Genomic DNA, 288358 nt, shown 5'->3' with positions numbered 1-288358 from the left:
TCATAAATGAAATCAACTGTGCTTTTATCAGTTCTGTTCTGAAGGCTGAGATGCTTCAGTTTGTTTATTCTTCTGGTGATAACAGGGTAGCTTAAAAATCATACAAGAAATACCTATCTTATCCTTCCCTATCCCATCACCCATACGCTTATAAATACCTTCTTGATTGGCATCGTAGTTTTGAATAAAACTAGGGAAAGCCAGGTTCTTTTTGCTTTAGACGCAGGATCTGAAGCTACAGCTTGGACTTTTGTCCTTCCAAATAAAGCTACTGAATGACTTAGCCATTGCCTTAAAGACAGTAATGGGTACAGTAAAATGGTATCATTTTGAAACTGTGTAATATCTGGAGAAAGATATCCATTTTAATGGAATAATCTAGTTAATACGTGATAAAGTTAAAAATGTTCCAACCTACCTTCTCTTTTTTTTAATAAATTTTAAAAGCATAGAAATTTAATCTTACTCTGTCAATCATTCAGTTTAAACAAAGCCCAAACTCTAAGATTTTGAAACCCTGAGGAGCCACAAAAAGTGTAGCCATGTAAATTGTTTGACATTGACAGTGCTTTTGCCTTATCCCAACTAGATTGGTAACTTCCAAGACCAGCATAACAATCTTTGTCAAAGCCAGGAGAACAAGCAGATTCAATTAAGCAAAGGTCTCACATAAATATATTAATATGCACACTATGACTAAGCTTTTAAAATTGATGGGTGATATTTTTTGTTCATTATCACATTTCTGATTGATTAGCAAGGATAGCTGAGTATTCATCCTCAGAAGCTGAGTCTGCTTCAGGATGTGGCCTACATTGTGAACCCAAGAGATGGAACACTCTGAATCAGTTGATTCCTTCTGAAAATCTTTCTTTGCCTGTCCTATCCTGTTCTGTAATATTGCTGCTAGGGAGTGTGCCATCATTTCTTTAGATAGCATGCAATGTGCATGTCATATGTTGGAAAAGTGGCCATTTATTCTGCTTTGTCACAACCTGAGGAGGGAGAAAATAATTTCTGGTGGGGAACGAACTAACTGTGAGCAGCGGTGGGCTTTTCAGAGGAACTTGAACGAGGACAGGATATGGCAATTAACCTGCTAACCATGTTTCTTGCTGTTATAACAGTCATAGGGTAAAAGATCCAGTGAAAATTGTCTTCTATTGAATTTAAGCCTCAGGTATGCTATATGCAAAGGTGTATAGCAATGAAAAAATTTAACTTGAATTCGTATATCAAAATAGAGAATATAGTTGTGGTTCTTTACTAATTTTAAACTGTCAACAGTGATTTTCTGAACTTGAAGCAAAGAAACTACTGATCAAAGTTTTTCCTTTGAGTGATATGACAGCAGCCTGATTCTTGTCACTTTCTTTTTCTTTATTTTTTTTTTTTTTAGGATGATGAATATTTTATCATGATCTGTGCATTACATAACAACACCTATTCACAGTGCAGCAGACATATTCATCAACATATTGAGTCTGGCTGTTCAGTGCCAGGTTCTGGAGATGCCAAACAATTCCAAACTTCTGCTGTATAAAGAACATTAGTTATTATTTGCCTACTTTATGGGCAGAATGGAAATGATGATACCTGCTTCTAAGAGTGCAGCTACAGTACTGTGTTAGTGCAGATTGGGGTGTGCTTATGAAAGAAATCTCCCAATTTTTCCCTTAGTGATCTTTGCTTTGGAGCAGTCATGGAATACGTGATTTGCATACCTTAGAAATGAAACTTCATTGGAAGATATTTTCCAGGAGCATGCATAATGCACCCCAGTCATGGATTAGACTAAAGCTAGTTTTGAGTTTTACACACGCACACAGATGTCTGGGCCTCGGTACCAACTGCTTCATTCATAGATCTGCTCCTGCTGATCTGTATTGCTTCTCATGTAAACACAGTCTAAGTCCATGAGTCGTGAAGACCTAGGATTACACTTAATTTGTTCTTTAGTATCTCTTTGAAATTGAGATAAGGCAAAACTAGGTAGAGGTGAAAGTGTCTTCTAAATTCCCTGGCTATAGTTCAGGTAGCATGTACCTGAGCAGCGAGAATTCAGTATGGTTCAGATTTTGCTTAAGTCTATTGCTTGAGCCTATTTTTTTTGAAGTAGGATGGTGTTCTAAAATACAGAGGAAAAATAAATTGTATGAAATACATCAGAGGATAACAATCTCACAAAAATATTGAAATACAACGTTATTTGTCCAACTGTAACTGTCAACTTTTTTCGCCAAATTACATTACACTGGCATGAATTTATAGAGCAGGAGACTAAAGTTTACGGCTCATTAACAACAACAGTTGTACACCTACATTGTAATTCCTGAAAATGTATTTTCTCCTTTAGTACTGCATATACTGTGTGGAATGACAATAATTACAGAAACTAATTGAATGAGATAGTCATAACTCTAAAAGTCATATTACTCATTTCAAAATGGTTTATTTCCCGAAATAAACAATCTTTACAGAGTGAACAGACACAACATCCCTTTAAGTTTATTAAACTCATTACATTTCTTTAAATATGTTGAAAAGTGAATGCTGTGCATTTAATAGAAGGTATAGATACATGCATCACATTCGTAAAAATTAAAATCCTTAAAATAAAATTTCAGTGAAGCAGTTTTTCCCAAAAAATTTTTTTTCTATAGCTAATGGAAAATAAGATAGATATTCAGAATTTAATAGCACAAGTTTGTTGAAAAGTGAAATCTATGTGTTTGTCCTTGTACAGGCACAGGTGATATCCTCACCCAATGGAAGTTTTAATGACTATGGTCAAAACAAAGCAATCCTTCCTCATTAATGTGGAGTTAATTTCCTCAGGGGTTGTCCATTCAAGTGTGCAGCTGCATGTTTGAGGAATAACTCTTAAGTTCTGAAAACAAGGGATGTGGTTGTACACGTATGACCTCCCTCTCTCCCCAGATCTTGCAGTAGCCCCAAAGAAAGACCTACAAACAGTGTGTTGGGTTCTCCTACATTGAAAGGTGGAGGGATCAACTGCAGCCCTTCAGCAAGGCACAGTGCAGCCCTAAGCAGTCTGGCAGAGCCCTGCTGCTTGGAGGGTAGCCGAACCCTTCTTATAATCATGATATGACCTTGGAAGAAACAGCTTCTGAATGTTTCATTTCACTGTCATGTTGTGGAGGCCCTTTTGGACAAAAGACACAACGCTTTCCATGCCTTAGAGGGGAGATGACTGTAGGTTGAAGTTTTAATGAAGAAGAGGTAAAGACTTAAATTTCCCAGCATTGTAAGGAGGAATGTGAAGGAACTGTTGTGTAGGTGAGTTCCCGAGGTGCTGTGTGTGGATCACAGAAAATGCTACCCTGTGGTTTCTGTTAAAAGATGAGTATATAACAGGCCATTGCTTGATGAATGCATGGGTGGGAACGGATGGGTCTACCTTCACTCTCCACTTATCTTCAAAAACTTGGGTTTTACATGTTTTGGGATGTTTTTTCTGCTGAAAAGGTTTGGGAGTATATAAAGCAATCCTAATTCTGCAGTAGATTTTTGATATATTTTTTTAATCGCTGAATCTTGCTTTTTTGTTGTTGTTTTAATAGATGATGAAGGGTTCTTTTTAGGAGTTAGTAATGATTTCAACAAGTCTAATTTCCAGAGGTTGTTTCCTATTTCAGTTCAACATGCTATATATGAATTTGGACTCTTGTTAGTTGATACGCTATTGTTTAATAGTAATGGACTACTGTAAAACAGTGTAATGTATGATGTGTTTACATATAGTGCAGTTCTCTTCCTAATGCACACATCTGAAATTATACTTGATTGTTGCTAGTAGTGTACTCATTTTTTTTAATGCCTCTTATTTTCAAAGATTTTGGTCTGATTGCTGTATGCTTACCACAAGTACTTTGCCTTCACTAAATGGGAGTCCACATTTAGAATAAAGTAAAATAAATGATCTTTAATCAACAGTTATCTGTTTTGCTCCATTTTGTAGGGCTTTTTAATTTATAAAATAATCATGTGAATTTCCTCCTGGTGAAGAGTCTTTTAATACAAACTCTTTTACTTGCGGAGTTGCTGTCGCTGATATTGATGCTGACAATCTTCATCAACATTCATCCAGTGTGTCATATAAAACAAGGTGATAAATGTACCCTTGCCCCCTAGGGCGTTACATGTACAACCATTTTTCCCCACTTTGCTTTCTTTTACCACTCACTATATCGCTGGACTGCAAAACCTAATTGTAGTATCTTCTGCTTTCCTAAACAACCTCATTTTTCTCCAACCTAACCCATCAGAGATGCTGTCAATCAAGGAGAAACATGTCCCACACAGATCAGGGTGGCAAAGGGCTTCAGTGTTTAGGCTGTTCATAGGAAATTCTTTAAACCATTTTGCATTAAAACCTAGATTTTTCTATTTGTAGTCTTGTCAAATGAATACTAAATTTTTCTCTTCTGTGTCTTCAACAACAATTTGTAAACAAAACAGATAAATGCTAAGAATAGGTCTGTATAATGAAGAAAAAAAATCTAAGGCTAAGAAGGTATTTCTTCCTGATAAATTTGAATATAATACCTGGATACAGCCAATTACTGTCTTACCACAATTGACTATAATGGAATCTAATAACCACTGGAAATTATATTACTTTGCACTCCCCCTGTATCTAAGGGGGACAGAAACCTAAAAGCAAGTGAATGGGTCAAAATAGGGTGACTTTGACTCAAACTCATTGGCTACAAGTATTCATTATAAACAAAATTTGACAAATCTTTTCACTAATAGGGGTGTAGATCTTATCACAGCCTCAGGACAGTAGTAACTTATCCTCTGACATATGTGAATGTTATATGCCTACTCTATAAAAAGTGCACAGGTTCCATAGCAATTTTGATTCTTCAATGATACATGATGTGACAGCATGTACCATTTTTCCTTATTCTGTGATAAATTGTCCTCGCTACTCTCACTCACAGTAGACTCTTGCTAGAAATCAAAATTTCATTTTGATGTCACTAAAAGCTAATATCTATAATTAGGCTTTGATGTTTGCTCTGACAAGAATAACTTCATTATTTTTGCACTGCTTCATTACTTAGGTTAGCAATTTTGAAACTAAGTCAAGAATGAAAGGATGAAGTCTAAGAATGAGTTTAGAAAACATTAGGGATAATCCCAAGCTTGCAGGAGGAAGAGGTCCCATATTAATGTTGAAAATTTGGGGGTAGGGGTGGGTCATTTGAGAGTATCTCTCCACATTTCTTTGTCTTTGATCACCATTTACACATACCTAAGCAAGAGGTGTGAAAGGCAGGCATGAAATGGCTCCTTGCCTTTGGTGACTAATGGCGTCTCACTACAGGTGTAGAAGCACAGGTCTGAGGTTTGCTCCAGACTGCTGTGAAACTCCTCTCCCTGAAGATCTGGGTGTAAAAACAGCTGCCTCATCATCTCAGCTGGGAAATTGAAACTGGTGGACACAGTGCTCTCTGTTTTGCCCCTTTGGATGCCTTTAGCTACAGACAGAACTGACAAAACTTTGTTACCTCCAGCTGCTCATCGGGACTGTGTAGACAGTGGTGGATGTTCTAGGTAAGACTGGAGCATGGTTTTATTTGGCCAAAACCACGCCCCGATCTTTTTCACTCGGCCAAACCTCCCCCAGTCTTCTGTGGCTTGTCTGAAGTAATGGTGAAGTGCCTGAAATCTCAGATTAGTTTTGTTTGGTGGGTTTTTAAACAATTTTTTATATTTTTGATTTTGTTGTTGCCCTGAAGCTCATGAAAACTGATTTTAGTGGCTGGTTTGGTGAAAGCACAAAACCAATATGGGCTCATGGATGCCCTGGGAAAGTTAATTCAGGTCCTCATATCCCAGTTTACTCAGTTGAAAAGTTGATACTTAGTTACTCTCCTTAGAAGGTACTCTGACTAAGTGTTAACTAAGTATCACATGGTTTTGATGATTAAATTAATGAATCAAAATAGATTTTCAGTAAATAAGTAATGTAAGCATTTTCCTAACACTTTCTTAATATTAATAAGGAAAATACAGACTATGTGAAGAAATATTGAGATAAAGTTAATATAAAGGCATTTTGGCAGAAAAAAAACTACTAAAAATATTTCAGCCTTGCTTGTTCTAGGCATATGAAAGTATCACTTCTTGAATTTCAGTCTGGTGGATGTTCTGAGTCACTTGATGTCTCACTTGAAATGTATCACAGAGGTGAACTAAGAGCATGATAATTCACTAAACTCTCATTATAACAGCTTTTTATTTGGTAAAGGACAAAAAGACCTTTATTTGAAAGCCTCTCATGGCATGGGTAGCTCCTTGGGTGAGGACAGGGTAACTGAAATGGGAAATGCAGTAGTCTTGTAGGCTTGTAAAACTAGGGCCTCAGACAAGAGGGCACTACTATACTACTACCTGTATGTCTTCCATTAAAATTTAGTGCCAAATCATACAGAAGTATCATCAAGTGTGTCTATCTTAGATCCCACTGTTCCGTGCAGTGGTTGAAAACTTTTTTACAAAGTGAACAGCCCGTAGATTGCCAAGCCTGCCCACTGCTGCTTTGCTTCAATTAGTTTACTGTTTACTTCCAAAGTTACATGTCAAAGTGGGTGGAGATGAAACAGGAATAGGAAAGATGTTCACAGCTAATGAATGTGATGTTAACCCTTGAGAGGGGAGCTTGTTTATCAAGCTTCTGTACTACTTGTACCTATTTTACTGTTATACCACTCACTTAGTGTATTGGTGTATCAGAATTTTGAGGCAGTTCAAGGCTTAACTTTTTTATCTGTGAGAAACTAATATTATTTTGTTTCGGTTTTGCTTTGTGTAGTGACTTTAGCTACAGGGTTTTTCTAGCTGTAACGTTTCCACAGTATGGAAAGTTAATTAGCAAAGAAGTTCAGTAGATGGCTACCCAAAGGACATCTGAATCCCAGATAATCAGTAGGACTGCAATAAGATACCAAGATTGAACAGGAATTGTGTACCTACTAGGGCTGAATTTCTTTTTCTGCAAAACAGATTTTAAACCCATTCTTAGTGCTATCAGTGTTAGTACCCAATGTTGTTCTGGACGGAACAATGTTTGTTTGTAATAGATCATATTAAGGATAAAATATGAGTTTGGATAAAAATCTCACTGTTTGATGTTATTAAATTATACAGTATAGAAGGTACATTGATTTACAGGTGTAATATTCTTTTATGTCAGAGAGCTATATTGGTTTCTGATAAGTATATTTTCAGTGAAAATTGCTCATTCTACATAAGTATATGGATTAATTTGTACGGCACTTGGAAGCTTTAGATTTGTGTTGATTTTTATGTAGCAAAAAGTGTTTTCCATAGTGCATGTCCGTAATATTGGTTTACACTGGGTTTTTTATAGAAAAGAAAAGTTGATCATCTCTCCTTTATCAATTTAGTAGTTAATTGTATTGCTTTTACAAAAAAAGTCTCAAAATGGAATGTAATCTTATCCTGGTAGGCTAATACAGGTTCCAATTTATGAAAAGTGAAATAGGAGGAACTTGTCAGCATTATTATTGCTTTTATTATAGTTGCAAATATAGTCTTGTCATATTATTTTTCAGTAGAATAAATGCTCCTAGCAAACCAAATTTAACATGACCTTGCTATTGCACAATCCTGACTAGCTAAACATATTATGAGGTTTCATCTACTGACATTTCAGTTTCCTGGTGACCTAGAGGAAGCTGTTGAAAAGCCTGGCAAATCTCCATTAAACAAAAAGAAGGGAAAACTGAGCTTTGGAAGTATAGTCCACATATTATTTTTGAAAATGTCCCTTATTTCTTGTTCAGTTATATGTATCTTTATGGAGATAGTGGGGCTGTGTTCTCGGTGGCATTATAATATATATAAACTGTCTCTTTTTGCTGATGGTGTGAGTTCAAGCTCCTGCTTTCTTGAAGCCTTTTCCACAAGGGCAGGGCAAGAGGTGGAGCACAGGGACAGAACAATGACAGAGGAATGCAGCTCCTGTCCCTGATGCTGACTTTCATTTACGAACTCAGTATAGGAGAGACAGCCCTCTGTCTGGTCTGAGGTACTGCTGAGAGAGGGTCTTGGAGCATACTGTGAGAAAAGTCTGAGAGCACAGGAGTTTAGGGGGAGGAGGGTGCGAATGGAAGACAAGTCTTCTGGTTTATTCTGTGGCATGACTTTAAACTTTTGTGAACTTACAACCATCTATTTCAATTTATTAATTTACCTTAGTTTTGGTCTTGCATCATAGCAGTATAAATCCTGGAAGAATAGACTGCTTCTGTTTTCTGTTCCATTATTTTTCTTTTTTATGGATTTTGGTTTTGTTGGGGGTAGGAACCAGTGGGACATCAACCAATATTATTCTTGTTAAAATTTAATCTGTCATCTCTTGATAGCAAAAGCCCTTCACCTTACCTTGTTTGAATTGTACTCTCTCCCAGCATATGTGCTAACATGGTGGTAAGTTAGTTCCTCTGCACCCTTTGCAAATGCAGTTTAAAAGAACAATAAACTGTGTAACAATAGATTGCATTATCTGAGAAAAAAATTGCATAGACAGACGATGGGGGTAATTTGGCAGAGCTACATTGAAGTCTCAGTGAATTCCTGAACTTTTCTTTGTTAAATAGAAGGGCAACACCTGGATGGTTGGTGTTGATTTTTACCATATTCTTTTGCTGTAAGAAGAAATTTTGCTAGGGTGCAATGACCTAACCCTTTCTGACTTTCTGCTCTGGCTGCTGTTCTTCTACCTGCCCTACCACTCTAATCGTTTTGCCAGTGCACCAAGCTATGTAAACCAGGTGATTATTTAGCTGAGTTATTAGAAAGCTTGTTTATTATTTAATGGGGGCTTAATGACACATTTAATCATGCTTTTTTAATGTGTGTAAAATTCCAGATTGGCATGATCTTTCAAATTCAGCAAGACATTTGGGTTAAATGGGAAGTTGCTGAGAAATTTTGAAGGAAAAGCAGTTTAAACATAGGAAGATTAATTTGATAGAAGTCAACCTGTTTTCTGCTTCAGATTTGCTTTAATAATGTAATTTCTATCTTCAAAGGGTTAGAAACCCAAGAATTCATTTTGTTTATAGTACATTTATGGATTAGATGCATCCACTTAATTATCTTGGTAGTTTTCCGTTCTGTGTTATAATGAATTCTATCTGCAACTATTGAGAAATGACAAATCACAAGTGACAAGTATTGATCAAATATTTTCAGCAATCAAATTTTTTTCAAGTAAAACTGAAATGTGAAAACTGCAATGTTTTTCTGGATCATATCTCTTTTCAATAAGTTTTTCTTTGGAGAAAATGCTAAAGATTGCATTTGGTCTCTTTTTGTTATGATTAATTTCATTTTGATTTTTTTGTAAAGTGAAATCAATACAAATACCTTACGAATTATTATAATATCATTGAGCGTGCTACACGTAAACCAGATTATATACACGTAGATAAGGGAACTGCACAGTAAAATCAAACCCAAACAAATAACTGTAAAGCAACAGCCTGGTAGAGATCTCGCATAAACCACCACATTTCATTGACAAAGCAATATATTTAGTAGACAAAATAATATGTAATTCTAATGAGGTGTTTAAATTTCAGTCCGTGTTTCACCTTGTAGTATTTCTATTTTATGAATGAACAGAACCATTAAATTAAAAATGAAATGAGGTGGTAAATCATTGATTTGGTTGTGTGTGAAGTTGTCGTATGCCTGTGGATTTTTCTGAAAGGAAGAAAAAAGCTTGCAAAGCTGTTCTGCAAGTGTTGCCTACAGCTTGGCTATTTTCCTTTTATTTAACTAAAACCTCATTCCTTCTTTAAATTCTGGTCTCTTGGAAAGCAACAGCGAATAGTCAGGCACTCTAACTAAGCATGGTTTAGTTTAATAGTCAGGTAGTTCAAACCACTGGAGTATTGGTTATCTCATTACTTTGTTAAGGAGCAGCACTTGCTGGTATTCCAGAAATCTCTTCTGTTTTGCCATGTAAATGTTCCAACTTTTCCAAGGATTCTGGCTGCTTTAGAACAATCAGAATTTGAATTTTACAGTATTAGGCAGATCTTTACATGTAATTAGACAATCAAGGTGTTGCTACACTTGCAAAAATCCTAGTTCACACTTAGTTTCACTTCTGCAGAAACAAGTTGGTTTGGCCCCTCATTTCAGGAGTGCAGTGGCTGGTCATTTTCCTGCCAGGGCTTGTTCTCATACTCTGCCTTCAGAACAGCCCTGTCTTCCAGCTTAGCTCAGAGCTGCTCAGTGGCCTGCAACAGATCACACGCACAAATCATTCCATCCATTTTGGTGACTGAATTTCTACATATGAGTGTAGGTACTTGTATTTCAGCTTTCCAAAGTTCAAGATCTTTGTGCTCACTTTCTCTGAGCAGCAAGGTCTGAGTTTTCATATGCAACATTCTGGTCTTGATGCCCAAATCATCAGGTCCCAAGTCACTGAAAGGAAGTGACTTTGCCTCTGAAAATCAGTCTCTTAAGTGCCTAAAAGCAGTCACTGTGGGAAAGTTGAGCCTGAAACAATAAATCTTTACTGATATGGAATGACCTGCGAGTAAGTTAGTATTGTGTACTCGGTCGTAAAATGTATGTTGAGTACGTAAGACATGACATTTTTGTTCTTTCTTTTCCTGATTGCATGATCTATGTACTTTGCTGTCATGCAAAGAACTTCAAATATGCATGTGCTAAATGGTATATTCTATTCAAATAAATTGCGGACAAGATTGTGTAATGTACTTGCACTTTGTAACTAAGCAGTCCAGGGAGAGGGAATAATTTGCTGAAGAAAAAGCAGGTAATTTTGAGTGACAAAGTCAGAAAAGGCTCTTTTGCAAGACAGGTCATGAACAGAAAATGAGAAGAGCTTTTGCAAACCTTCTTTGCTTATGTTTAATTAAAAAAAGAAAAAGCTGGTTGTTCTGAGCTGATAGACTTACCAAACTGATTTCTGACAGTTGTGTACCTTTAGCATGTCCCTCAAAGGCTTAGAAGTCTGGTAACTCCTGATCAGGAATCATAAAAAGCAGGGATGATAAGATAGTTAATCACTTCCAAAATTTAGACTGTCTTAATTTTTAACAACACACTGAGATTTGTGTACATACAATTAGTCTTAAGCTTTGTAGCACCTCAGCACAGAAATGACCCATGGTTCTTTTGTGGAAGTAGTGTGCCTGTCTCCTGTATCACCGAGCCTTGTCATTGATGTGACATGGCCTGATTTGCCAAGGGGCTGCTGAGTTACCATTTTTTGATCATTTTTCCATTGGAGGTCGCTTACAGCCTTTTTTCCCCCACTGTTTGAAAAATGTTTTGCGAATCTGTAAAGAGCTTCTGAAATGAATAACAATGAAGTCAAAAGAAATAAAATGAGCTTGTTACCCTGATGGCTGTTGAAAATTTATGATACTTGCTTTGTGCCAGCAAAACAAACTCAGCTGCCTGCTGCCTTCTGCCTATCTGCAAGAAAAATGCCCTTTACCTATATTTAAAAAAAAAAACAAACAACAAAACAAAAACAACAAAAAACCAAACCCAAGAAATCTTAAATTGTTTAAGTGCAAAGTTGTGGGAACTTCTCAGCTGGAACAGCTGTTAGATTCTTCATGCTTCAGTCTTCCTTTTTCCTCAGACATCATTAAAGAGCTCATTCTGATTTGGATTGTCTTTTTAAGAAAGTCTGTTCAAATGTCAGACAGAATCCATTCACTCATTTAAGTACTGGGTGGGGAGGGGGGGAAACAATCCACCAAAAATAACCCCAAAAGCAAAACTGATTTGCATTGATTTATAAAATCCTAAACTGGGTGATCTGTGATCACTTATTCTATGATAATCCATTTTTATCCAGCATTGGAATATTGTGGAAATTGGGGCCTTGCTGTATGAAGAGCGACATAAACTTATACTAGCATAGTCCCTGTCTTGAAGGCAAAATGGACATAGAGGAGTGGGAGGAAAAGGGTGATTACAGAGGGAAGCGTACAGACATCAAGTGACTTAAGTTTAATTTCATAGGAGATTGTGCCAGAGCTGGGAGCTGTAGATTCTGAACCCTAATCAGTGTCTTTGTCATGGGGTTATCTAGTCTTCTGAAGGTGTTACTTTTTTTAGTGAAAAAGTATTTTTTATGTGTCACTGTTTACTCAGTTCCATTCATGTTCACAATGATAAATATTTCTTTATCCTTTTTTTTTTCTGCTGAATGCACACTTACCACAGTGTCCAAGATACATATTATTATGAAACTATTTTTGTGTTTTTTCCTGTTGAAAAATCTCTTAAGCTCAAAGTTGAGGCACAGTGGTGAAAGTAAGGAAACCCAGTACTGCTGTTGCTTGTGCTGCCTTTGTTTTGCAGATAGACTGTCATATCAACAACTTCTTTCCTGGAATTTCAAATGAAACATAAAGAATGGCAATGTGCTTTATAAATCTGGAAGATCGGTTTGCTTCAGAAATCACCCAGCAAAGAAAGATGGGATAATATATAGCCTTTAAAGGAAGGTTATTGTATTGATTCCAATTTCTCCACACAGTGCTAATAGTGTTGGATGCTGCAACACCTCATGGATGCTGACCGGTATTATAGAAACATATATACCGTGTCTGGTTGGGATGGAGTTAATTTTCTTCATAGCAGCCTGTATGGTGCTGCATTTCTGATTTGTGACCAAAGCAGCATTGACAACACACCAGCACTGTATCTGTTGCTGAAGAGTCCTTAAACAGCATCAAGACCTTTTCTGTTTCTCTCTGCCACCCTCCAGCAGGTAGGATAGGTGTGAACAAGAAGTTGGCAGGGGGCACAACTAGGACAGTTGAACTGAACTGACCAAAGAGATATTCCATACTGTAAACATCATGCTCAGCAATAAAACTGGAGGGGAGGGCAGTTAGCTTTGGCAGTTTACAACAGTCTTCAACTTCCTCTGTTTTATTGGTTGGTGTGTTATCAACACTGTTTTGGTCACAAATGCTATATGCAGCACTATGAAGAAAACTAACTCCGTCGCAAACAGTCCCAGCACAGTTTGTGATCTCAGCTTGTCTTTGCAGAATGCAAAGTTCTGGGGTAATACCCCTGGGTCATGTAAACAGAGAGATGCATAAGTTTACAAGCACAGGACCAATTTGAGGGGGAAACCCAACAAACAAACTATGCACAATCTTGTAAATGAAGTTTCCTAAAACTAGTTTTGTGAGGCGTGTGGGGCTTTCTTGGCAGATTGCCTTTATGCTATGTCGTAGCCAAAAACCACTAATTTGTTTTCTGAGCCTACTAACAGAAATGGATTAGAGGAAAGGGTGGAAAATAATGGGGGATTTAGATCTGTGAAACGGTTATACATAAACTGGGTCTTTTAGGTGTTCTTTTTTCGTTCTGTTCCACTTGTAATGTGATCAGATGTCTGTCTCTCAAGCTGATGAATCCAATTTCATTAGAAACTCAGTTTTCTGAAACCTATGTCACTTTCTCCTCACCTTTGAAGCTTTCTCTTAATAGAATTCATTTACATATTTGACTGTTTATTTCCTTCATTGTCCTGTTTTATATGTCTGCATTTCATTCTATTTCTGAGTCCTAACAGGACCCATTTTTCCCCACAAGGTCTATATCAGTACAGTGCCACCAGTGCAAGACATTCCAGTGATGTATTGCACCTATACATCATCAAAGCAACAGGGTTTTGATAAACAGCTTTCTAATACATCATTAGATCATCACTGATGGCACTTTGATGATGTATTATATTAGTACATCATCAGAGCACTGTCATTCCAGTGATGTATTTATAAACAGATGGTGCTGTCATGCAAGAAGGAAGGGAAAGCAGAAGAGAACATTTCACTCTGTTACAGTACAAAATGTGTCTCCACCATTCATTCAGTGAGATTCAAGACAAAGACCCTGTGAAGACATAATTGTCTCATTAGGTTTGCTGGCTCTAAGTCTGTTGAATTCTCCATCCCAGCACCTGGTAAACAGGCAGATAATCTTTTTTGGCCAGAGCTCTTTGAATCATACTTTCATGTTCATTGTCACTCAGTCATAAAGTTAGGGTTATATATCACTTTTCATAGTTGCATGTTTGCATGCATAGTTAAAATTTTTATTTTATATAGATACTATAATTGTATTTCTAGCATAAGGTGTTGTGCTCAAACGATCAAGTTAGGAGAGTCCAGCAGTGGCAGATGCACTTGGCACACCAATGGACATTAAATGTTTACTCCAGAGGCTCATAAGAACATTTTCACCTAATTCTGTAGGATTGTTTTCTCCCCTCAAAGCCATCACTTTGAATAAGTTTGAAGCTGCAAGACAATCTGTTGATGAATCTCTGATGCTCCTAAGAATAATTCTGTTGTGAAATACCTATACTTGTTAAGTAATCTTCCTCTGTAGTAGGGACACAAATTTTTAGGTTTAAACAAAACAAACAAGGCAAATAATCATATTCATTTTAAGACATACAGATTTTATTCTGTGTGGTATCATAACTGTTAAGATAATTATTGAATTTACAATCAATACAAACCGTTTTGAAATCTAGCTGTGTAGATCATTAGATAAACTATTCTGTTCTTTCCCCTAAATTAATAGGAACATTAACACTTTCATTTGCTGGCTTTGTGCATCTCTTGCTCTGGTATTGTCTTGCTGAACTGTACTAGTTAAACTACTTTTGCTGAGGACGTCTCTTCATGTTTCTTTTACAGGTGAGGAAACTGGGAAAGACAAAGACCAGGTGTACTCTCCAGATCACACAGAAGTTTACACTGGGGCTGACAAACACCAAATACTCTCAGCCATGGTCCAAAAGCACAAACGATGCAGCAGGTAGGCCAGTTTTATTCCATGATGCATATACAGGGCTGTGATTTGGGATGACTGTTGTGAAATACAACCAAAGTTCTTATCTAATGTTATTGTTGGATGTGTATTTTGGACGTTTCATTTTCACACACTTATGGTAGAGTTCTCCCTGTCTCCAATTAAAAAGACAACTATTTTTAGGCAGACATTTTTGAAGATTCTTTACAAGATTAGTCATCAAAATGAAAATTGTGTCCCCACAAAAGACACACTTGCAAATATAAGATATGTAAATATAAAATACATATTAATCTGATTATCACAAAAAATGTATTCCAAATACCTAGCTGTATTGTAACAAGGACAGGAGGTGATATGCAGTGAAATTTGCTTTCCTAATTGTGTCTTATTCCTTTAAGTTAAGATAAAAAACTTATTGTGCCAGAGGGTCTTCAAGTTTAAACATGGTTTCATTTCACCCATAGAGAAATTTGCTATGTGGAATTGCAGATGAATCTGTGCTTTCAGAGAAAGGACATTCCATCAAAATTGTATACATGGCAGTGGATATGTAGGGGAAAAAAGGTACATGTTTCCTTCAGCAAAGGTTTGTCAAAAGGAACATAAGCATGCTGCCTAACCAAAACAATAGCCAGCAAAATGTAATATCTAGCTAGAATTTTATAAAATCACTGGCAGTATAAGACTAATTCCCTTCTTTGCATTGTTTGCCTTGAGTAATTATTGTTCTAATTCTTGCATTCAGTATGCCTTATAAATTCACAAAATAGAACTCATTTCAAGACAGTGAGTTTCATAATTGAAATACATGAGACAAAAATTAGGAAAGAAAGAGATTCTGTTATATTAATTCTCCAGATGGAGAATGGACCACAGAGAAATAGAATACTTTCCCTGAGGTCCCTGTGTCTGTAGTAGAGGTGAGACTTAGAGATAAGAATATATGCAGATCTTCAGTGTTTGGTTCTAGCATCTCCATAATATTTTCATCTTGCTGCTTGGCACATGTGGTGAAAGCATGGTGCTTATATAGAGGGAGGAAAAATAAAATCAAAGGTGTACTGCAGCTCTATTTCTTTTTAATGCAAGGTTCTCTGACCTGGGGAAAAATAAAGCATTCCTAGGTCTGCAGGGCCTCCCTCAAAACTTGTGTTGTTAAATGCAAGCACTGGGGCAAGCTCCAGTCAAACTGAGCTCATGCTAAAATCCTTATTGCGTTGAGGGGGGAGCTTGGAATATATTACCATATCGGGTTTTACTGGACCTGAAACCAAGTCACACAAGACATCGGTAATACCAATGACATGCTAGGTTGTGTTAGCAAAAGTGTAGCCAGCAGGCCAAGGGAAATGATGCTTCCCCTCTGCTAGGCGCTCAGGAGAGTAAGTCTGGAGGCTGTGTGCCATTTAGGGTACAAGACAGGCATGGAGAAACTGGAGTGAGTCCAGCTAAGGGCTAGCAAGGTAGTCACCAGGCTGCAGCACATGACATATGAAGAGACGCTGAAAGTTTCCTCTTCTGCAGAACACCTTGAACTAGTGCAGTGGCTCAATATGCCTAGATATTGTGCAGCTTTCTTCCCTAGAGGTGCTGTTCTATGTTGCTTGGGCATTCAACCAATGTGATAAGAAAAAGGGAAAAATAGTGTTCCCGCTGTGTTTGGTAAAAGTAGTGGATCTTATACTGTGGAGACTTGCTGGCCAAATAGGAAATAGAAAACTGCAGATATACGCAAGTCTCATGAAATTCTCTGAAGCTTGGCATTTGGAGAAAGATAATTTAGTTTATTGGAGGTAATGAAAGATATTGCTTGGCAATCACTGTTTAGCGGTGTTTTGTGCTCAGAGAAGGAACAAAACTGGTGCCAAAGCTATTCATGGTAGACTTATGTAGTCATTAAATTCGAAAGAAGTGGGGTACTCTGTACTTAACGTATTTCCTAATGTGGGGATGCAAACAACTTCTTTGACTCCTGGTGAGCATTTTCCACTTGAAAGGTCTATCAGGTTGAACTCTACTGTATATATGCTACTACATGACTATTCAAAGACTGCAGCAGGCTCTGAATTTTTCTCAGCTCCTTCTGTGTAGCATGCTATAGTAGCCATGACATTTGTAAGAAGAGCAGGCAGGATCATCTAAGTCATAGTATCAACCTGATTTGGTCGTTTTAATCGCACAAATGTTTTTAGCTCAGTAATGATTTGGGGGTTGGTTGTCTGTAAATCTTCCAAAGGTCAGTTTTAGGAGAATATTCGTGTCAGTTATTGTAACAAAGAGGAATAACATGTTGTAGAAAAAACAGATTTCTTTTCAGGAGGAAACAGTGTTAATGCTAACAGTAGGAGCTTTTGCTGGCACTCAGGAAAAAAAGGAGAGCCTACTACTTTTGGAGGAAGGAGCAGGCAACTCAAGAAGAGTACAGAGACCTTGTAAGGTCTTGCAGAGACAAAATTAGGCAAGCAAAAGCCCAGCTAGAACTCAACCTGGCTGCTGTTGTAAAGGATAATAAAAAATGTTTTTACAACTACATTAACAGCAAAAAGAGAACCAAAGAGAATCTCCATCCTCTGTTAGACGTGGAGGGGAACATTACTACCAAGAATGAGGAAGAGGTTGAGGTATACCAAATGCCTTCTTTGCCTTAGTCCTCAACCATCATACCAGTGATCCCCAGGGTATTCAGACCCCTGAGCTGGAAGACAGGGACAGGGAGTGGGATAAATCCCCCATAATCCAGGAGGAAGCAGTTTAAGACCTGCTGAACCACCTGGACACTAACAAGTCTACAGGGCTGGATGGGATCCACCTGAGAGTACTGAGGGAGCTGGCGGAGAAGCTTGCCAAGCCACTCTCCATCAGTTACCAGCAGGACCTTAACAGGGGAGATCCCAGATGGCTGGAGGCTTGCCGATGTGACACCCATCTACAATAAGGGCCGGAAGGAGGATACAGGGAACTACAGGCCTGTCAGCCTGACCTTGGTACCAGGGAAGCTTATGGAGCAATGCATCTTGAGCGAGCTCACCAGGCAAGTGCAGGACAACCAGGGGATCAGGCCCAGCCAGCATGGCTTCTACGAAAGGCAGGTCCTGCCTGACCAACCTGATCTCCTTCTATGACAAGGTGACCCTCCTAGCGGATGAGGGAAAGGCTGTGGATCTTGTCTACCTGGACTTTAGTAAGGCCTTTGACACTGTCTCCCACAGCATCCTCCTAGAGAAGCTGGAGGCTCGCGGCTTAGACAGGTGTACTCTTTGCTGGGTAAAAAACTGGCTGGACGGCTGAGTCCAGAGAGTTGTGGTGAACAGAGCCAAATCCAGTTGGTGGCTGGTCACAAGCGGGGTTCCCCAGGGCTCAGTGTTGGGGCCAATCTTGTTGAATATCTTTATCAATTACCTGGATGAGGGGATTGAGTGCACCCTCAGTAAGTTTGCAGATGACACTGACACCATGTTGGGTGGGAGCATTGATATGTTCGAGGATATGAAGGCTCTGCAGAGGGATCTGGACAGGCTGGATTAATGGGCCGAGGTCAATTGTTTGAGGTTCTACGAGGCCGAGTGCCAGGTTCTGCACTTGGTGAGGCCGCCCCTTGAATATTGTGCTCAGTTTTGGGCGCCTCACTACAAGGAGGACATTGAGGTGCTGGAGTGTGTCCAGAGAAGGGCAACGGAGCTGGTGAACCGTATGGAAAACAAGTCATGATGAGTGGCTGAGGGAGCTGGGGTTGTTTAGCTTGGAGAAGAGGAGGCCGAGGGGAGACCTTGTCACTCTCTACAACTACCTGAAAGGAGGTGGTGGCAAGGTGGGTGTTGGTCTCTTCTCCCAAGTTACTAGTGATAGGATGAGAGGAAACAGCCTCAAGCTGCATCAGGGGAGGTTTAGATTGGATATTCGGAAAAATGTCTTTATTGAAAGAGTGGTCAGTCATTGGAACAGGCTGCCCAGAGAGGTGGTGCTGGAGTCACCGTCCCTGGAGGTATTCAAAAGACGTGTAGATGTGGCACTTGAGGGCATGGTTTAGGAGGCATGGTAGCGTTGGGTTGATGGTTGGACTGGATAATCTTAGAAGTCTTTTCCAACCTTAATGATTCTATAATCTCATAGGTCATTCAGGCTTTTTTCCCCCCCAATTACAGACAGTGTTACTATCTTTGATGTATTCATATAGTAAAAACAGAATTTGCTCAGTCAAAATAGAAATTGCCTTCAAATATGAAATATCCGATTGCTTTTTATACAAATGGAAATAGGAAAATGTATTCTTAATTAATGGTCACTTTCCCGTTGTTTTTGTACAAAAGGTGGATTAAGAGAAATCTGAAATTCCCTTCATGTTTAAAAACTTCCATTTATTGGTCATCAGCTTCTTTAGGTTGTATTCTTCCCATTGTAGTCAAAGACAAACAGATAGCTAAATGATAAAAATCAGCTTCAAGGAGTCAATGAGTATAGGAGCATAAAATAGTGTTAGTGACTACAGTCTAGGCAGGCTTACCCTGAGTTCAGGTGTGGTTTATGCACAAAGGTGAAAATGTAATAACTTCTACCAACACCCTCCCCTTTGGTGAAACTGGGAGGGGTCACAGTGTTGGGCTACTTGAAAGTCATAGATTGCTCTGAAGACAATATTTTAAAATAATATAAGGATTTCTGCTAAGTGAAAGGAGATCGTGTTCTCTGGTAGACAGAAATAGACTAGATCATGTAGATAAAAGGAAGTAGGCCATGAGATGCAAACATTTCCCTTTTTTTGGCACTTTTTAGCTCAGATTTGTGATACTGTGTCCAGTTTTGGCCCCCTAGTACAAGCTGTTGATAAACTTGATCAAGCCCAGAGATGAGCCCTAAGGTAGTCAGGGAGATAGAAGGGAAGAAAGCCAAGGGAAAGAGGCTTCACAGGCAGAAGTTAAAGGTGGCTTTAAATTTGTAGCTGTAGCTTTTCTCTGGAGTTTTCTTGTTGGATAAACCAGTCATAACCCACTTTAGAGTGTGTTATTTCCAAATGTTACATTGATTGATATGACCTAATGTCTTCTATTCGCTTGAAAAGTGAAGCCTTCGTTTTTGAAACAGTGATGTTTAAATGGGAAAGGCCAAAATCTTTTGGCATGTGGGCAATAGGGAATTATCTCCAAAATGAATGTCTGAGGTCATATGTGAAAATGTTTAAAAGATATTTTCATTTTAAGTATTCAGACTAGAAATCTGAGATGTTTAGAGTCATGGTAGGGTTTATCAGCTGCGAGAGGCAAGTATAGTTATGAGTAAAATTAAATAATTTGTTATTCTCAACTTCTCATTTGTTTTTATCCAACATAAGATGATTACACAAGTTTTCAGAAATTATTTTCTATATTGATTTAGGTTAAGAAAATAAACCTCGTCTTCTGCTTTAAAAGTAAAATGAAAGTGTTGGAGGCCTTTATATTTTTTCAGGTACAAAAGAACATTTATATCAATATAAGAATAAAGGACTAGATGTGAAATGTTGGTCAGCCAACTGTGTGTGTCAAAATTATTAGTGAATATGGAAATCATTCAGTTTGTTGCTGCAAATGGGATAGACAAAGGGAAATCATCTTTCTGTCAGAAATGTGAAATGAGATTGATACTGGGTAGTATTCCATTATTTCAAGATGCCAACAGTTTTGATAGTCCAATTGCAATTACCGGAGATGGTGGCTCAGCAAATTGAGAAGGAAATTAGGTTTGATCGTATGAGAGAGAGAAAGCCATAAAGAGCCCTCCCTCCCCCTTTTTAAAGGTATGCAGATTTGCCACTAAGCTTCTTCCTCAGGAGGGGGCATAAAAATCATAAATCCAAGAAATCTCAGACACTATGGAAACAGAGGCAAGTTCATCACCTACCTACAAATAATGATGATAAACACTTTTGTTAATGTTGCTTGCTGTTCCGTGTCATGTCTAATTTTCATCTAGGGCCAGGCTCAGGCTAGCTCCTCATCCTGCCAACATCCTTGGTCAATTCAAACAGCAATACGGAATTTTTTCTTCTACTTTAGAAACCATCGTCTTGACTAATTTCTTTCCCTTATTGACATATGGAGGTTTTATACAGTTCCCATAGAGATCTTTACAGTTATCTGGAAAATTTGGTTTCAGAAATTTCTTTGGGGGGAGATGAGAGGTTTATTCCATGGTAGAATCAAGAACAAATAAAGTTGACATATATGGCAAGATATGTTAGGCAATTTCAAGTATTTAGGAATCTTAGTAAGACTAGTACTTTGCGCAGTACTAGTCTGCAGAAGAGATGTGAAGGAAAAAAGAGGTACTCTTGACATCTGCCCCGGTAATATCTTTTAAGATATTTTAATTGTTTTGATACTGGCATTGGTAAAAATGAAACATAAAGACAGAATGCAATGTTTGACATGGAGAGTGGGAGAAACCCTGCAAGCGAAAAATCAAAGCTGAAGCAGATGCCATCCTTTCCAGGTTAGCTGAATTTAACACTCCTTGCGATGTATTTAGGGAGGTTATCTTGTTAGACTTGCAAAAGTCTACCATACTTCCAAACAAAATAATAATCACTCAGTTGTCCAAAAAGATAAGCATACAATAAAAGCTAATTGTTGCATAGTCGCTTTTGAGCTGCTGCTGTTGTGGTTCTGTAACTCATAACATTTGCTAGTCAGTTGCTATATAAACACATTTTTGCATGGTGTTTTACAGTCTGAATTTAATGTTTCCTTTTGAACCTAAGTGTTAATGATCAACATCTAATGTGTCTAACTATGTGCTTAGATGTATATGGTTAGGAAACAATTTTATGACTGTTTATTGCAAGCCAGGATTTATACATGGGGCTTGGTTTCTTTTCATAAGTGAGCAGATGATATAAATCGCGTAGAACTTTGCAAATTCCCCTGCCTCACATCACTGATACTCTGTGCAGCCCCCAAAAGGTGTCTTGGGAATGTGGTGAGCTTCCCCTGGGAATCAGGCTTGTAATGGCCAAATTGCATCTCATTTTACTTAGTCTGTCATGCACTATTACTTATAGCTTTACAAGCACAGCCTTTCCTTAATGTAATACAGGATTTTAAAAGCTTGTGCAATTAAATGGCATACAATAATCAGCAGATACTACAGTCCAGAGGAGTAATATTTATTAACTTGTAAAAATTACAGTGATTACAGTCCAAGTAAATGTTACAGAAAACATGGAAAGCTCTGTCTCTGCCTCAGCCTCAGTGGTGAGGAGATCTTATGTCCCTGCCCTCAAAGAACTGGACCTTGCTAACATAAAGCAAATTTTTTTCCCCAAGTAATCTCCCTGAGAAGTTTAAAAAAAAAAAAAGCCATTACTGTGGGCCTCCTCTTCTCCAGGTGGAACTAACAGAAACAGCAGATGGACGTTACATTACTAGGAGAAATGGAGCAGACATCTCTATCTATGTTGTTAGGTGAATGAAGCACATGCTAGTGCTGAACCCAGGACAGTTTATCTAGTCTCTAATAGCCTGCATATTCTTGGAAATGTGGGCCTCTGCTCACCTTCCAGTTCTGCAAAAATAACTGTCCAATGCAAGAAGTAGGCTTTAAATGTCATTGGGCGTAATAGAAAGGTCATAATTACAACAGAATGCTGTGTAGTCATGCAAGATGTCAAAGTCTGAGGTAGTTTTGCTGTAGTATTTACATAGCCTCCAGGGGCCACAATTCTTTAGGAATATTCTAATTCATTGCACTGTTAGCATCAACTAAGCTCCTCCACCACCCTGGTGGTGGGGGTACCTTGCAGGTAGTTGTCTTCAAGATTGAGAAGTGTGTGCAATTTTTCTATGAGAGTTTGGGAGGTGAATCTGCAGTCAGTGCCGTTCTTTGTTCTTCTGACCACATATTTTTCGTCGTGAGGAGTTAAACTTTGATTTCTGAGGCAGCAGGCTACTGTGGTGTGAGGTGGAAACAGAAATTTCATCTTCATCAGCAGTGAAAACACAGTGCAACTCACTGAATAAAAGCAGCAATAGCAGGCTTTTGTCATACCAAGGCCGTGAGAGGGCTTCGTTTGTGTTGGGAAGGAATTACTTTCAGAAGAGTGGTTGTACAGCATACCCTGCCACTTTTGGAGCCCATATCACTATAGAAGGGGGAAACTGCTGGTAATATTGACAAGAATATGTGTGGGTTTGGTCATTGGAATTACGTTAATACTTTATAGATGCCAAAAAGTATGCTAATTGGACATCACAATAACAACATGAAGAATTAGTTCTGAAACACAAGATGTAAAGTACTATTAAAGTTATAATCAAATACGTACACAGTAAGAACATTTATTCTAATATTCCAATTCTGTTTACTTACCAGGTGATTTAACCTGCCTTCCCAGGATATAATTTTTTGTCCAAATGATTGTGTAGTAGTTAAAGTATCAGTCAAAAATTGCTGTAATCTGTGGTTCCAGCACAAGCTAAAAGTTACAGGGGTTGATCTGTTACATGTATGTACGCAGACAAGGCTTTTGCAACTGTGTCAGGCTAACTCCTGCTTGTTGACGTTTATTGACCTTTCCGTGCCAGGGAGTTCCCTTTATAACCTTTTTCCATTTATCTGCCTGCCTGCTGCCATCCTTTTCTGAAGGACTCAGGGAGGTAGTATTAAATGCTTCTCAAAAGCTGTGGATAAACAGAATAGAAGTGATAAAATAGAGGTGGATTTTCACCATGTTTAGATAAAGGGGTAGAGGCATGCAAGTGTGTATTTTGGGTTTTTTATTTTATTAATATAGGGTCTACTCTGTTTAAAAAATTATTAGAACCTTACTAGATAAGATTTATACACCACGTCAGTGGGACATTTAGTGTAATGACCTCAAAAGGTCCTTTTTGGAGATGTTTCAGTGTTATCTGACAATCTGCTCTAAAAATGACAAGATGAGTGCCTTTACTGTCAACATAGTACACCTGTAGGTTTCTAAGATTTGCAGAAGGAATAAGTCTATTCTAGACTAGGAGGATTTTATCAATAACTCTTGAGAAAAATATTATTGACAGATAGCACTAGGCATTTTTAGGTAACACTCCTAGCAAATGTTGGGTTCACTGGAGAAGTTTAAATATGCAGTGTCCTTTCCCACAAAGAAATAGTTTTAAATCACAGAATGGTGGGTGTTGGAAGGGACCTCTGGAGATCATCTCGTCCATCCCCCCTGCTTCAGCAGGCACACCCAGAGCAGGGGGCACAGGACTGCATCCAGGTGGGTTTTGAACATCTCCAGGGAAGAAGACTCCACAAACTCTCTGGGCAGCCTGTGCCCCTGCTCTGGCACCCTCACAGGAAAGACTATTTTCCTCATATTCAGGAGGAACTTTCTGTGTTCCAATCTGTGCCCACTGCGGGGTCTGTACGGAAAACCCATCCTGTTTAACATCTTTGTTAGCAACCTACAACAGGTGTTGGATGGTACGTATGTCAATTTTGGAGAAGACAGGAAACTGGAAGGTACTAGTTTATAGTGCAAAGGCAGGACTGCCAGCCAGAGAGACCTGGATAAGGCTGGAGGAATGGGTTGACTGGAACCTTACAAAATTCAGCAACAAAAAATGTGAAGTCTTGCACCTGGAAAGGAAGAAGCCCTTGCAAAAATACAGCCTGAAGAGCAGCAGCTCTGCTGAAAAGGATCTGGATGCCTTAGTGGACAGTAAACTAAACACAAGCTACCAGTGTGCCTTGACAGCAGAGAGGGCTGATGTTATAAGGAGTATAGCCAGTAAATTAAGAGAAGTGATTATCCCCTGCTACTCAGCAGTCATTAGGCTGTGTCTACAGTACTGCATCGGATTTTAGGTTCTACAATACAGGAAAGCCAGTGATAAACTGGAGGAGTTCAGGGAACATTCCCTGCAAGGTCAGGACTGGAGCACATATTCTGTGAGGAGAGACTGGAGGTATTGGGCTTGTTCAACCTGGACAGGACAAAGCTTAGCAGGACCTAACAGCAGCCCGCCAGTACCTAGAAAGAAATCACCAAGGACACAGAGGCAGGCAGGACACAGACGTCTATGGCAGGAGGAAATCATCAAGGACACAGAGGTCTATGGCAGGAGGAAGAAACACATACACAAATTGAAACAAGAGATGTTCAGACTAGAGATAGGGAAAACATCTCCACCCCAAGTGGTGGAGCATGTTGCAGAGGTTGTTCAGCCTCTGTCCTTGGAGGTTCTCAAACCCTGATGGGATCAAGACCTGAGCTACCTGGTCTGATCTTACAGCAGACCCTGCTTTGAGTAGGAGTTTGGGCTAGATACCTCCCAAAGTCTCTTCCAACCTGAGTTTTCCTGGTGTATTGTTGTGCTGGTTTTGGCTGGGATAGAGTTAGTTCTCTTCACTGTAGCTGGTAAAGCGCCGACGGCACATTGAGGCTTCGGTTGCTGTTAAGCAGCGGCTCAGTGTCACCAAGCAGCGCCTGCGTCAGCCAGGGACGTTCCAGCTTCCCGCGCTCTGCACGTGGGCAGGAGGCCGGGAGGGGCGGGGCCACGGCCGGGGCAGCTGACCCCGGCTGGCCAATGGGATGTTCCGTACCATGTGACGCCACGGCCAGCACAGTAACCAGGGCAGCTGGTGCGCGGGGGGCGGTTGCGGCTCGGGGCCTGGCCGGGTTGGGTCAGTGGGCGGTGAGCGGCTGCGTCATGTGCAGTTTGCTTTGGTTGTTCATTCCCCCTTCCACCCTGCCTTGGGTTTCGCCTCTCTCGTTACTCTCCTTTTCATTGCATTATTGCTGTTGTTGTTGTTGTTATTATTGTTTTATTTTAATTATTAAACTGTCCTTATCCCAACCCACGAGCGTTACCCTCCTGATTCTCTCCCTCGTCCCGCCAGCGGGGGAGCGAGTGAGTGGCTGTGTGGGGCCGAGTTGCCAGCTAAACCACAACAATTGTGAAGATCTTGGAGTTTCTCATCCCACAGGTTGGCAGAATTAAGACAGAGTTCCTTAATTTACTGTTGCATATCTATAAGATTTAGCAATTTGATTTTAATCGTAACCAAAATTCCTGGCCCTGTAAAAGTTCTTGGCTTTTCTGCACCTATGTATATCTTACATATAAGGTACCAAAATTGGCTCCTTATATTAATTCAGAGCATTTTTCTATCTAAAAATTAGAATACCAATTGTAATAGATAGTGTATGCTAAATTCCCCAACACAAACTTCATTTAAAATGTTTCTTTTCATTTATTTCCAAGTTATTAAAATCTAGAACTACCTGGTTTTCTCAGGTGGTCTTTTGTTTGTCTAGGGAGAAATTACATGAGCTCTTCCAAAACACCCAGGCTGTAGAAAGAAATATGTATTGATTTATTCTGAAATTGAATGAACTATAATATACAGGCACAAGAAAATTATGATTCCTCAGCATTCTGACTGGCTACTGATGATGTAATGGTGCATTATTAAGTGATAATTGTTTTATTACGGTGTTTACAAGGAGACAAATGGTTCATGAATCAATGCACATGGAAACTGCAAAACAAGTTGCTTATTGATCCACAAGCTGTTTGTGTCAAAGTTTGCTTCTCAGAAGAGAAAACAAAACCAACATACTCCAGGGTGTATTTATAAGAATAATAATTTTAAAACATGGAGTCTGAATTTACATTCTAATTCGGCTCAACTTTGAAATACGGTTTGCTCTTTAAAATTTTGAATTTAAACACTCATACTGAGCCATGGAAAGCAGTTCATAGCATACCTTCCTCTGCTGTTGACTTTCATCAGCCATCAGGTTGTGGGGGTTCAGTAAACTCTCATTTCTGTTTCCTCATTAAGTTTGTGTCACATGTATGTTTTGTCATTATTTTTATACGTTAAAGTTAAAAATGTTTTGCTAAAATGATATGCCTTTTTGGAGATTGCAGCTTTTAAAATTAAAATTTAAAAAAATTAAAATAAAAATTTAAAATTTCCACTCTTTCAAATGGTGGAATATTAAAGAGCATAAAATTGTTGGCCTACATAAACACGGAGTGCTGGGTGACACCTTCAGTCTCACGCACACAGCTTCCAATAGTTTCAAGAGTACTGCACTGGAAATATTCTACCAATATAATCTATCAGGGGTTTCTGATTTTACAGATCACTGTCTTTAAGAATACATATCCACAGACAAGTCACTGAAGCTTAATCAATTGCTATCCATCTGCTGAACAGACAAAACCCCATTTACAAGGTACTGCAGTTTAGCTTATATGCTGGAAATGCTTAGAAAAAAACTTCAGCAATGTCAGTTTAACTTGCAACTAAGATTAAAATAGGCAACACAGAAATAGATATTGAGCTTAAGCGGGGTAATGTAGTGAATCACCTTAACTCAGCAAAATGCTAGAGTCTTCATGGCTTAATAACACTAAAAAAAATCCCAAATCCTCCTTCTTTCCAAAGTCATATTACTATCTACACTGAAGAGAAAGTTTGTGTAAAACTAAGCACCTGAAAGAGGAAAAGAGTGGAATGACATTTTGTACCTGAGCACTTCTGGTGGATTAGAAATATTTTTGTTCAAGGCTCGGGAGTAGTTGTGTTCCTTTATCTAGTTTTTCTTTCATAAGAACCACTCACACATTTGAGGGCCTTTACAAACTGATGCTTGCTTGTGTTCGATAGCTTCGTCTTTTGCATGCATTGTGTAGGGAGTATGATGAAAAAATATGGATGTATTGAAATATTTTATTCTACTTCCTTTAGAGATGGTTTTTAATCTAAGCACAATTTCAAAGTATGTATTAGCAGATGAAATAATTCTAAAGTAACAATCTTTTAACCACTAAATGATAAATATCTTTGTTTTGATTGTATATAAATACAAGGAGGGCTTTATAAGGTGCAGATAATCTCATAAATGTGCATTATGTACCGAAAATAGGCAGGACTTGAATGGCATGATCATGTACTGATCACCATCTCCTGCAAACTCCTCATTGCAATCAGCAGGCAATTTATGAAGCTTAAATCGACAATATAAAGCTGTAAATTTCAATACGAGATGATAACTTGGGTTTTTTGCATCTTGACGCTTGTGGATGAAGTCCGAAGCATGAATAATTTTGCTCTAGAGCCTTTTATTCCCATGCATAAGCATTTTTAGGATCAAACCTTTGCTTTCATTTTTGTAGTTCTGGTTTTTAACATATCAGTCAAACCTAGAAGAATAATTCCAACTTTTTGCTTCCTAGTGAAAAATCAGATGTTAAATAAGCTGAAATAAAGTAATACTTTACTTCAGCATTTTATTTTTGTTTTATTTAAAGCTGTATGAGCAATGCTACAAGAATACTAAAGACTTCTTATGTTTAGACCAATTTGCAGAAAAATTAACCCAATTAGGGAAACTTTTCTAACAGTCTAACAATTCTAAGTTTTAGCTCATAAATACAGTCTACCGCTCTCTGGTCTTAAGAAAATTACTCTTCTCGTAGAGCAGAGGGAGTAATAGTGAATTGTATTGCGCTAAGAGCTATGGGATTAAAAATATTTTAAGAAACAGGAAAGAAAAAAAAGAATCTCCACTACTACATCCTTTGCTAGAGTACTCACTGTTGGATTGTCTCTGGTTTGTTGTGCAATTAATTCAAATTTAATACTTCCTCTATAACATAACACATAGCCTGCCTCTTCCTCTTCCCCCTTAAATTTCAGAAGTGTTGGAAATCTTGGCTGTCTCTGCTAGTAGAACTTCTTTTCTCTACCTGCAATGCTGATTTGGAGCCTCTTTCTGAGAAGACAATTAGCAATATCTTAAACAAGGCCTAAGCATTTACCTAAACACCTTGTTGTATGTTTTAAGAGAGAGGACTGACCTTGGCATATTTTCAGTTGTTTTCCTAAATCAAAACTTATGTTATTCCAGCCTTAAGTCAGGTCTAGCAGATACTCACACTGTATCTTTACATGAGCTTAATTTTCTTAACATCACTGTTACTGGAAGTCTGTAATTTATCCATTCTGTGACCAAGGGAGACTGAACTTTTTCTCAACAGCAATCACAGTGATCTTCCATAAATCTCTTCCTGATTGAAATTCTGATTAACCGCTTAACAAACAGGTCATTACTGTGTCCTGGCTCAGACTGCCCTCTTGCCCACTATCCTACGTGTACAGTTACTGTGGAGAAGAGCTATCATACCTTTCACTGGATACCACCGAGCTCCATCTAGCTTAGTCTTCACTGCCTGTGAGTTAAGGAATTGATAGCAAGACTAGAAAAGGTCTATCGATTATTTACTATTTAAGTCAGCAAAGGGACAGTTTTGCAGGCTGATGAATGGGCAGAGGTCAGCTACAGTAGTGAGAAATAGAGAGGCATTGAAATGAATGATATAAGACTTTCTAGCACCCAAGTTACCTGTATCCTGCATGGTAAGGACCAACTCAAGAGTGGAAAATAGATTCTGCTATGTTGTTATTTGGCAAGATGTAAAGATCTGGTTTACAAACCTCTGTGACCCCAGGTGCATGGTTAGAAAGTAAATTCTTTTTGTTAAATAAAAGCCTTTCCTACCAGACTAAGCTATGAACTTTAAAAACTGTTTGTTATGCTGCTTTCTTCATCCACATGTGGACTGTGTTTTCTGAAGCATATAATCCTGCAGAAACATTTTTATCAGATTGTCTCCTCCCTTCCTTGAGACATGACCATTATGTTCCATCAGTAGTACACGAATTGTACCCAGCTTTTAGAGCATTCTCTCATCGATCTTCCTCCTTCAGGATTATGTGGAGAAGCTGCTAATAGCATCATATGTCTAAAGACTTCAGTTGGCACCAGCTCTGATGTCTGTAAAGCAAATGACAGGCATTCATAGGTATAATATTTTAAAATCCCAGTAATTGTATGACTTGCAGTATTTTCCATTCTCCCCCCTACAACAGCCTTTTGTAATATTTATAGGGATCACAGGGTCCCAGGATATACTCGGTAGAGATATTTTGCTGAAACTTGATGTATAATACTATGGTTTTTAATTCTTTTATCAAAAATAAAGATCCAGCCAGGAAGGACTAAATTTTTGTGGGAAGTGTATTATTATCAGGGTTAATCAGGAAAAATAATTCAACAGAATTATTCCATTCAGTTTCAGGTTTTCTCCACCCTGGACACAAACTGAACATGAAAAAGTGAATAATGGTATCTTACATGATTTTGAGTGGAAATAACTGTCTATAGATTGTCCAAATATTCTGATCATAATCATTCAATATTCAAATAACTTTTTTTTTGGTTACTACATATTTCAGACTGATCAACACACTTCTGACTCCAGCATTGTCCCTGTTTTCCAATTACCATACCTCATGAAGCAATGGTTCTAGCACTAAGTGTGAACCATTTGACCCTCCAGCTTATCATATGGTATTCAGAAACACATCCATTCAGAAATACATCCATTACATTAATACCTTATTATTTATTTCTGAATCATTAGTATAATCTGTCTAAAAGGGGTAAGGGAATCTTCAGCAGTAGGCTGGCTAACTTGGTGAGGTGGGCTTGAAACTGAAGGACTTGGGGGGTGGGATCCGTTGCTAAAATGCTCACACCAGCACGTCCAATGGGGGAGTAAGTCAGGCCAAGCAGTGTGGTGATACAAATGCATGCAGTCTAGGTAACAAACAGGAGGAACTGGAGCTCCGTGCCCACTCAGAAGGGTATGACATCATAGGAGTAACTGAAACACGGTGGGACAACTGAAACGACTGGGGGACCGCGATGGACGGTTACAGGCTCTTTTGTAAAGACAGGCAGGGTAGAAGAGGTGGAGGAGTTGCACTCTACATCAAGGAACACCTTGAATGTATCAAAGTCAACTATGGTGATTGTGACTGTTCTATCAAATGCCTCTGGGTTAAAGTCAAAGGGGTTGTCTCCAAGCAGGACCTCAGAGTGGGCATCTGCTACTGACCTCCTAACCACGATGACAATGCCGACGAAGCGATATTTGGGGCACTAAAGCAAGCTTCCGGCCAACAGAACCTGGTCCTGATGGGTGACTTCAACTCCCCAGACATCTGCTGGAAGAACAATATGGCAGCTCGCATGTCATCCACCAAGTTCCTGGAAAGCGTAGAGGACTGTTTCCTGATACAAATGTTAGATGTGCCAACCAGGAATGAGGCACTGCTGGACTTGCTATTCACAAACCAAGAAAGCCTGCTTTGTAATATCTGGGTTAGTGACAGCCTTGGCTGCAGTGATCGCAATATTGTGGAGTTCGGGATCCTGCTGAGCGTGCTGAAGGTCAGTTCTAAGACAAGGGTTCTGGATTTTAGAAGAGCAAACTTCGGTGAACTCAGGGCTCAGTTGGGAGGGATTCGATGGGAAGCTTCCATGGAAGACAAAGAAGCTAGTGAGTGCTGGGAGTTCTTCAAGAACTCTCTCTTGGAAGCACAAAGCCAATTTATCCCCTAAAAAGGAAAGGGAAGTAAGTGTAGCAAGAGGCCCCCTTGGCTCAACCATGACCTCCTGGGTCTACTCAAATCCAAAAGGGAAGCATGCCAGAGATGGAGAAGTGGGGGTTTATCTGCCGAGAACTACAATGGCATTGCCAGAGTGTGCAGAGATGCAGTTAGAAAAGCAAAAGCCCGGATTGAATTAGTGAAGCCATGTTGGCTTTTCCCAATCACGTGCTTCAATTGACTTCTGATGGCCCCCAGGAGGATTCATTCCATAACTTTCCCAGGGACTGAAGTAAGGCTGATGGGCCTATGGTTACCTTGGATCCTCCCTCAAGCCTTTCTTGTAGATAGGGGTAACATTTGCCTTGCTCCAGTCCTCTGGGACATCCCCCGTTCTCCATGACTTCTCAAAGATTATGGAGAGTGGCCTTGCGATGATGTCAGCCAGCTCTCTCAACACCCTCGTGTGGATGGCATCAGGGCACATTGATTTGTGGGGGTCAAGCTCCTGTAGTAAATCATGTACTAACTCTTCCTTCACCGATGGTGGGTCGGTGTTTGGATCAGTTGGCAATTTCGTCACCATGTACCAGTACTTAGGGGCAGCTACAAAGAAGATGGAGGTTCCCTTTTTACACGGAGTCACATGGAGAGGACAAGGGGGAATGGACACAAGCTGCTCTTGGGGAGATCCCGATTGGACATGAGAGAAAAATTTTTCACAGTAAGGACAGTCACCATTGGAATAATCTCCCCAGGGAAGTGGTTGATTTGGCCACGTTGGACACCTTCAAGGGTCGGCTGGACAGGGTGCCGTCTTGTCTAGACTGTGCTCTTCCCAGAAAGGTTGGACTAGATGATCCCTGAGGTCCCTTCTAAGCTGTGATTCTGTGATAATGTGATTTTTATATAGGTTTACAGATACATCAGTAGGTAGTAATGATTTTTATTTCATTTGAGTGTGTGCTTGTAAAGTTTCTGGAGTGTATCAAACTTTTATAACCATTTTGAACTATATATTTTTAGCTAGTGCGAAAATCAGAGGAAAAAATTTTGGGACCTGTCAATCCAAAATAACTGTTTTATGAAAACTCTTACAAAAACAGTTGAATGTTTACAGTTTATAACTAGGCTTAATGACTAGTCTCACTTGACAAAGTTTTGTGATCATGTTTGGTATCCATTCCTTTCTGTCTCTTAGAGGTTTTGGTGGTATGTTTCAGCTTCCAAAGATTAATTTGCAGTCTCCATGATTTTGAACATTTCGTATACTCTAAATGGTAAATTAGATCTACAGTGACAGAGATTTCTCCATAGAGCCCATGTAGTATTTGTTATGAAATCAGCCCAGCTATGACTCAGTTATAGCTTCTTCACGCACTTTTCTCAAAGATGCGGTGTTATATATCATACTGATTCAGCTCAGTGCATTGTCTGAAATTGATGTTGACTAAGGCATCATATACAGGTGTGGTAAGGTATTGCCTATATAAACTGGATACTTTTAACACATCAGTTTTACGTTCCCCAATTCCCTATATTCTCTTCCTCTTCAAAGCCATACTTGAAATTCTTTCTCTGCTCACCTCATACAAATTACTGTGAATTCAAAGCATCCCCTTTATAGCAACCTCCAAAAAAAAAAGCAGCTTGATATATCAAAATTCTTAAGAACACTGAAGAGCAGCACAATATACTGTGTCTCAGTCTCTTAGATCAGATTCTACTTCCTTTACTTCCTTTCAAATTACTGTAGGACTGCAAATAATTTTCCAGATTGATTTTTTTTTTAATAAAAATTATACTACTACTAATACTAATTTAGAAGTTACATATGATCTGTAGGTGAAAATAGGAATCGCTGGGGTAAGTCTGCGTATGGACTGGAAAGTGGATTAATATTTGATATTGAATTGAATGAGACAAAGCTCTTTATATATAACTGTACCTACATACATATATACATATATGTATATGTATGTATGCATGCTTTTTTTTTTTTCCCCCAGCATGTACATTTAAGTTAGGTTCCCATGAAGGTTTCTGTAACATATTCCTGTTTCATTTCCTGACCTGCCTGTGTCTCTTGTATGTTTAGCAAGTTGTAACATCAATTGCAGCAAGCTCTCTCCTGGAGAATCGCACTGAGTTTCAGCAGCAACAAAATACTCGGTATTTTAGTACCATACCCTGTGACTGGGAAGGGGGAAGCCATGGCTGAAATGCATTTGCAGGAGCTCTTTTATCACCTCTATGGCACAAATGTCAATTCAAGTCATTTTTTTACCAGCTGGAAATCAAGCCTCTGATTATACTGCTTGCCCAAATACTTCTGCAAAATGGGTAATGTTTCTGATATAAATTAAAATTTCCTTCCCCTGCAGTTTTTATGGTAAGCAGAATGCAGAATATAGTGTAATTGGAAGAGTGCTATACAGGTGAGCACTACCAACCCCCCACCCCATGTCCCGCCCCACTCCACCCCCCAACCCCGGAATATTTTATGCATGCTGATACCATCCACAAGGCAGAAACAAGTAACTTAAACAATACAATAAATTTTACTGAGACATAGATACAGGTCTTTTCTGGCTTGTCTATAAAGTGAAAAATATGGAATGATTTGCTTCCCCTTTAAGAAGGTTATTAGCTTGCTTGTATCTACCAGAGGAATAGAGGTGCACACAGTCTCCCATTATTCACCGGGTTTTTAATCTTGATCCCTGGCTTCTGTGATAAGTTATTGCTGGGGACTCGAATTGCTTGGGGAGTGATGCAGGTGCCTGAGGGCCAGCAAGTGGCTCTGTTATGAGAACTGGCTCTAATGATTAATGGTAGGATGCGGTGCACTACTGCTGACTTCATTGGGAAATACAACATTGTTAATTTTATCATTATAAACTCCCAGCACTGCAAGAGAATGTGTCTGCCTCCAGGATGGTGAATTTGATAAGAAGGCTTTTCTGATAAGATATCTCGTACTCCCAGGGAAAAGCATTCATGTTTAATCAGGGAGTATTTAACTTGCAATCCAAATGTTACCAAGTAATATGTACAGGTCATTTTAAATTTGTGCTCTACAATTCAGGTCATAACATTATAAATGAGTTTGTATACACACTGAAGAAAGAATCAATATAGCACTGCTCTTTACAAAGACTGTCATAAGCCAGAGAAACTAAGTATTTTTTCACTTGAAAGGGGGACAGACTTCTTAATGATTAGTAATACTACGGGCAGATAAACACACACACGCAGGGGGAACCAACCCCGTAAAGTACTTGGCAACTTCTCCTCTTGCTGATGTCAGCGCCTATGATTTCAAAGCAAACCACTGAGGACAAAAGGGATTGCATACTCTCTCTGTTGAATACATAAAACAGGTATTAGGACTAATATGCAGTATTAGAGTAAGAAAAAACTATAGTCCTTAGCATGCCAATTACTTTTTTAGGTGTTCAGTGGGATCAACATGTATACTGCCATCTTGCAGAGATGTTTTTCCTGGTTGTGGTTGGGCTATAGTTAATTTTCTTCATAGTAGCTTGTATGCTGCTGTATTTTGGATTTGTGGTGAAAACAGTATTGATAACACACCCATGTTTGTGTTATTGCTGAGCAGTGCTTATAGAGCATCAAGACCTTTGCTGTTTCTCGTGCTGTCCTGCCAGTAAGTGGGCTGGGGCTGCACAGGAAGTTGTGAGGGAGAAGGCACAGCCAGGACAGCTGACCCCAACTGACAAAAGGGTTATTCCATAATATATGACATCATGTTCAGCAATAAAAGCTGCAGGGAAGGAAGAGGAAGGCGTATGTTCCCCCAAAATGAAATTCCTCCTCTCTCTTGGTAAATACCTAGTTTATATAAAGGATTTTGTGTAGTCTTGGCTCAGCCTCACCATTAGTGTTCCTACGTCTTCACTACTCTTTACAGTATTTTCATCCTAGTTTAGGTCTGTACCTTTCCTTCCATGCCTTCATCTCCCAGCCTCCCCCAGGAATTCGTACCCTCCTAGCTACCTTTTTGTTTCCAGAAGCTGTTGAATGATCAGTATTTTGTTCATTCTTCTTGCATTACATGTCTTTCTCCTATGTGTGGGTTGTTTTTTTTTTTCCTCTTTAAATTAAAATGCTTCAGGTTATAGTCTTTCTGCCTTTTTAAACAGTGCGTGGAACAGTTTGGCTGTTATTTAGTAGCTTGTTAGGCCGTGCTAATACATATGATGAAGGCATTATCAAATTTGTTGAATTTTCCATGAAGGTAATGTTAACAGATATAAAGAAAATTTTGAAATAGTCAATAACTTTGTCTTTTCATTAAATGTATCTGGTCCAGTAGTTATGACATAAATGGGAGAACAGCATTTGAAGATAATAAGGTGATTTTTATGGAAAACCTAATGGGATAGTGTCACTTAGTAGGTCATTTTAAAGCTAGGCTTATTTGTCTTGAAACTGAAATAACTTTATAGCACTGAATGCAGAATGTCTTACACTGTGACTCACGTTCTTTAACTCTATGTACCATGTTAATCATTTAATCTGACTAGCTCTGACAAAATAGATCTTGTCAATAATGTAGATATGGCACCTGCTGTTCGTTTGAATGAAAACTACTCTTGTGACTCATTTTGTAACCTTCTGACACCTTTTAAGTGATGTATTTGGTTCATGGATGGGGAAAGCTGTGGAAACTTAAGACTTCTGTCATTCAGTGGGCCAGCTGAACAAAATACTGGGGTGAGAAGAACATGTTTGGTTCTCCCATTCTGGTTTAGATCTACAGCAAGTGTTTCTTTTGTGAGGGAAAATTTTGACATATCAGTACTGAAACAAGTAATGGTGACCTACTGATAACCAAGAAATCAAAATTATGGCTAACAAATTCCACAGCTTAGGTTTTGCCATTTGAGGTTTATAATCTCTAAGCTAAATGCTCCAATGCTCCTGACTTTACATCCTCTGGAAGAGGGAGGAATGGCAGGTTGATGTCTAACAACTCTAGTATTCATAACACAGAAGTAATGGCAGCTAGTAGTATCAGCTTAAGTTAAGTAGATGATATAGTAAAAGCATGTAGCTAAGTGGATAATGGGAATGCCATCCTGAATCTCCAGAGAGATGGTAATCCATAGCAATCGAGATGACTCAGAGGCACAAAAGAAGTGCTTAGATGACTTGGATGTTAATATGCGCAGACAGAAACTGCTGTGCACTTTTCCTGATAGCCCTGAAACTGTTGTATTATCTGTGTTGTATACACATCTGTTTGTCAGCCTTGGAGTATTTTTTGGCACATTGTTGGAAATGCAATTTGTGCATTCACACAGAAGAGCTTTATGGTTTAGTAAATGAGTAGCAGAGAGAGACAGCTGACTGCTTCAGAGGTGAATCTTAAAAAGCTGAAGCTTTAGAAGTTATCACAGGAAGAATGAGTTGATCCAGGTTTGAAAAGGGAACATGTGCTGAACTAGGCCAGATTTCAAATTGCCTATCATCTTGTGCAAAAATAAATGCTAGTGCCTTTTGACTGTAAACAATTGTATCTGATCAAAATAGTGGGAATGTTTTAAACTCATTTTTCACTGGTATATTATGCAACATACAAAGCCATTGAAACTCAGGCTGAGATTCTGTGCTCATTTACTTGTACTTTAGTCTCCTACAGGCATTAGAAGGACTTTTTCCTCCAGTGTGTACTTGGTTCTTTGTGTTCTGTTTGGTTTTCTCCATTCCTCTGAAGCAATAAAAATCAGCCATGGTTGGAAACAGAACACCAGGTAAGATAGGAAACTGCTTTGAAGGAATACAAAGAATCCTGTATCCTCAGTGTCTGAGGTCAGGAATGAAGGCTTGTTTGGTTTTGGGAGTGATTTTGTTTTGTTCTCCCCTTCTTACCCTCCCTTCCTGCCCCCATCCCGAACACTAGTCATATTGTCAGAGACATTTGTGGGAGATTTATTCTTGTGGAAGATGGAGAGTAGTTTAAGACCTGACTTCATTTAGATCTATATCTCTCCCTTAGAGTATGTCTAGTGTCCTTAAGGAGAAAGTAGTAAAGCAATGTTTACCTCTGACAGCTTTATTAAGAAATTAAACATTAACTTTTATGTGATTCTTAAGAAACTGATGAGCTAGGGAGCTACTAGTCCCTCAAAAACGTTGTTCCCTGACTTGGTTAGAACTGCACTGTTTGTACAGTGCAGGCTAGTGCAGTACTTAGGGCAGAGCTGTGCTGGCTAGAAGGCCTTCTAAAAGCCTTGACACAAGGAATATAATCAAAAATAAGTGTGCTGGTATAAAAACAGGCCTAGATGTAGTAAAGAGTGGGGTAAATCTGAACCATGTTGAGGTACTACTTTTCTCTACTAAAAAGCTTGTCTTATGTTTAACTTGAAGCTTAACAAATGAGAAAATGAGCAGAATACATTGACTAGTATTAAAGTTCTAACTTGACTGAACTACGAACCTGTTTGTGGAACTAAGGCAGGCTGCAACCACCACATCACCTCAGGCAGTAAGGAGTATCTGTCCTTATCACCTACCTACTCACTATATGCTCAGATACCCAAATCCTTGTTGGTTATTTCCCAGCAGCTGAGCTGTGGTACTTTTCCAGTTTCACAAATACATGGAACACCACCTTAGGTTCAACCCATTCATTTAGGCTACTGCATTGAGAGGTGTTTTCTGCTGTAGTCTGGGAGAATGAAAACAGCACGATTCATGCAGCAAATTGTAACTAAATAATGGATCCTGATCCTTTAGTCTTTCTGCCTGTGCTATGCTACTTAGTCTTCTGAGGACTAAAGTTTTTAGGAATAAGAGGATATTTGGATGAAACATGACAGATGATTGGCGTGGATGGTCAGTTTCCCCTCTCTAAAATGAAGCTTTATTAAAATCTACATATCACTACATGGCATGTAACCCCATGCAAGTACTGCTATCCTTGTCGTGTGACATGTGTATGTACATTATACTTCTGATACATGGTTGACAGGCCTGAGAGAGAGCGGTCTAATACTGGCACCACAGGCTCCTTGGGTCCCAAGGTATCATGGCAACTTTTCGTCTTGAAGGTGCCCAGAATGCAGTGTTCCTTGTTTAAACAAAAGCAACAATCCTCTTGTAGCCTGCTTTTCCTGTATCTACTTGCAAAATGCATATCTGACAAAATAGTATTATATGTAACCCTTTCCAAAAGACAGAAAATTCCACCAAAATAGTATTAATCCTTCCCCACAACCACAAAACCATGCACTCTGATCTCTGATTTCTGAGAGAGGGAAGAGTGTTTTGTTGAAAGGAGGTCTGCTGAGAAGTGCCTGGCAGTGGTGGTGGACAGCAGGTTGTCCCTGAGCCAGCAATGTGCCCTTGTGGCCAAGAAGGCTAATGGTATCCTGGGCTGCATTAAAAGGAGTGTGGCCAGCTGGTCAAGGGAGGTTATCCTCCCCCTCTACTCTCCTGTAGTAAGGCCAAATCTGGAGTACTGCTTCCAGTTTTGGGGCCGCCAGTTCAAGAAAGGGAACTGCTGGAGAGAGTCCAGCTGAGAGCTACCAAGATGATCAGGGGACTGGAACATCTCCCTTATGAGGGAAGGCTGAGAGACTGGGGTTTGTTCAGCCTGGAGAAGACAAGAATGAGGAGGGACTTCATCAATACCTATAAATATCTGAGGGGTGGGTGTCAAGAGGATGGGGCTGGACTCTTTTCAATGGTGCTCAACGACAGACAAGGGGCAATGGGCACAAACTGGAACACAGGAAGTTCCAGCTAAACATGAGGAAAAACTTCTTTCCTGTGCGGGTGCCAGAGCAGGGGCACAGGCTGCCCAGGGGGGTTGTGGAGTCTTCTTCCCTGGAGATATCCAAAGCCCGCCTGGAAGCGTTCCTGTGCCCCCTGCTCTGGGTGTGCCTGCTCAAGCAGGGGGGTTGGACAAGATGATCTGCAGAGGTCCCTTCCAACCCCCACCATTCTGTGATTCTGTGAGCAGAACGTTTTGAGGATTTCATAGGCAGCATCTGAATTAATCCTGCATATAGTATTCCACCATGGTTCCGGGACCTGCTGTAGTTTTAGAAATACCCTTCTTCCCCTTATTTTCCTATTTAACTGATCAAGATCGAGGAACAACACATCATCTACCTACTCAGGAATGCTCTTGATGGTATAAAAGATAGATTAGAATTTTTACCTTAGCAGACTTTATTGAACAGTTTGTACAGGTGTCAGAGTAGTTAGAAAGTGATGCACTTTTCAGTAGAAACAAATTTGATCCAATTTAGAAGAAACAATATATACTGAGATACAGTTTCAAAACCCCCTTGCATCCTGAAGGCCACCTTCTTTGCCAGCTCAGGTATTCGTATACAGCTATACAGCTGAGAAGCTGGCTTTGTGATTAGCACAGGTAGGAACAACTGCACAAAAGATGCAGCAGTGGAGGTTCAAACCATGAATTTCTGCTAAAAGAGCGAATCTATATTTTTGTGAAACACTTAGATTTTATATGAATGCTGAGAAATATAAGCATGCATCCACCTCAACGTAGTCACAGACTTACACTATTGCAGTCAGGCTTTGTGATCTATAAGAGCAGTTTCCTCGTACTCTTTTACACATGGGTAGCTACTGTAGCTATGCATGAACAAGAGTACGAAAAAGGAGCAAGACATGGAATGGAGGTTTTTTGTTTTCCTCTCAGAGATAACAGTGTGAAGCCATGAGGCTGTTCTCTGCTCCATGACGTGTGTTCTGGGCTGGCGTGTTTGTATGTCACACAGAAGATGCAGAACGGCAAACTGAGGTAACATTAGGATTTTGCTGTTCTGTAGCCTGTGGTACATGGAAAATAGTCTAGTTTAGTTATTGACAAAGATAGGTTTGACACCTTGACTTTCCATTTTCTACTTCATTGTTCGAAAAGGCCTTATATGGAGAAAAATCATTGCTTCTGAGCTGTGATTCCCCTGACCTATTTTAGATGTCCTCCTTTGGAAAAGATGATCCATGCTCTAGTAGAAGTGTCAGTTGCTTTCCACTGGTTATACAAGGCTAACTAACTGAGATGTCAACATCTACTTTGTGAGCACATAAGATGAGGCGAGATGAATCCCCTTTTGACTGAGTAACATGCTATAAGTCAACATAGTGCTGCTTCTAGCAGTGGGAGGAACACAGGTGTTGGGCTTTTTAAGTGCTAGTTAACCACATATATCAGTGTGTCCCTAGAGGCATTTGTTGTCTCTTCTTACGTACTTCAGATCATTGCCAAGAGTGGCACTTCTTTGTTTTTCTACTCCCACAGTGACAGTAGCTATATAATGTGGCATCTAGCCTAGAGTCTTATTTGTAGAGGCTTGTGGAAGAACTTAGGACAAAACTTACTTGCCCTGTCAGCATTCTCTGCACTGCTGAATGTTTAGAAGCAAATGTGATAACGAAAGTAGAAATGCAATTAACAAAGACCAATAGATACAAAAGCCCAGAGCCAGTTTTAGCTACTGTTCGTCGATCCGGGCTGCCATGGTACCAATGCTGAGACATGGAGTTATTGCAAAGTCAATAGCAGTGGCAAGGCTTTCAGTAATGATTTCAAGTCAGTCGTGATATGCTGCGAAAGGCACTGCAGTCAGCTTGTAGTGTTCGTTCTTGCCATAAGACATTTTGAAGTAGAGTGGTTTCTCCTTGTTCCAGTGACATACGCTCCCTGAAAGCTTTATGGCCTGCCAGTGTACACCACTCATCTTTTCATCTGCTTTATCCACAGAGAAGAGGTTTTTTTAAAAAAAAAAAACAATAACCAAAAAAAAAAAAATAAGGCTTGACCACAATGCATGCACCTCTTTGGAAAGAACTTACCAATTTACTATTCACCGGTAACCATAAAGATTTGTCAACCCCTAGCCTAAGGGCAATTACTGCCCTTTACGGAGACCCCATTGTATTTTCCTACAATATTTTGAAGCCTTTCAGAAAAGAGTGAGTTTACACTTCTGATTTCAAGTGCTGAAACGTTAGGGTGATCTTTGTCACACGGTTGTAGCTACACTACGAAGATCAGACAGTCTTTAAACAAAGATCAGAGGACATCTGGGTACATGTTAATGCCCTACAGTTGAGCTAAACCTCTCTAAGCAGTAACAAAGTTGGAAAGCATCTGTAAGGAGCACCAGGGACCTTGTGGCCTGAGGGCTTAAAGTTTACACTTTGTGTATCCCAAACACCATTTAGTCTTTTATAATATTTACTGTGCTTCTGGTGTGCAGGAGCTATTCGGTCTCCTAAGATGCTGTTCAGTATGTTTTAAAAATGTCCTGAGAACTGTTATCATCTACTTATCAGGGTTTTGCAAGCAATATCCCTGTTGTTAAGGTTGCCAAAATGCTTTTTGAAAAATCCAGCACTGTGACAGAAGAGAACTGTGTGCAGGTCTTCAGTAACAATTAAGCAGAAGTGCAGAAGAAAGAATCTTGTAGGTATATGTGATTCTTTTTTCAATGTTTTTTTTTCTCCATAAAAATATTAAGGGCTGAGATAATCCTTGATATGAAAAGTATAAAGGCTAAGAAAAGAAGAGCTGCATAAAGGAAAAGAAGGCATTTTTTGATACAGGAAATTCAGGGTAGTATTAGTGCTAGTGGTGTGATTTATACTTTACCACAGAGTCGCCACAAATAAGAAGGATCTTTTAATACTGTAATATGCTTTCCACAATGGCAGAAGGAGTTCTCATGACAAGGGTTGGGTCAAGGTAATATATTTAAGGGTGAAAAGCAAATTGCTTAGTTGCACTGAAGATGGAGGCCAAGTTGGACATCAAGGCTTTCTTTTAAGCTAAGATTTTTGTATGTGCCAGGATTTTTCATTATTTCACTCATTACAGTTTATGAAGGTAATGTTTTACCACATTCACAGTCACAACAGAGGGCAGCGTAAACCAGGATCTGCTTCTTCAGTAGAGATCTTTGGGGTTGTCACTGGAAAATATTGAACAAAAATTGTGGGGAATCTCCTTTCTTCAGTTCAGCTGTTTTGGACACCAGTGTGCTTGCCAGCTAGCCTCTGAATTCACACCTGAATGCCTTGTAGCAGTCAAAGAAATGCCATTCTTAGTTACCTTACTAATTTCACTGAAGCCATGTCAAAGAAGGGTACAGGTAAGTCCAGTCCTGTTCACAGAGTTCTTATTTCCAATCCTCTGAAATTAGGTAGAACTAAATTTAGAAGAAAAGGGAAACTCTATGTGTTAGAAATTTTTGCTGTTAAAACAAAAACAACAACAAAAACCACCCTTTAGACTCAGCCATACTAAGCATAACGTAAATAGGTTATTCTGGTAGTGCAAACTACAAAAAAAAAAAAAATAAGTGGTAGTTATTACTTGCCCTTTCCTGATCCACCATGAAAACCACATATTGCAGGTAGTTTATAATTTGAAAATAATGGTCTAGATAATGCAATTACATAGATTAAACACAAGGTGATCTACAAGTCTGATCTACATAAGATGGTAAATTCCAGTTTAAAATCAGTTGACTGTTGGGGGTAATTGGGTACATCAGGAGAAAATGCCAAAAGCCCTGCTTCCAGACTATAGCTTTTGGATTTTCAACCATAGGCTTTAAAATTAGCTTTGGATAGGATATCCTCAGCTGAGAAGAGTGAATCTGGTCAGCATGGAAAAAAAAAACATCAAGCTTTTTTGAGAGGGTGGGTTGACTCATGACCAAAAGAGTAGCTTTGATTTCATAGTGTTTTGTGGCATTGCTGCTTAATTCTTTTCATTTCAGAGTCTTGTTTCTTAAGGAAGTATCTTATCTAATAATGACTTTTATCTATTATGATGAATAATAAATCCATTCTGAGTATATCAGCCTATTTTGGCCAAGTCTGATGGAGAATTAACAGTTTAAACATACTCACTTCTTGAAAATAGCTGCTAGACTTGAGAATTAGTTCCCCTTCTCCTTCCCTTCCCCCATAGCAAAATTTCCATCAAAGCTTCAGAGTTTAAACTGTATTAAATTTCAATAAAATCACATCACAAAATAGAAGTCTATAGGAAACCAGCTTTATTGACTTTCCTGTGCACTCAACTACTTCCTTTAAAGAGAAAGACAGACAACCTCTAAAAAGACCTTGAGACGGTAGAGGTTAGTCACCCACGATTCCCTGGAACTGTACCTGGACTCCCAATAAAATTACTTTCTTGCCTTGATCACTTTTCTATCTGCTGAGAAAGACACAGGTGTGCAAGAGAAGTTGCCACAGCAAAATTCCCAAGCTGACCTTTTTTATTTTTCTTTCTTCTTTTTTTTTCTCCCCCCCCGCTAGCATATATAATAATTCTGCTTCTGGGTTACAAAAGCCAAATGCTCTCCCTGTCATTGGCCCAGAATTTAACATTTATCTTTTCTCTGGAAACCTTTTTCCCCTTTGCTGAATTTGGAGTCAGCATAGCTTAATCTCTTTTAAACGCAAATCTATATGAAGTGCAAGTGAGAGCACAGGTGTGACTGGAGCTCTGGCTTAAAATAGCAAACAGTAGTAAAAGTAGCTGCTGTTCATTTGGGAGAAGATAACAAATGAGACCTCCCAGGAGTCAGCAGTGCGACTTCACACTGTTTCTCATCTATATAAATGATCTAAATAGAGATAGCAATGGTAAACAATCAAATTCTACTGATAGCAAAAGTATTGGGGAGTAATAAGCCCATAGCAAACACGAGACTGTTCAGGGGATTTTGATCTACTACATCTGCAAATGCATAGTTGTCAGTCTTTTCTGCAAAAATAATAGCATAAGATAATAAGCACAAATAAATGTGACTAAGCACAAGTATGTTGTACAGACATTTTAGCAAAGACCTTGAAATAAAAAAAACAGGACCTTGATCTGAACGTTAAAATGCAACTGACGTGCTAATGGTGAGCCAGGATACCACAGCAGATTGCTATAAAATACCTTGGTTTGAAGGGCTATTGTTTGTAAAGTTATACCATTATAAGTATGGCCTTTCTGAATGTGGGTACCATTGTGACTGAACCGCCTGCAGATGTTTTCCTGAGACTCTGATCATTTTCCTTTTACTCTGCTGATCTTCCTCTGTTCCTGTTGTATGTTGGTGAAGGGTGGGCGAACTGAGACTCAGTGGCTAAAGTGTCCAAGAATACTAGCATCTAGAAGACTCTAGTTAGAATTATTGCATGGCACCAAGTCATATGATGATATCTTGCATGATCTTAAGAAATTCTGTCTATCTCATCGAGCATGTGAATGAATGGGTAAAACACATACATACATATACTTTTTTGTGAAGGACAGATGCAAGGTGTTTATTTGAGAAGCAGAAGGGATACCAAGCTCCTGCTGAGCTGTGTTACTTACCTACATGTTCCTTATCCTCACTCTCCCTTGATTTGAATGCTAGTTGGTTGAGTTTGTACGGTTAGCATTTGGTGGGCCCTTAAAAAGGGAGAAAGAGTTGTTTTCTTTGATGGAAAAGGTGCTCCCTCATGAATGGGCAGATGACAAGTAGACTGATGACTTGTTCATTAAGACTGGAGTGAACCAGGCTGAGAAGGAGCAAGAGGAGTGAGCATGCCTGGAAGGATAAGAACAAAATAACTGGCACAGTAATTCAATGACTCTGTGCTCAAAGAGAGCAAAATAAAGATAATCTTATACTCTGCATTTGTAATCTGAAGGTGGGTGTGTCTCGAGTATCTGAACAAAAATCAGATTCAGAGTAGGAGAATTCTGTGGATTTCTGGGCAAGGAGAAGCCTGAGTGTGCTGGCCAACAGAGCTGGAAGAGAAAGGGGAGATATATAGTTTTGCTGAATATCAAAGTATTGATCTGCTGATATTGCAAGATATTTTTTTTAAACTATCTCAGATGCTTCCCCTCTAGGATGAAGGCTGTCCCTGTTTGATACAGTGAGGAAAATTCTAAGTAGCTGTGGAAGTCCTTTGCCAGGGAATAGCCCTGGTGCAGATACCCACAGTGCCAGGAACAAAACATGAGGCAAAGGAGGGTTTGGGATTTTGTTTGCTTGGTTTGGGTCTTTTTTTGGGGGTGGGTGGTGTTGGTGGGTTTTGTGGGTTTTTCCATAGATACCTTATTCTTGACAACCCTCTCTATCTTTTGGCTTTATAACAAAACTTATTTTAAGCATTACTATTTCTGAAGAAACTTCTCTATTTCAGTTGACAGCATGTCTTTTCTCTTGTGTGCTTGCAATACTTTAAGTGGTGTTAGGTACTTTGCGTGTAGTATATCATACTGTAGATCACTTTTGTATTATTCTGCATTCCCTCTTATGGTCTCAGCTCTGATCAGCTCTCGAGAGCTCTGCTTAGTTTGATGTGCTCAGAAAGCCCATCTAGCACCCTCACTTTGAGTGTTGCTGTGAAAATCTATAGCATAATGTAAATAACTAATAATGCCATGGTACTGGGGAGGTAAATTTAACACAAACTTAATGAAAACAGTACTTCTAGATGACTTCTAGAGAAGTATCAGGAAGCAAGCTTACAGATTACAGGAGAAAGGCGTTATGAGCTTAGGAAGTGAGATGACTTGTAGCTAGGCAGACAAGATTTAAAGGTCTTCAATGCTTTTAAAATTTAGAAAGAAAGTAGAAAGGACATTATTTAACTAAAGAGCAAGTAGCTCTTTAGTTATGGTAATGATCATTACCCAACAATGACTTTATCAAAACCAATTAGGTGTTACAGTGTATGTTACAAGCAGGTTCTTGAGTTTGCCTGCATGTGATCAAGTATTAAGGGTTTATTCTCATTGGTGTCATTAGTGTTTTTGGCTAGCCTTGACACCTCCCTTTGTACAGAAACTTTGAAGAACAGCTAGAAGCTCTCTTGGCAGTAAATTACTGGTAGCCCAGACAGACCTGAGGTCTGAGAAAAAAAACACTTGTCAGGGGACAAGAAAAAAAAAAAAGATAATATATATGTTTAAAACTTTTTAAATACTGTTATTTTGGGACCTTTCAGGCTATTCAGATTTTCTTGAATAGAAGGCATACTTACACATTTTTTATTTATTTGTATTACAGTTGTGTCTCAGAATTGTCAAGCCCTGTTGTGCTAGCACATCCAGAAACATCAAACAGAAATATAAATTCAAACAGATAAGAAGCAGAAAGAAGCCACAAGGCAATCTTGGTTAGTCTCATCTTGTCATTGTTGAGATTCTGTAGGCAGTGTAAAACAGGAGCTGAAAAGTGAGGAGATGATTTTGCTGTGGTTAACGGGGGGTAAGAGTGGGGGGGTCCTTTTATTTTTAGAAGGAAAACTATGAAAAAAAACCAGTTTGAAAACTAAAGGTTTAGAGGTTTTCACCCTTTTCAATGATATATCACCTCATTAGAGCATAAGGGAAGAGATAGGTAGGATATATACTTGCGCAAATTTATATAGCGGTACTGACCTGAAATATTGAATGAGCATGGTCCATCCTTCAGTTTCCTTTAATTAAAACAAATGTATTGAGGACAGCATAGTATAATCCATCACTAGATTAATGGGAAGGAGAAAAGCTTCAGTCCTAAATTCTATCTAAGTACACTAATTTTCCATTTTATCACCTTCTGATTTTTACCTAATTGTTTTGTGGAGCTGTGTTTTCTCTTCTGCTGATATGCTGCTATGTTGTAGAAGCCACCCAGTTGAGCTTGTTGGCCTGATTCCAGCATGTGCTCTGCTCTGTTGTTATGGTAATTCACCTAGCACAGGAACAAAATCCGTCAACTGGGCAAGTGCAATTTTTCTTTTATAAAACTTATTGAGAAACAGAAGCGGTGAAAGACACCTGAAGTCTGATGCAACAGAATCTGGGGCAGAGGGAGGAACCAACACCCTTCTCTTGAGTCCTTTTTGTGCATGTAACTCACATAACTCGGTGAAGTGCGTTTTGCTCCTATTCATATCTACAGCTAATCCATCTCTGTGTGTTTATATGTAAATTATAGAGGAAGTAGGTTCAGGTTCTGCTCTGTTTACCTCTGATGTGGATTACCAGAAGAATCAAGTGAGGCATTGCTTCACTGTTCTCATCTCCAAAATCTCTTTTCCTTAACTCTTTAGAAATGGTGACAAGTGTGCTCTGAAATGTAGAATGCGGTGCCACTGATACTGTGTAGTCTGAATGACTCCTATAACTGACATGATGTAATACAGAGCCATTTTCTGACAGCGGCTGGTATCTCCTTGAAGTCTTAAGAAAAGAAACAAAAGCCTTTTAAGTAAATTGTGGCATTTCTGGAAAGGTTTAACTTCTAATTTTTAATTACTTTTTTGAGGAGAAAGTGCTATACCAAATTGTAAAATTATATTAAATAATTTTCACAATTTTTCTCAATGTTTCTAACCTTACAGTATTTTATAAAAATGATCCTTAGAGGCTGTTTGCTGCCAATTTCTATGTGTCCCATTGCTTAACTAGAACAAAAATAGTATGATATATAGCATAACTAATTAGTGGCTGTGAGATAAAAAGGTACATTTGTGCTCTACATTTGCACCATACAAGGTTAGGCCTTGTAAATTAGATGAAACACCATTAATAATCAAACAAATGAGGTCAGATCCATTGTTCTTTTCATTCTCTCCCCTTCTGTTATGATAATTGTACACTTCTTGTGCTCCACAATTGAACAATGATTAGTTTCCTAAATACTACATGAGTTTTGACAAAACAGACCCCTGCGGAATCAAAATAAGTAATTTCTATTCAGCAGAAATGATTTTCACATTAGCCTGCATGAGATATTATACAACCCAATTATCACAATATGTGGATATGTATAATAAATAAGATACAGGATATCTAATACACTATGACACTGTATCAACAGTATTTTGCAACAGAAATATGTAATGGCTCTATCTGTATCCAGTGAAATGTGGGGTGTGAAGTAACAAATTGCTTCCCGAGTTGAGTTTTTGATACCCAGAAAGCGCAGCACTAATGGTGGGGATGTATGATACCAATTCTGCCTAAAGCTTCTGGTGCTTTCTGTCTGGCAACAATCTTGGCCACAAGGGATATGCTGATGTTTCCTCTAATAGAATGTTTCAATCTAGCCTAGGTTTCAGTGGGGTTTGGGGGGAATTTGTGGGACGGGGATGACTTTTTATTAAGGGAGCAAGAAAGGCATGATTTATTATTGTCAATAATATGTAGTTGTTTCTGCTCGTGAATGTGACTATGGAACTGGGAGGATATATTGATTGAACAACCCAAGCGTAGATCAGGGCCGGGAAAAGGCTGAGGCTCTTGGAAGTGACACAGTTAGTTAAGGAAAGCGCTGTCTCTCTCCTTGACCAGTTTTGTCGTGCGTGTGGAGGTGCAAGTTACTTGGCAAAGAGAAAAGAGCACAGCTGATAAAACTGCTTGGAGTTTAAGTAAAAAGAATAGACAAAGTGCTAAGTATTAATTGGGAAGGAGAGTGCAAGGATTGAGGGGTCCTCAAATCTTACAGTTCTTAAAAAGATTTAGAACTAATAAGATGTATGGGGTGTCTGTGCCTAGGCAGTGGCAGCAGGAGCTGCAGGAGCCCTGTGTGAGGCGAGGCCGGGGCTGCCCCATCCGGACACAGCCGGTTCCAGCCGGTTCCAGCCGGTTCCAGCCGCCCCAGCGCAGGGCAGGGCTCAGCCCCTCGGCCAGGCTGGCGGCGCCTCGGGGAAGGCACGTTTATGAAAGGGCAAAACCCTGCCCGGCTGTGAGGAAGAGGTGCGCGAGCCAGCCCTGGGAGCGCCCGGGTGAGGGCAGGAGGAGGGCGGGAGGGGCTGCAGGCGCCAGAGCGGAGGCTCCCCTGCAGCCCCTGGGGAGGCCATGGCGGAGCGGGGAACGGTGTGAGGAGGAGGAGGGAGGGACAGGGAGGAGCTGCTGTGGGCTGACCACAGCCACCATTCACCATACCCCTGTGCTGCTTGGGGTGCAGGAGGTAGAGGAGATGAGAGTACAGAAGTGAGGCTGAGACTGGGAAGAAAGAAGTGGTGGAGGAAAGGTGTGTTAATTTTTGTCATTGTTTCTCACTATCTAATGCCATTTGAATTAGAAGCAAACCAAATTAATTTTCCCCAAGCTGAGTCTGTTTTACCCATAACTGTAGTTTGTAAGCAATCTCCCTGCCATTATCTTGACCCATGAGCTTTTCCACCCCATTTTCTCCCCCACCCTGTTGAATGGAGGATTGAGAGCGAGCGGCTGGGTGGGTGCCTGGCACCCAGCCAAGGTCAGACCACCACATAAGACAATGTGAAAAATTTCATCACCAAAAGTCCTAGGAAACTAGTTCATTGCATCACACACTGCAGTGTAAAGAACAGTTATAACTCATTCCAAGCCTGTTTATATAAGCAGGATTTCTGTAGTTGTCCTGAAGTTACATCGGTTTACACTTTTGGAAAACTGAAGTTAGAACTACTTCATAAAATTAATGTGTTAGAGTTTATTACTTGTGATGACTGATTTGGTTTATATAATGGTTTGGGTCTCCAAATGAGACACTCCTTGCAACATCTTTTCCAAATGTGATGGTGTAACGTTCTGCTTTTCTAAAGCATAAGACAAAAGGCATCTCCCCTTCACCAGCTGAATATTTTTGAAATTTTGGAGGAAATATTGCTTTTTCTTTTCCCTTATGTTAAGTTTCCATGGGTAGATTTATTTCCATCTGATAGCAAATCAGTTATGAACCTTCAGCTTAGGAAGGTATGGAATAAACAGGTGTTTTGGTTTTTTTTATGAAGGAATTCCCCTCAAATTATGAGATGGTGGACGAATGTAGTACTGCTTTATCCAGAATATCCAGTTACCTAGATTCTTAACCTCATGAGAAACCTGTGAATGAGCTGTGCAGAACTCTGCAGAGCTACATACCCGGCCCTTATTACTGTGGAGACCTAGTTCTGAAGGATGTGACACCTTGTTCACAATCAGTGGCAGAAGAAAGGTGTTATTTCCTTTTATGCATAGGTATATAATTTTATCTTCATAAATTAAACATGTATTAGGAAGCTATAGATTTGTTATCCCTGTCATTCCTTTGCCTTTCTAATTAAGCCTAGCTCATGCTTACCTTCATCTTCCAGTCCTATTCATTACTATTTTATTTTCTGGCTCTAAAATGCTCTAGTAGTCCCTCTGCTCTTTCTGGCTAATTATATTTCCTCCACATGTTTCCACTTTTGCCAGTTCAGCACCTCTGGGAGCAAAACCAGCTGTTGAACACTTGAGACTCTCTTTTTTTTTTTTTTTTGCAGTATTTTATTTAACATAGGTGGACAGGCAGAAGACAATAGGAGAGTCAGGATGAAACAAGAAAGAATTTAATGGTGTAACATTTTTAGGCTAACTGTTCAAGGGTGATGCTTCAGTTTTATTGCATGTGATGTAAAACAGTACTAAAGTTAATCTGCTTTCCTTCCTCTTTTGCCCAAACCCATGTTGTTGTTCTCCAATTATCTTTTTTTATCTTAAAAATACTTTTAGTGAAAGTTTTACACCAAGCCTGTTTTAATACTTGTCCTCAAATCACACGTCTTAGCAGTACTTATCAATATTTCTTAAAATTTTCACTGCATGTTGAAAACAAGACAAGAAAAGCAAATTACCCAAGAAAATGAATTGTTAAAAAGCTGTGACACAGCACAGTATTATTTAAAGATGTACATTAAAAGAAAAGGGACTTTTAGAGCTTTAGAGCTACGTGGAAAAGCAAAAAGGAGCTCGATCTTAATGTGCTGTTTTCTCTGCTGATAAAGCTGTTCTTTGTGTATAGTACTTTGAAAGTCCTAGGGAAGTGTATTTGTAGTTAGTCCTAAAGGGAAATAGATTTAGGAAGGAATTAATTTCAGTGAGTTTCAGCAGAAGATTTTTGGGACATTGCAATTAAGCTGAGATGAAAAGCACTGCCAGGAAGTAATTTACCTTTGTTATGGATGTGTTGTGTCTATTATTGAGTGGTTTCACACTTTAGTCTACATAACGTTAGCATTCCAAAGAGAAGGGATCTCATTTTCACACACATGTGCTATGTTTCAGAGCTCCCAGATACCTTGAACAAAAGTGTGACCCTTACAACTAAGCAAAGTGTTAGTCTTTATGCATTTAGTTTTAATTTTGGTTTCTTTCATATGTCAATAGCAACAACCGACTTGAAAAAAATAAAAAGGTCAAAATTCTCTATTGAAAAATGACCTTTGTCTTCTAGGACAATAAACTTTGCCAAAATCTTAATTCATCAGGAAAAAAGCAGCACATAAATGTCAAAAAAAGAATTTAGAATTGAGCGGGGGGGAGAGAGGAATATATTTCAGTCCTCTGCTAATTGTATCTACCTGGCAGATCAAGTTTAAGTAGATATCACCAGACACTCAAAACACTATTATAGTCTAATAATTTTATGGGGATATTTATATATAGGCAAGTTTACCTAAAACAAGTAAGTGATTCTTTGAGTAGAACTTTTCTGAATCTGTGCATTTTGTGATTGATAATACTGTCAATAGGCTGTGAGGTTCAGTGGATCAGTGGATTCTCTTTGATCTACTAATGAGTGACTTTTGTCCTGCAGCTTCTCTCTGTGCTATGTTGTGTACTTTCTTTACCTAACGACCTATATCCATAGAACACAGAGGAAAATAATTCTCTTTGCACTTTTTGTCTAACTTAGTTGAGGTTGGCCTGTAGGTTCCAAAGTTTCTAGGTTAGGCATACTCTCATGCAAATGCAGTATGAATATGTATTCATTGTTTTAACAAGACTTATTTCTACTGGCTAAGAATGGGTTTTACAATGTGCTAGAGACCTTGCTATCCAAGTTAAGTCCATAGAAACTGTTTCGTGTCCAAGTTATAAGCCCTTGAAGACTGATTTTTATATTGAAAATGTTGAGACAACCTTAACATAAAAGCCTGGACAACATCGTTCTAATCAGGGTTTACCTTTTCATTTTATCAGAATTCAACTCCTGAGTACTTTGTGTAAAGATTCCAAAAAAAACAAAAGATTAAATACTCATATCACAGCTTAAGGTCCCTTCAGAGGTTTATTGACTTGTGTAAGTTCACGTACTATGGACTTGTAGAAGATTCAGTGTCCTTAATGACAGCTATGGTAATGAATAATTCCCTTACAGGCTAGCTGCCCCAGCTAAGAGGCAGTCCAAGAGATAGAAGGTTGGTTTCGTCAAACACTATTCTACAGGACAATTTTATCCATGCTGAACATGCTGATAAAATGACACAAGAGACAGGATGAGGAGAGGAGCAATAAGGGGAGACCACTCCAAAATTACATTAATTAATATAGATAGAGATTACATTATGTGTGACACTAACAGTAGAACTCCCATGAATGATAATAAGATTCAATGATCAGTAGAAGCTTAAGACTGATTTTAATATATCTCCCTGAGAAATAGTCTTCTCAATTAGAGACGCAAACATTTAAGACAAGTTAAGTGGCATCATGTAGCTCATTCAGTAGATGGCAAAAATTAAATGTATCGGGGTTGATTGTCCTCTTTCATATAACCACAGAACACTCCTATCTTAATTAAGTATTTTTGCCTGATTGTAAAGAATTAGTCTTTTTATATAACAACCTAATTTCCAGAAGTCATGGTCCTGGTTTTGTTATGTTAGTGCCCAGGATTTACTTGGATTAAAGCATAAATGGTTTCAAGTAAATTTTAACTTACTATCAAGTATTCTCTTCTTGTTGAAAACTCTTACAAACAAATATAAAATGAAACGTGTTTAAGAACTGACTGTGCTTATGTACAATAAATAGAAGTACTTTTTATTTCCCTTACAATAGCTGTGGTTTCCATAAGCAGGTGAGAAGGCATCCTTAGAGACTGCATCATAGATTTTCCAAAGGGGTAGCATTCAGCTAAACTGTGATTTACACTGCAGATTTTACGTTCTAATGCTCTTAACACATCTATCTTTCCCTCTAGTTTCATTTTATCCTCATAATCTGACTGATTCTTGGATAATTTACTCAGCGAAACTAAAATCAGCTTTGAAAAGTGATCGAGGTTGGGAAAACTTGCATAGGGAGTTTTGTGTCCTAAATCGCATTAGAATATGGGATTTTTATCCTTAAACTCGGTATAATACTACTTTACAAAGAACTCCAGTGGCTTACTTTTTAGCAATAAGCCAAGGTCTATATTTCCTTTTCTTCCAAGACATACCATACAATAATTCCCTAATAAAAAGAGATGCCTAAGCATGTTTGACAAATTGAACTATTTTCTTACATTTTTAGTAGCCCATTGTGTGCATACAAGGCTTCCAAGTACCTTCATAATCATATCTTTTGAGGCATACCTGAAGGTGCTTTACGACTGACTTCCTCAATCTATATGCAGATTTATACTAAGCCAGTAAATAACTTGGAACAATTCTTATGGTTTGTACACTTTGCAGTCCAATTCTGTTCATTTGTAAACTGCTTCTATTCTTGTGCACATCAACAGTAATAAGATTGCTAATAAAAAGCAGTTAATATAAAATATAATGGGAATACCAAGTGTAACTTAGAGGGACAATTTTTGACACAAAAGCTTTTTCAAGCTTTGGGCAAAAATAGATTAATACAATGTTATTTGTTCTTTTGTTTTGCTTTGGCGGTCTAAATACAGCCTTGTGGCAATACTTCTGTTTCTAATCCCATTTCTCTTTCTCTTATGTATGTTATAACCCTCTTGTTCATTTCAGTATTTCTGTGCTTTGACAGTGTCTTGAGGTCAGGTGCCAAAATGAGTCAATTGTACACTTCTGAAAATGTTCACACAATGTTTTAGGTCAACTTTTTTGTTCCAGAACAGAAGCTATTGAAAATGGACCTCCTCTTTACTGTCGACTCTGAGTGTAAACAAAGCTCGGGGTTACAAAGTATACGTAACACAGACTTATTTGGCAACAGCACTATGAATGGTGCCCATGCAGTCTCTTCGGGTGACTCTCAAAATTATTTTGCCATCTGTATTACTCCAGTTTACAAGAACATCAGCATATGTTGATGGGAAGGGAATAACCTCACCTACTGTAAAAAAAACACCTCTAATCTTTGGCCTCTGAGGCAGTCCAAAACCTAGTTTACTTTCAGCCTTCTGTTAGTCTAGTTTGTAATGTGTAAGAACTAAATTGGCTCACTGTAGTGATAAGAGTGCAGCACTAAAACTTGAAAAACTATTTTTTTCTAGCTAGCACAATGCAGCCAATGTGTGCAGATTGTCTTATGTCATACTGATTGTGCTTGTCTTTGCACCACCACCACTGCAAATATAATCCTGGCATTTTGGTTGCTATTGCTGTGATCTGAGTGGCTGGAATGCTGCAACCTGATTTCTCAGAGTCCTCTTCAGATCTCTGCACATAGTGAAGTCACTGAAATTTCCATCTAATCCTTGGAAGAATACGAGAGAACTCATCAGGAACTGCTGTTGTATGGGTCTGAGATAAGGTTTTGTCAAGGGGCAAACTGGAAGACCACATAATTTTTTCAGTTCTCCTTGCATAAGCCTCTTTGAAGTACAGCCTAATGATTTTGGCTGTTGGTTTCCATCAAATTTAATGCAAAACCTTTCACAACTGTTAACATTTACTTAGAAAAGACCATATAGCCCTGATCTTCTGATGACATCTATATGCTTATATTTGAAGATCTCTACAGGAACTTGGGGACTTTAAATGGAACCCACTTTCCCAAACATAATTATAGGTGTGGGCTTCAGAACATATTTTTGTTCAGTAGCAAGATATCAAGAGACGCCTACACTCACTTTTTCTGCAGTTGAATCTGTGGTTTAATATTTTCATAGAATAGGGAATGATTGAGAGTGGGAATTGCAGATCAGAGGAGAGGTAGTGAAATGTCATTTGTGTTGCATAATTTGTACTATCACTTGTCAACAGTGATCCCCTTAATGCCATCCCTTTGACAGATGAGCAAAGCAAACTTTTAGAATTCTAAAGAGTAAAAGCTGGGATAAAAAGACAACCATGTTTGATTCCCGTCTGCAGTTCAAAAGATTTGAAAGTTATCACACTGGTTATTACTGTGGTCTTTGGAGAGATGCACAGAAACTTAATCTATCTGATCAAACTGTCTCAAAAGAGAAACCTAAGCAAAACTTTTACCCACACAACTTCTATGCTTTTTTTTCTCCCATATTTTTTTATTAGCCAAGAGGATAGCACATTCAGTATATTAGCAATATTAATTAACTGCCTTGCTGCTACTAAATGCATTAGGTACATTCACCTGATATAATCAGCCTATGCTTCTGAGGACCTCAGTGGCGTAATGGGCAGGTTTTAACTGCAGTGAAAGACATCACCCTGAAGGTCCCACAGGAAAGGTGGAAAGTTTGGATACATTGTCAGAGAAAAGGTCCTGTTTCATAATGAGATTTATTCCAGTAATCATACTTGTCCAAACCAAATAAGAGTCTAGCCAAGAGAAACTACGGGATGAAATCTTTATTCAGGATTAGGGCTGTATTGCATGTATAAATGGGCACAAAAATAGAGACTTCCAGTACCATCAGTGGGCCTTGGACTGAGCTGAAAGAAGTTAGGTAAGCTAATGCAAAGTCATACGCCACTTTCTCCTCTTCAAAATTCACAGAGGGTATGGACAGTCAGCAAAACCTCCCTGACAACACAGCTTTATCAAATATATGGATAAGGCTGGGCTATTCTCTCTAAAGCACATGATAGAGTGATGGGCAATGGTTAAAGCTGTCTAAAATGGAAGCTAATGTACAAACTGAAATTGTAAGGAGTAAGTATTGCCCTTGCTGCAAAGAAGGTGAATGGTGTCCTGGGATGTATTAGACAAAGTATTGCCAGCAGGTCAAGGGGTGGTGACCCTTTCCATCTACTTAGCACCAGTGAGGCCACACCTGGAGCACTGGGTCCAGTTCTGGGTTCCCCCAGTGCAAGAGAAACATAAAGCTACTGCAGAGACTCCAGAAAAGAGCCCTTAAGATGATTAAAGTGCTCTGGAACTTCTCTCCTGTGATGAAAGGCTTATCAAGCTGGGACTGTTGACCTAGAGAAGAGAAGGGTCAGAGGGGGATCTTACCAACATGTATAAATATCTGCAGGAAAGGTGCAAAGAAGGTGGTGCCAGACTGTTTTTAGTGGTGTCCAGTGACAGAACAAGAGGCAATGGACACAAACTGACATACAAGAGGTTCTATCTGAACATCAGGAAACACTTTTTTACTCAATGCTGAGCATGACTGAGCAATGGAACAGGTTACCCACAGAGGCTGTGGAGTCTCCATCCTTGGAGATAGTTTTGGAAGCTGTCTGGACGTGGTCCTTGGCAGCCACCTCCTAGGTGACACTGCTTGAGCCGGGGGAGTGGAACAGATGACCTCCAGAGGTCCCTTCCAAACTCAAATTTCTGTGATTCTGTGAGTTTTGGAAGCGCTGTTTAATATTCTAATGTCTAATCATCAAGTAAGAACTAGGCAGATGTATACTTAGGAAATTCGGGGGTGACATAGTCAGCAGATGTTGATGTTACTCAGGATGCCAAAGTTTCTCTGAGGAAGACTTAGAGCAGGATGAAACTTAAGACTACGAAGTGCTACGTTGTGTGCTCACGAATAAGAGTGCTGACTAGAAGACTAAGATATTGAAAGCAGATGCGGAAAGAAAGGTCAGGATGTGTCATTCAGCTCCAGGATGATGGTGAGCCATTAGCACAATGCAAGTGCAAAAATAAGTTAATGCAGTTTTAGAATTTTTTGGGTCAGCTAAAGAAGGACTAAGATCATTAGAAAGGTGTTTTACATATGAATTACCACATTCAGTGGAAGAAAGGATTATAACTGCAGTCTGCTTTGCTGGGACCATTGGTGGTGTTTTGCCACTGTGTGGTCAATCACAGAATGGTAGGTGTTGGAAGGGACCTCTGGAGATCATTGATTACATCCTTAGGCTTCTTTACATGCACGGAACTTCTTAGGCAAAATATGCCCAAAGTTGTGCTTTTGTCTTTTGCTTGTGGCATGTTGTAGTTCTCAAACTCTTGACTGCTTGCAATATAGGCCTTACACTTATTGCAAGGTGTTGGAAGATATTTTATGCCTACTGTCGCATGAAAGAGTTGGAATAGAAGTCTTGTGTACCCTGGAATTGATGTCTATGACTTAGTCACTTGTCCATTACATGAGTCTGCCCTTTCAAACCTGGGGCTGTAGAGACTAACCACCATTTCTAACACATGCACAGAGTACTGGTTGCTGACATTCTCTTTGATCTATCTCCTTTAACCTCAGAGAAGTACAAAAGTGTTAGTCTGTTATGACTGCCAGAACACGTGCACTTGTTCACGGGGTATCTATGTGTTGTACCACATCCTGGCCACAGCTTAAAAGAGATGGATTTCACTCCCTCAAGCCACTTACGTTTATATCTCTGAGCAAAGTCAGAATTCTTAGGCTTCAGGAAGTGAATTTCATGGCAAGAACACAGAAAGTAGTTAGCAAAATAGTTGGTCTTTTCTACCTATTGAAAAACATTTTAAATTACTATTTTGTGAGTTGGTTCTAAATCTGAACTCTCATGTACTGTGTAATAAATTAAAAGTCAGAAGTTCCTTTGCAGCTTGAATGGCAGCTTAGTTGTTTACGTATCTGGTAAGAGAGGGCCTGTATGTGGCTAGAATTTTGCCCACTTTATTTGTTCTTTGTGTCTTTTTTAGTTTTCTGTCACCAAATAATAAATGTTTCTAGTAAGTTATAATATAATACAGGAAAGCATGACTATAATTTCTTCTAAGAACAAACTTATTTGACACTAGATAGAATGGTATGACCAAAATGTTCCTCATTTTTAGCCATTACATGAAAACTCTGGACTGTTTCATGTATTCAGATATTTTATCTTTGCTAAATGGATAGTAATGATTAGTTGAATTTTTGGGGAACTTGAAGGGCTTAGGAGTTTTGAGTTTTAGTATTAGGGAGGCAGGTTTTGAGAATGAACTTAAAGTGCTGAATAATTTGGGGAATGGAATGATAAATACTGCAAAAATATTCAAAAGAATTTCTAAATTATATCATTTTTGATTGGTAGTCATGAGGAATATTTTCAAAGGTCAATAGAGAGGTGGAATGCATAATTAAATACAGATTTTTCAGGGGTAGATTGGAGCTTGAAATATGAGCAGGTTAAATTTGTATCAATAAATACTAAACATAGGATGACATTATTTAATTTCAGTCCAGATTATATATCACTCCTCAACAAATGAAAATGATGTATAACTGCAGTTTCAGAGCTGCATATTAAATGTGAGAGGAGTGAAGATTTGATGCATGTGATTTAGAATACAGAAAGACAACAAAGTTGAGTATGAAGAGGACCTGCCCAGTGCGTGTATGATTTAATCCAAATATTTATACCTGTGTGCTAAGTAATGTGTTAATTAGTTGAAATCTATGGAAGATGCAGGAGCAGGGGCAAGACATTTTAGATCCCATATTGGATACCTCCAATGTATGTTGACTATTGAACAACAACAACAAAAAAATGGTCTAATTCTGTCCTTCATAAACCAGAAATATCTGTTTAGTTTGAAGATGTTTCACTGTTATACAAAAATGATGTGAAAACAGAATCATACCTCGTGTGCCACAAATTAGGGGGGTTGACGGATATTTCCAATCAGAATTCATTACGTGGTCATACAGTAGTGAGGCCTTAAAGAATATATAAGACTAGAATCCAATTTTAAATGTGTTATGTTGTTTAAGGATTAAGTCATTTTGTTATAAGGTTCTCATCTGATTCATCCATGCAACAGTGCTGTTTTATGTGTAACAGAGTGATTTAAAAATGCAGGGAGAGGCAGTATCCCTTATTAGACTGACTGATGTGACTTGCCTGTACACCTGACAGCTTGTCTGTTCTTCCCTTGCTATTTCATTTGATCCAGTAAGTAATATTACAAACCCTTACAAGCCCTGCCTCACTCTTATCCATACCCAAAGGTGGGGAGGCTTTTGTGTGTGTGTATGTGCACACGTGTGTGTGTGTGTGAGATGTATTAGCAAAATTAAAAAATGTTAACATAAATGAAGGGAGTTCATTTTTGCTACTGTCATGGGAATGACAGAAGCAGAAATTCGTACTGATTCTTCATGGAATCTTCAGAAATGCTCCTGCTTCACAGTTCATCTGTATTAAAACCTCTAGAAAATGGCTGAAATGCATGTTAGGAGCACGTGTGCTGAACTCCTCTTTTAATTGCTATATAGCTTAGCTGGTACAACCATATTACTCTGGACTGTCCAGCTGCTTTGCTGCCTAACTGACTTTTCCTTCCTGGAGTGGAGCTGGTATCTCACAAAGTCCAATATGTCCTCTTACTGAGTGCTTAAACTGAAGTAATTTATTAGTCTTCTGCTTGTGAAACCTTGGAGGACTCTGTAGTACTGGCTTACCTGTGACCTTAATGTGGGGGAATGTGTGACTTAGTGTATTATGTCTGTGTAAAACTAATACATTCAGCTCCAAGAGGTTCATCTTGAGTTCTGGAGAGCTGATAAATCTCTGTCCTCTGATACATTGATGGAGGATGGCCTGGTACTCTTAGGGCCACACTGACGAGTTGCCGTCACCAGAGGCTGTTTGTAACCAGTGGAACCTGGCGTGCAGGGCTGAGGAGTGTTGCTCCCAAATCCACTTCAGTCCTACGGCAAAGCCTCATCATATCTTGTCTTCTTGTTTCACTTTATATAGACTGCTTCAGCTCTAGCTATGACTATGGTCCAAGTCTTTACTTTCTCCAAATTAAAAAAAAAACCAAAAAACAGTAGCTTAATAAAAGAATACTAGTAATGTTTTGTAGATTTTTCTAAATTATATTTTTTATGGCTCTTGGCCTCGGTAGTACCTCATCATCTTTCATAGTAGAAATACTTTTACCTTGCCTAGACTTGCTTAGGAGACAACATTTCTTTGTATTCTTTTAATAAGAATGTCATCTTAGTTTTTCTTATCCCCAAAAAATTAAAAAAAAAATCATGTGAGTTATCCAGTATAGTTAATTTTATTCTAACATACATCTACTTTCTGAAATGAATGTAGGTCTTTCGTATCCTTTTGTTCATTCCACTCAGACTATCAAGCCGTTTGTCTGAGGTTTATTCCTGTGTTCTTCTTCATGAAAGTAACATAGCTGAAGGTAGTATGTGATTTGTAGAAAATTATTCATGTAATTTACAGGATTTTAATAAAAGCTTGGATGTGACTAAGATTGTCTTAATCCAATAATATACCACCTCATTTCGTGTTTCCTTCTTAGTGATTTTTTTATTAAAAATAGTTTTAGAACAATTCTGGAAATATAAAATAAAAGAAGGTTAAATAGTACAAGATGTGAAAATATTTTTTAAAACAATAATGTTAAAAATAAAAAGACGAACAAAAATGAGAAGAAAAAAAAAGTAAAACAAAGAGTCAATGCAAAAGCTGTTTGTTCCCTGAGGTAAGGTACCGAGGCACTGGGTGTCCGTGCCAGGCGCTGGCGGTGGCTGCAGGGGCCTGTGTGAGGCGAGGCCGGGGCTGCCCCATCCGGACACAGCCGGTTCCAGCCGGTTCCAGCCGGTTCCAGCCGCCCCAGCGCAGGGCAGGGCTCAGCCCCTCGGCCAGGCTGGCGGCGCCTCGGGGAAGGCACGTTTATGAAAGGGCAAAACCCTGCCCGGCTGTGAGGAAGAGGTGCGCGAGCCAGCCCTGGGAGCGCCCGGGTGAGGGCAGGAGGAGGGCGGGAGGGGCTGCAGGCGCCAGAGCGGAGGCTCCCCTGCAGCCCCTGGGGAGGCCATGGCGGAGCGGGGAACGGTGTGAGGAGGAGGAGGGAGGGGCAGGGAGGAGCTGTTGTGGGCTGACCACAGCCACCATTCGCCATACCCCTGTGCTGCTCAAGGCAGCAGGATGGGAGGTAAAGGATTCGGGAATGAAAATGTGAAGCTGAGCCTCAGAAAAAGGCCTGGATGGGGAGTGGGAGAAGGATTTTCTCTTTTTTTTGGTCATTGTTTCTCACTATCCAATGCCTTTTTAATTGGCATATAAATTAACTTCCTGTGCCACCTGAGTCTGTTTTGCTCATGATGGTAGCTGGTAACTAATCTCCCTGACTATCTTGACCCATGAGATTTTACATCGCATTTCTTACCCTGGTTCTGCTGAGGGGGAGCGAGAGGGAGGCTGGGTGGGCGTCTGGCAGCCAAGGTCAACCCACCACCTCCAAACATGTCAGTCTATTGTTGCCACAGAGATTCTTCAAGGAAACTGAATTTTGAGACCGTTGTCTTTTTGCATACTAATCTAGTAGCCCAATCCAAAAGCCATCCTGCTTTCTTTAAATATGTATGTCTATTATTAGCTGTTATAATAATATAAAAGACATGCCATTACCTTTTCCTTTAGGTCATCTCTCTGCTAAGGATGAGGTCCAAAAGTAGTCACAAATTGATGGATTGTACTAAACAAATTTTTTTTTGGCCTGCTCTTTTCTCTTGCTCCTGTATTAGAAATGCATGCCTTTAAATTGGCTGTGAGTGAGCTTTTTAACGTCTGTTACACGCAGTGTCATTACTTACAATGGCTCTTACCATTGACTTGTAACACGGGTTTACATTTTGGAAAGGAAGGGACCAGGAGTTGGCCTGATGGTTCCTACTAAATACAGGATCAAGCATGAGGAAATAAACCATTAATTCTGTATTCCATGAATTACCTAACTGTACATTACATTTTTTGTCAATTACCCAGGCAGTTAAACATGGCTAGGAGGTATGTGTGTCCAGGAGGCAAAATTGATTCGTATTTCCCCCCAGTTAATAAATGTTAATGAATTTATTAGGTGGAATAAAATAATTTAATGCCATACCTCAATGACCATAGAATAAGTTATGACATTAGAAATACTCCCAGTTGTCTGTTTGTATATATGTTTTCTCTGTATACTCTTTCTGTATTTGTATTTTAATATTTAAATATAAATTGCATGAGACATGCAAGAACCCAAAAATGTTTTACTAGATTCATCCTTCGTGTGGATGAAATTCATCCCTGCTGGACTATCAGTGCCATTCAAGTTAGTAGAGGGAATAATGATATTGACTTACTTAACCAATCACAGTGGAGTAAAATTGCTTACCACTGAACAGTGAGAGTCAACTTGTATGATAAAGTATTTAAGACTAGTTTGGAAATGAGCTCTCTGCAAGGCTGGAGGCATCTTTTTGTTATAGACTTTCAGGGATTTATAAAATCAGTATTGTTTTAAATTAGTAGTTACAACAGGAGGAAATTTTTCCCTGTAAGGAGTGTTGTAAATAGGAAAACGTGTATGTGAGTTAATTATGAATAATTCATTCAGTCTGTATTCTGCTGGAATGCTTGATTTTTTTTTTAATTGACACCATTTCAGCTGTTTCATCATCTTAGCCTGAATTTACCCCAAATCTATCTTTGATCTGTAAAAGTGCACTTCTTTCCTTTTGTTCTTGAATATCTGATTACATTTTGGCTTTTAATTGCATTACCTTATATTCCCATACACTACATAATTCAGTTATCAGACCATAAGCCTAATTTGTCCAAATAATTTCAAATTAATTTGCGTTACTCCTCTTTATTTTCTGCATGTCTGACTGTATTTGTGCTGTTCAAAGTAAAAGCACAAAAACTGGGCATCTTTTATTGTCCCTCTTTTATGCCTTATAATCCCTTTCTTGAAAGTTATTCTGCATTAGAACCCTGACACTCAAATGTAAGCATACACAGGAACCAAATATAACTCCTTGGTTAAGGTGCTATAATGGCTGACAAAATCAGCTGCCTTTATTATGTTTGAATTGAAAATAAAGAAATTGCTTGAGGTATTATTTTCCTTTTACACCATCTAAGGTGTTAACATATGCTCCTTAAAATATAATTTAAAAGGGCTATAGAATAGTAACAGTTTACCTCTAACTGAATGTTTTTAAACATTTGGTATTCATTATTATTTTGCACAATTCATATAGTTTTGTGAGCAAACGTGGGGGAAAAAACACAAATGAAGAAGCAAATCAAATAAGTAGGAAAAAAGGGAAAGGGCATAAAGCATGTCATTAAACCCCTGTTATTACCATAAAATGGAAAAAAAAATATCCCCTAAACTGTTCTTTGCTCTATACTAATTCTGTGTGCTCTCATGCTCCTTTCTGTCAATTTCTCGTGAACTCACTGACTACTGAGTGGCTGAAATGAGTGCAGATTTTGTAAGCTTCTGCCATAAAATGTTAAATAACATAATTCTTAAGAAAATCATGCACCAACAGGCTATTCAAAGAGCTTGCAAATCATGGAGCATGTAAGAGATGACCAGCAAAAAGAATTTCTACAACATTGGTTCTTTCACCAGTTGTACCAAAACCCTGAAAAAGGAGGCCATGTGAGAGGTGCAATCATTTCCTCTTAAAGCTGTTCTGGTGTGTTGACTCCCATGCAGTCTTGGGTAGCCAGTGTGGCAAAGTGCGGCTTGCTTGTGTGACTTGATCCAGTGGCTGGTGGGACAGGTGCTCCTTACAAAGGATAATGTTCCCACAATGCACAGATCAAAATGGTGTGTGCTCCCTGTTACACCTGGGTACGACTTGCTTGATGGCATCTGATAGGTGCTACACAACACCAGATTCAGTGTGCTGAAAAAAGATAAAAGAGCTTTTAACATTACAGTACCTCAATAGCTGTAAGATGTTGGGACCACATGTTTTGCCCCAAAGAAGCTGAACCAGTGAGCACCTGTTCTCTCAGCTGCCAGAAAAGATCTTGGAAAGTTTGGTTGGGTGCAGCAGTGCTTTGTGTTCTACTCTAAGGCTTAGTCATGGCAGGTACAAACTGCTGATACCACAATGGATTCAGTCCTTCAGAAGCGTGCTCTTTAGACCAGCAGAAAAGCTGGCCACAGACTTGCTTTTTAGTGGTGTTACTGTAGCTTGTTTAAATGCATGCTTAAGCTCTGTTGTGAAAAAAGATGCTTTCTAGAAACTTCTGAAGACATAGGTCTTCAGAGATGTTTATAATTCTGACTCCTCTGAAAGTCGATGGGATTTGACATCTAAATGATACTGAACCCTCTAAGTACTTTTGGTGATCTGGTTTTAACATACTTTTCGTGCTGAAGTTTCCAAAAACCCTCTACTTTTTATTGCTCCTGAACTAGTGTTACAGAATATTTTATCATATTTCTGTCAAAAGATTAAGAAAGTCTGCTTGCAAGTTCAGGGTGGGTTGTCTGGTTTTTCTCTGTGGTCGCCATTGAATTATATTCATTCTGACTTTATGAAGAGAGAAATGTTTTTATTGGGTAATCAGTTTTGGGGAAGAGAGGCAATTTTGAGAAGCATGTTCCTGGAACTTTAAATATTATGTGGAGGAGGAGAGTAGAGTTAAGGAATTCCGTCAACCAACTTGGTATCTGTAAGCCAGTAGGTGCTTTCACTAGCTGGGGCAGGAGCGGGGCCGGGTCAGAGAGAAAAAGCAAGAGGAAGTAATTCTCTTACTTCTTATTTCTACCTTGGTTTTCTATTGGAAAATAATGATGATATTTCTTGGTAAAGAGTTACAGTTCTTAACAAATGAACACGCGTACAACTACCACTCTTCTCTGCCTCTCCCTCAACTTTACCTGTGGATAAAAGATCCCTCATATACGTACACGGACGAGGCCAACATGATCCTGCCCAAAAGGCAGCGCAGGGCTGGACCAAGCTCTGGCTGTCTCTGCCTCACCTTGCCATCAGATTATTCTTATAACAAAATTATCTTATTCTGCTAAGAGCACAACAGTGCATCTCCCCATTAGCTCTTGGAGGAAAACCAATCCAAACTGCACAATGTGTCACATGTAGTTTGCCATTTCTATGATATATTAGAAGCTTTTTAAAGCAATTCGCATCAGAGAGTTTAGCTGTGGAGGTCTTCCTGCAGCCTGTATTTCACTAGGGAAGAGGAGCTTTCATAGTGCTGTGATGGTGATGGCTGTTTGTTAAAGGAAATATATGTAGAAAGTGGTGCCAAAGATCTACCTGGTAGTTAGGGTGGGAAATATAAACCAATGGAAGAGAAATCTGTTTGGATGTTACTGTTATTAGACAGGCGGACAAATGAGTGGATAGTTCCTACTTGTTTTCTTACCAGAAAAAAAAACAAACCAAACACAAAACAGTTCTCATCAGTGTTATCAGCTTAGCCTCAAAATGACTTTCCTCCCCATTATTGCTTATAAACAAACCTTTATCACAGATAGCTAGCCTACTGAATTAAGATGCTGTATTAAACAGTATATTGCTTCTGTCAGGGCCGATCGGCTGTTTGTGCAGATAATAATGCCAACTGCAACAACAACAATCAGCTAGTGTAAATTAACTTAACTGTGTGAAATAATGCCTCCTATATCAGATTAGCTTGCTGAATGACTTTATCCTTAAATTAAAGCTTGCTGGGGCGTAATAGTAAATCATTTAAATGGTGCTGGGCTTTTCAGGTAATGTCTTCATATATTACTGTAATTTCAATTCGCCAAGGCATGCAGATGGCTGTAGTCTCTTGTTCCTTGTCTCCAAAGCCTCTCCCGTGCTGCCATTTTGTAATTACAGCGCAGGCATGCTGCCTGCTGCTGTTAGATTTCCCATGGTGCACCAGCAGCCAAGGCAATGTATTTAAAAATTATTATTCTTGTGTGGCCCTCATAACATAAATGTAAATCTTTTATGCTAACGCTGTCAGGGGTTTAGCACTAGGGCTCCAAGGTGCTCTGATGTAGAAATCACCAGCAATCCATCAACCAAATATCATTTGGGATCGGCAAATGACTTGCATTTTGGGAGAACTGTAAGCAGAGCATTATTGTAAGGTTAGAGAGTGATTTTGTTACTAGGTGCTTGGAAGCCTTGAAGGTGTTCTTTATTTATTTATTCCGCCATTGTACATGGGTGTTTAAGTAAGAAATCCTGCCCCAGCTCAAATGCCTGGCGTATGACTTGATGAAAGCTTACTGTACTTAATATGCTGAAGATCTGAGCAAATAACAGCCTCCAAATTAAAAGCCTTAAAATATATCAACAAGACCAGACTAAGACAGATAGCTGTTATAAAAGCAATATAGAGAAAGAAATTCTCCTGGGTCTGTGCTGTGAGAAAGAATGGGATTATTTAGTCCATACTCACGTGCAAAAGTTTAGAGATTGCTTGGTATTAAAAATTCAGGTTTTATTGCCTACTGTTTCATAATTTTTTTAATTTGCATTTTATAAAAGGGCAAACAAATCAAATGGTTTGAGAAAGCCTTGTGATCGCTGTTAACTCTGTGTACAAGATATCCTTGCCCCTAAATGCCGTGTGTGTTATTGCTCTTCCTCAGCCAAAGGCAGCATCACCAAGTGCTGCTTCCTGACTGAGTAGTACCAGAGCACAGTAACTGGACATAATGGCAATGAAGGTGCACCCATATACTTATGCAACTGAGGGTAGAATAAAATAATGTCAGAGCTTGAAAGTAAATATCTGGGGAGCAGCATTGTATCTGTGGAGCTGCAGGATGCTTATGCTGGGTCAGTGTTAACTCAGGTGACTGCTGCACTGCTCTGCACTTTTTATTTTTACTGACAGCTTGAGTTGCCCATATGTCCACTGCTGGGTGTTTTATCCCACCCAAATTCCTCTTTTCAAAGCAGGGAGTTTGGGCACTCCTGGTTTCCACGTCAATTTGTGGCAGAGCTCAAGAAAAGAACCTGCTCACAGAAAACCTGCAGGCCTTCAGGTGTCACACAAACATAGTCACTTTTGGAAGCAGAGGCCAGGCTGCCTAGCTCAAAGGTTTTTGTACAGCATTGTGCATAAATCTGTCCAAGATTTTTCTGATACTGTTAGCCTTGGTTGGGTCTGTATATAAGTAAAGATTTAAGACCATCGCTTTTCTTGCAGGGAGCAATAAAATTTGGCTGTTTCCATTTCTTCCACCTGAGCACTTCTGAACCTATGCACTAAGCTTTGCTTCTCCCATGGTAGTTGTAACCCCCTTGCAAATTGCAGGTCAAAGCACATTAGTCTCTTTACACAATGCACAGGTAGAGAAAACAATCCTAACATTTGTAAGCAATTGTGGCATGTTGTAGGTCTGCAATTCCCAGGAAAGAACAGAGAAGTGCCAGGTCAATTGCCTCTTGTCTTTTGGCTTCTCTCCAAAATTTGCCTCTCTCATCTTTTGGCAACCATCCAAATCTGCTTGGACAACACAGAACAGAATATTTGAGGACTGGGCACACACACTGCCACAAAGTGGCATTCTGCCAGTTTTATATGATGCTGTATGCACAGTCTGATCCTCATGACCAGATCATTCCTCTCCCAGATGAACAGTCAAGGCAGCAGACTCTTCAGAAGGTCCTGCTGAGACCAATCTATCTCTCTTCCTGTGCCAGAACATATTAGACTTGCAGCTGGATAAAACAGTGGACTGTGCTAACTAGCTGATGTATTTAAAAACAGAGACGAACAATCAAATTTTCTCATATGTAGATCTGTCACAAAAATAATGGATGGGGATAGCACATTTTTCTTGCAGGCTGCAAGGAGTAGCAGAAGTGTCTGTTACAGATGAGAACTCTCAAGTCTGGTGTTTTGACGACGCAAAAAGTTAACTGTTAACTATAACAATGCAATTCCACTAAAAACTTCCAAAACTGAAGAGCAGAGAGATATGACACAAAAGAAAAACATCAGAAGTTTCACCACTGTTGCTATGGTCCTCTTTGATATCCTGGCAGCCACTACTGGTTTTCATTCTGCTTCCTCCCTGTCCACTAGTGGCATCATGCCAAATCTGGTTTAATGTGAATGTTGGTTTTTGGCCTCTGCATACCTTAGCAACTCTGCTTTTTCTCTTCTGGAGATGGGCAACGTAACAATACTGTTATTCTTTTTCTACTTCTTGGGATTTTTACTAAAAGCATGCATATTGAAAGTGTTAAATACCAGCATTATCAAAGTATTTATGATATTGATAGGTGGTCTCGCTCCATCCCTGTGCCCCAGGGGTGACACCCTTGTCTGATACTTTTCACACAGCGTCAGGAAGTAATAGGAAGAGTGAAGTCTGAAGTGAGCTGAGCTGTTCCCTTCAACCTGGCCTGATGCCACTTCTTTCATCTGGCAAAAGGATAAAGCAGAAGAGAGCTGCTCTGCACTTGGGGTCTCTGGGTCGTGAAGGATGGGGGCAACACAAGGTTCTGCAGTGGAAGGCTTTTCCATAGAGAGAGGAGAACAACAAAACATCAACGCTGCTGACACCAGTATCACTTGAGTCCTGTAGTGGAGCCTGCTGGAAGCAGCTGTGTCCAGCAAGGGGAAGCCCCAGCCATTTCCTTACAGAGACCCCTGCAGCTCCCACTGCCAACTCCTGGACAGGAACATGCCGTACACTAGACTTTCGTAGCAGAACTGCACTGTTCCTGCTGTAGATAGGCACCACTTCTCCAGCTGAAAGAGTCAAGAATTTGTTTTTAGAAAACAATATCCTACACAGAATTAATATGACAATATTGAATGGACCCCATACCAATCACTCTGCCATGAGCAATCCAGAGGCAAAGTCTAACAAACATGGCCTGAAATGCTGCACAGGGCACATTGAAAGTGACAGGGCAGCGTCGTGTGTGCCAGGAAGCGTGGAGGTTAATTTGCATGATGTTTCTTGCAAACTATTATCCTAGCCAACCATTAGACAATGCGCTGTTCCCTTGCAGCCACTGATTGCTGTGTGGTGGCTGGGAAGCAACTCTTTCCTGGTTACCTTTCTGGAGGAAATGCTGGCAAGGCTAACCTAGGTATCTTTCAGTATATGTTAAATGAGAACATACTTCCACTTCCATCAGCTGTTCCTGAATAAACTGAAAAGGAAAACTTGTATGATTTAATGGAGAAAAGAGTAATATGTAATGCAGCAACAGAATGGTCAAAACTCCTGTTGTATTAACAATGATAGAAGCAAAGAAATATACAATATTACTACAGATTAAAAAATGCACACACCAGAAAAAATTACATAAACCCTGTGATGTGCTGCCTGATTGTATAACTGTTTGTTTTCTCATTACCATGATTCTGTCATTTTTAACTGGGGATTGAAACCAGTGGTCTTCCTGGAGAAGGCAATGGAAGACTGAGGACTGCTGCCTCAAAATAGTATTCTGAACTACTTACTTCAGAGTCACTACTCAGGAGAGATCATTGAGTATTAAAGATGTGCTTTTCTTCTTTCATCAGCTCTAGCTGAGTACAGTATATGTTCACTGTAATTTAACCATAGCTAATTAGAACTGGGAAAATGGGAGTTTTGCCATTGTTTTCAGTGGAGCCAGGATTTCTCTCAGCCTGTTTTTCCGCAGAGATCTAGTACTCCCTCAGTGGGCTTAAGATTTTGATAATGATAATGACATAGCTGTATTATATCTCGGGAGGGGGAAGACTGCTAATTGTCAGCCACGACAAAAGTGTGATTACTCTTTAATTGTGTTCTTATAAAAAGGCATGATATGTATTTCCTGTTAATTGCCTAAGCACAAGAACTTTGCTCTGAAATATGAAGTTTCTTGTGTTGGAAGGCCATAATAAAGCAATTAATTTGGGATAAATTTTTTTGTCATAGCGCAAAGAACCACCTAAGGCTCAAGCTTCACAAGGGTTGTACCCATAATTTTGGTAAAACTGGTGCTAGTAGATATTGACCATAATCAGGTGGGACTACAGATGCTTTTCAGACCTTGATGTTTTCATAGTTCTGATGTTAGAATACTTTCTGCCCTATAGTGTAAATTTATGGACTGCCTGACAGGGATCTGAGTTGGCTATAGGATTTCACCTTGATAGGACTTTTTAATATTATCAAAAGTCACTTCAGCTTTTCCGTCAGGCATAGGAGATAGAAGTGGAGTCAGCTTTAGATCTTTACCACATAACTTTTCAGAAAGTTTCCATGTTATGAAAATGTTACATTTGTAGGCCTATTTCACACAGCTGGGTTTTTTGATACAATGGTGCATTTACACCTCTTTTCCCATGCAAAGTGCAAACATCTGGTGCTACAGTCCTTCCTCTTGTGTTATGTTTTACCATCCCAGTGTTGCCACCATCTGACATTGGGTAGTTAATTCTTCAGCAGTCATTATTCTCTCTAGAAAGCCAAAAGTCACACTAAAACACCCATTCAAAATTTTCTAGTGCTCCCATTTCAAATTTAGATTGTGGCAAACTGCATGAAAATTAGAGGACTAAAGTTGTAATCATCTTTTGGTGCAATTAAGAAGGATTCTGTATATCTTTCCTTTTCAAATCTGAATGTAGGAACTTTTTAACATCTTTGTAATCTTTATCTGCTGTACAGGTAACAGAAAACTGGTCTCCATTCTGTGTCTGTGAATTTTAAAAAAACTTTATTAAATATAAAAATATCAGTATGTCAGTAAAATCTCCTTACTTTCAGGTACTTAAGCTGGAAGGACGTGATATACCTGTGATAATATTTGATAACATAATCTGTAAGAAAAGTTAGAGTCCTTGAAGAATAACAGAAGGCTAAAAAATTTCTTGAAAAGTTTTGTTAAATGGGAATTATGATAAAAGGAAAGTTGTAGTGCAGAAAATTAGCCTTCTCTTCTTGAATTTGCAGGGATGTGGATAAAGGAAATTATAGTACTAATCTGTAATTGAACAATTTGTTTCATACCCAGAAGGTTATTTGTTCTGAATCTAAGCAGGGTGCATTGAAGAACATTCCCTGCTGACTTTTCAATGTGGGTTGACTGATCTTGTCTCCTTTCCTGTTAATCAATATTGCACTGTCCTGATGCAAATGAAGGTAATCCACTATTTCAATGGCGTAAAGGGAAGAAGAATCTGATCCTACATACTCCTGTGTAGTTTACTTAATATTGTGCTCATGATTTTCAAAAACACTTTTTTTTTCCTGTAAAAAATAGGTTTGTTTTTTGTGCATGTATCTTCACCTTTTTCTGATCATTATTTACCATCTTCCCCACTGCTCTAACCTGAACAGAACTGGAAAAGAAGCAGGGGAGAGGAAAATCCTGTTAAAGTGTGAGTGTGTGATTTATTTACATCACTGATTGCTAGGGAAATAGATGGAGCAGTTAATGGAAGAACACCTGCTATTGGGTATTCATATGTCCTTAGTAAGCCTTCAGAATCCTAAAAAGACTTTATTATCATTAGCTAATTGAAACTGAGTTCAAAATAAGAAATAATGGCTATCATTTTTCCTAGCACTAAAGCTTGGATTCCCTCCCCAGTCATTGTTTCTAATTGCAGGCTTATCTGCTGATTACATTTACCTTCTTTTTCATAAGATCTGCTGGAAACACTTTTGTATATAGTGTTAACGGAGGGTAGATAAATTGCAAGTTACCAGAAGCTGATTTTTCATAATAACAGAGAACATATCAGTTTATTTATTAAAAATTACACTAATTCTAGGCTTTTAACACACACACACACACACCCCTTCTCCTTCCCCCTCATAAACAGCATTTTGTACAGTTATGGGTCTGCAGAAGTCGATAGAATTTCTCCATTTACTCCAGTGAGCCCAGAATGTCACCTTTACATTTTATGCAGATTTACTAAGTATACTAAAGGAGAAATGCTTTCCTGTCTTTTTTGTTTGAAACTGGGATGGGGACATATGCCTGTAAATGCTTCCACTGCATACATGGGTTCCTACTAAACTAGGTAGAGATTTTTGTGGATGGCAGGAGTCACGACTGTTAATGACCGGTTTTGAACATCAATCAAAACTCTGGCACTTTGTAAGGTTGATGTGCAGCCCTTTCTCTTTGCCTCCAACACCATCTTTCTTCCTGAGACTTGGTGATATTTTATGAAATCTATCATATAACCTCAGTTGCTCTGGACATTTTCGTCTAGGTCTGGAATGCAAGAGTCAGCAGCACACTACTATCAATTGTGCTAAAAGATACTGACAAGTCATGTATTACGAGGTTTGACCTCTAGCCATGATATAAGAAGCCTGTGCAATGTGCCTTGAATTTCTGACCCTGAAAAACAAATAAAGAACACAGAAAGTGTTTCTTCAGCTTCACTTCTTATAGGAATGAGCAGGGAATAAGTGCTGTCTGGTTTATTGTGGGCACTGGTGGAACTTTTTTTTTCTCTGTACTCTAAAAAAGTATGTGCCCAGACTACGAAAAAGTAGAGAAGACTGAATAGTAGAACATGAAAAACATGAGGAATCTCTCTATTTATCACTAAATCTAGGTGAATATTTGAAGAATTTCAAGAGTCTGATGAAAAAGAAATAGTCCTCGCTTCAATGTAAGGTTAATTTTTTGACAATGACATTGGGGTATAGAAATGGCATGGTGACTGACATTAAGATGAAAAAAATATCTGATATATGAGGTAATCTCTCACAGACAGTATGTGCTGAGAAAACCTGTTGCTGCGGTCTATTTAGAATATTGAATTTGAAACCGTCCCAAACTAGCACATACCACAATTGGAGAAAATAAAAGGTGTAACTCTTGCTGTGTAGAATGGATTATCTCACGTGAGAGATAGTTCCAATAATAATTTTGTGAGCGATGAGTCTTTGATGTTAAGGACATGCTTATCTGGCCACGCGATTTCCTTTAGTAAGAGAATAAGAATACACTTGGTACAGTCACTGACTTGTAATTGATGGATAGAAATTTAGGCTCAAGAGTCCTGGTGACTTTGCAGACTGCTTTTTTTAATTCTGCTGCAAAGAAGGATTGCAGAGACTTTTTCTCTGTGCTTTACCTTTCTTGGCAGGAAGGTAACCTGGATAAATAGCAAACTTATGTAAATGAGGTCTTGGAGCCAGTTTTGGGTGTAGTCCCGTAGGTTATGTAAAATGAAGTGGAAAGGATTCTGGCCCTCATCTAACATTATTGTATGATGAAAATGGGAAACCTTTATTAAGCAATTATTACAAGCACATATTAATTTTGTACATCTCAGGTTGCAAACAGTTACAGTGGACTAAAGCCTTTAATAGGTCTTCAGTAAAGACTGTGCTAGAGTATGTAGAAAATAGAAGGCCCTGAGGATTCTTCAAAATATTGTGGTGGAGAAGAGCTGGACTTGGTTGCAATTCATCTGTGTGAGATGTAGGAAAATGTCAGATGCTTATTGGTGCAGCTCATAAAATCTGTATTCAATAACTTAGCATATAATTGTGCAAAAGAGTTACTGATCTCCCTTTCAATCACTTACAGAGTGCATCCTCTGCTAAGCTAGAGGGAGGACACCCTGCTTTACCAGTGTGCTTCTGACACGAGTTCAAATTGTTGCTCAAGTGTGGCCTTTATGTTCTCAGAGATGATCAGAAAGTGCCAACATGGGAGACGGTCAAGGTTTTATGTTTCTTGTGTATTCCATGGGAACATGGTTTCAAATTGACCCTTGTAGGGAAGTGTAGTGCTTCCTTAGCAAACACTTCTTTTGAAACAATTTAAATGACCGTGATATACTAAACTGAAGTGACAGAACAGACTTAATGGGAGAAAGTACTGCACTCCCTTACCTTTACTGCTTCAGAAAAAGTGTTTTTATAATATCTTTGTATAAAACCTCACTATAAGATATGGCTTCTTAGTGTAGTTGGTAAACAGCCTGCCTTTTAGGCAAGCACATCTTTAAAAATATGATGCATCACCCTACAAAAAAGGTTGAAGATTTTTCCACAAAAATCATATCTTGTCCCATAAATAAGAATGTTAAATGATGAGCACTTCCTATATTATACACATCCCTGGATGTGATGTCCTTCTTGGTGAATTTTTGCTAAGAAACAAAATACAATTTTTATTGAGATCAATAAAAGATTAAGGTGACAAAGTGATTTATTGGCTGTACTGAATGCTCATTTTTTTCCCCCCCAACAACAACACAACTAACCAAGGGAAAAAAAAAAAGAGGATGCCGTGAAGTGTTTTGTATTTAGCTTTGTTTTTACCTTGGGTCGTTGGAAAACTGGGAAAACAGAGCGAAGTCATCCATCAAATCTTAAAATAGTGCTTAAAATGAGTAACCGCTGCTCTGGTCTTCAGACTACAACATAAGGAGGGACTTTTATATGACCCGCTACACACCAAAGTCCATGGAAATACTCCCATTAACTTCAATGAACATAACTCTAGCACTGCATAATGAAAGGAGAGAAACCAATTTATCAGTGCATGAGAGATGGTGCTCACCATCAAGTCTTTCTTTGGATTACTGCAAGGCTGCAAAGCCAGTTTGCCTCCTTGATGTATGATCTGATGTGCCTCTGAAGAAAATTTTATTTAAAATCTCTCAAAGAGGGGTGGAAAAAATATCCCTGGAAAAAATCCCTTGAATGCACTTTTCTCCTTGGGATTGACATTTCATATTGGTTTCCCCTTGTGCGAATTTAAGTAGGGCCTGTAATGAAGCAGTATTAAAGTCGTCATTTCTGACTCTTGCAGCTCCTCCCCAGTGCTGGCAGAATTGCTTTCAGCAACAGATCCCACGTGAATCAGGGTATAGGAAATGAAAAAGGGTTTTGCTATGTTGTTGCTGAGTATTCCAGATGAGCTATCACCACTGGTGCTCTGAGATGCTCAGGGCACTGCAGGGAAAGCATCACAGGCACTTGAAATTGGTGTAACCTGAGTCTCACTGCAGAAAATTTTTGCACCATCTCTTGATTAAGTGGCAAATATCTAAACCTGCTTCTGTCTTAGAGGAATTGGTTGGCACCCTCAGCAAAGTTGTTCACGCTTCGCTTCTGTCTGGCCATTGCTTGACCAGCCTGACCCAAACACCTAACTTAGAAAGAACGCCAGGGGGAATAGAAGCTGTCTTGTATTTCTGCAAATTGCTGTCGACTTGAAAATATGTTTTGCATATATGCCAACTTTAGTGTGCTTGTTTAAGTGCATGAAGTGAAGGCATTGGAACAGGCTGCCCAGATCAGTGGTGGAGTCACCATCCCTGGAGGCGTTAAAGAAAAACGTGTAGACGTGGCACTTCAGGGCATGGTTTAGGAGACATTGTGGTGTTGGGTTGATGGTTGGACTTGATGATCCTAGAGGTCTTTTCCAACCTTAATGATTCTATGATTCTATGAAATAAAATGCAATTTTGAATTATATGCACTGGATATGTTTGCTTGAAAAGTTTTGTGTAACATTTTTGTGACATTGTACCAGATATAGCTGAATAGGGGACTCATCCTATACCTATTGTGTAAACTGTAACATATAAAGTTTAGTGCAGTTTTTCATAACATGAAAAACAGTAGTAAAATACATCCAAAGTCCTAAAAATGGGATACAAACTCCAAATAAAAGTAAAATTTACCACTTACATAAAAGCAATGATCCACACCTCACTAAACACTGGCTCAATCAAATGTATAGCATAAAACCTAACCATTTATAACCATTTATGAATGTAGTCATTACTGCACTCTGCTTTGAAATAACATTTTAAATTCATATGTTTTACTGTGATATATTCTTTATCAATTTCTTAGAGCACTATTGCAATGTTTCATATTAAATTTAATGTTAACTGTAATTTCATCTTAATTTTTAATATCAGATCCTTTCCATTACTTGATGTTTTGTGCATAATTTACACTGTTGTTGCAGTGTCCTTGAAATTGTTAACAACATTGATTGGAAAGGAAAACACAGCATTTCATGGAAAGTTTTGGGGAAAGCATGTTGTAAAGGAGAAAGCTCAGGCCTATTTTCATTGTTGTAATCTTCTCTGTAAGTGTTACAGAACAGTAGTGTTTTTGCTTAAACTCTTGTGTCTTTTAGCAGTGGGATTCCCAGCTTTGTGAACCTGCACCAGTTGGCTGTACCATTCATCAGCTATTCTTGTCTTTTCATGAGCTTGGTTTGTATTCTTTTCTTTTCCTGCTGATTATGTAGGTTATGACCAGCTGTAGAATATATGGCAGGAGGGGAGGACTATGTTATGTAAGCGTGGCAGCATGAGGTGCTGGGTTCTGCCTAAGCTGTTTCTAACTTTCTGAGGGCTGCTTGTACCTCTGCAACCCAACTCAACACACAGCAGAACTCAATGAACTTTAAAAGCATTAGTGCACCAGATTTTGCCTGATGGTTATTTGGGGCACCTAAACAAAAGGGAACTTCTGTTCACTGCACATACTGAGCATCAAAATTGGGGATTTGGAGTTTAATGACAGATTAGGTTCAATCCCTAAAGAAGGTATAGATTTGGAGAGCGTCCCTTACATGTGGAAAGTGTGGCCAGCTAAGTACGAGCGAGAAGTGCCTGGAGAAAGGACATCACTGCAACACACATAGCCCCCTGCTAAAAGCAAAATAGTGTGGTGGCATCAGGTTTTTTTAATATGTAGTAAAAAAATTATTGTGCATAGAAAATACTTGTTATATGCTTAGTGTTCTCATGTGGAGTATAAAAAGACTGGGTTTTTATCGAGTTTGGTAATTCCTGAGACTTCAGAGTTAAAGCAGCCATCTGTGCATTGCGTTAAACCAAGAACTGACATTTTAGCATGTATGTTTATCCAGCTCTATCAGAGAGGAAGAATATGTTAATTGTGTAGTATACCTTTGAACAAGACAAAATTTCAGGTTATAAAATAACCTGTTGGGATGGTTTTGCTTTTGAACATTCTGCATATTTAGAATGAACTAGTTCATTTGTGCTTATACAGTAGAAATACTTGCATCAACCTTCATGCTTTCGGAGTGTTCCCGCTATTTGACAGTCCCCAGGTCCAGTTACAATAGGTAACATGGTGTGCAACTTCAGTGGAAAACTCACTGGAGCTTTCTTGCATGGAGAACAAAAGGAAGTAGGGTAGAACAGGACAGTCAAGTCCAGTTATTAGTTTGATGTTCTGGAGACCAGTTTCTTCACTTAATCTTCTCACAAGACTGTTGGTCAAGTCATTTACATCTCTGTGCCTGTTTCTCCCACATTAAAGGAGCTTGTAGCATTGCTTTACTTCACAGATATGAGTTTTGAAGGTAAATAAAGACCAAAATTCCATTTTTAAAATTCTATTTCAAACTGTATGGCTGGTACAATGACAAAATAGAACCAAGGTTACCATAATTACTGAACAATTGACATCCTTCCCCTGAGATAACTGTATTAATTTTGCTAAGCTGTGCATGCAAAATTGTGGGAATGCAATCCCATGCCAATAAATATCACTGCTTTGGCATAATAGCCTGACCAAGAAACCAAGTAAAGCATGTTTGTAAAATACATTTTCATGTCTTAAGGCCATCTTGGAGCACAAGCAGGTGAGATTCTATCTTCTTCCAAAGCAGTATGTAAGTCCTTAGCACAGATTTATGATAGGGGCTGTGTTTCCCCTGCATCATCCTTCAAGGGGTCTTCACCTTTCAATTTGGTAGAGGTAGTGGCTGCCAGTCTAAATGTGCCTTTTTTTTTTTTAATCCATCTTCCTGCTAAGATACACACTTTTTCTACTCCATTTTCTCTTTCTTACTGCAAGGAGAAAGGCATATTAACATCATTTTCTCTTTATGCATCCTGTGCATGTTAATGAACATGTATTCCATGTTTTGTTTGTTCATTTTGTGATGCTTTCCAATGGGATAGTAATCAAAAGTATTTGTAGCAAAATGTTAGTGACAGCATGTGAATTGAAAAGTCTCTGCCTATAGATGGTCAGATGATTTTGTGCATCATTTTGGAAAGAGCAAGAATAACTCCAGTGTTTCAAGGAGCTACTCTGATTTGCACAGAATTATTCATAGCAAAATATGCGCAGATGTGGAGCTCTTGTCTACAGATACCTTAAAATTCATTGATTTTTAATTATATGAAACTACATCCTTCTTAAAACAAGATTTAAGGAAAGTTACACACTGCTTATTAGTGTATACATAGTTTATTGGAGAAGATTAATAAATAATTTCTGTTTAAGGCAGATAAGACATTCAACATAGTACTACTGTTAATAATTGAAAGTTAAAGCAAATGTGTGATTGTGTTGCCAGGATTGCAGAAAACAATGAATCATGCATTTATTATTTTAACTGATATGATACAATCAGCAGGGAACTCTTATTTAGAGATCTGGTTAGTGCCTGCTGTGCTGGTTAAAACCAAATGCAGGGTGCTTGTATTAATGCAGCTCATGGAATGAGTCTAATGCATAGAAGTTAGAGGGCAGAGACAGAGAACACAATGTGAGAGGGTTTTTATATTGTTTGTGTATGTAATTCATTATTGTTATAATTTATTTTTTTAAGAAACAGGGTACTCCTGCTTCACGTATATTTTTTGGTGTGCTTAAAGAGCACTTACGGAGGACAGGGGACAAATAGAAGTCATTTTCCTAACGGAGCTGGTTTTGCATTAAAGTTGGGCAAGACTCGTGCTGTATAGGGAGGTATTTTGAAACAGGACAATACCTAAATGTCCTTCACACAGGTGTCATTACAGGAAGGTCTGTCTCTCATATGCACTTCATATAGCTGCCTGAGAGGGAGAAAGTAGCAACAGTACCAGATAACTGTTTAAAATGGGAAGTGAAATTGCAGGTGTTCATGGTCTCAGTATTTACGTATTAATTACTCAGAATTGCATAAAAGTAAAAAAAAATTAACTCATGTAAAAAACCTCTGTAAGCCAAAATGGCAGTTAATATCAAAGTTCTATCCACTTATGGTGTCTCTCTCTGCTCCTCTCTTCCCATATAAAATTTCTACCAACTCCTCCTTGGGGAAGGAAGCTGCCATTGTAAAAAGATCAGATAAAGAGAGGAGAATAATAATGGCAGCATTAGCAAGGAGCTCTGCGTAATACCACTGCTTCTGCCACGGTACCTCTGTCCTCCCTAGCAGGTTCCCTGAAGCAAGACGCAATATATCTCTTAGTTTGAATATTTCATTTTCAGCGGTACGCCTGCTTTTCTTTCATGTTATATTCAGCGTTACCTATTTGTAACACTTTTTAAAACCGATTTTCCAGCTTCTTGATGTGGTACAAGAGAAACAGAAGCTATGTATCAGTGTAACAATAAAAGGCATGAGGAAAGGGGGAAAGTAATAATTGGTTGCAAATCAAGTTATGAACCTCGAGCAAAAATAAAAGTGGAAGAAAGAGGGAAGAGAGTTTTATAACCTCAGTAAACAGCAGAAATTACAATGTGCTGTGTACATTTGGTTTGTACTTTTATACCGAGTTAGTAGATCAGGATGTTTACCTGATGTTGTTTGCTCTGCACATAAACTCTTCTGATTTAGATGATAGATAGAAACTATTTATACAGATAAACACAGTAGGGGTCTAAACACGCATCCCTGTGGAACACCAGATGTGAGTAAATGAACATTTGATTTTCCTCTTGTCTGCTTCTGACAACCTGATGGATAAGAAACCATCTCCTGAATTCCCTTAAAACCTGATAGCACTAATGCAGATAATAACATAGAGTGAGATATGGTATTTATTAAATCTGCTCTCTAAATATTAATACGACAGCAGCTGTGTTTCTACACTTTAACTGTACTTTTTAAACACTGTGTCACTTGCTAACAAAGATGAATGCATAGGATTAATGTAGAGGGTTTAGGACCACAGAGGTATTCAAATACTTCAGATTCATGCAATTTAGAAATTAATATTCTACATCACAATTGATTAAATAAAAGCAGTGTGAGAAATTTACAGAATTGCTTTTAAAATGGAAACAGATTGTGTGAATGGAATAAAAAGCAGCTATGTTAATTCTTTTTTGTCCTTTGTCCCAGGTGGATCTAATGCTAACCACTGAAGAGAGTATTACCAGAAAGGAGCTTTAGTATTTCATAAGTTAGAAATATCATCTCTGAAGTGTCAGCAGTTTTATATCCATTTTTCTCTCCCTCTCCATTTCCTCCATATCTCTGAGACGAAAGTCTTACAGAGGAAGAGGCTGCCAGGGGCCATGTCTTGGGCAGATGCTTTTATTCACTATGTCATGTCTTTTCCATAGTTAACTGCCAAATGCACTTGTAGTTCAAGCATTCTCAGGCGGTGCGGGGTGACTTTGAGTGCAGTAACTTCTTACCTAAAGCTAAACTCACCAACTCCCTTTTGCCAGAAAAGCCCATACACCCAGCACCCCTCTCAGGTCACGTGTGCTTCTTATTTATTAGCCCAGTTTGATTGACTTTGGCTGAACCGGGCTTCACGTTTATCAGTGAAAGTGTAGCAAGGATTAGTACCAACTTTTGCACAGACAATAGTTCTACTTTCTTTCATGTAGTGTAAATCCCAGTCTAAGGGAACAAGGAAACCCAAAACCGGTATCAACCAGATGTTGGGAGAGCCTGCATTCTGTTGCCTTAGGCAATTGGTTTCTTTATATCTCTGGGAGAGAGTTACAGTATCCAAACACACACCGTGGAGCTGTGTCCACATTTGTGCAGAGTTTGAAGAACTGATCATATGCAGCTTGCTTTGACTACAGGCAGAGCGTGAGGTGGTATGTAACATCAATATTCAGGCAGTTTTTGGAGTCCCACATGAGGTGCTTGCATTTAGCATGTTCTTTGTGTTCAGTTGCATACGTGTGTAGAAGAGGAATCATAGAATCATAGAATGTCCTGCATTGGAAGGGACCCATAAGGATTATCAAGTCCAACTCCTGTCCCTGTACAGGACAACCCCACAATTCACACCATGTCTCTGAGGGCCTTGTCCAAGTGCTTCTTGAATATCAGCAGGCTTGGTGCTGTGACTGCCTCCCTGGGGAGCCTGTTCCAGTGCTCCACCACCCTCTGGGTGAAGAATCTTTCCCTAATACCCAACCTAAACCTCCCCTGGCACATCTCCCTGCCCTTCCCTCGGGTCCTGTCATTGGTCACCAGAGAGAAGTGATCAGTGCCTGCCCCTCCTCCTCCCTATGTGAGGAAGCTGTAGACCATGATGAGGCCCCATTTGTTTCATATTAACTTCTCTGGAAAGAAACTCAACCCACAGAAAAAAAGCCCTGCTTCTTTACACCAAGACTAAGTTACTGAGATGACAGCTTAAAGAGGAAGAGACTTCTTTGAGCCTTACTTGCTAGGTTCATTAAGGATCTTTTCAACGTAACTTTGTCCTAACTGTCCTGATTTGAGCTGTTACACTTCTGGGTACCTGTTAAACTTTTTAGTCTGATGTTTCTGATACTCCAGCGTTTGTGGGTATTGCAAATGAGCTTTAGCTACCTTCTCTCCATGACAGCATAGCCTCATTCTGGTAGGATAACGCAGCTTTATAGGCTCTTCTCCATCAAGTCTACCAGTCCCAACTTGAGGGTGTTGATTAGTGATTTCATACTGGATTCAATAAACACAGTAGCGGGTACTTAGAATAATTCTACTGTTAGGAATGAAAAGCTAATTGGCTTTGAAGAAAATAACCCACACACAATTTGTACCACTCCACTGATCAGAAACTGGACCATGGATAATTGAGATGGTATGAAACACCTACTGCCTCATGCTCACAATTTTTTGATCCATTAATTCCTGCAGTGTTTTGTGCCTACCTACAGGAGGATGTTACAACAGCTTAGTTCATTACAAACAATTCTGCCCCATTTACTTTAGAATTTTGTGGTTGCTAATCCATAAATGTGTAGAAAGCCAATTTGCAAACAAAGGAGCTTGGAGATAGTGACTCTTCTGCAATCCACTGTTTCAGTGTGATGTTAAAGATTAAGATCTTATAAAAAAGAGAACCACATTTTCTCATAGATGCCTGTATGGTTATACTTGAGCCTAAATTTGAAGAAGGTTTTGGATGGTGGATGGTTTGGGAGGCTGTTTAGAGTTTTTTTATTTTGTGTTGCTTTGGGGTTTTTTTGAGGACATGAATCACAAAAACGTAATCCAGGTTTGTGTGTTCAATTCCAAAATTAAATAGAAGTTTGATGTGGATTGTAGGAACACAGAGTTTGTGGCAGGTATAATTACATTTGATTCTACGCACATAAAAAATTGAGTGAATTCTGTTTCACTCAATAAAAATGTTATTTGACATTGTTATTGCTGCTCCTGTTCTGCTTTGTAGAAAGAGGAAGGAAGGAGTATCCTGGTGCTTGTGACAGAGAAATTCAAACTGTCATTGAGCATTGTTATTTTCAATATGATTCTAATGTCAAGGGGCAAATTTTCACAGATTTAGAATTTTTTCTTGATTCAAATTATAGACCTTGAAAATGGTTTTCTTCTCATGGCTTTTGTTAAATGATATATTTTCAAGTCTTTCCGTAGCATTTCAGGATGCTAATTAATAGCTCAGATGCCTTTTTCCCAGAAGGCAAGAAACTCTCTATCACACTGTGAAGTAACTGTCAGATTTAACCGCATATTTTGTACATGGTATTTTTCCTAGATCAATGTGTTTTTTTTTTCAAACACTTTTGAGATATGGTTTATAAAAACTGTGTAGTCTGGAGTTCCAAACTCCTGTAAGGAAATTTAAACCTACTGATAGTAGGCTTGAGTTTCTTGGTTTCCTTTTATGGATCCCTTACAAATAATCCTCAGATGCCTAAGAATAAACCACTTGAAAACTACTGTTATGGGTTAAAATAGTCTTTAGAGATAAAAATATCTTGATTAAAAGGGAAACCTATTTCATCAAATCTGGTAAATTTATGCTCACCTCAATTTTTCAGCCAATCTAGCAACAGAGTAATTGCTAGGAAGGGCAATAATAGGGGTGTGATGTTAATATTAAAAGAGGAAACCTTCCTGGAATATTGAAGTCTTATTTTCACCTGGCATTTGATTGGATTTCACTTTTTTTCACTAGCACAAGTCTAGATAAGAAATTGCTCATTGGAAATTATATCCTGAGTTAATAACAATTTCTGTGAATGAAGTGGAGTCACCATATTTTTTTTTGTCTGGGTCTGCAAGGAGCTGATCCAGTCTAATGGGTAGAGAGAGCAGCAGCATTATTCATAGTAATATGTAAAGTACCCTCTTGGGCTCACTGTACGTTTTATCTTTCATTATCAAATTGACACTCCTGCAAGGGTAGATTCATTCTCTGGCAGGGAATACTAGAGGCTATATTTCTGAACTTTCTCCCTCCATCCAGGCATTCTCTCAGTGCCTTGGTAAATCATCATGTTAAATCATTAATAGTGAAGAAAGGCATGCTACGTAAGCAATTATATACTGATTAATGTCTAAGTTAAATCCCTCTCTTCAAAGATATTGCTGACCTGCTGAGTATCTCCATCATATTCATTTTCTTTGTGCTTTGGTAGAAGCTGATGGCTTAGCAGTCCAAGCACAAAGGCAGGAGTGTTCTTAGGTTCAAATCCTCATGCGCAGCACTGAACATGAAGTTGACGTTCTCTCTCAAAATCAACATAGAGGGGACACAGGGGCTGGTAAAATTCTGTGTATGCCCTCAAAATTCTCATTCTTGTTATCACGGCAGTTCCAGTGGTACTAGCAGTGATAAGAGCTCTCACAGAGATGGGGCTGTTAGTGCTGGCAGTACTGCATCAATTCAGCCTGCTGTGAGTAAGGGTAGATGACACGGTGCTTCAAATGTGGGCAACCATAAGTGCTTTTCTCCCGTGGAGCTCCCAGTGTTACTACTAACATGAGAACCAAACAAACACTGGCTCATGTAAGAATGGTTTGAATCATTTCATTACCCAGGTGTTAAAGTCTGTGCAATGTAGGCAGGGAAACAATACAATAAACTCCTGACTGGTGAAGCAGAGTAGGATTTGGGGGAAAGAGATAAAATTTTGGTGTTTTCCTAGTGATAAAAAAATAATGTATAAAATACAGAACCTGTTGGAATTCCGCAAGGTGTCTATGATGCTCAGTCTGTATAAATACAATGGTAGCATCTGTAAAGTTATTTTACAGGTGAAATTCATTCTGAAACAGTGCCGTGTTAATCCGTATGTAATTTATTGTAGGGTGGCCTTCCTGAGCAGGGGAGGACGCCCTTGATAGTCACCCACTGAAATCATGAGCCTCTCCTGCTTCATTGTACCAACAGTTTAAATTCACTGATTTCTCCTTGCTGTATGTGTAAATGTTTAACCACCTGAACCCAAAAGTGTGCTCACAACAGTGACCTTATGCCACAGAAATGTAAGTCTGTGCTATTAGCTCTTTGGGATGTAGGTGGTGCTTTCTTTTTGTGCTGAGGGACAAATTACTGACAGATAGCATTCATGTACTTGGTAGCTAAAAAGAAAAAGGAAATACCTGCTGATAGAAAGTGTACCTGCTGATAGAAAGAAATATTTATAGGACATTTGCATTGATAGTATTTTTAGATGTTTTCTGTCTTAAAATCAGAAATATGTATTGAAATATGACTTACAAGTTCCATCTCCTCCAGAAAATAAGAATCTAAGACCAATCTCTTCTTTTTCTCTCTGTTAGCTGTGTTACCTACTCCTTTGCATTGGGATTATGTAATGTCTACTAGATCAAAGCCTGGATGAGAGCGCGTGGTTCAGTACAGTTGTGCTGCAGTCAGGACTGAAAAGGCAGTAGCGTGCTAAAGGGTATTTTCTGTAACATCAGACCCTGCTTTGCCACTCTGCATGAAAAAATGGTAACACAAGAAGGATGGCTTTGCAAACTCTCCTTATTTAAAGCTTAATCCCTTCCCACCAAGGTTCAGATCTCTCACTTTGGTATGCAGGTATCAACCTTTGATTGCTGGGAAGTGTGTCTGACTTTCAGATGGGGACAGGTGCCTCCCCAGTTACGTAGCAGAAGTGAAAATATAACTTTTAGCATGACCAGGATTGTGCATTTTGTCAGACCCACTGAGGTGAGAAGCTATCACTTCAGAATTGTTACTCAAGCTGTCTTCTATGCTTAGTGCTAAAATATTCATTGTATATTAATTTCTGATTATACCAACATTCTGTACCAGGTTCTGCTATAGCCCAAGGACCACATTGGATTGTAATGTTGAAGTGGAGTTAAATGTAACTTCAAAGGTATTCAGATGCTGTGCTGAATGCAAGCCCAGCAGAAAAGGGTCTGTTCCTTTTGCTTTGTACAATGAAATGTGCAATGTACAAGTGCACATACAGCTCTGCACATATTTAACAATATTCTCTCTGTTTCTTTAGAGGTACCAGTGGTAATGTTATTTGTGAAGCAAACATTTCACTGGAATTTGAACTTTGTGCTACAGTATTTCAGCTCTTGTAGTCCGTGTTTTTTTGGCAATGCTGATTGCCTGTAAATCCTCTTACCTGTTTTTTCCAGCTGAAGTTATTCAGCACTTGACAAAGTCTGGCACAGGGATTCCATAAATTAGAAGGGGTGGGGGTTTTTTTTCCCCATTTTATTATATCTGAGTAAGAATTTTCAGTCATTTCTCATGAAGCACCATAGTAAATTCTGCTAAGTTTGTGCTTCTGGAAAGTGCTGCTACACTAACGCTTGCTCATCTCCTTCCCCCAGCACCTAGTACCACTCAATGTCTGTTATCAGGTTAAGAAAGTCTATACTCTGTGTAAGCTTGACTGTACTAGTAATAGGCAATGCAGTCCCACAGGCAAAATTCACTCATGGTAGGGCTCCCAGCCATACTCCTTATGCTCCTTCAGAAAAGAATTGTAATTTGCCCTGTAGCCTCCTTATAGACACTGGCCAGCCAGCCTGATGAGAAGTGTCCTGGCCATGCACCCTGGGGCAAAAGCTGCAGTCCCTGCCGAGGCCCACCTGATTGTTCCAGGAGGTGGAGGGAGGAGGTTTTCTGTTAGCTCTTACCACTTTGCAGACACACGTGCAAGATAAAAGAGAGCATTTTCTTCTGGATGAGCTCAATTAAAGTCAACAAAGAGTAGATAAACAAGCACCAAAAGTGCTACAGTAGTTTGGGGCTCATGGGTCTGGAATAAATGAAAGAATTAAATATTCAGTTCCTGCAGTAAGACATTCTGCAAAGGACGCTTTATTGCACACAGTGTTTCTCCCTTTCACGTTCATTTTCTCCATTGTCATAGTTTATTTTCATCTGATGCTTTAGGGTGAAAAGGTCCATTTAAATAATGGAGTTTAATATTTGAATAATTTTTTTCAACGCTTCTTTCTTTTTTGCTCCTCTCACACACAAACAAAAGCATGGACCAAAAGCACAAAACAAGATAACAGATTAGGGCTCCTGAGCATGCCAGAGTTTGAATTACTGACTGAGTAGATGACACCGCTCTTGGTGTTTTCCAGAGAAGGCTGGCTGACTTGTAGGAAAACTAATGTTCTTTCACAGTTGCAATGAAAGGTGAAACTACAGGGAAGTAGCAATAAACAAATAAGATTCTAGGGGCTCCCAGTATTCTTGAGGGGAAAATGTGGCAAGGGAATATAGAGAGGGCAAGAAGAGGTAACTCTGCTTCAAAGGAAAAGCGAACAGGCTATAATCATTCCAGAAGAGACGTAAAATAGCAATTTGAGGCAAAATATTTTCTCCTAAGTGATGTTTGGAGAATATTATACCAATGAATTCAGTGCCTTTTAAAAAGTCTATTAATTTCATCACCTTCCCCAATCATTTGTGAAACAGGATGACTCGTAGATAGTGGTGGAGCTCAGGACACCTGTGGTCTCTTGGTTTTATTGTCCTTGCCTTTCACTAGTTATTTCAGCCCTTCGCACCTCAGTTTTCCTTCTCCCCACGCCCATTTTACCCTCTGTCTTTTCTACCGTAACTTGTGCACCATTTGAGAGATAGGTTCTTCCTGCAGTATACCTACCATATAGGGCTAGATTTCAGCCGGTGTTCAAAATGGTATTGTAATTCAAAAAATCAGATTTGTATATATTTTTATTAGGACAAGAAATAGACCTTCTAAACTTTGATTTTTACTAAAGTTCCCTCTTTGTGGTCAAACTTACAAATCAGACAGTCCATCCCCTAAGTTGACCTCCTCCTTCATAAATCATTAATATTAAAAGGGAAGTGATGACTTGTATTACATTGAATCTATTCCTGAAGCAGAAGTTGTGTTAGTAAATTCTGAGGAAGAGAATTGTGGCTTAGAGGAACCAAAGCTTGTTTGGTTTGTCAGAAAGCAGAAAAGCATGGATGTAGGTTGTTTCACGAAACACTGTAGAGAAGTGTGTTTTAATCTGCCCATAAGCATGCATTAACCTTTCTGATCATGCTGGAAATACTGTAGACTCTCTCTCACAAGCTACCTTCCCTTCATGGATGGATAGCATTTACAAGCATCTCTGTATTTCCCTGCTAAATCAAAATCCAAAATGTCTTCTGGGCTGAGATGTAATTTATATTATCAAAACTGCAGGACCCACTAAATCTAGAGCAAATGGAAAGCAACTCAGTTTTTATTTAGAGATGCAGTGCAGAGCAAAAATAAAACTTAGATTACCAATTGATGATAAGCATTGAAGTTAATCCTGTGCAGCCAAAACCAGAATGGCACGTCACAAGAATAGAAGGAAAAAGCAAAGACATGTTATTCAATAAGAAAGTAAACAATTATAAACCTTAAAAATCAAGGTATTAAACAATGAAAATGTTTATGTGAGTGATGCAGCAGCAGAACATGGCAACGGTTTGTGGAATGCTGTTAGTTTATCTCAGGGTCCTGAAAATGTAATTTTGTTATTGCCACTGTTTTATTACTTGTGCCCAATAATGTTTTCGGTAGGCAGAATGTTTCCCAGATCTCCAAGGAGTGGTCCAGACTTCACAGTTTAAAATAGATGGGGAAAATATTCAGGGAACATTAACTTCAAGTGGGACTTTCTGCTCTGATTGACAGAATTCATTACAGAAGGGGTGTTAGAATTTTCGTGCTCTTGCAACTGCTCAGTTGGACTTCAAGCCTCCCTTCTCAAAGCGTGGTTCAGCTCAGATCCCCCTCCACTCTGTACTGATAATCTTTTCCTGGTCTTTATGTGGCAAAACAGAAAACTAATTTTGGTTAGTTTCTTAAACCAAATCTTGCTAGTTCCAAATTCTCTCTCAAATCCCATTCAAAATATAACCTGATCTGAGAAACTCTATTTCTTCTGCTCTTGCTCTGCCTTTGCCTGTTGAGGTTGGAGGCTCCCCAGAGCCCAATGGGGTCCCTTGTTGCTCACTGTCCCATCTTACAGAGTAAGACCCACAGGAAATTTAGTCATATCTACTTAGGAATAACCAGGATTTTTCACATCCCATGAGGGCTGTCCCAAGATGACACTTGAAAGCGTGATGAAGTCAATCACTGGAGGAGGCAGCTCTCTTAGCAATAGCAAAGTGTGTACTGGAAGATGTGGTGTTTGGGGATGCCTCCCAAGAAAGAAATTTGCCTACTTACCTAATAAGGTACATCATGCAGCTTTCCTGGAGGGCTGACTAGGAATCTGAAGTTGTCCTTTATTTATTTAAAGGCTTTATTAAAAAGGAAAGCAACAAGAAACCTCCCCAGGTATTTCCAGATACAAAGATTCTTGAAGTATGAGAGTATTTCAAAGATGTTTGAAGCTGATAAATCTTCTCAAATGCTTGTGACCCACTTGCAAGTCAATCCTTTCTACATGGGATGTATACTGTTAGGTATTTATCCATCAGCTGCTTATACTGGACTACTCTAAGGCAATGCTCAGAAGACAAAGCTCACACAAGGTAATGTTAATTTGGAGGTCAGCCTAGAAAATTGTGAAGGTCCTTACTGGCCTTAAAAATCTATGAATCGATAGCAAGTGCTGGCAAAAGGTCACTGGTCACAGATAAAAGGCTAACTATCAGACCATTTAGCAGAGCTGCTAACACGTTTTTATTATAAGGAGGTTAAAATAAGTCCTAGATTTGTTTGTCAGATATTTTTCAGTCACTTTTCTTCCTCTTGAACAGTTTCATGCAGAGGTTTTCTACCTGTGGGCTGCTCCTGAAAAATTGCCAGTTACTCGAGAACACCATAAAGAACTTCCTGTGAGTCCATCCGAAACATTTCCCAAAGTATTGTGCAACAAGCAGTAGAGCAGCTCTCCAGTCTGAGTGCCTTATGATTTATGAATAACTATGGTTTCCATTAAGCTGCAGAAAGGGGATAGTGTGTTTCACCCTGTGCTGAGAACCCCATTTGTTTCCGTTCCTGTCAGCAGTTTGCATAAGTGAATGATTTTATTTCATGTGAGAGAGAAGGCAAACACACAAGTTATCCCAGCAGTGGAAGATTTGTCAAATAAAGCTTTTAATAATGGTGTTATTTGACAGTTTTATAGTGCTTCAACTTTCAAGCAGTTTGAAGGTGGTAGGTTTTCAATAAAAATTAAATCCTTATCTAGAAGAAACTGGGTCCCTGTTGTTTTAAAAGAACTAGTCCTGGCTGCATTGGAGCACCTTAATCTACTATTGAAAGTAAATCTCAATCCTTTTCTGTATTAATATATCTTGCAATCCATCATCAGTATGTGTTCTGTGTATTTTTTTGCCCTAGTATATCAAGGTGTTCTGATAAACCACCTTCCTAACCAAACTTGTTGGGTGATCATTATGTTTCTCACAAGAATAAATTATCCAGTGTAGTTCTCTGCGGCTTGTTTAAATAGTCCAGCAGTGTTTCCAGTCACTCTTACTTATTTCTTTAATTTGTTTAAGGGGTCCAGTAAGTTATTCAGGTGAGGAGAAAAGGAACAGAGAACATGTTGGTTTTCACAAGGTCAGAGTTAATCCTATCTGTGTTCATAAATCATTGTACATCATAGGATAACCACGTAGCAACGGAGAACATGTTAATAGAAAACCAGTTCTGCACTGAAAGTTCCCTTGCTTAAAGGAGGGATTTTCAAAATAATCTAAAGCTTCCTGAAACTCCGTCCCAGTTAAATAAATGTAGGTTTAAAGGGTTATATTATTTATAGATCTGCTACGTTTGTTACAAAAGTTGGTTGATCTTCACCATCTCGCAGAGAATATAGATTTTAGTACAAGCCTTTTACTGAAACAACTTCTGAGGAAGAGAGTGCTCTATTACCTTGATGAGTGTTTGATCTGGACAATCTGAATAATAAGCAATGCTATGAGTAAAAACGGCATATCTTAGATTTAAATTACCTGCCCAAGTTCACATATAGATATGTGAGAGCTAAGATCTGATGCAAAGAGATCCTGCTTCCAAATTGTCTTACAAGCTAGCCCCACACTAGTTGTATAGAGACAAACTAACTCCATTAAACACAGAGCCCTATCTCATGCTTAAGAACTCTATTTATATATTGCTATACCAACTGATATTTACAGGAATAGTGTTCAGCTGGTATATACCTGGCAAAATTCATTCCCATACTTTATCTGCATATCAGACAGAACATTCTGCATCCCAGCAATTTCACCTGAGTTTCAGGAATCATTAGGGTAAAGCCTTTCTGCTAAATAATCTCATTAGCTCTGTTTTTAAAACCAAACAGGCATATGGCGTATTTTCAAATGCAGTTCTACAGTATTTTTTTCCAGAGATTTTTTTCCATAGAATGGGTTGGGTTGGAAGGGATCTTAAAGATCATCCAGTTCCAACCCCCCTGCCATGGGCAGGGACACCTTCCACTCAACCAGGTTGCTCAAAGCCCCATCTAACCTGGCCTTGAACACCTCCAGGGAAGGGGCATCCACAGCTTCTCTGGGCAGCCTGTTCCAGTGCCTCACCACCCTCACAGTGAAGAATTTCTTCCTTGTAGCTAATCTAAATCTATCCTCTCTGGTTTGAAGCCATTACCCCTTGTCCTATCATTACATGCCCTTGTAAAAAGTCCTTGCAGATCTCACAATCTGGTCCAGTAAAAAAAAAAGAGAAGACAGGAGTTGGAGGGAGGAAGGACAAAAACCCAGCAACAAGGCCTAAGAGGGCTTAAGGGATTTTTTATTTTCTTCTTTTCACTAAAACTTGCTGAAAAATATCTGTTAAAGCTCTTGAAAGAGATTGTTCTGTTTGAAGGCTTTGAAATCTTACAGTCTGCTCTAGAAAGAGTTATGGGTTAGGTATGCTCAGCCCTATCCTGCTACCTCCCGTTCCACTACTCAACTGGGTTTTGCCAGCATGGCATGGGCAGCACCTATGTGGTTAAAAGCAACCTCAGTTTAATTCCAAGGGAACTCCACTCACTGTTATCTGATGACTTTGATTAGCAAGGATCAGACTCAGTCATTCTGTGTTCAACATCCCCTTCCTATTGTCAAGTCCGGGAGAAGAGAGGGACAGAGCCTGGTTTTTATTTACTGACAGCTTGAGGCAATGTCACCAGAGAAATTAGAGGAGTCTTTCCACTGACTTTATGAAAGTTGGATGGCGTCTTGGACTTGTGCTGGTTTTTGGTGTTGTTTTTTTTAAATTATTATTTTATACACAGTCAGCTCAGAGTCTCCCTCATATCTCTTTCTCCCACAGTGCTCAACTCCTCTCTCTAACCACAGAAAAGTCTGACAGGAACTTTCCTCTCTCATCTGTCTCTTTCTCGGTGCTCTCCTGCTCCTTCTCATTCCTTACTTCCCTCTGTCTCTCATTTGCTCCCCTGCTGCTCTCAGATAGTTGGCTTTGCTCAAGGTCTGTAGGCTGGCATAGAGCATGCCTGGAACAACATGTTCCTATTAAATTTACCCTCTCTCATTGCTTCCTGAAATAAAATCGAATTTTATTCTCAAATTTGTTTGTTGAAATCACATAATGAAGACATCCCTGAATGTAATCACTTTTAATCAGAAAGCTTTTTAGAATTTATAATGATAAAACACTATTTTAGAAAGGCTTGTTCTAGTGTTTTACAGAAAAGTATAAACAAGTTTCTTATTTACAACTGAAATTAATCTCTGAAAGTCCCTCCAAAGTCTGAGTTCCCTCCCTGGGTTTACTTCTACAGCTTTCACTCCACTTTGGCCACTCCCAAGGTCACCAAGACAGACAGAAACAAAACTGAGGTATTCTGAGTCTTAGTCCTGAGTTTTATTTTGTAGGTCATAAAAATTCACACTGATATTAATTCCTTGTATATATTTGACCAATATAAGTATGTTCTGCATTTATGCTAATGACTGCATTATACTTGTGAGACTGTTAGGTTTGAAACTAGTCAAAGGCCTCAGAGAAAACAGTGATGCTGTTCAGGGTTGGACCTTTAAATGGGATAAATACAGGTCACAGATTTTGGGGTGTTGAGCCACTGTAGGGGTGTCAGCGGAAGTAAGGAGTTTTCAACACTCTGGAAATGCTAATAGTTTGCACATTTCAGGATCAAATTTGTGACAGCTGGACAAGAAGTTGTTCATGGTTTTGGGAGATAAGTATATAGAATGGTATGCATTGCACATCTTAAAACTGCTGTGGTGTTAAAAAGCCACAGGAATATTGTATTGTTCCAGAAACATTCTTCTTTGATTTGACTACAATTTGAAACAAAACCACAGCAGTATCACCATGGTAATATATAGAAGGATATATTTCAGAGAGAAAATAAGACATGTGAAAATTGCAGATTGATCACCCTGGAAGGTCCTGCAGGTTTGGGGCACTCATTGTCAATTCCAGCACCTCAAAAAGTAGAACACTGCCACAAAAATATGCAAACCTCCAGAGCCATGCTGTTCCTCTGTCTGACATACCCTGCACTTGTTTTATATGCTGAAGACATCTTGACATCAATGGGGTGTTTTCAGAGTAGAATATGTTTGAAGTCTGTAATAGAAATCCATTGTAGAGAGAAGAGGGAGATGTGAATGTTGGCAACAGTTTGACTGTTTCTGGTAGTGCTTCAGAAGATCCAGGGCTCATCTTTTTTATTACAAATGGTGGTGTTGATCAAAGCAGACTGATGAGTCTCTGGCCAATTATGATTTTTCAGTAGTTTGCTTGGAATTTGTATTTGTTCCTTTATTGGACAGAGTGAGCACAACAATACAAAAGTATCTTGCACCAGGCATGCAGGGTACTGTACAGACACACACACAAAAAAGACAGATCTGTTCTGGCAAGCTTACACTGTAAAGACCATAGCAGACAAATGATTAAGGATGAGAATGTACCAGAGGATCCTGAACTTACTGGTAAAGCTTTGTTAGTTACATACAGGCTATTTTACTTGCAAGTAGTCAAGAAGAAGGAAAAATGAGACTGGCTACTCTTTGCTGACTACCTTATTAAGGGGACAAAGCAACTCTGGTGTGTAACCCTGACAAAGGTGAGTGTTGAGGGAATGATGTGAAGAAGCATGAAGCTATAGCAGCTGTTGGCATATTGTCCAAGAAGAAAAGTGGGAGATCATGGTGGAACAGAGAGATGAAACTTAAAGCAGAGAAAGCAGGAAGTGGCAGTAGAGGGAAGGCAAGCATTGACATCTGGAAACATTCAGCAAGTACCTACTGTCCAATTCTAGTGCTGACTTTCCCTCATTAAAATGGAAAGGGTTGGCCGCAACTGATTACTGCTCCAGAAATATCTGGATAGCTTCATTTTTCAGCTACTGGAACAAATCTTCTTAATAAAAGTCCCAAACAAAGTAACTCACAGTGGCTAGGCAGCTGGTTTCCACTTGAGAGTTTTTATAGTTTGTCCCTATTTTAAGGGGAGACAGTACCTAACCTAGGATTATCTATGTGCACAAAGCTCAGCTGTAAGTGGGAATGAAGGCAGTGTAGTGTAGGCCCAATCACTGCTACATAGTTTGAGACTAAGCTGAACAAACCTTTGCTTGGAGAAATCAAAGGATATAAACATAACCTGCTGTTGCAGGGGACAGGCTAATGATGTGCCAGCAATTTTTATTGCCTTGGGTTATAAGACCTTGAGGGACCTTATGGTCTTCTCTTGGACCTGAAATATTTCCACAGTTGAGGGCTACCCAGTAGATATAGAATGGCAAAAGATTACTTCTCCATCACCTTAAAAATAAATCTTGAGACCGTGGCAACCTTTGGGAGAAAATATAATTGTCTTCCTAATTAAAATTGATTTTTGTTTTCAGTGAATGTGCCCTTCTATTGCTATCCTAGCTGTATAACTGACTGTATCTCCCTTATTATAACAGATATTTATGGTCACCAATTGACAGCATACTCAGCCCAGTATGTAGTGTGTATGATACCAGCTTTGGCAACAGACCACAGACCAGGTAATCCCTTTGGAATATACATATCTCCCTAACTAGTGCTAGGAATGGCCATGCAATGTGGTTTTCCTTGTTTATTGGACTGTACTTGTGGGTGTTTCAGGTGACATGTTAAGTAAAACTATCGACCAAGAGTCTAGGTTCCTGAATCCTATTGTCAAAAGGAATTAGGTACCTCCCTCCTTCCAATGTCTTTGAAGATCCTGGAATTAGTAGTTTGGGTATGAATAGCGGTCTTGAATATAAATATTTGCAAAACTGTCATGTTAGTATTCTTCATGGTTTTCATTGTTTATTAGCTCTCTCACGGTATAACTTTATCTTCACAATGGTCTGCTTTATGCTAATGCTTCTGGAGAGGGTTGTAGAGGTGCAAGTGATGATGTGGTTTGTCCTTCAGCGTCTTCTGTGCTGTGGCAGAGGTAATTGTATCTATATTGTAAATCTTACTGTATTTTAAAGGATAATAAGAGAAGCTCTCGTGTATGTTTTTGGGGCTGGCACTTGTTTAGGGGGAAACTGGGGAAAGAAAAAAAGAAAAAATGAAATGTTTCCACTTGTGAACTAAAGAGAAATTATTTGGATACACTGAAGTATAGTATTCTTTGGATACCATAAACATGATAGTTCAAAAAGGCATTTGAGAGTGGTACCTCAAAACACACTGCAAGTTTAAAAGTAAAGGAAAATGCAGTGTGAGAAGAAAAAAGCCAGAAGGCAATGCTTGCAAAAGTTTCATTGAGTAGAACTAAAAAATTCGAGCGACCTAAAGAGGAGGTTTGCTGTCACTGGACTTTTTCCCGTACTCTTCATGTGTAGTACATCCTCTGACAGCTTGCAAATGTAACAGCCTCCAGTCGTGAGTCATCAGCAAGGACAGAGCTTCTTGTCCTCAACACTAAACATAAAGATCTCACTCACTGAGCCTAAGGAGCAATTCTCTATCTAGTAACTTAGTATCAGCTGGAAGAGCAATACAGAGGGAACACTCTGAACCACTGCACTGATTTATTCAACCTGGAGGCCTTGGCCTTGACATGGCTAACCTGAGTGCAGTAAATGGGTTCAAATAAATGCTGGCATTACAGAAGGCACCATGTTTTATGACATATGGGATACAGGTCCAGGGGCTCTGGGAGCTGGTACCTTGGGCTACTAGTACTGAAAATTAAGAGCTCCGTCACCAGCATTCACATTGTTGAAAACTGAGCACAAGAGAGGATGCTGTGGATTGCATGCTAGTAGAAAGAGACACCTTTTCCTTACCCTTTCTTGTCTGAATGTTCCTTTTTTTAGCATGCCAGTAATTATTTAACCACTCTTCCAGGAAGTAGATTTGAAATCTTCTATGCAACTTGTGGTGAAAGCTATATCAATACTCTCAGATGTAGGGCAGTGGAGGTGAGGGAGAAATAACTCAGTAGCTTGGCTTAAACCTAACAGAACATATTAGTCATAAAATATTTAAACCATCAATATCACACATTGATGTGCAAAATGTTTAATTATGTATCATTTCAGTTATTATTCATGTTAGATCTTAGACCTTAAGATGTACATACATTTAAAAAATAGCTCAGGAGATGTATCAGGAGTGTAGAGCAGCATGAAGAATCTGAAGGCTGGCTGTACGCTTTCGTCTTGAAAGTATATGTCAGAGCTCCTTTTTTTTTTTTTTTCCCTAAATTACTGAATCCTTTTCTAGGGCTCAGTGCAAACAATGTTTTTGCCTTTAGTAAATGTCTCGGGTAAAACAAGACCATTTCAAAGGAAAAGCTTCAAAGTTTTAAGCTTAATGCCTCTTCTGTTCTATTTAGGTCCATATGCTGTTTCCGTCACTGTATCTTAAGTGTGTGTAACTAAGTGTCTTCCAGTATTGCATTAAGCAGCACAACTACCATCTGTCACAAATGGTTTGTTCTCTCTTCCCAACAGCAAAATTGTATGTACAATGTCATGCTTCACATGTGCGTATCTGCTAAGTATTTGCTAGAGAAGGCAGAAGTGGATTGTTTAGCACTTGTACTAGAAAATGGTGAGGGCTGTGTTTGGTGGCCCTTTGCTCAATGCCCAATAACTCCACGTAGGGCAGTGGGATCTCTGCCTTCCAAGGGCACCTGATCACACCCACAGTGCTGACTACTGGGGAGGTTTCCTTGTTGTCTGTAGGACTGCTTATATGAATAGTTATTATAATGAAGGAACAAGCTGTTTGGGTTCTGGGCCTGAATTCTTATGTTGCTATATTTTTATCACAATAATTTCAGAAATGCTGCTGTGAAAAGCACTCTACCTGTTTGTTGCTGTAGCTACCTGTGATGCAGCTGCATGCCACTAAAATTTTGCGTTGCCAAACCTTATGCTAGCAGTTTATTGTCCTGGTTTCAGCTGGGATAGAGTTAAATTTCTTCATAGTAGCTAGTATGGGGCTATGTTTTGGATTTGTGCTGGAAACAGCAGTGATAATGTGGAGATGTTTTAGTTGTTGCTAAGCAGCGCTTACACTGGTCAAGGACTTTTTCAGCTCCCCGTGCTCTGCCGGGTGCACAAGAAGCTGGGAGGGGGCACAGCCAGGACAGCTGACCCCAACTGACCAACGGGATATTCCATACCATATGGCGTCATGCTCAGTGTATAAAGCTGGGGGAAGAAGGAGGAGGGGGGGACATTTGGAGTGATGGCGTTTGTCTTTCCAAGTAACCGCTACGCGTGATGGAGCCCTGCTTCCCTGGAGATGGCTGAACACCTGCCTGCCCATGGGAAGTGGAGAATGAATTCCTATTTTGCTTTGCTTCTGTGTGCAGCTTTTGCCCTACCTATTAAACTGTCTTTATCTCAAACCATGATTTGCCTCACTTTTACTCTTCCAGTTCTCTCCCCCATCCCACCAGGGGGGAGTGAGCGAGTGGCTGTGTGGTGCTTGGTTGCTGAATGGGGCTAAACCATGACATTTGCAAGCCAAATAAAGGGGACAGATGAGCAGCAATGGTGAAGAGAGTTTTGAAATTTTTCTTCAGTAGTTTTTAAAGTATTGAAATAAAAAATGTCAGACATGTTTACTCTTTATCACCTGTACAGTAATAAATACTGAAAGGTGTAAAATAGCCAACTTCCAGAACATTGGGTTTGAGATTAGAATTTGTTTACAGGGGCAGAATCTGGTCCTGCTGTATTAGCAGCTTTGCTCAGTCATCTATGTGCAACAGTAGTGGCACACAGTGATTATTGAAATGAACACTAATGAAGCTATCTTTTGTTTTCATAGAGATTAACATATTACTTTTTTCTCACCTTTAGAAGACATTCAGAAAGACTAGATTGCTGATGCTTACATCCAGTTTCATCTGTCAATTAGCAATTTGCTTTTTCGTACAATCCAAGTGCTAGTGGAATTAAGCTAACCTAATTATCGTTGGTGGACTGATCTTTCTGTGAAGCCTAGAAAGCAAGGCTGCTGTATTTTGTCTGGAATTTGCATACACATTTGCTTTGTGATTGGATTGCTCAGTTTTGGAAGTCTATTTTAAGCCTTAAACAGGCTCAACTTCTAAGAAGTTTCACACATTTCAGCTACAGCAACAGCATCTGGGTAAAATTAGCTTTAGGTTTATTTAGTTGGAGACCTAAACTGTGAGTTACAGATGCTTGTTGGGCATGGTTTGAAACTTTGAGTCTGGGTTGATGATTATCAGTCTGGTATTGCTATTTTTTCTTTTGAGATGGCTCTCGGCTGTCCAATGCAACCGCTGCTAGCACAGGTTGTATACCTTGAGCAGTGTAACAAAGTGCAGTGCCTGCATGTCTTACTGCCCCCTGCATAGGTGCAGTATCTACCATAGGAATAAAACTGCATTACCATGGACTGTTCCTGTCGCAACACAGCCCCAACTCCTCCTACCTCTGTGCTGTCTCTCAAGCTGTCTCCAAAATCCCTTCAGCTTCTGCAGAGACTTCAGGTGAAAATACAGACTATTAGTGGGACAAATTAGCCTAACTTCAGCTCTTGATTTTCTTCTCTGGGTGGGTAGTGAGATCTTGTTTGTTTGTTATGTATCTCACTGGGGCAAAGCAAATCCTTCCTTCTTGGTGATTGAGTGTTCAGGTAACAACAGTAGTGAAACAGTCCATGTAAATGAAATGCCCACAGGCTGCCTGCAATGCAGTTCTGCAAAATGTTATTTGTATATTGTGTTTGTAAATACAATCTCTGTTCGCTTCAACAGAAGGCCTTATTTGCACATCCCACCGCTTTGAAGCATTTGATAGGTTTAACCACATTAAAACATAGCATTTTAGGGAAATTTACATCTTACCTCTATAATTTACACTGTTTCCCAGTAAAATAACACTTTCTTATCTGCCCAGGCAAGATCCACAGCTTCTAAAATCTATTCAGAATAGCTGCGCTGCATACCAGTTGCCAACTTGTAAAGCTTTTCTGAACACTGTTGTGGCTCCAAAGGATTATTTATTGAACAGTCGAGCTTGTGAAACCTTCCCAAAAGCTGCAATGCAAAGCTGTCACAAGCATGACTCTACTGAAAATTCTTTACTCAAATGCGATCCTCCAGGAACAAACAGGGCATTCAGGTCCCACCAGCCTTGTAAGAGCACTCTCCTTCCCCGTAAGTGAGATGACTACTAGAAACACGCTACAGAGAAACAATGTGATTTTCCATTGCCCTACAGAAAGCTTTATCCACTGCAGTGAAATGTAAATATAAAATGTTTCTGTGATGGGGTGAGTTACATCTGTTTGTGCCCTGTCTACTTGAAGGTATATAGTGCACCAAGGAGAAGGCTCTGGACAAAATGGCCTAAAAGCTTGACTCGTGAATTCACGTGTGTATGGTACATGATGGGCATGCTCAACAAGCAGTGAAAGCAGCACATGTTGGTAATAGCTATACAGGTGTTTTAACACTTTTCTGTTTGATTTTAGATGCTGTAGTGACAGCTGGAGATTCCTTATTCTCAAGTATTAAATGGTTAGGTCTGTTGCTTCTTTTAAGTACATACTGTTGTCTGTAGCAGATAACACAGGTCATTTTAAACTGAAGCCAATTTTGTCCTTTCTTTGTCTTGGCAGTCATATTTTAAGAACAAGTAGTACTCCATCCCAAAGGGAGATGAAATAACGCAATGCAAGGCATGGGGTCCACAAATATTTTTTAATACTTCTAATTGGAACTGTTCTGTTTTACTTCACTTGGACCAAGATTTCACCTAATAAAAGAGCTCTGAGATAATCTGGGCAGTTGTAGACTTTGACTAATCCTGAGATCAGATTGGTTTATACACACAGCTCTAGTTGGAATGTGGGGGACAGCAAGTATTATAAACTGTGCCAGCCCAGGGCATTTGGTGTATCTTGTTTGCTTTTGTTTGCCAACAAATTATGTTTTAAGAGATCTAAAAATATGAGATGTTGATGTACAAAACAAGAACACGAAGATGGAGCATAGCAGGTGACTGCCTCTTGCAAATTTTACACAGGAAGGGTGGAAGGACCACTATAGACACAACTGTGGGTTTATCAGACATATGCCACCCTAAAATCCCAACAGTACACAGACCTGTAAAGCTCTATATTGCAAGTTGTTCTTTTGGCGACGCCTCAGCTGCATGCCTCACTTGGAGCTAATTGTAACACATATGGCAGTAAGTCTATGGAGCAGCACTCTGCAGTCAGTCAAATTGGAGCATGAGATGTCCCAATATGTGTCAGTTTGGCCATAGGTACAGGGAGGAGGACTTTTTCACCTGTAATACAAAGCCTCAGTTGTACTCAGTGAGATTCCACCCATGAGGATGGTGGGGGAAAAAGAAGCCTGCCAGTATTTTTAAGCTTGCTAGGCTAAGAAAAAAGAATGCATTCTTAAGCATAACCTTCCTTTTGCAGTTGTAAAACAGGTTCCTGTAGCAGGAAAAGTCTATAACTTAATATGCAAATAGGGGGGGGCGGATGGGATTAAAAAATATTTATTCCCAGCACCCCACAAGAGTTGAACTGACTTTTGTACCTATGCATGCATTTTGAGTGGGTAGTTTCAGTGCTAGTATGGTGTAGTCAGGGCACAAAATTCAGCTGAGATGCAGCAGACCATCTGCCAGAAGGAGAACTAGGGGGGTGAGTGGCAAAAATCCTCTAAGCTCATGGGAGAGGTGGGAGCGTTGCTGGTTTGCTGGAGCTCAGAGCTCTGGCAAACAGCATACACTGCGGTAGCTCTTGCCAAAAGGAAGAAAGGAGGCAGCAGAAGGGCAGCGAGTTGGATGGCTTGGGGAGTGACATTCTTTTGTGTCAGAAGTGGTCAGTATTTTACCAGCTGAGTTCCATAAATTGGCCCTGGGCTGTCAATGCTAGTGCCAGCTGTTAACTTTGTAGCAGCCATAATCTCAGCAGGGACAAATAGGGAAAGATGTATTGACAAATGGCACTGAGCATAATAAACTGCTCATCTTTATGAATGCTGGGATCCAAATGATCAAAACAGATGTACAGTTTCCAGATCTTAGCTGCACTGTCAGAATATTCCTGGTTTCCTCTTGCATAGTCATCCATAATGAAAAGAAAACAAGCAGATTTGCCTTTCTCTTGGGTCTTTCTTTATTGCTCACTCAACATTAATTACAGAATATTGTTGGAATAGCAGACTGACAGGCACCAGCACCCTGAACTGCCTATGTCGCTTACTCCTGTCACTTATTCATGCAGAATATAGCTAAAATTATCCTCAGTACAAGCATAGCATTGATATGGTCATATGGGAAAGCATCATTTTTTGTCTACCCCTTTTTAAATTTAAGTTATCCCACAAAAATGTGTCATGCTGTAAGGCATGGGAAAGGAAAATGAGTGAAGGCTGCCATTTTCCTATTGAAGCCATAGAAAGGGATGTAGGGAGCCAAAGTGGAAAAAAAAATGGTTAATTCAGATCAGTTAACACAATGATTTCTTATATTTTCATGTCAGGGGAATTGTAGAGGGCAAAAAAGAAGACACAATGGAAATATATGCCTTTAAAAATATTTGGACACAAAAATTCTCTCCTGATTTATATGTGATTTGCAGGTTCATCAAAATGACTTTTATACTTAGTGTTGCCTGAAGTGTTTGGGGTCATTAGGGACTTTCCAGCTTATCAGATAAATCCTGTGTATCCTGCCTTGCTGTTTGACTATAGCATTTTTTAAAAGACTTGTCAAGTCAATGGGTTACCACATCCCTAAGGCAGTGCATTTAATAGTTATAAAGTGCTGTCCTTTGCTAAGTGAAATACCGAGTGCTGAGAAGAGTATACAATTCTTAAGCCATAAGTGAAAAGATGAGTTCTAATATATTTCCCATGTACATTTACAATAGGCATAAGAAATTCAGAATACTGCCCATTTTCACTCTGCCCAGAATGATAAGCATATTGCTTATTAAATATTAATATTATCAACCTGATTATTGTTACAAGCTGAAGTGACTGAAAACTCAGAACATCTTGAATCTTAGACTTCCCAATTAATTGAAACCTGCCCTCATAAAAATGGTATGACTAGCACAATTTCCTGGTGGACTTCAAGTCATGTTCCATGGGAATTCAGCCTCTCTGTTTGGCTCTAGGCTCCCAGAAACGACTCAGATTATTGACAAGGACTTAGTGCATCCTGTGCTGCCTAGGGCCATCTTCAGCAAGCCAGAAAGCTGGCTGCCGTGGAACTAGGCATGTTTAAAGCCTTAATACCTGTGGACAGAAACTTGTACTATTCTTACCAACTTCCCTTCTGCCAACCGTTAGATAGCAGTGATGAATCTGAAAATCTCCAGATTCTTGTCTTTGGGTGACTAACATTTAGTAACTGGCCTCAGTGAAGCAGACAAGAACTGAGATCTGTAACAACAGCATCCTGTGGCCTGCCAGGTGAATGGCAAGCTGTTGGCAGGCACCTTACAAGTCAGAAGCTCCATAGTCTCTGAGATGAAGTACTTGTGTGGAATTGAAATCCTCTGATTTTCAAGAGATTTCTGTTATTTTTTTCCCATAAATCAATGAGAGAAAATACTCCGAGCTGCACAAATATTTCTTTTTCTCCACTTGGTTTTGCTTTCCATATAGAAGCCTAACACACTGGGAAAATTATTTTAAAGCACTTTTCTCCCCCTCTGGTATCCCAGAACCAGGGGCAAAGTAGCAGAGAATCAGGACTCGTTCACAAACGGGATCTTGTTTTTTAGCTTCCCTCTGCCTTGCATCCTCTGGTTGGCAATGTGAAAGACATTTTAATACTCTAAATAATTTAAAATCTGTTAAATTAGAAATAGCAATTATACTGATCTTTTCTGGGTATCTGCTGGCTCAGTCTAAGAAGTAAAATCATTAAAACTCTCTCCTGCAGCCTGTCGAGAGAAATAATATTTAGTGGGTGTTGAATTTCATATGATTCAGATCAGTCTTGAAAATTGGCAAACCTTTTATGCTCAATTAGATTTAAAATCTGCTTTCAATACCTCATTCTTCATAGACCTGACTTTTAATGGAACTCGGAAACAAAGCAAACACCTCCTCAAGTAAGGTTAGCTGCTGTCCTTCTTAATGTAGCAAAAGTCTCAGACAGAACCACTGTCTTTGTGGGTTCAGGTGAGCAGTTCAGAAGAATGATCTTTTGGCCTAAAATACCGCAAATAACATTACAGAAGAGTAACTTAAGTACCATATTGTTCAGTCAAGCATGCATGAAGTTACACGGAAATGCCATCAGACTTGAATGCTTCTTCTTAGTAGCTAAGTAAGATAAAGTTAACTATAGGACAGATTATGTTAAGGCAGTACACAGAATGAATATTACTTGTACTTTTGATATCCTGCCAAGTCAGGATATCCTGCTGTGAGGTACAGTGAGATTTTGGCTGTACGTGGCTTATTTTTCTCTGCTTTCCTTTACATTTATACTAAAGGTAAATTTCAGATCTGTGACTTCCTCTGCTGCATTATACTCATTCTTAACATTTCACTTTTTGTCCATTTGGCATTGCTGGCTGGCACCAACTCAACTGGAGCACCCGTTTTACTTTCTAAGTCTGCATGATTAAAACTTCTGTTAGTGTCTCTTTTTTTTTGGCTTTGGGACCTGATACTCCCTTTTAACCCCCTACTGCCTTTATTAAAGTTTGCTCAAATCCAAGTCATTGTACTGTCAATAAATTTTAGCTCCTCTAACAAGAAAAATGTAGACAGAAAGGATTTGAAGAGGGTTTGGGTAGGTTATGAGATTTGATATTGTGGAAGTTGAGTTCGTGAAAATTGTTCTAACTTTTTAATGCTACTTGATCTTCTCTAGAGGTTATAAATAACACATGGGATCCTGTAGAGATTATAAACCTGGCACGTCCAAATCTCGCTCAAGACCAAAAGTAGAAATGACTTATCTCATAGATAAAGCTGTTCTCACAAGGTGTCCAGCACAATTTTAGAAGCCTAAGAAATTTGATTTAGTACAGCTATACTTTTAAAATGCATTTTCAACTTAAAGCTTTTAAAGGATATTTATTCTAACAGAATAATCTTTACTTGGTTCATTCTACCATCAAAAAGAAACAAGTCTTACCTTAGAAGTTCACCATATAAATAGACAAGAGAGATAGAAAATGGGAGAATAAAAGCATTATTATCCCTGTGTTGCAGGTAGGGATATAACAGACTGCTTTGCCCCTTCACATGAACTGAAGGACTGAACCCTTATTTTTCACAACTAAATCAACCGTCTTGACAACAAACCTCTTTTGTTTTGTTTATAGTGCCACCAAAACTCTTAGTATTTTTATAGAATGAATGATGATATAGTAGCATTTTTATTTTTAATCAGCCAAGTCATAAGCTGCATACAAAGACACACAGAAATATTCAGGATTAATCCCAGTCTGTTTTCTTTGACTGTAATGAGCGTCCACTATTGACTAGAGAGGCAGAGTTTGGTCAATAAGTGATCTCTCGCAAATTACTACTCCTAAAACCCAGCAAAATGTAATTCAGGGACAAATTTACTCTCAAGTTTTTCCTGATATTCAGATCTCTTCTAGAGCATCTGGCTTTCTCCTTATATTTCATTGTTGTGTAATGAAACCTGTTCACAAGCATTTGCTTGACTATTTCAGAATTCTGCTTCCCTGAATTTAATACCTGAAACTACACAGGAATGTGAATCATTATATAGTTATTGCAGTGGCTTTCTGTATGTACAGAATAGCCTTCATCTGTTTAGTTATTTTGTTTAGACTTATTGAGAAGTCTGCATTTCCTCAGTGTGCATTCTATATATTTATAAGGTTTCTGCTGAAGTTGAGTTATTATAAGGCATTTAGTTATTACAGTAATATTGTTGCTGCTGGAAAAGTGAGAAAATATAAGGGAAGAATATGATGGAATTTGAACTTCTATCCTTTTGGATCCTATGGATCTACCCTTTTCCCTAAATCAGGTACTCTGGGAAATCCAGAGGCCAGACCTGAGTTTTAGGGCAACTTCCTTCCCAGTGGTCCACAACCTTTAGCTGCACTGTGCGCTGAAACCTGTTTTCTATGGAATTCTGCTTCAGGGGTGAATTGTGGTTTGGGGCGAGCTGTGCCTGAACCTGCATAGGCAGATTTTTCTGGAATCTAATGAAGTGTGGACATACTCTGCAGCTGTTCTCCCTGCTGGGCCACCATTCTCTACTTAGATTTCTGCATCCATGAAACATTAAGCTCCCTATCGGTTGAAAGCAGGCAATGTGTCCAAAGTTCTTAAAGACAGAGGCATAAAGCTATACAGATGTATGTGTTTCTCCTTTTGAGAAACAAAGCTATAATGACCTTCCTGGTATGTCAGGTAGTGAGAAGTTAAGTCCATGTTGCTGGGGTGATAAAAACTCCGTAGCCAACACTCCCAGTACCTTATGGTACAGACTGTGTAAAGCAGATTAAATCCTTACCCCTTCAGCTCCTTTAATTCAAGAGCTGGTCGTATCCTGGGAGTCGTCTCCCCTCGTGTATGGCACTGGGAATTGAGCATGCAAAATTGCAAGGGTGTACTCTGTACGTCCCAGCGTTATCACTGACTTTTTTTAATCTTCATGGTGATCAGCTCTATTATTACTGCTCATCAATTTCAGCTGTTTCATTTTTTGTAGGTTGTTTTTTTTTTTAAGTGACAGTTTAATATACTGCAACTTAAAACAGTAATCCTAAAATAGAGCAGCTAGGAGTGGGGATTTGCCTGAAGAAATACATTCATTACAGAAATCATATTTTGGGTACAAGGAAGACATACATTTATCCTGTCCTTGTGTGCTGCCACAGTAAGAAGAAGCTACCCTGGGAGGAGGGCCAGGAAATATAGGGTTTGGGGTACAATCTAAACATGTGAAAGAGGAGGAGGAAAAACTGCACACCAAGCAAGCACAGATGGTATAGCACTGTGGGACAGCAGGGCTTGTTGGAGGCAGTGTTAAGTAGACAGTTTGGGAACTGGCTGTGAGTTTTAGCAGCTGATTCAATCAAACCACCTGCGCATAGCCTGGTGCCACCTTATTTTGCCTACTGCAAATTAACAAGTAGAGTGGTTACTTTGGAAGCTTGTATCTAAAGTATCTGTGCATTGCTACTAATACCATATAAGTGCATGTACAAGCATGTATATGAGCATACATGGATGTAAAATATATGATTGAGGGTACGTTATACCAACATAAATAAGGCACTTCATTTGTCTCCTTTCTCACTCCACCTTCTGATCTGATCCCAAGATTCTATTTTTAATATAGCAACCCTAAAAACGGTGAAGACAGAGATTAGAAAACTTTTAGGTCGTTGGTATATTGATTTTGATTTTAGAATATTAATTAGAGACCAGTAAGCTAGATTTGTGAGTGGCATGATCATAAAACTGTAAAATGTCTTAGAAAAGATCAGTGCATTTTGTTACCTTTGAATAAATTGCTGAGTTTCACAAGCAAGGAGAAAATAATGGTCTGTATAAACTGGGGTGTTCCCTAGTAATTTGGATGAAAATTTGGATTCTTCCGTCTTTGTAAGATCCCAGGTGGATTTTCTTATAGAGGGGTGCAGAGGATTAAAGATTTATTTCTAAGAAGCTACAACTGGCTTTTTGGGCACTTAGTATGCTCAAGAGACATTAATATCTAAATCATTCAGGGGTAATTGCATTAGTTGTCTTTTCTCCCAACTAAATCATGTGAGTACATTAACAGTCAATTTTGTGTTGACAGGGCATGAATTTCTACTGATGGCAAAAGAAAGCTTTGTATTATCTCAAGCAAAACATCAGTCTAAACTTTCAATTCTAAGAGTATATCACTGGATCAGGGACTTTGTAGATGATATATTGCAGATGGGAGAGAGAGATCTCATTTTAGCAGTAATGGGAAGCAGTGGGTTTAGCAACAGATAAACCGTGTTTCTAGCTGGAAGCGCTGCTTTTAACCCAATAAAGCTTCAGACCACAAGCCACTCCTTCAAATTAGATTGTTAATTTTTAATGCATGTAGCAATTACTGATGTGACAGATAGCAGATCTGATGTTGCTCCCATCAACCTCTGTGGGAGTTCAGGCATTGATTTCACGTGGGTACAAATGCAGTTAAGTTAACAAGGCATATGATGTATGTCATCTACATATATTTTCGTCTATATATGTGAATACTAGTAATATGTACCACATGGCTTTTGATATTAGAAGGTCATTTTGAACCAGTATAAAAAGCAGTTTAAGAATGGGTGAATATGTCTGACATAGTAATTCCTTGTTTCTGATCCAACTGCATGTGAAAATTTCAGCAAATTTACTTCTTTTTGTGTACAAGCAGCAGGCAGAATACAGCCCAAATTAGAAGTGGATCCCATCTTCATGCTGCCTACATTCTTGTTCAGACCCATGTTTTTCAATCATCCATCTCTTTGACAAGATTATTTCTCCTTCCTAGAATAATGCTTTAAGTCATTCTTTCACAATTGCCCCTTCTTGATGTCTTCCTTTTGCTGCATCTTCAGATGCCAGTAGCAGCTCTCTACCCTGTAATCTGCTTCCACTTTTTTGGAATACAGACAGTGCCTCCTTTCTTTTCTACTACAAACAGTTACTCATAATGGTCACCACTTTCCCTCTCTGATGTCCAGAAGACCAGCCCTTTCCTGACCTTGAAGGTTCATCACCTGAGGATGTTGTTCAAATAATGCAATTTACCTGCCAACAAAGTGAACTATTTTGAGAGCTGTTATTTACCATGCAGGGCAGCTTCTTCTTAAATATGAAAACAATGAAAGTGCATGAGTAGCCTGTAAGTTTTTCTCCTCCCTCTCTGCACACATCTGAAGCAGAAATAGAGAAAATTATGTAGTATTACCTTTGTTTCTGTTTTGTCAAAGCAAAGGGAAAGAGGGAAAGACCACAAGGCAGAAACCACACCTGACCCTTAGAGTAGAATTCAATATAGAAAGGTATACACTCAGTGTTGACATAACTCTGAGGAGAGATTGACTGCTATGAACCTATTGAGACTGTTTAAATGCATCTGGCACTAATCTTGTTATTTAAATAGTGCTGCATATAAAATAAAAGTCAAAACAATCACTTTCCCTTTTGTTAAGGGGTCTTTGCTAATATGAGATAATAGGCAAAAACTAGGGAATATCACAACAGTAGTTGACATTCTTTGTCTGAAGCAACAATTTTGTGCAATAAGAATGAAAAATAATTGTGTAATTGAAACTGTATCTTCTTGCACTAGGAAACAGAATCAATGTTGTATGTAATTTGGCAAATTCCTGTTTGGAAGCATTAAGGATGATTCATCCCCAGCTGAGCTAATTGTTTGTACTCCCTCTGCAGTCAACGAAGAAAAGACACTGCCACCTCCATCCCATGCTAAAAGACTTTTCTAAAGTACAGTGTTTGCAAATATGGACGGTTCCCAACTCCTGAATATTTATTGCATTGCAAAACTCTGCTGCAGATCTTGGTGGATGTGATTAACAGATTGTGAAAATGTTTGTTCTCTTAATAGCTTTAATATTTTTATAAACTGGGATCACATTGTTTGCAATGTCTTATATTGGATGGGTGGTGTCAATGGAGTTTAATTATGATTGCTCAGTTTTTAGCTGAATGTAGATATAACTAGCAGCTAACTGATGAGCAACAGATTGTCAGCTTCTGCTTGTACATAGGGGAGTAATATAACTTTTCACACTAAAGTAAAATTTGTCATCCAGGATACTAGAGAGTCTGACATTGTTTCATATAGTGAACTTTAGTAAGTGAGCTTTTGAAGACTGCTAGGCAAACTGTTGCTCCACCATATGTACAAATTCTGCACGTGTAAATATATGACTGAATGCAGCATATTGGTTCCGACCAGTTTAAAAGCAATAGCTGTTCTAAATCCTAGACCTAAATTCAGATCTGGATGTGAATGTCTGATGCGTACTTGGAACCAAGATTTTGTTGTGGACCCCGTCCCACGCTTGTAAATGAATGACAGAAATTAGAGAAGTGTTCCTCTTTAAGGACCAGATCTAAAACCCTGGTGTATGCTTCTGCAATAAAAGGTAGGGCCATGTTGTGGCAGCTCTTTTTAGGCATTAGTCACCATTGAATTCACCGTGAAATCCTGCATAAAACATGATAGCATGCTGTGGCATACAGCAATTGCTGTGATGGGATAGAAGGGTACGGAGAAAACATATTAGAAATGCAGTGGGTAAATGAAGTTGACATGCCACATGGGATATTTTGAACTACATTTCACATTTCATAGTAGAAAAATCAATGTAAAGGGAAAAGAACTTTTACAAAATGAGTATCAGGGCTGATCACTCTTGGAACTTCTTTTTGGTCTCTGTTATCTAACTCCAGCATATAATGAGGGATGCCTTCTCTGTCTGTAATGTATTCTGCTCCTTTCTTTATAGTGAAAGAACAGCTGTTAAGAAAAAAATCTGCCTTTGGCAATATCTGTTAATTGATGTGTTTCCTCAAAAAAATCCCAACCCACAACAAAACTGAAAAAATAAAGGGAAGGAAAGTAATGCAAGGTGTTTGATTTCTAAATATATTCGGTGACACGAACCTGTTAAAAGTATTTAAGAAAATTATTTTATTGCTGTTGTTTGTCAGAGGCATGACCCAGTTTGTGCGGACTTTACAAGTGGGACTAAATAGGTCATAGCAGCCACTTGGGTTCTGCCGACAGGGATGTCAGTGGCAGGAGCCTGCTCCTTGCGATGGAGCTGCAGTCTTTCAGCCCCTTCCTCTCTCAGAGAAACCTATGCCACCTGGTAGCACCTGCGAGTGGATGGAGATGGTTTTGGTGGGCAGAGCCACAGGAAAGAAAACCAGTGTTAACTGGACATCTAATTTTTCGGTTATCCACATCGTGCTAGTAAAAGCTGTTCACTGTGCAGGGGAGTTGAACACGCTGGACATGGATGCTTGCATTAGGTCATCTTATTTTCCCTCCTGCCAGTTCAAATATTCTGTTTTCCACTGATTTTCTTTGTCCAATTTTAACTGACTCAAATAACCATGCTTTCATTTTTCTCTATTTTTCAATCCAGGTGTGCTAAGTCTTAGCACCTCTTTCCTGTACCTGATCTGAATTTGCCATTTCTTAATTTTGTGGTATAAATGGGGAGGGAGGGGGAGATAGAAACAGTTGAATATAGTTTGTGGGCTTTTCTGTATTTCTGATTTTTGCCTAGAGATTAAGAATAGCTCTATTTATTGTCATCTTGTCACAGTGCTAATGTTGTATCCACTGAGACACTTGGGAAACCAGATTAAATAATATGATGTGGTTCACATTCTGTCTGGAGCAAGACAGCAGGGTAGGTCTTGAATGCAGCAGCAGACAAGCTTTTGCAGTACCTAATCAGGAAAAGGAAGAACCAGAAAAACTGTTCTTGTGAAATTCCCATTGCAATTTTGCTGGTAAAAGTTGTTCAGATAAGCTCCAGATAAGCATCCAAGCTTATAAGTGCTCATCTGCACCATCTCCAGGTGGTTTTGAGGTCATCATCACTAATGAAAAGACGTAATTGAAAGCAAAAGAAGATATGAAATGCCCTCTCCTCTAAACCAGTAGCTATCACTCGCTGTAACAAAACATTGCAGGTAACACCGCTGGCCACTTTCTTTCATCCTTTGCTTCAGAACCAAGAATATAGTGTTAGCTATCTTCTGATTCTAGTGTTAAAAATGAAACTAATTCATTTTTATCATTATTTACCAATAATTATTCATTTAAGTCTTGGCAAAGGAGAGTCACAGAATTCCAAGCTCATGGAAGAAGTTCAAAGCTTTACAATGTGCCATGAAATCTCATGCAGAAATTACATCCTGTGAAATGTTTGGCCATGGAAAGTTCAAGTGTCACCCAGCTGTAATTATAGCCTTCGTTTCTGAAAGGTTTATAATTCAGCATCAGAGATGATGCCAGCATGAAGTGAGCACGCTGTACTGGGCATGACTCTAAATAAAACCTCAATATTTTTCTTTCAGATTTATTCCTAAGCATGTTTGGGAGCTTTTTTATTTGCTTGGCTTTTTAATGACAGCTACTTTCTTTTATTATTTGGTGTCTTACCACTAGAAAATCCTCTAAAGGAAATGTAGGCATTTAAATATTGTCTGCATTGTGCCTGCAAGAGATAAATCAAAAATTATGAAGTGTCTTGAAGTCACCTTTGTACTTTCTGGTATCAAAGATTTGGATCCATAGTATAAAAGCAGACTTCTTGCTCTTTCCTTTAAAATATATATATATATGTATAATAAAAATTCTTGCCCTGTATGGGTTTTGCTGCAGACAGAGCTTACTATAGCACCCTGCCTTCCAGACTACTGTCTGTCTTTCCCTGAATTACTGGGATGCTGAAATTTGCTGTAAAAATGAGATCTCCCAACTCACTGCTGTTCCATGCCCTTTCAGCAGGGAAGGATTACATCCTGTAACACCTGGCTGGAGTCTTTAGCCATGAAGTGACTGCACAGAGCAACTCTTGGGCATTTGCAAGTACTGTTGCTGGGGAAGGATGTTATAACCTCTAGAACTGCTTTACTGAAGGCAAAGCTATAACCTATCTCCTTTTTCTGCAATGCCTGTGGTAGAATCTGTACTCCTTGCTTGTCCTGTTCTCAGCCCCGCAGAGCAGAGGTTAGTAATGTGTTAAACTTTGTTAATGGTGGACTTCTTCAGCTATGGCTAGTTTTATGAATACATTAAATAACAAATAACTCCTGATTAATTTTTAATTGGATTTTCTTTGTCTTCTTGCTATGGTTTTGTGCCAACATATTTATTAGATGGAGCTACTTTTTGTGACCTGGGAATAAGGAGTTCTCACATTCCTCTGTGGGTTTCTTTTAACATCAATGACATAAAACAAAGTTGGCTTCCAGTTTTCTAAGCAACTATAGTTAAAGAAAAACATTTCCTTACATTGGCCCATCCATCCTACCCATGTCACTTTTCTTCTAATGATGAGGGATTGATTGTTACTCCTGGTGAGATTCTTTTAGCACAGTGGCACTTCCCAGTCTCTTCCCAGAGCATGATCATATTTTCAAAGTGTGTCTATTACCTACTTTCCATCGAAAATATTTCAACGGGTATACACACTTGGGGATTTAGAAAAAGTCTCTAAATGAGTCTGCAAGGTTGGGTGAGAGGATAATGATTGTCAACTTCATACTCCGATGTTACCATACTATGGTAACATCTACTGGAAGAGTCGCGCTCCATACTAGCATGTCTGGGAAGCTGGAGAAGGACAGCCCTTCTGTAGTGCCTGTGCACGAAAGCACTGGGCACTGTGAAACCATGGTGGAAAGCATCTGTCTTGGAAGGTTTTCTTTCTAAGTAAACACTATGGAAAGGTGTGGATGAATTCTCTAAAGGCTCTTGATTAATATTCATCTTATTAATTATCTATGTAGATGATAACTGTGAGTAAAAACATGTGCTTTTTTTGTTTTGTTTTGGTCTAGGGATTTTGATTTTGATTTTGGTCCAGATTCCTGATTCTTTACATTCTGACAGAGATGCTATATGGGGGTATAAAGGTTTTATGCAGCTTGTGTCTTACCCTGTTTACCTGCTCCTCCTTGGAACAGTTCTGACTTCAATATGAGATTTGAGGCTGTTCTCAGTAGTGTTTGGATTTATTGGATCCTTAAAAATTGCTTTGAGAGAAGAGAAAAAGCAAACTGCAAGACATCTGTAAGGGGACCAGTTATGCAGGCAGCAGATTTGTGGGCTACTGGATTTCTGAGCTCCTCCAAGCTCAGAAATTTCCCTATTTATGCTTTTTTTAGGTTTTGGTCACTACTACCAGCATTCAGCAACTGCAGTCTGTACTGTTGTTTGTTGGGATTTCTGTTAATGTATGACTATAGCCTTTTTTGAGTATCATAATTCCAGAACAAATCTAGGCTGCAAAACTTAGGAACGATTGCAAGTACAATACCACTTATGTAACAAATAGTGTAAATATTTAGACTTCTACCCACCCAAGCATAGGAGCAAAAACAAATTATAAGCAGGCATTTTAGGTACATTCTAACCACCAGTACTCAGATTTGGGAAAGCAATGTTTCAAGAAGAATTTGCTGATCGGTTAATGCAGAGAGACATACATTAGGTTAATGTCACAGCTTGTGCTCAGAAATACACATCACAAAAAAATAACAGTATGAGTGTTTCTTCAGACTCCTGTATTCTTGTGCCAGAAAGAGAATATGTAAGTGGATCTGGATGTGGGCAAGAAAAGTATCTTATCCCATGAAAATTGTCGTGATTTACAAATGTTCGCACTCTGTTTTAGTAGAAAACCTTGAACTTCAGTTTTCTATGTCTTAAGAAAAGAACCCAAATCACCAGATATCACCTTTCTGATGTACTGGATATTTAAGAGACAAGCTCATCTTCACAGAAAACGCTTACTTGTGTTATGTTATAACCTGGTGATTTCCAAAGTAACACAAAATTAAAATCTATGTTAAGGCACATGTATGCTGGTTTCTTTACAGAAAAGCAGGAATAACAATGCTTCTCAGACTTTGTTATATTGTATAATTATGTTTTTCAACTTTATGAGAAAATTCTTTCATTTCTGTAAAATTTATTTATATAAAAACCTAGCCCAATGGTATACAACTGAAACAGCTAAAGGCTCCTATTTTTCAACTGAAAAGTAGCAGTAGTATCAGCAACACTATACAGCAGGCATATGCAGACAATTCCAATGATGTGTTTTGTTAGGAGGGAAATAGGGTCGATGGCAAGTTTATATTTGGACCTGAGATACCCCTGAGTGTGATCAGTGACACAGGGACAAAAATTAACCTGTACTTTTTGAAGCCTGGTGGTAAAAACTGATGACAAGGAGGAGAAGCTAGAATGGAGCTGCTAGTACAAGACAGCTGTGAGACAGCAGTGAGACCCCTGGATACATCAGGCTTTCTATTTCTATTATGTCTAGGGAATAGGTTTAACACTTGTGCCCAAGGTACAGTTGCCATCTCAGCAGGAATAGTCCCTGGGACTCTGGTCATCCATGCCTCAAAGAAAAGACAGAAACTAGAGCAGATACCCAAGGTGTTGCTGCAAAAAAGAGAGGATGGATAGCTCCTTTTTCTAAGGGAGACTAGAAAAGCTTATGTGGTATGGGGTAATGAAATGAAGAAATCAGGGAAATAACAACACTACAAAACACAGTTCAGAGTCTATTCCAGGAAAGAAGGATTTGCACCAAATACTGGTGTCATGAGAACAAAAAAAACCTGAACTGGCTATCAGTAAATTTAGACTGGAGATTAATAGAGGGTTCCTAATCACAAGAATTATTTTGGAAGAGCTTTCAGTCAGGGACCGTGGCAGTGGGGCAAACCCCCAGCTTTTGGCAATAGAGCAACCTTATGTATCTGCTTGGCAATCTTAAGGAGTAAGATTTGCTTCAGCTGCGTACATTGGGACTTATTATTAAGCTGCAGTTCAGATTTGATTATTTTTCGTGTTGCTGAGAGGGATCAATATAAGTGTCAAAGTTTAGTGAATAGCTTTACATAGAATCAAGTAGTTTTAAAATGAGATTTACTTCAGTATCTGGTTTACAGCTATTAGAACTTAGGTCAGGTGTTAGCAATATTGCAGGTAATACCCCTTCTAAAAGAGATTAATGTAGCTTTAATTACAAGTAAAGAATGCATACCTAAAAATACTTGATGGATTTTATTTAACTTCTATTGTTATGTCTTCATTATTGCTGACCAAGAGGTACCTATCGAATACAAAATGCCATAATCAACATAAAGATGAACTGAAGACTTTCTTGCACTATATTATTAATGTAAATTAAAGGTAAGATTGCAGCTAAAATAGACCCTTCTGAAAACTTCATTAGTACTTTAATTTATCTGGGAAATAAGTTATCTGATTTAACATGTACAGTAAAAATAGATCTGGAAACACCTCAATTTGCAAGAATATTTGACAAAACAATGTAGTGCATTGTACCTAAGATTTTTGGTGGTGGAGCAGAACTGGGAATGGTTCTACAACGTGTGGTTTACTTGCACTTTCAAACGTGAAGACAGCAGTTTACGTTTATAGAGGGACCTGTGTAGGAGGATATGCACTGATTTTTATGGCACTTAGCCTGGTCTAGGGCACTGGTCCAGTTCCCAATATACATTAGGTCTATCCTAATATAAATCGCCTCTTCATATCTTCAGAGCTTTCTGGCAACTGAAGGTCTGTTGGGCACCAGAACACATTTTTCCCCTCACCCACATCTCTGCAGTAGGTCCTTTCCGGGCTGGAGCAAGGAACTTTTACCCACCAGAAGATTCAAAAAACAGGAATTGCTTATGAGAAGGTTTAGTTGCACTGACAGCTCTTTTCAACTAAAAAACTACACACGTTTTATGAGGAAACTTGTTTTGCCCCTCAATTAAGTTCCTTTACAGGAGTGTGCAACGCCTGGAGGGGCTAAGGTACCCTCAGTGATAAAGCAGCCAGCCTGAATGATTAAAAGAAATGTAATGACCAACTTCCTAGGTTTTATTCTGGTCTGTGGTTGTATCTGTAGGAAACTCCCAAGCATGCACTGGCGATTATAATTCATGATAGCCAGAATCAGTTTTTGAAAGCTACATGATCAACCAGAAGTTAACACAAGTACCAGGAAAGCAACATCCTATTCCAGACATTGGTGTCTTCTGGGAAGAGTGTCACAAGAAGAGTCAGTTAAAAACAGACAAGTTCTACTTCAAGTTTTTAGTTGTAGGTGATCATCCACAAGGATGAATTTGAGGTTATCCTGTAAAAAACAGCCTGACTCTTCCCTAATACACAAATCTAGATGATTATTTCATCCAGAGTCCTTCTAGATAAAGGTCAATGGCACATTTTGCACATCCTTTAGTTTGTCAGAATTCATTGCCTTTTTTTCTTTCCTTCCCCTCAATTTTGCCAACTATTCAAGCTCAGTCTTTTTTCACATTAAGAGAAGAAAGAGGTGAGTGACTGAAGCTATTCAACAATATTAATGTTTGTCCTATGGGATAGCTTTTATATTATAAAGTGGATATTGACTCTCATGGAGGTGAATATTAAGGTTTATCAACCCTAGAGGTACGTATTGACCAAAACAGACTAGAGGTCACTGCACCATCAAGAGTAAATAAATCTTAATGCTGCCAAAACAGGAAATCAATATGCATATTTTTCCACTTATTTTGAATGTCATTGAAATATCTGGAAATAATCTCAATTGTGTACCTGAATTCCAAGATAGTGAATTTTTTTATTACTGTGGATTTTATTTACCCTCTAAAGACAAGTCAGAGGTTCAGCAAGGGTTCAAGAAAAACACTGACTACTGTTGTCCCTTTCTGAATATGACAGGAAACAGGCTCTACTTCTTTCAAAATATGTAATTTTTTATTTAACCTATGCTGAAGGAAAGTACTCATCTGTACTGATTTTTCAAGCCAAAAAGAAAATATTTTCCGGGGTAAATTCACTGGTAGTCAAATTATCAGAAATCCGGTTCACACCACAACCTGTAGTAACAAAAAGCTACCTTGTACCATTGCACTTGCAATTCATTTTATTCTTCAAGTGAAGAAAATCTGAAGTACGCTGCTGAGATGTAGCTATGATTTTGGAGTACTGAGAGCATTACATTGTCGTAGCCTCTGACTTTCCTAGAAATAACTTTTATATCCATGCCCTCTGAGGAACCAGAAGGTCCTCTGTAATTTTGTGTATGTATGTGGCTAGACACTGTTCAAAAGCCATTGGCAACACTCCTTCAGAATCCTGAGCGAGCAGCAAGAAAGATGGATTCAGTTCTTGCTAAGCAACCAGGTACCAAGATATGAATTAGAAACTAAAATGAAAACAAAATGCTGTTCACTAAGTTGACAAATAGATAGAGAAGTGAAATGGTTTCTTTCAAATAACAAAATATTTACTGTTTCTTTAAAGACAGATGAGTCCAAGAGGGTAAGCCAAATAAATATATTCAACATGCTTTTAAGCTTACATGTGAGTAATTAGGTGAGGAAGAAAAAGGAATAAGGGAAGGGGAAGTGGAGGAAAGATGACCCTGACTGAAAAAATGAGCTTTGATAGTTTAAAAGGTCAACTAGAAAAAAAGCAGCTGCTTCAGGTTAATGGTGTGTAAGTTCATGATTGAGAATTTCAGACTGATGGTAAACCATACTGACAGAAATTGAAGGTTAGCAGCACAAGGCTCACAGGGGATTTTGGCTTGGCCCAGGATTAAAAGAAAATGGGAGGTGGGGAAGAGACTTGAGAAAGATTGTTTGTTCAGTTATTTTGAATGAAAACATAGGGCCAAGCTCATGAAACCAGACGGTATTATCCCATAGCACAACTCCTAATAATAAGTTTTTGTTTTCATCTGGTTTTGCTTTCAAGTGTTTACAATTATTAAGAGGCAAATCTCAACAAAATAGCCTAAGGTCAGGAGACTTGAAGACTTTTTCTGCAAACACCTATGTACATGCTTCACTTTCAGGCTGCAGATTGTGCCAAGCAGGACTCTTCATCCTCTATTTGAATCTCACTGACCTTGTTGTGACAGAGGCTGGTGCTTAAAAGAAGGAGCTGCTGAAGTTTAGTCTATATGCTTGAAATCTGGTTTGTTTGTTGTTTGGTACCTAAGGCAAAAAGTTCATTGAAAGTAAAAAATGAGCAAGTCTGACCTTAATTTAGAGCTCAATGAATCAAAAAGCAGTCTTCAATTAGGCACTTGGCACTGAAGGGTTATTTACACCTCTGCAGCTGGAGCTATGGGACGGCTCCTACAAACAAGGCATAGCTGATATTACAGCCCATACAGTTGCTTCTCTGCTCCTGCTGCTTCCTGGGTGACAGCACTGTTGCTTGTCTGACCTTGCAATAAACTGGCTCAGAAAGCTAAATAGGCAGCAGAATAAATGTACTAGATGTAGGGAATAGTTTTCTGCCGGCGGGGTCCAGTCCTCACCCAAAGATGGAAAAGCGTGACCAGGAGAGGCCTTGAGGTTACACTTATGCCCCTTTCAGTGGCAGCTAGCTGCAAGATCATCTTGTTATAGTGTGAAGTGCCCCCAGAGGCACAGTTAAAGAGTCACATTAATCTGTCATGAACCTGTGCTGCTGCTGTCAAGGGCCGGTCCCATCATGTCGTCATGCTTAGCCCTTCCTGCCATCACTATTGTTCACTCAACATCAGCCTGAATGGGACAAGGGAGCTCATCCAGCTCCCCATCTGCTGGTAGTAAAGAAGGGGCTGGGATCAAGGAGAGGACTGGGAGGGAAGAGTGAGATCATCGCTTTTGTTAACAGTTTGGATTCATGGTGGGTTTAAATAGATGCGTAATCATGTCCCCGCCATTGGCTGTAAGGCTTATTAAGGCACGTGGGGTTATGGGCCCCAGGGGATTGCCTGGATGACACGTAAGGGAAACTCCATGGTGCTATTATACATATTTGACTTCACAATAACAGCAGCTCAGAAGAGAGTGCCATGGGGTGACCCCACTTTCTCAAACTTGCCAGTCTGGTGGTGAAATAAGGACCTAGCTCGTACTGCCCTCTCTAAGCCATGCTAGCTACTTTTAAGTAAGAGCCATGTATCTAGTGATTTACACAGTTTAAATACAAACTAAGCCTATTTTTCCCTCTGTGTATATTTTTTTCCAATTACAATCATCTGCTACAAAGAACAAGCCACGTCTCTCTGGACTTGAGAAGAATCTTTTGAATTGGGAGAACTTATTTTTAAAGTCAAGTAATAAGTTTGTCAATCACTTCTTTATTATCAGTCACTCTCTGATGAACAACATTCAGACTTTAATATCAGCAAAGAGACAATCTGAGGAATGAATGCTCAAGTAATAACATGTAGGAGTTTTTATGGCCTGACTGTTTCTGAAGTGTATACACAATGGCCTAATTTAACATCAGTGAATGTAACAAATTCCCTGTGGCAAATGCAGCATATGGGAATTACTTTTTATGTTTTTCTTGAAGTGCACAAAACTCCCATTAGCATCACATGTTACATATCAGGAGGAAAGGGTAGGCAGAGGGAGAAGCCCCTCAATTTGTGTTAGATTTAGGGTGGGGTTTTTTTTAGAGCAGTCCTACATGCCTCTAGATTAATTCATGTGCATGACTATATTGAAAGAAACCTCATGACTACATTATTGCAATGTAACTGTTCTTAGAGGAAAATATTCCTTCTAAAATTTGTACTTAGTTATTTTAACAGTTCAGGGTCTCAACCGCTTTTTTCAGCAGCTGATTATTAAAATATTTTTCTGTGTTAACATCTCCTCTCTGGGTTTAAAATACAGATCTGTCCACTGCAGCCATGCTGTGCAGTGCAAGTACAGAGCTAGTCATAGAGCCTGAAACATCTGCATAATTAAACAGGACTTCCAGACAGCCTCGGAGGTGTCCTGGCTTTTGTTGAACTAGATACAAAGCAGAATTCTTTCTGCTGAGTTCAATGGTTGGCCTAATAAACTATAGGAAAGTAATTTGCCTGTGTTGCTTCTGACCGGAATTTTCCAGAAATCATACTTTTATTAGTTGGGTTTTTTTGTTGTGGTTGGTGTTTTGTGGGTTGTTTTTTTTTGTTTTGTTTTGTGTTGTTGTTGTTGGTTGTTTTTTTATCTGAAGATCTAACAAATGAATGAGGGGTTACTTCATAGTTCAGTACTCTCTGTACTTTTGGGTGTTTTTAAGTGTTATCTAATCTACAGTTCTGTGAGACAACATGAGGGTATTTATGAGGAACTGCGGTACCTGAAGAAGAAGCAGGGTTTTTTCTTGTGAGTAGGATAAAATATGGTTCAAAGTATATTTTGCTGGATTTTCATGAGCTGCATCATTCAGAGGCAGGAAAGCACCTCCAGTGCCTCAGCCTTTTCTCTAAGTTCTGAACTGAAATGAGCTTGACCCAGGTAGATGCAACTGCTCTCTGATATAAATACATGCCTAGCATATGTTATGTTTAAATTTGGTCTACTCAAGCTCACTTAAAAGAGTACTGGAAATTATTTAATAACTTACCTGTGACTGTCTGGAAATGGGCAAAATAATTGCATAAAAAGGGTGACATGTAGGTCATAGGCTGATGACACTGAGTTCTTATGCAGTACCTATTACATCTGGGGTTTTAGTACTTTTTAAAACTGGTTTTAAAGCTCTAATGAAAACATGTACAGAGAGTATCCTCATAATTTTTTCTTAGAAATGAGGGCTCTGGCATAGAAATTGCAACTCCAGGGAAGGTTTAGTGAAAGAAACGTCAGAGATTTCAAGACCGAGTCCAGGAGCATCACAAATTTGAATTGTGAAAAGCCTCTATCTTCACTGTCATGGGTCTTTCACAGGAATCATTAAAAAAATGAGATTCTGTTCATGGGAATTAAATACCCATAGAATTTTTCATAGGACTGGGAGCTTCGCATCACTTTCTCTGGCCAGGATTTTCTCTTCATTAACTAGTTGGCAGTGTGCTAAACATCCAGAGGTTGTATTCAGCCTTTCAGAATCTGTGCATTTGGTATCGCCTATTTAACTGTAACATGATTTGAAGCTCACAGAAGTCTTGTGGGGGTTTTTTGTCCTTATTTTCTTTCATGATGTATTCAAATTGAGAGAGAGCAATTGTTTTCTTTTAAAATGTATACAATTTAATGTTGGGGGTGTGGATTGACCTCTTGTCCAAAGAGAGCAATTTTCTTCATATGCAGTCAGATTCTGAATACTCAGAGTAAGGGCTGTTGCAGCAGTTAACATAATTCTGGCTTTACAGACAATTTTGTAAGGCTTTTCCAGACTTTCTCTGTATTTTTAACGTGCCTTTAGCAATGCAAGTCTGATCAAAGGGAATAATTTGTGCCTGTTTCTAAATGGCTGGCAAGAATTTTAACAGATATTTTGAGTAATAATTAATTAGGGATATGGTATGATAATTACTACAGAAACACAGGTCTTTTATTTAAATAGGATAATAATCATTGCTACAGTGAAAGAGTTGTTTGGATTATTCAGAGAATCTCATTTCTCAAATAGAATTTTGTTTTATGGAATTAAAAAAGTAACAAAGGATTTTGAAACCTTCCATTGTCAGAGCAACATTTCATTTTAGTGCCTATTTTTTATAATCATATCTTTTTATTTCTGAGTTTCTCACATTTGTTTCCCATTTCCCTATGGGGAATAAGTACCCAGTTTTCTACTTATTGCCATCATAGTAACTCCAGTACAGATTTGGTGGTGTTTCAATGGCTCTGTTTAGATTCTGAGCTAAAATCAAGCTCATATGGAAGGTTCTTGTCTTTTTCCAAGATCAATAGATGTAATACAAATTTCAACTCATTTTTCTTTCCTGAATTCTCAGTCTCAAATCTAAATCTGGTTATTATTCTACATGAGTTGAAAGATATTTAGTGAGTTCTGTTTGTACATTATATGCATTTTCCTACCTACTGCTGTGTATAAGGCAAGAGATTTTGGCCTCATGATTTATTTATTGTAAGGCTCTTAAACTGCCAGCTAGGACCAAGCTGGAAAAACTGTGGTAGGGCCATTTTCTGCTGGAGTCTGCCTTTCCATCAGAAGTAAAATGGTTGTTATCAATTGTGCTGAAATTCTGCATCGGCAAAAAACTAGGACAAGGGAAATGCTGACAGTGTTAAACCATCCTGTTTGATACTATATAATACTTGGACCTGAATTTTGAGGTTGTGATCTCTTTAGAGCTGTGGTCTGCTTTGGAAGAAGCAAAAAAAGGAAAAGAGGAAACTGTTAAATGTTCCTCTAAGTGCAGTTCTCCATTCTTGCTCTAACGCTTATTCTTCTTCTGCAACTGAAATTTTAAATAGCAGGTTTCTTCATTGTACTGCCAAACCTAAATTCCTGAACTGACTGGGTGTCCAGCTGCAAAGCACTATGTTATTGCCCATAGTCAATACATCATAATGACAATTAGCTACATTGTTACTTGCACTGTAATTAAACAATGTGGAACATCTTCAATGGAGCTTTTCTTTTGACAGTTTTGGAAAAATTAAAAAAACCCAAATTATCGAAGCCAAAGGTTTTTATAAACCTATAGTTCTGAAGATTAAACGGGGGTGGGGGCTTCAGGGTTGTGTTTGGTGGTTTTTGGGTTTGAGGTGGTTTTTTGGTTTGGGGGGTGGGGGTTGTTCTTTGGGTTGGTTGGTTGCTTCATTTGTTTATTTGTTTGTTTTTAAAAAAACCCAAACAGATTACAGGCAAATGCTGTAATCTCAGAATCATTGGCAAAATTACTGCCACACCTTTTGGGTATGCCCACTGACAGTGCCATGTTCCTCATATGCAGAAGGAAACTACTTGCACAGAGATGAGGTGCACATACAGGATGAAAAATCTTTTTTACACCACTCAGGAACAATGACTACATTGTCTTCTCCCTAGAATTAGCTTGCTGCCTATTTTGTAACCATTAAACTGGCATCTTGCAGCCTTTATATACTGTATTATGAGCCCTCATTTCCATATCTCTTCCAAAAATTTGTCTGTGACTTGGTGTTCTGCCATTTTCTTTCCCTTTTTTGAGCAATACAAAAAAAAAAAAAAAAAAAAAAAGACATGGCTTGCAATTTTGGTGGGAAGTGAAAGGAAATTAAGTAACATTGTGTTTTGGGGGCTACCTTTAGCCAAAGGCCAGAAGGAAAAAATCATTATGGTCAGAAGACCAGTATTTCTTCTAAGAGCCACCTTATATATATAATTTCTATCTAAACTTAGACCTCTTGACATGTCACTTAGTGTACTTAGAGTTAAGCTCTCTTCAAGCTCTCTTCTCAACTATTTTAAGAGCTCTTCCCCCAAAATCTAGTGGTGACTTGCTGTGAGTGATGAAGGAACTGAAAATCTGCATTTTCTGGCTGGCTCACTCATGTAGAGGAGAACATAGTGCTTCCCTTTTGACTGCTGGGTAGCAGCAAGTGTAAGCTCTCACGAGTGAGCAGATGAGAATAAGCTTTCTGTGTTCAAACATAAGCTGCTTTATTTTTCTCCAGTCTGAAGAGACTTTTCACTTTTTTGCATGAGCCTGTAGACTGAGCAAAGATGAGTTTTCTTTTAGCATCTCAGCAAATTTAAACACTACACAAGAGCTGAAAGGCAACACTTGAGCAGAGAATAGTTTGGTAACACTAGTTTGCGGTGGCTGTTTGTGGGAATGCCCTATTCATTCAGAGCTGAATTCCTAAATCGTACAGTTTTTTTACAATATGAGAGACAGCAGCTTGTGCATATGTGTGTAGAGGAGATTCCCAGCTCTCAAAGCCTGTTATTATGAGGCCAGACTTTCTTTGAATGCTGCCTGATGCCAGTGCAGATGAAATCAGCAGATTGTAGTGTAATATGGTAACTGCTTACAGAAACTGGTGCGAACAGGGAGGCGGCAGCTAATCGGATTAAGGAAAAGTCTATCACAGCCACAGCTGTCAGTGGATTTTAGCAGATTTTTTTTATCACTGTTTGTGTGGGAAAACATACGATAGAGGGAATCTAATGAAGGAGATTGAACTAATAAACAGAAGTACTTTTTGATCTGATAGTTGCTTTTCTGAGTAAAGTACTCTGGAGAGGTTCAGGGAAAGTTTTGATGTAACTCTTATGTAGAAGAAATAACCAGGAGACATTTTAGGAAGAGGAAGGTGAAGTGATTTAAATGTTCCCCCTTCACATCTCAAAAAAGTTAACAAAAAGCTTATTTTAAAATCCAAAAGCCCTGCTTTAGAATCTTAAAAGAAAAAAAGTCCTTGGGAACCAGGCACACATGTTATAACTGCCCTCTCCCACCCCACAAACACACACATGAACTTGTGTTTTTCTAGAAGAAAGAAAATATGTCTATAGCAAAGGCTGTGGCTGGGAAAGAAAGCATATGAAAAGAACTATTCTAAGATACATGGTTAGGATCAAGCACACTGCAAATGGAGCAGAGATGGGCACCGCATCTAAAGTGTTAAAAATTTTCATATTCTGACATGATTGCCCCCAGTGCTTGCTGAGTCCGCAGCTCAGATGGGGCTTGGATAGAAGATGAGGTAAGTTATCAACCGTTAGTTTTAGCATCATGTTTGAAAGAGGCTGACTAGAGTAGGTGGCACAGGCATGATGCACAGGGAACAAAGGTGGTTTGAACTCAGACCAAAACTGAATTAACAACCAATTTTATGTTCCCAGTTGGAGATCTTTGCAGCCTGATTTTTCAGGGAATATGTTGCATTGTGCTTATTATATTCAGAGCACACTGACTTCAGTTCCTCCAAAAAAGGAAATCTCCCTCTCATCTTGCAGGAGCTCTATGGCCGGGAGGAAAAAAATTACCAAATTACAAGTGTGTTTTCATGGACACCAATCCTCGGTCATTTGTTCTGCTTCCTTGCAGGACTGCTTAGCTCAGGCATAGCTCCATGCAGTGATGGATATACGTTTTCCACTTTTAGGAGTGTTGTTTTGAGGGGCTTAGTATCTCTTTTAAAGCTACAGTATAATAAAAATTGGTGCTTTGCTCCAATTTTATGTCATAGGAAAATAACCAGCACATCTTACAAACAAGACATGCCATGATTCAGAAAAGAACTATGGGATGTACTTCAGGTCTTCATTTAAAACACGTGGTGCTGCTGCTGCTATGAATCAATATAACTAAGACATGAATCAGAGCCTGTGTTTTAATAATTAGACCATGACAGAAAAAGATCGAAGTAACATTCGCAGGTTTGTTGGTTTAAGTTGTAACTTCCATACTGAAATAGGTTTTTACTTTGTTCGGATTCATGGCTGTATGCAGGTTGGCATGAACGTACTTTAACTTCCAGTTCCTCTCTTCATCATATACTTATATCAAAATTGAGCAGTAACTATCTGAGGTCAGTTGAGGCAGAAAAGCACTCTGGATTTGCTGGGTACTTGCTGTGAATGAGACTTCTAAAAGTCATGGCAGAATCCTTTCATCCAACTTTTTTTTTTACTTTTTTTACTTTTTTTTTTTTTTTTAATGCATGCAAAACAAACTGCTATATCAGTATGTTCAGTCCTGGAACTAATTGAAGGGATTTATTCTGAGCTACTAGTGAATTAGAGGAAACAGGACCTTGTAGAGCACGTGTGTTGTTTTTTAAAAAGAATACGCAAGACCAATTCTGAGGAAATGCCGTTTTCTAAAGGTTGTTAAATACCTCAGTTCTTTTCCTGGATGTTTAAAGAAAATAGTGCTAAAAATATCCTACTAAATATTAATCATTTTACTTGTATTGCAAGTTCTGCTTTCGTCTCTCTCATGCTCTTTGTCCACTGTTTCGCAGAGCCCATACAGAGAAGACAGTCTCTTAGGAGATAATGAGGTTACTTTGTGTTATAGTGTCCTGGTTTTAGCTGGGATAGAGTTAATTTTCTTCACGGTAGCTGGTATAGTGTGTTTTGGATTTGGTATGAGAATAGTGTTGATGGCACACTGATGTTTTAGTTGTTGTTAAGTAGGTGCTAAGTGTCGCTAAGTAGCGCTTACACTAGTCAAGGACTTTTCCAGCTTCCCGTGCTCTGCCGGGTGCACAAGGAGTCGGGGGAGGAGGGGGCGCAGCCAAGGCAGCCGATCCCAACTGGCCAAAGGGATATTGCATGTCATATGGCGTCATGCTGAGCACATGGCGCTGCGGGAAGGAGGAGGAGGGGGGGACGTTTGGAGTGTTGGCATTTGTCTTCCCAAGTAACTGCTACGCGTGATGGAGCCCTGCTTCCCTGGAGTTGGCTGAACACCTGCTGCCCATGGGAAGTGGTGAATGAATTCCTTGTTTTGCTTTGCTTGTGCACATGGCTTTTGCTTTACCTGTTAAACTGTCTTTATCTCAACCCACGAGTTTTCTCAGTTTTACTCCTCAGATTCTGTTCCCCATCCCTCGGGGGCGGGGGGCAGGAGGGCAGGAGGAGTGAGTGAGCAGCTGAGTGGGGCTTGTTTGCTAACCGGGGCTAAGATACTACACCTCGGTAGACGGGGCTTTGCAGGCTTTTAGTTCTTTGGAAAGGGGAAGGCTAGGGCTGCAGCTGGAGTGGGGCTGGGATGGGGATGGCCCTTCTCTACACAATAGGTATCACATGAAGTTCCTGAGCAATACTGCAGTGCTAGTGCCAAAGAGCAATAAATGTCAAATCAAAATGTTGTGTGGTGATTTAAACTTAGACATGCAAAAACACACAGGATTTTTTGGGCTTGGTTGATTTTGATTTTTTTTTAACCTTGATATCTCAGTGCTTGTCACATGTGTTTGCCCCTTTGCTGTAATGTCACTACCAGGGTAAGAAGAAAAGCCATAGCTCAGTACATTCAGATCTCATTTTAATCCAGCTCCTGTACTGGCTGCAAAGCTGGAGGAGATTTTCAGACAGTTACGTCAGTTACCAGCACCCTTTTTGTAGAATTTATTCTCAGGAGTATAATTCTTTGTGTTGAGAACCCTTTATGCTGCCAAAGTGACATAAAAATATCTTGGTGTAAGACCTGTTTTTCAAAGATAATATCTCTTTGCTCAGTGGAAGAGTCTTTTGGCCTTGAGGGATCTTTCTGTCTGTCTGCTCTCTTTTTCCCTTGCATGCACACTCATCCTTTCAGATCTTTTCTTCTGTTCCACTGTTCAAAACAAGAAAATTGCATATATGTCATGTAAAAAATGTATGAGAGTAAACAAAAATTCACAGCATTCAGTGCCTTTTTGACAGTAAAATAACTAGAAATGCATATCTGAAATAACTTTCCATGTCTTTGGTTGGAGAGGAAGAGTGGAGAAGAGGGTAAAAACAGAAAAGCAGCCAAAGTAGGGAACATCATCTTTTCATTTCAAATGCTTTAGTGCTCAGCTCCATTGCACTTTCATCTGAGCCCCAACTTCACAGTGTTCAAGTTTTGGCAGGTACTTCACAAGACTTCGGTTTTCATGAGCAAGGTAGAAACGGTGTACAAAGATGCTTCTGCATGTTGTCCTTTCAAAACATAGGCTTTCGCTTTCCAAATTTTCATTTCATCACAGTAGCCATATTTGTGGTGGAGATTAGATTCACTGAGATAAGTGCAGAAAATGAAGCTCTGGGTTGATTGCAGAAATGTTGCTATTATGCCCAGTAATTGGCTTGTGTTGAGTAAATTGATCCTGCTAATGCTGAATGATCCAAGACAATATTTTTTTTTTAACCTAGGAGAAGAATTTGTACAGCCAAATAGGTCTTTGTGAGATGCTGATGGCAAAGTATCATCATGCGTCCTGTTCATGCAGCTACTCAAATAGGCAGTAGTAGCAGATCTGTGGTTGGTGGCTTCACCTGGAACTCAGTACACAAGAAAAAATTGGTGTTGATAAGCAGAGACTAACAAGAATACTGTAACTAGAGAATGTTTGCAAAGTGTAATATGACTGTTAGATATTGTTGTTTATTTAATTCATCTCCAAGTAAAAGCATCATGAATTTGGCATTAATGTGTCATACAAATAACATTTTGATAAGTCTCGGAACTTCTTAGAGAACCAGGTCCCAGGTTCCTGTGCTTCTCTGTTCTACAGCTTTACCCATAAAGCCAAAGAAACTCCTTTCTCTGGTAAATGGTCTGGGAGACTAGAAGTCCTGAGGAGCACCAGCTTCAGATCTTTAAGCCATTGCTTTGTTTGGGTTTGGGGGCTCTGAGACGACTTTATATTGTTTGGCTCACTGATTGACTAATGGATTACCTGTATTTCCAAGATAGCTAACTTCAAAAGCACCTGGCTCTCCAGAAATTAGGAAATTCAACTCCTGGGATCCCAAAGGGTAGCCAATTCCAATTCATTCTCCTGAGTAGACATGCCTAGGAGAGAGTAGACATGCAGTGAGAGAATAAGCTGATAGGAAAAATCTTTAGTGAACTTCAGCGGACCAGTGAAAATTCAGCTGCCTCCATAGATTGTCTCACTTTGGGAGAATCAATAAATCTCATTTAATATTGCTAATCTTTCAGAGGTATTTTCCCAGCCAGTTTCACTCCCTATTAAATATGTGCATGTTATTACACAGCAGTTGGAATGCCTGCCCAAATTATATTATTTTTGCTTTACTAAAATCAACATCCTTTTCTCAGTTAACTCAATGGCAAAATTTCTGTTACCTGTAATGAAAACAAGCTTGAGCTTTTGGTGCTTTCAGAGGTATTTTCCTTTAGGAATATTTTAAACAATGCTAATTTGCCATGTTCCCCTTAATGCTCCAAATTGCTCCGGACAACCCCCTTATCTTTTTCTTTTTCCATCATGCTGAACATTGCATCCTGCTCTCACGCATGAGAAGGTGCTTGGTGCTGTACCTGCTCTGTGCAGCTGAACCAGCAGTGGAACACAAGTTGCCAGCAGTCAGGTGCTGTTCCTGCACCAGCACTGTGCAGTGGGATGCCCCGGTGTGCGCTGGGTGGAGGGAAGGGAGTCGGCCCTTCTGGTGTCAATGTGCATTGCCTGCAGAGGCTGGATGGGAACCACTGCAACAGGGCAGTGTGTGTGGCTCTCTCCCATGCCAGGCCAGGGGCCAGTCACGCTCACCTTGAGCAGACTGAGCCTTTGGTGTTTCCTGAGACCAGAAAAAAACCTCTTCTACTCTACCTGGAGAGAAGTTGTTCAAGTATCTTTCTGTCTCAGCTGTATTCTGAGCTGGTAGTGTGTATATTTTACCCTGCTGTGAAAACGTGTGTAGATCATGTATATGCTCCAGTGGACATAGGTAGTCTTACACAAGATTTCAGAGAACGCGGTAACTTCCTTAAACTTGTGAAAAGAACATGTCATGGATTCTTCTTACATATTTTTGTGGAAGAAGAAGAATCCAAGTAGACCAGCATCACTCAAACAGGCTGCACAAAGCACAAAATATCAACCCCAAAATTTGTAGTCCACACAAAGAATTTAGGATCAATTTTTCAGCCTAATAGTATCACATGCAAATGCTCCCCCTCAGTTTGGGAACAGATGCGTTTGCTTAAGGTGTTATGACCCCCTGCTGTTCGTTACAATCCCTATTAGCTATGCCACCATAACAGATTGTCAGACTGGATTAGGTTGAGCCACTTAAAAAAGTTTAAAATAAGATGCCTGACTTTGCCATGAAAGACACTGGAAGTGTTCATGCAGGCAGTTGGCAACAGCTTTAGAAATGCCAGGGCTGCACAAGTATGTCTGTCTTTGTCTTATGTGACATAGATACTTAAGCCTTATTTTCGAAAGCGATTCAAGGGTTTTCAAGCCTAAGTCTCATTTTCTCCTACAGATCCAAATTGCTTTTCCCACTCCTCTCTCTAAATAAATAAATAATCAGCTCTGACTACCCACGCCAGAACAGATATATGCGCTCTACATGCATTCCCCACTAAATATTTCAGGAGATATCCTAGAAGCTCTTTGTTATTAAGCAGTTTTGTCATTCCGTGAACCATCAGTTACCAAGCAGTAGCTTAAAATAAATAATACCTCTTCTACAGTAAAAAATGTAGCTGTTGTTTTAACTCACAGCTGCATTGCCACATCGTCTTTCTGGAGACTTCACTGTTTAGACAGTTCTGCTTAACTCTGCCAGTGAAAGGAAATTGTCCTCCTTTCCTGCTTTATGCCTTTCCATAGCACATTTGCATCCTTAAGTGTTTAAAAAACTCAATTTGAAGTGTGTCAAATTGAATAATATACTAGCCTGTCCAATTACTTGATTCTCTCCTCAGCTACTCTGGTCCAGACTCAAGAGTTTTCATCTCCTTTCTCCACTGGACCCTTACAAGGGCTCACCTCTACCCTCTTTCTATAACTCTGCCCTCACCCTCACACTGCCTCGGCTGGTTGACAAGGAAAAGCTATTCAGCACTCCGCAGTCCTTCAGGGCACAACTCATTCAATCAGGATGGGACAGATTTATTGCTCCTACACTTGGGTCCCAATTTCCTGCACTGACATCCTGATTTGTTTCTGTGACATTAGGGGGTTGCCAGGAACAGTGTTTTTTCACTCTCAAGGTACGTGAAGGAGGCTGTTATGCTAACAGCCCAGGACTGTCCTGCAAAGGGGTGGGAAAAGGCCCTGGCAAAAAGGGACCACTTTGAGTTTGGGACTTCTCCAGGTTTTAAATGCAATTTGTTAATCTGGTTTTCCGGTTTTTAACAGACCACCAATAATACAATGCCAGTAAGACTGTATTGTAAGGGGGCAGCATGAAAATAATAGTAATAAAAAAAAAAAAAATCTTACTTTTCTAGTATCCATCATACTTGTCAGATGTGTGTATAGTATATGCCATCTTGTGTTGACAAGCCCAAAAAGCAGCTGTGATTTTGAAAACTGAAATTACATCTACTGTTTGCTGTTTGAAAGGCAGGCAATACAAGAGACCATAGAAAGGTTTGATGCTGCTCAAGTTTCATCTGCTAGGTTTCCCTCAGATTTCCTGAGAGAAATGTGGATATGAATACATAAAACAGCTGAATAACATTTCTGCTCTCTAGGGCCATATGGATAGGAAGAGAAGAGAAGCACAGTTTACCAAGAACTTGTAAGTTAAACAGTAACAATTGTGAGAAATCTTTTCAAAAGTACAACTAGGAGGAGCTTAAAATAACCTGAGTATGACATGACCTTACTTGCCTCCATAGAAGTGCTCATTTGAGAGATTTGCTCCCTGGAACTATTTCAGACCTGGAAAAGCAGGAACAAATTTGGTGCAGGTATTATCATCTACACAAAAAATGTTGAGTACTGAAATATAGTGTCAAAGTCAGTCAAAGTTACCATGTGTGCTATAGGTCTGAAATGCAGATCCTGCTGTTATCTTGATACACAAAAGTTGTGCATGGCCTAACTTTGTTGATCGTGATAGAGCATTTACGTAGGTAGCTGGTTACAAACTAAGTGCTTACAAACCCTGTCTTGGGTTGATAAAAAGTTCTAACCTTAGAAAGGGCTGTCATAGGGATCCTGATCTGACCTACATAGCCTGGATATAGAACTCGGTTGAATTAATTTCTGTCTCCAGTCGAGTAGTTCTGGTTGGACCAAGTCAACAAGACTAAACCAGGATTCACTCAAGACTCAAGGCAGTTCTCCATTTCCCAAAACTGCAGTGGTCCTTGAAACCTTTTTTTTTTTTTCTTTCCCTTTTCTCCTCTGCAACTCACTATCCAATGCATTTTTGTCCACCATCCCCTATTTTTATCAGGTTCAAAAGGCAAGTGCTGTGAAGGAGTTAAGAGGATACTGTTAGATCCTGCTACTGTGAATTAGGCTGCACTTTTATGGTATTTTTGTTTGTTTGTTCAATGGTTTCGCTTTGTTTTAAATATGTAGCTCACATATTGTCACTTACTTTTGAAAATAGGGAGGGCATGTAATAACTGCAGCTGCAGTCCTGTTTCTTTGTTAGCAAAAAAGGCATGAAAGGAAGCATCAATGCTGTTCCCAGAGCAAACAACAGCTGAACCCACTGCTGGCTTTGTATCACAAGACTGGGTTTTCCTTTTGTGTGATACACTGTCGTTCCAGAACTGCTGCAGTCAGAGCTGGTCCTGTGGGTGATAGCCCACACCCTAGTAAATCTTCACAGCAGGCAGCATTTCTGTGAGTGTTAATTTGGGGTAGGAGAACAGAAAATACCTCTCTCAGCTAGGTCAGTGAAGGGATCCTGATTTTTGGACGGGGTTCCTTCGTCTGGATAATTTCCTGTGGCATACAGGACAATATAGGTACAACTAAAAGGGAGGGTAGCTTTGATGAGAGGCCACAGTGCAGCCTGCCCTGCCACTGGGCAGCAGCACAGATTTATGCTGGTTTACAATAACCACGAGCTGAGGTTTTGTTCCCTGCTATTGGCAGACTTCCTGCTGCTCTCCCAGTCTTTACTACTGCGCTAGCTATGCTGTTTTCTGGGTCTTTTATTACCTGCTTTCCACTTTCCCTTTTTAAGCATGATGGGGTGTGTGCAAGGAGAGCAGTCTCACCCGTCCTTCCAGGACAGGTACCGAGAAAGCACCAGTCAGCATACACGTATTTCACAGTCCCCAGCTGTGTCTTTTTCACCCTGTTTATAGTTTAACACACTACACCCACACTGGGAAATGTCTTCTGCAGTATGCTTGATTCTGGTGAGGAAGATCAAGGAAGGGAAAAGGATTAGAGGCAATGGGATATGGAGGAAAACAGCCAGGGAAATAGGGTGCAATAGGGTCTCAAAGTGTTCCTGCAATAAAGATGGAGGCAGAAGTTTGTGGGGGGCTGAGGCCAGGATGTAAGGACCTGCTGGGGAGGGAGGTATGAAAGAGCCACTCTTTCAGAAGCAGGAGTCTTTACATTCTACCCTAAAAATTTTCTGCAGATCACGGAGAAGAAGCTTTCCACTCCTCTGCCTGTGCCTGCCTCTGCTATTGGGTATGCCACCCAACCTCACCTGGGAGCAGTTAGGATTTGGCTTCTGGTTCACTCAAGACAAACAGGTTGGTCATGAGGGCTGAGAATGTGTTCCCTTGAGAGCGAGATGAAAGGCTAAGGTCTTCTCTTAGCAAATAGGGTTATTCACACTCAAATTTATCAGCTGATAATCCTCCCACGTGTAGCCAAGGTGCATAGTTAATGCTGCATGGGAAAATTGGCCTGGAAAACCAAATACTTACTGTAGCCGTAGTTGCTTCCTTAAAGTGAACACTGCACAGCTTTAATTATAATTTAAAACCAAAGTCTGATATCTTTTACAACAGAAGTTTCTTTTTGAGTTAAACAATGATGAAGAGATTAATGGAGCTCTGTAGAAGATGATTTTTGATGGAGATTAAATACTGTCTGCGCAATTTCAGATGATTGATTTTCGTTGATTAGGTACCCATCAAAGTGCAGTCAGCAATGCTCAGGATATGATCATAATACACTGAAGAAAGGGGCAGCTCATTAAATGAAGAGAATCATCCTGCCATCCCATCACACCTCCTCCCCCCTTTCTCTATTACTGCTTAAGGAATTCAGGCCTCACAAGACTTCTGTGCTATTTGGAAAAGGGTGCACTGTATATACCAGACTGCAATAAGAGAGAGTCCTTGATATGCAAAATGAGGCATGCAAAGATTTATCTTCATTTATTTTATTTATTTTTAAAAGTTTTGAACAAGCATAAATTATCCTGTGAATATTCCCTACTTTGAGTAGAAGCAGTTCAGTATAATCGGAAGAGCAGCCTTCAATTTGGCTATTCCCAGAGTAGGAGTATGCTGCTAAATCATCTCTGTTATCAGTGGAGCTCTAAAAACAAGGCTATTGACCATGAGATGAATTTTGTCACAAGCCTGATGTAGGAGTCAGTTTTGACATTGCTCAAAATGTTCTCTTCTCAAAGAAAAGCTCTGTTGAGAGCAGATGTATAAAAGTTAAGCAGGAGGTTTTAGATTGCATAAATGAGACATCTGATTTACCCAGGCTTCCACTGAGAGTTGAGCATCTCACTGCCCTTTATGCCTTTGAAAAATCTTCCCTTTAACTGCCGTCTTACAAAATGCAGTAAGAATTTAGTAGTAGGATAAGTCAGATTATATCTGTACAGGTTTCTCCATTTTGATATCATAATGCATGTTCATAACTCTTCAAAAGGACTCAAATGTTTTCATGTCACTTATCCTATGCTGTGTGAACCCTTGCTTTCTCCTGTCCCATAAGATGAATGCATCTTATTTCATTTGAGGATGTTTTGGTGGCCTCAGAGAAATTTGTTGGAAGAAATCTTAGCACGTCCCTTCATGCTGGTGGAAAATTTTGTTATTCAAAGCAGTGAGACCATTATGCTCCAATGTTACTTCAAACCACGGGGATCTACCTTTGTGTGAGCTTTGAATTTGGTTTTGCCAACTTCATTTTGGATTCCTATTTTAGAAGTGTAAGTCATAACAAAAGTGAAAGCTTATGTCGACTCAGCACTACTGCTCTGTATCAGGGGATTTGAGAATTTATTACAGAAATGAATTTGTGTGAATATTTATGCTTCATTAGTCACTCATTGGTGTGGAACATAGTATGGGAACTTTGTACTTACTGATTTTCTCAAGTTAAACTGCCAAACTGTTCGTGACTGATATTCCCATATTAATTGTGTGCAGCTTTTAACACTTGACTTAACAAGTGCCTTTAATTTCGCTGAACATAAGTTATTGATCATGGTGCTTGTTGCCTGGAAGCTCCATTCCTGATTGTTAATTGAGCCATTGATTTTTTTTAACATTATCATTAACAAAAGGGTGAATGCTGTATTGTAAAGCGGTCTGCTTAGAGTGGGGAGGGGAGAGTGAAACAGACCAAAGAAAATATATTTTTTTTTTAACCTAGCACAGCTGAAATCAATTCAAAAACACCCATTGACTTGAATGAAGGGAGGGTTTGACTTAATATGGATTTGATTTGGCAAAAGTAAAGTTAACAGGAAAGTTCTGTAGATTTCAGGGATGCCAGGTCAGACCAGATGTTTGGTACAAGTTCTGCATGTTAGCATGCTTAGCATGACACTAAATCCAACCCAATAGGCCTTGCTGAGAAAAAGCTCATCTGTATAAGCTCAGGCTTGGCACCACATTCGTACAGCCAAATAGCTCCCTGTTTAGAGCTGGCTTACAGCCAGACGACTTCCAGCTCAGGCACAAGGAGCTTGCCTCTGTCTGCAAAAGACCATTTAGACTGTGCCAAGGTTAGTGGAGCCACACTGATTCACAACAGCTGGACCAGCCCATTGCTTTGTTTTATATTCACTTTTACCTCATTAACCGTAAGGTGTACACATAGCAAATGAACACACCCAACAGCAATACCACATCTAACTGCGAAATGGAAAGTAACATCCTCATGTTAGAAATATAACCCATGGACATGAAGACTTAGTGAGGATAAGCTTAGGATTTAAGGTGAATAATCATGCCGCTGGCAGGATGGGGACAAGTGCATTATCTACACACATCGTGTGTATATATATGTATCTGATGTTACGGATATGAATCATAACTAAATTTTGTATAGTTTCTGGTGTACAGTGATATGCAAGTATCCATTTAATTACAACTACCTCATTGTCTGGAACTGGTATTACTGTCCATGACGTCATCCCAAGTACCTACAGTCTTTGAAGAAAGTACCTCAGTTCACTAGAAGCCTTTTGCTTGTATTTTGTCATGAGCGGCTTTTATGATTTTTAAAATAGAACAGAAACAATGTTTCTGTCTCAGAGGCATATGATGGAATTTGTTTTCCTCTTATCTGATGGACATTGTTTTTAAGAGCACATACCACAGTATTCAGAGAGCAAACTCTTTCTTCCGAGCTGTCTTGCAGACTTACTTGGTGATTTCTAATTGGCATGACTAGTAGATGGAGTCTAGATAATTTGAAAGGATTCATTATTGCTATCCTTGTAGAATCATATCTAAAAAATAAAAATTCCTATTAAAGGGTTCTGCAGAGGTGTTAGTATTCATGAGCCCCCTGCAAAACACTCTTGCGGTTTGACAAATATGGTAAAAAAGTATTCATGAGTGTACGATTTTGAAGGGTTTGAGTTCTTTGTAGTTCTCCAAACAGTTTCCAGGAACTATTTTATGACAGTTTTAAAAGACTTCAAAGACTTTTACTCTTGGGTATACCAGCTTTCTCTGGAAGACAGGTGTGTGGCGGGAGGTCTAAGCAGAGGTAGTAATGATTCAGGTGACATCAGCTCTCCTCATTTCCTGACCTTGTGTGGCTGACAGTTTTAGTGAGGATGGAAACAATGCTGGTTTCTGAAGACTGTCAAATGCGAGCTGTTTTCTGCTGAGTTGTAGGAGGCTGGAGATCTATAAAACTTTTTAAGTGCTAGGAGGATGGAGAGGGCATTGTTTTCGTTGCAGCTGGTCTTTGAGTCAGAAAGTCTGGAAAAAGGCTAAGCTGTATTTATTAACTAGTAAGATTTCTTAAAAGGAGAATGAGCAAGTAAAAACTTCTTAGCTCTGCTGCTGTGGACAAAGAAATAGGAATGCAGAAATTGTTATAATAGCACACCATGGAATTGTATTGCTAAAGCAACACAAGTTCTTCCATTTTGCAGAATTAAGATAAATGTGAATAGCATTTCAAGACTATCCAAAACTAAAATACATGCTACTGGAAAGCAACGCACCAAAAATTTTGAGGGAAGCAAAACACCAAAGACTATTGGTTATAATTTTTCAGAGGATTTGTCTGACTTTGGCTAAAATGTTTCTGTACTAAATCCATGCTTCTATTCTCAGACCAATCAGGCAGAGTTCTGAAAGAGTTCAGGGTGTATCTATTGAAATAAAAAGTCAGAGATTAAATTGGTGGCATACTCAATAGGTCCTGGATGGACTGAAATGTCACCCTGGGAATTTAATGTTGTTTAGCTTATATTTGTTGCCAGTGTTTCAGTACGACCTGTCAAACTAAACACACTGAGCTCACTGAAGTTCTGGTTACTTTCTTTGTACCCGAAAGGAAGACAAGGATGTAAAATTACTCATGGTCATTTTGTGCTCTTTCTCTATGCAGGACTCAGACGCTGACTTTTAGCATGATTGGTAGCTGCCTTTAGAAACACAAACTGGGAGAAAAGTGTAGAGTACACTTCTATGGTACTTTGTCCGTAATATAAATACATTCTGATATATCATTTGGCTACTCATTTCCATGAAAAAACATATGTGTGTCTGTCTGGGCTACTTTTTGCAGTTGAACAGGTGCACAAAGGAGAATTTTTATTGTAGCACATTTCGGAAACAAAATGTGTTGTTTTGTAATACTCTTTGCTTCTGGGGGGTCCGTATGGAGATCCCCCATTTTCTGAATGCTTCGGATCTATGATCAGACCTGACAATGGGAATAGTCATAATGAATCGTTGTCTTCTACATGAAGAGAACATAAAAATGTGAAGAACCAGGTGGATGTCCCATTTTTTTTCTCAAGGGAAGGTTTTGGTACCAGTTGTGTGACAATACAGCCAAATCCCTGCTTCTCTGAAATAAAGGGAAAGAAAGCCACTGGCTTTGGGCTGGTTCTCTTCCCATCTCTTCCTGTTCCTTGTATAGACAGCATTAGGACTGTACCTCCCAGGCTTAAAGAGCAGGAGGGGAAGTCTTATATGGGTGTCATTCGCAGCTTGATGACAATGTTATAAGTTGTCATCTCCCAGCTAAGAGTAATGCCACACTGTGCACACAACTGCATAAGGTACATCAGCTCTTTCAGGGAACAAGTCCTCCATTAAGTTATGATGTAAGCTTAACCTACAGTAATCCCATGGGATACCTTGATTTTATCTCATAAGTAAACTCCCAGAAATCCAGATCCCAGGAACCCTCTGCATAGGTAAAGTCTCCCCAAAGACTTGACAGGATTAGGTAGCAAGGGCTCTCTTAATAATGTGTTGTTTTTTTCCCTGCATTTTCCTGTACTGAACATGTGTATGCTTTCAGACCCTGGCTGGACAGATCACCCAGTCTACAGCATTCACAGGTACTTTGTCCCCTCCATCGTGTTGTGTTAAGAGTGACAAAATATTTTAAAAAACAGCTAGTCTCTCAATCAGTTTGATTTTTGTCCATTTGACATTATTAATTGAACCCAAGGTCCAATTTTGAACAATCCAGTGAAAAACACCAGCACTTTGATTCTCGCATTTTACCTGTCCAGTTAGAAAAATAAGTTCCAAATACCATCAGTGAAGTTAATATGAACAACATACAGAATTTCAGCCCACCAAAGGGATTTGTTTTTAAGCTTCTCTGAACTCCAGTCTCTGGACGAAAGCTCTGGTGTTTAGAATTAATGATGTCTTGGGTTAGCTCACACAGCTTGCAGCGCTCTATGTACTGCAGTTTGATGACTGTCACTGTTGGTTGGGTCAAGAATAGCTGCCACAGCCATAATCAGTGCATTTCTTCATTTTATCAGACTGGTGCAAGAGGTAGTCATTTTTTCCGGGGGATGGAATTAATGGGTGAATGTGCTGTGGGGCTGGCACATGCTGCCTCCAGTTTAATAGCTGAATTAGAATCTTTTTAAACCCTTGGCACCAAGAAATGTGATTTCCCGATGCTTAGGGCTAATGCTGTGGTAAGTGCTGGGAAATCTTGATGATAATACTAAGAGTTAACAGAGACAAAAAATAAAGCACAATAAATCTTACCTGAAGTGTTCGGCTATGTATGAATTACAGACATGCATATATGTATTGGTCTGAAACATATGAGCACACGCAGAGAGGTTAATTATAGTTTAACCTGCACTTAAAAGGATCATCAAATCTAATATTTTTTCACTCAATATTTCAGTGTTCCTCCTGGTGGTCAAGCTTGGGGGGAAAAAGATTCATAGCCACTATGTGAGAAACTGTATCAAATAAATAATGGGGCCAAATTAAACACATTGATTAACTATCATTCACGATCCTGTAATCTCTTAATGGCTAAGGTCTAATTTAAGACAGACTAGAATCAGGATTAAATTCTGAATTGCTATTATTATTATTACATGTATTCATTAGGTTCTAGAGGAATTCAGGAGAGATTAAAAAGGCACCTGTGAATTAAGACCAGCTATTAATGGGGAAAGTTGAAGGACTTATCCATATTACTGGCATTTTTCTTATTCAGATAGCCTAACAAATGGAAGCATTAAACTTTACAGATTGTTTGTGTATTCATGGTTTTTATCAGTCTAGTTGATTGTCAGAAAATCTGTAGAGCACCTGGAAATATAATAATGGCTACTGTGTTGCATTTACTAATCGCAGTAGCAGAAAGCTAATTAGAAAGATTTTCAGGGCAGTAGAAAGGGATAAATTTCAGTCAGTTCTGCAGCCAGTCCGAACAAATAAAATGGAGGGAGAATGGGAGAGGAGGGGAGAAAAGCACTGTTTGCTTTTATTGACCTGTGCATGAAGCTATTTATATTTAACACTGCAAGTTTCAGACTGGCCAAAATGTGCCAGTCTGTTACCCGTTACCCATTATGAAAAAGTTACTAACCCGTTTGAACTTGAAGGGCCTCATCAAAGAGGTGAACCTTTCTGTTAAGTTACTTGTGCATTTGAGTCAGAACAGAGGTAGACACCACCACAGTCTTAATATTTTTTGCAACTTCTTGTGTTCTTCTGTCAGTGATATATATATGTAGCCCTGTGAGTCAGGTGCATTAGAAGTCCACATTTTCCAGCTCCTGCCACATGTTTGGCTCCAAGACACCATGGCCCAACCATCTGGAAGCTTGGACAGTTAGAATTTTAAAATAGCAGTGGTATCTTCTGGGAAAAGCTGGTGTACCACTAAAGCACTTCAGTCTGTGTGATGGTGTCATTGATAGGGCTTCTCACAGCCAGTTGCTGTGAGTTTAGTGGGCATTACCCCTCTGGTTGGTAGAACTTGTTTCCATTGACAGCCTCAGTTCTACAGAGTAGAGACACAAGCGATTCCTCAAGAAATCACTTCAGTACCTGTACCACTTCCTCTGGCCTCCAAAATGCCTGGAATTAAGTTAATAACCCTATGTGTTTGTGTTTTGGAGTTGCAGTGAAACAAGAATACCACATATTTTTCTGGTGTGAGGAAAAACTCACACTGACTTGATTTTTAAGATCATATATGTCCATCTCTTGCTTGATAATCTTCTCTTATGCTTTACTTTCCTAGGTATCTGATGCTTTATGCCTACGAGCATCATCTATCTTTAATACACAGGTAGCCTTGCAAAAGTGAATACAAAATGATGCTGCCCTCTTGAACAGTTGATTCCATACTTGATAATAAAGCACTTGCTATCTTCAGTCCCTCCTCTTCTGCCATTTTTAAGCCAGTTTTCTGATGTTTTGCTTTCAGCAAAGAGGCCATTATTCCTGCCATCTATCATTATAAGAAGTGCTGCCTACTTCAGAGAACCTCTTGCAGCCTAACTGGAATCGCTCGATGATTTGGATCATTAATATATTGCAAAATGACAATAAGAACTGAAGTGAGGGGGCAGGCAGACACAAAGTGCTGATGAAGATATATCTGCTCTGCTGTCAAAATTCCACTTACAAATATAGAGGCCACCATTGGATTTCTTTTAGCTAGAAGGTGAAGCTTTAACACGCCTAAAGAGTATTGATTGTTAACCCTTTTGGTCTCAGTTTGAGAGTAGTCTCAGAACCCTTAAGTCTTCTGCTTTTCCTCTAGATTTTTGTTTCTGGATTTTAGTGTGAGATCCTTTAAAACATTCTGCTACTGATATGTTTTCCTTTCTTGAAGCTTTGTTTATAGTTTTGGTGACACCAAAAAGGACTTCTTTTTCTAGGTGTTTTCTCCTTTGGCAGATGATTTTCTGAGTTCTGCTTTTTCTCCTTTTCCCACAAAAAAAAAATTATTGCTCTTAATTAGATTTCATAATATCAATTTTTTTTTTTTAAAAGGATGCAAACCTAGGAGCAGCAGTAGTTCATCTCATCTGCAGCAGGAGCACTAATCTTGTACACATTGGCATGCACACAGGGCAATAAAAAGTGACATGATGTAACATTTCAGTGAAGAATTGTAGGCACTGGAGCCAAACCCTGTCATTTAAGACTTTCTGTGAGGAGTGATTTATTCTCAATTTGCCAGTGTGGGCTTTTTTGAGAGAGAGAGAGAGAGGTTGTGTGAGTGTCGGGAATTCTGCCTACACTTTTCAAGCATTACTAGTGACTTTAGGTGTCTCTGACTTCAGGTACCCAGCCTGACTTTCCAGAGAGGCTTGATTGTTGGCACATGTCTATTCAGCTTGTTTAGAAAAACTCTGCCTTAAGCAGAACCCCAAATCATTGGTTTTGACTATCTGTTACTTTCTGTTCTGAAGATGATGGCTGTAAGGGACAGTGTTTCAGATATGCTCTGATCTAGCAAAAGAACTTCCCAAAGTTAACATTTTCTCTATCTGTACAAATACTTAATAGACAGAAATCTTCTTTTGCTACTAGGACACAGGCTGGTGGGACAAATCACTTCACTTTTCACATTATTAGTCTTCTGAAGGCATAGATCAATTGCCCAGAGCTGTTTCTTCCTTTTTAGAGGCAAATATATAATCTTATTAATGATAATGTGTTTTTTGCCAACAGCATGATATTGTGTATTGTTCAGTTTAATAATCAGCATGAAACCTATTAACTGCATGAGATGTGTTGTTGGAAATCTGGGGTAAAATCTTTGGCACTTGGAAATATTAACTAACTTGTTTGCAGTACTGCAATCTCCTGCAGTAAACATTCTGGCAATTACAAAGATACGAGCTCTTACAGATAAGCTTTCTGTTCTATGCTATGCCTGAGCTTTACCCTGTAGTCAAAAAATAAGCCTTTTTGGAAGCTGTGAAATCCTGGAAGAGTTTAATCTAATTTAATTTCTAGTGATTGTGAACACTTGGGTACCTCCTGGTTCTGACTGAGTCTGGCAATGACTAAATCAACCGACCATCTCTTCTCAAGCAGTGTTGATTTTGGGGGTAGTAAATCAATTACCCAGTCAAAGATTTCACCTCAACTGTGTTTTGATGCTTATATGTTATATTTTGTGTTCCTTCATTGCTGTTTCACTTTTTGCTAGCAAGAACATGGAATGAAGCTGCTTTTATCTGTGATTGTGACTTTTTTTTGCTTAGAGTCAGTTTTTCTTTCCTTGCATGTGCCTGTCTCAGTTGCTCAATTTTGCTGATGAAAGTTTGAAACTTCCCCTTCACGAGAGGTCAGCGAAGCTTGCAATTTGTCACTTCAAGACATCGGTTCCTATAGCAAATCTCTCATTAAATTTTCCTTGTGCATATCAGAGGTTGAGGTCATATGGCCCCAGGTTGTCTTGTCTCTGAGGGAAAAGCTGGTGTTGGAGTGTTTGATTGCTCCACCACAGCTGTGAATTTCAAGAAGTCAATCTTTTCTGGTTTGCACTTCCTCTAGGGCACATTTCCTCTTCCACACAATTTAACAGTGATTGGCTGGTTTAATATCTTTTGAATAAGTTTGTTCTTAAATGTGTTTCCCCCATTTCTCCTCCATGCACAGTATGGAGTTTGTGCTCTGAATAACTTACTGGTTTGCGTTGATGCTTTCCATGCCCTCTGCTCCCTCTAATCTTCTTTTTAAGTATAGCAATAAGTAATTAGGGAATGTCGTTTACACTTTCCACTTCTGGTGCCATGAAAAGAATTGATGCTTATCCTGGTGCCTAGAAGTCCCCTCATGACTTTCCTGTTAAAACTGTTCTGCTATCTGCCAAGACCTGAATCTCTCTGTAATTACTTTCCCAACATTGTTCTGGTAGGAAGACTATCTGCAATCAGTCTATGATAAGTTTCCTTCTCATCTGTCCTGTAGAATTCCACTTGCTGGAGCCTGTTGCTTTAGACTTCTTTACTTTTCAGAAACTAGGCAGTGAAGAAGACGACTTTCTACATCTGTTGAGTAATTTCCCCATTTACTGGTTTTCTATGCAAACTTCAGAACAGCATCTTTCAATGGAAGGCTGTGGCTAGCATGATTTTTCATGTACATTTACTGTCTTTGGCTGAAGTACATGAGACTTTAGCAAGTTAAATCACCCCACTCTTTTCTTTCTATTGCATGGCATTTGGATTCACTTTTTCTCAAGGAAACAGGACCTTAGTGTTTAATGGAAAGCACATCTATGAATTAGATTTGCTAAATATCATTCACACAAATGGCAGTATATTCTCAAAATATTAACTCGTACTATTTTATATCTGTGTGCTGGTTTTGGCTGAGAAGGGGTTAATTCTCCTCACTGTGGGGGTCGGCTGCCTTTCCAGCTTCCCGCGCTCTGCCGCGTGGCGGGGGGGGGGGGCTGGGAGGGGCGGGGCCGTGGCGGGGGCGGCTGACCCCGACTGGCCAATGGCAGGTTCATTCCATACCACGTGACCCCATGACCAATATATTGAGAGGGGGGGCAGTGGCAGCGCGGAGGCGGCGCGGCGCCGGGTCGGCGGGCGGCTGCGGCGCGTGCGGTTTGTTTTGGCGGTTCGTTCCCCCTCTCCCCTCCCTTCCCCCCTCCCCCGGGGCTTTGCGCCTCTCGTTGTTCTCCTTTACATTGCATTTCTGTTGTTGCTTCTTTTAATTTTAATTATTAAACTGTTCTTATCCCGACCCACGAGCGTTACCCTCCTGATTCTCTCCCCCATCTACCGGCGGGGGAGTGAGCGAGCGGCTGTGTGGGGCTGAGCTGCCGCTAAACCACGACAGTCTTTTTGGCGCCCAACGTGGGGCTCAAGGGTTGGAGATAACAACAGCTGCTGGTCACAGCACCATGTTGTCCTTTTTGCAGTTGGTGTTAAAAATCGGTGTTGGTTGTTTGAGTCTGCTGTGTTCTGCTGTGATTAGTAATGTTTTGCCTACAAGATTTGTTACACAAACACTCGTTTTCAGCTTTATCTGGTATTTGGGGTTTTTGCTGAAACCATTACTGTACTTCGGATACCACCTTGTTGAGGCAATTAGCAATTATACCTCCTCCTCTAAGAGATTTTATATGGAGGAAATACAGAATAGTACCTTTGCAACTTTGTTCTATGATGTCTGTGCCTTTGTTACAACAACGTTTTTGTATCTTGAACATCCTTGGGTGGTTAAAGTGCACTTATTGTTAGTTTTTGGGCATGTTGTTTTGGTTTTGACTAAGCAATTTAAGAATATCACCCAGAAATCTGCCCCGAGGCTTGATAGTTACGAGTGGCAGGGCATGTGGGATAGCACGGGCAAATACCTAGGGCAGTGGGCACCCCCAGTGTTTTGGAGTTTCACCCCCGAACAAGTGCAGAATCCTAAAAAACTAGTAGAATATTTGGAGGAAGTATGTTGTTACGCTGGGAACTCCAGAGAGACACAGATAACTGCAACATGCTGGGGTCTGGCCCATGCATACCGAGCCCTGCTCAACAGTATTCAGTGCCCCCAGGGGGAAGAGAATGTCTCTGGATTGAAATGCAAAGTGACTGGCACTGTAGACAATCCAGCCCTGACAACAGGCACTGCAGCCACTCAAACCCCCACAACAAGTACCGGAGCTAGCTCAGAAAATAAACCCGTACCAGTATCAGTTGCCCCCATACACAACACGAAATATTGGAAGTGGACATCAACTCGTTTAGAACGGGATGATGAAGAACCAGGGCCATCGCGGGGAGAGGAGGGAGAAGTAATAAATGAAATAGAGACCACCCGATCCCTGTCCTTAAGTGAGTTGCGAGATATGCGAAAAGATTATAGCCGTCGTTCAGGTGAGCACATTGTCACCTGGCTGCTCCGATGCTGGGATAATGGGGCCAGTAGCCTGGAACTAGAGGGAAAAGAAGCCAAACAATTGGGATCCCTTTCTGGGGAAGGGGCGTTGACAAAGCAATTGGAAAAAAAACACAAGCCCTCAGCCTCTGGAGGCGACTCCTGTCTGGAGTGAAGGAAAGGTATCCCTTTAAAGAAGATGTTGCATATCGCCCAGGAAAATGGACAACTATAGAGAAAGGCATCCAGTATCTAAGGGAATTAGCTGTGTTTGAGGTGATTTATGGTGACCTGGACGATCAAAGGTCATCCAAAGATCCAGATGAAGCCGAGTGCACATGACCCATGTGGCGGAAGTTTGTACGGAGCGCACCATCTTCGCATGCAAACTCATTGGCAGTGATGTCCTGGAAAGATGACGAGACACCAACGGTGGCAGAGGTGATAGATAGACTCCAGGATTACGACACAAATATCTCTTCCTCGCTTGTCTCTGCTGTGGAGAAACTATCCCAAGAGGTCCAGCAACTCAAAGAAGATCTGTCCTACTCCCCACCTCGACAGAGCAGTGTCTCAGCTGTTAGGAATAAGCGTCCTTTGGCTCAAAGAAGGGGATACACATCACGGGCCACCCTATGGTTCTACCTGCGTGACCACGGAGAGGACATGATGAGGTGGGATGGCAAGCCTACTTCGACCCTACAGGCACGAGTACATGAACTGCAAGGAAGAACAGTCACTCAGGGAGGCTCTTCCAGGAAAGCTGCTGCTCCAGTTTCCAGCGAGCAAGTCCCCAGACAGAGGAGTAGAAGCGCAGATTTTATTTCTAAGTGTAATAGAGGGACTCCTGATTCACATTTACAGGAAGTGCATTGTGACTGCCATGATCAGGACTAGAGGGGGCCCTGCCTCCAGCTGGGTGGAGGAAAGGGATAACCGGGCTTACTGGACTGTGTGGATCCGATGCCCTGGCACGTCCGACCCACAGGAGTATAAAGCTTTAGTGGACACTGGCGCACAGTGCACCTTAATGCCATCAAACTATATAGGAGCAGAACCCATCAGCATTGCTGGAGTGACAGGGGGATCTCAAGAGCTAACTGTATTGGAGGCCGAAGTGAGCCTAACTGGCAATGAGTGGCAGAAGCACCCCATTGTGACTGGCCCAGAGGCTCCGTGCATCCTTGGCATAGACTACCTCAGGAGAGGGTATTTCAAGGACCCAAAAGGTTACAAGTGGGCTTTTGGTGTAGCTGCCTTGGAGACGGAGGAAACTGAACAGCTGTCTACCTTGCCTGGCCTCTCAAAGGACCCTTCTGTGGTGGGGTTGCTGAAGGTCGAAGAACAACAGGTGCCAATCGCCACCACAACAGTGCACCGGCAGCAATATCACACCAACAGAGACTCTCTGATCCCCATCCATAAACTCATTCACCAACTGAGGAGCCAAGGAGTCATCAGTAAGACCCACTCACCCTTTAGCAGTCCCATATGGCCAGTCCGGAAGTCTAATGGAGAGTGGAGACTAACAGTAGACTATCGTGGCCTGAATGAAGTCACTCCACCGTTGAGTGCTGCTGTGCCAGACATGGTAGAACTTCAACATGAACTGGAGTCAAAGGCAGCCAAGTGGTATGCCACAATTGATATTGTTAATGCATTCTTCTCAATCCCTCTGGCAGCAGAGTGCAGGCCACAGTTTGCTTTCACATGGAGGGGCGTCCAGTACACCTGGAATCGACTGCCCCAGGGGTGGAAACACAGTCCTACCATTTGCCATGGACTGATTCAGACTGTACTGGAACAGGGAGAAGCTCCAGAACACCTTCAATACATTGATGACATCATTGTGTGGGGCAACACAGCAGAAGAACTTTTTGAGAAAGGAGAGAAAATAGTCCAAATCCTTCTGAAAGCTGGTTTTGCCATAAAACAAAGTAAGGTGAAGGGACCTGCACGAGAAATCCAGTTCTGAGGAATCAAATGGCAAGATGGTCGTCGTCAGATTCCAATGGATGTGATCAACAAAATAGCAGCCATGTCTCCACCAACTAGCAAAAAGGAAACACAAGCTTTCTTGGGCGTTGTGGGTTTTTGGAGAATGCATATTCCAAATTACAGTCTGATCGTGAGCCCTCTCTATCAAGTGACCCGGAAAAAGAATGATTTCAAATGGGGCCCTGAGCAATGACAAGCCTTTGAACAGATTAAACGAGAAATAGTCCATGCAGTAGCTCTTGGGCCAGTCCGGGCAGGACAAGATGTAAAAAATGTGCTCTACACGGCAGCCGGGGAGAATGGCCCTACCTGGAGCCTCTGGCAGAAAGCACCAGGGGAGACCCAAGGTCGACCCCTAGGGTTTTGGAGTCGGGGATACAGAGGGTCTGAAGCCCGCTATCCTCCAACTGAAAAAGAGATATTGGCAGCATATGAAGGGGTTTGAGCTGCTTCAGAAGTGGTTGGTACTGAAGCACAGTTGCTCCTGGCACCCTGACCGCCAGTGCTGGGCTGGATGTTCAAAGGAAACATCCCCTCTACACACCATGCAACTGATGCTACGTGGAGTAAATGGGTTGCACTGATCACCCAGCGGGCTCGAGTAGGAAACCCCAGTCGCCCAGGAATCTTGGAAGTGATTATGGACTGGCCAGAAGGCAAAGATTTTGGATTATCACCAGAGGAGGAGGTGACACGTGCTGATGAAGCCCCACTGTATAACAAACTGCCAGAAGATGAGAAGCAGTACGCTCTGTTCACTGATGGGTCCTGTCGCCTTGTGGGAAAGCACCGGAGATGGAAGGCTGCTGTATGGAGTCCTACACGACAAGTAGCAGAAACTGCTGAAGGAGAAGGTGAATCGAGCCAGTTTGCAGAGGTAAAGGCCATCCAGCTGGCCTTAGACATCGCTGAACGGGAAAAGTGGCCAGTGCTCTATCTCTGTACTGACTCCTGGATGGTGGCAAATGCCCTGTGGGGCTGGCTACAGCAATGGAAGCAAAGCAACTGGCAGCGCAGAGGCAAACCCATCTGGACCGCCACATTGTGGTAAGATATTGCTGCCCGGGTAGAGAACCTGGTTGTAAAGGTACAGCATGTGGATGCTCACGTCCCCAAGAGTCGGGCCACTGAAGAACATCGAAACAACCAGCAGGTAGATCAGGCTGCTAAGATTGAAGTGGCTGAGGTGGACCTGGACTGGCAGCATAAGGGTGAACTATTTCTAGCTCGGTGGGCCCATGACACCTCAGGCCATCAAGGGAGAGATGCAACATACAGGTGGGCTCGTGATCGAGGGGTGGACTTGACCATGGATATTATTGCACAGGTTATCCACGAATGTGACACATGCGCTGCAATCAAGCAAGCGAAGCGGGTAAAGCCTCTGTGGTATGGGGGACGATGGCTGAAATATAAATATGGGGAGGCCTGGCAAATTGACTATATCACACTCCCACAGACCCGCCAAGGCAAGCGCCATGTGCTTACAATGGTAGAAACGACGACTGGCTGGCTGGAAACATATCCTGTCCCCCACACCACTGCCCGGAACACTATCCTGGGTCTTGAGAAACAAGTCCTGTGGCAACATGGCACCCCAGAGAGGATTGAGTCAGACAATGGGACTCATTTCCGAAATAGCCTCATAGACACCTGGGCCAAAGAGCATGGTATTGAGTGGGTGTATCACATCCCCTATCACGCACCAGCCTCTGGGAAAATTGAACGGTACAATGGACTGTTAAAAACTACACTGAGAGCAATGGGGGGTGGAACATTCAAGCACTGGGATACACATTTAGCAAAAGCCACGTGGTTAGTCAACACGAGGGGATCTGCCAACCGAGCTGGCCCTGCCCAGTCAGAAATCCTACATACTGTGGAAGGGGATAGAGTCCCTGTAGTGCACACAAAAAGTATGCTGGGCAAAACAGTCTGGGTTCTTCCTGCCTCCAGCAAAGGCAAACCCATTCGTGGGATTGCTTTTGCTCGAGGACCTGGGTGCACTTGGTGGGTGATGTGGGAGGATGGAGAAATCCGATGTGTGCCTCAGGGGGATTTGATTTTGGGTGAAAACAGTCAATGAACTGAATGGCACAATGTGAACTGCTATATAATACTGTGTGTCACCTCTGTGTTGTATCAATGATATCAGAGTACGAGCCTCCCAACCCATGGAAGATCAACTATGAAACAAGCCGTGCAGCAGTGATGGAACGATGACTGACTCGGTATGCAGCAACCCAACGCCACACACCATCTCTCCCACCCGGGAAGACTGATACAACAGATGGAGCCCAGAGTCATGGACTGGGTGAACTCAATGGACATTTTAATGGACATTTTACAGGGAAGGTCCATGAACTAAGGGAATGATGTCTGTGTATTATGTTAAAGGATGGGAAGGGGAGGGGTGGTGGTTGGTACGGTTGTATTGCATCATACGGGACCTGGGCATGGTGTAAATGGTATGGAATAAGGGGTGGAGAATGTGCTGGTTTTGGCTGAGAAGGGGTTAATTCTCCTCACTGTGGGGGTCGGCTACCTTTCCAGCTTCCCGCGCTCTGCCGCGTGGCGGGGGGGGGCTGGGAGGGGCGGGGCCATGGTGGGGACGGCTGACCCCGACTGGCCAATGGCAGGTTCATTCCATACCACGTGACCCCATGACCAGTATATTGAGGGGGGGCAGTGGCAGCGCGGAGGTGGCGCGGCGTCGGGTCGGCGGGTGGCGAGCAGCTGCGGCGCGTGTGGTTTGTTTTGGCGGTTCGTTCCCCCTCTCCCCTCCCTTCCTCCCTCCCCCGGGGCTTTGCGCCTCTCGTTGTTCTCCTTTACATTGCATTTCTACTGTTGTTTCTTTTAATTTTAATTATTAAACTGTTCTTATCCCAACCCACGAGCGTTACCCTTCTGATTCTCTCCCCCATCTACCGGTGGGGGAGTGAGCGAGTGGCTGTGTGGGGCTGAGCTGCCGCTAAACCACGACAATCTGTTTTAAGAGAAAATAAGAAATACAGTTCTGACTTGTATGACATTTATGTGCTTGTCTTCTTTTTTAGGCTGGCATTGCTCAGAGCCTCCATGCCCACTCTGACGGGCTGGGTACAGCACTGAGACTTGTGCGCTCACAGTGAAGTGGACTTTGCAGTCAGACACACTTCCATCACCTGGGGAAAAACGGGTTGTAGTGAAGGAGAATAGGATAATGGCTCAGCTACAAGTCACTCATGCAAATCCACAAAGAAGTTGAGGCTTCTAACTCTCATTGTTTAACAAGGGATTTGGGCACTTAAATCCTTCTAAGAGGGCAAGTGGGAGGGGAGTTGTTACAAAATGATTAGCAAATACTTTGGTCTGGAGAAAAACAGGACCTTGTCCCGTTTTTCCTGTGCCTTCCAGTGTACCCTGACTTGCAGCAATTTCCTTCCCTTTAAAGAACAAAGCCAATGTTACAAGTTAATGGTTCTTACTAAGCAACACAGTGTCATTTGCTGTCTTTGCAAAATAAGTCCTGCAGCATCTTGTATGGGGTCTCTATGTGCTTCCCTGCACATGCTTTTAATGTAAGCAGTGCCTTAGAAAGGTAGCTAACAATGCAAGTCAGCTGAAGAGAAGAAAATTTGGAGAGAGGGGGAGGCAGCCCTTAAGGGAGGGCAGCATAACCTGTTGTTTTGCTTGGGGTGTTGAGTTCTAGGACACAACAAGTGGGTGCAAATACCCCTGTGGCCAGAGAAGCAGACGAGGGGTCCAGGGGCTGTTAGGAGACAGAGGCACTACACCACCGGTGTTGGAGAAAGAAAATTCAGATTGACAATCACAATGACATATTGGTGAGAGTGCAGTGATTGGTAAGTGCAGGCATCAGACCAAAGGAGCAGACACTTCAGTCAGAGGCATGATCCTCCCCATCATCACCCCTGCAGCTTGAAACAGGGAGAGGGTGTATCAAATCCAACAGCTGGAGCTGTTCTTGCCTTGCTCTGTTGTTATGAACAACCGCTGTGTCATTCTCACAACAAATGTCTGGGTAATTAAAGTCACCCTTGAGGACCTCGGTCTGTTGGCCTGAGGCTTCCTTAAGCAGCCAAGGTAAGGTTTCATCAGCCTCATCATCCTGATTACAAAGTTGGTAACAGATACCAAACCTAAGATCCCCCTTGGTGACAACCCCTCTAATCTTGATTCAAAGGCATTCAGTAGACCTTTTGTGATCTCAGCTTGCCGCCATACACTCAAATTTCTCTTTTACATAAAATGCAACTCCACCTCCTCCCCTTCCCTTCCTATCTTTCCAAAAGACTTTGTAGTTATCTGTTGTAGTCTTCCAGTCATGCAAGGTTTCCCACCAAGTTTCTGTGATTCCTATGATGCCGTAACTCTCAGAGTGGGTATGGAGCTCCAGTTCTTCCTATTTGTGCATTGGTATACATGCATTCAAGGTGGCTGGACTTAGGGTTCTTGCCTTTGGAGAGGGTACAAAAAATTATGAACAATGAAAGACTCAATGGCCTGCTGCGGCACTGGATGCTGATTTTCCTTAACTTTTGTGATTGCAATGTAAAGAATCACTTTCTATCCATAAATTTTTCATGATCTGATCACAGTAGAGTATCAAAGAAACTGTAAGGGTCCTCTGTGCTAATCCATAGCCGTTCTAAATGCATATACAAAGAATCCTAGTGTTGTTGGCAGGCCTTATAACTATGTAGGCAGGGTGTCAAAGAGCGAGCAACTCTCTTTGGCCTAATAGACAGGAGTTGAACTACTAATACCTTCAGTTTCCTTTGAAAATGCATGCAGTGCAGGTGCTCCTGTGAAGTGTATTTGACTGAACAAGTTGCACAGTCTTTCTATCTTCGTATTAAAAAAATGATAATAATTTAATAGTATTTAAAAAGAAAAAAGCAAGTAACATGATATTTGTTACTAAGCAGAGAGGCAAACTATTTATCTTTCTAATAGGAGCCACTGGGAAAAGAGAAATTTGGGGGAAAAAATCAGCCAGAGGGAATAGGTTGATGAAAGCTATAAGTTCTAAGACGGTTTTATTTCTTTGCTGCTTTGTAGTTCCTGTGGGTAAGCGAGTAAACCTGACAGTTCAAACTACATTTTCCTCAATATCTCAAAATTCGTTCGACCTCCTATGTTACTAATTATTTTTCCACCTGAGAATCAGCTATTTTGTTGCAGGCTACAGCAAGGAAAAAAGATGCAGCTTTATTACCATTACCAGGGTCAAAAAAAAAAAAAAAAAAAAAAAAGGAACTCTGCATCCTTGATAGCATGCAGCCTTTTGTAAATAAGAATATCAGTTCCTCTGTTTTTTGGTGGTTACAGTAAGATCTTAGCACCTACAAGGTGGAGGGAGGAGGTAAATCCTTTTCTTTCCACTCTTGAATGAATAAGCTCTGTTATTTAAAAATTTATTGATTTCTGTAATGCTAAATGTATAACATATGCAGGAGATTTTGATCAGCATAGAATCTGTAGGCCTGTGTTAAGAATTGTGGAAACCATGAACATTAATTTAGCTTCTCCTTTAGAAAACATCATACAGGCATTAATTAAGTCTCTAATTAGGCATCCTATTACACTTTGCTTTAGAGAGGTTAAGGGCCTGGCACATATACTCTGTCAAATCAATGGGAGTCTTTACATTGATTTCCGTGGGATTTGAACAAGTCACAAAGGAATCGATTAAATTTTTTATGGGGTGACAAAGAATTAAATTCCAGATATCTGCCCTACCCCTATCCTTTCTTTTCCTTTGAGTCTTTGATGGTCTCTGAAAAGAAAGTTTGGAGTAAAAATATGATGTCCAGGACAATAGCTTAACAGTTCAGTCGATCTGTATAAGTTCTCTTGTCATTAAGTGAATAAGAAATGTAAATAGATAATTCATAAAATAGTTACAAACTCAAGTAGCCATTAGTAAATGTTTTGGATTTGTGGTTTAATAGCAAAGGTGAGCGATCAGAATTGAGGTGGTCTAAGGACAGGCCTTCCTGAAGATAAAAGTAACAAGCAACTTGCAAACAGTAACTTGAGAAATTATTTATAGATACAATTTATAACCAACCTTCAGAAATGCAACCTTGCAATAATGAAATGGGATTATTCATAGAGCAAAAGCTATACAGTAAGGTCAAAGCTGAAATATGGAAATAATATATTCTGTGGTTTTACAAGGTCCTATAACACTGTAAAATATAAATTCACAATTCCTCTAACTGGCCTTCTGTGGAGCTGCCACTTTCGCTGCCTTCTTCCTGGAAGACTATTCTAGTCCTGTGAGAAATGGATGCTGTAAGAGCTAGTCATGGTGTTGCTTGGTATCACTTGTGGGGGTTATGCCTCAGGATTTTCACAGACCCCTAGAAGACATCCATGCTCTGCAGATGTTAGTGAAGACTTGTGATTATTGTCTCATAAATCTTGAGGTGTGGGCTAGTAAAGTTTTTAATGAGAATTTTCAAAGATCTGTGAAATTGGGCCAATGTTCTGAGGAGTCCTTTTTGTATCTCACATCCCTGTTATCAGTGAGAAGATTTGATGGTTAATATGAGAGAAATGCAATTTTAAATCATGACAGGAATTGTTTTGTCCTATATATCAAGCATATTATTTTTCACTGATATTTTCAAAAGTATTTGTATAATCTCAAAAAAGTAAAACAATCTTTCACCGTATAATGTAGGTTTAATGTCCTTCTCTGCTTCATTACATCCATTAAGCAGTTTTGGAAAATAGTTAACTACATTAGGAAATGTTAACATTTTTTTCCTTTGTGCTTTCAGAGAGCAGAATGCCATTTTAAAGTCAATTGTGCTGAAGGTCTAAAAACTTAGTCCACAATATGAAGCTTCTGAGATGTGGAGTGTGGAAGTGACAGTAGAAGATCATCGCTGATTCACCATTGAATTGTTTGATACACCAAATATCCAACTTCAATCAAAAGAAGCAAGTGAGCCTCATAAAATGGTCCTTTATAGGTAAGATAATTAATTTATCTAGTTCTTTTTATCATCTGAGAGAAAGAGAAACTGAAAAAATCAGTCATGAAAGAGTTGAACAGAGATTAGGTTCTGTCATTTCATTTGTACATAAAGGTAGATGGGGTTTTTGCTAGTTTGAATATCAGTGATTGAGCTACTATTTTTTAAAATAAATTATTGTAATCTGATCAAGAGTATCAAACAGTTGACAACTTTGTTCTGTCCCATGTCCACTTCTGTGTCCAGAATTTCACTGTATTATAGAGGCAGAGGGCTTGCCATTGAATGTGCTCCTTAATATGTGGTGTAATATCAAGTCAAAATAAGCCTCACCTTCAGCTGGTATAGAAAAGCCGTCCGTCCATTAAAGGAGGCCAGTTAATATCAGGGGATGATCTGGTCACAGATGTTTCTGTGATCAGGCCATGTTAAAATGAAATTAGTGGTCCTGATCCTAAACTGTCTCCTTACCTTCTGTCCACATTAGCTGGATTTGAAAAATTATTCCTTATGATTCTGTGTAGTGAGCAAAAAGAATAATTTTATAAGTATTCTTCAGCCTTCTTTCAGCAGAGAAAGGCCAAGCAAGAGTAACTTTGACAAAGGAGATGTTGCTTCTTATTACTTTCTTCTTACTTTTTCCTGAGCCTTGCCTGGCTTGAGGTATAGGCCAAGCTACTTGGCATATCCTCAATAACTTCCTTCACTCAGATATTTAGCAACTTACTGTAATTAAACAATGTTCTTGCTTTTTCAAGCAGCTTAAACTGCATAGATAGAGTAGCCACTGGGAATTTAAATGGCAAAGTACATTAAAGGGAATGTTGTCTGCAGTTCACTGGACGCGCCTGCATGGTCAGTGTGCTTAGGCTGTGTGTGTGGGAAATGTTCAAGTGAAAATAGATCGTTATTCAACTGAAAATAAGTCTTTCTGACAAGATTATGTTGTAATATATTATTAAGGGAATATCTGCAGAAATAAGACTGTCTCTCCATTTTCTGTTTCCTGGAGGAAGGTGAAAAGAGGGGATAACAAATCTAAAGCCAAATACTGTAACTTTATTGACTTAATTGAAATTGCTGCCAATATCAGCTGATGGAAGAAAGACTTGAGTCTGTTTCACAGTAACTTCTTAAAAATATAATATGAAGTCATTACTCTCTTTTTTTCTTCTAGAATTTAAAAAGGAAATAGCTTACGTGGTGATTTAGATAAAAGAATCATTGAATTGTTTAGGTTGGAAGGGACCTTTAAGATCATCGAGTCCAACTGTAGCCCTAGCATTGCAAATCAACCACTAAGCCATGTCCCTAAATGCCACATCTACATATCTTTTAAATACCTCCAGGGATGGTGACTCAAACCACTTCCCTGGGCAGCCTGTTCCAATGCTGGACAACCCTTTCAGTGAAGAAATTTTTCCCAATATCCAATCAAAACCTCCCCTGGTGTAACTTGAGGCCTTTTCCTCCTGTCTTATTGCTTGTTACTTGGGAGAAGAGGCCAACCCCCACTTCACTACCACCTCCCTTCAGGCAGCTGTAGAGAGCAATAAGGTCTCCCCTCAGCCTCCTCTTCTCCAGGCTAAACAATCCCAGCTGCTCCTCATAAGACTTGTTTTCCATACCGTTCACCAACTTCGTTGCCCTTCTCTGGACATGCTCCAGCAGCTCAGTCACAGAACCACAGAATGGTAGGTGTTGGAAGGGACCTCTGCAGATCATCTTGTCCAACCCCCCTGCTTGAGCAGGCACACCCAGAGCAGGGGGCACAGGAACGTGTCCAGGTGGGGTTTGAATGTCTCCAGGGAAGGAGACTCCACAACCTCCCTGGGCAGCCTGTTCCACTACTCTGCCTCCCTCACAGTAAGGATTTTTTTTCTCATGTTCAGGCAGAACTTCCTGTGTTCCAACTTGTGCCCATTACCCCTTGTTTTGTTGTTGGGCGCCACTGAAAAGAGTCCAGGCCCACCCTCTTGACACCCACCCTTTAAATGTTTGTAAGTATTGATGAGATCCCCCCTCAGTCTTCTCTTCTCCAGGCTGAACAAACCCAGGTCTCTCAGCCTTTCCTCGTATGGGAGATGCTCCTGTCCCCTGATCATCTTTGAAGCTCTCCTCAGGACTTGCTCAAGCAGTTCCCTGTCCTTCTTGAACTGGGGGCCCAGAACTGAACACAGTACACTAGATGTGGCCTCATTAGGGCAGAGTAGAGGGGGAGGATAACCTCCCTCACCCTGCTGGCCACATTCCTTTTTACGCACACCAGGATACCATTGGCCTTCTTGGCCATAAGGGCACATTGCTTGTTCAGGGTCATCTTGCTGTCCACCAGCACTCCCAGGTCTGTGTCCTTGTACTGAGCCCCAAAACTGCACACAGTATTCAAGGTGTGGCCTCACCAGTGCCGAGTACAGGGGCACGATCACCTCCCTGCTCCTGCTGGCCACACTATTCCTGATACGAGCCAGGATGCTGTTGGCCTCCTTGGCCGCCTGAGCACACTGCTGGCTCATGTTCAGGCGGCTGTCAGCCAGCATCCCCAGGTCCTTCTCCACCAGGCAGCTCTCCAGCCAGTCTTCCCCAAGCCTGTAGTGTTGCATGGGGTTGTTGTGACCCAAGTGCAGGACCCGGCACTTGGCCTTGTTGAACCTCACACAGTTGGCCTCGGCCCATCAATGCAGCCTGTCCAGATCCCTCTGCAGAGCCTTCCTACCCTCCAGCAGATCAGCACTCCCACCCAATTTGGTGCCATTTTCAAACTTACTGAGGGCGCGCTCAGTCCCATCATCCAGATCATTGATAAAGATATTAAACAGAACCAGCCCCAACACTGAGCCCTGGGGAACACCACTTGTGACTGGCTGCCAACTAGTTTTAACTCCATCACAACTCTTTGGGCCCAGCCATCCAGCTAGTTTAAGTGCAACATAACCATTGTACTGGGTTATTTGTCATGTTTAATGAATTTATCAGAGATTTCATTTTCTTTGTAAGTGCCAGTTATCAGTCTAAGGTAATGGAAGATGGTTTAACATGAACTGTCAAGGAAGTTTATAAAATTATCATGTCAACACTGTACTCTTCCAGCAGAGTTAGAGCAAGATAACAAGAAAATGATGTTGTCATTTAATTAAACAGTGTGCATTAATATTTTGCTATTACTTGTTGCTTATTCTTCATACTGGCAAGTAATAGCTGTCATTTTATGGTGCCATCAGTTTGTTGTGCTTGGTGATGGACAGTTCCTCAGATGGCCTGAAAACTTCAGGTATTAACTTGGAGGAGGGCCTGTGTGTAGTAGTAGTAGTGATTTTTCTCACCCTCCTATCACTAACCTAATGAGATGCCAAACAAGATTTCAGTCACAGTTGACTTGCACATATTTCAGATGCGATTTCCTGTTCTCACTTTTTCAGCCATCAGTGGGAGTACCAATACCTCAAACTAACATCTTTTTGAGGTATAGCCTCAAGTTGTCTGTATATTCAGGGTTCCCACATTCTCTCCAAATCATCATGTTGGGTTTTTTATTTAAATTTAGACCTGAAAGCACAAACTCCTGCCACTCAAAACTCTGATAGTTCAACAAGCAGAGCTAGCTAAGATATCCATGCTCATTTGGATCACATTGGCACAAGCACTGCTTGTGGAAACCATGTGAACTCTCCTGGAGTAACAACAAGAGTAGATATAAAAGACCTTGCTGTAGACTAAGGCTGCCAGTAATACCTAAAACACATCCAGATGCACAGAGAGACTGGGCTCAGATTAAGTCACTGATGCTAATCCCAATTTCCACCACTACAGAAAAACTCCTTTGAACCTAGCTTTATATTTTAGGTTAGGAAAATAATATTTCTTTCCAGCAGTGTTGACAGGTCTTTGGCAATGATAATTAATGAGCATTGAGTTTTCCCTGTGGTAACAATAGATTTGTTCTGTACTTCTTAGGAACATTTTTGGCCTGTCTTGTGGCTACCCTCAATTATTCTTTTTTATTCTGAGATTTGTGTCAAAATAAATCCTGTCCCCTCCAGGATACTTAAGGACTGGTGGAAGCGCTGTCTATGATGGTTCTACTCCCTGTCAGAGTCTAACTAAATAAATAAGCATTGTCCATTATTTTGCTTTTCTAAGTAATCTTACTCCTGCAAGTGACTTACTTAAGTTTGCAACTTGGCAGTTTTCATGTCTGTCAAATTCTGGTCATTGTGAAAATATTTTGTTTAAATGTATGACTCTCTTTCATTGAGGAGGTAGGTATCTTCCTAACGCTCTCACAAGGAATTGTAATTTCTCTTGTGGTAAAAACAAGCAGTCTGAAACGGCCACAGTGCTGGAAACTAGAAAGCTGTACAAAGGTAGTAAATGACAGACTTGCAAACTAAAGAACAATACAGAAGTGTACACAACTCAGAGAGGATTTGATGTGATTCAGAATAACCCAGCATGACTAAAGATTGGAAGTTGCTCTTGTTAAGCATTTCTTTATTGGAGTCTTGAAGGACTGAACACTGAGCAAGGCTTTGGATCTGGGTGAGGTACGTAAGCACACAGAGCTGAAAGTACTCTTTAAAAAGTTTTCCTGAATCATGCCCTTATCCTTGGGAGATGCAGATTGCTTGATCGAAGAATTTCCCTCCTTTCTTGAAATAAAAGAAATTTCATTGGGAAATGCAAATGCTTAATGGCTCTATAGATCACATGCATCTCCGCAAACCTAGAGAGGGGTGCACACGTCAATTCCCACTCCTAGAAGGCCATTTACATCTGGCAGAATTTGGCCTTCATTTTTAAATTAATTTTGCACTGGAGATTTTGTAATGTTATGCAAGCAAGAAGAAAGTGATCTGTTCTTGCCACATACCTAATATATCTATCATTACAGCTACCTAGCAAAAATTAGTAGAAGTGATTAGAATCATAGGATAATTTGGGTTGGAAAGAACCTCAGGAGGTCATCTAGTCTAACCTCCTGCTTAAAGCAGGGTCACTTATGAGATTAATATGCTTCCAAGTTTTGGGGTTTTTTTATGCTTCCCAGCAGATCACAGGTTAATTCCAACAAAGTGATAATTTCACCAAGTGTCAATCATTTCTTTAGAAATCCAGCTATTATCACTCTTATGTGCTTTTAATTCATGGGTTAACTAGAGGAGCTCGGTAATGTATAGTGACAATTCTGTAGTCCTTTAAAATGTTGCACTCATTATTATACCACCTTTTAACTTTCCTCATAGATTCAACAAGTGCTAGAAATACTATTGTTATGGTAATTATGGATCCCCAATGGAGGTATTTAATTTTATGGCATGTTAAAGGCTATAACAGTTTATTTAAAGGGGGGAGGGGAGGGTGCAGGGGGGGGAAGAATCTTGCTTAAAAAAAAAAAAAAAAGAAAAAGAAAAGCAGCTGAATGAAATGCTTAGTGCCATTTATGAAAACGCAAATCTTAGAGGTAAGATTTTTTAAGTAATGCATTCTTCAGGGGCTAACAATGAGAATGGTGTGGCCATCATTTTTAGCAAATATTGACTACTGTTTCTAATTCAGAAGAGATATCAGTGGCAGCTGAAGAGAGATTAAGCTAATAACAAAGTATGTATATTATTTTCCTTTCATTATTCTTGTTAAAAGAACCAAGGAAGTGAGACAATTAATGATTCTGCTCATGTGTGCGATTATAATATTGGTTCACAGAGCTGCAAAGGCTTGCTCAGCGCTTAACTTCGCTCACATAAGTAGTCCCTTTGGCCTGAAAAAATGGATAAGGCCCTAGTGTTTGTGCTGTCCTTTTGGAAGCTTTCAAAATGCAGTTATCCCTGTGTGAACCTTGAACAGCACTCATAGGTTTGACTAAGAATCTGAAAATACCTCCCCATGCCAACAGAAGTGGCAGAGCACAGCTGCTTGCTTTTCAGCTCCAAAACCTTTGGGTTTTGTTTGCAGCTGCCTGTCATAAGTGCTTGCTTTGGAGAATGTAAATAACTAAAGATGAAAGATGATTTTTGTACAAGGGAAAATAAGTAAATAGATGGATGAAACCTTTGCTGAACTCACTGCTCTGTTTAGTTGTCTGAGTACCTGTTTCATTGTCCATTGTAACCAATGGGAACGGTTCCATTGGCTTTAGCAGACACTGTGCTGGTCCCTGGAACTGTAGCTGTAAGTGCAAATGAAGAATCCTGCAGAACTGCTAGAGCTGAAGGATTTGGAAAGCTGAAGTAGGATTAAATATTAATTTCTGCCTGATTGGTATCATCTGGGACTTAGTCACAGAGGGCAGTAAAGAATAGGTTAAAATAAAAAAACTCACAGCCTGAAAATCACTAACATCCTTCCCTACCCCTTCCCCAGGAGTGCAATTCTATTGCCCTTTATAATTAATATATCATGATAACACCAAGTATGGGCTGAGTGTTTGAGAGTCTGGAGCAACATAGAGTCAATGATTAAAAAATGTCAGATAAGATTATAAACTGATGAAGTGGGAAGCTGGAGAAAGCAGAGAGGTGAAATTCACAGGTGGCAATCAGATAATGTTATCACCTCAATAATATTTTTAACAACTCCATGATGTCTTGGAGGCACTACAATGGGAAACAACAGTTAATAACGGTTTGGTGAGTCAAGAGTGTTGTAGGGAAGAACCTTTCTGAGTTAGTTCCTCGGGAGAAGGAAGATGGGATGTGGCAGATGGCAGAAAACGTTGAGCTAATGTGAAAAGAAAGACTTTGTTCACCATCGTTCTGTGGTAATAGTAAGAGCCGTGAATATGAGGGCAAGGAGCCTCAATTCAGAACAACTCGGGAAGCAAATCTAAGTTTCAGTAGTTAAGGTGGGAAATAATTTGTGGCTTGATCAGTGAAGGAACTGTATGTATAGAGGGAATGTGGGCCTATGAATTGGAGGCAGAATGATTTAGTGCAGCAGGATTCTTTTGAGAACATAATGAGCTTCTGCCCCTAAATTAAAACTTTTCTTTAAAGATTTTGAATCCAAAAATAACTACCAGGGGAGTTTCACAGAAGCATTAATTACTTTCATTCCTAAATCTGACGGTGATCCAAATTCATGTTCCAACTACCATTCTTTTTCCCTTATAAATTAAGGCTATAGAGCTAAATTATTGGCTTCAAGGACTGCAAAGGCAATTTTCTACATCATATCTCATTCCCAAGTTAACTCTTATACATAGATTATGCACAAACAATGCTGAAAACCTTTATAGCAGGTATCCTTTGAGCTAGTAAACTCTTCATCTACTAAACAGAATTTCCTAATGACCGTGTGAAAGTATGTGACTGTCTAGAGTGGGATTACCTCTTCTCTAACCCTCCAGTGCTCTGTCTTTGGCCCATATTTGATACAACTGGCTTTCTCCTTTTTTGTAAGCCTACAAGTACTATGATTTTATGAGTGTATTTCCTCATGGTCCTTAATTATCCTTTTTCTTCTGGCTTTCCAAAGTGTTTTTGCTTAATAACATGGAAAGATTCTTATGAGGCATAGATGTGTCTTTCAGATGTATCTTCTGTTTCAGTTATCGCTACCTTGGATTGGTTTTTTGTTGAGTTGGGAAAAAATGTTGGTTGCCTGTGGGGATTTTTTTTAAATAAAACAAGGAATTGGTATTGCCATAATTCAAGACAGACTCTGCATCTGTGCCATACCCACATGCTATTTAACTTGTCCACTGGTTGAAATAGAGGGGTTTTTTTCAGACCAAGATTAGTGCTTACACCTGGGGACAGCCAAAGTTGCTCCTTCCTCATGTAAGGTCAAAAATATCCCATGCTTATCTCTGTCATAAGATTTCAATACAGAGGTCCATCTAGCTTCCACTTGTTTCTTCTATGTGCTAAATGCTACCCTCAGTTCAACTGTTGGGACAAGGAAGCCCCAAAGAATAACAACTGGATTCTAAGGATGGGATCTAGGAATACATTCTTAATTTGCTTCTGTGGTTCAATAGTGAAGGAGCATCTCCCTGCTTCTGCTGGGACTTCTGGACTGGTGCAATGGTTGCAGGTCACCTGAGCCTGGATCTAGGCTGGGCACGTGTGTCCTCTGGCAATGAGTCCATTTAAACCAGTATCTGAATGAAATATCCTATATGGGCAAAACCTTTTTTTTTTCTCTTTAATTGCATCTACTCCTTTTCTTTTGTTATATTTTCCCAGTCTGCAAATGTAATTAAAATATCACAGACCTAAAAGGCCTGTGAACAAAGAGCAGCAGCTTCTTGGGACTGCTTAGCTTGTCGCAGCCCCAGCTTTTCTGTTTTTGCAGGCCTAGGTCTGAGAAATAAATTCTCCTTCTAGAAACTAAAGTTTGGATTTAACTGAGCTTCAAGTGAGCATAGACATAAAAGTAGTCATTGTTCTTTGTTGCCGTTTATGATACGGGGGATTTTTTAAGCCCTCAGTTGGCGCCTTGGCCTACTGCTTGCACGTGCATGTTTATAGCCTTGCAGTCACCATCCTCCTTGTTCTAACACAGAGTGATAGAGGCAGGCTCTTTGTTTTTCTGCTTTGGTTTTATCACCAGTTGGGAATGGATTCTGGCTTTTTTCATTTTTCTGGTTGATGCTGGAGCAAACGTCAAACTTAACAGATTTCTCCCCCAGACTGCTGGTGCTCTCTGAGACCTGTATCCCTGTTCTCCTGCAAATGTAATAGTAAAAAAGTTAATGTTACTGGTGGCCTCCTGGCATAACATCATTCTCCCAGAAACGTAAGCTTAAAAACAAGGCTCTGAAAAAAAATATCCTCTCATTCTACAGCTGACATTTTTTGAAATTTCTGAAGATATTTTGTAATTCAGGGGTATTTAAATCCTACCTCAGTCATTAACTTCCATTGAAATAACTGGATCCTGGAATAACTTGAAAATGTGGGCTGCATTTTTAAGTAGATATTTTGTAGGAAATAGAATGAAGTTAAGGGTTTAACAGGAAACATAACTTGTATCTTTCATCTTTTTCTAACTCTTTGGTCTTGTATCCACTTCTTAAAACATTCAATATTTCAGGTTTAAGAAAAATGCACATTTTCTCTGTAATGTGGGCCAACGCTGGAAGGCCCCCAGTAACTGGGACACCTGAATGGTATAATGGTTTAGCACAATAAAGCCAAGACATGTACATCAGAGGCATTTGACTTGAGGCTGTCAAAAGACATGGAACTAGTAAGGTGAACTGTTCCCTGTTTTTTTCCAGTCCAGTATTCTTAGCAAGGGAAGTCGGTAGCAGCCTGTTTCCCAAAGTGTGTGTGAGCCCCCAAGTTCTTCTGGCCACTGAATTCTGATTTTCCTTGTTTTTTAACCAACTCAGCACTCTTTCTGGCATTTGTTATGCTTTGAAATGTGTAGATGGGATGGCAGAGCAGTGTACTGCACTATGCATACTTAGTATTTGGGAACCAAAGAGAAGAAGAAATAACCTGGGCTCTTTTGCAAGAGAATAGGGAAAGGCTTGTCTACCAGATCTCACATTTCTGGCAAACAGCTGGCTGCAGTTTTAATAATGAGCTGCCCATAATTGGAATGTATTTAATCCAAGTTAACACACATGCACTAAACTTGCTAATTGGGAATTTCTCTTTATAATAAGCACATTACTCTTGCTTTTTCAAGTAATGTTAACATGCTGATACGGCAGAGAGAGTGCACCTCGCTACATGAATGCAGCTAGCAGGCCCCAGTGCATGGTAATTTCTGAAGAAAACATATGGTAAGAGTAATGGCTGAAGTCTGTAGACAGCTTGCCTAAATTACAGTGCATCCATTGAAACCAGGACACATGCTAAGCTGCTGAAAGCAAAGAGGTGTCATTAAAAAATGATTCATATACCTTTGCCTTAATGAGTGCTCACACTTGAGGATTGCCAATTGCCTGATCAATAGCTTCACGAACGCACAAGGCAAAATTCTTTGTAGAAATGTAATATTTCCATTACAGAAGTGTGTAACTTCTGCATATACACTTTTGACTTAAAGACATTTGAAAATAGTATATTTTTATATATATGTGTTTCTGAAACTGGCCTATATTTGAATCTCGTAAATAAACAATCATGCACTGCCATATGGAGCAATTTCATAACAGCACATGGTGAGGTTCTAATGAGTTTTACCATACTGTGCCTGACAGGTGAATTTTCAGCTTTGATTACAGGAGGCCAAAAATAACTCATCCAGGCCAATAAAGTTTGATTTAGATAAGACTCGATTATTTTTGCTATCAGCCATTAAGAACTGTTCTATCCTCATTTTCATTTTCTAGGCACATAGCCTGGCAACAAGCAATAATGGATATTTATTGGGCTATCAAATCCACAGAGACTTGTTTACTTCTCCAAGTACTGCGATTGTCAATGTTCTGTAGTCCACTGACTGCTATCTTTAAAAGGTGTCACGTTAAGAGTTGTTTCCAAGCTTAACTCTTAAACTTTAAAAAAGTACTTTGAAGTTATTATTAGTAATGCAGTGCCTAGAGACCCCATTATGCCAGCCAGGGTATAAACAGATTAAAAGACCTGACACAGAAATGTGCAGACAGTCTTTTCTACTTATTGACAAGCCCAAACATCTCCAAAGCAGACAGCGCCAGTCTCAGTCCTGCTGCAAATGGGCGCCTCTCCATTGAATTAATGGCAGCATGAACTCTGTTAACGAGACATATTGTGCTATTGAAGGATTACAATATGAAGCAACATAGGTGCTGCCATGCTCAAACAGAGCTGAGTTCTGTCTACTGCAACACTGCATATCTTGGAACAGACAAAAGCAGGTCTGATAGGGGAATGCTTAGCAATCTTGTGTTAAGCCTGTGTCATAAGCTGCTACTACCTTAAATCTCACCCTCATGTCATGTAATTGAATATCAGCCTTAAGCCTAGGAGACCAAGTTATAAGACCAAGGCAAAGCCACAGAGTTAATTTTAATGAAACAACCAAATAAATATTGTTTTGCTCCATTTCTTACCACATGAAGGCATACATGTTAGTATACATGTATATTTCAGATAGTCCAGTTTCTCTGGTTTTCCAGCAAACTATGGCATTGAACAAAACTGGGAGGAGCTGTTGCCACTCTCAAGGGCAGAGAGGGACCTGCAGAGGGATCTGGACAGACTGGAGAGCTGGGCAATCACCAACCATATGAAGTTTAACAAGGGCAGGTGCCGGATTTTACACGGCAGCCGTGGATGCACATACAGACTGGGGAACAAGAGAGCAGCTCTGCAGAGAGAGACCTGGGGAGTTCTGGTCAACAGCAAGCTGAACATGAGCCAACAGCGTGCCCTGGCAGCAAGAGGGCCAGCCGTGTCCTGGGGTGCACCAAGCACTGCGTTGCAGCCGGTCGAGGGAGGTGATTGTCCCGCTCTGCTCTGGTGCAGCCTCACCTCGAGTGCTGTGTGCAGTTTTGGGCACCACGGTACATTAAGGATATAAAGCTACTAGAGGGGGTCCAGAGGAGGGCCATGAAGTTGGTGAAGGATTTAGAGGAGAAGCTGTGTGAGGAGTGGCCAAAGTCACTTGGTTTATTCAGCCTGGAGAAGCGGAGACTGAGGGCAGACCTCATTGTGTTCTACAGCTTCCTCACAAGGGGCAGGCACTGATCTCTCTGGTTGACCAATGACAAGACCTGAGGGAATGGTAGGAAGAAGTGTCAGGGAGGTTTAGGTTGGATATTAGGGAAAGGTTCTTCACCCAGAGGGTGGTGGAGCACTGGAAGAGGCTCCCCAGGGAGGCAGTCACGGCACCAAGCCTGCTGATATTCAAGAAGCACTTGGACAAGGCCCTCAGAGTCATGGTGTGAATTGTGGGGTTGTCCTGTGCAGGGACTGGAGTTGGACTTGATGACTCTTGCAGGTCCCTTCCAGCTCAGGATATTCTGTGATTCTATGAATTATTCACAGAAGGCAAGTGCAAAGGGAGGTTTGTGCCACCTAGACCTCCTGCAGCTGCAAGAATAAGGAACTATGCTGTAGCTCTTGCCTTAGAGTTTGTAAGAATTTCTTCCTTGGCGTTTACCAAAATAGATTAGTGCTCCTGGAAGGCTGGTAGGTCTCAGACTTCTAAAACTTCACCTTAGTACTAACCTACTGGCTTTGAGTTATCTTGGGTGAAAAGGCATATTGGATGTCATCTTGATCTCTCAGAGGCCCTTTATACCCTTTGTTTTATTCTTCACTCTTCTTTTCCTCCTTCCTCTTATGTTCAACAGGTGGAAAATGAGCATTTATGCCTTTTGACAAACCTGCCAAATAGGTAGGCATGCCATTCTTGCATAACGTGTGACATTTTATGCAAAGCTTTATCTCTGACCTTTCTTTTCTTACCCTTGGTTCAATTTCTTTCTGCCCTGGGGTTTGAGACAATGAAAGTTAATTATGATTCCTGTTAGGCCCTTTGGGGGTTTTGGCTCTTCATATACATCCACACAAAAAAAAGTGACCTTGAAGGTTCTTTTTTAACAGATGTCCCCTATCAAACTTCATCTCCTTTTTCTTCTTTTTCTTTCCGCAGAAATTTTAATTTTCTGTTAAGTGAGGGTCATGTAAGAATTTAGTATGAATAAAAATTATAGCAAATAAAAATCTATTTATTGATTAGTTTTAGAGAATAATAATCTTGGGGTTCCTGTTCAAGGAATTCAGAAATCTTTGTCTAAAATTGGGATTACCTCTGAATCCCAAAGTGGAAGTCTAATTTGCAAATGCATTCCCAAAGATACTGAGGTTCAGGCAGATCTTTAAGGTCCCCTATTTAAAAATTAAATAAAAGGTGCTTCCAATGGTTTCCAGAATTAATATGAGAATGACTTTAGTACTTATTTGAAAATATCACTAGTGGCTTGCAAATTTTTCTTTGCATTCATGGGCTGTGTTGCAGTCTGGTGTCCTACTTAAGGATTAAAAACTTAGGATAAGCAAGGAGCTATGAAATTAAACCAGCATATAACTGAGCCAATCTTAGGTAGTATCTCTGAGGTAATTAAGAATGGAGCAACACAGTGATCAAATCAAGGTTGCAATTAAAACTGAATCAACAGATCAATGGGTTCAAATGAGCAAATCATCATATTAATATAGCAGGTAATCAAGTAGAATTAAGAGGTTGGCACTGGAGGGAATTTTTGTTAGTTGGAGTCTTAAATTGTAGGGAGAGACAGGGAAGAACCCATTTTCTTCTAGCCTGAGATTTGATAGCAACAATCACTGACCTAAGAAAGAAGCACAAGAATGATCTTTGTGATTCTAAGTTTACACCTAGTGTTTTCATCCAGTATTTGTGGCAGTTTGATTTTTCGTTCATTTTTAGAAGGTGCAGTTTATCATAACTGTTTTCTTCTAGCTCATGGTTTTACAGATTCACTTTTTCTTACAGGTTATTTATCTCTAGAACACTGCAGAATCTACTCATGGTTTTAATCATAATATCTGTGTTTAAACTAGGTACAATGGCAGCATACGGCCTGTCTGCTGTTAATTGCTATTGCTAATGTACCTTGAAGTCCAATTCTGAACCAGAGCTCTATGGACGAGAAAAGAAGAGGGAGGTTTCTTTCCAGATTCTTACAACTAAAATGTAATGTAATAAAAAGCAATCAGGAGATCTCAGGGAGCAAGATAACAGGTTTAGGTGTGTGAATAGACAGAAGATGCTCAAAATCATAGCCTGATTTGGGTTGTCAGATCAGACAACATCCAGTTTTGTTTTCAAAGAGAATCTGTAGCAATCAAGCATAGCCTATATGTGAAAATACAGCAAGTCTAAATCAAGAACATACACAGGCTTCGGGCAGTAATAAAAGACATGTGGATTCTGTGGTGTGAAGACTGAACTTGATCATCCAGTTAAGAAAACAGGATTAATTCATTAATGTGGATGTGCTCAAAAACGTATTTTCATGAAGAGCTTAGCTTATGAAATGTACAGTTTCTGTAGTGCTCTTCTAGATGGTTCCTTCAGCATCTCGTACTGTGCTGGAGCTCAAAGTCAACCTTCCCCTGCAAAGAGAGCTTTTCTGGGGGTCAGTTTAGTCCCTTCTTTTCCAAATCTTTGGGAGTGCCTGTCTCAGAGATCTCCACTATCCTATGAATTTAGTTAAAATATGTTGTTAGTCAGAAAAGTTATTAGAGGTATACAGACAGTGTAATAACACAAGGCTTGTCTCCTTAGGAAAGAATAACAAGGTCTTTTTACAGTTTGTTGTAATAAATTCTGTTCCTGATTGAAGTATGACTCTTCCCAGACTCAACTAGAATGTGGGCATTCTCTACAATTCTTTAAAACTATTTTGCCAAATAGGTTAATTTCAAGATCAAGCCATGTTTTTTTCACGGATATAAAATAACTATAAACACAGGTTATAAACACAGAGATAACTCATATGTGCTCATATGTATGATAAACTTGTTTTGCCTTTCCTGTGTTAATGGGGATGGCCTTTTGGAAGGACTGTAAAATTATTATGTGAAGGAGAGATTGTTTAAAATTCAGCATTACTGGGGGAGTTGGGCTATGCTTCTCTAGTCAAAATGGATACCTACAAATCTTGCCATCTTAATTCAGAGACCAGATGCAACACAGGTCAATTTAATTTCATTACTGTCAGAAGGTCTTCTGAAAAGATTATAATGTTTGCAAACTGCTGCCCACCACAAGGTGATTCCACATGAGGAGAGTTCACTGGGGACCACATGCTGGTGTGAAATTAATTAACCCATGTCAGCAATAGAGAGTTAAAAGCAGGCCCATAACTTCTTCAATTGCTCACCAAGGTAATAATCAGTTTAAATTTCTTACACTGTTAAGAATCAACATGTAAAAAGTTAAATGAGTAGGCTGTTGGGTTTTTTTAAGTTGCTGGACATTTTAACAAAGAGGAAAGACCGAAAAAGTAAGAGCAGGCATAATTTTATTTTCTCTTTTTATGGTAAGTGCTTGCTAAGCTTAAGCTAACAGAAATGCAACTGCAGCACTGGATTGCCATGATATCTAATTTTCAAACAGACATAAATACTACAGAACAACTTGCCATTTTAAAAGAGTAAATAGAAAAATCATATAAATTAAATGACATTTAGGAAGTTTAGGGTGTATATCACAGCCACCAGGGAAATCAGAGACCTAAGGAAGAAATGTTTCTTTAGAGAATTGATGTAATTGGGCTTGGGAGAGAGATTTTTTTCTTTTTTTTTCCCTAAATGGTTGTCCGAATACTTTAGAAGCATAATTTTGGACTCAGATTGCCACAAAGGATTAACTCTGTTTCTTTTTAATTATAGACCCTGCATTTGGAATTTGTTTTTAAGTTGATTGAAAATTAGTTCACTAAAGCAGTATAAGGCTAAATGCAATCAGATGAGTGTAAGAAATAAAAAACCCCACTGAAGCTCTGTTTTTTTGAAAACAGAAGAAATAATGGCACGGCAGAAAGGTTTATTTTGTTTGGGTCCTTATCAAACTGTTTATAAGGCCAGGAGAGCCTGCACTGGGACAGAGGAACACTTTGATCACTTCCTGAGGTCTGGGACATTTGCTATAAGGCTAAGTCTGTCAAATGTTAATGAGTATCTTTGCAAAAAACCTGCCTCACTCTGGAAAATGACCTTGAGGTGATGAGTTAAGCACCATGGTGTTGCCTGTGACTAACTGGAAAATACATTGACAGTAGAGTCATATTTGAACTGTTCAAGGATGCTCCAGGCCAAGCTCTGCTTAGTCTGGTTGGGTTGGGACTGGAAGGGAGAAAAGGGAGTCTCCCACTAAAACCTTGAAAGGATGAGTATAGCATGACAGAGGTTCCCCTGAAGTCATTTGGGTGTTAATTGCATTCTTGGTGAAATGCAGCCTGAGAGGGGCATGCCCCACCCCTGCTGCCACAGCTGGGGATGCACCCTGGTGTGCAGCCAGCCTTTTGCTCTCACTGAGACTAGGTCAGGCCTGAAGACCCCTATTAAAGACATGCACCTGTTCTGGAGCATGACAACAAAAATGAATTCTTGCTGTAGCTGCTCAAAGGCATCCCTCTGGGTATGTTAGTGACTGAGCAGCAAGGCATCTGGAGTGGGTACTTCTTGCATGGCTTGCTCTGAGTGCAGGCTGTAGCAGCTGCTGTTACATGCTATAAATGCTGTTGCCTTTTCAGTCTGCAGTCGGATGCTGCTCTATCAACGAGCAGATGATGAGAAGAGCAAGCAAGGGGAAAGGTCACCTCCCATACTGTCACAGCACATCAAACAGCTAGCTGATATTTCTAGCCCACAAGTGCAGGAATTCATCGTGCTTATCTCAGAACAGTGTTCAGCGCACCAGACAGCAGTTAGGGCCTGTCCTCGCTACTGGCATTTATCATGTTAGAAGATGACCTTTGAAGGATCAACTTACCAAACACCATGCTGGCCACAACTTTTAAACATGTATAGCCAAGAGCTAGCTGTAATGCAGTGTTATGCCAACTTGCTTAGCCCAAACAGGACCAGAGCTTGACCTCAATACAGAACATGACCCATTCTTTGCTGTATTATCCAATTAGTCAGAGTCATTAATTCATCTCTTTAAGGTCTTGTTCTAACAGGAGACAGTCTTATTGCCAAGATAATCCCTAACATTTTACAAACACAGCATTATAGACAGTTCTGATGAAAGGCAACCTCATGGGGGCTGACTAATCCTCCCCCTATCCTAAAGCAGGATCAGCCACATGTTTAAGCTTTTTATGAAAGATATTTATCTAACCCATCTTTAAAGAGAACCTATAATTCTGGGGACAGGGCTGATTTATAAACCTTGTCCCTTATTCTGTCTTTCTCTACAGCTTCTTTTTTGCTGCTTTTTTTTTATTATTCTTATTATTATTATTCATTTCATCCACCAATTGTTTGGTTACAGATAGTAGAAAGAACACATTTATACATTGCCTATAAATAAGTTATTCCTGTATGTCTTAATAAAAGATTAGTCAGGGGTTTAGAGTCCATTAATTAATAAGCTGAGGTAATCTATAATAACTTCCACTGATGTATTAAGAGCTATCTGTATATGTAACATTCTGATCCATGGTTATTCACTTAGAAATCGAGTCACATCCACATTTAATAGAATAAGTGCTCAAATAAAAAATCTTTAACTTAAAGTCTTTCCATTCAAACTTGTTTTTCATGAAGTTTTTTTTTAAAGCAAAAAAATGAGCCTCTCCATTTTGCAGACTGCTGTCTGAAAAACAGGCTACACTTCCATTGTCTCAGAGGCTTTTTACAGCCAGATTTTTGTGTAGCAGCTATATTATGATGTTTGGGAAGTAGGGCTATGATCTGTTCTGGTCCTTGTTTGCTTTTTATCAGTGACGTCTCTGACTTAGAAGATTTGTAGCGCTCTCATATATAAAATTATTAGTATGTCAGCAGAGAGAGTGCAAGCTTTTTCTGTCCTAAAGGGTTTCATAAAACATTATGCAAGTGCCTGTTAGAGATGGAGTTGGTAACGCTGCTTAGTCTTAAGGTAGTCCAGCATCTGGCATTTTCACTTGCCAGGTTTTAATTATTCAAACTAAAACTTTTTATGAAAATATTTGCTTCAGGCTAAATGTTTTAGAGAACTTTCAGGGCAAACAGTTTAGCTCCATCCAAGAGTACAGAAATCTGAGGAAAAGAGAAGATTAGCTTTTCCTCATGATAAAATACTATCCTCATGATAAACAAAATATTTAAATTATTTAATTAGAAAGGTTTGTTTGCTCTTTGTTTAAAAATTGGCAGAGAGATTTGCTCTAACATCAGAAATCTGTCATCTCCAGCTCCTTGAAAATCCAAGATGAGTTTCTGAAAAGCCTCGACCCCATCATGGTCAGTGACTGTACATTGGAATAGTCACTGAGTTCTCCAGGTAGCTTCTGCTATTGGCCTTTGAGGTACTGTGCAGCGTCATGGCCATCTAACAAACCTGTCTAATTTGCAATAACAGCCAAAGGAAATCATAGTAATCCATATATGCTTTCTGTCTGTCTAGTAGATATCCATAGGGCCAGAATTATTCTTTATTCCAGCCTACAGATAATCTGGTGGGAGTGGGCATTGTTATTTATTCAGCATTTCCCAGAGGGGTGAGATCTCCTATTACCAGGCATCCAGGTGGCCCCTAGCTGCATTTGTTCTGTGTCTTAAACTGAGGAGCATGAGTCATACCTTATAGATCAGCAGCTGGTATTTAAATATATATATTAAAAAGTTAAAGTTGCTTCAGAGATGTCCAACCTGTTTATATTTGGCTGTAACACCTTTGATGCACCTGACCAACATTCTGCATGCAATTGGCAGCGGCAGCTTTAGCTAGGATGAAGTCTTTCGCAATAATTTGCTGAGGGGTCTGGTGAGGACAGAGCAGGGATATGGGCAAATACTTGCAATGGTGTTAAGCCTAACCATGCTCATCTGGTTATTCTAATGCTCACCTGAAAACAAAATAAAAGTTCTCTGGATTCAGTCCAGAAATTGTCTGTGTTGAGCGTGCTGCATCACCAGACTGCAGGGACTGCGTAGGACTTACCCTGGCAGCTGGAAGAAGCAAATGCAGAGACAATTATGGTGTTAAGCATTGAACCAGAGAACAGGGAGACAGTGAAACCCTCCCTGCTTCAAGCACTTGTTCCCTTGTGGTGATAACAGTCTGCTTATTGTTGCCAGACGTGTCATCACAGCCAGTAGTAGAAACCAGTTCTATATACCCAGGTTTCTGAGACACCAGCTTGAGGAGTCTTTTTTGATTGATAGAATTGCGTGATAAGTTCTTTCATGAAATTTGAGACTATTTTCCCATTGTGGACATACACACAAATAGCCTCACTCAGGTTTGAAAAGGAACCAGCTACCTAGTGTCTCAAAACTTTTGTGTGATGGACTGTAAGCCTTAATAACCTTCTGAATTATTTCTTTTTTAGAATCTTATGTAGCTCTCAACCTTTGTATCAAATTAGAACCATAGGGGAAACTTGGGCAGTAGGACATAGTAAAAATTATCCCCAGTCCTGCTCATTTATATGATAGCTTAGCTAACCAGTTTCTGCTCTAATGGAGATTGTACTGACTAGTGGTGCTTCAGAAGCTTGTTTTTTCAACCTTTGGTTGCGTTGTTACACAAAAAAGCCACCTCCAAATCAAACTGCTTGTTGCTGCCACATAGCAAACTCCTGACTCATTTGTAGTTCTGTAGCATGGAATTGCATGGCCTTAGGCATCTGGGTCCAGTTGAGACATTCATTACTTGGGTCCAAATATATTGTCATTAGGTGAAGAGCTATTAATTAGCAGTAATTCTGACAGAATAGTAATGTAACAGTTTTCCTACTTAAAGTATTATATCAATGTATTTGAAGTGGAATACACACTACCCATTTTCTTCTTAAACTTGAAAACCAAAGGCAATTACTTTGTAAATCACTGTACATCACTGTAAAAATACTTCTTTTTAAAAAGGAAATCATCACAAGAATGCTGTTTAAAAGGTGAGCTGACTGGTGCTGATTTTACACGCAGAAATTTGAGACGCTGGGAGTCTGCTAGCTGGTGCTAGAGCATATGTCTGTATAGCTGCTGATGGTCATTAGAAATTCCTGAAATTAGCAAATTTTTTGCTATTCTTCTATTGCACCCAAAGTGGCTGCGTTTAAAGTTAAGATGGTAGGTGTTTTCAGAATCAGGAGCTTATGCAGAGAGGTTTTCTGGAACTGAATTCTGAATCAAAGCGAGTATGTCTGGTTCTCACAATGCAAAATTAAATGGATTAGTTTAAGTAAACGGGCTTTCAATTTAACTTGGAAAGACTGTGGGATTTGAGTGAACAATTACAGGCTTTGGTTTTTATTTTCAAAGAAGTGCTGCCTTGTACTATTAAAAACTAGAAAGTACTTTTCTTACTGAAGAAGTATCTCCCAGAATGTGGGACAGGCTTTGTAATGCACCAGATGATAAAAGAAGTTTTATTTCAATATATCTGTCTCCACAGTGTAATGTACGTTAGTATGTGTAATGACTGCAGGGACTGGTTAGAAGTGTGATAGAACACACAGTACTGTGCTGTTATCTTGTTTTAATTACATGCAACATTTTTCTTCAAAATGAAGAAAACAATAGAGACAATAATCCGTGAGCAAGCAGATATGTGGATGCAAAAGAGATGCCTACGGTATTCCTCTGTTGGTAGTACCAAGAAGAAAGGTCATGAAAAGCCCCATAAATAGCCTCTATTACCCAGAAAGAATGCCTCAGTAAGTGTCTGACAGAGATCCCTAGCTCCCAGCAGCCATTAAAGCAGACTTTCACTTTCAGACATCAGAACATAAAGCTCCTTAATGAAGGGAAGATGTTTTTAGTCAAATTGTTTTCCTTTAATATTTGTTTTCTCTACTTGAACAAAATGTATATGACAAATGACTGACTAAGCTTACATGAAAGATCATTGTTAAAACAGACAGTTTGAATCAAAATTTTTAAAAAATTCCCATCATACTATTTAAATGGAAACAATCGAGACATCATTAAAATAAACCAGGATTCCTTCGGGGAGAAATTATTTCTGGTTTGATTTCTGTCAAAATGACTTTGACTTTCAGAATACTTTTACAAAATGTTTTCCTGAGGCTTTGTCTTTGTGAAGGATTTTTAAACAAAGGAACTATTTGCCACTAAACAGAAGTAATCTGATAAAAGATTGAATTCAAATTAAGTATGCTGCTTTTTTAATGGAAGAGGTTCTTTATTATTTTATTTTGTTTTAAGACATGTCACCTAATCAGCACATAAATCTTCATAGAATTCATCTGACAACCTCATTAATTTCCTGTTAATACTGCGGTGCAAAGAAAAGACCATAATTTCATTAGGGTAATTTATTCTAAAATCAGGTGTCTCATATTTTTATTTCCGTGAGTTTGTGTTTTAATGAAGCCAGTCTCAGTCATAAATACATCCTTGTGGACACAACATGGTTATATACTGATTCTGGAGAAGGCCTGATCTTGCTCTCACTCATGTGACTGTAAATCAGGAATAGCTCCAGTGAGGACACATGAGGATATGAACAGATGTAACCTGGATGAAACAAACCTCAAGGGGCTATAAGAACTTCATTAATGTCACATTGTGACAAAAGTGTGGTGTAAAAGACCCTAATTATGAACATGAAACAACTTGTCTGGCAATGTTATGGTGTTAGAGCAGCAAAAACCTGAACTGATGCAACCCTGGGTCAGGTCTTGCTTTTCCCCAGCTTCTCCCTCTTAATTTCAAGTTCATTCTTTAAAAGTTTCTGGAAAAGGTGAATTTTCTGCTGAAAACCACATTGTCTAGGGCCTGATTTTCAGTTTCTTTATGACTCAGTCACTTACACGTGTGCAACTGGATCTGAATTTTTCTAGTCGTATGAATAGAAGATGATTTTTCTGTTTACTTTCTATTTGTTGTGCTTTTGTGTTTTGGTTGGTTGTGTCTAGCATAAACATAACAACAAAAAGCAGATATTACTGTTGTCCTCCCAGCTTCTGTGGGACCGAAGTTGACAGAGGAGGCTGTTAAAGGGGGTGATCAGGTTCTCCTGTTGCCATCCTGAGACCAGGGTTGTACCAGAGCTGCATCAAGTGTGGAGATACGATAGCCTCTCTTTGTCTATTCTTTTCTGCCCTACAGTAGAAATGAACATGTTCTAAACTGTAACTCCCTAGAATATGGGCAAATCGTCTATTTAATATCAGTGTTCTGTAATGGGCTTGATGATGAAGGTGCTTATGTAATATTGTTGTCATAAGTAGAAGCTAGGCTATTCATAAAGCATTGGAGCTTTGATATAAATTGACATACATTACTGAGCACTGGCTGTGGAGAAATCCGACTGCTGCTGGTAGTGAGCTAAGATTTCGACGCAGCAGAGTTCATCCCATATTTCTATAGCTCATGTGTCTTCTTCAAAATTTTGCCCACCTTTCAATGTTGTAATTCCCTTAATGATGTTGAAAAGCTTGGTGGTCACAAACCCTACGCAACCATTAAAAATAATGAGATACAATTTCAGAAGAAAAGGAGCAATTTCTGTGAAGGTGGCTTGGTCTCTAAGCAAATGCAAAGAGAGCCAGTTTTATTGTTAGAAAACTTTCAGAAACTTCACATGCAGAGTGTACAGGAGGCATCTTTCAGACATGATTTTAAAAATTGCTAATATTTGAAACCAGCTGGTGTAACAGGGTTACTGAGGTGAGGAGAGAACTGCTGCCTGGAGGACATGTATTAGAGAGATCAGAAGATGTTGCAGGAAAGTTTCAATATCAGTAGCTATTTTTTACAGTAATTTCATTGCAACGTTGACCACTGAGAACAACCACCTGTCATTTAACCAGTTCTGCAGCTTCTTTTTCCCCCATTTTTAATCTTCTAGTGGAGGCAGCTGAATAATACTTTTTTCAAGGTAAGTGTCTGATGTGTTACATCAATCACTGGAATTTCTTCTAAGATCCACATTATACTTTAAACCTTGACCTTAACAGCCATATCAGCATAATAATTTTTAGGTATCTGAAGGATTTAATGCTTGATCAAGAGAGAAGATGTTGGGGGCTCCTTTTATGACCCATGGCAGGTAGGAATATTATTCTGTTGCTCCCCCTTGCATTATTCTCCATCATCAAGCTTTTAAAGGGAAATAGCTGTGTGGCATGGGTGCAATCTTATCTGTATGGTAATGCCTTATTAAGAAATAATAACTAGTTTAGATGAACAGAAGGAAAGCTATTTTGGAGAAAGGTGTTTGGCTTCCAGGCCAAGTACAGCATGGAGAGCAGCAATAAAAATTTCATCTCCTTGCCCCATGGTGTGAGAGAGCTCTCTCTAACATGTTATAGTATTCCAGGCTTCAAAGCTGTTGGATGTTTTTTGAGACTGAGAGAGAAAAGTGGAACAGTGGTTTTTTTAAATGGTGGTTCCTGAGAAGTGAACACATTAAGTAAATGGTGATCAGCCTGTTGTATGGAGGCTGCACTACATCTTTCAGATCTTAACAAGTTTTGGCCCTAGAGGTTTCTTGTACCAGATCCACTGACCAGTCGCTCTTGTGAAGATGTCTGACTTCGCAGCCGTTTTTGAATGTGCAGGGTCAATCAATTCACTTGCTAACCTGTTTGGTAATGATAGGTTACTCCTGTTTCTATTAGGGATCATCAAAATTTTTTTCAATGTTTGTCAGGTTTTTATGATTTTATTCTGGGGGCTGGGGGGTGTCTCCAAAAGTTAATATATTTAACCAAGACACTTTGCAAAGAAAAGAAAAATTTGGAAAAACTAGTCATTTTTACTCTCCCCGCCACAGAGGGATGAGATATTAAGTGTTCTCTTATTTAGTGCATCAGACCTGCATGCTGTAGCTATAGTAAACATGGTTCAGTAACAGATTGTCAGTTTGGCCTCTCTCATTCCAAGCTAAGACTCCCTAGCTTCAAGCTGGCTCTACTTAAATGAAGCAGCCTCTGTTTGAGCAAATTGCAAAACGTGGGTCAAGGCTTGCTCATGAATTTAGTGGATATCTTTCCAGAAATATCTGTGAGATGTTGGCCAGGCTTTGGTGTCATAATCATATTCTAGCTATTGTGATAATGAATTTGTTTGCAATATTTGTACTGCTCTGTGAGGGACAGCAAGTTCTCAATGAAAATAGTCTGGTTTGGCTGCAGGTTAAAATGAATATGTAATAGGTTGTTAATTCCTTCTGGAATTTGCAGGTTACTAGTTCAGAAGTTAATTCTAAGTACCACTCAGCTTGACACAGAGCCAGGCTACATTTTTTTTTTCTCTGAGATAGCTTTGGAGTTAGCCCACAATATTACTGTAGTGTTAAAAATGGATGTTTGAGTAGGGATTTCCATAGCAGAAAATGATTCTTTCAAAGCATGTATAGATGTGCACTGCATGCACTTTATAAAAGGAAATGCTTTTCTGTTGTTATAATCCCCTCTGATATTTCTAGAAAATATTCGTTCAACTTGTAGGCTGATCCATTTCCATAAAGCTTCTCTGTCCTTAACAATCACATCACGCGACTGTCAGAATCACGTCTGTGATGAGGCATGGTTTTCCTGGGCTTTATCTTGTCACAACCATAGTAAAGCATCAGACATGCAAAAGTGCATGAGTTGTGAAAAGAAGAAAACCTTTGCTGCAGCTTTCCATTTTTAGATTTTAGTGATTAGGAAAATTATGAAGTGTATTCATAAAAGCATATTTCTGCACTACTTAAATGCTTTTTTTTGTGCTTCAAGACCTGTGGGTGTTTTTTCAGCAACATAAAATATTTCAGCGAAGGTGAATTTGAGGGAGGGATTGATTTGTTTTTACATATATTTTATAATTAGGCTGAATCCTAATTATTCTTTCTGTTGATTGCTACATGGATGGCTTGAATTGTATGTAGTACAACATATTTTGCTCATGCAACTTCTTTATGATCATTTGTACAAAGTAATTTTCTTTGTGGCCAAGCTGAGAGCAGTAAGACATGTGGTATGAGCTTTATCTCAGCACGCTTACAGACTATGTTGGAAACCACAGGATTCCTCAATGCATTTAATAAATAACACATGTCATCCATCTATCAGCTGAATTATAGTGCACTGCATAAGCTAAAGCAGTCAGCTGACCTGTTTATCTTCACCCCACCAGCTCTATTCAGTGCGAGCAGAGTTATAGAAGTCTAAAAAAAAAAAGCCATTAATAGAAGAGAGGCAGAAGATGATGAATTAAGGGAGCCTCCATTAATTTTTCATTTTGACAGATTATCGTCTGTCAAAAGGCAGAGGAGATGTTTCTCGTACACAGAGCCAGGGAGCTCGCTCTTTGTAACACAGACTTATGTTTTTCGCATGAATTAGGTAGTGGGCACCAAAAGGATGAAAAATTCATGACAATCTATAATTTACATGCTAGAAGATAAATAATGAACTAAATCTGTCATTAAATTGGTCTTTCATTTTTTTCTTAATCCCTAGGGTGATGAATCTGATTCTGCAACAACATTTAGTATAAATTGATTTTTTTTTTTGGTGGGGGCAAAGCTGTTTAAAATACTTTTTGTTATAAATAGCTTGAGCAGCACAGTACGTTGCCTTAGGCTGAATGATGTGCCAGCCTATTAATGTAATAGTACATGAAGATTGACGTTAATTAATGTCAATATTAACATCACCTTTTCTAAACCACATTGAGCTACAAAAAAAAAGAGTAATAAATATTGTAGGGTTTGGTTTAATTAACTTGGAGTTTTGTTCAAAAAAATAAAGAAAAGTCTGACAAATTGTGAAACCTCCTTTATTCAAATGATATTAACATGGATAAATGGCTGTTAGAATAAATGGGGGCTTTTCACATCACTTAATGTATGTCAAAGGACATGACCTCATTTCAAACAAGAGTGTTTTTTTCAGATAAGACATTAGGGTAAGTGAAGTTTCACTGGGTATGATAAATAATAAAAATACAAGCCTTAAAAGAAAAAAAGAAAAACAATTTTGGTTGTTTTGTAGCCTGCTTACTAAGGGCTGGTAGAACTGTTTAACTTCCTTTGTGTGCTTCTTATAGAAGGCAGAGGCAAAAAACATAACTCTTACTGTATAGATGTTACAAATTAGTTTCCTCTTAATTTTTTTAACTCCTTCTTCTTTCTTCTAGATTGTTGTGCAAATACATGTGTGGAAAAAAGAATGTATATGTACACACACACACACATATATATGTATAGGGCGTAATTGATCAAGTTCAATTGCTTCCTATATTATTGTCTGATCTGATGTTCGCAAAACACTGCAGAGCTTTCACAGGAACTGGACTCTTTCTCTAGGCCAGTTTTCCTTACAAATAATAAGGGCCCTGATATTTAGTACCCAAATGCTCAGGGTGGCTTAACTATCGTTGCAGGTGAGACCTCTGTTGAAGTCAATGGGAGTTCCAGAAGATGCAGGAGTTTACTCAGGTGTATGTCCTGCTCTCTACAGTACTGAGAAATATTTGGACTCATATCCCACTGACCTGCATTTTGAGGGAGGAGATCTTTACTGGATAACTCCTGTTTCAGATGGTTTACTTCTCCCTGTGATAACTGAGGCATGGATCAGTAAGAGGATCAAACACAAGGTCACATTATCCTATTCAAAAGTACCAAGTGAATTGATTTAAATGGAGCAAATCCTGGTTATGGCTGGGTCCATAGCCATGGCGGTTTCCATTCTGTCATCCTGTGTTTGCATCCTGTGACTGTCACGTGCTGTGAGATACAAGGCAAGCTCTGCAGGGGAGCTGCTAGTGTACCATAATGCATTTTAACTTGTGTCTATAGATGTTCTTTTGGCTTCTAGCTTGCAGGGAATACCTCCTAATGAGTTGCCATAAAGCAAGCCAAGCTAATGACAGACTGATTTAATGCAAGTTCATACCATTAATTTCTAGGGATTGGTAGATTGAATGAAGTTCCTGAAGAGTATTACAAAAATGTTGCAGTTAATTCTAGCCATTATCTGGAATAATGAGCAGTAGCTGCTGTGCATGGCCTCCTTCCCATCATGCAGGTTTTGGGATGCTGTACCTGAGGATGGGAGGCTTTCTACGTTCATCCCAGCACCACATTGCCTTCTAAGACCTGCCTAGTGTCATGGGGATGAATATGTCAGGTAAATTGCCACACCACCCATTTTTCCCCTGTGTAGAGGTGGCAGCAGTGACAGATGTCCCAAGCGTTGAGTGGAGGCTCTGCAGGGAGCGTCTGACTGCCAGAGAGCTGCAAGGTGCCAAGACACTTGTTCCCTTTTTCTCCTGAGGACACTGGGACAAACTGGTCCAAACCGGTCCAAACCATCCTACGGACCAGATTTCACTTCTGGGTGTGTTTCATGTAGTCCCAGAACTTAAAATTTCTGATATTTTTTTTTGCCTACTTAGCCTTACAGACAACTGGAACAAGAAATAAAATTATTAAAAGCACTTAATTTTCAAAAGGGTCTAAATGTGGCTTCTAAATCTTAGGCTTCTAAATCATTCTTGTGGCACTGTCTTTAACTGTTTAGAAAGTCACTCAGAACACTAGATTTTGGTTTTGTTCATAACATTATTTCCTTTTAATGATCCATCAAGAAACTTTGTCCCTCAGCCCGATGCTTACCAATCAGATGTCTGCCCATCTTTTCTGGATTTATTGAGGGAAGTGTGTTTCCTTTTTATGTTCCTGAAGTTACTGGACAGACTTGTAATTAAACAGTACATTTCCCCTCCTTCCAGCTCCAAGCCTTTTTCCAAGCACCACAATCCTCCCCAAACATTTGGGGTTTTGTGACATCATGCTGCTGGGGCTTCCTCTGTTGTCTGCTGCGGGCAGCTGGTCTCATTGCCAGAAGCCCACAGGGCTGTCAGACAGCACTCAGCCTTGCTCTCCGGAAAGTGCCCCCTCCAGCCCACCTTAGCTGCCCACAGGCATTTCTTGGGTTTTTGGCATAAATCACATCGTTTGAGTTATCTTACTGCAAAACAGAGCTTGACTGAATCCCTCATCTAGAATGGGGGACCGTTATAAGCCCACTGGCTTCAGGAAGTTTTCACTTGGCCTATGTCAGAGCAGTATCTTTTGGATGGAAACCAACCACATTTTTGCTGTGTTAAGCCCATCTCAACACCATGGCTTATCATGTTTCAAAATCCCACGGGAAGTTGAGCCAGAGGGAATATGATGCTAGTTTACACCAGCTAAGGATCTAACCTAATTCTATATGTACAGCAGTACATTTATTTCTCTGATTAGCAATGCTAGTCATGGCATCACAATGAAACAAGACAGGTAGAATCTCTCCTTGCTGAACAAGATGTTCTTTAGCTTGTGCCGTCTTATACCATTGGGACGAATGGGGTCTGAATTTTATCCTGAGTAATTCAGTAGGATTTTTTTTCTGCCATTGACACCCTCCTGGCCAGCATTTCACTCTCAGAATGTGTAGAATATTTTTAACACATCTGGGCTTTATAGCTTATTTCCTGTAACAAATGTGTGGGAAATATTGGTGGGCTTTCAGTGCAGATTATGCTTTTGTAGCTGTCCAAATTATCTTGGCCTATTTAAACACGTTTAATGCTATTTTAGGCTTGTTGGTATTCACATTGCTCACTGCTTTAAATGTAGCCTCGGGGGCCCTGCAGGCTGGAGCTAGAATTGAGGTTCTCCCTATGGAAGCCCTGTGGAGTCATATGGTAGATAATGGGATTGATCCAATTTCCACTGAAGTCTGCAGTGGCGCGACTGAGTCCAGTATGTTGATTAAAATTTTGTGCTTGCTCATGAGACTAGGTATGCGATCAATAAGTAGAATGACATGAAATATCAGAGGAAAATTTATGCAACACGTTTTCTGCAAAAAATGTATACATTGTTTCAGGACTGCCTTGCTGTCCTGCATACGTTCATTGCTTTTGAACCTGTATAAGCACCACATTTAAAACTTCACAGAATCACAGAATCCCAGGTTGGAAGGGACCTCAGGGATCATCTAGTCCAACCTTTCTAGGAAGAGCACAGTCTAGACAAGATGGCCCAGCACCCTGTCCAGCCGACTCTTGAAGGTGTCCAACGTGGCCGAGTCAACCACTTCCCTGGGGAGATTATTCCAATGGTGACTGTCCCCACTGTGAAAAATTTTCTTCTCATGTCCAGTCGGAATCTCCCCAAGAGCAATTTGTGTCCCTTCTCCCTTGTCCTCTCCATGTGGCTTAGTGTAAAAAGGGGACCTCCATCTTCTTTGTAGCTACCCCTTAAGTACTGGTACATGGTGATGAGATCCCCTCTGAGCCTCCTTTTCTTAATGATTAATACATATTTTCTCCTGACTCTCTTTAGAGTCAAATTTATTTGTCACATGGGATCTGTATTTAGACTTTACAGGGCAAGGGGTGGTTGAAATGGGAGACAAAGTCTAGATACTTTGCCTTGAATCCCAAAGCAGTGTTACAGTTCAGACCTTTTAAGGTTTTAAGAGGTGTCAAACTGTAAGATTTGTTTTCTTCGGGCCCCTCTTGTTGCCTATTCATCTCCCTGTGTTGAACACAGCTAGTCTAAGATATGATCCTACTATAAATGTACTTTTGGGTTTGTTTATCTTCTTTTCTATAAATACACACAGAATATTAAAGTCTGTGGAAAGTAATAGTTTTTCCATTTGATCTTCCTATTACTGCATTGACTTTTCTTTAATAATTTTATTAAAGTCCTTGAAAAATCAAGTACTTTAGGTAGTGGCTTCTTTAATATTTTTTATAATCCTGAGTAGGAAATCCTTATGATTGTTGCAAAAGAATTCATCTTAAATTCCTCAGGGTTTTGGTAGTCTTCATTACTTTTCAAGATTAGAGAAAATCAAAGTAAGGTTGTGTAAGACAACACTAGTTCTAAACATTTCTTGGCTAACTATAAGGAAAAAAAGAACTTGTTACAGTGCTCACTGAACTTAATTTCTTGTAGTTTCAGCTTTTAGCAGTTCACTCAAATGGACCAGGATCCATTCACAGAGAGCACTGCAGCAGGAAAGGGCACTCAGGAAGTTTTCATTTCAGTTTTCCTAATGGCAAATTTCCATGTGTACATGAGGAAATCAGAAATTTGCAGTTAAAGGGTTCAATGTCTTTCTGAACACTGTTCACTGTGCTATTGAAAACTGACTAGCATAGGGAAGCAGCTAGAGATAGTCAGTGGATAAAGTCTTTGCAAGGCTAAATTTAATGATGAAACACCCACTAAGTTCCACAAATCTGCATTTGGCCTGATAAACCTCTTTAGCCTACACTTAACTTTGCAGCAATAAATAGTCTAATTTAAATAAATCATCCATAAATCAGGCAATCATAAATCAGTCAAGTCTTCAACTTGTGATGAAGGGCTCTACTTTTTTTGGTGCCTAATATTATAAGTATATAGGTAAAGGAATAAGAATGCTTAATATGTATAAATACATTTTCTATATGTTTCTGACTGAAATCAAACATACAGAATTGGATTATAAGGGTGTTTTTTGACAGCGCACTGTTTAGCATCCCGGAATTTAAAAAATGAACTGCCAAAGCATTCAATATCTTTCCTAAATGATAGTATATGACCAAATACAGTGTAGTGTTTTGAAACACATTTTAGCATAGTTCTGTATGACATACAATTTCCCCTTTATTGTTGCTTAAATTAAGCCATGTAATGTGTATTATATGCATTCCTAGAAAGAAAAAAAAATTGCAAGATTTAAGAACAATGAAAAAGTAGGGCATCTGTTTCCACAGTGTTGTTACTCAATGAATTCAGAGACCTGGCTATAAGAAACAGGATTAAGATATATGGTGGTAACGCTGGGAGGATTTTTCTATACAACATGGGTAGATCATCATATTCTCATCTTGAGAAGAATGAAATTGTGATCATTTGGAGTACTGGGGAAATTCACTCCTCTATAACTTCAGTGAACAGTGTTTTCAGCTGTTCATTCTGGTTTTAAATCCGATATAACCACTGTTGAATTTGATGGGGATTTTTGATGGGAATGCAGTTAAGCCAAACTGATTGCTTCTGAAAATTCCAACCTTATAAAGTCTTTAAAAATATTTAAATAAATCAGACCAAAGTAATACACTGTGCCTTTCAAAAATGAAACCACTAGGAGCAGATAGGGAGCAGATTTCAGCTGTCCACACAGTTATTGTCATCGTCTGTAATATGATAGCATCTTGGAACCAAGCCATTGATTAGTTTTCCACTGTGCTACTGCAGTGCAAACACAGAAAAAAAAAGAAATAAAGAAAGAAAACTCTGTTTGCAGAAAGCGGCTGCTATTTGTAACAAGACTTGATATAAAGGAAAATAATGCATAGAGAAAAATTCAAGATGAAAACAAGACCTGATGTTAATTAAATGAGTGACAATGTACATAACTTATTGTTACCTCACTGACAAGACAGAGATTGTGTACTGTAGAAGCAGTAAGAACAGATAATATCGAGTACAATGGAGAGATGCACGTCCAAGCTGACTCTTACAAAGAAAAGAACAATGTTGGCAAAGATCAAACCAACCGCGTTTTCAGTTTAATGTTCAAATAACTGTCACTGTCAGTCGGAAAGGACTGTGTCTTCAAAGATATCAAGCCTTTCTGTGAGTAGCAAGATGAATATTCATCTTGCTTAGCACAGAAGGGAAAAATAATGACTGAAGAACTTTGGAAAGACAAAGTGAAGCTGATGAAAAATGCACCGGCAATCAGCACAAGTTTTAGAACTGTGAAGCAGAATGGTGTGAGGCAAGGGAGTTGTTTATCATGTTCAAAGTAACATGAACAAAACCTTTGGGGTTTGCTTGATGGATACTATACGGGATACTTGGAGGCTTTTGGGACACTCCATTAACTTTGCATCCTAAAATTTCCTTGGGAGCACATTTTCTCCTGATCACAGACTAATTTTAATCTGGTGAAGGGCAACAAAGCCATTTAGAAAAAACTCATGGAAAAACCCATAAAAAATGAAATGCGATCATGACAGATGACTAAGCATTTCACTTGCTGAAAACTAGGAAAATTTAAGCTCCTGCAAAACAGAACACTGAAATCTCAGTCTCACAGCAAATGAGAACTTTGCAAAGCTTAATGGGAATGAGATCTTCTTCTCTGATTTCATGGGAATGTAGTGAAGATAGCCTGAGATTTTTTAAGGCCTGCATACTGTGCATCTGGTAAAAACTGAACCCCATTAAAAAGACCATGTCCATGTAATAACAAGCTTGGTACCACTGTCAATAAAGGGCATCTGGCTAGAACCAGAAGTCAGAAATATTTTTTTTCTTATATTCTTTTATAAATTATAATTCCTCATGACCCCAAATGTTGTTGTGTTCAGAGTACTTATTATAGTGGTTTGGGGGAACAAAGTATTTCTTAGTTGAGCCACTTACATGACCCTTTTTCCTTCCCTGATCTAAATACATAAACAAAGGGTCTAGTCCTGCTCCCATGCCATAAACCCCTGCATTCTGCAAGCTCTGACTATGGCAAAAATGTAGCAACAAGGCCTGCCTTCTGTTGCTTATAAAGTCTCTTAATCTTGGGGCTTTTCTTTGCTTGACAGATCCACCTCTGCATATTAGACCATCTACAGAGTTCTCCACCAAATGCTTGTGACTTCCATGGGATTATTTATAGTATAGGAACTGGAAAGTGCAAAGAAATATCTTAGAAGAGAATCCACTGTTGTTGACCTGATTTGTTCTTTGAGGATTCCTTTTAACTGGAGAAATCTGAGTGTAAGGTGGTTTATGATGCTTGGCATGACATTTTCACCTTCTTGATTTTAAAGAACTATTTGATTTATAGAAAGACCAGGAAGAACCAAATGCTGCCCCACAGAAGTTTACTAGATCTAGAATTGCATTTATTTGGGATGGAATGTGTTAAATTATGTTTATCTTGTGCTAAAACCCCCACATCCTTATCCATGCAAGAGCTGTCAAAATATGCTCTTCCAAAAGAAAATTTTGAGGGTGGCTAGGAATTCTACATGAAATTCTGTTTGAAAATATTTTTATACACAGTGAAATAATTATCTTGCAGAAGAGAGGGAGTCTCAAAATTCTTTTACAATTAGCATATTCAGCCTTGCATATAAATGATTTACTTAAGTGTCAACCTGCAGACTAATATAGATATATTTCAGTCAAGAAGAAGGGCAAGGAGTCTTTATCACAGTGCTATGAATCTGGAACCTAAAAGAGTTTGGAAAAACAGACAGCAATTAATTTTGGCCTTCAAGGATTATCAGAAGGCTTCACATAAATTAAGAAGAATGCTGTGGAAGTTAAGAAGGTAGGCAACTGTGCAGTGCTGGAATACCAATGACTGTCCTTGTTTATTATGAAATAAAAGGCTTGCTTTTAAGAGGAGAACAATGAATTTCTATAAGCGTGTGAAGCTGAGTATTTGCCATTACTCTTAATTTGCTCATAACAGAAGCAGACAAGATCTTCCGTTGTCTTTTGAAAAGAAATACTTTAATATGGAGAATAAATTGTTTGTTGGTCAATAGCAAAAATGCAGTGCTCTGGTATAAAAAGCACTAGCACAGCACTGCATTTTCAGGCTTCTGATAATTCAAGAGGGGAAAAAGGAAGCAATATACAGCTTTAAGTAACACCAACTCCATTTTTTTCACAAATATTCCAGGAAAATACCACTGAAATATTTTTCATTACAATTGAACACAGAGATCCAGACCTGACCATACTGATGTCAAACTCTGATTTTGAGTATATGCATAATTTGTATTGATTCTGTTAGTGTCCATGTCTTCATACAAGAGACTTGACTCTAAGATGAACCTTATGATAATGCTGATACTATTCCTTGCCCAATTAATGAGTTGGGGAATCTATGACAAGAAATCACATCTGGGACAAGTATGAATTTGATCTTCTAGACCCTGTATTTCTGTTTTGTCTTGATCAGACGTACTCTAAATAGTGAAAACAGGCATTACTGCACAGAAAGAAAAATGAAAGAACTGGGTAAAGACCAATAAGATACCCTCTGGATGTCAATCTGTTTTTATGCGATCTCTTAAGAGCCACTAAATTATCATCCAGATTTTGTCTTAAAATTAGTATTAACAATAACATCTTTCCATTGTGGAGTTGAACTATCAGTCTAAAGAACTATTTTTGGTTTTGATTATTTATTTAAGTCTGAAGCTTATATTCTCACAATACTACATTCCCCTTGGGGTATTGTTATTTTTGCTAAATGAAGAAGAAACAACATTTCCGATAAGAACATTTCATGACAATGAAGTTCTTTCTTTATGGTGAATTAAACTGCTAAGTGTTCATTTTATGTTCTGATCTCAACATTACAGAGCAGCACAATTCCAAAAGTTAAGGAGCTGAGGTGTGTAGTTTTCGTATGTCACACTGCTACTAAAACGAATAAATTGTCTAAATCATTTTCAGTGGAGCAATGACCACCCAATTCAGTCTCCTATTACAAACACAGAACCCCATTGATATCAGTGGTATAAGTGAGGAAAGAACTCAGTGCTCCATTCCAGTCCTGACTGCTATAACCAGCACATTGAACAGACGCACAGGCAGAAGGGTAAGGGTGAAGGAGTCAGATCTTGCTGTCGTCACACTTGGGGTCAGATTCATTCCTTCTACAATTTAAAATGCTGCCAGAAAACATTATATTTTTCTCTAGTGTATAAGTTCTCAGTAACACATACACCACTGAATCCTTAGAATTGGCAGTGGGAGGACGCTGGAAGTCAAGCAGCTTGTAGCAACCAAAGCTCAGTCCCCAGAGGAAGAATCAGAAATAAGGCAAACACTTCCTGGAATGTTCTCCCAGTTACTTCTGGCTCATTGTTTTCCTTTCTGTTTATAATTTGTTGTGGCTTTTTCTTCCGTTAATTTCTCTAGCTGAATTTTGAACCCATATAGAGTCACCATCCCAGAATATTTACATATTCTGTGGGGAAGTACCTCCTTTTGCTTCTTTTAAACTCACCTCATCTTTTTGTTATTGTTGCCCCTCCCTCTTGCAGTGGAAGAGAGATGGAACAGCTGTTAGTTTCCTTTGTTAACACTTTCTCTGTGCTAGTTATGATTTTATAGACTTCTGACATATCCCTTCACTGTCTTCTTGTCATGGTTTAGCCCCAGTCAGCAGCCAACACCACGCAGCCACTCGCTCACTTCCCCCTGGTGGGACGGGGGAGAGAATTGGAGGAGTAAAAGCGAGGAAACTCATGGGTTGAGATAAAGACAGTTTAATAGGTAGAGCAAAAGCCACACGTGGAAGCAAAGCAAAACGAGTTGACTCACTCCTTCCCATGGGCTGGCAGGTGTTCAGCCATCTCCAGGGAAGCAGGGCTCCATCACGCGTAGTGGTTACTTGGGAAGACAAACACTTTAACTCCGAATGTCCCCCGCTTCCTTCTTCCCCCAGCTTTATATACTGAACATGACGCCATATGGTATGGAATATCCCTGTGGTCAGTTTGGGTCAGCTGTCCTGGCTGTGCCCCCTCCCAGCTTCTTGTGCACCCGGCAGAGCACGGGGAGCTGAAAAAGTCCTTGACCAGTGTAAGTGCTACTTAGCCACAACTAAAACATCTCCACATTATCACCGCTGTTTCCAGCACAAATCCAAAACATGGCCCCATACTAGCTACTATGAATAAAATTAACTCTATCTCAGCTGAAACCAGGACAGCTCTTTTGCAGGCTCATCTGAGTCTTCACCTGTGTAACAGTTCTTTGAGTGGAAACTTTTGAAGACATTTGGCATGTTCTCTATTAATTTTCTATTTTTACTGTATTCTTTTTGGGATGCAACTGAGAACTGGGCTGCCACTTTCATAAAACCAGATTCTTATAACTTAAAGATCTCTTTCTCAATGATAAGCAGTTCAAAATCTATTTCTGTGTATGTAAAACTTAGCAGCTTTTCCTATATGCATTACTTTATCAGTATTGAAATTCATTTGCCTTTCAGTATCACGAGACCCTCCTGCATCTCTTCACATCTGGCTTTCAACTTTACTGGAAAAAAAGTTTTACCTTAAAATACTTGGTATCCTGAGAAAACTTTGTCAGCTCACCATTCGTGCCCTTCTCTAGATCAGTTTTGGACATGCTTAGTTTGGCTACCTGGGGGAATCATCTCGTGACACACTGCTGCTGTGAAAACTGCCCTGCTTTTGTCCCCCATCTTTCAAACACCTCTTTATCCATGAGAGAACATTCATTTGCATCCCATGACAGCACAGTTTCTTCAAACGTCTTTGATAAGGGACCTTGTCAGATATCTTTTGGAAATACAAATAGACTATATCAGCTCAAACTGCCTTACCCCCATGCTCGTTGTTTTCTTCAGAGTACTCTTAGCAAGGAGTGTTGAGTAGCAGTAGCTGTGAGTGTCATGGCAAAAGCTGTGTTGACTTTTTCACAAAATATCATATTCATTCAAGTATCCAGTAATTCTGTTCTTTATTATAATTTATGCCCATTTTTCCAAGAAGAAGGCTATTTTTGCCTTTTTCCTTTTTTTTTTTAAATTTTACTTTTTACTTTAATTTTATGTACTCAATTTGGCATCTGTCTTAGATTACCATGGGTAACTTTCAGATTAAATAGTGCAGGCAGTGCAAATAAATCCTCGGTAATCGTCACTGAATTAGAGAGACAAAAAGGAGTCATACCTGGAGAGGCATAGTGGTGTATGTGTAACCAGAGGGCACTCAAAGTTAGGAGCAGACTTTTAAAATTTGACTAAAAGCAGGACAAGGCTTTGGCATAAACTATTTCTGTTGCCTTCACATATGCATAAGTCACATGTAGAAGCCGTCCTCCTCGCTCTGCACATCTCCTCTCTGTGGTGGGAAAGAAGTGACATAAGTGATAACCTGCAAGATGTAAGTAGGATAAACTCTAATCCTTTCAAATAATGGCAAAATAGAATAATTGGAGACCTGGGAGTTGACATTCACACCCACACAAATATAACTATGCTGGCTATGCAGTAGTGCCACACAGGTTACCTTTCTGCTGCGTCTACCACAGGGATCTGTAGTGGTGTAACTGCACATGTGGGTCAATGACATTTTTTAAAGAGCTTGATCTTTTCCTGTTTTATACTAAGTGCGTCAATATAAAACCATGTGGGTCTAAATTGTGTTCATGCTTACTAGATACTGAGAATGCATAGGAGCAGGCAATATTGTAAGGTAAAGTGAGTAAAGAATCGATCCCAGCCACTGCACCGTGGACAGTAGGACTGTGGAAATCAGAGTTGTTCTGTCTTTGGAAGGTGTATCTCAGATGCAGAAATTCTGCAGCTACAGAGTTGGGAAATAAAGATATTCAGGTTTTCTAAGAATAATTTTATCTTTGTAGAAAATATAACATATTTTTGTCTTCATAGAAGACAGTTTTTAAAGTAGTTTAATATGTCCACTTAAAATTTAGATGTGGAAATTAGCTTATCAGCACTTAAAAAGTAGAGAGAACTACAGAAGATGTGAGTTGATACGGAGTCTGTCCCGGAGGCTGTCTTACCTGCCTCTTAAACTATTGAAGTGCTGAAATTACACCTGAAACTTCTGAAAGAGTATTTGAAAATTATTATTATGATGATCAATAAGTATCACCTGAATGCACCATTTCCAGTGGCAGGTCTGTACTCCCCACTGAAATCCCCACTCGTCTTTCATCGGCCTTCAGGGAGGTTTGGTCTTTCAAATCAGCTTCAGCTGATTTAGCTCCTCCAAATGCAAAGTTGTTTCCCTAAATTCAGTTCCTTCTTCCCAAGCTTCCTGACATGCATTTCTGCAGGTGGTTCTCTAGGTCCAAGCCACTGCAGTCCTTGAGCAGCCATTTGGAAGTGAGCAGATTTAGCTCCCCTTTTGTGTTTTCCAGCTAAAAATTACCTATTCCTGTTTCATTTTTTTGAGCTGGCAAATCCTTTTGTGCTGCACAAACATTACAGGAGACAACCTACCTTTTTTTTTTGCTTTTATAAGTACAAATTACAGTGATGTTTTCCATGTTTAAAATGAAATCCAACTGTTTGCATCACAGCTCCGACTCTGTGTGTGTGTGTTAGCAAGCATGTTGCTCTTTCTTTCTATGGTCTTTTATAAGACTGCGAGGGTTTGTTGTCTTTTAAGTCTTAAAAACTATTTCCTAGCAAGAGACGTAACTTGAATTGGTACTTTGTCCTTCTCCCGTGCCTTTTGTGAGTGTGTGTTTTGGATCAATATGTTTGTAAGTTCACACTTACACTCTTGGTCCAACTCAGAAAGAAACAGAACTCCCCCACTCTCATCAAAGCCGAGTGACTGTGAATCAGTACAGAGGTGCCTGGCAGCTACAATAAGTGCTATGTACTGGAATGAAAAGGTTGCTCATCTTGACTACTAATGCATCGTTATATCTGCCACAGCTATTCTCTGTATGATACATGCATCAGTTAAATGAATTCAAACCTGCCGTTTGCATCCTGATAACAAGGCAGAGCGGTTCCCAAAGTCCATTCGCAGCATTCAGATCCTCCCAGAGCAGAAGGGGAACACAGGCAGATGCTAAAGCAGGTATTTACAATGCAGGGAAACTAAAATTTGTGGGAAATCTTGCATCCACAGATGCAAGGGTTGCCATTAGGACATTGAAAACAGGAAACACATGACGATTGCTAGGTAATACCTCTGCTATTTCTTTGAACTTAGGAGAATTTTAAAACAGATACACTTGTAATATATAACTTTGAGGGTTACCTGGCTGTTTATTGGTTACAGTAAGCTGTTTTTATTTCTTGAATATTGTGAAGTGACACAGTGTAACAGCAATGTATAACATCTATTAGATCTGATACAGCGGGGGAATTTACCAAGAACCTTATCTAGGTCTTTAAAGAAAGGAAATACTGTTTTAGAAACCATAGTGTGTATAAAAAAGTTCTGTAGTTGAAATCAGCTTTGAGTGAATCAGTTAATCATAATAGTCTGTGCACCTCTGAGGTTTACTATAACTTCCACCCATAGTACAAGATGTATAATCACTTCTAGCTATTCGGTTGCAAGATTTACGCTTACTATGTGAATGAGTCTTGTTCTCTGCTCATTGGGCCAGTCCTCCCTTGTGCCATGGTCTCCAAGGGATGCATTGGTACATGCTTCTGCTTAAACATTTGAGCAGATCTACTGAGCCCTCCAGATTTATGCATTACCTTTGCCTGCAGGCAGCATGGCTCAATGTCTGGGGATCCCAGCAAGGATGAGTTCACTGGGATTAGTTATGTGTGTAAACAGTTTGCCAAAGTGGGACTTAAAGAACCAGTGAGTCCCTTGAAGACCATGGAATTGCCCTGGTATTGAGATGGGGCAAGTAAGACAATACTGTCTTTGGACACATCCAGGAGAAAGGTTTGATATGTACGATGTAGTTTTCACATCCCTAGTCCAGCGATCGTGTTGTCTTGGTGTTGTTTTTTTCCACAAAGGGTGGAGTAGGGTGATCATTTATAGTCAGAACAAATGATCTCAGCACATCTAGAAATACAAAAGCTGCTTTCAGTCTTCTGCTCTCTCTTCCTTTCATCATACTCCCATGGGTACTCTATAAGGCCTAGTAGTTATTTTTACACAACATTGTTCCTAATTTTGAAGTCCTTCATGAGCTTTAATGAACTTAGCTGTGTGATCCCTCCAAGAGACAAGTAAATATATGCAATTTCTCCTTTGCACATGGAGTAGAAGTTAGATATTGAAAGGTGTAAGAAGAGCTGATATCAGTGGCTCTCAGGCTGTATTATTGTGAGCCTAAGCTCTGGTATCGTTCCTCAACCCAATTCAGGAGTGGATCTGCAGCAAACCTCTAGTGAAAGCCTTATACCATGGGTTATCATATTAATGCTGGTCACCATTGCATGTTTACTCCTCTGGTTTCATTTAACATCACCCAGATCATTAGTCTGACCAGGCTGGTTTAGGTTTGGTTTGTTTTCATTTTCCTTTCCATTAATTTTTATGACAGTAGCATTCATGCATTCTCCCCCTAGAGGAAAAAGGAAAATAAAAATTTGATGGAACTAAGGAGAGCTCATGTATGCTTTAAACAAGAAAATACTATATTTATATCTCAGAATGAAAATGTCTTCAGTTAAAGGAATATCATTGCCCAAGAGTAATTACATTACATTGGTGTTCTAAGAGCTCTGTGTGTGTAACAGGCCTATGTGTGTACATTTATATGCATATGCAGATTTTCTCTGTATAAAAAATAGGAAGCCAATCTCTTTATGTGTGCATCTATTGCATGTATTTTATACATAGCATAGATAATATAAAGCATTTATTTACACATGCAGAGAGAGATTGGGGCTGTAATCCTTCTTTATCTATAGGATCATGTAATACAAAGGAAAATTAGCAGATTTAGGAAAGAAAATATAACGAGATTGATATTGCAGGAAATTCTTCCAGGAAACTCCCACTGGCATGAATGAGAAGCCTAACCTAGAGGACTTATCCAGCTTTTGGGCAGGAACTGCAGCTCACGTTGACCTTGTTGTGGCACAACTGCAAAACTAGCTAACTAATTTAAACACAATCACAGGTGGGCAGTTCAGATTTAGCATCAACAAACATGGATCAGAGCACTTACAAATGTGAGCTCTTCCAGAAGAATTTATACTTTCCAGGAGCTGAAGCTTGTGCAGGGGGTGCTATCACCTGTTGCATTTACTTTTTGCACTGGTTGCACGTCCTCAAAGCACAAGTTCTGTTCTACGACAGAGGTACATTTGTGTTGTGCTGAAGAGTCTGAAGCTGAAGTGATCCTCTACACAAGCAGGGGAAATTGAGGGAGCTTCTCATAGTTTTCTGAGTTATATCTGGTTCTTTCTAATAAAAATTGAAGTTAAATGCTTGCTTCTAAAGTTAACATTTCTGTCTCCACTTAATCTGCTCTCTTGTCTTCCCTTCCTTAACATGATTGATTGCGGTCTTCTGAAAGCAGCAACAGAGCTCTTTGGCAGCTTGAGATTTTGAATTGTGCTGTAGAGACAGGAACAGTTGGCAAGGGTTTCTGAAAGGTTAATCCACTAAGGATTTATGGGTTTGTGTTAGAGAGAGAGCAAACATTATTTGTGTTGTCATGCTATAAAACTATAATCTGACATTGATGGTTATTTTGATTTTGCTTATATTCCAATGAATGGGAATTGTGTAATAGCAACTTTCCTATGCAGATCTTAAAGTAGCTTAGAAAATACAGTGGAACCCTTTCTGCCCAGGATAAGGAGGCAGAGAGCCTCTCATGGTCAAACAGCGATCAGAGGGTGGAAACTGCCAAGTTTCAGCTTCTATTGCGCTGCTCACTGATGCACACTCCAGCTTTCTCTGCCCCCTCTCCCAAGCCATTAAACATTATTTCACACGGCCAGAATCAGGGAAACACATTTCAAATATGTTTTCTTCCTTTGGTCTCTATATGTTTATTAACACGGCTTCTTCAGCCATCCCATTCTTAAAAGGCCTGGCATGTTTTGCAGGGTATGTTTTAGTTCCTTTATTTAAATCCCACATCTTTTGTTGCAGACCTCAAGCTTCAGGGAAGTGAGGGTCAAAGTCAGGAGGTTTTTCAGCAGGTGATGTGATATTAAAAAACAAACAAACAAGCACCTTAGTACAAGGGAATTTTTTTCCACATTCTTATCACTCAAAATAATCCTTTGCAGTAGGGTATCACCAGTGCCAGAAGCATGAGTCAATACAGAACTGGACATTTGGATAAATACCAAGAATGTAAGGAGTAAAGCTAAAGTCAAAGAAATTTAAATGTCCAAGGTGTTATAGACAATGACTGCTAACCAGTGAACCAGGAAGCCTAACCATATATCACAATTATTATATTTTTAACACATTAATAGACAAAGAAGATGGGTGTTCTGTCCACAGAGTATCAGACAAAAAAAGATTCAAAGAAACAATTGAGAGGTCAGAGATGTCAAAGAAAAAGTGAGGAGTTGGGCAGAATTTAATTTTCTTTGATAATAAATTTCACTTTAAACTTTGGTCTGAAATCTGGGCTAGTTTTTATTTAGTTTGAGCCAGTTTGCTTACCTTCCATTAAGAACACTACTTAGCTCTAAGGCCAGTGGGGATGTTTTTGCAATCTATGCTTGAAATTTAAGTTGAATAGCTTACCTCTGTGAAGGAGGGCAAATACAAAACTCAACAAACTTAATATGACAAATAATAAAGACAACATGCAAGATAAGAGTATTAAAATTTGATAGCTTAATATCATTAAGAAGGTTCTGGTCATTTGTAGGAAATAAAAAGTTAAAAGTTCAGCTTCTGATCATAGCTTCCCATGTTCTGCCTGTAAGCAACTAATTCACATCTGTGCAGCATAACAGTGGGGAACTTATCAGAGGACTCAGACTCATTCAGGTTTTAGTGCCGTTCCCACATCTTCAAAAGCAAATATCTGTGAACATAAACACACCTTTGAGAAACTGGTTTCCTTCGGTCTTCACTGTAAGGCCACAAGCCAATATGACATTCAGCTACATATTTTTGTTGTTGGTCACATCTCTTTCTAACTCAAACTCTCAGAGATCTTTAAATTAGCTGTGATGCTAGAATACTAATACTGGTATGTTAAAGCTTTAATATATGTGATCTGGAGCTATGAATTGGATATGTATTCTGATGTTTCATCTCTACAAGGCTAAACATTATAATCGTCTACATTCAGCTGGGAAATATTGGATACTTCCTTTACTTTTGAAATAATGTGGTGCCTTTCATAGCAAAGCGAGTTTTCTAGGTCTCATCTGTTCATCATGTACTATCACTTGAATATCAGGCAGAGTGCATGTTGATTTCTACCCCAATACTTCAGAAGCAAAGTGTTTACTGTCTTGTTAAAAGTGGACATGAAAAGGAACTGCTACAACAGTGAAAGATGATAAGAATTGTTGTGTCATTGACCCTGTAAAAAAAAAAAAAGATGATAATTCTGCTGAAAACCAGTAGGGGGCTGAGGAGTTTCTGACTGACGAGTCTGTTTACTTCTTGGCTCTGAGAAAGGAATTAAAATAACAATATTTGCAGTACAGTCACTATTAGCATTTGGATATTTGACGGTTACCACAGAAATGCCATATTCTAAGCATATGGAACAATTGGAGCCTGCTGGGTTGAAATGTTGGCAAACATTGACTTCTTAATGGCAACTGCTGTGCAAGTGACAAAAATGCTTCTGTGCCTTCTGGTGTGAGGAAACTGTTTAAGCAACAGACTCTTGGCATGGCTCATTTTGTCTATAGGAGTCACTCCTGCACTCAGCAGCAATGAAGGTGGCTGGGGAGCAAAAAACATCTGCTACCTGGGGTGAAACTCATGGTTTCCTCAGCAGGAAACAATATGACCTCAGCCTATTGCAGAGGTAGGGACTTCAGGTCCATAGCTCTGACTGTAATCCATATAAAGCAAACACGGTAAGTGTAACCCCACACCTACCTGTTTCACTGTGCTGAGTGTGGCACCTAGTGTGCCATTGATTTGCAAGTGCCAAAGTGGTGTCAATTAGCATTCCAGTGTTGAAACCATCAACTGCTACTTTATTTCTGAGATAAGTCTGTTCCTCAAGCTCTTTTGAGCTTTGTCTTATCTTTCTTTCCAACCTGTTTGTCTCAGGAACTTCAGATTTCATAGGACCTTCTACTAACATAGTGTTTGCCATGATTTCTGTAGGTTTATCTTCACCCTGTCCTCTAATGGAGAGAAACAAGAAGTGGTATTCTCATTTTTCAGATGGAGACCAGACACATAGAAAAAACTAATAGTCTTGTCAAAACCCAGGAAGGAAAACCATGGCAAAGTATGTCCAAGTTTCACAAGGCTTTAGCTATTCCAGGATTCTAGTTTGCCTTCAGCGTGTGTTTGTCAGAAGTGCTTCCTTTCACCTTCATCCCCTTCTCACACTCTTTACACTCAGCTGATGCTCCAGATGATATTTGCTCTGGTCCATCCAGCTAGATCAAACCAAAGGATATTGTCGTTTGCAAAACGTTACTTTCCTTTTTCCAGCTAACCTCAGAAAATTGTCCTAAAACCTAGATATGGCTTTAAGTTTTTCATACCTGAAAATCACATGAGTTACATAAGTGTCAAATAAGAAAGCTGCTTGTAGCCTTAATTCTTAATTTATTAATATAAAAAAAATGAAGGGATATAAATGCATAAATGGAAAAGCTGGGTGTCTTTTGAAAGTGATGGTACTCTCAAGTTGAGATAATTAGCCCCGAAGGAATCATTTCATAGCTGTAAACAAGAGGACCATGCTAGTTGTCTTAAAATAGGTTTGAATGTTCATGAAGAGTAGCTTGAACTTTCTGGTTTGTTTATAAGACACACAATGCCCTCTAGTTCTTGTTCATGGTCGTATCATCACTTTAAAAGTGAAATTCTAACGAGTACAGCTACGGTAAAGTCTGTAAAGTCCAATAATATTATTGGATAGCAGTTATTTAGAGGTCATTTAGTTTGATTTAGTTGAAGTTATTTTGAGAGGCTGGATGCATCAGTTAATAATTGGAAGCTACAATAATCCTGCTCTAGATTTAAAACTCAGGTAGACTGAACTCTTGACCTCATTGTTTTTGCCTCTGTACAGCTCAGAGATACTTGCAACTTGAATTGAAATTGCCCTTCTACATAATTAACTACTGCCTGCAAAAATTTTGCACCTTTGTAGGGAAGTTCAGTAGCATTGCTTTAATGTCATGTTGTGGTTTAATCTCAGAGAAGCAATTACTGTTGCTTGGTTACTAGTGCCATTGCTAGCTCATTTTTAAACCAAAAACCAAGCTAATAGAACACAGTTTTAGGTTTAAGCCTTAATAGATGGTGCAGGTGAGGGTTAAGTCTGATTTATGTCTTCAAACTTTTTCATCTCAGTCTTGGTGTTTTTCTATTTCTCTGAAATATTTTTCAGGGGGCAGCAGTTTGGCATTTTTTTCTCATATGTTATTGTAACTTCCAGGGGATTTTTGTCAGTAGGATGAAGTGTTGATTACTATGAGGGTTCCAGAGCTGACCAGGAGCCTGATAGCTCTGAGTTCAAACAAAAATGAAACTTAAAGGTTATGAAAACATAAGAAACAAAGTTCATGGAAAAGACAGCTGATAACCTTGTCAGCAGAAACTGGTGATTTCAACGTCCTGTCCTGCCAGTGGTAACTGACTCCTTTTTGGCAGACAAATGTAACAGATTTAAAAATCTTTCTAATGTGGATTTCAGCAACAGGGACAGAGGATCAGCTGGTCTTGGATTGGAACAAAGGAAGCACCCCATTGATTTAATTGGAAATGTTAGCTAAGGATTATATGCCAAATGCTGTAACACTTAGTCTTCATGAAGGTAATGGTAATATCTTAGCTTAAAGGGTCACCTTAAAGGTTTCAGATTTGTTATTGCATTAATTAGAAAGACATTGGGATAGCCAGTGTATATTTGACTCAAATGTTATTTTGTGTAGACACCCTTCCTTTCAAATAGAAATATTCAGTAGTTCAAACCTTGAACTGAAACTTGATCAGCAAATAGACATACTGGGAAACTTATATTGTGGGTTTTGAGTGGAGCATGAAATTGAGGCAGACAACCACAGTCATTCTAAGCCATTCCTATTAATTCATCTTCAACACACATTTCATGTACAGTAGTGCTCTCCCTGTTGTATATTTGTCAGTCTTCCCTTATGTAAGTGAATATGTTAACTGGGCCTTTGCTATTTCACTGCTTTTCCTGGTTGTAAGTCTCCCTGTCTTCAGGTAGGAAACTCATGAATGCTGCAGATTTATAACCGAAGTTATTCCAGTATTCTGAAACTGTAAATTATGCTTCACTTCACAACCTATTCCCTTTCACAGAAGACAATTTTAATACTAGGGGTATAAAGTGTTTCTCTCATGAATAAGGATATAATAAGACCATCAGTAAGCTAAGGGAAAACACAAGCTCTGAGCATGGTGCCTATGATGAACAAAGCCTGAAAAGGGAGCAAATTCAGGCTTATTGCTGAAACTGAAGATGAATGGCATCCTTACCTGTGTCATTGTAGAAAGAACTTTAAACTTCTCTTAAAGCTGAAATGTTAACCATGATATTTTTCCTCTGCTATACTTTCTTTTTTTTTTCCCCAGCTGCAGTTATCAAGATATTTAAACTCTTGCATGGTTTTGCAGATCCTTGTAAACACAAAGTACCTGTGCACTTTCTTTTTGCTTAATGTTTTAAGGTTATACTTTTTATTTGTTTTCTTATTTCTTCAAGGGCTGTATTTGAGAGTGTAAAGCTGAGACCCCAGTATCGTACCACAGATATACACATATTGCTGATATGCATGCGATGATCAGAAGTTCCTTGCATACATGTATTACATGTATCCAAGTGCTGAAAATTTATATCGTAGATTAAAAACATTGGCTTATAAGACAATTTCATTGCGGGCTTCTCTGAAGAAGGTTTGTACATACAGTTGACTATCTTAATTGTTCAGAAGTATCCTGTCCTTGAAAAGCACTGCATTGAAAATACACCAAAACCCAGAATAGTTTGGAAAATGGGAGGAAAAAGGGTTGAGTAACTGGCCTGGAGCTCTTCTTTAGGAGGCATGCCTATCTCAGGATATGGTTCATATTTGTCCAGAGCAATGATTGTTTTCATTAGTCTTTTCCTGTTATCCATACAAATGAGCTTTAGCTCAGGTCTGTGGAATAAAAGAAAAAAAAGAGAGAGATCTGCTCTCATAATGGCTAAACACTCACAAGTTATAGCTTTAAAATGAAACTTAGATCTGCAAAAAGCAGCTGGAAAGTCTTTTAGAGCAAGTTAACTGCAAGGGTGTTGCTCTGGCCCATCCCCTCACCATTGTACACACATTTATAGAGGGAGCAGCGTGCAGTTGCAGCACAGTTGACGCTGCAGATGCCCACCAATCCCAATGCTGGCAATGTAAAATTTACTCCTGTTTTGCTCCCCCCCCACACCCCCAAGCTGACTGATGATTTAAAGTTGGCATGTGAAGCACCCAGATGTCCAGCTCCAGGAGGAGTCTCTTCAGTAGAGTCATCTCCTTGACAACTCATTTTTCTTTGTCTGTTTCTTGGCTATGTAGCAGGGACCTGCCTGTCGGGGTTTGACTGCTGCAACTCTGCTTGATCCTCCTTGATGTATTTTATTTTCCCTTAAGCTTATTAGAGGTGCTATAGCCTACAGTACAGGTCTTGAGGAAGAAGGAGCTAGTTATGAATCATGTACCCAAAGTGAGGAGGAAAATTTTCTCCTTTCCGGAATGAATTCTGGGGGTTTTTAATGTGAATATGTATAGAAACACCTATACTGCCACACATGGAGTAGATGAAATACAGCAAAGTAACCTTGTTATCCCTCTGTATATAAAATACAGGAGTTTTATGACACCACAACACCAGGTACCTCGCAGCAACAGATTCATCCAGGTGGGCAAAGAGTCCAGTTATACTGTCCTGCACAGGAGGACCCAGGGGCAGTGATGTGGAGTCAGGCAAGTCAAAGTGCCTCTAGACGCCTTTACTCTCAAAGATGGGTGCTTGGTACTTTCCAAAGCAATATAGTGGTCGCGTTTTTTCTCAAACTGTTCACCTGAAGCTACTAATTGCATTTAGAAATTGTGTCAATCCATGTGCCATTTTGTACTGACTGTTGACATATTATCTATCTCCCTAAAACTATAGCAATCATTGTACTTTCCTCAGTCAGTGGCTGTGCTTTTAATCTTCATTCTTTATTATGGATGGCCAGAATGTGATCTGCACAGTTATCTCTCCCATGTACTCAACTTTGTGTGACAGTCCTACCTTACTCTACCTACCTCTGGGTGAAAGCACTTTGGGTTCAATGGCATTGATGGGATATTGCACTCACTTATGTGTTGCAGTGATGATTTGTATTTTGATGCTGATATGAATTTATCTAGATGTGCTTGAAATCATAGATTCCAATGACAGTGGAAAACTTTTTAATGATGGAAAATGTATTCCTTCAAAGGTACCCCATATTCAGGAAAATAGGACAGTGCACTGAAAGCCTAGTTATATACTTCATATCGTAAGCTTAACCCTTTTATCTGTACCCAGGAAAGGCAGTTCTTTTCAGTGGGAAGGTCAGACTGCCCTTGAGGTCATGGCATGCCTCTGCCTTCTTTGATCTCTCATCATTCTCTGATGCTCCTTAGACATGTCCTAAAGATGGACTTGGTACACTTAAGTGTCAGGATGGGCTGTGTAGACAGAAGGTAACCTAACAAGGGATCTCTCATATATTGTCAACACAACACTAAGAAAGAGATTATTTAGAAATTTGTGGTGTACAGTTATGATGCATCCAACCTGTGATGGATTGTGCCAGTCAGACTAGCATGCTGTGTCTTTGAGACTGAACCATCTCCTTCCCTGGATAATCATTTTGATTCCTTTCTCTAAGCTGAACTGATTTGGATTCAGGTATTTTTTGAATTGGACAGCTAAATCCCCAGAAACACTGGAGAGCATAAAAGTCTTTCTAATAGTCCTGTAATATCAACATGATCTAGTTTCCACACTTCTAAATTTCGTTGGAAATATATGTCCCACTGGTAAAACTGCACACTAGCTCTGCTCTCCAGGCAGTCTTTCAAGCCTTCACCTTCTCTCCTTACACAGTCTCATGCTTTCATCAGGACTTCAGGAGTGTAGGGTTCCTACTTAATACTTAGACTACTTATAATGCTTTTTCATTGCCTGCAACAGACTTACCCCTTTTCATTACTATGCCACGATGTGTAATTGTGTAAGGAAGGTGGTAAACCATCATACACTCCCAAAGCCTCACCTGTGCCTCCTCAGGGAGGTACCCATGCAGAAGCACAGCGCACATGGGCATGTTGCATGTTTCCTGCTGTGCCTTGTGCAGCTATGGGGGGCACAAGGCAACCCTCTTTTGGGAAGTACAATTCTGTGGGGGCCTGAGGAATTACACAGTCCTGTGGAAACAAACGTGTTTGTCCTGAAACCAGCAGAAAACAGATGTTAACCAGATCAATTATCGATGAGGCAGAAGGACAATATGCAAATTGTAATAGGCTACAAGCAGCATCTTGTATGTGGTGAAAAAATAAAACAAAACAAAAAACAAAAAAGGAGAGGGAGCTGTGGTGTATGAAAAAGAAATAAAAAGTGTACAGGCATATGAAGCTCTCTGTATTTCAGGATATATTTCTGCAAAACAGCAAATGAGCCACAATTCACTACTAAGACTGAGATGCATTTTGCTGGCTTTACTCAGCCCACTAATTGCCCATGAAAATTCAGGTCTGGTATCTGACACATTAATTACTCAAAAAACATTTACACTAAGGTTTGCAGAAAGGAACAAAGGGAAAAAGTAACCGAGAGAATAAAAAGCTGGAAAGCGAGGGGAGGAGGATTTTAAGAGAAGTCTTTTGATGTATTAGTCACATGATATTCTCTGGGGACAAATGCTGACTGCTGTAACACATTGTGGAAATGAGCAAATGCCGTTATCTAAATGAAAATGGAGCAAGGAATGGCAGCTACCCAGCAGGCATGGTCACTGGTACACACACCCACACCACACGTGCTCAAGTTTGTGTTAGATATAGAGGTGAAAGCATCTTGGGGTGGGGGGAGACCTTCAAGAAGTTTTCATTCAGCCACTGCATTTATCTAGGCATCCAAGGAATAATCAATGTCACAGCATGTTCCCACCTCTCCATGGTCAGTTGGTGTCCCTGACTGTCCTCTGCAGAGTTGTGTCTTGGTAATATTGACTTTTTCTATGTGATCACTGGTATCAATGCATTACCTACAACAGACTTATCATCACATCCTAACTCTTCTGAGATGTGGAGAAACTCTGTGGTAAATCTAGAAGAGAGGAAGAGAACATGAACAATGTGTTGGTGATTACACCTCATTACAGAACCAATGTCATTTACATAGGAGTAAATAACAGCTTTGGGGAAATCTGGTCTTTATGAAGCCTCTGAGGGATAATTTTTTTTCCTCCCGGATTCTATTGATTGTGGTATAAAGAGTATTTATATTGTGTGCCAGAAAGGAGGGAGGGAGGTTGTTTGCTGTGAGGAGAATTAAGGCATGAATTACTATTGAAATTAGTACTTTTTATCAACTCAATCCAGTCATCTCCAATCACTACAGTTTTACAGAAATGCTAAACTACTTTAAAACTTTCATTTCCCCTTTAAAGCTAAATTACTTTTGTGTTCTCTCTAGCAGTAGTGCCACCCTAAGGCAAGCAAGTTATAGTAGAGCAAACATATAAACAACAATCAAGGCATAATTACTAAATGGGAAAAACACTTTCCAATGCTGCTTCTCCCAACCCAGCTCTGTCTGTACTGTAATGGAAACTCTCTCCTGCTATTTGCAGTTGAGATCTTCAAGCAGATGTCGGATATGCTTGAGCAGTTTGGGATTGTCTGGTTCACTGATTATGCAGTTCAATCCAAAGCTCTTTTATTCTTTCTCTTAAATTAAGAGAAATCCTTTATAGGGATAGATAGGAAACTCTGAATAAAATAATAAAGCACATGAATATTCCTTCTCTTATCTGTAGCTTTTACTGAAAATTGAAATCTTATTTTGGACTCCAAAATTCACTTCCCTCATTTTCTTAGTATTACCTAATGTTTCTGTCTCAGTCATGAGCATTAATCTAAATTATGATATGCTTTCTATGGAATGACACAACGAAATTCATCTTGGGCAAGAGAGACTATGGTCCCCTAAACTCTGCTTTATAAAATATGAATTTTGCTTCAGTTTCAGATAGCTTTTCAAAAGCAGTGGCGCATATCCCATTAGAGCATAGGTTCTGAACTTTTTGAGATTTATTCATCACAAATCAGCCTGTTCCTCTTCATCTTTTGATATTTGTCCTTAGAAAGAATTCACACTGTGCAAGTTCAAAAAACCTCAGAAAGCTATAGTAAAGGATCGTAACTCATGTGAGCTTTCAGGTACTTCTAGGTACCATAGGCTTACAGAGGTTCTCTCTAGACATATATTGGGTTAAACTTTTATTGCAGAGTTCAGAGACTATCATTGCTATAAAATAGTGAACTGCATACTTTTAGTCCCATTTACTTCTATTGTTATAGTAGCTTAAAGCCCTAATCAAACACCAGCATAACATTTGCAAGACATTGGACAATAGCAGGGGAAAAAATTTTCCTATTCTCAAAGAACTTCAAATTTGCATCTTAAGGGAGAAATAGAGAGCAAGAGATAAATCTTAAGCAGTAAGAGACATGCAGTGGTATCAGGACACCATCAGGCCACGGAGGGATTTGTTTTCTTTGTGTGTTTGTTTTTAGTTCTAAAGGATATTTGGAAATACTTTCAAGAGGTGACCTTGTGAATGTTTGGAAGGCAACAGAACTGGTGAAAAATTTTCTTGGTTAGGAGCTGAAATGTTAAGAAATAACAGATTAGATATTGGCGACAGCTACTAGCATCACCAATGACACTATCCAGACTTTGTTAGATGGAGTAGTGTTAATCCAGAAGTGACCTAGTTTGGTTGAATTTCCAATACCTGTACTCATTTGTAGAGCATTACATGGTTTAATAAGAGGTTAGTTTTCAGAGACTGAGTTTCCTAAGCCCTGCCTAAGTACTATGCAGGACTGGTTCTTTGTTTGTGTGTCTTACACCAGGAACTGACTAAGGATGGAGCTGGGATGGAGAGTGGGGTTTGCTCCTCCTGCTGCCACTGCAGGATGAGAAAGACAGGGTCAGTGACTGCCCTGTTGCAAGCCAGTGGTCCTAATCCCTGCCACAACATGAACCATATACTGGACTTCTCTACTGAGGGCTCAGACTCTCCAGGGCTCTTACCTAGGCAAAATAAGCAAATTAACCATGGCTATTTTGCCATCTCATTGTTCTGCTGCCCTCTGCAATAGCCTGCTCTGCCTACAAGCAGCACTGTCCTGCCAGCTGGAAGCTGCCATGGTCAGGAGTCGTAGTGCAGGTCTGGCATCTTCAGTGCCTGTGTGGTGTGAGCTCAGTGGGTGGAGAAAGGTGTTCAAAACACTGGAAAAAACAGTATTTTGGTGACTACCTTTCCAGATGGGTCACAAACTTTGCTGTTATTAGCTGCCGTTGCCTGTTTTTCTGTACTTGGTATGCAGGTATGAGACTGGGCAAGGGGGCCATTTCTTTCCTGATCAATATTTTTCAGCAGATGAAAAAAATAACTTCATTCTTCTAGGATCACAATCACAGACTAACAATTCACTTTAAAAAAATCAGCTAAACATTGTGAACAGTTGAGCCCAGAGTTTTCAAATGCTGGGCTTCACCTCGTAAAGACAGATGAAAGGAGATGAATATCTTGGTTCTTCAGTCTGTTCTTAAATTTCCATCCCAAGTGCGGTCAGATATAATCACGATGCCAATACTGGTAATTTATCATTAAAGTCACAAATAACCGTTTGACATTGATAGAGAAAAAGAGTGTCAGACCACATCAGTGTTCTGTGCAAAAGCCCTTATGCAAAGACTTGGCACGGAGGCATTCCTCGATTAGGCATTGCGGTGGAGTAACTCTGACTTGACTTTCTTGCACTTCTAGTCAGAAGCACTTTCTGTGAGTGAGAGTGGAAATGTACACCTGCTGCGTGCTGTATCTGTGACAGGAATGCTTCAAGCAGTAACACAGAGTTTCAAAATAAATTAACACTCTCAGAAATTGAGAACTGCAGAAAGGCAACAAATTTGCCCAGAAATGGGAAGATATGCTCTGCTCAGAGACAACCCCCAAGCCTCTGTTTGTCCTCTGCAGAAAGTTACTTAAAAGCCCTAACAAGAACTTTGGAAATACTTGGGCATAACCCTTGACAAAATAAGTTTGTCTTTTTTTGCTTTTTCAACTTCCAGAAAACATTCTTGTTAAAAGTGAGCTTTATTTCACTGCTGGGAGTGAAGTGGTTGCTTCATCAGCCCTCATCTTAACAGTATTTTATCCAACAAATGAAACTGAGGCATGTTCAAGGGCAGTGGAGGAACCCAAGCAAATGTGCAGCTGGACGTGGTGAGATGTAGAGAGAGACTGCCTGTAATTTATTTTGCAGTGTAATTGCTCTCTGATAGTCTCTAAGGATCTGTGTGTACTTTGATCTCTACAGAGTTATTTGAGAGCCAAACCTAATGTTGCACATATATATGCAAATAGATAAAAACTTTAATGTTCAGGGGCATTGTGTCATTCACAAAATATAATGAACAAAATTATCCTTTTGTTATAGCATGAGGCCAAAATTCAGCAAAGCATAGCAGCATACACTTAACTTTCATTCTGAAGGCAATGACACTTAGATACATGCTTAGAAGTTTTGCTGACTCAGACTGGACTTAAGCATTTGCTTACACTGAGATATGAAGAGAGTTGCTTATTTGGAACTTAAAAAAATGGTCTGTTCAGACTAATGGAAACTACAGTATTTCTTTCCTTTCTGTCTGAAAAAGAAGTATTGGGGAGGAGAAGAAATCTAGTTTGTTCCTCAGACAAGCCCATTTTACAAACCATCAAAATGGACCTTGCAACCCTATAAAGCGCCACTCTTGAGAGGTCTCAGGTGCAGGGAAAGGCGCGCCAATCTTGGATGCAGAGAGAGGTGAGCCAGTCATTTTTGCCGGAATGATCATGAACTTGCTTTCCTTTTTGAAAACGGCAGTTCTTTTTCATTAAGCTACAATATTGTCAAAGGACCTAAGGGACAAGCAGGACACATGGTAGCGGTGTGCTCTTGCGGTAGAGAAGGCCAAGAGCATCCTGGGCTGTGTTAGCGGGACTGTAGCCAGCAGGTCGAGGGAAGTGATCCCTCCTCTCTGTCTGGCACTAGTGAGAGTACATCTGGAGCATGAGTGCTGTTGTGGGTACAAAAAACCCACTGTCAAAATGGAACAAGCCCAGTGGTGGATTACTGAAGTGACCAGGGGCTGCAGCACACGAGGTACGAGGAGAGGCTGAGAGAGACGTCTGTTCAGCCCAGAGAAGAGGAGGATCAGGGAGGGTTTTGCTGTGATCTACAGCTGCCTATCAGGAGGATATGGAGAAGATGGCGCCAGGCTACTCTCAGCGGTGCACAGTGGAAGGTCAAGAGGCAACAAGCATCTGTGTAGGTGATCAATGAGGGATCTAGGGAAGTCATGGCCTCTCTGTCCTTGGAGATATCCCAAACTGGACTGAACACATCCCTGAACAACCTGCTCTACCTGTACCTGCTTGGAGCAGGGGGTTGGACTGGAGACCACCAGTAGTCCCTTTTGACCAAAATTATTCTGTGGAGAAACATTTTTTCCTAAAAAGCACCCCTACAGTCTCACATTTCTTTTATCTTCTTTAGCAGTGTTAAATCTGCTTGAGTTGCACACATTTACTACAAGTCAGCATTTTCATCGCTGTCTTTCTGTTTAAATGAAGTCTTCCGACCTGGAGCCATTTGGTGAGAGAGGAAAAGTAATTATGCACCAAGCTCTTGTCGACTGCAGATTTCCCACTCATTTTTATGTACCTAGTCATAATCTAACTCTCATAAAATTTAAGCACTGCTGCATTGCTAGCATTTCCATTTTGCTTGGTGAATTTTTTGTTGTTGTTGTTGTTAATACTGTGCTACCAATTTACCTGAAAGAGAAGCCAGAGCCTCTTTTTATGGATAACATGTCTAATTTTTTTTTATTATAACATGTCTAAATTTTGGTTTGATACTCCCAGAAACAGTAAACTGGGTAAAAAAGTCACTGGATTTTCCTTTATTATTTTCCTCCCAAAGCACTCAGTTGGATTATTATTCAACTGCTGACTTAAAAGTAATGTCACCCCCTGAAACTCCTTGTTCAGGCAAACTGAATTATTTCTGACAAGGATTCATCTGTGCTAGTACTGTGCATTGAGCAGTCATTGAAAGAATATGTAGATTTAGCTATTTCCTTTAACATAGGCGGGGTAATGAGAGCCCATCTCACCTGTGCACCTCAGAAATCCATGAGTAATTAAGGTAACCAGCCTTGATTTGTATTTGGAAAAACTGAGTGCTTCTGTGTGGTACTCAGAGAAATGATCTGTAAATGAATGAGTACAACTACATCAGTATTCAGCATTATTTACTGCCATGGAGTGAAGCAAAGGAGAAAACAAAAATATGGAAATGAGGAGGTAATGTGAGAGGCGTGAGAAGGACAAAATCCTTCTGAGCAGCGTAAAAGCAAGGACATTTTCTTTCTCTTATTTTCTTCCTTCTGCAATAGAACAGTCTCTATTATTCGTTGGGCTATGCTCATTAAAGTAACCTCGGTGAAGACCAGTTCACTTTTTAATTAAATCACAGAATCACACAGAATCACAGAATCACAAGATCACAGGTTGGAAGGGACCTCAGGGATCATCTAGTCCAGCCTTTCTGGGAAGAGCACAGTCTAGACAAGATGGCCCAGCACCCTGTCCAGACGACTCTTGAAGGTGTCCAACGTGGCCAAGTCAACCACTTCCCTGGGGAGATTATTCCAATGGTGACTGTCCCCACTGTGAAAAATTTTCTTCTCATGTCCAGTCGGAATCTCCCCAAGAGCAATTTGTGTCCCTTCTCCCTTGTCCTCTCCATGTGACTTGGTGTAAAAAAGGAGTCTCCATCTTCTTTGTAGCTACCCCTTAAGTACTGGTACATGGTGATGAGATCCCCTCTGAGCCTCCTTTTCTCAAGGCTGAACAAACCCAGTTCTCCCAGCCTATCCTCATATGGGAGCTTCCCAGTCCTTTGATCATCTTGGTGGCCCTTCTCTGGGTCCCTTCCAGCCTGTCCACATCCTTTTTGCATAGCAGGGACCAGAACTGCACACAGTACTCCAGGTGTGGCCTGACAAGCGCTGAGTAGAGCGGAATAATGACTTCTTTATCGCTGCTGGTGATGCCCTTTTTGATGCAATCCAGCATCCTGTTGGCCTTCTTGGCTGCAGCAGCACACTGTTCACTCATGTTGAGCTTTCTGTCCACCAGGACCCCCAGGTCCCTTTCCAGAGAGCTGCTCTCCAGCCAGGTGGATCCCAGTCTGGGCTGCACTCCTGGATTATGCTTTCGCAGGTGCAGGACCTTACACTTCTCCTTGTTGAACTTCATAAGGTTCTTGCTGGCCCACTCTTCCAGCCTATCCAGATCTCCCTGCAGAGCAGCTCTCCCTTCTGGAGTGTCTACTTGCCCACTCAACTTGGTGTCATCAGCAAACTTCATCAGGCTACTCTTGATGCCGTTATCCAGATCACTTATAAAGATGTTGAATAACATTGGGCCCAATATCGATCCCAGGGGGACTCCACTAGTGACAGGTTGCCAGTTTGAGAAAGAACCACCACCTTTTGGGTGCGGCCTGTCAGCCAGTTCCCCGCCCACTGCACAGACCACTTGTCTAGGCCATAACGCATTAATTTCTCCAGGAGGAGACTGTGGGGGACCGTATCAAAGGCCTTGGAGAAGTCCAGGTAGACAATGTCCGCCGCCTGCCCCATGTCAACCAGGCAAGTCACTTTGTCATAGAAGGCCGCCAGGTTTGTCAAGCACGATCTGGCTTTAGTGGAGCCATGTTAGCGTTTCCCAATCACATGCTTCAGTTGGCTTGTGATGGCCCTCAGGAGGATTCATTCCATAACTTTCCCAGGCATTGAAGTAAGGCTGATGGGCCTATGGTTACCTGGATCCTCCCTCGAGCCCTTCTTGTAGATAGGGGTAACATTTGCCTTGCTCCAGTCCTCTGGGACATCCCCCGTTCTCCATGACTTCTCGAAGATTATGGAGAGTGGCCTTGCAATGACGTCAGCCATCTCTCTCAACACCCTCGGGTGGATGGCATCAGGGCCCATTGATTTGTGGGGGTCAAGCTCCTGTAGTAAGTCATACACTAACTCGTCGTTCACCAATGGTGGGTCGGTTTTTAGCTCAATCAGCAATTTTGTTCCCAAAGCCTGGGACCTGAGAGTGCTGGTAAAGACAGAGATGAAGAAGGTGTTGAGGACCTCTGCCTTTTCTGCATCATTGGTGATTGATTCTCCTGTCTATCTCTGCCTCAGCTCCTCTAATACTGCGCAGCCTCTTCACCGTTTCCTGCAGTTCAGCCCCCTGATGTAACAGGTCATCAGCCTGTGCACACCTCATGCACGTACTTACCTTTTCATCAGGAGAGGGGTTTGGGCAATTGCCTCAACCCACTGCCTGTACTGATGCGTCCTTCCTTACCAGACCTGTCTGGGTGGATGCGTCTGGCATCTCAGGGGCTTTCGCTGAACGAACAGTGGTTTTAGCTCTGAGGCGAGTGCCCACCATTTTGCCCAAGGCCAGAGCACTTGCCTGAGCTGTAGACCTACAAGTGGGCTGCGGCGTCCCTCCTGCTCGCCCTGCCTGTGCGAACTGACGTGCCACGCCCTCCTGACGCGCCACGCCCTCCTGACACGCCACGCCCTCCTGACGCGCCGCGCCCTCCTGACGCGCCACGCCCTGTTTGCCCGCCCTGGTCGCCGCGCTCCTGGTAGCTCACACTCCCTAGGGGTCGTTTGAATCTCCTGCTGTTGCTTCTGGCAACGCCCCACGCTGCATCAGCTGCACGTCAGCCTCACTTGCGAGAGCTGCCGGCTCCTGATGGGTCCCTCAGCTCACCCCTGGGCTTCTCGGGTGCGAGGAACTGCTTTGCCTGGCCCGATCTAGCGCTGAGCCACGAGACTCGCCCTTGCCGCCGCTGAGCTCCTCGCTGACTTTAAAACTCATGTATACCCAAAAATTTGAAAATGTTATCAAACACTGTCTAGAAGGCTTTCTTTCAGGAGTTTTCCAGGTCAAATCTGTAAGCTAAGAAACAGGGGTGATTATACAAAGTTGTCTACCCACTTTGAACCCAGACTTGTCCTTCTTCTCCTCTACTATGAGGCTGAGGCATGCTTAAGAATAAACTTCCCCTCTATATCAGATTGCCACTTTATTAATTCAGGTTTAGGACTGTATCTTTTTATGTGTTTGTATAATACTTAGCACCGTTAAATACCATTAAAAATAAATCTGTAATTGTGATATAAACAATTTCTGTAGAACTACAATGAAAATAGCCAGTACTCGTCATGCCTGGCAGAAGAGGTCAATGTTATTACTGCTGTTTTACAGAACAAAGGAGGAAACTAAGTCAGACAGAGAAATTACTTGGCTGCCCACCAGACAAGTCAAGAACAAAACTTAAGGCTGCACCTATGCAGGCACATCCAAGACTTTTCAAGTTCACTTCTGATTTTAGCCACATTTGTACCTAGACAGTTTTTGAGCTGTATGTCTCTCTTGTGACTTACAGCTTCTTACTGCTAACATCAACTTTGTTAATATACCCACTGCTAAACACAGTCCAACTGATGACTAATGGGGTAATAAAGAAGCCTCGATCAGTTTTAAACTCTGCATTCCTAGGCAGTTAAAGCAAGTAGCCATAACTAAGATCATATAAGACACCTAACTTCCTTCTATTTCTATATTGTTATATACATTGCATTATTTTTTATATTGCCTGCTCAGAAACTGCTGGTACTCACCAGAACTCCTGTGCATCTGAGAGACCATCAAGGCTGAGGAATCTGCAGCCCCCCAGAAGCTGTAGCTGTGCCAGGGTTGCGGTTAATAAGCTGCATTTGTCCACCCCAACACTGAGGGCAGCCACAGAGGGAGGTTCTGAAAACCCAATAGCTTTTATATTTTGTTTAGATGGATGAGAAAAATGGGGTGCTTGTAAAGATAAAGAAAGGAACGGCAGAAAGAATCTGCAGGGTTTGGGAAAATCTCTAGAAGTTAAGCTGGGGCATCAAATTAATTTGTAAGGTTGGACGCAGTGTAAGAGAGGATTACTTGACAGCATTTTTGACACCATGAGTTAGTGTCATGGGAAGAGGAGAGGGTGTCTGCATGAGTGAGCTTCTTAGGCTGTGTTCTATAAATGAAAAGCACCAGGCATACTATTTTGAAGTTTTTAGACCAGTTATGTTAACGTGTGGGTGATGAGTATGACGGGTCAGTCTGGGGAACCTGTGAGGACACAAAGCTCTGCAGGTGCTCATAGCCTCAGGTTTGGTCCCAAGATCTGTCCGTGACTAACCTCTGACCTCACATATGCATTCAGAAACTTTCTTTCAAAGCTATTAGCTCCAAAAACAGTCAGGGGATAGGAAACTTACATGCCATTTTTTTGGAAGTAAGAAAATTTCTCATTAAGGGCATATACAATCTATGTATTTGCCATCCTTTTAGTCCTCCTGGGGCAGTTGCAAACTGTCCCCTCGGGACACAATTTAATAACCTAAAAATCTGGGCAAAACATTCACCTGTTCCTCCAGGACAGCCTGTAACTTTTGGTGTCCTTTTCATTGGGTTATTTAAGGTGTCTGATGTATGATTATTTTACACATGATAAATATTTACGATGGATCAAATATTATTTGGGCATTTAAAACTCCCTCTCCCTTCCTTTCACACAGAGGTAGCTATGGCTTCCTCTGCAGAAGTAAGCTGCTGTGGTAGGAAAGAGGGCTGCTTGGACGTAAAGGTCTGCTGGGTAGCCAAATTTTGCCAAAGCATATCTAAACTAATCACCACCATGGCATACAGTGATAAACTCTTTCCTTCATGCAAAAGGAACTGACTGCCGTTTGGCAATTTCAAGCAATGTGACCCCCCACTATAGCTATCCTAGCTTGTTCTTTCCAGTTTTTAGTTATTAATACAGACACGTTAGTTATCAAACATTTGACAGGAATGAAGGATTGACCTCCTGTGATTGAAGATGCAGACAATCTCAGCTTGTTAAAATAATAAATGGGTACCTGTCAAAGAGACACTCAGAGCAAATGTGGCCCCTGTAGATATCTCTATTGTAGATTTTTTAAAACGCCTTCTGCTGCCTTGTATGGATATTAATTAATAACAATATTTTCTTTCATTGAGATAGATGGAACTGCTAATTACTCTTTCCCCATGAATCCCTCACTAGTACCATTTATCCTGCAATAATTAAACATCTCAAGGCAAAAAATGGTTGGTTAGAAGTAGTAGTTAGTAGTGATCTAAGTGATGGTAAAGAATTGGCAATAAATTGCTACAAAAGAAGGATGTGGTTGTTTGTAGGATCTATCTCTAAAGCAATTAGAAGTAACAATGCAGGACCAGGAATTTTGTTGGGTACTGCTCTTCAATTTCTTTACCCTGAACAGAGCAGAAGAACTGCCTGATAATGGAAGCACAGCACGCCATAAAAACCCCAAAGCTGTATAAACCCTTCTGAAGCCAGTGCACAGCTTTAGGAGGCATGAGCAGGTCTCATGTGTGCAGCAGGGCTCCTTGATGCGACCGTCTCAACTGGCTCTGTACCAGCTCCCAGGCGGACCTGAGCTCAGCAACCACGGTGCAGGGGCTAAGAAAGTGCAAAAGACCCCAGTCGGTCTTCAATGACATGTGATGCCTTATCCACAGAGAGACACGTGAAACAGCAGCTTTTGGCGTGCTTTGCTTTTCTAGACCAGTTCTCATTAAACAACAAGGAGCAGCTTTTGGTACAAACATCTGATAACTTCAGTTGTGAACTTAACATGCACAAGCAAAGTCTTACCCCACCAGTTTTTGTTGCTGCCAGTGTAATAGTGCCCAGGATACCCGTACTTTAGCCAGATTGTTCTAGTTTTACTGTGGTGCAAGTAAGATCAGTAACAAGTCCTTAATACCTTTGAACTGAGGCAAATCTTCCCCCCTCAAGTGTTCAGAAACATTGGTGTTACTGGAATATAAGACTGCTTAAAAAGGGAAAATAAATCTGTGTTTCCTTAGTCTGTTGGTGATACTTTTATTGAAAAACATTTCTGGTGATTACCTTGCTGTATTGTAAAGATCCTAGTACTGTATGAAAGAGGGGCAGTACATTGTTTTGCAAGGAAATAAACAAGTCCCCAAAGTAAGGAAACCTGTACTTCTCTACAGAGAGTAATTTAATATATGCATAAGTTCTCCCATAATAAATTGTTAAAGAACATTAGTTTTGGGCATTCAAAGCATGCTGAGTTGGTATGGAGAGAGGTAATGAAATGAGCAGGTATTAAGAAACGGCCATCAGAATCTCCACTGGAAGCAAATCTAACACTTCCAGGTATTTTTAGAGTAATTATTTTAAGCTATGGGTAAAAATGGTATTTGTTACACTGGGTCTGTGTGGCAGGAAGAATATTTTCCTTCATTTATATTTTTTTAAATTAACAAAAAGAACAACAAACAGACAGTCTGGATGGTGTTTTGAATTTTCCTCATGCTTCACTTTCTCAGTGCAAGAAACTGAGCACTAAATGTCATCTTCCAAAAACGGGGAAAAAAGGAGGAAAGGCTAGTTTCTTAGGTTGATTTTCTTTCTTACTACATATTTAGGCTTGTTTTTTAATATAAACCTCTTGTGTTTGAATGGCATCACACAAGCATTATTAATCACTCTTATCCTTGTGTGTGGACAGCATCCTATAGGCATTGCTTGTAATCACTACTCTATACAAGCTTCTAAAAGTTATATCCAACAGTCAAAACAGAGTGCGTGAGCTTTCTAAAACTTTACAGCTTGGTTTTAAATATCCAAAACTGATGCTTGCACATCAGTTACAATCCCGCATCATAATGGTTTTGAAAAATTATTCCCCAAATAATAAAAAATACAGAAACTAGTTTGGGAAAGTTGTCGTCTGCTGGCAAACTAATTGTCATGTAATATTTGTGACTAGAGGAAGTGGTGAGTATAATTATTTGTATTTTTTTTTACTCTGCATTACATTCTTCAGCTACTACATTCATTATTTCAAGTATTCTGTGAAGCAGTATCTTCGGTGGGAAGCCCACAGGGAGAATTAACACATCATCATTTATGCTCCTGTTCTGAAATAGCCTGCAAAGGAGAGGGTGTCCATCCAGTCTGAGCTACATGACTATGAAGAGAGCCTTTGCGGAAAACGCTTCATTTTGTAAATAACAAATGACCTTCAAGTAAAGGGCTTGAGTCACAGCAACTAAGAAGTTACCATTTTCTTCGCTTTAAGCTACTGCTCTTCCAATGAATTTCAGTGACTAATGAGGTACCAGCACCTGCTCCTTTAATATAAAGTAAAAGTAGGTTCGTGTAGATCACCTTCAGTGGCTTATGTTGTGTTTGAGGAGGCTGAGGGTAGCAATTTTCCTCTCTTCAGGTTACCATTTCTTCAAAGTCCCAGCCCCTGTCTGAGTTCCAGAAGATAGAATCACAAAAGAGGAAAATTATGCATATTCAGTCTTAGCAAAAACAGGCTGAATGATGCTATGATAGTGAAACTTTAGCAATTTAGTCATTTGTGTTCTATGTAAAAGAATACCTGTTAAGAAAGAATAAGAAAGAAAACATTAATGGAGTTCTCTCAGGAATCAATGTGGTGGCAGAAATCAGACCATTAGCTTTGAAATACTGAGAGTAGGTCATGAATAATTTTTTTAACCAATTGAGGACAAAGCAACTGATTCCAGTGTTCATTAGTCTAGCCAATAAAATGGTATCACTGTATCAGAGCCTTACTAACATTGACAGAGATTGAGGCACTAATTTGATTTTTGTCTACGGCTAGTAAAAAACCATTTACCACTTTCCAGCCACTGCAATATCTTTGGAACTAAAACTAGACTTGAACTCAGTAAGTATATCATGATCTTTTAGACTTGGGATTCTGTACTGAGACCCATATAGGCAGATTTTGCACTAATGTACTTGGTTATAGGAGTTTTGGAAAAAAAGAGTGATTTACCCTGGTTTCAAAGTAAGCTTGTAGAAGCCGTGACAGTTTTGATGAGGAATGTGGTCCTGCATGTTGTGCTGGGAAAAGCACTAGACTTTTCTGGAGGGTGTCCTTCACAACACGTTATTCACTAGGCTGGCATTGGTAATGCTCAGTTAATCTATTTTATGTATCTAATCATAGCCTGTAATTATTTTAAAACTCAACCTAGCCATACATGAAAACAAAAATAATATTTTTGCAACTGTATCGTAAATTCAATTTGCCGTCAACTGCCTTAGATTGTTTGGAGTCTACATGTCAAGCATAGGGGCCAATGTTTTGAATGTAACCTCATTTCTTGGAGCCCAGTTGCATCTATATTAAAGTGCCTAACATGGATGGGTGCTCAAGCCACGCCCTCAAAAAGGAAGTATTATCGTTTCTCCAACAGGAAAAAGTTAGGCTTCTAAATTAATTTCTTGGCTTTTGTTAGATTTACTATGATGCTTTATTCTCTCTTTCGCCAGAGACTCTAGGCAGATGATTTTGCTTTTTCAGCACCTCTTCTTAGCAAATTGTATAAGGTATAAAATGTAAAGATGCATGTCATACCAATAAGGTTAAAGGGCAAATAATAAATGAATGGCACATTGTATTCCAAAAGGGTAACAAAGAGCCTGCACTTGCACCGGAGATGCACAGTTAGTTGGTAGCAATGAGGCACTCACTGCTCAACAAAAGGATTTGGTTTGCTTTCTGACAGGACTGCAAGCAGAACACCTTGCAGGTTGAACGCAGCTGCATCTTTTTCTTCTTGCCGCCTTTGGTTATTATTTTCATGGACCTTGGCACTGTTCTGAAAGCTAGAACACAATGAAAATAAATATCTATGCAGCAGCTGTATGTTTCCTGTTTCATCTTCAGAGAATGGATATTGTCACAGATAAGGAGGAGAATATAAATCATAAAATCATTCAAGTGTGTTGCCTTACCAGTACCTTCTCTTTGCTTCTACAGTGTCTTCCATGACACTGATTCCCTTGGTCTGGAGGAAAGCAGCAATTTCTGCTTCTCGCTTCATCAGCTGTCTAACCAGGCAAGATTTTAAACCCCAAAACACTGTACTTGAAATTCTGGATCTGCTGAACACAATGCAGAACTGCCATAGCCTTCCCTGGACCCAAAATTTCATATTTTGAACCATAAATCTGGAGCTTCTGAATTGTTTGGGTTTTTTTTTTTCTTGTCGCTTTCTTGTAGCATTCATTTTTAATATAATAGCTCTAAAAAGCCTCCAATGAGACGCCATTCCATACTGGCATAAGCTGCACCATCTCTCAGTTTCAAAATAGGACCTACCCAGAACACCTTTCAGACAGGCACCAGAGACTGACAAGGAGTATTAGAAAAGTAACACTATTACTATTTTCAGGTTCCTGCTACTGAGTATCTTAGTGGCACACAATTCTCCAATGTCTTAACCTTTAAGCCAAAACTGCCTAAGTTTCATTTGAAATTATGAGTCAACTACTCTGCATACAGGGCATAGTCCCTTTGATATCAGTGGACTAACAATTAATTACTTTAGCTGAACATATAGGACCTATTTTTCTTCTAATTTTATGGTGAAACTGCTTGGGTACTGTCATTTATCCTGTCATTAGCAGGTGAGTGGAATAGTGGAGAAGAATGCTCTCCCTCATTGCCTTGGAGCAGAGAGCGCACATCAAAAGGAAGGCTGCCTGCAAAGCAGAACTTGCTCAAATGTACATACAGTGTTCTCATATCAAGCACTGGAAATAAAAGTAAGCACCTGGGTCCCCAAAGGAAACCTTATGACATCCCTTAAACTGCCACAGGAGGATGAGTGCACAAAACCAAATTCTGTTGGATGGCAAGAGGTTCTGTGAAGGCTTCTGCTGTTTGAAGCATCAGGTGTGAAAGTAGTACATGTTCACAGTGACCTACTAATCTTTCTCCGTGATGCAGAGAAGAAACACTCAAAAATGGTTCCTAAAGTAGGACTAAGTACCCAGGAGATTCCCGCATATGTTAAAAGCACTATTTAAAGTCTCACATTGCAGCATTATGATGTCTGACCATCTTTTTCTTTTCTTTCTTCTCTCACAAGTACTGATGGTCCCAGTCCTTTCTTTGTAACTAAGACCAGATGGAGTTTGTCTGCTCTTGCCTTGTCTACGTAGCCGGGATCTGGCAAGGCTAATTTAAACTGCTGAGAAAAAAATCAAAACCCCCAAGGTCTATTTAGCTCTTGGTTTCTTTTGCGTACTGGAGCTGCTGATGTCTTTTTGCTCTGAGGCCATAACCCTTCAGAAGCTATAACTTTGGTTGCTAAGCCTTTCCAAAAAGTGCCACAAAAAGACCACAAAAACACAAAACCAACCCCCCACCCAACTCACTTATCTGATGAACTTGTATATTGAACTATTTCATATTGTTCTGAGGGCAGAAATAGCAGGGCTGCTGTTTCATTACTAGTTACACTTGGCTAGTGTGCAGTTAGTGAAAGGCAGGCTATGTAGCCATTCTCCTTGTTTTATGGGTGGACATCTTGCATTTTGCTATGGAAGGTTCTGAATGCTTTCATCTTTATGTGGGTGGGTTGTTAATCTAAGGGCAGAGCTTGCATATCCTTATGTTTAGCATTAATGAAAAGAATTTACTAAAACCAGTTGTCCTGAAGTGTTTTTAAGTGTCACCCATTTTTCATCCTACCTCTTTTTGCTGTAGAATTTCTGAAATTCAGATTGCTTAAAGTACAAACAAAAAGAAGCCAAGTGTTTTAGTGCAGGGACCAGCATGCCTTGCAGATGGATTATAATAAGATGAGAGCTGTCTTTGTCAGAACTGAATCCATACTTTTCATGTACAACCTTTACAAATTGTGCCCATGTGGCAGAGTTTGAATTACTTTTTTTACAGCTTTAGAAAACAAATGCAAAAATCTTTCAAGTGCATTCAAAGTCATTACGGTACTTTGCTGAACTGAATCAATTGTCGTAACCTCTGTGGGTGTGTAAAATATGAAATTACTATCGCTCTCGTGGTCTTTCCGAGTTTGTAAATTAGAAGGAATTGATTATAGGTGCTTTTGGAAAGGACTCTGGTGTATTAAAAGTGTCTTGATGACAAACAACAATATATTATTTGTAAGATCTTGCTTGATGAAACTGTCTTGTCCACTAATGGCTGTTTGTCTTTGTTATTGTTCTGACTTGCCTTCTAACAAATTGATGTGTGGGCTGAGATTTATCATGTGATGACTTGAGGAAACAAGAGACTTTGCCTATTAAAATGGTTGTAATACTTGTTTTATTTGATAATTTAAGCTATTTTAAAGTTAGTTAATGTCAATATTTTCCAGTTTAGTCATTCTTTCCCCAAGAGCCAATTTTTATAAATAGTTGCTGTAAATTTATTTTAAAATGAAGAAAAGTATCTGGTTTTCTGACTACCTGTTTCACTGTTCACATATTTTATTCACTTTAGAGGTTCTATAAATTATGTTGTGGCATTTTTCCTTATGTATTAGAACTATTTCATGGCCTGCTGTTTTCTTTCCTCTTTTTTTGTTCTTGTTCTCTGAACTTTGGTCAATAGTAATGTGTGAACCTCAAAACACTTAGAGCTTCATCTTTGCTCAAATTAGTAACCAAATTCAGTTAAAAGCCTGTGACAGTGTAATCATTAGTATCAAAATAGCCTCTTCCAAAGTATTTGTCTCTGGTTTCAGAAAACAACAGATCAAAGGGGCATAAAAATATGTCATATTTTGAAAAATCTTGATGAACATACATATAGTTGAAAACCGTTCTTTTATTTCTACTTCGTAATGTTTTAATTTTTAATATTAAACTCCTTAGTACGCAGAACTTGTTCTGCTCAATTTTATTGGAACTGAATTGCTGTTTGTTCATTTTCCAATGCAGAAATGGCATCTCATGTTTTCATTTAGGCATGGTGTACATGAAAAAGAGGAAGATGACACATGAGAGAGTTGAAATAATGCATGTTGACATAATCAATCATTACAATTTGGTTTAAAGGTTGTGGTTTGATTTTGAATGGTTGGATGCTGATAATACTTAACTATGATGAGAGAGGGAATACACATGGGGAAGATCTATGTCTTTCTCTGAACACCCAGTACACGCCACTGGGTGCAGGTACATGCCATGGGCTGCAGGTACACTGATTTAACAGAAACATATTTTAGAAATAATTAGACAGTTAAATACATATTTTCCATGTTCTTCATTGTGATGCAGTAGGGCCTTATATGTAGCTGTGGGATTATGATTTACATCATGTAAAAGAAAATCTCAGAAACCCTGGAGCTACACATTATATTGTTGTTGTTTAATACATCCTGCAAATCACCACAGCAGAAGATACAACACTGTCAACAGGGAAGTGTTAAGTTGGACATAACGGGATTTTTCAGGGTTAGAATCAAGTTTTGTTGCTGGGAATCGGCCCTGTTGAAAATTCCCGGTGGTAACACCGATGGGTTATGATGTGAAAGGTTGAACAGCAATACTTGGAAGGGACAAAGAGAAAACTGCTCCGTGGTATATGGGAAGTTTAAGACATGTCAGGCTGTTAAAGATGACATTCCCATGTTTTTCATTGAAGTTTTTAGAGGTACATGTAATGGAAATAGATGAACAGAGGAGCATATTGTTCATCAGGTAGATTTTCTCTGTGTTGCATCAATTATGTGCGTGTATCAAATGACTGCATGCGTGTGGTATGAAAAAAGTCCCATTATGCTGCTATTCAGTACCCATCACATTTATTTTTTCACAGACTGAAAACTAGCCATTACAAACTGAAATGAGGGTTAAATAAGACAGGAATATCGCAGTCTTTAAAGAGTGCAGTGTATGCTTGAATTTGACAGGGAAGGGCTTAAAGACTGCTACAACAGCAACAAAGGCAGGAGTTCTTCAGAGACCTTTAATGCTTCCTTAACATTGTAAGCTGACTAGGCAGTGAAAATGGTGACAGGTGGAGCTTTTACAGCTCTACTAGTATTTTTGCCAAAATTTGGACAAGTTCTATTTCAAATGGCAGCTTGCATCCTTAGATGACAAATTATACCTGGTCAGCGCAAGAAAACAAGCAAGACAACTTTTTTTTTTTACCTCTGGGTTCTTTATGAAACTGAAATACTGCTTTCCTAGAGCTTGCTTAAAAAAAAAAAAAAACCACACAAAAAAAAAACTGCAGCAGTGATAAATGTTCAGGCCAGTAAGTCCAACTGACCAGTTCTGAGAGGTCATCCAGGTGTTCTTGTCAAGGAACAAATAGATGATGCTTCCCTGCATGATCCTTAGTTACTCCATGCAGAGCCTGACTGTAACATTTCAGCATGTAATAGCTGTCACTCCTTTCAAAACTGTAAGCCTGTGATGTCTTTATGTAGCTTCAGAAACAGTACAGCAGTTCACTGTGGCAAGCTTTATGGGTTTGACAATATATGCCTTTGCTCTCCTTTAAAACAAAAAGGGTATTGTTGAAGTCCCTGTGGCTTTATTACATACAAGTGGCAAGCTCTTTACTTTTTCAGTAATCCACATCTGTCAGCCACTGCTTACGAGATAGCCCAGGGGTTATCTGCCCTCTGTTATTGCTTTGATTCCTTTCATTTGTTTGCCCGCCCAATTTAATAACAAGCAGAGATCCAGTTTCTTGATGATTTTGTTGGCATAACACCAAGCTCATCGGCACTTAACTCCAAGGCGGTGCTGTGGTTGTAGCTCTACGTGTTGAAAGCTGCTATATTGGGTCAGCATCTTTGCCTAAGCATCTTGCTGTTTGGTTTATTGTTTTGTTCTTCCTCTGTTGCTCAATAGTTGTTGTGTAGCAGCCATGGGGGCTTACTTTATCATCTCGGAGAAGTGTTTCGTAAAGCAACAAAATTTCCTTTGAGTGTAATGAACCATTCTGTTATGTGAATTTTGGGGGTTTGTCTGTCTAAATGTTTTAAATATGAGGGGATACCACTGCTGTAGTTCCTTGTTGTCTACCAGCATGCAGGAAAGCTGTGATGCATAAATAACAGATGCAGAAGAGAACAGAGCAGAAAATTGCCAATTAAAGAACATTGTATAACAACTTCTCCATTTGGGTCACCAGCAGGGTTTGAACCCAGAACGTGCAGTGCTGCAAGCACCAGGAGGCTGTTAGCCCTTTCTGCAGCAGCCCTGGGAGAGAGATGCACTATAAAATCCATTCTCACTTGTACTGCTTTCCTACTGGAGATGAGGAAGGAGGAGCTTCTCACTTAAGTAATGCCATGCAATAAAAGTCTGTCCAGTTTGTTTTCTAGTGCAGTCAAGGCAAAAGATCTCTCCAGAAAACCACCTCCTGCAATTTAGCAGGGATCTTTTTTTCCTTCCACAGGTGCAACCATAGTAACTAATTTTTTGAAAGTGTTGTTGTATATTGTGTTGATGATGTGTAAATGTTTCCCACCTTCCTCCAGGTGCCGTTGCTCACCTTCATGAATGTTTTCAGCTTGGCTGATATGTACCTCCTCCTTTCTTGCTGCACTGAAGAACAAACATCACCAGGCTGCCTAATAATGAGCAGCTGCTTCCCTGAGACTACAGATGAAGAAGGCAGTGTGAAAAGTATTGCCCTTCCTCCCACATGGTACAGTCAAGTCTCTAATGCTTTACAGAGATTGTTGTCTTACAGAGGGAGATTTGCTCTGGTCATTGGAGCTGGGGATTTCTCTGATTCCAGGAAAGATTATCTGAACACTGGCACTGCTATAACTTCTGGTAATATTTATAGACAAAAACTAAGTCACCCAACAGTTTCTTTCCAAGAAGAGAAGCAGTCATGCGTATTGCAAAACAAATACACTTCAAACTGCCTGTTTCTTGTTTGGGCAGTCTGCCAGGAAGTAGCTTGTGAGCTTTGCTACCCATGCTTCCCGCAGCCATGTTTCATAGGCAGGCGCATCCTATCAGATAATCCTCAAATCATCTCATCTCCTCATGACAGAATTGCCCCTGAGTGCCTGAGCAGCTCTCAGTGTGTGGCATAGCTTGCTATGCTAAGTGTGGGGGTGATGCTTTCATCAGGTAAAGAGGAGGTTTTCTGACACATCAGTGGGGGCGGGTTCCGACAAATCCCAGTGTCAGGTTGAATACGAGGATAACTTGGCACTTGTACACCAGCAGAGGTGTTAGCCTTCATTGTCAGCTTTCAGAGTGATTTACAAAATAATTTTAAAAATTCATGAACCTTCTTTATAAAGCATTGTTGTGAAGTTTAATATTTTATTACATAAGGCAACCATCATTCATTTCTAGGAAAGAGTATGTGACTGCAGTTTTGAAAGGCCAGGATCCTGGAATGGTTGGTATTGGATGAAAAGAGTTCTTGCACTGTATTTGGTGACTAATCACTTTCATATGTGGGCCTTCCCACGTACAAAAGGACTACTGCTGTTTGGTCTGGTTTTTCAGATTTCATTCCTATGTGCATACCCTGGCTGTGACATTTTTCTTTTTTTATTTTTTTTTTTTAAATTGCGTATCCATTCACATAAATAAAAAGCTGGTCCAGTTGGAAAAGTAAGTTTTCTAGGTAACCTGTTTGAAAATCAGGTACAAATTTTTCACATGGTTCATTGTGACTACAGCTGCCCACCCAGAGCAGAGCAGGACAATGTGGCCCCCACCAAGCTTTGCAGGTGAGTTCTTCCCAGTCAAGAATAAGTAAACAGAGCGTAACAAAAAAGCAATTAGTTCTTTATTTGAGGCAGTGAAGCCCTGTAAAATGATATTGCCCTTGCAGGTAATAGGCCATAAGCTTTGTCCTGAGGTTGCAAGGCCTCAGAACAGAGGCATGTCAGGTCTGCCTTGTCTGAACTCTTCTTGATCTGCCTTTGTTTTACTTGGTTTAGCTGTGGTGACAATTCCTCTAATTAATCAGGCGTCTATCTCTGTTTTACTTTTGTTTACCTGTGATGGAGAGCTGCACTTTTATATAGATAGCAGTAACAAGCAGATGTTCTAGGTAGAACGGGATATTTATGACTGCAGCACAATCATGCAGTGTAGAGGAATATAGGTTCGGTATGACAGCAGGGACACTGAGAAGGAGGTGCAGGATGCAGCAGGGAGGGTCACAGACAGGGGAGGATAAGAGATGGGCACAGGTTTGGGGTTGGAGATATAACAACTGTAAACAATTCACTAGTGGACAGTTAAAAAAAATGCAAAAAGGCGTGCTTCCTCTTTACCCATAAACAAGAATTTGGCTGTAACATACTCTCTGTTGCTGTGTAATATTACAATAAGAAATAAAATACTTCTATGCCGTGGTAAGAAGGGATTGGTATACTATGCAACCATGGTCATGCAACTAAAATCCAAAGCACCAAGGATAATTGAAAAATGACTGCCACATCTCTATGAGTCACATAAATCCACACAGCTGCACTGAATCAAACGTTCTGGTCAACTAGAGCATGAGCACGACCCACTAACCATGCTTAATCATGATAAGGGCCATAGGCTGGGTTTTATTACTTTGTCTTTTACTAAAAAAGTAACCTTTCCCTCACAATTTATTAGTTTAAAAACTGGTATTGACCTAAATTTGAGATAATATTGGTAGAATATAACTCTCTGTCTCTGTGATTAGTTACAGTGTAAACATCTCCAAGTTCTCGTTTTTCAGCATGTGAGAGTCTTATGCTTCAGGCTCTGTCTCAGCCACCCTCACCCCTCTGCAGCCCATCTGCTGGGAGCCCCCACCCTGGGGCAGCCCCCCAGGCTCTGCCACCCCACACTGATATAGGCCAGTAAAGCATTCATTGGACAGGATTCCCTGTCCCTCCCAGCTCAGGGGATGGGGCGTTCTGTTGTCTTAGTGCTCTGAACACATTAAGCATGTTAAGCATTGGAGAATGGGATCTTGGTCAGGATTCAGGGAGCGGCACTGGATGCATCCTCTGAGTTTTACCATTCTTGCAGGCAAGGTGCTATTTTCAAGAGGGTCTGTACCTACGTGTCTTTGTATGCAGGGGAAGGGTTTGTTTTATGAGCTTTTGTTAACTATTTCAAGAGAGGTTCAGGTGGTGGCACAGTAATATTTGACAACAATTAGAGTCTTCACTTAGGTCTTTCAGTAATTGAGAACTACTAAATGTCCCTTCTAGGGGTTTTCTGTGATTTCTGACCTTAGCAGTACTTGAGCTTGAACAACTGACCAGAAGAGGAGAGGTGCTTCTTCCCATGGCATAAGCAGTCTGACAGCGCTTTGAGGTACTAAGTATTAATGTTTCATGCTTGAGAGACCCTGGTCTACTTGGTCCCTGCTTCCTGCCGTGAGGGAGGGATATGGTCTGATATTGTGGTGAGCAGCAGAAGCATGTCCTTGAAGTGCTCTGATACTAACATTGGTCATAGGAGTTGACAGGTGCTGGCAGGTACACTGCCTTTTGTAATACTGAACTAGATCGTGTGGTTATGGTTAGGTAACAGAAAGCATTCCTGTTTTTTAACATGTTTTATATCCCACTGACTTCAGCTGCTAGCCATTGGCCCAGGCTCTCTCAATCTGATGATAACAGCAAGCCCATTGAAACATGGGGAGTGAAGGATACCCGTTTAAATTTTGCTCTAAAAGGGACAAGGACCACTGACAGACAGTTATCACATCGTAACTGTGAAGGGCAGGAGGTTAGCCATAAGCTGTGACTACTCTACAAGCAGCAAATGTCCCATCAGGTGGGTAAAACAAGCAGAGAGAAAAGGATCACCCTTAGTTACAGTTTCAGCAGTAATGACACTTTCATTAGAAAAGACCACAAAATAGTTCCACTGAATGTGAAGGAGTGTAGCCAAAGCAGGAGCCTGTAGCACCTATAAAGTATAAGCATATAAACCAATATATTATTAACCTGGACATAAGCATGCTAAAATAGTGTATCTGATGACGGTGTGTATGTATGCCCTGATGTTATAACGCCACTAATAGGGTAAGAAGCAAGCGTACAAATCTAAGGCAGAAATATCGAAATAATGTGTAACAGCAAAGCGGTCAATGGGGAATTGTGTACTTGCACAAACAGGGATACAGGAAAATGTGTGCCTAGTAAATTCTGCAAGAAAAAAGGGTATAGGGCAAGTAGGAAAGACGTATGGTAAAACAAAAAGAAACATATATGTTTCTTTACATATTTGCACGTGAGTTTGTGTATATGCACCACACTGAACAAGCAAGAAAGATGTCTGGCGAAACCAGAACAAGTCCTGGTCCCCAAAAAAAAAAACAGAGTCAGAAGCAGATGGGAGCTCCTTTTAGAGAGGTGGGTTATGAGCAGAACAACAGGAATGGTAAGCAAAAGAAAGATAGGAAAGAGCTCATAAGCTGGGCTACCCTGAATCAGTGCCAGCTACCTGCACCAACCTCATGGTTGCTGTATACTCACAGCTGATTTAGAATAAGATTCTTAAGGGCTAAGTGATTTGTATATGTAAAGCTAATTTTATTCATGAAGACTAATAATTAACCACTGGGAATCTGTATTGTTAGTGAATATTAATCTAATGTTGTTCTAAAATTTGAAACTGGCATGATCTATCAGTCTTTCAAACACACCCATCACATTGATCTCTTAATTGCCTGATAAGTACATGCAAACATATAATATATGTGTGTGTGTTCAGTTGCAAGAAGGGACAGAGAGAGAAATCCAGGACATGAGTTGCTCTAGCCTTGAAAGCCAGGTCAGAGACTCTGGGATATGGCCCATGGCAAGTTCTGTTACACAGCTAAGATAGGCAGACAGAAAAGATGCACTGCCTTAAGTGCTAACCATAGCCAGCAGCAGGGGCAGCCAAAAATCCTTGTAGTTTCTGATTCTAAATCAAAGATTTCTTTCCATTCCTCTATTTTGCCACCAGCTGATCAGCCCCTATCCATTTTTGCTACTAGTGCTGTGATGAATGCCGCTCTATTGTAAGAAGTGCACATCCCCTACCGAGGTCCATGGAATTGATAGCTTCTGCCTCATTAGAGACCATATCAAAGGTCAACTTCTGTAATGGAATGAGCTTCAGCCTTCATGCCACTGATTTGTAAGTGGAGAAAGAGAGGATCGTTGGTGCCACAGGCACAAATTATGCAGAACTGCATTTTCAAATAGCAGTGCCCTTCCCTTCATGGAGTTTCGTACACCACAGTATAACATATAATACATATATACTTTTTTGAGAGTGTACATTATATTTCAAAAGCATTTAACATACCTCTTCAATCCATTACTCTTCCTCCACTTGTTTCTGATTAATTTTTCTATCCCAGCACAGATTCTGAAATACTGAGCAGCTGCAGAGATCTTTCAGATAACAGCAATATTCAACATGCCTTAGAAATGTTCTTATATTTAGCATTTCTCTCCAAAATTGCTCTCATCCTAGGCACGTATGAATTTTTATATCCATAAGAATTGTGTATTTTTGTTACCTTTGGAAGTACCAGCCAGGGAACAGAAGTGTACTGCTGTTTGAATTGGGAATTACCCACCTCAACAACACTTCTCTCCCAGCAGATTCAGCACACACTTATTTTTGGGACACCTTTAGATTACCTTGTGCTGCCTAATCCCATGCAGGGTAACCTCAGTCTCAGATACGCTTGCTCAGCACAAACTTTGTTTTCAATCAAGATGTATGTGTTTATTCAAAAAGGTACAATGTTCATCCCAGCATGGGTGGATTTTTTTTTAAAGTCTCAAGAGATAAGTTAAGCTTGTTTGTATTTCTAGCAAAAGGCATAGCTATTGCTGACGGACCAAGGTAGTAACACCTGTGCACGTGCACCTATACCCATGAGCTGGTAGATGACTGGAGAGCAGTGGGCCTCTTTAATATGTACAGATGCCCTGCCTATTGCCCCATTGCCATGATCGCATGGGCCACAAAAATATTGTGGCATTTCTAGGCACTGCACTTAGTAATATACACAGGACTCTTCCGCTCTGTAACCACGTATCTCCAGCGGGAGTGAATGGGTCCCTCATGTGACATCTCCCTGCATTTGCCTTCAGAAATTGCTGGTGAACTATTTTGCAACTATAGAGAGGATTGCTGCTCTTTACTCAGTCACTTATTACATGAGGCTGTGGTACTGTTTGAATCACAAATTGCATGCTAATGGCCTAATTCATAAACCATTGACATTTTTTATGAGTCCTTAACATTCAAAAATGAAGAATTTGTGCTCAAAAAAGAATTTGCATTGCAAAATTCAATAATTTAGTTTCTCATATTCATTAATGCCTAAGCTCACACCACATAACTTATCCCACTCTAACTACACTTCCCAGCAAACTGATAAAAACAGGATACACAGTAGTTCACATAAAGTGCTTCTATTTGCAACTAACTCTTTACTTGCACTGATTGATTATATTTGTAGAGAGGAAAAATTCAGCTATGCGGCAAGTGTGATGAATGCACTAAGCAATGGCTGCTTTGAAGCTGCTTTCTGCTCTAATCATGTTTTCCTCCAATGCCATTAACTACCATAAAATATGAGATCATAAAGGGTAACGATATCAGACAACAAAATCATCCTGCAGACTGCTCAGTCCCACTGTATTCGTGTTTCATTAATGAAAACTTGCTTTTCTTTTGACCTAATATCACTGGTTGTCAAAATCAGACAGGAAGACTAACAATAATATATAGCTCCTAAATCATCCACAGATTCCAAGTGCTGTATATCACTCCCTGTATATGCCTCAGGGAAACTGAGGCATATACAAAGCAAACAGACCAATAACTCTTGTAGGGTCAGCTAGACGTCCCTGACTGTGTGCAGTGCTCAACACAGATCCTGTTGGATGTGTACATGCAGGATGCTGTAAGGTAATTAGTGCTATCTAAACAAGTTTTGTAAGTGGTATTTTGAGTACGAAAAGCAGGATAACTATGGCACCCTAGGCCTCTGTCCTTTCAGGAGAGTGCACAAGGACATCTGGAGGGGCTGCCGTTTGCGGTTGGATAGTATTGCACCAGCACTCCCAGACAGTGTTTGTAAAAGGGAAGTAATCTGAGGTATCTCTGTATAAGGTGATGCTTGCATGGGGAATCCAATCTCCCATAAAGGATGGTTGGTTGCTGTGAAGGTGGAGATGGGAGCCGTTGTTGTGTCCTTGCAGAAGTGTCTTCTGCTGGTTTAGGCAAGACTCTCCAAACTACTCTCCCGCTAAATTATTATAACTCAGCTGGCCTGTGATCCTAGGGAACCATTCCAGCACGTTTATTTCATTACTATTGGTACATCTTAACTAAAGATAAAACATCTCTTAAATAGCTTAACTACATACAAATGACTTCCCACTTACCAATTCTGCTGCAACAGTTTCTATTAACTATTTACAAATGTCTTGGCGATGCACAGTTTGATCCCTTCTGTAGCAGAAAACACCAAGGGGAGTCTCTGGAGGGCAGGGCCAGATTCTCCACCCAGGACGTTAACTAACACATTTAGGCATTCAGACTGGGCTAAACACAGCAGGAGCTGCCTGGGGCAACTTCTGCAACTGTCCAAAATTCCCTCCCAGAAAGCTCCTATAGCAATCATTCAGAAATTTAATTGTGATGTTTCAGTCAATTCCCTCCTTTCCAGCTGGCCTGTCGTCTGAAGCCAGCCCCTTATCCCATCTGTGCAGAGACTGGCTGAGCTTTCCTGGGTCACCCAGAGAATCAGTGGTACTGGTACCCTGGGTGTGCACACCAGCACAGCCCTGGAACTCAGCTACACCACAACTAGAACAAAAGTTATTTCTACTTGTATACTTATAACTGACTTATAAGTTACGTCCCCTAGCTCTTGCTCTAATTGTTTCCTGTAATGTATTCAAAACTGGCTTCAGATATCCTTACACTGCACCATAGCACAAATTGTGTGCACACAGCTGCAAACTCAATTTTACTCGATTAAGGATTGTTTTCCCTTTGCAATGACATTTCAAATAATAAACTTTACACATATCTTGAGGGTTTTTCTGTTACATTTTTGTTCAGTTCAAGTGAAGGGAAAATGATCATTGACAGGATAATTCACCAGCATCCATTCTATCCCAGTATGGGGACTGATCATACTTGCATTTAAAGCCTTCTCCATAACACAGTAGTGAAAGGGATGCTTATTCTAGACCAGTGAGTGCTTTCCAGTGTCATTAACTTGTAGTGAAATTTATGCAGGCCCTTTGTTGGGTTGGCCCTGAAATTTTAGCCACAACATGGGAAGTGTAACATCAGGAATCACATAGGCATGCCTTTGCTGTACGGTCTGCAGGATCCTGGTCTTCTCCTATACTGTTTCTTTCTTATTTTCAGTCAGCTCTTAATGATTCTTTGGAGTATTGGTGGCTTTCAAACTCCAGTAGCTGAAGTTGCTGACAGTTAATAAAGAAGCAGCTGCAGTATATTTGCAGAACTTCCTGTCTGGAGTTGGTTGCTAAACAGACCTGAAGCGCAGTTCATAATTACATGATGTCAAAGGCTTTGGGAACTGCTGAACCATGGATACTTCAATTTTAAAGGTCAGATGAAATGCTGATTTACTATAAAACAAATCAATACCAAAAAAAAAAAGTAGAAGAAGAAAGGTTGAAAAAATTGAGCTTCCACATTGCCAGTAGAAAACGCATGGACACATAGATTTAAGACTGGCAGATAATGTATGTGTGCAATAAATGGCCATCACTTCTTCCCTTCTCTGCCAGAGCTGGAGCAGCATGAAACCTACAGGACGCCCATTCCCACACGGCACTCAATGTTTGCAGGAGGCCTGAGTTGGTACCTAATGGTCAAAGGGACCAAGGGAAAAGCTGCCTTTGCAATTCTCTGTGTGAGGCATATCACAATGTAGCAGGTTTGGGCTTTCTCATATCTCCAGGGAAGCTCTTTTGTTTGTTGCTTTTCCACCATGTGAGAAAAATGCTAATGACACGTGTACAGATTTTTCAGTGATGCCTAGACAAGTTTCCAAATCCTTAATCTGTTCCAGACATATCTTTTTCAAAATATCCTGGAAAACTAGAGAAAGCAGCCTGGAGGGTTGGCAGTTCAGGCCTTGGTGGGCTTTGGTCATCTTGGGGCGTTGCTCCCGTTAGCTGTTACACACCAGAAGCAGTAGGCTGGTTTACTCCTGCAGTGGAAAAGATGGGCAGACACAGGAATGGCCGGCAATCTCGCACTGTCGTACCCTCTGGGCTTCCAGCTCCTGCTCAATGCTGCCATTTTCCCCATCCCTGAAAAGTGCTGTCTTACTGGGACTCTTTTCAGGTTTGGGGAGAATTTAGAGTCTGTATTGAATTTTGATTACATTTAAGATTCTGTAGTGTTGCTTATGGAGCAAAAGATAACTTTAGACCCCTGTTGTGCACCCTTAATATTTAATGCACAGGCTTTTGTAATTTCCTCATCTTGCAATAGGACCTGTCCATGTACAGAAAGAAGCTGAAATCTCCATAACAACATGATGTGCTCAGGTCTATCTGGGATGCTATGAACTTTAGCACCTAAATAGAGTGTAGTTGCAAAACTGTGCCTCTAGGTCCAAACCCAGCTAGCCTAGTGTGTTGTGGTTGCCTGCAATAGTCAGAGACTAGACGAAAACCGTCCCCTGTCCAACCTCTCATATTGCTATTTTTGATGCTGTAATACGCAGCTATGCCCGTCTCACATTTCAGAATTGACATTAAAGCAAACATGCAAGCCTGGCTCCAGTGAAGCCCAAAAGATTGTAATTATTTTAATTATGTAATTTTGGCAGCAATAAGGAGGGGGAGGGGACTGCTTGCTGGATTTTCAGCCATTTGAGTGGGCTTGGGTGAGTCACATTTTCCTGCTTTTCTCTCTAGCTATAAGCTCTTGAAAAAATTCACTGAGAAATGACAACTGATTTCTAAGTGTTCATTCAACGTGCTATTTAAAATAGTTTGTTTTGTTGAAATTGTAGTTTTTTTAAGGTAAGCAAATCAATAAGACTGTTTCAGTTCCAAAAATGACATCTTCCTAAGTAGAATTGGCCAGATCTCAAATGTCACCAGTTTAACAATACAGTCCTAAAAGGTAATCATTCTGATTTTGAGCAATACTTTGCAAGTCATCTCTGAGGGCCCAATAATTGGGTGACATAAATGAACATACCTCAGTAGTGTTTTTCTGACAAATATATGAACTTTAATTTTTCATAGGCACATTTCAACATGCCCTCATCCATGTTAGAAGCTGTAATTATGAGTCTGCCCTTAAAAATGAATAAGTCTTCCTATCATGTCTACACAGCAGATGGAGTGGCAGAACAGAGCTGCCTTGTGGATTGTTAAACCAAACTGTTGCTAAAAAAAAAAAAACACTGAAGACCAAGATCAGTAATCATTTCAGAAAAACAGGTTCCTGTGCCCCTTCAACATATTTATGTGTTACCTCCAAAGCAAAGACTGGCAAACATATGTATTTGTATGAAATGCCAAAGCAGCATGAGCTTAATGTTGCAACTGCTTCTAAGTGAAGACTGCATTTGTAATTTAAAGTTGTTTCAAACTAGTGAAGGGAACTAGGGAGTTGTTTGGGGCGATAGAATACAGAATATCATTACAAGCACATGAAGATCATATTTTGCTTGAACTAATTCCTCCTGCTATTTTAATATCAAACATAACCCGTGCCAGCTTTACATCTCAAATATATTTGGTATTTCAAAAAATAATTAATAGTGTCAGTTTTATTAATGTGTTAAAATATGAATTAAAAACATGACAAATCAACGGGAAACAGCAGTCTGTTTTAATGAATATTTCATACTGTACATCAATAAATCATAGATCAAAGGGAATGAAGCACATTCTGCAATATTTCTTTTCTGTCAATGTGGAGTTAGTAGAAGTTTTACAAGTTGTTTTGGCACTTAGTTGCACATTTGAATTAACATTTGAGGAAGGAAATAAAAAAAGTTATGCCTTTGAATCCCAGAAGACTCTGGTGTTCAACATTAATTGTTCTGTTTTCTCTCTTTATTATTTCATTGCTTTAAAAATCTTTGGCTGACCATATAATTGCAGGTCTGTGTTGTGCGTGCAGGTAGCTTGCTGTTCTGCCTTCCCAAGCCAGGCTATTCCCAAGCTTCTCAAGTGGGCACTGGGAGAAGGTGAAAATGTTCCTTAACAAAGCATCTTGACCTCGTGTCCAGCTATATGACTGATTTGCTGCATATGACTTTGAATGACTTGTGCATATCTGCTTCTGATGTCTCTTTTCCCAGAGTACAGGTGGATTTGAATTTAAGGGCTCAAACATCAACCTCTGTCTTTGTGGATTGTGTGTGTGTGTGTGTATGTTTAGCTGTTACAGATCCTTTAATGATGTACGTTGTATAAACAGAAAACTTCATCTTCTTTTTTACAGCTGAAGCAGGAATCAGAACTGCATAGGAAGTAAAAGATTCAGCTACTCAGTACCTCTCCTAAGCTTTCAATTCAGTGGTTGATTAGAACCAGGGACAGTTGACTGGAGATGGGGATATGGCCAAGACAGTTTCTCTGGAGGAAGCTTCTCATCCAGAATCTCAGGTTTTCTCTAAGCATATAGTTAACTCTTTCTGGCTACGGAAATGACCTTCCAAACAGGAACCAAACTGACATCTGCAGCAATGTATGCCTGAGTTTGTATAAATAATGACTGCAGTGGACAAACTTGCCTTGTTTATCCTTCAAGACCTTAGGCTTGATCCAGTCCTGGTAATATCAGTGCAGACTCAGTTGTCTACATTTTTAAGCAAGAAATTCCTACTTGCCAAAGATGTAATCAGTGTATTAGAAGCAGCATCTAAATTTGCCTGAGCGGACAGATTCAATTCATGCATCATACTTGAAGTTTATGCTTCTATCCGTTTTAACCAATTAACCAATTACCTTCAACAAACATTGGATTGACTCCACCTGAGGTATTTGGTCAGTCTCTGATCCTCTGAATCAGTTCTTGGGCCCAAGGACAACTTATTATCAGAAACACATCATGGATGACAGTTCATAAGCAAGACATATTAAGTGCTGTAACAGACCTGGCATATAAGGGAACGCAGTAGGCTAGGGATCAGGTTTTTTACAATTTTTACAAATGTGTTCATGCCTTCCTATCTAGGAAGCTTTGGATCAATTAGCCATCAGCAGCACAGGAAATTTTCACCACTGAAGATTACTGTGTCTACTTCTGCAGTGACATCTTCTTCCAGAGTAGTCAACAAGCTTGTCTGTATGATACTTTCTAGCCAGGAGGATGGATATACAGCCATCCTCGGATATGAAACCTAGGAAGTGGCAATAAATTGCAAACAATTTGCTATTTAAACTAAAAAAAAAAAAAGGAAGAAAAAGACTGTTAAAAAACAGAGCTCTGGCCAAGTGTTCCTTGCAGCACCAAAGGGCACAGATCCTGATATCCCCCATTCTGCAGGCACCCACCTGCAGAGTCTTGTGTTGGTACCCATCATCCAGCACAGTTGGAAGTAGCAGTTTGCCTGGAATAAGCTCTTTTTTATTCCAGAAATACTATACCTGCAATTAGCCCTGCTAAGCATGCTTCCAAGATGACTGTCAGAAAAGGTGCTGTTAAGAGTATCCTGTTTTCTCAGGAAGTTTTGTTTAATTCTTCTTTCTAGGAAGTTGAGATACTTGTGCTTTTGTGGACCACGGTGTTTTGTTGTCAGTTTGGCTGACAAAGTGCCTTCATTTTCAGGGGTATATTTCCTTGTAAACCTCATGTTTCTAAGTAGGCACCGGGTAATCCAGCAGATACACTACATAACATGTTTAAAAATTTGACCAAACCCCATTCCTACAAAAAAAAAAAATTTCCCTGGTGTCTGTGGGATTTGGTTCAGGTTCAGACCAGGTGATAATTGGCTCATAGTCAGAGCTGAGAGAAATATTTGCAGCAAACAACTCTTTTCCAGTTTAACAAACTTTTGTTTTCATAAGCTGCCTGTGAGCAGGCCGTGAGTTTCACATATGGAATGTAGCTTTTAGACACAGAGAAAATATGATTTAGTTGTAGCCGATGTAAATCTTTCCAGGAAAGAGGCAGAGGTACAGACAAACAAGCCTGTGGCAGTGTTCCTGTTTATCTTCTTCACAAAGGTGTTGGTTGCTTATGCACAGGTTTATGACATTTCTTGCCTTGAAATTTTGTCTAGAACTCGATATACTGTTCATTCATACTGCTTTGCTTAGCCTAAAGCAATCAATAAACAGGATTAAGGCCTCCAAATTTATGAGATCATTAAAATTTTGCTTTTCTCACTGTAGTTGAGTATTCAGGGTTCAGTTTTGTCTTTTTTTCAGCAATGCTGAGAACTAGAAATCTGGGGGGGTCTTTCTCCTTTTTTAAATGTAAACTGGCTTCTCACACAACTAAATGAATCCAGTACTGAGACTTAACAATGACACATAAGAATAGAAATAATTGATCAGGCTGGTAAGCTCGTAGTTTTCTCATATGGAGTCAAATATTAGAACTGAGCCTCATTCTTGTTCATAGATTCGGTGGTAAAATCATATATAAACATGATTCAGTCTGAAAGACCCAAGGGTAAAGTTTGTCTCTTTGATCTACTACACCTCTCAATTAAAAGAAATGACTGGCCTTTCCAAAGAAGCCAGCTAGCTGCCTTCTGTGAAGTTCTCCATTTTTCATTTTCTTCTTTCTAGAAGAGGCAAGTATGATGTTTGCATAGTGCCATAGGATAAAAGGAGTACAGGCTAAAATTGCCCACTCCACTGCAGTTGATATGATCTTGCTTCATATCACTGACCCAAATAACAAAAAACCTGGTTTAACTCAGAGTGGCTTGGAGACTTGGTGCTATACACACACAAAACCCCAAACTGAGAATCACATGTGTAATTCTAGTCAGACTCCTTTATCAAGATCATATTTCTGGAGCAAGAACAAATGCATTTTTCTACACTGAATTATTTTAATCCATCACAAAAATGGAGTTTCCTAGAGAATCTGACAGAGGAAAATACTGCGCTTTTTTTGTTTTTGTTTTTATAGCAACACTGATGAAAATCCCCAAATATATTGGAAATCATCTTTGTAGTAGGGTAAAATTTGTAGTAAAGTAAGCCTGACAAATGACAATTAGACCTATGAACAGAGGAGTTTTGTATGGAGAAGAGTAGCAGAGGCTGACACCTTCAGTATTGCACCTGGGGACCTCTGATGCCAACTTCAACCATGTAGTGATGCCCCCCCGAACACCCTCATTAGCGAAGGAGCCAGGGGATGAGCTGCAGAGTGGACAGAAATAAGGTGTAAGCAAGCTTTAAACAAAGACAAAGTTAGATTATCAGTGTAGATCATGCAAAACTTAGTATGGTTTAGTGAATGTAAGCTGATTAGAGTGAATGACACTAACGCCTCCTCACATAATGACAATCTCCTTGTTAGTGGCTTATCAGGTATGGAAATGCAGAATTATTCTCCTGTGGCCTCCTGTGGTCTTGGAGGGAGAGGCTTTGCCCAGCAGGTTCAGACCACTCCTGTTTGAGTATCCTAATGCTCTGCATTACAGGTGGAGGTGAACAAACTCTGCTTCTCCCCAGTGTCACCCAGCAGCCACTGGCCCAGCTACCTTGTGCTACTTCCTCAAGCTCAGCTCAGCATCGCAATGATCTCAAAGCTTCTGACTTTCATCCCCAGAAACTGGGACCACAGCAAAGGTGGGAACAAATTTCCTACAATTCGTCAGGTAGATGTTCCTATGCAGCATATTTATCTGTGTGATACCATCAACCCTTTTTTTTTAATAGAAAGATAGAGGGGATTACACACATTCATCTAGTTAAAGATGCAAGGTTATTTACAGTAATTAGTTACCACTAATTTAGTAGCGAGACCAGGGATAGAGATGGAGACAGAAGTCATTAAGTGTATAACTGCTGAGTGATGTGATTTTGCTGTACTCCACTGATGTTCCACAAGGATGATAAATCCCCAGATCTCTGCAGTGGACAAAGAGCAGCTTAAGTCTAAAAATAATTATACTAATGCCAGAAAAATCTACAGGACACCTCTGAGGATGTAGGTAATGGGGGTCTGTCCTTTTTTCCTCCTCTCGGAGACCAGGTTACAGTACTGTGTTCTGCTCCATTGATTCCTCTGGGAGAGCCCCAGCTATGTTGTAACACTGAGTCCCTACGTAATCCCAGCTAGCAGGACAAAAAAAAAAAAACCAACCAGAAAGGGAAAAACCTATTGACCAGCAACACAGAAAAAGCAACCTCTGCCTCTGAAGGCAGAACTAGAACGCCAGAATGTGCAGAGATTAATCTGAAACTAATACCAATTGCTTCCCATCATGTTCAGTATATTTGACATAATTACCTTAATAACAGTCTAAAAGTGTTATATTGTTAAAGCTGCCAGATGGAAGACATGCTCTGCTGATAGCAAGCACATCAGACAATGATATTGAAGAGATTTCTGGAAAGTTTTAATTAATCTTTCTCTCTTTTTTCATATAATTGACATTACTTTGGGCTCATTTGTTCCATAGAACCCGAGCATTTGGCTCCTGGTTACAGGACTTTAATGGATAAAGGTTTCCCTGAAGAGAGATAATAAAAGAGGAGACTCTCAGCTCATATGAAAGCTACTGCAGGGTTACCTTAAAGAAAAGATGGTTTCCTCCACTATGTGAAGCAAAACTTCATATATCAACGTTGACATAAGATGGTGCTAAATGGGAGATTTCTTTCAAGCGTTTATATTCTCTGGCTGAGACCCATTATTTTATTGCACCAGTTGGAAACCACCACACTGCATGACACAACCATGTTTTTAATTAGTCTGAAAAGTTTTAATTGGGAAACAAAGGGAGATATCTTATAGATTATTATTGCAACCTTTAATTGCCTGACTCAAGAGACCATTAATTATCTTGATGGGGAGATGACACACCTTTTTGAACTAAGACACTCATATTTACAGCACCTTTTGCAGAATACAGTACCTGTTGACTTTCTTCCAGCCTTTCATTAAGGAACTGCTGTGATAGGAATTAACTACAGTAATTCCATTACAAAACCTGCTGTCCAGTGGAATTTTTCTGGAAGATTAGATTTCTGAAAGGGAAAAAGGCCATTTAAGCTAAGCATTTCCTCAAGGCCCAAAGTAAATAACCGATGAAGAAGGTCAGAATGAATTTAGAACTCTTAAAGGTCTGCTGTACACTTGCATGCAATGTACGAAAAATAAACAGTGCAGCTTTCCAGTACAGTGATTTTTATTGTTTTAAATGTTTCACACTTCAGTTTAGAGGGAGGTGAGAAACACAGAGGACAGAATCTGATCAAAATTATTTTACTTAGAGGAAGAGCAGCATTTTAAGCAGACATTTCAAGGTTGAAGTGATACTGGTAGCAGTTGCTGGGGATTAACACAAGAAGAAAACACTTGTTAAACCCATTGGGGCAGAAAGGCAGAGAGAAATCCAATGGCCCAGGGTTCAGTTCATGCCACAGCACATTTGCCATGCATAGGGAAGGTACAGAGCGCAGGGTCTGGGTATATATTCTATTATTAATTTAGCAGTGTACTGGTACCCAGTGTCTGTCTGCCATGGGTAGCATTCATTGCCTGCTTTCATCTGCTCTTTTACAACCGAGATGTTTTCAGGACTTGGTCATTTTTAGTAGGTCTAAAATTGAGTCTATATTGAGTAAACTTGTTGGGATACTTTTAACCTTACTTTGTATTGTCTTGCTGGAAATTTGGAAGATTACTTTAAACAGTGTTAATATAGTTGCTATTGGGCTTTTTCCTGCAGGTCAGCAGTGTCTACTCTATTCCTGTGAAAGGAAATTAAAATATTCCCTGGACTACCACAGGCTAACTAGATACTGAGTTTATTTCAAAAATATAGGCAGGCGACCTCTGGTTTTTTGGCCAGGAGCAGGTGGACAAGTGGTGGTTAGAGCTTTCATCCCATACAAACCTTCTTACCTACCAAGCTTCAGCTAATACAGCTCAGTGGGAGACAGTATTGTACTCCTGCTACTGGGGCTGGAGCAATGAGGAAGGAAAGGGTTATGTCTGAGTCATGGCAGCTCACAGGTGGTTCACAGGGAGTTGCTCAGAGATGGAGCTAACAACACAATTTAAGTTATTGCATCGTTCCTGTACACAACAAGAGGTAAAGCTAATTCAAGCAAGCTGAACATATGCTGTATCTCAACCAAAAATGTACATACACGTGTCCACACAAAAAAAACGTAGAAATGGATTCCCCTTTGTGTGTGCTCTGTCATACCGAACAATGAGTGGGGAAACGAAGTTTTAACATGTGCTTTCATTTGGGGAAATCTTTACATAACTACAGAAGTCATTGCTCTGCATCTGCAGTAGCTACAGTCATTGGAAGCAAAGAGGCTATCAGTGATGCTGGAATGTCGTCCTCAGCAGAGCTTTTGCAAATTAAGGGTCTGATGCTGCATACTGATTGAACGCTGCAAACTACTACTCCCTTCACTGTCCTTTATTTCTTCTTCTCTCAAGTTGCTGTCAGTAGTAATCCCTCTTCTAATGGACTGAGATGGGGAAAATCTCTCTTCAGGGTTTTTCTGGTTGTTTGTTTGCTTCTCAATTAATCTCAGTGTCATGGTTTAATCCCAGAGAGCAACTAAGCACCACACAGCCGCTCACTCGCTCCTCCCTGGTGGGACGGGGGAAAGACTGTGAAGAGTAAAAGTGAGAAAATTTGTGGGTGGAGATAAAGACAGCTTAATAGGTAAAGCAAAAGCCACATGCACAAGCAAAGCAAAACAAGGAATTCATTCACCACTTCCCATGGGCAGGCAGGTGTTCAGCCATCTCCAGGGAAGCAGGGCTCCATCGCCTGTAATAGTTACTTGGGAAGAAAAATGCCATCACTCCAAACGTCCCCCCCTTCCTTCTTCTTCCCCCAGTGTTATGTGCTGAGCATGGCATCATATGATATGGAATATCCCTTGGGTCAGTTGGGGTCAGCTGTCCCAGCTGTGTCCCCTCCCAGACGCTTGTCCCTCCGCAGCCTTCTCAGTCAGTGGGGCAAAAGAAGCTGAAAAGTCCCTGACTTAGTGTAAGCACTGCTTAGCAACAACTAAAACATCAGTGTGTTATCAACATTATTCTCATCCTAATAAAACACAGCACTATACCGTCCAAAACCAGGTCAGTCAGCTGTGGCTGTGTTCAGCTGATGATGTTGGTTTATTATTCACATGTGCAAAATTACAGACTTGACACGTGCTATGTGCAAAATGTGCTGAAGGTAAGACGTAGACAAAATGAAAAATTTTTCTCTAGTAGTGGCATTTAGGCTTGACATTAGCTCCAAAAAGCTACTTGTAGCTCTGCTACTTAACGCTAATTTTAAAAGGCTGTTCACCTGATGGTGAAAAAATACTGTTCTGTGGACAACTTTAGCAGTTTAAAAAAGTAATTACTAGCTGATTCCCTCTAACAGTGATGGCACAACTCAGGGACCTGTGGCATCAACTGAACAGAATGCTTCTTAGTGCACTGCATTGTACCGGGCTATGTATATATTATTTGAGAGGAAGAATTAGTGTATGAATTTAACTTAAGGTGGATATACAGCATAAATATTTTGGGGGGTTTTTATTTTGAACTGTTCAGATGTGGTCTGGTTTCCCACCTGGGAGATGAGATGAGTGAGCAAAGCGAGTCTGAATGCCTTAAACGTCTCAGAAATTTTCTCTCTTTGAAAACAGTGGCAGCTTCATATCTTCATGTCATTGAAAATGTGACCAGGAATATGCCAGTTTAATTTGTTGTACTAGAAATACAGCTATTGTTTTTAGGCTTTAGTTAAATACTAGAGTCCTGTAAAAATTCTTTGGAACCAAAATAAATAGAAGAAAATATAACTTGGTTTATAATAATCCTAATACTAAATTTTAATACATTCTTCAGAAATTCTATTTAATTTTTCTCATCTAACTGTTAGTTTTATTAACTGCCTCTTAAATGTTTAATTTGGGGGGGTGCAAGTAAGAACAGAGCATACAATGAAGACATCAGCCTGAATGGATTCACTGATTTTGTATGCATGTCAGTGCTGTAGGAAGAAAACTACAGCATGCTGGACAGCAATAACACTGTGTAATTACTTATTAAACTACAAACTTTAATCACATGCTGAACCACTTTTAATGTTAACAAACATTAAACATATGAATTGATCCAAACCCAATTCCAACGCTTGATGTCTCCAAGATGACAGAAAAAATGCATGCAGAGATGTAGGTATCAGTCACTGAGTTTCAGCTGTGTGTGACCGACAGAGCAGATTGTCTTCTGCTTCCCCCAGCCACTGTTACCGATGCTGGAGAACTGAATCTAGATCTAGGCTGTTCTGGCCGAAGAGGAAGATATAATCATGTAGGGGCTTCTTAAGCCTGATGGTCACTGTGACACAAATTCAAAAACTTTGAACATTCTACCTTTTGGCCCTCTCTTTCTTTTCTGGGTTTTGTTGTAGTTGTTTTGTGTTGTCTGGAGTTTTTTTGATATAGTAAGATATTCTGCATGAATGGAGATTTTGCCCGTACTTTAGTATATCAGGAATTGAAAATATCACCTAAAGCTCTTCCCAATACGTGGGGTTTTTTTCCCTTTATGGAAGAAAATGTAACTTGCTTTATAATATCCATTATAAATACCAACCAATATCAGTTGTTGCTACAGATACATTACAGAAATAGAAAATACCCTTTATAATCATTGGTGAGAGAGAGTAAAAATTATGAAGCAGACTTTTGCTTAGTTGTATTAAGATGTAGTTTAGACTTAGAACCACAGTGCTTAAAAATATCCTCATCTCTCATTCCTACTTGCACTTGCCAATGGTTAGCTGGTTCTTACTGAAAGATCAATGAAGCCGATGGAAACATACTCCCAGTGGTATGTGGCCACAAATAAGTTTGTCCACCTGGACTTTCAGGGTACCAAAACTAGATGAGGAAAAATTGTCTGGTTTTCATTTTCTTCATGTTTCAGTATTTAGATACCTTTTCTGAAGTGTTCACAGGTAGGAAGGCACATGAGCAATTATATTCTAAGCACAGGAGGATCCTGCTGTTTTTGATAGGGTTCCTTGTTCACCTGAAACTAAGAGCTTTACTAGGTCCAGGGAAAATGGGAATGCCACATGAAAAACTGCTCTGAGAAGGCGATAGGCTCATGGCTGTACAAAGCTTCAAAGCAAAATCATTATTTTCTTTAGGAAGATGGTGCCTACAGTCATGGCATGATCACTTGCAACTGAAAGGCAAACCAGTCCATTTGGCTTTCTGTACCTTTCCCCCCTTCCTTTCCCCACCCCTCCTTCATTTTCTCACATTCATAATGGTTACCGATTATTTGATTATCCTCGCTGTGTTTTTCAGGAAAGACAAAGTTCACCAATAGGAACTGAAAGCCCCCTGAGACTAAAATCCTAAAGAAAACATTGGCTATAGTAGAATTGAGTTATATGTAGGATGATCTTAGGCACTGAATCTTACAAAGTTTATTAAATTATTGTGCAGAGCTTCATGAAGAATCATGAAAGGTGAAAAAGACCTGTAAGTAACAGCAAAAACTAGTTCAATATGAAATGAAGCCTTCACCATTTTGAACCATTTAATTCCTGGCTATGATACACCAGCACTGCTTTCTTCTAATGGATGAAAGTGGACTCTATGTTCCAAACACTTTTACCACCAGGAGGGACTCATGGTCCTAAGCCAGCCAGAATGGTGGGGTTTATTATGGTTGTACCTAAACTATATTTTAAACTGGATTTTAAGTGAGCATTCTCAAAGGAAAGACTCTAACCACAGACAGATTGAAGGGAAACACAGTCTAAGTTTTACCTCTGTTTTTAATTAATTAAAAAAAAAAAAAGCCCAAAGGCAAGGTGAAATGATTTGGGACACTCAGCTTAGTGCATTCTGTTGGATGTCTATGCACGTATTCATAGAATGAAATAATTTGGCTGAGATTATTAAGTGATTACTTTGTGCTCTGAATGGTGGTGAAACTCACTTATTTCCCGACTTAGCAATGGAATATTCCTCCATTGGGTTTGTCACTAGCTTTTTTCCTCATTCCAAAAAGATGGGTAATGCAGTTATCCTGACACATTGGGATACTGACAAGCAATGTCAAATCTCATGATAGCATATAATGATTCTCGTTTTCAAACAAGAAAGAGAAATGGGTGTAATTGCAAAATGTTGTTAGATTTTGTATTAAATCTTGCATAGTAACAGTATAATTATAATGTGTCATCTCTGGCTCAGTAATTTGACAATTCCGTTCTTGGGGGGGGCAGATGGCCTATAACATACCATATTTTTATAATTAGTTTATTCTCTGCAAACTCAGTATGTAATTACTCCCTCATTCATTACTAGTTTCTTTGAAATCTTCCTTTTCAAGAACTAATAAGTCTTCCAACACAAGCGAAGCTTAAATCTCTCTTTGTACTGTTCTCTGTCCTCTCTAAGGAACTTATATTTTTAATACTAAACACTATGGTTATTTCACACTCCATATTACTTTTAAATACATCCTCAACATCACTTTGGCCACCTTTCTTTTATTTTCCCTCTTCCAAACAAAGAATAGTGAAATTATTCCTACCTGAGAAACATACAATATTAAGATAAGGTTTTGTTACCAGGATGGTTAGGTACATAAATAAGTCAGAGTCTAAAATGCAAAGAGCAGTAGATAGATAGATGTATATGCTACGTTCCAGTATATTATGTGTGAGCGCTGTAGCTCACAGTGCCAGTACAGCAGGCATCTGTGCAAGTAAAAATTCGCAAGTGATTTTTTTTTGTTAGCATTTGAATCCCTGCTGCAGTACTTTGTTTGTTTTAGATTGTCTTAGGTAATGACATAATCCTTCTGATGATAAAGATTCTTTCCCAACCCAGAACCTCCTATGTAGTTGCAGGTGCTTCAAACTATGTCAACCACACATGTAAGCCCAGCTTAAAACTCTGCTATGAGCTTTACTCCCCAAGAACAGTTCTGTTGTGGTGGTTGTCTGGGTATTGCCTGTGGCCTGATGCTGCTACTCCAAAGTGGTTCCCATACTGAAAGCACAGGCTCAGATTTCCAGTTTGCCCTCTTAAAAAAAGGCACAAACAAATGAACAACAGGGGGATTCTGGCTTTTTCTACCTCTCTTTCTTTTTGGTAAGGCTGTGTTCTGTCTATTTTCAGAATAACACTTATCTTAGATGTAAACCATATCATGGAGGCTGAGATTTTGAAAGCAGCTTAAAGGATTTAGAGATATTTTCCATTCAAATTAAGAATCTTTCTTTAAATTCCTTTTGAGTGATATGTCTTGGTGTTTTTTGTAGTTCTTTAACCAGTGCTTCACTTCAGCTGCTTAGAAATTCTTTGTGTTGCTGCTTAATGTCTTCAAAAAGGGGGAAGAGGAAAAGGAGTAGGAAAAAGGGAATGCTGCACATTGCATTTGCTGTTTGTAGCATCCCACTGGCTGAGCAGTGTTGCTCAGAAGTGCTTTAAAATCTTCCCTGCCCCATGCAAAGCTGACTTCAGGTGTTCTCCTGCATCAACGCACGTGGGAGAGTGAAGAAAGTTCCCAAGATTTAGGGTGGCAGCTTCATCTCCTGCTGACCAATTTAGTTATTGTCATTATCAGCTGGTTTTCTGCGTCTTTCTTTTTCCCTTTCCTGCCTGAAATAGGATACTAATTCATGCCACACTGTGCTACACGGGACTCCTTGCTGCATCGCACCTGTTGATGTTTATGTGCCAAAGCACATTATGCCAACTGCAATGGCAAGACAGGTACAGCTGCAACTGAGCCTGCAAACAGGGCAGGTTCATCTCAGATCCCCCAAGAAGCTGCAGTCAGGGCTCACTGCCTTGCTTGGTACCAAAGGCCAGTGCTCACAGACACTGGGACAGGAACCCCCTTAAGCATACCGAAGCCAAGGTGGGGGTGCATACAAGTTTTTTTGCATGCCTTAGGAGCCAAAGGCATATCACTCCTTTTGGCCCTTTTAAAGCAATGTGTTTTCTACCCTGTCACATAGTCCAAGGCAAGAAACATGTCATTACTTTTCCTTGCATTCTACTCTGCTTGTACAATACAAGCTCTAGAAAACAGATATGTAATGGGGAACTGTCCTCTACGCCATAACTGATGGCTGTATGGGGAATTTGTTGCACATGGTTGATTTGTAAGAGCTGTGGTGAGCTGTATGCCATTAGAAATTCAGATTTTCTTTTTAGGTCAGAGTAGGCTTACTATATCATAACAGTGGGCTGTTTGGTTCAGAAATTATGTCTGTGACACCAGCCCATGCTAACAGTTGAAAGAGACTCTATAGAAATCATTTTGGAAAAACCTGCACACAAAAGAAAACATTTTACATTTGCTAGAAATTGTTTGTGCTAGAGAGCTTGAGCTTTGAAACACCCTAAAATGAGATTTTTTTTTTTTTTTCTGATTTTGGCTGTTAGTGTAAGCGTTAGCATGTCAATTCTATATATCTTTTAATGTTAATTATGTACGTGTATGACCTTTTTAAGGTGTGTTATATGTAATAAAAACTATGGTTTTTAATATTAATGAGTGCTGCTGCAGTGAGTACCTGAGACTAGGTGAAAATAGTCTGAATGATTTTATCTTCCTTTAGGTTCAAAGGGTGTCTTTATTTCTACAGGGCACATACCAGAAGTGACACACCTACTGATGTTATTGTGCTGGCACAGCCCACCCTTGGCAAATGGACAGGAAAACACCACAACAAAAATAAGAATGTGAGTATAATTGTTGTCTGTGTGGATCCAGTACACAAATACACAAATCAGCTGGAAGAAGTCTATCCAAACCTATTCATTCTAAATGGAAAGATGGCATCAACCAGATTAAACAGGTACCAGGGAACTATAAAATTAAGGAAGAGAGAGAGAGAGAGAGAGAGAGAGAGAAAGAAATAAAGACAAGAGGAAAGAAAAAGAAAAAAAAAGAAAAAGAAAAAAGAAAAATACAAAGAAAAAAGAAAAAGAAAAAGAAAAAGAAAAAGTAGTGGTGGGCCAGGTAGCACAAAGCCAGCAGGATTGAGTGCCTCTTCCAGGGCATCACCACCACCCAAAAACCTCTACCAGTGTGTTTCACTTTTTGACATACAAAGAGTCCCTGCTGTAGTCTGTAGACTGGCGGTTTGTCTGGGCAAGTGGTGTTCTGCAGAAGTGGTGGTATAAGCTTCTTACAGAGACAATGTTTTAGATCCTGTTGAGTCACAAATAACTCTTCAGGAACTACTTTCTTACTGCTTCTTGTAAAGCAGATAGTAAAGGCACCCGGTGAAATGATCAGGCAGCATATCTGAGGCAGGCAAAACTGTTTTAAATTTGCCTAAATGAGATAATAGCCTTGGTAATGAAGTTACTCCCACTTGCCTTTTGCTGGCCTCAAAGTCCCCTGCCTCAACCTGAGCTCAGCGCTGCCTGTGACATCCCAGACACTTGTCTGAGCTTTCCTGGAGCATGTGTGTTGAATCTTCACTGCCAGCCCAGGCAGTCCTCTCCAGACAGGAGTTTTTCCCCATAGGTAAGCCTGACCATCCTGCAATTTAAAATGAGGTACCCTTTTGTTTGGTTGCTTTGTGTATTCTCATTAGTGAATACCTACTGCACTAAACGCATGGTGGCTGTAATTGTATCCAGGAGCTTGAAGAAGAAGCTGTATTTTTATTATGAACCCATTATAAAACCTGCATTAAACCATCATTTTTTTTGCTTTGACATTTCAGTCTCAGACCATTTCCTCCCAAATTGTAAACATGCAGCTCCATGAGCAGTGCAACTAATGAAGCCAGCTCTTCAATAGATTTATATCTTGTTGGTCGGATTCCCTGGTGTCCAGGATGATGCAAGCTCCTTCTCAGGTTTTTACTGCACTTCGGATTGGCCTCTCCCCTTTCTGCCCACTCTCTATGCCCTCCCCTTGTGTATGAACTCTGTGCAAATGATGTCTCATGCTGTAGTTTTCCCCTTAGCAAGATCTCTTTCTTCAGTGAAGTTTCCTGTACTTGCAGATTGAGTAGACTTGATCTGGTAGCCATGTGCCTTTCAAATATGGATCAGATCAGTCAATAGGTTCAGAAGGTATTAGGAACAGATGAAAAAGCACAGTGTAACTATAAGAAGGCATAATAAAAATACAGCTTCTTTCCTTTCTCTTCTTTTTTTTTTCCTTAGTTCCAAATTTGTTCCATACCCTAAATCTTTGCCTCCCTGATCAAGTTTTGGGATGTCTCACACGCAGTAGCAGTTAAAGTGCACAGGACAAGACACCATTGCAATTGTAGGGGCAAGTGTCCCAACCTTGGCCCTTCTTGAAAACCAAATTCAATTATTTGTTGATAAAATCCTGTTTACAGTTAATTTGTTTCAGTATTTGGCTTCTTCAGTGCAGTGTAACGTAGTGTCGGATATTGGAAGGAGAAAGAGATATAATGGAATACATTTTCTTACTAAACTGCACATAGGAAGAGGGTTCTTCTAATTTATTTTTTTCTTTCACTATGATGAAGCTTTCTGGAAAAGCTGCCAAGTTCATTGTCAGTATCTGTTTTAAAAGCCTTATGAAACACAGACAGCTCCTGAAGTTCGTTTCAAATTAATTGTATTATTAGAAAGTTAGCTTTTTGAGTCTTTTCGAGTATCTTCAGGAAGGAAAAGCTGGAAAACAAACAGAAATTTGTGTGCTCACTTGTTCTCTGTGCTTTTAACAGTTACTGCCAACTGTGATCAAGGGTGAGACAGTGGATTCAGTGAAATTTATTTCAGCAAATATCTTACAAAATGCCATTTATTATTAAATGGTATTTGTTTCTTTCTGTTCAAAGTTCAGCAGATCAAGATTTTTCTCTCATCAGGTCCTTTGCTAAAAAGGACAAAGTGATTTGAGGTGTAGCAACCTCTACTAGCAGGAAATTATGGATAACCTATCTATAAAGAAAGCTTCATCTTAATTGATATCCATTAGCACCCAATCCAAAGCTTACAGAATTCAATAGAAAGTCTTGCATTAATTCATGTGGGCTTTGTGCCCACAGTCTACTCATATGATTTTTCTAAGTGGACTTATTTATTATTGTAGATGTTCTAGTCCACAGAAATGATAAATCCTTTCCTGAAACCTGCTAAACTAAACTATACCTACCTGTTCCTTACACATTGCTTAAAAAACAGAGTTACAGAATGTTTCTATATCATCTTTGATCTCTAAAATCAAACTGACAGAGTCTTGGCAATAATCACACTCATGAGACTTCTGGTACTTCTAGTCTTTTACCTGGATGGGAGAAACTGCAGTTTGCTTTCTTGTCCATCTCTGTAAGGATTTAGCTGTGTAAATTTTAGACCAAATCTTGGAGAAAATTCTGTTGGAATTTAGCCTAGATGTGTGAAAGGGGTTTTAACTTGTCTGTGTCAGTTTGTTCAACTCATCCAGACATCCCTAACTGTTATAAAGTAAGTATTGTTTTATGATCTTCTCAATAAACTTTGACATCATATTTAGCTTTTGTAGATGATGAGACAAGCCAAAACATGAGGGATTTGGTGTATGTGAAAATGCTACACAATTTGCAGTCTTTGCTTAGCAAAGTATCCATATCCATATAATCTTTACTGAGGTGCTATATTGTCATTGGTGTGACCAGTCCAAAGGGAAGATCTGCTGTCATCTCTGATTCCTGTAAAAATGAAATGTATGAGCTTTATAACATTATTTACTCCATCCATATTGATTAACAAATTCTCCAAGAAAAATAATGATATCCTTACAATAACAGTGCATTGGCAATGAATTGGGGTTTTGGGATTCCTTGCAGCACATAACCCGAAATCCATGACTAGACATGGTCTTTACAGCATTTTCTGGAGTAAGGAATAGCACAATACCAAATATTGTAACCCGGAGAAGTTTTACTTTGTCAACAGACAATTGCATTGGCTTACAGGGCCTGAAAGTTTGTTTAATGCCTTGTGCTAACAAGGTAGCAAGGAAAATACACAGGAAAGTGTGGCTAATTCATTTCTAAAGAAATATGAATGAAAAGGTAATATGCTGCAAGAAACCCTGGTCTGAGTAAACCAAAAAGCATTCCAAAATCACCTTCCCTAAAACACATTTTGGAAGAGGAATTTGAAGAGCAGTGTAGTCTAAAAAAGGAGTAAAGCCAAGACAGATTGTCAGTTGGGGTAAACTGGGTGAGGGAAAGAAAGGTAATGACCCTAATGAGCCATGGATTTTAGCCCATTGTTTTTATTGGCCACCTTCTGAGACTGGTTTTTAAAAAATGGGAAAAATCTTCTGTTGCATCTGCATGCCTCTCTGCATTACTCACCATATGCCTAGGCAAGAAGTCATGTCACCTCCATTCCTAACTTTTTTGAGATGGGTTTTTCTTTCTTTCTTCAAGTTTAGACTGCTGTTTGTTCCCCTGGCCCCACAGCAGCATTGGCTTCCTCACCGCCAGAGCCAGACAAAAGCTGCCATGGAGCAGAGCAGACAGCATATTGAGTAATGGAGCTGCTTGCTTCTGAAGAGCCGGACCTCATCCATAATTCAGAGTTGCCTTTTCCTCCATGCCTTTGTCTGCCAGTCCAAACAAGAAGGTGCATCTACCCTGCATTTCCAGTAGCGAAGAGTGTTTGGTGATGTTGACCAATTATTTGCACCGCCCCAAAGGAAACTGGGAAAATCATCTTTGGAAGCACACAGATTCTGCTTCCTGTCACCAGAAAGGTTACTTTCTTTAGTCTCTGAAGGCTTTGGTGGATCAATTCTTTTGCATGGGAAAATAGATTAGAAACATGCCATCAGGTACACTGTGCACAAGACAGACAGATGGAGACAGTAGTATCTATCTGCTATAGGGAATTGTCAGAGGGGCACAACTCATTGCACTGGTTCTTAGAGGGCTTAATTTGCTGCTGGTAAATAATCTATTTTTTATTACCTCACATCCCCAGATTGTCAACATGCTCAGCTTTTTGCCACAGCTAATTAGACAGGCAAAAGCCTCATAGCCTAAAGAACAAGCCTGAGCTAAGCACCTGCCAAAATATCTGACTTTTTTTAAGAACTGGAATGTCAAAGAGTGAAGGGGCTGCAGATCACATTTAAACGCTTTGAGCATCAATAAGATGATTAGACCCATGAGGCAAACGTTCAGAATTTCTCTTAGGCTCACCACTGAGAGAAGGCAAGATAAAACACTGATAGATAAAAACTACTGTGCAACGGTACCAAAGCTAATTATTCTGCTGAACTCTTGGAGAAATCTTGCAGGGATGTGTTGACATCATGCTCTGTGTGGCCACTTCTGTTCAGGAAAGCAATATTTAATTCCATATTTGAATGAAGTCTCTTTGTGTAAAGAAGAGCTTTCAGAAAGGGATTTGTCTGAACCAAAACAAAGAATGACCTTGCAATTAGCCAGGCATGGCAGATTTGGCAGAGAGCAGGGGCTTTTTATTCCTTTTTATGGTGTTCTTTGTTTGTTTTTCCCATCCATCATTTAAAAATCCTGTTTTTGAACAATGAACATAGGAGTTTTTCCAAAGAGCTCTGCACCAAGGACAAAATGCACCGAATGATGCCACTGTATCAAGCATGGCATGATTAAGGTATGCATGCAAATAGCAGCAAAGGTATCCTTGCAGTCTCTGTATATTCTCAAGGGACAGACTAGCAGTGTTAACATTGCTGTGTCTCCGTGCCCCACTGTCTCGGTGTGCTGCCCAAGGCTGGCTTTCACACAGTGTAGTGACTGTAGCCCATGCTGCCTGAAGCACCGTGTGGTTTTCCGCACTAAAGAAACAACTTGTTCTTCAAGATCAGGAGAATCTATAGTCTATCTATGTATCTATAAAATGAATAAGTTATACAGTATTCATATGTTTGGAGGAAGGGTTTGGGTAGAGACACTGGAGAGTAAAAATGGCTGCCAGGTTCTCAAGACCCGAATGGTAATTGAGCTTAGTAGGACTGTCACTACTTAAATCGAGTGGTACAGTCAGGCTATAGACTACTTTTGACTTTCCATGGTTATGAGCCCTAACACATATTTGTGCCTTGGGAAGTCGTCCCAGAATTTGCTGACTTGTGATTTTTCATCAGGGACCCTGCTCCCTCGGTTACAGTGAATAACCTGCTTTCTCCTTATATTAAGTTTTAATGCGATAACTTTTTGGACTTTCATGTTTCTGATATTGCAGAGGTGGAGACAGAATGGAGTTCAAGCAAGGAAAGTCAATATATATCATCTGCCCACACTGAAGTATAAGCATTCACCAGCTAATGTCATATATTATTCGATGATATTGGTGTTGCTGGAAGAAAACTCTAGGACTGAAAATAGTAAAGATAAAAAACTGGCAGACTGTGTGATTTCTTCTGATTGAATGCAAGGTGATAAATTTCTTTTGGCTCCATTTATAGTCATAGTCTTGTTTTATATGGATTTACTGTTCTTAAAAAAAAAAAATCAACTCCAAATAATTTAGGGATACAAGAGAACCCACTCTACTCTGTCAATGGCTTTCCAAGTAGCAAAATTTAAGGTAGCTCTTTCTTATTGTCCTCAACACTGAAAATGTTCTCTCCACTATGTAACTTCAGTAATTTCTAACTACAGAGATTTCATATATTCTGAAACCAGCAACACCTTGAGAAATGGATTAAACCTTCTCTCTTGTATGAAATAACTCTGCTTCAAGCTCCATCTCCAACACAAGACCACCGTATTGTTCACAGAGGGATCACTTAAGCAGAGTTTAGGGTTATATCACCCAGACTATGCATAGGGAATGATTTTTTACCATATATGTACAGCTGATGTTTTATGGTAACCCTATTCTGCCACTGCATAAGAGTCTTTCACACAGTATATAATTTGGGTACTGCTAGACATTGCAGGGTATCTACACAGTTTGTTCTATAGGTGGACTACAAAATCTCCTACTGAGGAGGGGGGCAGTAGGAGAGCAGCTGGGTGGGTGCCTGGCAACTGTCCAGGGTCAACCTAGCACACATGGGTGACTCTATCTGCATGGTCATGATTGAGAAGAAAAGCCAAAATGCTGAAATTTTTCTTTCATTTTCCTACGTTTAGGGTGAAATCATATTTAACACTTCTGGTTGTTGTTGTTTACCTGAATTTTCAAAATTCAAGTTGTCTGTTTCCCTGTTTTCTATTGCAAGGAAATGAGTGAATTCTTGTAATTATTCCTTTCTGTGTTAGTTATTTTGTAGTATTTTCTCTCCTAGGCAGAAATGTCAGTTACAAAGTGGCAGAGCTCTGCAGCCATGGTCTGGTTTTACCATTTGAAGTTTTTAATTCCGCTGAGAAAGCATGAAGATTCCCAAAGCAATGATGTAAAAATGAAGGTGAGCGGTGAACAGACTAAACTAAAATTGGACATTGCATTGTATGCCCATAGCAGAAAAAGGAAGTTAAAATTACTAAAACAAAAGACATTGTGGCCAGTCTCAGCTTGCATTGTTTCCAGCTCTGGTTCTAAAAGTCTGGCTAATACCTTTCTTCATTCAAGACAAGGTCTGTTTGAGATTAGGACAATAGTGAGTTGGGCATAGTGTGTCACACACAGGTGTCAGAGTTTCCTTTGAGAAGTACCTCACCCACATGGGAAGTTACAGCAAAGGGTGGGAAAGGAATTAGTAGAAACTGAGGCAAGGAGCTGAAGTGGTCCTGCTCTCTCTCTCTTTCACTCATGCATGATTATATATGCACACAAACACCCCCATATACATAGATGGTCTTTCATCCTTCCTGGTCTGTTTTCCACAGACTGCTCTGTCAACCTTTTTCTTCTTTTAATTAATTAAACATTTCACATATCCAGTGAGATTTCTAAGGCTGACCATGGCTTGTTGTGCGATCAACGTTGAGCTGCATGGTTTCCCCGCAGGTGCTGATGTTTCGGCAGAGGTGTTGCAGTGCTGCCGGTGTGCTTGCATAAAGAGCTCAGCTGTGGGCCTGTGTTCAGATTACACACAGGGAGCCAAAGCAACAATTTATACAGTAGTCTCTGATGCACTTCCACCTTTCCTGGCAGTCAGGTTAAGCCATTTCAGGAATCGCAGCCTTGACAGGGCAATCGCTCAGTTTTCTGGTTCCCCTAGCCCGAAATGCATTCCCTGTCTGCCAAGACTTGAGAGAAATGCATCCATAATCCACTGCTCCTGTTTATAGGAACAAAGCTTGCTTTACTTTACTTGAATTTGAATAAAGGTATTTGCACATCCCCGTTGAATTTTTTCCACCTGTATTTTTATCCATAACAGACTGTCTCTATACTAGCAGTGACTGATCAATTGTTTGGGGGTTGTTTGTTTTCAAGGCAACGCGTGGGTGATTCTCGATTCTCTCCTGTAGCAGAGCATGCTGTTATCAATATGTTACTTTTTTTTCACTGGGAACATAGCTTTCAGAAGGCATGTAAAATAAATGGGTTCTGTTTTAATTCAAGTGATGGTTTGGAAACGTGTCTGGTAAACCAACTTCCAAAGCCTCTTCCCCCTTTGAACCAGTCAGTGCAAGACCTGCACTTGCAAGGTCTGAGTTTGTTTATCTTTTTCTAATTAACAGGAGTTAGTCTTTCAAAGTATCTGCAGCAAGTGAAATCCAAGAGGCTGGAATGAGTGCTCTCTGTGGTCTCAAAATAAATGCATTTGCTTTTCAAGGGGAATAGAAAGATTAGAAAAAGGCCTGACTTGGGCTGTCAGGTCTCTCAAGCAAAATCCACACTGCGGTGCCTGCACACTGATGGGGCCAAGAAAGCAATGATCACAGAAATGTGTGAGAACAATGTGTTTCCTCTCCTTTGAGTTTAGCAGGTGCAATGCTGATGAGAGGTACCTGAACGACAGAGCAGATAGAGGCAAGAGCTCAGCCCAAAAGAGATGTTACCATCGGGGTGCTGGTACCACCCCAGGTACAGGGTGGACACAGATGCACACTGGAAAAGCAGAGCATCCCTTCAGTCCTGGGCAGAGTGTGTCAAAAAGTTGTGACCTCTGGCCACACTCTCCATATCTCTTTTTCCTCTTCAACATTTAGTTTATTTGCTTTATCTAGAGATACAGACAAAGACTAGCCCTCACTCAGTTCCTTCTGCAGAAGGGGTTGTGTCTCATTTAGGGACTTTAGGCAGTGCTGAAGTTCAATGAGCAGGAGCAGGGACTCGGCTGGAAGTGCCAGCGTGCCTGCCAAACTGTCACACGAGGTGTTTTCAGATGAGAATGTCTGCAGAAATTACACTGAGGCTTGGCATCACCAGGCAAAGCTACTCTCTTACATCTATTGCTGACTAATACAGACAGCATAGTCTGTCACCCAATTAAGAAGCAGAAGCTGTACTGAAAAAAAGAGTGGAATTCTTTAGGAGCAACTTTTATTACCAGAAAACAAACATATCTCACATAAAAAGTTGGTCCATTGCTGCAAACTTAAATAATTTTCCTCGTATTTCACCATTCATTTCACTCCGAAGTGGTCTTTCTCCTGCCAGCAAGTGCTGATGGCAGGGACTGATGCCATTGCCATGGAGCTACCTGCCCCATGCTTTAGGTAAGCGTCACAGCACAGCCTCTCCTGTGGGTCTGTCTGCATCACTGGTGCCCACAGGGTTGCCCTACACATGGGATAGCTGGCACGCAGGCACCTGATCCTGCCTACCGCTGCTCCTCAGCATATGGAAGGACCCCTCCACACACCAAGCAGCAGTAGTAGGCAGACCTGGGTGCACTCCAAGTCCATCAGGCCAAGTCTCAAGGCCAGTCACTCCAGCTGTGCAAGTAGCTGAAGTTATTCATGAGCATTGCTGAGCTCATGCTGTTGTTGGACTGTTGAAACTCAGTTCACCTTGGAAAGGGGATTTTGAATGCATGCCGTTGTTCATCTCTGTGTTTAATGCCTTGCAGAAATTTTTAGTGGGGAGTTTGTTGTTGGTTTATGTGTGGGGAGAGGGGGTTCCCTCCCGCCCATCCACAAGCTCAGCTTGGGATCTTAATGTCAAGCTATGCTCTTCATTACTGATAATAAAAAGTTTTCTTAGCAAGAGAAATCTTGAACCTTTAGCATTTTTGCCATGCAAATGTGAGGATCATCATCTCGGTTGTTCTCGCAGACCTAAATCGTCCTTGCCTGTGTGGCAGCCTACCTCAGTGGCACTAACACAGCTCTAAAAACCAAGCATGAGACTTTCCTACAGTTACAATTTCAAGGGCATTGTCTCATCCAGTTCCAGCTTTATGTGTCTCTAACAGTGAGATTTTTCACACCAAAAATCATGTCTTCACAGATCATCCTACAGACTTCTAGCTTCTTCCTATGCAAGTTTTTCCTGACAGTCTATCTGTATTTTACTGGGGGGTTTGTGGAGTTTATTTTTTTTTCTATTTTATGCTTTTGTTCTTAGTTTCTAGATTCCCAGATTTCCTCTGAGGAACCATCTCGGGCAAAAAATACATCTGTCATCCCTCTTAGCTCTTACAGCTGAGAAACCTTCTAATAACCGAATTGCTGTTCTTCTGCTCCAGAGGTTTTTGGAGGATCGCTGCAGGGCTGGCTGCTCCCATTTGCTGAGGCTATTGTAGGAAATGCCTGGTCCTCCACCTACTCTCTCTCTCTCTATGCATTGCAGTTGAAGCTGGTTTTATTGTCAGATTTTAAAAAAGCAGAGAAAGGTTGCTGGTTGGGGAGGGGGGATTGTTTGTTTGGGGGATGTCTGAAGTTTGTTTGAACACAGTGATTGGTAAGAACAGGATTATTGTAGATCAAATAAAACCTTGAGGGGATTGGAGATTTTCTTCTTTATTCACAAGAATATATTAGCCTTCAGTTCACAAATAAATCAAAAATTCCAGAAAATCTGAAACCCCTGCTTGAGCCTCTAACAGGGTATAAATAAACATATACTCTGTTGCAGCATGTTTGGGGAGTTAGAGAGATATTTTTGTTTTGCTAACCCTGATGTCTGTGTTTGATTCTCTATTTATTTAGTTTAGCATATCCTGAAGTATGTTTCATTATTTTGGGGAATGTCAGTGCTTTTGAAAAATTAAATATCACACTCATATCACCTATTTTAATTTCAGTAATATTCCACCCCAGGGATGTTAGCCTATGTCACAGCTTTGTGCCCAGCAACAATATTTCAGGTATTTGCTTGCTGCAAGGCAGTACAGGAAATTTCCTGCAATATCTGGCTGGCTTGTAGAGTACGGTATTGCTGATTTTCTGTGTAGGCAGAGTAGAATAAAGGTATCCCTCTCTATAACTGCAGATATTTATATTTCGACCTGAGTTTGCTAGCCTTGCTTTGCTTCTGCATTGCCATCATCACTCCTGGCAGCAGTGGTATGAATGTATTAACTAAAGGGAATACTGAGCTCTCCAGATATCATTCGTATTCTCAGTGACTAGTGATTTTGGTGACAGGACTAAAGAAGCCTAACTATTACAAAGTACTGGGAACTGAGCCTTTGGAAATCTTTTAAGTACCTTTTAGCTGGACTTTAAAAAATGTCTTACCACTTCTGACAAATGCTGGAAATTTTACAGTCTGGTTTTCTATAGAAGTGAAGAGTACTTAATTTCTACAGATGAGTCTGTGTGTGTATTTTTCTTCCACCAGAAATTTCTGGGCCCATTGACAGACTTCAAATCAGGCTATCGCAGGTTAGAAGTCTTAAAATAAAAAACTAGTTACATTCCTGCATGTTTTCATGAAAGTAGTCATCAGATACAAGAGACCAGTGTTTGAGCATTCCCAGTAATAGTCCTAATAACTTCTGAACTCAGCTTCAGCGTGGACTTAATGATCCCCTTATATCCTCCCCAGCCTAAAAACTTTTATGGCAGCTAAAAACCTTAGTATAATTCAGTTGTGGTTGGTTTTTTTTTTTTAAAAAATCATCCAAGAAACACCAACAAATAACAAGCAGGCCTTCTCCATTTCTTTTGCTGATCGAATAGATCATCTTTCTTCTGGAGTGCCCCGGGAATTTGAATCCTCACTGAGCTGATGAAAAGCAGTCTTTGGCACAGCTCTCAGACATTCATCATATATTCAAACAGGCCTCTGATTCCACCTCTTAAGTCATTTTGGCTAAATTTATCTTTCAGAATTAATTGTAAACCCAGATAGTAATTTTTATAGTTGCTGAAATAGCCTTTTTTTTTTTTTTTTTTTTTTTTTCAAAAAAACATACATCCCCAAAGCTTAGACGTAAAGAGAGAAATGCTTAAATAAGTCAAAGATGCCATTTTGGGACTTAACTATTCTCAACATGTAAGAGGAAAAAATAACTTCTTTAATAGATCTATCATCTGTGTTAGTAAAAGAAATTCACACTAAGACATTTACAGGATTGTGGCTTTAAACTACATTCCTTGTGGCTTTTTGTTTTTATTTTAAAATCTTCAGCAATGGTGCTTGTGGTACTTGAAATGGCCCTGGGAAAACAACAGTTAGGAGAGCCCACGTGGTAATTCCAGGTGCTCAGTTTGTAGGTGGTAAGCTAGCAAATGTGAACCCCATCCAAAATGACTGACACTCATAGTCCGCACTGCACATACACTGACTTTTCTGCAAGGCAGATGAAAGTATGTGTATGATATTTGTTGCTTAGGATGAAAATATGTTAATCTTTAAGCACAGCATTTCTTTAACCAAAGTTGTCTGTAATACTTAATCAAATGTCACAGAAGTTAGCTGGAAATACTCCTTTTGTGTCATTTCTAATGAATCTTTCTGCACTGTCTCTCTTGTTGTTTATGACTGCTTAAATCCAACTGTTGTCTTCATATATTGAGACTCTTGAGACTTTAAAGCATATGAAGAAAATTCTCCAAATCTTGAAACTGAAATTGTATTTAGCACAAATTCTATTAGCAATTCAGCCAGCAAAGCTGGGAAATACTTCCTCTGCTGCCCAACCTGAGTGAAGCTCTAACAGCCACCAGATACCAGCTGTGCTGAGAAAAAATGAGATTCTTCAGAATTCAGACTAGAAATCATGTGAGGACAAGAATGTGTGAATTTTCTTCACTTTATGCATGTTGCCTGCAGTCAGCCGGTCTCTGAGGAGCTATAACTCATAGCTAAGTGTTTGCAATATTGTAATACAAATACCAGACACAGCTGTACCAATGCAAAGGCCTTTCCTGCACAGCATGGCCTGTTGCAGCAGGGCAGATGTGGACGCTGTGCTGTCGTGCACGGAGCTAGGAGGCCTTGGGCTGATGCAGCAGTAATCATGCTTAGCTGGAGCTGCCCAGCAAAGTCCCACACCATGGTCCCAAAGAAAGACAAGGAGTGTCCTCCCAAGTGAGACAGCCCAGCAGTCTGAACATCCTGTGGAGAGCAGGCTGTGAGAAGGTGCAGAGGAGGAGTGACATGGGTAGCACCAGCATGCCTTACTTTCTTGGCCATGAGCAGCTGTGAAAGGAGTTTTCAGGTTCAGCTATTACCAAGAGTTTTACTTAAGGGATATTTACTGGTTACTTTTTGCCAAGTTTCTAGTTAAAGGCTTGGGATATTTGAGCTTCAGGTGATTTAGTGATTTTTCAAGCCTGCCAAGTTCTTTTCCCTATGAACAAGACCTAGAAGAAGTGATACTTCTGTGGGCCAGCAAATGGCAAACGTGAAACCTGCTATGAAAAAACTTCCTGCCAAAAAAAAGGTCATGAAGTTTGGTTTAGGGTTCTTTTATTATTTTTCTGTTGTTTGGCTTTGGGGTTCTTTTTTCCCTCTGCAAGAAACAATTTAGACAATATGGGATTGCTCCCAAATCTGAAATTAATTTTGCATATCTCTGCTCCTCATCTTCATTCCTCCCCCCCCCCTTCTGGGCATTTTTAGAAGGACAATGAACATAGAGAATTGGAAGGAATGGGTAATTTGTTATAGGTGACTGAAATATGTGAGGAACATTAGATGTACTTAGTAGACAAAGGTCAGAATTAACATTTAGGTATCTGAACACGTACATTTAGAGGAAATGGCGTGTTAAAACCGAACCTCTATTAACAATGATCACAAAATTCAAATAAAACATTTTCATACTAGGAAACAGTATTTTCTCACCAATTTGTTGCATGCTGGCAGTTCTGGCATCCCCATCTATTTGAGATAATCTTCAGAGAGAACCCTATTTCTGAAAATGCCAGTCCCAGATAAGCATCCAAACTCAAGTGCTTTACTGAGCTGATTTTCAGACACTAGGTCTGAAGGTTTTTATTTTTACTCTATGTGCAGACCCTGAATCCCTGAAACATTTGTGATTCACTTAGAATTAATTAATCTTGTCTCCCTCCACACTGTTATTTTCTCAGTAGCTTTATTTCTTCCCCACCCTGCCGCAAGACAGAACATAAACTATAGCATATAAAAGGTAATAATTCTGGCTGGCACAAAACACTTGGACCTTCATTTTGGTGTGAGGCTATCGCTGACCAGGGCAGCCTTTCAGTGTGCTGACCCTAATCCTACAATCCCCTCAAAAATACATCTAAACCTGCCTGTCTGATTTCCATCAAAGATTGTGATTCTTAGGTCTGGTTTCTTGGGTTTATTTATTTTGTTCCAGTTCAGCTTTTAAGCACATCACAAACACATTTACAAATACCTTGAATTATGCATTTCCCATGGGATGAAGAATCTTTAGTCTAAACCCTTTGTATTTCCTCTTGTTATATCTTATTCTGGTACTATTTCTCCCCAAATGGAAGGTAGCTGTAAAAGCTAATTTAGCACAGCACCATGATGCAGTCAATGGGTTTCTGGGGAAAGGAAGGTAGGGGTTGCAATGCTGGGGGGTTTGGTGGTTGAGGGGTTACAATACAATGAGACTTCTATTTTCCTCTGCAATAAACCATAAAGCCCACAATGTATAACCTGCCAGGAATGAATTACCTAACAATTATGTAGAAGCGATCTGTGATTTGTAGGCGCCACCATCTGGGCATAAAGTCTGTTTGCAACTGGAATAAATGCAATCACATAAGATTATAAACTTTTTCAAGCTTAGACAAATCTGAGAATTGTTCCTACTAATAAAATAGCATTTTTCTCTAAATAGATACATACATGTGCATACCCCCCCAACACACACACTCAGTCTATGAGTGTTTAGAAATTATAAATGCTAGGTAGTAAAGATGGATTAATCTTTTTTTAAAGATTTAATTACATCCTAGACCGTTGGGACTAAATCTGCTAAATCAAGATGGAATTTCTAATCTATCAGCATGCATTCCAAGCATTCTGGTCTGCACCACAGACAGCTAATCAGTGAGGTATGACCCCCCAGGCTCCAGGCAGTATGGAAGCAAATGCCTATTCATCTTCTAGCCTTTTGGATATTGTGCTCACTGGTTTTTTCACCAGTATCTTTTGGAGAATGAAATAGGGTTAAGTGGAAACCCTGACCATCATTATATGCTCAGGAATTTCAATCATTTATCTGATGGTGAGGAAGGGAAAACAATCCTTTTGTGGTCAAAAAATGACCCTTTGTGCACCCAGTGCAAAATAAGTCTTTGCCCCCAGTCCCACTGCTCCTCCCTGGGACAGGAGCAGAGGTTGAACTTGTGTGACTTCAGGCACAGCAGCCAGGCCAGGTTTCAGCAATTTCCTTTTGAGATAAAAATCCTACTGAGATAAAAGTCTCTTCCACAATGAACTGAAAAGACTGGGTTTGGTTTGCCTTTCTTTTTCTAAACTTTTCAATGCTTTTGTGGGGATTCCCTCTGGCAGAAGAGCTCCAGGGCACTGGTGTTTCACAGTGGTTTCCATAGTTGTGACAAGAACAAGGCAATGGACAGTTTGACCCTGAAGGTAAAATCCTGGCAATTTTGAAGTCAATAGGACCTCCTAATACCTCTGCTTTAGATATATTGCCCCTGCAGAATAATCCAAATGAATAAAATATCTAACAAAATATAAGAAAAACATTGGATTTTAAATGAGAATCACGCTGAAAACAGCAGAATCAGTATGCTGGGACAAAGCAGATCATACGCACATGTTGTTGCTGCTCCTTCCCTCCTGCTTTCTTTTCCAAAATTCCTATCGGTCCCACGAGGAGAAGGAGAATAAACCTGTTGTCAGTTTTATTGCAGAGCTGGCTGCCTAAACTGATGTCTCACTGCAACGTGGTTATAAAAAGGAAAAAAAGAAAAACTGCTAAAAGGCCTTGCTGATGTAAATGATATTCCTGGAAGACTCTCCAGGAAAGGGCCTCTAAAACAGGAGAAGCCTAATACATACAGCAGTATTTTCAAAACACCAACTTAAAAATTTAAAGCCCTATGGCTTTTTTTTCACTGCTGTAAGCTGTAAGGAGAGTTGCCAGGGCTCTACTCTGAAAAGGATGGAGACAACAGACCAATATACAGCAAAACAGAGGGGTCTGGTGGTGATATTAATTTAAAATCAACCTGCAAGACAAATAATTTTCCATATTTTGGAATGCAGCCTGACCTGAAGTTATTACTCACATGTCCACTATAGCTTCAGAAATTTACCATCACCGATGCCCCCAATTTTTAGGATCTGACGCATGACACTCTTTCTTCTTTTTCTTTCACTAAGGGAGCCGTTTTGATTATACGATTCCTTGTGTCATTCTGATGAGGCAGGTTGTTGTTACAAGTTGTGCCAGGGTCTGGCATGATTGCTCAGTTGTAGGCTGTGCGTGCCCTTTTCCCAGTAAGCACTGCATTCCGTCCCAGAGTAGGGTTTGTCAGGTTTTATTTGAAAATGTCAATACACTTGGAAATTCCATTAAAACCTTAACATCTTGGGTTTGCATAATTAGGATGGAAATCTTATAAGAATATTTTTCCCTGTGATGATGCTGCTTATATTTCTTACTTATAACTAGGCAGAGTAATACCAATACAAAGCTTGCTGAAGTCATATACGTTAAAATGAAAAATAACCAGAGAAAGGTACTGATTTCTGAATTTCCAGAGTTCAGTTTGGTTTATTTTGGGACCAACATACCAAATCTTTCACTGATGAGAAACTAGGCTTCCCAGAAGACATTTCAAGGGGTAAGTCATCCTCTTTCATAGCCCTTAATGCCACCTGTGAACCAGAGCTACTGCTTCTGTGCAGTACCAGCTCTTGCCTATTCTTCATTGCCAGTGCTTCCTTCAAAGGGGATTTAATTACTGACTTTCACTGGTCTCTGCCTGAAAATTTAGAAAAAAAAAAAAAAAGTGTATGGAATCATTTGACCTCTCTTCTGAAAAGTAGTGATGTGAAATGAATATTTGTTGGACTATTGATCTGTGCTTGTTCTTAAATACACTGCAGCCTTAATAAATGCCTTTGGTCCATCCCTCAGCTGGTGTAAATTACCACGGCTCAATGAAGCTAAGCAGATTTACATCACCTGAAGGCACAGTCCTTGGCATGTTGTAGCAGCCTGCTTTTTAAGAATGTGGCAGTTAGCGTGCCATTTATAGTATTTACAGCACATCTTATTCTGCACATGCAAATCTTCAGCTGGACTGTTCTGATCACCAGGTAACTCTTGGTGAAGAAGGGCAATCACCCTTGCTTTTTGTGAGGGCTTGTGTCCTGTTTTGTGTGTTGCTTTGCCCAGCTAATGTGAAATAGTAGAGCGAGGGTGAATTTTGGGGACCCTGCACACCCAACAGCCCTCATGTCACTGGTCAGGAGGACTGTCTATGCTGCCCCTGTGCCTGCTGCTTCTCACCCGTGAGCCAACCCCATTTCCAAAGTTATTCAGCGTGCAAGTGCTCTCACTTTTATAGGCATTTTATGACTCTCTGTTTGGAACATATAATTTTAATGGGTGGAAACCAAATTAACTGTAAACCCCACTTGACCAGTGTTTCTTGTGAAGACAGTGGAAATTCTGTTTGCTGCATTCCTGGCTCTTCAAACTACGCTAACCTCTTGGCCTCCAATACCTGCTATGTGCGATGGGAGTCCAGAAATTAGCACCATTTTAATTCTGCTTTGCTGCAACATGCTGTTTCACAACAGTTTGGATTTTCATAAAGTGAGGAACTTAACTAAAAATCTGTAACAGTCTCCCCACAACACCAGTACACCTGCACACTGATGGACAGGACTTACCTCCATTTGCAAGCTACTAATTTCGAAGTCTTGCAATGTAACAGGGATTGTGCTGGGTTATAGAAATTCTAAATAAGACACAAGTACAAACAGACTTTGAATTTTAAAACATGTTTGTCTATTATTTTGATGTATTCCTCTGCCATTAGAGATAGTCAAAGGGAGTTGGGAATAACTGGTCCAATATAAATCTCATACTTCAGATACCTGCCCTATTCCTGCATGTCTGATCTCTTCTTCCAGTCCTGCTGAACACCTGTACTTGGTATGTATTTCTGGATATGCTTTTACCTTTTCCAAAAGTTTTCTGTTAACTAGTTGTAATACAAGCAGGAAAATTCATTTAAATGTTATATTGATTTGCTTATGAGGTACTGCAATTGTGAGATAACTGTATGTTGGTAAACATTATTTGGCGTCTCTAAAGTGAAAAATAGATTTAGAAAAGACCATAAAAACATCCTGAAGACTATTCCTGTATCTGTTGGAAAGGCTTGCAATGCACAATTATTTCAACAAAAAGATGTGTGGGAGGGGATGGGGTCATGCTTCAGGTCTCCAAACATTTTAACACTTTAATTGCCAGCATATTATGCATCCCTTGGTAGATTTTCCTCTCTCAGATAGTTTTTCTTTCCTGCTTATGTTTGAATATTCCCTATTTCTTTTTAGATGCATTTATTTTACCCATAATTCAGTTTGGTTAGAACCCAAAACAGCACATTTTGTAGGTGGTCAGGGCTTGTGGTTTCATAATGTGAACAATGGATCACTGCTAACTGGCTCTTTTTTTCAATGACTCTTGCTGTACAGGTATGAACACATGTGAAGATGCACTAATGTGTGGACTTGCAACACCTGTGGCCTGATGGTTACTCCACACTTAATGCCAAGATGTAATATTACTTACGTGCCTATGTCCCCATGGTATCAGCAACGTGCTCTTGCTGTCATTTGGGAGGGTACTGGGGTGATACAAGGCAGTTTGGGTTCTTTAGCTCTCATCACAGGACATCATTTTTTAAGCTCTGATGTAATATTCAGCTGTGAAGCAGCGGCTACGACATTGTCGTGGTTTAGCGGCAGCTCAGCCCCACACAGCCGCTCGCTCACTCCCCCACCGGTAGATGGGGGAAGAGAATCAGAAGGGTAACGCTCGTGGGTCGGGATAAGAACAGTTTAATAAATAAAATTAAAAGAAGCAACAACAGAAATGCAATGTAAAGGAGAACAACGACAGGCGCAAAGCCCCGGGGGTGGGGGGAAGGGAGGGGAGAGGGGGAACGAACCGCTGAAACAAACTGCACGCGCCGCCCCCGAGCCGCAACTGCCCCCCTCCCCCCTTGCCCCCCCTCAATATACTGGTCATGGGGTCACGTGGTATGGAATGAACCTGCCATTGGCCAGTCGGGGTCAGCCGCCCCCACCATGGCCCCGCCCCTCCCAGCCTCCCCCCCCCCGCCACGCGGCAGAGCGCGGGAAGCTGGAAAGGTAGCCAACCCCCCACGGTGAGGAGAATTAACCCCTTCTCAGCCAAAACCAGCACAGACATACAAATATCACTTACAGGAAAGTGAGTGGAAATTGTACATGTAGCCAAGGACAGCATTAGGTGAAGTGAATGCATAGGAAAATCCCCAAAGGATTTGCAGCAGGAATGACAAGGTCCTGTTATATATGTTACTGGTGGCAATTTGCAGGTTTAGTGTCATTTGTTTTTTAAACCAGGTTTAATTTTTCATGCAGACACTACCACCCTCCCCTGAGCAAGCAAGTAGCAAAATTTCCAGTACTGCTGTTCAGTTCAGTTTAAATGAGCTGAGCCAAGCACTCACACCTTGGTGCAAATGTCATATCCCATTGAGTCAGACAGCTGTAAGAGCAAGTCTGGGTTTTACGGTCTTTCCAGAACTAAGGACACCTTGTGGCTAGTTCTTTGGTCCATGTCCCCTCTTCACCCTTCTTAGGAGTATTTCTCACTTGAAAGTTTCAGTCCCTTTCACATGAACCAAGATTTGAGTCTCCAGTGTTGCATACAAACAGCTCTCAGGAAACGGGGTAATCCCCATTGGCACCAGTAAGGGACACTTACAAGAGGAAGCTTTCGGCTGGGATTAAGTGCCTGATCTGGAAATTATATAGAGAGAATGAAAGTGGAATTTTTCATGGCATTGTTTTACAGAATTGCTTTTTTTGCTTTAGTTAGCACAGGTAGGAATATATGCTGACACTGCAGAGCTGAAGTTTGAATCTTTTCCAACCTTCTTTACTGACCAGGAGCCTTAAAGGTTTTTTAGAACTACAAAGGAACATATGGGAAGCAGAATTCATTGAACAGAAGTCTGCTAGGGCCTCTCCAAGGCTACCTGCACCCTGCTTGATTTCCTGTTATAGATTATTTTAGAGGGGGGTTTGGCATCCATCCAATACTGTCAGATCTTCCAGCAAAGAGCATCTCCTCTGATCTCATTCGTTGTTTGTTATAGTTATTTTCCTGTACGCTTCCATCATTCACAGGATACAATTCAAACTGTATTGCAGTGCAGACTGTGGTGTCTTTTACCTGAAACACTCTCTTATATTACATGCCTTTGACTCTGGTGCTAGTCCCATAAAGAGTTACCCTTATCTTAATCTCCTCTCAAGTCAGCACGACTTGAACTTTCTTATGTGTCAACTTGCATCTAGAGTGTGCTTGTTATCCTCTCCAATTTTCAGTATTTACTCCACCAGCTGCTTTTTAGAAATGTCTTTCATCTTTTTAAAAGTTTCTTGCATTGGTATCTTGAAAGGTACTGTATGATTAAATGTCTATGATGGTGCCTAAAGGAAAAGTCTACTGCTGATCTCTTGCCAGTTGTCTTCGTATTTTCAATATGTATCAATATTTTCAAATCATATTCAATATGTATCAATAGCATTTTCAAGCTATTGATGAACAAGGTTGGGACTGTCTCAGTTCAAGTTGGTATTATATTTTCTGGTGTCCTCTTTAATCTTTTGATTCAGATTTCCAAAATCTTGTCATATTAAATCATTCTCTCAAATTAGTGTAATTATTCATGACATGTCTCTAATGAAGAAATTTTAATATTTTACTCCAAAGAGCTTTTACTTCGAATGCCTCACTTTTGCACCTCCTGTTTTCTATGACCTGTCCTAGAATGGACAAGTCTATTCTTCATCTTTTTGTTCTTAACAAACAGAATTCCTTGCAGCTGTAAGTCTTTCATGCCTGACTGAAAAACAAGGGCCTGTCTGTTCTGCGTATGGAATTAAAGTTCTTTTCCTGCATAAAAGCAGGCTTGTGTTAAACCTGCTACATTTGGTCAAAGTGCCATGTTTCTCAGTTGTGCTGGACGCTACACACCCCCTTTTATTAGTATGCTGTCTTCCAGGCAGCCTTTGGAGTTGGCTTCTGTATATGTTATACTGCGGCGACAATGGTAATATCATTCATATAGGAAATCCAGAGTATTTTCCTTGGGAAATATCTAGAGCCTATGATGCCTAAACCCACACTTGCATAAGAGGAGAGTGGCAAGATCCTTCAGATTTATACTCAGCAGTGTGCTTGCACGTGATAGCTCTATTCTCAGAAGGCCACAGCTAACATTAAGCCACTTCACATGAGGTGCAGCTTTTTTGCTCACGAGGGACAATATTAAGAGCAGCCTCAAAACTAAACAAGTTCAAATATTCTCCTACATGTCGTCCATCACTGAGACATTCAGACCAATAATCTGAAAAGAGCTAATTAGAGCTCTTCTGGTGTATTGTATTTTTAGTGATTACCCTGGTAGAAAATTTTCCTAATGCTATTTGTCTTTCCACAAATATAGACCATCATCACCCCCAGTTGCTTTGACCAACATAGCTTTGTAAGTTTTCAACTTAAGATGTCTTTAATGTCTTTACCTTTAAAAGGATAAACTATCAGTTTAAGGCTTGTTAGCCTCAGTTCCACCTCTGTTTGGTGCAATTATGCCAATGAACCTGGTATCTTCAGGTTCTAAGAGATGTATCATCATGAAGTTTGTTGCAAACTTCTGCTGCTTATTTTTTGGGGAAAAATAATTTAAAAATAAAAGGTCTGTGCAAGATCTCCCTTCCTTGGTACACATTAGGCCTTCTCTGATTCCTCTTCTGACAGCTTAAAAGAGAAAAGCATTGCATTACTGCAGCTGAACTTCCCCTGGAGAAGGTCTAGGAATATGGTAGTCCATGCAGATAAATAGAAAGAACCCAATCCTTGGAGTCTTGGCCCATTGCACTGTTGAGCCTGTAATGGAAACCTTTGCAAGGTTGTGAGGATAGAGTTTAATACCAGCATCGGCAAGTAGCATAACACTGCTCCTGACGACTTCGATGTAAGTTCATGTCCAATGACTGTGAACAAGGTCCAAGACTCTTTCCCAGGGGATCACCAGCTGTGGTGGGGGCCGCAGCTTCAGAGAGCAGCAGGATGGTTTCCCTGGGACCCAAGAGTACCCAGAAGTGATGAAGATCATGTTAGAGGGAAACTTCAATCCTTTGCTTGTGCACATAAACTGCTCTGTAGTATTTGGACTCTATGTGTCTTCAAGACACCACTCTACGTGTGTGTGTGCATGTGATAGTGTCCTGCTTGTGTGAAGCTGGTATCATACTAGGTGTATGGAGTAAAGAAAGCTTACTACCTCACCTCTTAATGGAAATTTAGTTACTGATTTATTTCACAGGGAAGGAGGAATGCAAGGCCACAATCCACCAAAAATAAAAGATATATGTAAGTGACTAGGTCAATATATGAAACCTGTAAAGATTTTTTTTTATTTTTTCATAAAACTGAAATTAGCTGAAAGCATTTCAAGGTAATGCATAAAAGAAGATGGCCCAGCTGTCAAGATAAAATTCTCTGCTGATTTATAAGACTGTGTTTCATAGTTACGGGAATGATCTTTGGGAGGGATGTGGGAAGAATGAAGAGGGGAGACCCCACCATTTCTCTGAAAGAGAAAGTATGTTTTTCCCATGTGGTTTCTTGCTGAAAGCTTGTGCCATGATCTGTATTTATGTGAAAGACTGGTGAGTAGCTAGCTCCACGGGAGCATTTTAGAAATTAAACACTGGGGCTATGACAAATTCAAGCACAAACGGAAACGTAAAGGGGACAGCTTTGGCTGGTAATGTTGGTAATGCTGGCATCTGAATAATCTGAGGAATTGTATGTGAACTTGGATGTGAAAAACAGAATGCTGATAGATGCCTAAGCAGAAAAAAATGCTAATATACATTTTGTATGGGTACAATGTGGGGGAAAGGCAAAGGCGGGTTATTTGTATCAGAGACCCTATGAATTGTTAGCAGATTTCCTGCACCTCATGTCTAACACTCTGGATTAGGTTAAGCTTTCATTTGGTAAACTAAAGAAGTAGGGCATGCTGCTTGATGCTCCTTGAGTAAGTATCTGCAAAGAACGGGGAGACAAACTCATCATGGGTCAATTCAAGCCAGGCTACATGTTTAGCTTCTAAAGTTTGGCAGCAGGGCTTGGGGGGGGAACATTGTAAGGAGAAAGCTTTCCACTGGAGGGAGGAATGCTGAACTTCATCATGAGAGACAAGAGGAGTTACTCAATGAGGTAGCTGCTGCTTAGGTATTCATAATCTGAACCTTTCCTCAGTGCACATGGTATAAGGCACCTCTTATGCATGAGTATGCTGACTCCTTGTTGACCCTGCTTTGAATGGAAGGTTGGATTAGATGACCTCTTGTGGTGCCTTCCAACCTGAATTATTCTATGACTCTATCTGCTTTATTTTCAAAGCTTGCAGCAGTTGTCAGCATTCCTTACAAGTCATGCTAATGTAATAAAAACTGGAATTTTTCAAGGATGGTTTATTGAATACCCAGGAAAGCACAATTATTCAAACATGAACAAAATTATGCTGGACATAAAAACATCCTAGTTAGAAGGAAATAGGAAAGCAGACAAACAAATTAAAAACAAAACAAAACAAACAAACAAAAAAAAAAAAGAAAAAAAACACAAACAAACAAAACCCACATTCAATACAGAGAGAGAATGGGGAGAGAAAGTAAGTAACAATTTGGTGGCCCCAAAGATCAGACACAGAGACTGTGTCTGGGATTCATGTTACAGTTGGTGAATAATGATAGATGGCCCTTGAAAATGGAAGAGGTTTTGAATGGGTCCAAGGAGCTCCCAGAGCCTTCTGAAGCCAGAGGCAGAGATAACGAGTCTCGGCATGTGTCCACTGTTAAGCCGTTTTAGTTGCAAGATAGATCAAATTTAGAAAAATCCCTTTAAGCCCCTAGAGTTAATGTTGCAGATGAAGTAATTTCTCCTTTCATTCAGATATAGGGTGCCCACTGAATATTTGACATGGTGGAAGACAAGACTAAAATGGTAGCAAAGGACTGCGGTCAGGATATTTGTATGGCTGTGTGGTAACTGGTAACTCCAATCTTACACGCTGGAAGTTTTTTGGGGTTTAGGGTTTTTTTAACTGCCTTGTAGGAATTAAGGGATTACGTGCAGGATCACTCTCATCCACTGAACCAGGCTGCTCTTTTCAGAAGGCCCTGGAGTATTTCTGATGGCTTTCCTCCAGACCCCAAAGCGGGGTTTATCAGAGGTTTCCATGTCCTCACTCACTGGACTGCAAAAGGGGACAGGTCTCAGCCAATGGAGTTGGGGGGGTGAGGCAGTGACTGAGGAGCTTTTCCCTGATGCAGCTGATCCCTCACTTTGCCTGCTTAATAAATCAGACTTAGCCACACCACACTACTTGGTCGTTCTTTCCCCCATGGCAATGCAGGGTCCAGCTGCCTGCAGTATCACAGCATTGTGCAAGGAGCAAGGCACATCTGCTGTTGCTGCACAAGCTTCTGGTTTGTGCATGCAGTTCAGGGACTGCTTTTTGCGGTTCTTTGAACAGTCTGCATTCAGTTTGTCAGCTAGTTTAGCTTGTGAGTCCTTCCCCAGCAACCCCACAAGCCCATGTCATTAGCTACCTAGTCCTTAAAGCTGACGGGGATACATTTTCTGGAACCAATCAGCATTTTGCAAGATATAAATCTGTGAAGGTGCTTGAGGAGGGCCAGCTCCGTGAGGGCAGGGAGCGACCCTTTGTCTTGTACTGGACATGGGTTTGGTCAGATAAGTCTGTGTTGTGGCTGGCTCAGTCTCTGTCCTGGGATGTGGAATTCTTTGCACGTGTACAAATGATGGAATGGGAATGTTTCTGTTCATCTACAAATCCAAATTTCTCATTAAAATTGGTCATTAGTGAAATTAGTGAAAGTATCTATTAATATATGCATTATCATTTGCAAATCTGCTGCAGGCCTACCAGTTACAGAATCAATTTAGATAGCCATTTCTATGGCTTTGGCTATGTAATACACATGGCTGAATTAATTCACATTAAGCATTAAACCCCTTACAGTTTTTCCTCTTTTTAACAAGTGTTAGCAATGCAGAGAAGGCTGGGTTGTTTTTTTTTTTTAATTTCAAGTTTATGGGCTAATTTTGGCTTATTCCAATTTTATATTTAAAACAATTTTCTTCTTTAACGTGATTTTGAGGATAATCTGTTATTGAGAACACTAACGACCTTGAATATTAAGTTCTAGCTTTTATTTCCCTGTGGCTGCTTGCCGTATCAAAATGGAGGAGGTACAGGGCAATGTTGGCAGCTCTTATGCCTTTTTCCTTCAAATGGACTCATACCTAATGCGTTTTCCTTTAGATTGTTTTGTTTTCCATGGTGTTCTTCTGAAAATTGCATTCCTGTCTCATCCCATGAATCATAAATTACGTCTTCTGTGTGGGTTTTAGTATTTGTTTCCATTTCTTGCGACTCCCACATATAAGCGGATTTTGATTATTATTGTGCTAATATTATGATTGCCGCTGGCTGTGCTGTCTCTGTATTGGGTAACCTTATTGATCTTTATTTCACCTCAACTACTAGAGCAGTTTTGCTGTGCCTGACCTAATTTCAACCACTGAAGATGCTCTAAAATATTGATATCAGCAGAGAGGTTATTTTTCTTTAACCATGACAATAAAAATAAGTCTAGCATTATCCTAGGAAGATCCAGATTCTGATAGTTTCATGTACCCATCTGAGCAGTACAGAGGAACTGAGAAATTATATTCACTCCAGTGGAGATTCCAGGTCTTGAGGGACCCAATATTTTCAGAGGAGATAATAAGGACTTTATTAATACCTAAGCGCACACATGCATGGGTGTCTTGAGGACAATCCCAGACAGAGGTATACAAATATAGATTCCTGGAGGCCAAGAAATCATTTAATTTCAATAAGAAATTTCTTGGAAATATATATTTTTTAATGAAGGTGCAGAAGTTTGGTAACAAAGTAAAACTCTCTCATCAGCAGCACCTGTAACTACTTTTTTAAAATGCTGGAAGCTTTACAGGCCTTTTTTTTTAAGACTTTTTTAAAACTGTGCCCCTTCCAATTTCCTGCTTTTTTTGGCTGTGAGCAGCTCCTGAACTATGAGGGCTGTATATTGATCACACCAGCCTCTGTTTGCATTATTTAGCTCTTGAAGAGCATCTGCTGAGCATCCATCAGTATGGGGTGTGTGCCACCACCATATGGACTGCCAACTGCTGGTGGAGCCAGGGAGGTGCCGTTATGCTCCCATATATTCCCATACAACAATGCCATTAACATCTGGCGTACCATGGCACACACTTACTTTTGTGGTACAATAACAGCAGATTATTCATTCCTAACTATGCTGAAGATCCTTAATGGGAGTGATTGTACTGACTCAGAATGAAGTTAGAAAAACTGTAACTGCAACTATCCAGCTGTGTGGCGCATTGCATGTGAAGGTCATGTACTGGAATTTTGTTCCTCCTATGAGCGCTAAAGCAGTCCTTTGGATTATTTGAATGTTCCTTCTAATACTGCCTTCTGCCTCTGGCTGAGACACAAGAAGGCAGTGGCTACAGGAAAGGTTTTCTCACGGTTAGTTGGAAGGTAGGATTACTATCACAATAGCTTGATACTTCGAGGCATGCTGGTCTGTAAGCCATTGTCCACAATATATTCACGGTCACAACTGTGAGTAAGTTGTGCACAAAAAATAAAAAAGGCGATTTTTTTTCAAAATTCAGTAATTTTTTAGCTTGTATTATGTTTTACTGTTACAAGGCCCAAAGGTCTAATTAGGTATTGACTGACCACATGTTTTCTAATAGCTGTTAGAAATGTTTTGCTTTCTATTTGATGACTATAATTCCTATTCTCCAACTATGGGTAGAACGGAGAAAGGATCATGTGGTTTCCTTTTTTAATGCTGTGTGCCAGTTTCCACAGCCCTGAAGTTGCTGTATGCTCTCAGTTCAGATTCACTCTTATATGTTTTGCTGGGTTTGGCCTTAAATCTGAATCCTTCACATTCTGGCAGAATAAGGTTACAGAAATGTTTCAGATTTCTTGGAATGTATTTCTGGCTTACAGAAATTTGCTGACAATTTTTTTCCTTATCCCCAAGTAGCTTCACAGTGATCACAGGACCATTTGTCCCCCTGAAGTTCCTGAGGACCCTTGTCGTGAACTTATCTTTCATTCTTTATCACTAGGTAGCTGCCAAGGCACGTGAAGTAGCTCTCTCGTGTGTAGGTTTGTCAAGGAATCTCATGGTAACATACCAAACGTTCTTTTTTTTACCCTCCGTAGTATGTGATTTATGAAGGGACCCCTGCCAAGAGAATGCACCACTGCAGACTGTCAGAAAATGCTATTTAGATTTAATAAAGTACTTTCTCCTGGGATTCAGGTATGTAGTTCATGTAGGTAACTTCATTTGTTTCCCTAAAAGATTCCACTTTAACTAAAATTTGTTACATGAACTTGATTAGCAGAAAAAAATATCATTTATTTCATAGAAGCTACCAAACAGATGTCAAAAGGGGAAAACTGGCTTTGAAGGTGTTTGTCATGCATGCAGCATTCATTCAGATGTTTAAAAAAACTGGGCAGATATTCAAACTAGCCTAGTTCCCAGAGAGAATGCCCCATTTTCTCAAGATCTTGCTGCTTTATGTAGGCATCTCCATAAGACTTCAGACCCCGCTTTTAAAATGTATCTGGAGCTGGACTCCTTTTAATGTCAGCTGGATCCAGACACTAAAATGCCTGCTGAGCAGCTGGGTGTCAGCTCTTCTGAAAGTCTGTTCTCAGCTGCATTTCTGATGCAGTGTTGCACAGGTCAGCCGGTAGCCGACTGTCACATAATCAGAGTTCAGTACAGGCCAATTTAGGATTGATTTTGCACTGAAGGGAAAAAAAAGCTATGATGCAGGAAACTCTGCCTTCTTTATTTTAGGATAGGCAGACTAAGAGAAATGCAGTAGAAAAAAATTACTCATTCCTGCCTGGCTCCTTGTACACTGAACCATAAGTACAAACATCAGTAGTGGGATATTTAACTACCAACGCTTGGTTGCAGCCCAAAAGATTGTCTACAGTAAGCAGGGCAACCTACTTGTTTAGTAGGAGTGAAATGCAGGCAGAGGTATGATTTTTCATCTACAGCAGAGAAGACATTCAAACTTGCCAAATATTTATATTCTTCCAGTGCTCTGAGGGTTATTTTCTGCCAAAGACACATTTAAATGCCCCAAAGTGCACTAGCTGCCTCTCTTGACACCAGGGTTAATTCAAAGTAGGAGGGTCCTCTAAGTATAACTAAAAGACCTGTGAATCTGGACTTAATCTGGTTAATACCTGGCACAAATGGGCTTTTTTGTAGCTTGTTTCTTTATAGATACTTATAGTTTGTGCTTGCAGAAAAATACTTCCTACCAGCTGCTTTACTTGTGGAGGAACATGGATATACTCATCCATTGGCTTTGCCTCTTGGTGTGACTTTAAAATGAGTTGAGGAGAGGAGAGGCAGAGGAGGTGCAGAGCAGGCAGCCTGGTTTCTCTGTGTAGCCATGAATTGGTGTTGCAATAAAAGGCCAGTGTGGGAATCCCATGCCCTGTATTTTTGTAACCCCGTAACTATACACTCCTTGATAAAGATTATTCGTATACCAATGATGACTCATATTTGTGATTAGATTAGTGGAGACAACATGGAGGTTTGAATTAGGTTATAATTAATTCCCGTAAAAGAAAAACCTAGACTACTAAGACTTCTCAAAGACGTAAGGCTGCTTATCCGGTCTGAATAATTAGAATAGAAAAAAACACCTCCAGTGAGGTTTTCTCCAAACATAAGGACAACAACCATTGCTCTGGTGCCTGGAGGGCAGCAGCCCCATCCGTAAAAATGGCAGCTACAAATGGGAGATACCAGAGGAAGCAAACATAGAAGTCTTTGGTATCTTCTAACATGCAAATAGATTAATTTTTGAGAAGTTGTTGGCTAACTTGCATCACAAACAGAATAAAATGATTTACTGGTATTTTGTCACAGGCAAGCTGTATTTCAGAAGAGGTCTTTCTGAAAGACCTCCTCTTCTCAGGCTGCCTCAAGTGTGGGACACCTTTCTGATGATACCATTAGTCTCATCTCATCTGAAGGTACTGCCAGCATCCACACCCTTCCAGCACAGCCCAGGGACTCCCGCTGAATTACTTATCAACTGGCGTTTAGACCAGGAAGTTTGCATTTCCTCCCAGGCCTCTGATTCCTGCAGTCATTGCCAAAATCCTGTCAGAGAGTCTGGACAAGGTCATGACTGCAATTCCTCTGTGGCTGGTGAAACCACACTTCTCAGCTCATTGGTAGACTCCTTAGTTGTCTTTAGGAAGGTTATCATTTCAGGGAATCGCTGCTATCAAAAAGATTATTCTTAAAAGCTGCGGAGTTACTTATTCAGTCTGTCAAGCCTTGTTACATTAGAAGACTCCGTGACAGAATATCTAAGAAATTTATCTTTTTGTTCATGGAAGGAAATTATGGTCCCACTAAGGAAACTGCAAATTTAATTATACAGTAGATTTCCTCTCAGACAAAATTTCCAAGGACCTCAGTATGTCAGCACTTGCTTTCAAATCTTAATCTTCAGCACTGACTTTGTTTTTCACTTGCTACAACACTTCAAGTGACACTGTTCATCCAAAGCACTTCTCTAGGTCCCAGGTCTGCACCCTTAATTCACTCTGAGCTGTATTTACTTCCCAAGGAGGCCAGGGGATTCCTCATTTAATGTAAAGTTGGTAGAAGTGTGCCCTTAATTACTGCTTTAAATTCTTTATTAAGAATTATCTGTTCCTGTTGAGCCGAGAGACCCATGTGCTATTCCTGGAGTTGCCGCTGACTTGCTGTGTGCCTGCAGATAAGTCGCTCAGCTGCTCAGTGCCTCACCTCCCTCATCCGAAACAGCGGCACTTTCCCTTTGCAAGCACTTTCCATCTGTGTTGTGTAGTCAAGGGAGAGACTTCACAAGGTCGCTGTCATTACTCCTGTTTTGCAAAGAAGAAACTGAGGCAGGCAAGGGCATAGGCTTGCCCCAGCACTAGCAATTTAGCTCCGGTCTCATCATCCCACACCACTTCGCCGCTCGCTAGGTTAGCTGCCTCCAAAACTATTCCGTATATGCTAATCATTATACTAACATTAGGATTCATGGCTGAATTTCATGTCTTCTTCCCTGTGTCCTCTCTTTGTGTATGACTCTGATTTTTGCAATAGCCAAGCAGACACTTTTTGAATAGCTGAATTGTTAGAAAGAAATTCCTGACAGGTTTGAAAGAGAGCTCCTTTGGACAGCAATTGTAAAGCTTAAGCTAATGAACTCCTGGTTGTATTTGCCTGTTCCTTTGTCTCTAGAGAGGTCTGGATTTTTCTTTTGGCTCACAATAATTATTAACAGATCTTTTTCAATTTAGGAGAGAAGGATTTAGTCTCTGTATTTGTAATTCTGGCCTTTCAGAGAAAGCCAGTATAAACAGCACTGTGTCCTGGCCCAAATCCATTCTGCATTATTAGGGTGGCATTGATCTGAGATCTCACTCCATTAAAATTTGAAGTCTAAAGCAGTTCCTGCTACAAATGGGGTCTCTCAAGGTTTATACATTAGTTTAGCCTGCAACGTTGCCAGATGGCCAAAAACTAGAATGTGTCACAAATGTTACTAGTGCCCTTCACAAAATGACACTTTCAAATTAGTCTCCATTTCCATCCATTTACTGTAAGGTGCTACTTCCCGTATGTAAATAAGCGGTGATTCATTACTCCACCAACAGAGGAAAACAGATTTTGTTGAAATGTATGAATAGGTTGCTCAGGTTTTCTTTTCTAGGTGAACGAATAAACAAACCCCGGTCTGCTAGTTGGGTTTTTTCCAAGTCACTTTTGTGCTTATTATCCTATCCCTTCCCAGTGTATCAGAAGAGAGAGGTAAGTAGGAAACTCCCAACTCCTTCCTCAGTGGGGTACAGAGGGGGGTGGCCTCCAGGCAGCAGAGCACCTGCCCGCACCCTCCTCCACCCCAGCTCCCTCAAGATCTGGGTCTCCACAAGGCTCACTGCTGCTGAATAAGCATATGAGTAGAGCTCATTTACATTTTTCTCTACGAAGTTCAGCTTTGGAATCAGCCTACAATTGTTTGGAGCTGAGTAGACTCAGCTCTACTCCACAGTTTATTGTAATACCTTTTTTTTTTTTGCTTCCCTTCAGAGCGTGCTCCCACTGGCACCATTGCTACCATGATCCTCCCCAGGACTCTTCTCCAGGACAAGTGGGTTCTCCATGCTGACCAAAGCAACCTTAATGCTGGTATCACACTTACTCCTGCCAGATTCCCTCATTTCCACTCAATCCATATTGAGGAAAGCTATAGGATTAGGGTATGTTTGCTACCTCTTCCCCACATACAGCTCCAAACCGTTTATGAGATCTGGCCTTAATGCAGGCAGACATGTTGTCAAGTTCTGCAAAATTTCAGCTCTCCAAAATGTAGAGAAGCTGTACTTCTGGGTAGGTTTGTGTATACATGTGCTGTTTTGTTTCTTTTAAAACACCGTTATATGCTGTATGGTACGTGATGAAGCAAGAAATTCCTGAGCTTTCACTGTGTCTAGCTCATTGATTTTTAAGAGATTGGGAGTTTGGAGCCTCTGGAAGCAGCTTGACACGTAATGTGAAACCTGCAAATCCTGCCAGTTGCCACGGAAAGGTGAGAGAGGTGAAAAAAATCATTTTACACTGTAGACTTTGGTTCATTTTTTGACACTGAGAAAACAACTTTTGCCAGCAAAAGCAAAACCTGCAGAGCATGGGGTGGGGAACAGAAAGCCAAATAGCTAGAGTTGCACTAGCTCTAGTCCCAGGACCAGTCATGTGTGCCCTGTGTACCCTGACCACTGCAGGGAGAGCAGCCAGATTTTCTCATGCAGACCCCAACTGCTTCTCAAACCTCAGCAAGATTTTATTTGCAGAAGAAGTCTTTGGGGCAAGAAGGTGACAAGGGCTGTCAAAGCCTGACACACTGCAAGGACAAGTACACCACATTTCAGTGGCTGTAGCTCAGTATGGTTTCATTCAATTCAGCATAAACCTAATATTTTCTTTTAACAGCTATGCAATGGGCTGCTTTCCTTTTTGAAATTTCTCAAGCAAGATGCAATTGTGATTCTGTAATCTTCGTGCTGACAACAACCATACTGTTCTTTAACCCCTACCTTCAGCATTATCCCAGTGTCAACCTTTGACTCCTACTGATAAACTGGTATCTTGCTGCAGCTTCAACGATCTTAAGGACAAAGGTAGGACAGGGATTGTAAGTAGTGATGATATCTTTCATTAGACCAACTGGTATTGCTGAAAAAACTTAGACAAGCTTTTCAGTGCACAGATAAACAAATGCATATGTTGCACTAATAAACCAGTCTCCCTAAGGAACACAAAGCACTCTACAGAGACGAGTGAAGTGAGTCAGCCATTTGTGTGTGATTTGATCACCCCATCAAAACGCATGGAAAATTTTCTCTCTTACTTCACCAGGACCAAATTGCAGCTGCTGTTCAGTAAAGTATAGCCCCATTTCCTATCTCACTGCATTGCCAGGGACAGAGGAGCAAGATAGCATATCTTACTTTCAGGGTGACTCCTCTGACAGTACATAAGAGGGGAAAGGAACACCTGTTCCAGGGGAGTTTATCTTATTGCATCTAAGATGAAAAACAGAAGACAAGAAGGGGAGAGGGAAATAAAAATCAAGACCTAAGACAAAAAAATCTGAGAGCAAGAGATGTTCCTTTCTCTGAAAAGCCAGGATGTTCTTAAGCCTATATATTGACATTCATTTTTGAAAAGGAGTTTGCCATTATTAAATGGTCCCTGTGATTGTACAGGATATGGTGTCATTCAAGTGCCCCGCATTCTCTGTATCTGTCTCTGTTCGCTGTCTTATCTGCCATGTTCTTCTATGTATCTGCTTTTAACAGCTTAAGATCCTTGGGGCAGGGCATTCGATGGGTGACACTGATACTTTGAGTCAGTTTCAGTAGCACCTTGCTATGTCAGTGGTCCCCCTGAAGCCAGCTAGGCTATCACTGATGCTATTCAAGAAAAGATATCATTGCAACTCACAGCCAAATGACTATGGAGCATTTAAACAGTACTGAAGAATAAACAATTGTAAGCAATAATATTATTTCTAACAGCAAACTAATGCTGAGTATAATTTAATGCTGTCATCCCCAGTGAGGACTCCTGGATCTGTGCATGCCATGCAAGCTAAAATGTTCCTGTTCAAGAGCTTTGAGAAAACCCCGCTAGAAAATACTGCTGTTGCACATATGGCAGACCTAGCCATTCATATCCTACCTCAGAATCCACTGAATGGGTCGTCTTGAGACATCTTTTGTTTTCCCATCCTAAAAAAGGGCAATAAATCAAGCTAAGTTAAAAATTTTATAGCTATAGCTGGTTTTCACTTATGCAAATGCAACATTTCAATCACAACATATGGGAAAAGCATATTTTTTTCCCTTCCCTCACATAATTCAAAAAACGCTATCCTGATTTTTCTGAAGCTCTTCAGGAATTATTATCTTTGGGTGGAAGCTACAGACAGAAAATACAACCCAGTAGGAATTTGTTCAACTGAAAGACTGCTGAGCAAATGAAGAAGATGGAATTGGAGATTTTAACTACTATTTGTTTGCTAGCAAGAACAGTAAGTGGTAAATATTTATAAGATACCTCAATTTCAGAATTATGATAATTTATTACCTGGGCTTCTCTCTAAAAGAGCATGCCTGAAAACGTTGCGGTAGATCACTTAGAGTTTCATTATTTTTCCAGCTCCTCTGTTGCTCATTGTGCTTAAAGCCGCTTTGTGATGTGATTTCTTTGTTGCAGACACAATTCAAAACCACACGATCTGAATTGCTTCCTGATGGAAGTGAGTTGTCATTATCTCATCTTTTGCTTTTGAAGTGTCAGCACATCAGAGCAGCTGGGAGCACCAGCCGCAAGTTAGGATTTAAAGTGTCCTCACCTGCCTGCTACTGCAGGCTGGGCACCTGCTGAACTGACTGATGAAGTGCTGGGGCTGCAAAAAAGCGTAGGGACAGCACACATCCAAAGTTCACTTTACTCCACAGCTTTTTTGTCTCCTCTCTCTTATTATTTAATTATTCCAGAGTTATTCTGGAGGCACGAACCCTGCAGCACTGAAACATATTCCATTACAGGCGGACTAATCCTGCATAAATATGTGCTAAAACCTTATTCCTGAGAACCTCCTCTACAAACGAAGCACCTCATTCAGCCCTGAATACCTCTTCCCCGCACACAGGGGAGGATGGGAGGATGACAACAGCTGATTGAGAGGAAGTGGGTGGCATGGGCGCCCGCTGGGCTGAGCATACCAAAAGCCAGAGCTTCGCCTGCCACTGCCTTCCCATGGAGCAGCATGTCTGACGGTGGAGGACCCCCTGCTGCTGCAGTCCTTGCAAGAGCACCGCCCCCTCGGCAGCTTACCTTATGAAGGGAAAATCTACAGGATAAGCCTGTTTCTGTAATTATAATGATACACTTTATCATTCCTTTGCAATGCGATGTAAATCCCTTCTGTGCTGTGCCAGAGAAAGTAGCCTTTTCTGTGAAGGCCTTCTGGCAACAATCGAAGGGCTGGTGTTTATGCTGGAAGTCAGTTTTGGGAGGGGGAGTGCAATGAGAGAAGGGTGGGAGGTTATTAAAACATCAGGCATGTTAAAAGATTAAGCAGATTAAGCACGACACAGGAAAATGAATCCCCCACTCTGCTCCTTCCACTGTTTTTATCAGGATTTCAGCAAATAGCCCAGCTTTCAGCAAGGCACACCTTCTAGGAAGTTATGGATCTCCAACCTCATCAAGAGGAAGCAAGGAAACGCCTTAGTGTCTGCTCCAAAGGGCCTTCATTTATGCATAAAAATTAAATACTTATGTGACACTGTACACTAATGTACACACATGATTCAGACTTGGGAAGCGACTGTGCCATTTGTCTGTCCCACACTGGCCAGGTGCTCGATGCACGAAGTCCCTGTGCAGGGTGTCCCTGCCCAGGTGTTGGCTGCAGGGGCCTGTGTGAGGCGAGGCCGGGGCTGCCCCATCCGGACACAGCCGGTTCCAGCCGGTTCCAGCCGCCCCAGCGCAGGGCAGGGCTCAGCCCCTCGGCCAGGCTGGCGGCGCCTCGGGGAAGGCACGTTTATGAAAGGGCAAAACCCTGCCCGGCTGTGAGGAAGAGGTGCGCGAGCCAGCCCTGGGAGCGCCCGGGTGAGGGCAGGAGGAGGGCGGGAGGGGCTGCAGGCGCCAGAGCGGAGGCTCCCCTGCAGCCCCTGGGGAGGCCATGGCGGAGCGGGGGAACGGTGTGAGGAGGAGGAGGGAGGGGCAGGGAGGAGCTGTTGTGGGCTGACCACAGCCACCATTCGCCATACCCCTGTGCTGCTTGGGGTGCAGGAGGTAGAGGAGATGAGAGTATAAAAGTGAGGCTGAGAGTGGGAAGAAGGGTTTATGTCTTTGTTTCTCACTATCCAACTTTATTTTGAGTGGCAATAAATTATATTAATTTTCCCCAAGTCAAGTCTGTTTTGCCCATGACAGTAATTGGTACATGATCTCTCTTCTTTATCTTGACCCTTGAGTCAAGGAGGAGTGAGAGAGCGGCTGGGTAGGCACCTGGCAGCCAGCCAAGGTCAGCCCAGCATGCTCCCCCTTTCTCACACTGTCTCCAGGCAGAGTCCGGCTGGACTGCAGGCCCAGCTAAAGGACTAATGGCTTGTGTTGGATGATAAAGTGCTGCAGTTGTGAATGCAAAGTATGTGCTTACAAGGTTATTGGTACAGGTTAGAGGACAAACTGTATCTCAGGTTTCTTCTACATGGCTCGTTAAGTGTAATGCGCAACCAAACTGTAGGTCTCCTTTCCTGAGGCTGCCGTTTGTAAATGGGTTCAAATTGAATTTAAACACATGCATAAAGGGTACAGATGTTACTGCATATTAACTGTTGTGGTCTGAAGACAATTGCTGCCTCAGAAAATGCTGAAATACTGGGAGGTGGAAATTAGGACCACTGTCTAGAAGGGGGACTGCATGCGAGGGAGACTTCAGCATCACTTGTTGGCTAGTGCCAGCGGCAGGCTGCTGAGCTAGGCAGACCTTTGATCCTGCAGGTTTATAGCTGATCTTGCAGTCTGGTATTGAACAGGAAGGTTTTCTACACCTTTTTGTGCAGCTCTCCACTTAAAGCAACAGGGTTCAGTCCCTCTGAGATGAGTTTTGGGACTCTTCTTTCTCACCCATAATAATGCAAGAGTCCATTTGGGACCTGGAATCCTAAAATAACGTCTTCAGAAAAGAACAGTATTTATTTCTTATTGTCCAAACCACAAAGCATATAAAATGAAGGCTATATGGATCTCTCTTTCCTTGCTGGCTTCGATAAGTCGAGGGCTCGTGCAGCCCTACCTATTTGTGTCTGCATTTATGACAGCAAGACCTATAGGCACGTGAGACTTTGCAGTGTTGTGCAGGTACACGCACACCAGCTTTCACTACCTCCCTGTCAGCTACGATCCTGTGCCTGCCTGTGATGCACAGCTCTATGTCTGTAGACAGCTGCATGCTTATGTCCGAAATGCTGCCACCATGGGAGTGCCTGCTCCTCCACCACGTACCTGCTCCACGTTAGGCTCCTGTGCTGCTGTCAGGGTGAACCCTGGCTGTCTGCTTATCCCCAGCTCGAGGACCCAAGTATTAGTCCCTTTCCTTTCTTTCCTTCTCAGCTTTGGAAAATATTATGGTTGGGACCAAGTAGTTGTAGACACATGTAGACACATGGCTACCATCTGACTATTGTTTAACTAAGTCAATGTTAAATTGCCCCTTTCTCCTCCCCCGTTATTTCTGCCTATTACATGCCACATGAATGTGTTCATATGACTCTCATTTCACGCCCATGTTTCACTGTTTCCTACAGACCTGAGGAATTAGCAACTTGCAAACAAGCTGATCTGAAAGACCAGCTGATGCTCAGATGGAGCAAACAGACTGTGTTTCAGAGGGGTGGCAGCTTGCACATCCTCCTCCCCCACAACACATACCACTGGTGCTGAACGTAATCGTGCCAGAGCCCATCCCCAGTCAACGTATATCTGGTTGCAGCTCAGTGCTGCAGTGTGTAGAAAACCCACCACCACTTTGCCTTGCCGTTTTTCCCTTTTTCTTTGCTCCCTGTTAGGAGAGGGCAGAATTTTCCCCACAATAGTAATATCTAGCTCTTCATGTAAGAGAACAGCTGTATTTATTTGACTTACAAGTATCCTTACTGACAGATTTATCCTTTGCATCATAAAATGCCTATTTGGGCTTTAAAAAAGTGCACTGACTGCTTCTTTGAAGCTTGCAGCAATAGGCCATTATCATTTGAAAGACATATTATTACCCCAAAACTAAACATATTATTCTACACGTGCCAGCTACCCTGATTCTTTGTGCCTAAGGGCCTCTGAGCAAAAGGTGTCATTTGGAGCACAGAGCAGAGAAAACTCAGTTATGTAGATATTGCATTTCTCTGCTCCTTCTGTTCCAGAAGAGCTGTATTCACATGTCTCACCAGGAAGCTGCTGGGTTTTTCCTATCTGATGGCTAAGTTGTATCTGTGTATATGGTATTGTTATTTTTGGCAGGCACATACTTCACATTCTTAGCATGAAGGAGAGCTGGCAGCCAATCGCATTAACTAGCCCCTCATGTTTTGTTTTTTGCCATAAGCCAAGTCCTCAGGGAAAGCATGTCAGGGTGATGCATCTCATGGCTGCAGGGGGAATCATCCAGGCGGTGCGCAGAGCCGGGCAGCCCTGAGCAGAGATGGCTGCGGGGCTGCAGGCCAAGGGGTGCAGGGAGAAAAGGAGAGGGTGGGACAAGGCTGGGCAGGTTTGGGCAAAGGCAAGGCTTGGCTGAAGCTTTATGCTGTTTGATGGCCAAATGCTTGGCCAGCGTGCTGGGGAGGTGTATGGTCAATATTGTACTTACCTGAATTCTGCACCCTGCTGCCACCAGAGTGACAGCAGTGCTGCAGCACGTAGGCAGCCCTGCCAGGAAAGCCTCCAGCCCCAGGCACAGGGGACACCATACAGACAACCCCAGAATCCATCAGATTTCCAGCACAAATGATCCACAGACCATGGATCCCTACAGCCAAAGAGGGGAGGGCGTGAGGTCCAGCACCCTCGGGCTCCAGGCCAGAGTGAGAGAGATGTTGCCAGTGAACTGCTTCTGCCTAATGAACTGCTCCTTTTCTCTGCAGCAGCAGATAAGAGCAATTAAACACTAGATAGCAGATTAATGATTACTGCAAAATCATGCTAGCTCATGGTGACAAATCTGTATAAATATTCACCGTGGTGGTAGGCGAGGTGTTCAGGCAGTGATGTACCCTCCGTGTGGCAAATCATTCAAAGACGATGCAAAGAGAGAGCGTCTGGTGCTTGTCAGATTCATTAATTATCACTGCAGATGAAATTGGAAGAAAGACCAGCTTACGCACATTACGTCGCATTTGCCAAAGGTTGTTTTGGGCCCAGCTGCCACACAGAAAACAAAGCAGACTCTGGATATGGAATTTCCACCTTGGGAGGATGTTTATTTTGTGGTGTGATGGTTTGCAGCCATGGAACAGAAGCTTATCTTAGAGCTGGCTTTAGTCTTTGTCTTTTTATTAGAAATTATGATGAGAGTTATGTGATGACACATTATACCTATGACCTCCAGCTCTTACTTCCTTTTCGGTTCACCTCTTGCTTGCTATCCTTGGAGAAAGCAAGCTGGACTAAGTGGATTCGGGGTCTGATCCCATCTAAGAATGACCATTAATAAAGAATTGAATGAAAGAAATTAAATTTCTATCAGCTATAATGAAGTGCTGGCTAAATTATCTTTTGGTTTTTTTGAAGTGCTCTGATATACAGCCCTAGTAGTGTTTGAGATACCCACAGTGTAAGACATCACCTGTGCTGTAATTTGTATAAACAGGCTTGATCATGGCCTTTTTAGCCTTGCATGCAAAATACCTACAGACTACTGGAAAGGCAGAGAAAGTAAGCTGATGACTGGACTGGACTGAAAAAGGTCTGGATTTCTGCTCTGAAATCTCTGAGCAACAGATTTTACAGAGCAGATGTATTCTGAGGATTTGGGTGGGGTTTGCCTTAAGAAGTGTTTTGCTAGTGTCTACAAGAACCTCACGTAAAGCACAGGTAAGAAATTTAATAGATTGCACTAATATGGTTAAAATCTTCAAAAATAATTCAAGGATTTTGGCTGAGTTCATGCCTGAAAACTCAATATGAAGTATAACAATGTCCTAGTGTGCAAGAGAAAGATGTTCAGCATCCTCTGCCACACCGGCTGCTGGAACATCTCGCAGGATGTACAGGGTAGCCAAAATCATGAATTGCTATTTGGAAATCATACTTTATTTTAAGCGGAAACTTAACGAAAGACTCATCAACAATTACAGAAGACAGCTGGGTTTGAACTGATACCACGTCCACCTTCCAGAACATTTCATATACCTGTATTCGCATATACATAGCCATATAACAGGGAATTAAATTAGATTTATTTCTTAACATGTCAACTATGTCCCACATCAAAGGCTTTTAAGTCTTCACAATATCCTCAATAGTTTTTGGCTCTGGCTTGTGATGAGCACAATCTGGAAAACAGACAGTCCTTGAATAGTAGCTGGAAATAAGTATTTGAAAAGATGCTATTGCCTCAGAATGAATCATTAAATCCTATAAAATGCATCTGTAACTACAGTCTTTAAACTCTGCTCTCCCCTCCTCCCCCCCCCCCCCATTTGCACTAATTAGTATGGGATGGCTGCTGCCTAAAAATTAAGAATTCTAGAATATTTAATTGATTTTAGTTCCTGTAGATACCACACTTGAGGAGTCAATAGTAAAGACCCATGCAAGCATGGATCATATAGGGATCGCATTTATGGTCTCCCCCAAGTTAGGGAGGCCAGAGGAGCGTGTGGCAGCCCTGCCAGGGCTTGGGTGCCGGTTGGCTGACACAATCCAAGCCAGCCCCATTTCGTCCGTCTCCCAATCCCCAACCTCTCTGTGGCGAGGAGCTCTCACTGTCTTCACAGAGGATTTGGGCAACTATCTCACCCAGAGCCACCTGAGGAATGAGTAAGATGAGCAATAATGGTATCCTGGATATACGAGGTACTTCAATGCATGGTAACTCTTCAAAACCTGCTTTTTAGGATGCAGAAGTTGCCCAGGATTATGAAGTTTTAATCTTAAAAGTGACATAATGTGGAATTGTGCTTATTACACCCCAGTGACTCTCTCCTAAATGTGCTCAGCCGGTATATAAAGCTGTGAGGTCTTTTTCACTCATCAGCTCCGAAAATTTACCTTGGATTCCTGCTTTGTCATCCATAATCTGTTTTAAAGGCTCCACTGGGCAAGTTGTTACCAGGAGCCTTATCCACGGGCACAGTGCACATAAAGCACCGCAGACCCTCGAGGGCTGCTCCGAGCTCCCCTCCCAGCAGTGGTGTGGGGGGGCCGTTTGCACCTCTCTCTTTGACAGTAAAAGTCCCCAAATGCCTGATGCTCTCCTGCTGTGCATGCCGCAGTGCTACTGTGCCTGTCACACCCCAGCACTTATTTGGGATTTCAAATAATTATTTTTAATTAGGGGCCTAATTAGAGGCTCCGCGCTCTGTGAGCAGGGCAGCCCCCAGCTCGCATAATGTGAACGGCCAGGAGGTACTGAGCACGTCCGTGGCTGTGTGTGGGAGAGGAGGATGCCTCGCACGCTGCATTAGCCCCATTCAGTCCTCATTTCTGGAGGGGTAAATGAACCCCAAAACCCCATTGTTGACAGAACCGCAGGCAGAGGTAACAGCAGACACATTTTGCAAGTCACGCCGCAGTGTAGAGAGCTGAGCACCTGCTTGCAGCTTCTCAGGGAGCCGAGAGCAGGAGCATTCAGAGAGACGGGCATAGTGGAAATGCCACACGAATCAGGCTTGCTCTTGTATTTGTGTTTGTTATGGCATTTGGTTCAAGCTTTCTGCAGACCTAACCCCAACAAAGTCAATGGAGCGGAGAATTTAGCTATTTTATTTCATTCAAATTCTTGTCAGAGGTTTTTGCTTGCCTCCTTAACTTCCCCTCTCCCTTTGCTGGGACAGCTGCTTAGCTGGGCTGATAGGGCACAGGGCTAAGAGGGCAGACCCAATTAACCATGCTGTGATCAGTTCTTCTGTCTTAAAATCCCACACGCTTCCAGATTAATTTAGAATAGATTCAATCATAGTCATTTACAAGGTCTGCTGCTGGGCGCTGCAAGGAGTAATTTGCTGGTGGGGTTCTCATTCTTTGCAATGGCAAATTGCGTAAGTTTGCCGTACCATGTTCCACAGGAATAAAAAGCTGGAATTCGGACCTGATGTGGCTAAATGCTAAATATGTGTATCTATTTACATTGAAGCATACCTCATGATACGAAGGTGAGGTCAGGGGACTAATGCCAGACAAGGTCATGGAAGAACTGCTTCATTTATCTACAGTTAGGGAGGAGCAGGCATAAACACTCAGAGGAATATGTCTGGTAGCACAGCAACCTTCCCAAAAGTCTTTACTCATACCTCTATTTCCCTAAGCTGTGACTTCCCACAAAGTAAAGCCATCCACAGGTCTCTTCCTTCTCACACACCGTCTTCAGTAACTCTAAAGATGAATGTCCACTTGTGTGCTGGTTGCAACTGCCTTGTGCTTTGCCTTGCAAAAGAGAAGTGCCCTCTTCAGACTACTCTTTAAGAAGCCATGCTTTCTTCTTTACGTCCTGCTTTAAGTATCACTTCTGCTCTGCCATGTCCAGTCAAGCTGGCCAGCTTGGCCCTCTACTGTGATATGGAACAATTTCTAAATAGAAACAGCTACCTTGTGAAATTGAATAATCTCCTTGCCATAACCCTTACTGTTCAATTCCCCTGCTGCCTTTTGTTCCTTCAGGATCTTTCAGCATGTGATTTAAAAAGTAAACAATCTTATTTTTTGTTTCCTGTTTTGCTTTTAGACCTAATTGAAGGCAAAGCTCTAGTTCAGGATATGGAATTTCTCTGGACATCAACCAGCAAGAAACAGGTGCACTGGAATTGCCTTTTTTGTTTGATAATTATAGTGTAAATTTATTTTTTTTTATCTGCCATGTAGCTACTGAAGTAAGGAAAAAATGTTCACCTTTTATTAAGCAGAAAGATTTTTAAGCAGTCTTAGGTAAGGCAGGCCATACCACTACCACAAGGAAATATTTCTTTACTCCTGGTCCTGACTCCTTACCTCACACTTTGAGTGTTCGATGGGCTGCAGTCAGTGACCTGAAGGCTGCTGTGGTGGTGCCTGCAATGCCGTAGCTCCTCTCTGGCAGTTGGTGTGGACATGCAGTCATCATCTCCTCAGGTGTA

General features: G+C 40.1%; 1 long non-coding RNA gene across 1 annotated transcript; it reads left to right on the top strand.

Annotated features, from left to right (window-relative positions):
• The first annotated feature begins 84582 nt into the window (after nt 1–84582).
• On the top strand, nt 84583–253711 carry LOC142062655 (uncharacterized). The gene is made up of 5 exons (XR_012662530.1): nt 84583–84620; nt 153315–153509; nt 222549–222718; nt 245867–245963; nt 249638–253711. It is a non-coding gene; the product is annotated as an uncharacterized LOC142062655 (long non-coding RNA).
• The last annotated feature ends 34647 nt before the right edge of the window (nt 253712–288358 follow it).

This window comes from Phalacrocorax aristotelis, chromosome 10, assembly GCF_949628215.1.
Source record: "Phalacrocorax aristotelis chromosome 10, bGulAri2.1, whole genome shotgun sequence".
Taxonomy (NCBI): Eukaryota; Metazoa; Chordata; class Aves; order Suliformes; family Phalacrocoracidae; genus Phalacrocorax; species Phalacrocorax aristotelis.
Note: the sequence above shows the minus strand (reverse complement) of the source record. Positions and strands in the feature narration are given on the sequence as shown.